At 40.4% G+C, this 288,358-nt stretch overlaps 3 protein-coding genes and 1 pseudogene across 4 annotated transcripts; 2 read left to right on the top strand and 2 right to left on the bottom strand.

The window, feature by feature from the left end:
• Positions 1 to 113,245: 113,245 nt before the first annotated feature.
• LOC124618471 (U4/U6.U5 tri-snRNP-associated protein 2) lies at positions 113,246 to 174,033 on the bottom strand. Of its 2 annotated transcripts, none has more exons than XM_047145351.1 (11): positions 173,793 to 174,033; positions 155,784 to 155,939; positions 155,416 to 155,529; positions 155,156 to 155,331; positions 143,499 to 143,724; positions 142,372 to 142,658; positions 141,319 to 141,447; positions 133,848 to 133,909; positions 120,151 to 120,286; positions 114,417 to 114,503; positions 113,246 to 113,655 (listed from the first exon to the last, which is right to left on the bottom strand). In XM_047145351.1, the coding sequence occupies exons 1-11, from the start codon at positions 173,980 to 173,982 to the stop codon at positions 113,602 to 113,604; spliced, it is 1,617 nt and encodes a 538-aa protein (XP_047001307.1). In that variant the 5' UTR covers positions 173,983 to 174,033; the 3' UTR covers positions 113,246 to 113,601. The 2 variants fall into 2 exon arrangements, with proteins under 2 accessions (XP_047001307.1, XP_047001308.1); XM_047145352.1 differs by having other exon boundaries at positions 155,416 to 155,525.
• A 2,099-nt stretch (positions 174,034 to 176,132) lies between these two features.
• LOC124555647 lies at positions 176,133 to 176,250 on the bottom strand (annotated as a pseudogene).
• A 32,345-nt stretch (positions 176,251 to 208,595) lies between these two features.
• LOC124550746 (myoneurin-like) lies at positions 208,596 to 236,374 on the top strand. Its single transcript, XM_047125472.1, has 3 exons — positions 208,596 to 208,949; positions 235,404 to 235,524; positions 235,605 to 236,374. Exons 1-3 carry the CDS (start codon positions 208,749 to 208,751, stop codon positions 236,330 to 236,332), a joined length of 1,050 nt encoding a protein of 349 aa, XP_046981428.1. The 5' UTR covers positions 208,596 to 208,748; the 3' UTR covers positions 236,333 to 236,374.
• A 25,824-nt stretch (positions 236,375 to 262,198) lies between these two features.
• On the top strand, positions 262,199 to 273,931 carry LOC124550735 (zinc finger protein 234-like). Its single transcript, XM_047125459.1, has 4 exons — positions 262,199 to 262,572; positions 262,657 to 262,871; positions 269,923 to 270,043; positions 270,137 to 273,931. The coding sequence occupies exons 1-4, from the start codon at positions 262,461 to 262,463 to the stop codon at positions 270,850 to 270,852; spliced, it is 1,164 nt and encodes a 387-aa protein (XP_046981415.1). The 5' UTR covers positions 262,199 to 262,460; the 3' UTR covers positions 270,853 to 273,931.
• The last annotated feature ends 14,427 nt before the right edge of the window (positions 273,932 to 288,358 follow it).

Raw genomic sequence — 288,358 nt, 5'->3', positions numbered from 1 at the left:
AACGGCGAAGCTGGTCGGTTGTTGGCATGCTATTGTCGTTAGTGTCTGTGCTTAGCGGCTGAAGGACGGTGAATCTACGAGTAGGCGAGAGGTGTTCGACAACGAGCAACGACTGAAGGTGTGATAATTAACAACGCCCGTCACGTTATCGGAAGATCGGGCATACACTGATAAGCCAGAAAATGGCAATCACGTGCTTAATAGGGTGCTGATCCACGTTTGGAACACAACACAGAAATTTCCGGGGGTATGTGGCACTAGATGCCTACGCACATCACGGAGCATGGAAGTCGGACGCTTGCCCGCTCTGCAAAGCATGATAGGAGCGGTCTGCGGCAGATTTCACGACAGTGTTGGTGCAAGCGTGAGTGCTTCAGAACAGACCGTCGAGCGCTCATTGTTCAACACAGGGCACGGGAGCAGACGACCACTACACTTTCTCTTGTTAACGCAAAATCGTCGGTTACGATTGCAGCGGGCACGGAATCATCGCTGTTGGATTGTGAGTACATGGAAATGTGTCGCTTCTTCGGACAAATCACGTTTCTTTTTACACCTGGTCGATGGTTGTGGCTGGATAGGTCGTTATTCAGGTGAATGGCTGCTCGAAACATGCACCGCACCACGGACGTGGCAGTATTAATCTATGGTGGACATTCTCTTGGGCTTCCTAATGGATCTGTGATAGTAATCGAAGGAACTATGACGGCTGTGCACTACGTGAATAATGTGATGGACCACCTGCACCCATTCACGCTTGTTGTCTTTCCCGACGGCAATGGAGTCTTGCAGCAGGAAAACTGCCATGTTTCAAGGTCAGAACCACGCAACAGTAGTTCGAGGAGCTTGATAGTGAATTTAAGTTGATGCCTTGGCCACCAAATTCTCTTGATCTGAAACTGATGGAACACATCTGGGATGTTATCGGGCGCCAGTTCCGCGTCTACGAAACACCAGCCCGTAATCTACGGAAATCGCGTAGGCATCTGGTGCCGCATACTCCCGGAAATTTCTGTGTTGTTCCAAACGTGGATCAGCACCCTATTAAGCACGTGGTTGTCATTTTCTGGCTTATCAGTGTATGCCCGATCTTCCGATAACGTGACGGGCGTTGTTAATTATCACACCTTCAGTCGTTGCTCGTTGTTTGAACGTGCTATGACAGTCTTATCACCGTTCTCTAAATCATTCGAATAAAGGGTGCAGTATTTAAGAAGGAAAGATGGCTTGGTTGGGTCAAAAGGAATTTGTGTTACCTGTCGTTGGCTTTAGCCAGGGACATAATGGCTCCTGTGATGTCGAATCTTACTGTGTACATTGAATTACATTTCTTATAGCGTTATTTGCAGACATGTTATCGTTGGTTTAGAGAAAAGTAACTTCTTTATTCTTTGTCGAATGTAAGAAATAAAATACTGTCTTTTCGGCGTCTGTGGGAATCCTGACATTTCGGCATTCAAAATTTTTTGGAACAGTGCAGCAGTGTAATCAACGCCAGCCGAGACGGACCTGCTCCACGCTAGCGATTTCTACTGTCACTGAGGAATGTAGATCTTACGATGATCTCTGTAGTAGATCGAAACCGGTCATCCACAAGTAAAAAGTAAGAATTTGTATACTACAATGAAGGTTCTGACACTCCACTCTTTTTCACATTTGTCAGACATCAGCAAACACACCCAGTTAGTGCGTTAGCGTTTCTAAAATCAGTGACTGGGGTTAGGAGTGGACCCTTATTCTAGGACAGAACACATTGGTGTTTAGCTGTGCAAAATTTGTTTAATTTCAGAATGATTGTCAAAGAAGTACACGAATTTACATAGATTGTGACATTATCTGACACTTGTAGGACAGTTGTCAATACAATGCATTACTTCCTGTTTAGTTGAAATAACGCTGAACACAACAATATCAAATTTAAATAGAAGGTTCTCTACAAAATTAGTTTTACTACTACACCGTTAAGTTGGCCAATATTGCGACAGATTATCTGATTCCGGTTCTAAGTTCGGTTCTATTTAGGATGACAATCAAGTCTGTGGAGGATGGTTAGTTTTTGTGACAAGATCGAAAGATTACTCAAGGTTGCTCAAGTTCACAGCGGATGCAAGCTGGTGAACCAACAAGTTTATGCCTCTGTTAGTGGCATTTACCTTAGCTGCGATGAGTTTTCAGCTGCATTGCAGCTCTCGCCCTCTGAAAATCCTATAAAAGCGAATCAAAATCTTTACTGACTTTTATCGGCACAAACTGTCGCATGTTTCTCGTTAGGCGAGAAAACATGCACTCATCCCTAGTCTTGGAAATTATGGTGATATACACGTGCATAGATGGAGCAGCGTTTGTACTACAATGCCCTCTCAGTTCTAGCAAGAACAATTAACTATGTCGCTGTTTCGTTTCTCCGCTATCGGAGCTCAACAGCTCTTCAGCTAATTTCTAGCTGAATGTCAGCCAAAGTGAACGCAGTGTTCACACAAAATTCCTCTTTTGGCTTCGTACAGAGCGTGAGACGCCCAGTTCTGCACTGGAGGCTGGTTCAGAGAAGAGTCCCCAAAGTCTTGTGTCTTTCATAGAAAACTGTCCCCCACCTGCGTCCTTTCCTGCTTCACGTCATGGCTTCTTCAGACCAATGGAAGCATTCCTTCCATCTTGTGGAAACTGTGTCGAAATATCGCCACTTTTATTCCTTCCTAGTTTATTTCCACCAATCGGACATATTGTGCTTGTTCATGCCGCCTAAAAGCTACACACATACATCACGAGCGTAGCACGAGCATTTCACGTGATCAACTGCGTCATTGGTCTGTTTGTATCCATCTGGGAATTCCCCAACACAGTTTTCTAAAGAATTTGTCCATAGCAAGCAGCGCTGGACGACTACCTGCTCTCCTGTATGTATCGCCCGGCGCGTTCCTTGTCCCTCTCGCAACGGGTCACTAATCCCTTTATAAAACGTACTGTGTAAGGTGTCAGGCAAATCCAACACCTTCCATGAAAACCCTGACATGATAAGCAAATCCGGCAGTATGTCACATAGCTCCGAATAAATCCTGACATTAAATTAACCAAAGTAATACGATCAACGAGTGAGCAAATGGAATACCACAGACTAACACAAGAATGCCTAAATGCATGTCATACCCTCCCACCGTGAAACAGACGCAGTTCTGAGGGGAGAAACGAGAACAGAAGCCGAGAGCAGAACCGTGTTAAGCTAGAAGGCCCTACGATAAGGGACGGACACCCACGTCACCAGCTAACAGCCAGGACCACCCCCCAGCCCATGTTAAAAGCTAGAGCCCTCCAGAAGAACAGTATAGATCTTACGATAACACTAAAAGGGCCACACCAGCTGCAAGTTTTAGCGTTAGACTTTTTCACGTCTCTGTGACGTAGCAAACATTAAAAACATTGCCCCACCACGAAAAGCATAACGTTTGTCATTGGATAGGCAGAAGTTTTGTAGGCGGAGCGTGAGGTTAACATTGAGACCCTGATTGGTCAGTTGAAAACACAGCCAGATAGCTTTTTTTAAACCAACTTCGGTAAATTGTAGTAAGGAGAAGTTAGGGGGGAGTTGCTTCCGAGCTATGTCGCCTGCCGCCCCCTGACGCTGCCTAAACACCATCATGGTAATGAACGCACGCGGTGCCGCATAACAGCGCATAACGCTTCACTCAGCACTGCAGAAGTCTCATCTGTTACATCCCCTTTTTACGTAATACTAGTGTCGATCGTCAATTAAAGCTCATGGTATTCACATTTGCTACTTGAAGTTAAAATCTGAAACGCGATGATTTTTCTGTTATTTAATTATTGAGAAGCCACATCAGCCACTGTAACTTACGACAAGTTAAATAAGTAATTAAAGATAATTGAGGGTCACTGTAGATCATTTGGATAGTTTTCTCTTTTATGAAACTTAACTTAAACCTAGATTATAGATGTGATATGTAATAGGTCATCCTTCGATCCATTCTAGAACTTGGAAACCCATTCAGGGAATATTCATCTACATTTTTGTTGAACTCAGTTGGTGTTTATCATCCTGTATTAAAATACTTCCTTTTATCAATAGTGCATTACAATGTTTTGTGAGTAGAATAACATTTCCAATGGTAAACTTAACTGCTTTTTCGACGTTATTTTAGCAGCTAACTAAAAGTAGGAAAGCCTTGAACCCCTTCCACTAAATTTAGTTAGTATTAAGAACCTTTTACAGGGAGTGTAGTGGAGCTGACGCTGAAATCATTAAGTATTTGATGATATCATCGCTAGTCTCACTGAACTCTTCTGAACTCTACATGTCATGTGTGGTCTGGCGTCTCCTTACCAGCAACAGGTCCCAGGTTCAAACTAGCCAATTCCCTAAAAAACACGCTCAGAGCGTCGTTGCGCGAAAGTGGTAGGGAGACACGACTTAGAACAAACAGATACCACGCAGAATGTTAGAACTGTTGAAACTACAGCCTTGACAGTGCAACTCGCGTCTGCCCCCCAAGCTAAAATATTTTCTCCAGCAGCTTTTTTCACCTTTTGCTCATTGATATGCAAGATTTGCGTTTGGTGTGTTAATATCGTCGAATCGAGTGTCATCCCTTTGCATTACATACTGCACATTTTCATAGGCAAATCTGCTCATTACCGCCGAAGTATGGTAGGTGACATATTCACATTCTTGTTACAATGCATAAAATCTCACACGTAAGGAGCGAAATTGACATTCATTCAATCTGCCATCTTACATTGTGTTTACTGAGCCGTGTGCATAGGCCAGAGTAGTGCCTCTCTGGTTATCGATGATCGTTCGTGGTTTAGTCTTCCAATCTTTGACTGGAGGACTACTTAAGCACGTGCGGAGTGTCGGTTGCTCTCGAATCCTTCAAGTTTGGTTCCGCTGTGATGCGAAGATACTCCGCGAGGTGGCGGTCAAGCAGCGGCTGGCAGAGTGGGAGAGCGATCGGGCAGAGCAGTGAGGGGCGTATATTGTTCACTGTGACTGCATGGAGTCAGCGTGGTCGTTGATTAAGACGAGAGTACTGTACTAGAGTCTGAGGGGCCAATTTGCACTGGCGTTCACAAACAGCAAAGGCCGTTTGTTAGTTCGATTGGTTTGGCGGCTAAATGGCTGTTTAAAGCACTACTATGTCCCACAGCCTAGTTATAGTAGACGTACAGTACAGTTACGCTATTGTAAACTATCCTGTGACCGGATTGCGCTACCCCCCCCCCCCTTTATTGATTTTCAATTCCCCCCGAAAGAGGCGGGCTGGCAGCAGCTTAGTACGCTGCTCTGCAGCCTACAGACTTTTTTAAGAAACGGAAGAAGAAAACAAACAAGAAAAACAGGCGATAAAACGATGACTTAAAGTGTAAAATGGTGGAAAATTTGGGGAAAGTTAAAACCGAAAGCAAAGGGGTTGGCAATGTTAATAAAATACACCGGAATCAGACAAGTAACATAGTAAACACACAATTAAAAAACATGGCGACAGTCTGGTTTCTGTTCGCAACAGATAAAAAATCACACCCAGCGACAGTATGATGGCCGTTCGCAACGCTTCCCAAAAGACACACAACACGGAACACTCACTGTAAAACACTCACTGTAAAACACTGCACGAAAATGTCGGCACAAAGATGACACTCCCCAGCCAAGGGCAGATGGGGGTGGGGAGATTGCACTACTGGCAAGGGAACCTCCCCATCGCACCCCCCTCAGATTTAGTTATAAGTTGGCACAGGGATAGGCCTTGAAAAACTGAACAGAGATCAATCGAGAAAACAGGAAGAAGTTGTGTGGAACTATGAAAAAAATAAGCAAAATATACTAACTGAGTAGTCCATGCGCAAGGTATGCAACATCGAGGAGAGTGTTCCCTTACGAGCGCCGTGGTCCCGTGGTTAGCGTGAGCAGCTGTGGAACGCCAGGTCCTTTGTTCAAATCTTCTCTCGGGTGAAAATTTTAATTTTTTATTTTCAGATAATTATCAAAGTTCAGGCACTCACACATAATCAACTTCGCTCTCCAAAATTCCAGGACATGTTCAGATTTGCTTGGACATATACAGAATTTGACGGTCTACGCACGGAAACATTTGAAAACGTAAAAAACATATGTTTTGACACAGCACAGGGAACACTGTGCGACTCTGAAACTGTTGCATTCATTTGATGCAGTTTATGTGACAAACTCTTATGTTTTCATCACTTTTTTTGGAGTGATTATCACATCCACAAGAAAACCTAAATCTGGCAAGGTAGAATAATCTTTTTACCCATTCGCCAAGTGTGCAAGTTAGGTGGGTCGACAACGTATTCCTGTCATGTGACGCACATGCTATCACCAGTGTCGTAAAGAATATATCAGACGTGTTTTCCTGTGGAGGAATCGGTTGACCTATGACCTTGCGATCAAATGTTTTCGGTTCCTATTGGAGAGGCACGTCCTTTCGTCTACTAATCGCACGGTTTTGGGGTGCGGTCGTAAAACACAGACACTAAACTTATTACAGTGAACAGAGACGTCAATGAATGAACGGACAGATCATAACTTTGCGAAAATAAAGAAAGTAAAATTTTCACTCGAGGGAGGACTTGAACCAAGGACTTTTCGTTCGCAGTTGCTCACTCTAACCACGAGACCACTGCGCTCATCAGCTAACATCGTCCTTTATGTTGCCTATATTGCACATGGACTACTCAGTTTGTATATTTTGCTTAGTTTTTCATAGTTCCACACAACTTCTTCCTGTTTTCTCGATTGATCTGTGTTCAGTTTTTCAAGGCCTATCCACTGTGTCAATTTATAACTTAATCTGAGGGGGGTGCGATGGGGAGGTTCCCTTGTGAGCATATATGTTATGAAACAGCTGGTAGGACTAAGTGATTCGACATTAGTAATTTGCCCACGTTTTAATATTCATGTTTCATTCAGCCATTAAGAAATGTCTTAACTTCAGTTGACCATAATTTACCACAGTGTTTAAGGAACTGTTGTTGTTATTTTACCATACTTTAGATATTGTGTGCTTTAAACAGAGTTCCTTTTATTCGACCGTTACTTGAAGATTAGCTGAATGGATGATAACTGAACTGTTTATAATTCTAATTTCTTGTAGTAAATAAAAAAAATATCGGTAAACAGTGACTGGTTGCCGTTTGTCCATAAATTAGTTGTTATCTTGTAGTTATATACTTAAATGAGACGTTATGTTTATGACATAATGCAAAAGAAGTTGCGTTATAACCAAAGTCCTGTAAGTTTTCCAACACAATGGCCACCTTTCCAATTGTCCGCTGTTCACAGAAGACCACTTTACGGGATTGTGGGGCCTCGGGCGCGCCGCAATTTGGGCGCAGCCGCGAGGCGACGGGTGGAACCCGCTAGCGAGAGTGTGGGGACAGCCGTGGAGCTGCCAGAACTACAGGCGTCAAGAAGGAACCTGGGGACACCGCCCGAGAAGCGGGTCGTATACAGTCGTCCGGCATTATGAAGAGTGGGCTGGCCGAACGGTTGTGGTCGGAGGCAGTTTGCTTCAGTTCTCTCTGCCTGGCCTGTTCCCGCTAAACAACGCTGTAGACGGCGATGTAGGCTGTTCGATTATACGATCAGACGAGGCTATTTAACTGTCCGTGACAAGTGGTGGCTGGCCCTCTCTCTTATGCAATCAGTACCGTGTTCAGCTGGAGAGAGCTTAATGATTTCTAGCTGCAATATTTCTCGCCATTGGTAAACTGACCTGTAATTACTGCATGTTACCACTTCGGCACTTCTCTAAGGACATGCTCTGATAATTCTCTCTCGTACATCGTGCAAATAGTAAATGTGGTGTCACCGCCAGACACCACACTTGCTAGGTGGTAGCCTTTAAATCGGCCGCGGTCCATTAGTATACGCCGGACCCGCGTGTCGCTACTGTCAGTAATTGCAGACCGAGCGCCACCACACGGCGGGTCTAGAGAGACGTCCTGGCACTCGCCCCAGTTGTACAGCCGACTTTGCAAGGAATGGTTCACTGACAAATACGCTCTCATTTGCCGAGACGATAGTTAGCATAGCCTTCAGCTACATTTGCTACGACCTAGCAAGGCGCCGTATTCAATTGATATTGAGATTCTATTAATGTATCATCAAGAGCGATGTTCTACAAATGGGGATTAAAGTTAAGTATTCCAGAAGCTACGTACTTTTCTTTATAGCATTCATTACGTATCCTGTTTCAGACCTCACGCCAGCCTGCGTGAGGCTAAGCGCGTGCCTTTCGGCTTCCTCTCATTGTGTCTAGGCTGTCTTGTCTAGACACAACAGTAAATATTCGCCTAATATGGCGTAGCCGTCTAAAGTGCCATTGACATGTAAATACCATTCGACGTTTCGCAATACAACACAGATAGGAACGGTAAGACTAGTATCGTCGAATCAAGCAAATGTGAATGATGTATTCCTTCGAAGAACGACTCTATATGCTTCTCATTTACCGAGAATGCCAACGAAATTCAGTGAGAGCTAGAGACTTACACACTGAAAGGAACCCTCAATGTAGTCACCCTACATGTCGTACATTTAAATATGTGTATGATAAATTGAGAACAACTGAAACTTTAGCGCATTGGAAACATATCCGGCAAAGGAAAGTTACTAACGAGGAAACGGAAATTGGTACTCTTGCCACTGTGGTTCGAGATCCTTGTGTTAGTTCACGTCAAATCGCAAGGGAATCTGGCATGAGCCAGAGTAGTGTTGTTCGAGTTCTGCATCGCCACAAATATCATCCTTACCATATCAGTCTCCACCAAGAATTAACTGATACGGATTGTATGCGTTGCATTGAATTCTGCCGATGGGCTCAACTTCAGATTCAGAGGGAAGACACATTTATTAATTTGATTTTATTTGCTGACGAGGCTACATTCACGAGCCATGCATTGTTGGGCAGCTAAAAGACCATGTTGGCTGCGGCAAGTTGCACACCAAAAACCGTGGTCGGTGAATGTATGGTGTGGGATCCTGAACGACAGAATTATAGGCCCCTATTTCATCGAAGGAAATCTTAATGGTAGAAAGTACACCACATTCCTGCAAGAAACATTAGGTCTGTTATTGGAAGAAATACCTTGAGGGACAAGGAATAGAATGTGGTATCAACACGATGGGTGTTCGGCACATTATTCGCTGATGGCTAGAAGTTAGTTGCAGAGACAATTTCCAAATCGTTGGATTGAACGCGGAGGAGATGTGTCGTGGCCGGCTCGTTCGCCAGACTTGACGCCTCTGGATTTTTTCTTGTGGGGATTCTTAAAAGACATTGTTTATAAAGACGTTCCGACTACACCTGAAGATATATGAGAGAGAATTGTCAGGGCATGAGCTTCCATAAGTGCCGATGTTATAAGGGGTACCACTGAATTCATGATAAGAAGATTGCAGCACAGCATTGATACCAACGGTCATCTGTTCGAACACCTTCTGTAAATGGAATTTCATGCCTCCTTTGTGAGCATCGTTGACCTTCAAAGACCTTACTGTTACACATCATTGGATTCGTGACGATAGCCACTATCAGAAAATAAGTACCAAACTATAGCATCCCATTTAAAGTTGACCTTCATATTTCTGAAGCGAACCCATCAAGCAAAAAAGTCATATTACGGGGCCTCCACTGTCCCATGCAACATTTGTCCCACAAACGTTTCAGCTCCTATCACACTTTCGGAGTTATTCTAGGTGGCAATAGTTAGTGACTTACCCTGTATACAGGACGGTCAGAAACTGTCTCGAAAGATTGTAAGGCTGTTGCAGGGTAGTTTGTGCTGAGAAACAGTTGTAAAATAAAAAAAACTATGATACGTTACATCGTTTCCGAGTTAATTAGTACTGAAGTTAGCCAATCAGTCGGTTCCGTGCGCAAATTCAAGAGGCTCGCCAGAGAAAGTGTGACCAAACATGTCCTTTGTTTGGTTTCCTAAAACCGAACAAGTGAGCGATGCAAAAATTGGGCTGGGACGGTAGAAAGAACCAAACCAGAGCCGAAGGCTGAGCCTTGTCGTGCGTTATCATCTACGCTATGACGACAACTGACGCTAATTGTATCTGGCGGGGAGCTTGAACTTTGATTGCGCAACGGCATGACTGGCTAACTTCGGTGCTAATTAACTCGGGAAAGGCGCTACGTATGGAATTTTTTCTTAACAATTATTTCTCAGCATAACCTACCCTGCAGCTCCTTTGCAAGCTTTTCACATTGTTTCTGACTACCCCGTCAAGTGGCAACATACAAGTAGTATATTGTTTGATAGTCCACTTGTCTTGATTGGCTTCCTTCTCACTTAACTGAGTCATAAGATTGTTTCTTTTCTTTAATGTGTTCCATTGAAAACGCTCCTGAATGAATTTTAAGTTACGTATGTGGTTTTAAAATTTTCTTGGCTAGTTGTACCTGGGGATATTTTGGTACCCGGCACGTCTGATCAGATAGCCCATCCGTTAAAGTAGCTTAAGTGGTCAGATGATGTCTACAATTTCTGCAATAAGTTCCATGTACGAGCAATTACCGTTATTGTTAAACGTTGTTGTTTTCAGCGCTATGCTCCTTGCATGATTGTATTTCAAAGGACTGTACTAAGAGTTTTTGTCTTTTTTTAAAGGTTGTTTACGGATACCAGTGGTATACTACTTGCTTCTTTTTAATTCTGAATTTTGATTTTTTTAGTTTTTAATTGTGAAATTTGATTGTGGCTCTCTCCAGTGTTGAACAGTTAAAGACATTACGTTATATAATGCAGATTTAAACTGCGCCACATTAATTTGCTCAATATTTGTTGTAAAATTAATTCTGAGAATCTGCTGAATAAATTTTTTAAAGGTGACAGAGCATTCACAGGCACAAGTGGCAGCTGCTCGCTTCTTTTTCTTTAAGCCGCTGTAGGATATTGTTATCTTGCATATTCCGTTATCTTGAAATTTTTCTTTAACGATTAAGGTGTATGCACATTTAAGACCTCGTAAGTCTCTCTGACGCGATTTTCTAAAGTTATAGATTTGAAAGAGAGTGTTTGATTTCAAAGTTCTCTGTACTACTAAAGAATCTGTAATTTAAATTTTAGGCTCGGCTGCGAATAAGCATTGCTCATCCTTGTTGATTTTTAGCTCATCTTCTGCGGTAACTAAATAAGTTAAAAGGATTATTTTGTTTACACTCAGCACCTTGGCACTCCCAGATCAGAGGTTCCTACCATTTCACTTGTAATGGATATCTGTATACGTTGTCCACGTAGTATTAAGTGCAGACAGAATAATATACAAGCCGCAGTAATGAAAACATGTAACTAGTAATGCAGAATAAAGTAACTTAAAATACAGCCCAGTGGAATAACATCCTTCTTCAAATTTATCGAGGCTATGATGCCCATCCAGTAGAGAATGAAAACATCTAAGACTTCCTATTATACATGTAACGTGGTATAAAGATCGTAACTACATTCTCACTCAACTCTGTTCACTGACTAACGAAAGTCAACCGCCATTCACCCACCAAAAATGCCTTACCAAATTATGCTTCGTTTACGTATACAACAATCGCAACCAAGGATATAGCTATGGTCACAAAGACCTTTGAACATCTGTACGTCGATATCAAAACAAAAACTAATAGCATTCTTACACCTATGTCACACTCTTCGTCAATAGATGTGCGGTATTCATGAGATCTTCAGAGAACAACGGACAACAAGCAACGTTTTGTGGCCACCTCATTTTGCTTGTGACTTTCATCTCGGGAGGTTTTCAAAAGGCAAAATATAAGAAAATAAATCTAAAGCGGCATATCAATTTATTGGAAACATATGCCGAGTTTTGAAACAAATGATATTACAATCCTTCAGAAAGTGGATTTAAATATGATTTCCCCCATAGGAGGTTCAAGTCCTCCCTCGGGAATGGCTGTGTGTGTGTTGTCCTTACGTAAGTTAGTTTAAGTTAGATTAAGTAGTGCGTAAGCCTAGGGACAGATGACCTCAGCAGTTTGGTCCCATAGTCCTTACTACAAATTTCCGAAATTAAATATGATTTCACGAAAACAAAAATGTAGAGAAATGCAGGGCTACCACTTTGAACATGCAAATGATCAGCCAGTACATTATGATCACATACCTACTAGCCGATATGTGGACATTTGGCACGAATAACAGCTGCGAGACGTCGTGGTAGGTCACTGGAGACCATATTTGCACACACAAGTCACTTAATTACCGAAAATTCCGTGGAGGGGCTGGTGAGCTCTGACGCCACGTTCAATCACATCCCAGATGTGCTCGATTGGTTCAAATCTGGGGGCCAGCATATCAAGTGGAACTAGCCACTGTGTTCCTCGAACCACTCCACCACACTGCTGGCCTTGCGACATGGCGCATTATTTTGTTGAAAAAGCCACTGTCTTCAGGAAACTTGACCGTCATAAAGGGGTCTATGTTGTGACGTAACAAGACAGCTACGCCACACTGAAGTAGCCGAAAGGCACGCGTTATTTCAAGGAGGTTAGATAGAGGTCTGAAACAGGATACTTATTAATGTTATAAAGAAAAGTATGTAGCTACTAGAACACTTAACTTTTATATCTTCATTGGTTTACAACGTTCTTGGTGATACAAGTGAGACTCTATCTTGAGGTACATGCAATGTTACAAATGGCGCCTTGCTAGGTCGTAGCCATGGACTTAGCTGAAGGCTATTCTAACTGTCTGCTCGGCTGATGAGCAATGCATGCTAACTATCTGCTCGGCTAATGAGCGATGCTTCGTCCGTGTAGTCGCTAGCAATGTCGTCCGTACAACTGGGGCGAGTGCTATTCCGTATCTCGAGACCTGCATTGTGGTGGCGCTCGGTCTGCGATCACACAGTGGCGACACGCGGGTCCGACATGTACTAAATGGACCGCGGCCGATTTAAGCTACCACCTAGCAAGTGTGGTGTCTGGCGGTGACACCACAGTCTACGTAGTCTGCAACCACTGTACGATTCTCTTTGGTTGTCATGGTGCCTTGCTTCACTGGATCCATGGATGCCCACGTGAACGCTCCCAGAGCGTAATGGAGCTGCTGCCAGCTTGTCTCTGTTTCGCAGTACATGTGCTGACGAGCTGTTCCCCTAGAAGACGAAAGATTCGCGCCCTCCCACGGGCATGATGAAGAAGGCATCTGGACTCATCTGACATTGCATCGCTCTGCCATTGCGCCAACGTCCAGCGCCGACCGTCACATGTCCATTTCAGTCGTAATTTCCAATGTCGTGCTGTTAACATTGGTACATACATGGGTCGTCGACTACACTGTTCGGTACGCTGTGTTTTCAGATGCACTTGTGCTCTGCCCACGTTTAAAGTGTGTTCCGCCACAGTTCGCCGCCTCTCGTGAAGTACCAGTCTGCCCAGCCTACGGCGTCTGACATCAGCAATGAGGGGTGGCCGCCCAGTCCCACGACGTTTGGACGTGGTTTCACCTTGGTTTCTCCACGTGTTGAAAACACTTTTTATAGAACTCCTCGAACACACGGCAAGTCGTGCTGTTTCCGAAATGCTCGTGCCAAGCCTCCGCGCCATTACAATCTCCCCTCGGTCAAACTGAGATAGATCGCACGCGTTGCCCATTCCACACACGTACAGCACGCTCACTGGTGCTACACGCAAAGTGCGTGTGTCCGCCTAGCAGTTATTCTTCGCCAGGTGACGGTGCTATCTCCTGGACGTTTTATATCGATAGTACGTCGGTGGCCACAATGTTCTAGCTGATCAGTCTATGCTGCAATTTTGCAACGTAGCATTACGAACTATGATAATTAATTGAAACCCTCAGTTTACATGGCACACTCTATATCCATCTGAGCCACCAAGGACACAGATGAATAGCGCGACTGCAGGGACTTATCCCTTGCAAGCCTCCCGTGAGACCCACATTCCCAACTGTCCACAATTTACATACGTAATGTACGTAATAGATATTTGCCCATCCATATTGGGATGTGGGTCACACGGGAGGCTTGCAAGGGATAAGTCCCTGCAGTCGCACTATTCCTCGGTGGCTCAGATGGACAGAGCGTCTGCCATGTAAGCAGGAGATCCCGGGTTCGAGTCCCAGTCAGGGCACACATTTGTACCTGTCCCTATCGAGGTATATCAACAACACCTGTCGGTAGCCGAGGGTTTCAATTAATTATCATTTATTCTAGAGAAGCTGCACGGACATCAATGGTATCTGTTCTTTCGAGGGCAGCTACTATCTTCATATGTATAGTTATAGGCTATGCAGCCATTGACCTTCGTCTGTGCGAATGCGCACAGGTTGCCCGAACTCTTACGGGAATCGTCACCTTAGTGTTCGCGAGTAATGAGTGGATGGGCAAATACATATTAGGTACATTACGTATGTAGATTGTGGACAGTTGGGAATGTGGGGCTCATTTTGCCGGAACGGTAGCTCAGCCTCTTCGGTCAGAGGATTAGCTGCCATCTGTAATAAAAGAAAAAAAGTGAGTTAATCTATCGACGACGAACTTAAATGGGTGTCTTACGACGTCCGCCACAAGCAGATGCAACGAACGAAAGCGAACAATATTAGATTTTTTGAAAAATTAAAAAAATACCCAGCACAGTAGCTCAGTGTGTTCGGTCAGAGGGCTCTGGGGGCTCTCTGTAATAAAAAACTGAGACAAGGAATCAACGATCAACTTGAACGGAAGTCTTGTGAGGTTCGCCCAGACCAAACGCAACGAACTATATCGAAAAAAAAAAGTAGCCGTCACGGTAACCCAGCTTGTTCGGTCAGAGTGTTAGCTGCCGTTTGTAATAAAAAAACTGAGTTAATGGATCAACGACGAACTGAAACGGGTGTCTTGCGACGTCCGCCCCGAGCAGACACAACGAACGAAAACGAACAAAATGAGATTTTAAAAAAAATGGATAGAGAGTCTGCCATGTAAGCAGGAGATCCCGGGTTCGAGTCCCAGTCAGGGCACACATTTTCAGCTGTCCCTATCGAGGTATATCAACAACACCTGTCGGTAGCCGAGGGTTTCAATCAATTATCATTTATTCTAGAGAAGCTGCACGGTCATCAATGGTGTCTGTTCTTTCGAGAACAGTTACTATCTTCATATATTCGGAAGTATTTTTTATTTTAAATAAAATTTCGTTTATCTATAAATGAATGTGCAAAATATTGATTCGGTACTGTTTTAATCTTGGATATACTGTATAATGCTTGTCATGTTCGGAAGCATCTCGTTCAGAGAGAGAGAACGGTAGGAAAGCGTGCAGGGGCGAGGTCTGCTTACGCGTGACGGAAGGTCGGGGGAGACACCGTCCAAGTTACGTCCAAACAGAGTGTTACTGGGGACAACAATGGATAAGAGTGCACTGTGTGGCCACGCAACTGGCTTGAGAGGAACAACTGTCGCCGCTCAGCGTTTCTCATGGCAAGCCGTCTAGAATTCTAGACCTCACTGGCTACCTGCGGTTGGTGGAAGAATTGCGCAGAAAGTCTGAAAGTGAGCCCCTGTGGACGGGAAACTATTACAGAAGAGAAAGATGCGTGCAGCTGAGGCAGATGCACGGCCCGTCTTATGGAGGAAAGGCCAATATTACAAGAAGTGAAAGAAATAGTCGTTTGAAGCGAACTAATCGTATGGGCACACGCTATGTGATCAAAAGTAGATTAGATTAGAGATTAGAGTAGTACTTGTTCCATAAATCATGAGTACGACACTTCGTGATGATGTGGAACGTGTCAGGTTAATAAAAGGTGTCTATACAAGATATTACATTACAGAAAATATTACATGAAACTTAATATTTTTAATATTTTTTTGTGGCTGCTGGGGAAATTACCCACTTACTGTATCCAAAAATTCATCTAATGAGTAGAAGGAGTTGCCTTAAGAAATTCTTTTAATTTTCTTTTAAATGCTATATGGCTATCTGTCAGACTTTTGATGCTATTAGGTAAGAGACCAAAGACTTTTGTAGCAGCATAATTTTCCCCTCTCTGAGCCAAAGTTAGATTTAACCTTCAGTAGTGAAGATCATTCTTTCTCCTAGTGTTGTAGCCATGTACACTGCTTTCATAAGTGAATATATACATATATATGTTGAAACACGTATGTTGTGTGGCGGCGATGGCGAGGCATTGCAGAGTCTCTGACCAGAGAGCCATTTATCGTGGCTAGTCTGCGCTTGACCGCGTGAGAGTTGCGAGCGGTACTCTGTCAGTAGTAGTCGTGCAGTACAGTTGCGAGCAGTAGTCTGTTGGCAGTCTGTGAGCAGGTCTGTCTGTCAGTAGCAGTCCAGTGCAGTTGTGTGTGAGGAGTCGGCGGGCGTCGACATGGCACTCTGGTCAAGATTCAGGATGAGGTATATTATTTTTAAATGCGCTCAGCTAATAATGTAAATTAACTGTAACTAATTTGTGCAACAATCGCCCCAATAATAATTTTTGGTTTTCAAAGCAATTTTTAACAAAGAATCCTTTAATAAAAAAAAATATTCCCTTGATATTCCTTAAGGAAAAGTTTCCCTTAAATTCAAAATTTGTGCAATCAATTTCCTCGAAGCTATGGCAAAAATAAACAAGAGCAGATGCAGCTTTACTAAGGTAAGAATTTCAGTTTAATTAATGAACAGGGCCTAAGATCGACATTTCGGTCTGTTTTTGTTTTCATTGTCACTGAGATTTTATTATCACTGAATTGACTTTCATTTTGTGGGGAGCTTACACTAGGGACAGATTGCTAATTTTTGTTTAATTGTCATTGTCATTGAATTTATTTGCTGGGAGGTCACGTTAGGTTGTATTCTTGTTAACATTCATTTATTATTTTTGTGTTTCAAAATTTCTCTGGGGAGCTTACACTTAGCACAATGTAAATTAGCATTTAAAATAAAATATCCTTTAAAATTTCGGTGGGGAGGTTACAATGTATATACATATATTGTGAGGCTACAGTGAAGATCTCTAGCTGTTTAAATAAGGGCCTGTAGGATGATCTTGGATGAGCTCCAGCAATTATTCTGATTACACGCTTTTGTGCAATGAACACTCTTTTACTCAATTATGAGTAACCCCAGAATATGATGCCACACGAAGGCAGAGAATGAAAATAGGCGCGGTAAGCTAATTTACTGAGATGTATATCGCCAAAATTTGCGATGATCCTAATAGCATAAGTAGCTGAACTCAAACGTTTCAGCAGATCCTCTGTGCGTTTTTTTCCAGTTCAACGCCTCATCAATGCACACATCTAGAAATTTTGAATTTTCTACCTTAGCTACCGATTTCTGATCGAAGTCTATATTTATTAATGGTGTCATTCCATTTACTGTATGAAACTGTATAAACTGTGTTTTGTCAAAGTTTTATGAGAGCCCATTTGCAGATGACCACTTAATGATTTTCGGGAAAACATTGTTCACAATTTCACCAGTTTATTCTTGTCTGTTGGGTGTGATACCTATACTTGTATCATCGGCAAAAAGTAGCAGCTCTCCATCTTCGTGAATACAGAATGGCAAGTCATTAACATATATTAAGAACAGCAGAGGACCCAAGATTGAACCTTGCGGCACCCCATTCTTGATTGTCCCCCAGTTTGAGAAATCAGTTTTTTGCATATTATGTGAACAGCTTATTTCAGAATGAGATTTTCACTCTGCAGCGGAGTGAGCGCTGATATGAAACTTCCTGGCAGATTAAAACTGTGTGCCCGACCGAGACTCGAACTTGGGACCTTTGCCTTTCGCTGGCAAGTGCTCTACCAACTGAGCTACCGAAGCACGACTCACGCCCGGTACTCACAGCTTTACTTCTGCCAGTACCTCGTCTCCTACCTTCCAAACTTTACAGAAGCTCTCCTGCGAACCTTGCAGAACTAGCACTCCTGAAAGAAAGGATATTGCGGAGACATGGCTTAGCCACAGCCTGGGGGATGTTTCCAGAATGAGATTTTCACTCTGCAGCGGAGTGTGCGCTGATATGAAGCTTCCTGGCAGATTAAAACTGTGTGCCCGACCGAGACTCGAACTCGGGACCTTTTCCTTTTGCGGGCAAGTGCTCTACCAACTGAGCTACCGAAGCACGACTCACACCCGGTACTCACAGCTTTACTTCTGCCAGTACCTCGTCTCCTACCTTCCAAACTTTACAGAAGCTCTCCTGCGAACCTTGCAGAACTAGCACTCCTGAAAGAAAGGATATTGCGGAGACATGGCTTAGCCACAGCCTGGGGGATGTTTCCAGAATGAGATTTTCACTCTGCAGCGGAGTGTGCGCTGATATGAAACTAAGCCATGTCTCCGCAATATCCTTTCTTTCAGGAGTGCTAGTTCTGCAAGGTTCGCAGGAGAGCTTCTGTAAAGTTTGGAAGGTAGGAGACGAGGTACTGGCAGAAGTAAAGCTGTGAGTACCAGGCGTGAGTCGTGCTTCGGTAGCTCAGTTGGTAGAGCACTTGCCCGCGAAATGCAAAGGTCCCGAGTTCGAGTCTTGGTTGGGCACACAGTTTTAATCTGCCAGGAAGTTTCAGCTTATTTCAGCTTTCTTCACTCTTCCAGTTAGGTATGATTTAAACCATTTGAGCATTGTCCCGTTCATATCACGGTATTTGTGCTCATCTAGAAGTATTCCATGATTTATAGAATCAAAAGCCTTTGATAGATCACAAAAAATCCCAACGGGTGACTTCCGGTTACTCAGAGAATTTAATATTTCATTAGTGAAAGTATATATATATATATATATATATATATTGCATTTTCCGTCGAAAAACCCTTCTGGAAACCAAACTGACATTTTGTTAAAACTTTATTTTTACAAAGGTGTGATCACATTTCACACATACAAAGGTGTGAAGCTACTCTACAATACATTACTTTTTCAAGAATTTTGGATAAGGCAGTCAAAAGAGAGATTGGTCGGTAGTTGTTGAAATCAGACGTATCCCCTTTTTATGCAGTGGTTTAACAACGGCATACTTCAATCCATCCGGGAAAATACCCTGCTTCAGAGAGCTATTACATATGTGGCTAAGAATCCCACTTATTTCTTGGGAACAAGCTTTTATTATCCTGCCGAAAATGCCATCAATTCCATGTGAGCTTTTATTCTTGAGAGAGTTTATTATCTTCCTAATTTCAGAAGGAGAGGTGGGTGGAATTTCAGTTGTATGAAATGGTGTGGGTAAGGCCTCTTCCATTAACTACCTTGCTTCTTCTAATGAACATTTAGATCCTATTTTCTCTACAACATTTTAAAAATGATTATTCAAAATGTTTTCGACTTCCGGCTTGTTGTTTATCAAGTTTCCATTCGCTTTGATGGTGATGCCGTCATCCTGTACTCTTGGTTGCGAGGCGTAGCACCATATAACGATCCTGCCTTGGAGGCGGTTAAGTGGGAGATGTGTCTCAGAGCTGGATAGTGACATGGTGGCGCGAGACTGGACGCGCACGTAGTTTATGTATCAGCCGATAGAGGACAGTATTGGATAGGGGACTGTGATTTTAGTTTCGATTGTGCCCACTAGAGTGAACTAAAGTAATAGAATGTTTTTCATAAGCTGTTCTAGTATTTTCATAAAGTGTTATTATGTCTTTTTGTGTATGTAAAATGTTATAAATATGTTTTAGCAGTATGAATGATGCGTGAGTGTGGTTTAAGGTTAATGTGAAGATAATTGTTTAACGAGTTATGTACTAGGATTTAGTGTGGGAACATTTCGAAGAAGTATGGATATGGGCAAAGGGGACTTTTGTAGAATAGATGTGTAAAGTAAGTTTATGGTAAAGAGAAAGTTAATTCAGGTATAAAAAAAATAGTAAATAACTTTACGTATAAGCAAAACTTCAGCATATTAAATAATTACGTCGGTAAAAAGTGAAGTCGTGAGGTTTACTATTTTGCGATTGGTTACTGATGAAAAGCGCGGGTGGACGCGGGAGAATGTTGTTTTGCTATTGGCTGTTGAGTAAACTGACCAATGGTAAAGAAATATTCTTCGCCCGCCTTTTTCTGCTGATAGAGAAGACTTAGAGTATTCTACAGAAGAGTCGAATCCTAGCCATGAAACAGATCGGACGTGTGTAGTAGCAGTTCCGATGGAAACGATAAGTTGCCGGATCTAGCAGTGTTTCATACATCAAAAGTGTTGGAAAGTGACGGCATAATTATTCCGATGTGTGCGTAGAAATTTCGGAATTTTTAAGTGAATTTTGTGACGAGAAAAGACATATATTCCGCGTGGCGTATTGAGCAGGTCGGTGCCTAAAAACTGTGACAGCATTTGGTACCGACAGACTTAATATTTGGCGAGCATTCTCAAACAAAAACAATCAGTATTTTTGTAGCTACTACGTTTTCGGGAAATGCAACACCACAAACTTGCTAACGTCAGTGAAAGGGATTGCGAGTGACTGCGTTAAGACTAGGACGGGCTTGACTGTGATACTCGTTCACCTAAGTTTCAGAATATATTAATTGAGGACAAAATTTCCAATCTTTCATTTCGTGTTTCTCCTGAAACGTAGATTAATGACTTTAATTGCAGCCTGGTTCACGTCGAAGTACAGTAGGTTTCACTCGGCTTTCCTACTGATGATCTGCTGAGACAATTTTCACAGGTAGGTGCAGGTTCGTCGTAAAGGGACGGAAAGAACCGCGCCACCGCAGTTGCCCTGTCTCTGTCGGACACCCGTATGTAATGCGGAACTGACCAACAGATGTTACGAGAGGCAGACGCGCCAGTATATAATGAGGCGAGGAGTATTGTGCCGTCAGGAGAGTTCAGTGACTTCGAAAGTGCACTAGTCATCGGGTGGAACCGGAGTAACAAATCGATTAGGGACATTTCAGCGCTTCTAAAGCTGCCGAGTCGATTGTTGGTGAAATGACAGTGAAGTGGATTCGCGAAGAAACAACCCCGGCTAAACCGAGACCAGCGAGGTTTCATGTACCAACCGACAGGGACCGAAGCATTACGTGAAGTGGTCGTAAAAAATCACATGAAATCAGCGGAAGCAATAACTCGTGAGTTCCAAAGTGCTACCAGGTGGTCCAGCTAGCTCAGTGGTTGTGCGTAGGAAGTTAAAAGAATGGGGCACGACGATAGAGCGGCTGCTCATAACGCCCGTTTTCTGTTGTCACTTCAAAGGGACCCTTGGCGTGGTGTAAAGAGTGATGCCACCGGACAGTTGCTGATTGGAAACGAGTGATTTCGGGTGACGGATCATATGCATCCTGTGGTAATCCGAGGGAGAAGACGAAGTAAATATTCCTGAATTTCAATCAAGAACAACTGCCAATATGAGAAACATAGAAGTAGATATCCTCGGAGTAACGAAGCAGGTTAAATCACTTAATAAAGGCAAGGCCTCCGGTTCAGATTGTATACCAGTCAGGTCCCTCTCAGAGTATGCTGATAAAATAGCTCCATATTTAGCAATTATATACAACCACTCGCTCACAGAGAGATCCGTACCTAAAGACTGGAAAATTGCACAAGTCATACCAATACCCAAAAAGTGAAGTAGGAGTAATCCGCTGAATTACAGGCCTATATCACTAACGTCGATTTGCAGTAGGGTTTTTGAACATATACTGTATTCGAACATTATGAAGTACCTCGAAGAAAACGATTTATTGATACATAGCACGGTTTCAGAAAATATCGTTCTTGTAAAACACAACTAGCTCTTTATACTCATGAAGTAATAAGTGCTATCGACAGGGGATGTCAAATTGATTCCATATTTTTAGATTTCCAGAAGGCTTTCGACACCGTTCCTCACAAGCGTCTTCTAACCAAACTGCGTGCCTAAGGAGCATCGCCTCAGTTGTGCGACTGGACTCGTGATTCCGTGTCAGAACGGTCACAGTTCGTAGTAATAGACGGAAAGTCATCGAGTAAAACAGAAGTAATATGCGGCGTTCCCCAAGGAAGTATTATAGGCCCTCTATTGTTCCTGATCTACATTAACGACATAGGAGATAATCTGAGTAGCCGTGTTAGATTGTTTGCAGATAATGCTGTCATTTACCGTCTTGTCAAGACATCAGATGATCAATACGACTTGAAAAATGATTTAGATAAGGTATCTGTGTAGTGCGAAACGTGGCAATTGACCCTGAATAGAGAGAAGTGTGAAGCTATTCACATGAGTACTAAAAGAAACCAACTAAATTTCGATTACGCGATAAGTCACACAAATCTGAAGGCTGTAAATTCAACTAAATTCTTAGGGGTTACAATTACAAATAACCTAAATTGGAACGATCACACAGATAATATTGTGGGTAGAGCAAACCAAAGACTGCGATTCATTTGCAGAACACTTAGAAGGTGCAACTCGTCTACCAAAGAGACTGCTTACACTACGCTTGTCCGCCCTATTCTGGAGTATTGCTGTGCGGTGTGGGATCCGCATCAGGTAGGACTGAGGGATGACATCGAAAAAGTTCAAAGAAGGGCAGCTTCTTTCGTATTATCGCGAAATAGGGGAGATAGTGTCACAGACATGATACGTGAATTGGAGTGGCAATGATTAAAACAAAGGCGTTTTTCGTTGCGACGGGATCTTCTCATGAAATTTCAATCAGAAGTTTTCTCCTCCGATTGCAAAAACATTCTGTTGGTACCTACCTACATAGGGAGAAATGATTATCACGATAAAATAGGAGAAATCTGGGCTCGCACAGAACAATTTAAGTGGTCGTTTTTCCCGCGTGCCGTTCGAGAGTGGAACGGTAGAGAGACAGCTTGAAAGTGGTTCATTGAACCCTCTGCCAGGCACTTTATTGTGAATAGCAGAGTAATCACGTAGATGTATATGTATATGTAGGGGTTTGGGTTTGGAAGTGCCTGGAAAAACCTTACCTGCGGTCATGTGTAGTGACATCAATGAAGTACGGAGGATGTGGGGCAATTGTTTGTGGCCAATGATATTCCTGTAAAGAAATGGCCTGCCTAGAGTCCCTACCTGAACATGCTGATTATCAAGATCTTTGGAATGAGTTAGAACGTCGAATTTGCTCGAGGCCCCAGTGTCCAACATCACTGCCTTCTCAAGTCTGGGGTCCTGAGGAAAAATGGGCTGCCATTCTTCCATGGACATTCAGACACCTCGCTGAAAGCGTCCCCAGTGGAGTTCAAGCCGTCATATAGGTGAATGGTGAACACACCGCATATTAATATTCACTAACAGATGTCCGCATATTTTTCATCAGACAGCGTATGTTCTTCGCAAAAACAGACATAATGTCTGATGGGATAACAGCAATCAGTGATTTTATAATGTTACTTATAATCCGTATTGATTGCAAATTTTGTATGCATTTATTCATAGACAGGTTTCGGTTCATTCAGAACCATCTTCAGATCTGATATTTCAGTTACAGGAATAACCCGTCCAAATCCAGCAACTTTCACATGCTGCGTCACATTTGGACGGGTTACTCCTGTAACTGAAATATCAGATCCAGCAACTTCCACATTTTATGTGACGCAGCATGTGAAAGTTGCTGGATTTGGACGGGTTACTCCTGTAACTGAAATATCAGATCTGAAGATGGTTCTGAATGAACCGAAACCGGCCTATGAACAAAAAAAAAAATTGCAATCAAGACGGATTATAAGTAACATTAGCGTATGTTCTATTCTGAACCCTATCAACTGTAAAACGCAGTCCTTGAACATTTTCGTTACTGGTACGAATACACTGATGGAAAAAAAATTCGCAGCACCAAATGATAATAAATGTAGAGCAATGAAATTTTGGGGGTACATTTGTCTAGGTAAGATATTTAAGTGACTAACATTGCAAGATCATTGGTTAATGTAAGCGCGAGATAAGCCATTGCAAAAGTGAAATGTTGGTACATTGTATCAAATGGCTCTGAGCACTATGGGACTTAACATCTGAGGTCATCAGTCCCCTAGAACTCAGGCCTACTTAAACCTAACTAAGGACATCACACACATCCATGCCCGAGGCAGGATTCGAATCTGCGACCGTAGCGTTCGCGCGGTTTCAGGCTGAAGCGCCTAGAACCGCTCGGCCACAACGGCCGGCGTTGGTACATTAATAACCGGTGTAATCGTCAGATGTTGAATGTAAGCATGCAAATATTTATGCATTTTCTTGTACAGGTGCAAGATGTTAGTTTATGGGACAGAATGCCATGCCTGTTGTACTTGGTCGGCCAATACAGTGACGGTTAATGCTGGTTGTGGATGATGCTAGAGTTATCGTCCGATGACAATCCATATGTCCTCGATTGGAGACAGATTTGGTGACTGAGGAGGCAAGGCAACATGTCGACACTCTGTAGAGATGTTGGGTTATAATAGCGGTATGTGGGCGAGCGGTACCTTGTTGGAAAACACCCCCTGGAATGCTGTTCATGAATGGCAGCACAACAGGATGAATGACCAGATTGACATACCAACTTGCAGTCAGGGTGCATGCACCCCAGACCAAAACTCCATGTGTAGGTCCAGTGACCAGACAGGTTGGTTGCAGGTCCTCAACTGGCCTCCTTCTAACCAACGCAGGGGCTTCACTGATACCGAAGCAGAACATAACAGATCTCTACTCCGCCCTCGCATGGGCTCTCGCTTGAGGCCCTGAGGTAACAAATGGAGGTGGTGAGGGTCAGTAGAATGCAAGTTACAGGGCGTCTGGCTGGGAACTGTGTAAGGTGTCAGGCAAATCCAACACCGTCCCTGAAAACCCTGACATGATAGCAAATCCAGAAGTATGTCACATAGCTCCGAATAAATCCTGACATTAAATTAACCAAAGTAATACAATCAACGAGTGAGCAAATAGAATACCACAGACTAACACAAGAACGCCTAAATGCATGCCATACCTTCCCACCGTGAAACAGACGCAGTTCCGAGGGGAGAAAACGAGAACAGAAGCCGAGAGCAGAGCCGTGTGAGCTAGAAGGCCGTACAATAAGGGACAGACACCCACATCGCTGGCCGAACGCCAAGAACAGCCCCCAGCCCATGTTAAAAGATAGAGCCCTCCAGAAGAACAGTATAGATCTTACGATAACACTAAAAGGGCCACACCAGCTGCAAGTTTTAGTGTGAGACTATACGCCTCTCTGTTACATTGCAAACATTAAAAACATTGCCCCACAATGAAAATTATAGCGTTTCTCATTGGATGGACAGAATTTTTGTAGGCGGAGCTTAAGATTAACATTGAGACCCTGATTGGTCAGTTGAAAACACAGCCAGATACCTTTTTCTTAAACCAACTTCGGTAAATTGTAGTAAAGAGAAATTCGAGAGAGTTGCTTCCGAGACGGCGAGGTGTGTGGAGCTTCGCCGCCCGCCGCCCCCTGACGCTGACTGACCACCGATAAGGTAATGAACGCACACGATGCCGCATAAGAGCGCATAAGAGCGCATAAGGCTTCACTCAGAGATGCAGAAGTCTTATCTGTTACATCCCCTTTTTACGTAATACTAGTGTCGATCATCAATTAAATCTCATGGTGTTCACATTTGCTACTTGAAGTGAAAATCTGAAACGCGATGATTTTTCTGTTATATAATTATTGAGAAGCCACATCAGCCACTGTAATTTACAACAAGTTAAATAAGTAATTAAAGATAATTGAGGGACACTGTAGACCATTTTTGATAGTTTTCTCTTTTATGAAACTTAATTTAAACTTAGATTAAAAATGTGATATGGCAAAGGTCATCCTTCGATCCATTACAGAACTTGGAAACCCATACAGGGAATATTCGTTCACTTTTTTGTTTAACGTAGTTGGTTTTTATCACCCTGTATTAAAATATTTGCTTTCATCAATAGCGCAATTTATAAACAATGTTTTGTGAGTAGAATAAAAATTCCAATGGTAAACTTAACCGCTTTTTCGACTTTATTTTACCAGCTAACTAAAAATAGGAAAGCCTTGAACCTCTTCCACTAAATTTAGTTAGTATTAAGATTCTTTTACAGGGAGTGCAGTGGAGCTGACACTGAAATCATTAAGTATTTGATTATATCATCGCTAGTCTCACTGAACTCTTCTGAACTCTACATGTCATGTGTGGTCTGGCGTCTCCTTACCAGCAACAGGTGCCAGGTTCAAACTAGTCAATTCCCTAAAAAACACGCTCAGAGTTTCTTTGCGCGAAAGTGGTAGGGAGACACGACTTAGAACAAACAGACACCACGCAGAATGTTAGAACTGTCCTAGAAGTAACCGATTTGTAACAGTTCGTTGTGTCACCGTGGCGCCAGCTGCTGCGCGTATTGCTGCTACAGGTGCAGTACAATGCGACAGAGCCATACGCTGAACACGATGGCCTTCCCTCTCTGCAGTGCTACGTGGCCTCTGGGGCCCGGTCTTCAAGAGACCGCACATTCTCGTGACCACCGCTGCCAACAATCATGTACAGAATCTCGTTCAAACTCACTGAAGTGTTGATAATGGCGTCTTTGTCACCTTAAAGGCATTATTGATTAGCCTCAACTCACCACGTCCAATCTCAAAGGTAACTAATGCTCATCACCACCACAGAACGTATTTGAAGCAAACTTGATTTGCATCTCTGAGAGGCGCTGCTAGTGCCACTCTTGAGCGACTGTCGCGAAATTTGAGTAGAAATCATCTTTCAGATTAGCAAAACGCTTAGCAATTTTCGTTAATGTCGCACACCTCTTTCTAGGTGTTGCGATTTTTTTTCTATCAATGTATTTGCATTCATCTAGAAGAAATTTTCCTTGAAAAACTGGATGGCACTGCGTTGTAACGCAATGTAACTCCAGCGTGATAAAACACCTCCACTCTGTAGGAGGGCGTACTGAAAAGTAATGCATCCAAAATTATTATGTTAAAAGCCTTCAAGTTTTTTGAATAAAACAAATGTTATCAACATTCTACATCTTTATTGTTCATATCTACGAATTTGCAGCTACCTGCCGCTTGAAGGCTCTGAATTGCAGCGTGTAACATGGTGGTGTGTAAAGTAACTATGTCCATGCATGAGAAACAGCGTGGTCATCGAGCATCCTCCGTAGTGTCCCGACTTGGCCCCGTGTTATTTTCGTGTGTTTCCAAAATTTAAAGAACACGTTCGAGGACGTTACTTTGATAGTCATGAAGCGCTGCAAGCACAGGTGAGGTTGTAGCTCCATCAACAACGTGTACTAGTGCCACAGTGACGATATCAACAAACTCGTCTCTCGTTGGGAGAAATATGTTCGTCGCCAGGCTGACTATGTTGAGAAATAAATATGCAGACATGAAAAATAAAAATGGGAAATTTTAATGACGTTTGTATTATTTAAAAAGCTTTAATAGTTTTCACAAAAACAATTCGGAGGCATCACTTTTCAGCATGTACTCATTCCTCCAGGCGCCTCAATGAAAATATGTTAATTACTAGAATGCTTTGACACAGCCATCGATCGGAAATATTTAGAAGTTATTGATAATGACTGACGAGCGGAAAATGGTAAAGCTATTAAATAATTTACATTAGCATCGACGGAAATAAACTTTCTGGTTACTAGTTAAATGCTCACTGGTGCTCTCTGTCAATAATATGGGAAGCAAGAACGTTCTCTTTCCGATAAATTGCTTTTTGCTATAGCAGCATCGATTTTCTCCTTATACATACATGTATTCGTAATGTGAATCGAACCTTCCACTTCAAGTAAACAACTATAGTTAAAGTTTATTTTAATACGCTAGCTTCGATTGTTTAGAACAAATATTTTTTTATAGTTCGTATTCTGTAAATTATGGTCTTCAGTTCGAGTATAGAGATTTTAAGATATTCGAATCGTTCTCTTTCCGAAATATCTAGCTGTTACTGTGTTCTGTGCCTGAGCATCTTAGTTGAAATTCGTGTTAATGTTACTCTAATGCACAAATTCCCGTAATGAAAGTTTCATTTACCGTAAAAAATACGAGCAAAGACATGACTTACAGACATCATGTTGATTATGTAGTCTGACGCATTGTTCGTTATGTCACTGTCCAATCTACAAATGTTTTTTTTGTGTTAGCAGAAGAGCCAACACCGTGTTACGAGTGGAGGCCGAAATGCACGCGTTTTAGCTCAAGCAGGCTAGCGTGAGGAGGGAAGAACTATACTGACGCGAGGTCTGGAACATTACAAGGAATGAGAATTCAGAAAGCGGACGTAATTAGTGTGATACTTAACTTTAATCCATTAATGATGAACGTCGCCCTTGACGGTACATCATTCACAATATCTGTTCAGAATACATTCTTGAAGATATTATAGTAACTTGCTAGGTCGTAGCAAATGACGTAGCTGAAGGCTATGCTAAACTGTCGTCTCTGCAAATGAGAGCGTATGTAGACAGTGAACCATCGCTAGCAAAGTCGGCTGTACAACTGGGGCGAGTGCTAGGGAGTCTCTCTAGACTAGACCTGCCGTGTGGCGGCGCTCGGTCTGCAATCACTGATAGTGGAGACATGCGGGTCTGACGTATACTAACGGACCGCGGCCGATTTAAAGGCTACCACCTAGCAAGTGTGGTGTCTGGCGGTGACAGCACAGTTCTGTCACAGTCTCCACTTTTTCCAGTATTTTCTTCGTGCGTGACCGCTGGCAGTGATTGATCAGCCAGCGATGGGTTAATTATACAATGTCGGATATTTTCTTTTATCGTTACTGAAAGAGACAAGAAAGCGACTGAACAGGGGTATCAGCACATAGTCTATTTCTTGGGAATACACGAAATTGTACTTGGTATGCGCGCCTAATAGTTCATCGAGATGTTCATATGGAGTGTGAACCTACGTAGCTGTGAAAGCGCCTAGAAGCGATGGATAGGTAGTTAACGAGGATCAATTGGACAGAAAGAAATATCAATGAAAATGTACTGAAGAGGTCACTGATGAGAGAAACTTCATATTAACTGTCCAAAAAAGAAAAGAAAATATTTTGAAAATTTATGTAGACAGGGTAAGTTTTTAATAGACATACAGTTTTGGAAGGAAAAATTTTTGGAAATAAAACCAAGGAGATAACAGGAAAGAAAATAACCAAAATTATCAAGAAATGAAGAAGACAGTACAAAATATGTAACAGCTAGATTAGATTAGATTTACTTTCATTCCAATCGACCCGTAGTGAGGAGGTCCTCCAGGATCTAGAACATGGCAGAAAAACAGTAATACATGACAAATATTTACAACGGAAACAAATAAGCTAATGTAGCTTCCACAGGTCCCAAGTGGAATAATCGTAATTTTTTTAATGAACACTATATGAAAGAATCATTTTCATTCAAGGACTGATCAGTTCGTTTCGTGGTCATATCCGTAAACTCGTACTTCATCCATCACCTGCTGCGAGCCGTTTCAGAAGTTCTGCAGCGCTCAATGTCGGGTTCATTTAACGACTCCTGAGAAATTTGGTTTTGCCTCTGTTTTTGTTCCAAATCCCTCCATTTTGGAGCAGATTTTGGTGTCACACCTTTCATACCCAAAATATTCGAAAAATTCCATGGCATGAGCCAGTTCATAAGCCAACGCCGTCAACTACTCTTCTGCTTGTTATTCGACGATCATTGATATAATTTATTGCACTTTTTCGACGATTTCATCGGTTGATCATGTGCTGGAGCGTCTAGGGCATTAGTCATCTTCAACTTCTTCATGGCGTTCTTCTAAATGCTTATACCACTCATAAACAATTTACTAATATCGCATTAATGGGCTGAATTTAAAATCAGAAAAACATGTTTTTTTCATTTATAACGTAATAAACATATAATATAACTACTACAATACTTATTTACAATGAACACATTACTGCACTGAAATGGTGCAGAAAACACATTACTGCGCTGAAATGGTGCAGAAGTTGGTTCTGCTGGGAAATTCATCAATGGGGTATACGGAGTTGGCCACCAATAAATCCTTTAGGCTTCTCTTAAAGTGAATTTCATTGGTTGTTAAACTTTTTGTGGTTGCTGGCAAGTTATTGAAAATGTGTGTTCCTGAATAATGCACACATTTTTGTACAAGAGTAAGTGACTTTAAATCCTTGTGAAGATTATTCTTATTTCTATTATTGCTTCCATGACTTGAGTGGGTGCAAACACATGACATATGTTTTATAAGATGAGCTGATAATTAAGATGCAGAGAATTAGGAAAATGACTGCTCTGACAGAAAGAGGGAAGTAATTTCCTACAAGAATGATGCGCCCTTTTGGTATTAACAACTATTAGGCGCCATTAACAATGCTCTAAAACTGTTCAAGTGTGGCAATTACGTGTTTATTAACGATGATCGAACTAATCGACTTAGAATTGACTACAATACATCAGATTCAAATATTAATGTGAAAAATGCCTAGCTGCACCGTGATACGAAATCCACCTTAAACTGTATGTCTCCCTCCGAGAAGGAAGTCAGTTCAGAAGTGGGAAGAAGACATCGGCCTACCACCTACAGTAGGAGCATGCCTAGAAAAGCCCTGTCGTGTTCACATCAATCTTAGGGTTGATGATAGCTTTAGCTATTCACACTTTTTCCTTGCCTTGGAACGAGTTTTTTGCTTCATGGTGTTGGTGCTTCAAAAGCATTGTTTTTGAATGATTCGATAGCTTCTCGAGGTGAACAAAATCGCTGCCTACTTGCTTTATGTTTGACAAGAGAGAAGAAAAAAAGTGGCTAGGCAATAAATTAGGTGAAATACCGTAATGCGCTGTTTTTCCGTCAAATAATCGATGCGATGTATGACAGCAGGTACTGTCACCTACGCGGCATTTCCGATTCCTTCTGATTTGATCGGCAACTTGTGGCAAACAAATTGTTGTACACCATTTAGCATCAAATCTTCTTCGATCCCCTAAAGAACCGGACGCCACATGTGTAGTGTAACCAAAGAAATAAGCGCCAATTTCCTTGGTAGCTATTCGCGAAGAAAACACTTTTGTTGGTTTCAGCTAATCCTGGGACGCATAAACAACTGATTGCTGCTTAGTTTCCCGCTCGTTCAGGTATATTCAAGTTCCGTCTCGTGTTATGCTGTTGTATACTAATTTTCCATTTCCAAAGTCGAATTTATTTAGTATTTCGTTACACCAAATAGCACACGATTGTTTTGAGCTTCGATAAAATTGTGAAGAGTCCATCACGAACTGAACTTTTTCACTCAGCCGGGTGTAATACACTCATCGACATACTGTATTTAAGTACGCCTCCATCCCACGGTAAGTCATCTACCCTTCCTGTAACATAATGCGCATAGCATCTATGTTTCTTGTAAAAACAACCGATTGTGATCGACCTCCAAGAAATTCATCGCTGAAGGAAGTGATCAACGACGAAATTCTCCAATGCAGTTATTGTAATCAGTCTTTCCTGAATGTGATTGATTGCCGAAAAGTTGAACGAAGCGATTCTGGGCCTATTTGTTGTCTTTGGCTTTTACGAAAATCATCAAAACTCATCCAACGAAAACCTTCACGTGGAGTTCCCGTTTATTACCCTCAACACTGCTTTCCTAAACTCTAGAAAACAATCTACACGGACAATTTTTCAGCTGCCACTGTTTAAGTAATAACAAATTTTTGAAACAACGGTAATGGCACAACTCAATGCCGTCCTCGTCGTTTGTAAAAACTTGAATGCGCACCCATTTATCCTGTCACATACTTCAATCATCAAGTATGTCTTACACCGCTAACTCTCCTGCCCTTACGAGCCTATCTCTAGTAATGAAATGCCCTCCACCGCCAGGAGCAAAGATGGCATGCTTTTTTTCTAAACAAAGTTGGAAATTTTTGCGGAACTGACACTTCTAAACTGAACGAAGTCGGGATTTTTTATGAGTGTTGACAATGACATCGTTTTTGCCTCTGTCAGACGCGTTAATGTGGGAGGCGGACACAATACGTCGAGTATCACAATCTTATTTACCTGTGTTAAGCCATCAGTCTACTTTACACCATTTGTTATTTAACTTGAATATTAATTTTAACTCTTGCTTCTTTGGTACTGTCCGTCTCCGTAGGTGAATGGCCAGAGTGTCTGACTGCCATGCGAAGGGCCTGGATTCAATTTCCCTTTTCTGGCAGAGATGTTTTTCTAGTTGAGGATGGCCACGATGTGCGCTCCTCCAAGATCAGCAAAGCCGATAACGGCCGGGAGAGCGGTGTGTTGACCACACGCCCCTCCATATCGCATCCAAATGACGCCATGGCTGTGGACAACATGGCGGTCGGTCGATCCCGATTGCCCCGTGTACTTTGCTTCTTTTGCACTGAAAATTCAATAGTGTCGTTGTGTGACTACGGATCCATTTGTAGAACTTTCTCACGAATTGTAAAATGTCCTTTAAAACATCCAGTTGTTTAAAACATCCAATCTTTACTCAATACAAGTAAGATAGATGTAACGTCTGTTGAGTGCAGGTCTGCCGACTTAGCTGTCTTCGAACTAGAATCTGTATTTTTAATGGTAGGTTCGTTTATAAGGCTGTCTCTTATGGTTTAAACACCCACCTAATGAGAACATTACATTTCCGTTTTGGTGTAAACCGGATTTTTACGTATTCCGGTGAGATTGATGGCGATTCACACTTCACGGAACGGAACGGAAGGTGAAAACATTTCACGATGAATTTCAAATTGGGGCATTCACACAGGGCATCAACGGAATGGAAGGTCAACGTCTAGGTTTCTCGGGAAGCAGATTTCAAGGCGTACGTTGGTAGGGCGACACTGGCGTCGTCTGGTTACATCGCTAGTTAAACTGTTACGCCACGTTCACTCGTTGTGGTTTTATACCTTCTTTTACTTTATTTTATTGTTTACTTTGTGACCTAGACAAGCTGGAAAGCTTCCACGATGACTTGGATATTTTTCCTATGAATCCTCTTCCACAAAAGAGGTCAGAAACCTATAAACTATATTTTTCCCACTTTTTTGGCTAAAAAACCCTATTTTTCTACATAATTTCCTTTCGATAGGACAGCTTTAGTCCACCTTATGGGAGGGCCTCTATGCCCGTTGGAGCCAACGTCTTGCTGCATCAACAACCGCTCCATCATCCATGCACTGTTTCCCTCGGAGTGAATCCTTCATTGAGCCAAACATATGGAAATCGGAAGGTGCGAGATCCGGGCTGTAGGGTGGATGAAGGAGAACAGCCCAATGAAATTTTGTGAGCTCCTCTGGGATGCGCAGACTTGTTTTAGGCCTTGCATTGTTATAGAGAAGAAATTCGTTTGCATTTTTGTGGCGACGGACACGCTGAAGTCGTTTCTTCAACTTCCTGAGGGTAAAACATTACACTTCAGAGTTTACCGTTGCACCATGAGGGAGACCATCAAACAGAACAAACCTTTCAGAATCGCAGAAGGTCTCCGTAGACATTCTGCAAGCGCCTATGAATACCTGCGACGCCCTGGTTTTCCACCAAAAGAAACTGAATGACAACTCTCTTCTTGGAACACACCTCTGTTACCACGCCATTTTGAAGGCCACTTATAGTGCCGCCACGTATCGGAACTTCATGAAACTATAGGGGCTGAAGAGGGAATATTCCACGATGTCCCCTAACAAATTCCTCTTTTTTTTCCGCCCGCATCTCGTGGTCGTGCGGTAGCGTTCTCGCTTCCCACGCCCGGGTTCCCGGGTTCGATTCCCGGCGGGGTCAGGGATTTTCTCTGCCTCGTGATGGCTGGGTGTTGTGTGCTGTCCTTAGGTTAGTTAGGTTTAAGTAGTTCTAAGTTCTAGGGGACTGATTACCGTAGCAGTTAAGTCCCATAGTGCTCAGAGCCACTTTCCCTCTTTTTTCCACAGAAATTGTTCAAGCAAAAAGTGTATCGTATTAGTTCTAGAACACCACTCGTATTTCCTCTGTCAGATAAACACAGATGTTGTGAAATGTTTGTAAGACACTTGCTTCACTTCTCAGCAGTTTCTCTAATAAACTTTGTCAAGAACATCTGTTATGAATATTTCTTTGGCCATCAGTAAACTTTAGCACTGCTAGCTGATAATCTATCCCCACTTTTTGTATCACTTCGTACGGTACCTCATAACCTGAATTCCACCCTTCAGTGCTGGGCTGAGTGAAGCGATGTGGCGTTAACGATCCGTCTAGTGTGAGTACACAACTTGACGACCCAGTACCCTTCCGTTCCGTCGACGCCCAGTGTCGATCGACATTCAATTGCAAAGTTAGATTTTCAGCAAGCAAACCGGAACGATTCCGCCTACATGGGGATAGCAGGTAGCCCTGGTCAGAAACCGTTCAGCCTAGGGATGGCGGTTATCGGTAAAACAACCGGTTTTCGGTTCTACCTGTTTTTATTTCCTCGCCAGTTCAGCCAGATTGTTAAAACCGTTCGAAATAACCGGTTTATGAAATAACCGATTTTGGGTTTTTTATTTCCATTACTTCCTGTAATGTACGTAGAAATCAAGCAAAGACTGAAAAACGCTGACTCTAACGGTTTCAAGTTACATAAAATGAAAATATGGTTCAAATGGCTCTGAGCACTATGGGACTTAACTGCTGAGGTCATCAGCCCCCTAGAACTTAGAACTACTTAAACCTAACTAACCTAAGGACATCACACACATCCATGCCCGAGACAGGTTTCGAACCTGCGACGCAGCGGTCGCGCGGTTCCAGACTGTAGCGCCTAGAACCGCTCTGCCACCCCGGCCGGCATAGAATGAAAACATTAAATTAAACTGATAGATAAAAGGAAACTTAGTGCATCCACCGTTTGCTGATTTTCTGGAAAAGTGATAACTGGTTGCCGCGCGGGATTAGCCGAGCGGTCTGAGGCGCTGCCGTCATGGACTGTGCAGCTGGTCCCGGCGGAGGTTCGAGTCCTCCCTCGGGCATGGGTGTGTGTGTTTCTCCTTAGGATAATTTAGGTTAAGTAGTGTGTAAGCTTAGGGACTAATGACCTTAACAGTTGAGTCCCATAAGATTTTACACACATTTGAAGATTAGATAAGTGGTTGAATACTACCAAAAAATTCACCAGCATTATCCTATTCATAGTAATTTTTCGAAACTCTGCTCAAAAATCATGTTGTAATCGGGGATCATACAACTGTTTCGTCATTACGAATAGTCTGTGCTGAAAGGCGAAACTGAGGTTGAAGAACCCGTTCTCAAGGGCCACAAGCAGATAAGGCATACTACTGTATGTAGACGCAGACAGTAGATCAGCTACTCTCCATTTTTATTGTACACTATGAATGAATGGTTGTTAAGTTTTTGATTTGTCACCCTTGCCATAATTTCCTTTCTCTCTTTTTATTCCATAGGACGGCACACAAATCTTAAGCTTTGTACTTCACTGCTACGTCACAGCCGGCCGTAGTGGCCGAGCGGTTCTAGGCACTACAGTCTGGAACCGCACGACTGATACGGTCGCAGGTTCGAATCCTGCCTCGGGCATGGATGTGTGTGATGTCCTTAGGTTAGTTAGGTTTAAGTAGTTCTAAGTTCTAGGGGACTGATAACCACAGAAGTTAAGTCCCATAGTGCTCAGAGCCATTTGAGCCATTTTGCTATGTCATTTCCAGAATAGGGTGGGTGCCATGCTGCAATACAACAGATGTCCAGCGACAAAAGCGAGAAACTACCGTAGAGACCAGGGAGGGGCAAGTCTTGCTTATTGCACGTACACGCACACCTTAAGCAACTACACACGGCAACAGAGACATTGTCTTAGCAATATTGTACCAATTCTTATGGAATGTATTTGTTGCCGTTTCTGTTGGCTTGTTATTAAAACAGTACTGATTGCTTTTCCCATTTTGTATAATAGATCAATGCTTCAAACCGATGCAAATTTTACTTACAAAAATTACGCTCTTTATAACAAAGATTTATGCAAAAACAAAAAATTTTGGACTTACTCCAATTGCTAATTGATCTTTCGGTTTGTTAGTCAGTTATTAGTAAAAAATGAGAAACGCCTGTTATAATGGAGTCCACAGCTCGTGGTCGTGCGGTAGCGTTCTCGCTTCCCACGCTCGGGTTCCCGGGTTCGATTCCCGGCGGGGTCAGGGATTTTCCCTGCCTCGTGATGACTGGGTGTTGTGTGCTGTCCTTAGGTTAGTTAGGTTTAAGTAGTTCTAAGTTATAGGGGACTGATGACCATCGATGTTAAGTCCCACAGTGTTCAGAGCCATTTGAACCATTTTGTTATCATGGAGACCAAACAAATACCGCCGAGAATACCAAATTCCAGGCATTACCTCTCGCCGCGTCGACGTAGGGGCCGAAGGCCTTCACTTAACGCATGCGGCTTTTCGCGGATGATGCTGTAGTATACAGAGAAGTTGCAGCATTACAAAATTGAAGCGAAATGGAGGGAGATCTCCAGCGGATAGGCACTTGGTGCAGGGAGTGGCAACTGACCCTTAACATAGACAAATGTAATGTATTGCGAATACATAGAAAGAAGGATCCTTTATTGTATGATTATATGATAGCGGAACAAACACTGGTAGCAGTTACTTCTGTAAAATATCTGGGAGTACGCGTACGGAACGATTTGAAGTGGAATGATCATATAAAATTAATTGTTGGTAAAGCGGGTACCAGGTTGAGATTCATTGGGAGAGTCCTTAGAAAATGTATTCCATCAACAAAGGAGATGGCTCACATAACACTCGTTCGACCTATACTCGAGTATTGCTCATCAGTGTGGGATCCGTATCAGGTCGGGTTGACGGAGGAGATAGAGAAGATCCAAAGAAGAGCGGCGCGTTACGTCACAGGGTTATTTTGTAAGCGTGATAGCGTTACGGAGATGTTTAGCAAACTCAAGTGGCAGACTCTGCAAGAGAGGCGCTCTGCATCGCGGTGTAGCTTGCTGTCCAGGTTTCGAGAGGGTGCGTTTCTGGATGAGGTATCGAATATATTGCTTCCCCCTACTTATACCTCCCGAGGAGATCACGAATGTAAAATTAGAGAGATTCGAGCGCGCACGGAGGCTTTCCGACAGTCGTTCTTCCCGCGAACCATACGCGACTGGAACAGGAAAGGGAGGTAATGACAGTGGCACGTAAAGTGCCCTCCGCCACACACCGTTGGGTGACTTGCGGAGTGTAAATGTAGATGTAGATGAACGACCGAGAACAGCGGCATTTCCTCAGAGTGTCAGCGCCGACAGACAAGCTACACTACATGAAATAACCGCAGAAATCAATGTGGGATGTACGACGGGTTACTCAGAGCTAAAATACCGGCATCGGTTTTGTTTTCCCTGTCCGTAGTTGAGCCGCACTAGCCTGCGACTGGCGCCAGTAGGAGCAGAGCACACACTCACGCGAGCGCCAGCGCCAGCGCGCACACGGCGCCGTCCGGAGCTCGGCGCCCCATGCTGCCTCCCGTGGCTCGGCCGCTGCTGTCACCGCCGCCTCCGCCACACTGCGACTGCCACAGCGCGCGACCCTGGCCCCCGGGCGCGGCTGCGCGGCGCCTCCCTGACGTCACGCTGCCGCACTTAGACAATAGATACGTACAGAAGGTGCACGCCTTTACACTGAGGTGATAGGAGTACTGGGATAGAGATATGCACTATACAGATGACGGTGGTATCGTGCGCACAAAGTGTGAAAGGGCAGTGCAGAGCTGTCATTTGCACTCGGGGGATTCACGTGAAAAGGTTTCCGACGTGATTGCGGCCGCACGACGGGAGTTAAAAACTTTGAACACTGAATGGAAATTGGAGCTAAAGTGCGCGTCATTTACGACGGCGGCCGAGTTTACGTTCGTTCTGCGCATCTGACGTCACAAAACACAGTCAGCCAATGAACAGAGAACGACGTTGCCAGAACTCGACTGCAGTGCAGAGCCCAGACGAGTGTCTTCAGTTTTAGAAACGTTCAGTCATAAATAAAGTAATTGAACAAAAGCAATGTCTTGATAGCAGACTTTCTTTCATAGAAAGTTTGGAAAAAGCATTCTTTATACCAATTGCTTCATATTCTATTAACTAATTAAACCAAACAAGCAATAACCCTCCTAATTCCGGCGATAGCAAGGAAAGGTGTTTGTATCATTCTCACCAACCGCTTTTTCGCAATAAGGAACAGCGGTAATTGTGTATTTCCTATTGCACTTCGACGAAATGTGAGTAATTCATAGTCATACCAACAGTGTTTGTCGGTATTTTGCGTGACATTTTAAAGTGCTCCGTGAATTCTAAGGAGTGACGAGCTGCATTAGCATAAAGCCGGCACAGTAGCTCAGTGTGTTCGGTCAGAGGGTTACGTGCCCTCTGTAATAAAAAAACTGAGTTAATCGATCATCGACGAACTTAAATGGATGTCTTACGGCGTCCGCCCCGAGTAGACGCAACAAACAAAAGCGAGCAAAATGAGATTTAAAAAAATGGTTGAAGTGTTTAGCTGTGAAGCCAAAGGTTCTGAGTTCAAACCTTGCTCGGTGTTTAAAATTTTCTTTATTTAAAAGCAATATCGAAGTGTCTTACTTCATGAATTTTATTCGTTTGAATGTAATTTTTTGAAATTTCTAGTTACAACTAAAATCGACCATATGGAAAGTATATGCTATGGACTTTTACCTCTGCAAACTCTTCAAAATTTCGTGCAATGGTTTACTACATCTAATGCTGCACAATAACTGCATTGAACATCGAAACAAAATTAAGCCATTTATGGGGAGAAGGTATCAGTCAAGAAGATCTGTAAAAATCAAATTTTTGGGCCAAATAGTTTTTGTGAAATTGAATGATAAAGTGTGTCAAAGCAGTCGAAACACCGCGTATGTGTCTGCACAGGCGAGCAGTGCAGTGATGACAAAATCGCGGAATGCGAGGAGCACGTCTCCGTAGCAGCGAAAGGGTTCATGCGGCCGTGGTGGCTTTACTTCATAAACTGCACGCTCCCCCCTAAACGTAAGTTTGCGAACTATACTATACTATGGCGCTGCTTCTCTTGGCGCGTGCAACTGGCAACGCAGCAATCTCCCGCGTCTGGGCGGGCATGCGCGAACCGCCAAGATAAAAGAATTGAACTATAGACGCATGGGACATTCCATTTCTGAAATCGTTAACAAAGTCAATATTCCTAGATCAATAGTGTCAAGAGTGTGCCGAGAATACCAAATTTCAGGCATTACCTCTCACCGCATTAATGTAGTGGCCGAAGACCTTCACTTAACGACGGAGAGCAGCGGTATTTGCTTTGAGTGTCAGTGCTGATAGACAAGCAACCGCTAGATCATTAGTGTCAAGAGTGTGCCAAGAATACCAACTTTCAGGCATTACCTCTCACCGCGTTAACGTAGTGGCCGAAGACCTTCACTTAACGACCGAGTGCAGCGGTATTTGCTCTGAGTGTCAGTGCTGATAGACAAGCAACCGCTAGATCAATAGTGTCAAGAGTGTGCCGAGAATACCAAATTTCAGGCATTACCTCTCACCGCGTTAACGTAGTGGCCGAAGACCTTCACTTAACGACCGAGTGCAGCGGTATTTGCTTTGAGTGTCAGTGTCAGTTAGGACGGCGAGGCGAAATTTGCCGTTAATGGGCTATGACGGCAGACGACCGAAGCGACTGCCTTTGCTAACAGCACGAGGTCGCCTACAACGCCTTTTCTGAGCTTGTGATCATATCGGTTGGACCCTAGACGACTGGAAAACCGTGGCCTGGTCAGATGAGTCCCCATTTCAGTTCGTAAGGGCTGATGGAATGTGCACAAGTGTGTCGCACACCGTACGAAGTCATGGACCAAACTCGTCAACAAGGTTGCTTGAAAATCAGCCTTATGCAAACACAATTAATTTTTATATTTACCCAGAGATGTTTCGACACTTATATGTCATCTTCTGTGGGTCAAATTTTTATTTCTGTACAATACAATATCAAATTTATAATAATTTATCCATCGTAGGCCTAAGAATTACAATATGTGCATTTTGCTTTGTTTTGTTTAGACGTTAACCTTAAAATTACACCGCTAAGTGAACTGCATTGTTATACAACGAAAAAGGGCACAAAAAAACCGATGTATAATAATGCAGTTCACTTAGCGATGTAATTTTAAGGTTAGTGTCTAAACAAAATAATGCAAAATGTACATATTATAATTCTTAGGCTTACAATAGATCAGTTACTATGAAATTGATATTTTAGTTTACAGAAATAAAAATCTGACCCACAGAAGATCACGCATAGGTGACGAAATATGTCTGTGTAAATATAAAAACAATTTGTGTTTGCATAAAGCTAATTTTCAAAACAACCCAATTTTTAAATCGCAATTAGGGAAAAACATTAAGAGGAGTTTCAAACCTTAGTAAAATGAGTCTTGTCAACAAGGCGCTGAGCAAGCTGGTGGTGGCTCCATCGTTGTATTGCTTGTGTATACACGGAATAGACTGGGTCCTCTAGTCCAGCTAACCGATAATTGACTGCAAACGCTTATATTTGGCTACCTGAAGACCAATTGCAACTATTCATGCATTTCATGTTCCACTTCATGTTCCCAAACAAAAAGAAATGGTTCAAATGGCTCTTAGCACTATGTGACTTAACATCCGAGGTCATCAGTCCCCTAGACTTAGAACTTCTTAAACCTAACTAACCTAAGGACATCACACACATCCATGTCCGAAGCAGGATTCGAACCTGCGACCGTAGCAGCAGCGCGATTCCGGACTGAAGCGCCTAGAACCACTCGGCCACACCGGCCGGCTGTTCCCGAACAACGATGGTGTTTTTACAAATGACAGTGCCTCATGTCTCCGGGCCATAATTGTTCACCATGGATTTCAAGAACATTCTGGACGTTTCGAGCTAATAATTTGGCTTCCCAGATCGGCCGACATGTATCCCTTCGAACATTTATGGGATATAATCGAGAGGACAGTTCGTGCAGAAAATCTTACACCGGCAATACTTTCGCAGCTGTCGACGGCTATAGAGGCAGCGTGAGGACTTCCAACGACTTGCCACGTCGAGTTGCTGCACTGCGTCGGCCAAAAGGAGGTCCGACATGATATTAGGGGGTAATCCCATGACTTTTATCACCTCAGTATATCTGTCATGTTAAGCTTTAAAACCCACGTTTTACAGCCCCCTTAATTGATCAAACAATTTGTAAAATTTTACTATGTTTGCGAAGCATTTCACAGAATACGCTGTTGCTTCATGTGTTTGTCAAACTAAAAGCGTATTTTAGGTTCCTTCCAGAAATGTTGATTGACGAAAAATTTGACAAGATAGCGAACGTTGTTTGCGTTGACGTTTCGCCGCATACATTTCGTGAAAAATAGTTTAATTACAATGTATCTGATTGTATCGTGGGTTTCCACAACTATGGAACCTACGATCAAGGATAAAAATAAAATAGCACTGGCATTTACCAAAATGGAGAGCTGTCACATCTTTCGCAGCCATATATTATCACTGATTTGCATCATTTTTTACGTTTTTCGTTGATGTTTCGTGCATTCTGGATTCAGAAATGAAACTCATTTTGTTGATTCAGGTCAGGTTTTATTGCTATTCCACTTTTTAAAATACGGAATTCAAGATTTTTAATACAATATATTTGCCGTTATGGTTTTAATACAATACATATGCTGATTATGGTTTGAAAAAAGTCTTGCATTTGGGTGAATTTTAAATTACATATAAAACATCATACACTAACATTATTTTATGGAAGATCTTTTCAAGAACTATCATATGTGTTTTGCTTCTGCAAACTCTCTCCTGAGGCCACAAAAAAAGGAAAAAAGAAACGAAAATCCGCAAGCGCGTTCTCATCCCAGCGACCCTGGTAACTCTGCTCTATCGCTCTAATATCTCTATGATTCAACAAAGGATTAAACAGCCAACCGGTAGCACATAAACGGCACGTACATTGACTTAGGTTTCGACACCTACTAAGGGTGTCTTCATCAGAATGAACTGTTGCTAAATCGTAAAATTATATTGCTGAAAAGCAATAATCTGACGTTGTTCCCAGCTGGGCACACGTGGCATATGGTAGAACATTTTATTTTGCTTTTGACTTGAACGCAGCTGCTCCAAATTCTTACTTTTGCTCTTTAGCATTTTAATTTTACGATTTAGCAACAGTTCATTAGGGTGAATAGTACAGGTAGGCGTCGAAACCTAGGTCAATGTACCTATCGTTTATGTGCAACCGGTGGGCTATTTAGTCCTATGTTGAAGCTAGTATATGGTTGTTGAATAACAACCACGTTCAAAACTGTAATATCTCTATGAGAATGCTCAACCTGCTCCTCGCTGTAACCTTGCAGTTGTGACCCGAAAAAGTGCATGTTTATTGACATACGAGAATCTGAAAGTCTTGCAGGAGTTCCTCGACAGCATTTTCGTACTCTGGGCTCCTATAATTGCCAAGAAAGTTTTTGCTATTGATTTCAATGTTACCAGGCATTTCTCTCTGTATCCTCCATACTCTCATCGAACGGCGCATCTTTCATAAGCTTATTGACCTGATGACAGCCAAAAATTGCTGCGGTAAGTTTGGCCTTACTGACACATGGAAATTTCTGTTTTAGGAGAGCAAAAGCCCTACTTTTTTGTTCACTGCCTTTATAAAGGATCTCGTCAAACCCAGCTTAACGTGTAATGGTGAAAGTAGATTTTTCTGAGGATTCCTCAAGAGATTGTGAGTGTTGTGCGAACCTGCTGTGAGGTCTGGTCTTGTTTCCCTGATGTGTTGTACATACTCCTTCTTATCTACCCGATTGTCCCATAGGCACAGAAAGCATGAATATCTGATGTGGTCACCTTGTAGACACAACAGTCTGGCCACAACCTGTAACAAATAGTGCTAGTGTGTACCTGTATATGGTATGACATACTTACAGAATTAACACTTTAAGCATACAGTGTATTAAGCTCAAGTCTCCACATACCTTCCAATTGTGATGTTTACATTTCAGACAAGTTGACAAACGTTCCATCTTACTTTAGGTTTCACTCAATTGTAATGAATGATCCACTGGAAGAAATCACGTTATGAATGGGGTGGAGTCCAGCTTTCAAACTTCTAGTTGATGAATCTATGTGAAGCCACGATTCAGTTGCGATATACATTATATCCAAAGCTTCAATGAGACCACCAATATGTTGTTGTTGTTGTGGTCTTCAGTCCTGAGACTGGTTTGATGCAGCTCTCCATGCTACTCTATACTGTGCAAGCTTTTTCATCTCCCAGTACCTACTGCAACCGACATCCTTCTGAATCTGCTTAGTGTATTCATCTCTTGGTCTCCCTCTACGATTTTTACCCTCCACGCTGCCCTCCAATACTAAATTGGTGATCCCTTGATGCCTCAGAACATGTCCTACCAACCGATCCCTTCTTCTGGTCAAGTTGTGCCACAAACTTCTCTTCTCCCCAATCCTATTCAATACTTTCTCATTAGTTATGTGATCTACCCATCTAATCTTCAGCATTCTTCTGTAGCACCACATTTCGAAAGCTTCTATTCTCTTCTTGTCCAAACTAGTTACCGTCCATGTTTCACTTCCATACATGGCTACACTCCATACGAATACTTTCAGAAATGACTTCCTGACACTTAAATCAATACTGGATGTTAACAAATTTCTCTTCTTCAGAAACGCTTTCCTTGCCATTGCCAGCCTATATTTTATATCCTCTCTACTTCGATCATCATCAGTTATTTTGCTCCCCAAATAGCAAAACTCCTTTACTACTTTAAGTGCCTCATTTCCTAATCTAATTCCCTCAGCATCACCCGACTTAATTAGACTACATTCCATTATCCTTGTTTTGCTTTTGTTGATGTTCATCTTATATCCTCCTTTCAAGACACTGTCCATTCCATTCAACTGCTCTTCCAAGTCCTTTGCTGTCTCTGACAGAATTACAATGTCATCGGCGAACCTCAAAGTTTTTATTTCTTCTCCATGAATTTTAATACCGACTCCGAATTTTTCTTATGTTTCCTTTACTGCTTGCTCAATATACAGATTGAACAACATCGGGGAGAGGCTACAACCCTGTCTTACTCCCTTCCCAACCACTGCTTCCCTTTCAAGTCCCTCGACTCTTATAACTGCCATCTGGTTTCTGTACAAATTGTAAATAGCCTTTTGCTCCCTGTATTTTACCCCTGCCACCTTTAGAATTTGAAAGAGAGTATTCCAGTCAACATTGTCAAAAGCTTTCTCTAAGTCTACAAATGCTAGAAATGTGGGTTTGCCTTTCCTTAATCTTTCTTCTAAGATAAGTCGTAAGGTCAGTATTGCCTCACGTGTTCCAGTGTTTCTACGGAATCCAAACTGATCTTCCCCGAGGTTGGCTTCTACTAGTTTTTCCATTCGTCTGTAAAGAATTCGTGTTAGTATTTTGCAGCTGTGACTTATTAAGCTGATAGTTCGGTAATTTTCACATCTGTCAACACCTGCTTTCTTTGGGATTGGAATTATTATATTCTTCTTGAAGTCTGAGGGTATTTCGCCTGTTTCATACATCTTGCTCACCAGATGGTAGAGTTTTGTCAGGACTGGTTCTCCCACGGCCGTCAGTAGTTCCAATGGAATATTGTCTACTCCGGGGGCCTTGTTTCGACTCAGGTCTTTCAGTGCTCTGTCAAACTCTTCACGCAGTATCATATCTCCCATTTCATCTTCATCTACATCCTCTTCCATTTCCATAATATTGTCCTCAAGTACATCGCCCTTGTATAGACCCTCTATATACTCCTTCCACCTTTCTGCTTTCCCTTCTTTGCTTAAAACTGGGTTTCCATCTGAGCTCTTGATATTCATACAAGTCGTTCTCTTATCTCCAAAGGTCTCTTTAATTTTCCTGTAGGCGGTATCTATCTTACCCCTAGTGAGATAGGCCTCTACATCCTTACATTTGTCCTCTAGCCATCCCTGCTTAGCCATTTTGCACTTCCTGTCGATCTCATTTTTGAGACGTTTGTATTCCTTTTTGCCTGTTTCACTTACTGCATTTTTATATTTTCTCCTTTCATCAATTAAATTCAATATTTCTTCTGTTACCCAAGGATTTCTACTAGCCCTCGTCTTTTTACCTACTTGATCCTCTGCTGCCTTCACTACTTCATCCCTCAAAGCTACCCATTCTTCTTCTACTGTATTTATTTCCCCCATTCCTGTCAATTGCTCCCTTATGCTCTCCCTGAATCTCTGTACAACCTCTGGTTCTTTTAGTTTATCCAGGTCCCATCTCCTTAAATTCCCACCTTTTTGCAGTTTCTTCAGTTTTAATCTACAGGTCATAACCAATAGATTGTGGTCAGAGTCCACATCTGCCCCTGGAAATGTCTTACAATTTAAAACCTGGTTCCTAAATCTCTGTCTTACCATTATATAATCTATCTGATACCTTTTAGTATCTCCAGGGTTCTTCCATGTATACAACCTTCTTTCATGATTCTTAAACCAAGTGTTAGTTATGATTATGTTGTGCTCTGTGCAAAATTCGACCAGGCGGCTTCCTCTTTCATTTCTGTCCCCCAATCCATATTCACCTACTATGTTTCCTTCTCTCCCTTTTCCTACACTCGAATTCCAGTCACCCATGACTATTAAATTTTCGTCTCCCTTCACAATCTGAATAATTTCTTTTATTTCATCATACATTTCTTCAATTTCTTTGTCATCTGCAGAGCTAGTCGGCATATAAACTTGTACTACTGTAGTAGGTGTGGGCTTCGTATCTATCTTGGCCACAATAATGCGTTCACTATGCTGTTTGTAGTAGCTTACCCGCATTCCTATTTTCCTATTCATTATTAAACCTACTCCTGCATTACCCCTATTTGATTTTGTGTTTATAACCCTGTAGTCACCTGACCAGAAGTCTTGTTCCTCCTGCCACCGAACTTCACTAATTCCCACTATATCCAACTTCAACCTATCCATTTCCCTTTTTAAATTTTCTAACCTACCTGCCCGATTAAGGGATAAGAGTAAACCAGAGAAGCTTCTCCATCCTTTCTGAAATACTGTCGAAACCCTTCTTCACGGCTACAGTATCAATAGAAGGTTGTTCCAAGAGCTAATAATATTTTCACGAGCATGTGCTCCTAGTAACCGGGAAGATTCCTTGGATAAGCAAAAACCTCGTGTCAAATCACTCATTTCAGCTTAAGTTAGATATCTTGGTTGGCACGAACATGAGGTGGTTTGATATGTATCACAAATATCCGCAATATCCTCTTCAGACATTTCATCATCTGGGCCAGAAAAGTCACTGCGGATATCAGGGGGTGTTGCAGTCGGAATTCTTAGTCCATGAGGCACTAGTCTTACGGTACGGCACATCTCGATATTTTACACTCTTTGTTCTTTTAGTTTGTACCTAAAAATAAAGAAAGATATATTCATTAAATTAATTCAGTAAGGATGATAATTCTAATTAATTGAAAAGGCACTAATAAAGAGACACATTAAGTGCGTGTGAATCTAAGTCATTAACTTACACTGTAAAATTGTCGTGCAGAAATAGCAGTCGGTTGTACGATCTCTTCATTTCCTCCAAAGCATAGATACACCAAAACCGGGTCACTTGTGTGGATTTTTGCTCCAGCGCTTCAGACATTCAACATACGTTTTGCAGCATACGTACGGTTCGAAAGACTTGTCCTCATCATCAATTTTAACTCCAAAGTATGCATGAGACGTTTTCCTGAAAGAAAGGAGGATTTTTTTAACTTCCTGTGTGGCATTATGACTTTACCACGAATGCGGTCAGGATGATTCTTGCACTTTCGATTCATTTTGTAACAAGGATGCTTTCACTCAGCAAGCACAAGTCATACTAGCCTGCAGGTCGCAACAGATTACAAACAAAGTCAGTTCAACCCCCACCTCCCTCTCCTGCATTGTCTGTCACCTCCCTCTCTGTACAAGGAACTGCCAGCTATGACTGTACTTAGAGCGTCATTTTCAAGATCTTAAACAGAATATAGATAATTAGAAGTATCTTTCCGTCCTCGTTAACTACATTTATTTGAATATCATATATTTAATATAGCTATGTGACATAGAAATAATTCTGCTTTTTGATAACAAACTTAAAAATTTCAAACACTTGAATGGCTTATATAACTAATATAATACTTCCTAAATATTGACGTAGCGAAGAAACTTGACCTGACTATGCAAAGTGAGTTACATTTTTGAATTCAGGGTGTATCTAAAAAAATCTGCGATCTCAGAAAAAAATTTTTAAATGCACACCAGTCTTATACCGGAAGAAGTTAAGAAAAAATCAATACTCTATGCACAACAGACAAGCGGCATTGCAATAAAATAAAATAATACTCGAAGTTCTCCGGTTCTTCCACGGACGAAGTGCTAAATGTTCTCACGTTGTGATATTTTAATGAACAGTCATTAGAGGACCAAGTAGAAGAGGAGAACTTTTCGCATACTGGTGTCACCTTTCTCAATTTGAGGGCGAACAAATTCTGAACAGGTTATTAAATGTTTCAACGTCCATTCGCAGAAAGCTGAAGTAATCATCAGGTTCCACGTGTTACATTGTCTTTAGCAGGTTTCCATGTGTATATTTCTCTCTCATTCTAAATCATTCCCTGGACCACCATCTTGTTTTCTTCTTCTTTAAACATAGTGACAGAGTCAATGTTAGAAACGCTTTATCTGCATTTGTAGCTAGCGTCAAGTACAGCATACTCGAATAGCGTCTTCCTCGAGGCTTGTTTGACAAATCCGTTGCTAGGTAAGAGCAAATTTGACAAACAAATTTGATCGTTTACGAGGGCCGTAAGTCGCGTGACGGGAAGACTAAAAGCCGAGTTGGTGTCATTACACACTACACGAGATGGGCCCAACAGTGCGGCGTGGCGTATGAACATCTATTCGCTCGTAGGTCGAGGTTTCTTCTATCACAAAATACCGTTCATCGCCAATAACTGCAAGACTAATAACGCGCAAACAATGGTAAACAATAGTTGACCCTGCAACGGATTAATCATGTCTGTACGTGTCTGTCGCGTAGTAGTTTTTTTTTGTCCGTGACGTCATCGTACCAGGATAGATGCATACGCGTGGTTATTACGAATTAGCTTTGTGTAGGCCTGTCATCACTTAAACTGCTGACCCCGGTCAAACAATACGAAAACCCTGAACATCTGCGTCAAATCTGATTATTTTTCCTGGCGTGTGGAGTGAAATGTACAATTGCACAATTGGCTTCTTGCGCACAACTGTCTGGCGAGCAGGTCGGCGATGAGGTGGATGCGATCGTCGATTGTCAGTGGTAAAACATATCTTGCAAGAAGAATCTAAAATTTTACATTTTTACTACTAATAAAAGCTTGTTCCCAACAGATAAATAGGATATGGTACCTCATTGAAAGATAGCATTTTTGCGGATAGATTGAAATACACTATTGTCAAACCATTGATTTAAAAAAGGGGACAGATCGGATAGAAACAACTACCGCCCAATCTCACTTCTGACAGCTTTATCCAAAATTCTTGAAAAAGTAATGCATTCAAGAGCAGCTTCACATATAGTAAAAATTAAGTACCAACAAAAACTCAGTTTAGTTTTCAAAAAGGTTTTTCAGCAGAAAATACTATGTACACTTTCAGTGATCAAATATCAGATGCTCTGAATAACTAAACATCACCCATTGGAATTTTTTGTGCTCTCTCAAAGGCTTTTGACTGTATGAATCATGAAATTCTTCTAGATAAGCTTAAGTATTGTAGTATTAGTAGGACAGTGCACAAACGGTTTACTTCATATGTAACGTTCTTTAAGAAATATATATTAGTGTAATGTTCTTTAATAAAAAATCTTTTTGTTATCCAAATTTACTGTGTGATGCGTTGTTGAGCAAATCGTGTACTTAATCAGCTTTATTGTAATCCAAAGAAAATTAAACAACTTAATCTAGAAAGCCAGTATGTAATGCCTTTAATGGAATCAATCCCTCTGAAACTTCCTCAGTCTCGTGAGCACCGAGTTCTATGGCCCTGTGCAATAGACTGATAAATTCCCTATGCAAATAAACAATGAAATACATTTTTTAGCTCTTGAGTCCCAACGTATGTGATCTTGGTATTCTGTTCTCTCCATAGTAGGCATACAAAATATTCAATCATTGCTCAGCGAAGTGCAATGCCGGCCGTAAAATAGTTTCAGACAAATAGTGTCGATAAATTAGTTGATAAATGAATAACCTTGTAAATGTTCAGTGACAATTTTGGATATTATCTCAGCGCTGTGCAGTGCTGCCCACATTAGCTGTTACAAACATTAATACTTTTCTGATCCTGGCACATTAACATTTTTCTGACTCTGATTGAAAAATCATTTCTTTTAAGAAATACTCATTGGATTTCAACAAACACGACATGGAAGAGGATGAGGTACTGATAAGGAGATATGCTAAGACCGAATGCTTCAGTTCGAAAATTGAACAAAATAAAGTTTCTCCTTCACTAAATATAATATGAAACACATTTCATTAACTTCAAAATCAGTGAGCTTCTAGGCTTTTCCACAATTCTCACTTACTGTCGTAATTAAAAATGCTTGGGTTTTTACATGAGAATAAGTCTGACATATTTTGGCAACACAGGTTCCAAAATTTAACTTCTTTGTATCAGGATTACAAAACACACAAATTATTACAAATCAGGTACATCTAATCAAGCTATACATTAAATTTGATGGCAAATACTTGGTTCCCACATTCAAGGGTCGACACTGCTAGAATTAGCAAAATCCACATTGCGTTGCTGCGTACTTAAAACTAAATATACAAAATTTCATTACCTTACCAAACTGTCCTAGGCCAAAAGCTAAATGCTCACAGCTAGCCACTAGCTTAAAGTCTTACAGCCCACCTTCAAAGTGCAATGGCAACTGCTCCTGCGCTCTGCTCACCCCTACTTACAATCGATTCTGCCACTCAGGCAACACCTTTGCTTCAGTGGTATCAAAGATACAATCTCTTCTATATGTTATATGTCTTTTTCATGAAATATGTTATAAAATCGGGCTCCACGTGCAAGTGGATCTCTCACACATATATAACAAGAAGACTGCTGAAGGTTGAAACTGCTAGTACAGATATACTGCAAAATCAGCAGAGTCCTCTAAATGTGGAGGTATCGAGGATGGTGTCCCACAGGGTTCAGTCTTAACTTCCTTCTTGTTCTTAATATATATTAATGATTTGCCGCTCTATATTCATGATGATGCAGAGCTAGTTCTTTTTACTGATGATACAAATATAGTTATTATGGACACACCACTCCGTGATTCCAATACAACATTAATTTATTTCTCCCCAAGGAACGTACATCATGGAATATAAAACATTATTCAAGGATAATCAATATTTCCAGAGTGTCTATAATTACAAATATCAACCCGCAACACCCTCCCCACCCTGGTCAACTTCTAGAGGAATGACCAGTTGAAAGGGACGTGAGATTATGGATCCTTCTGAAGTTCCCATATCTTCCTTGGTTCAAAAAAATGGCTCTGAGCACTATGGGACTTAACTTCTGAGGTCATCAGTCACCTAGAACTTGGAACTACTTAAATCTAACCAACCTAAGGACATCACACACATCCATGTCCGAGGCAGGGTTCGAACCTGCGACCGTAGCGATCACGCGGTGCCAGACTGAAGCGCCTAGAACTGCACGGCCACAACGGTCGGCCATCTCTTCCTTCATGAAGATCTTCTATCCGCGCCTTCCTCCACATGTGTCGTGGACGAACATCCTCTTGTAGAAGAATGACATCACCCACCTGGATTCTTCCTGAACCTGGCCTTGGTTGATGAGCAGGATCAGATATTCTTTCTTCCATCTGTTCCAGAAGTGTTCTACCATCTTATGCAGCCGTTGAAATTCCTTGGACAAGTCCTTTCTAACTGGTGATTCTGGACCAGTAGGTAGTGTTGTGAGTCGATCACCTACAAGGAAATGTGCGGGCGTCAGTGGCTCAGATTCCTCTCCCCCTTGCGTAATTCGTCTAGAGTTTAGTGCTGCTTCTACGCTGACCAGGATTGTGTTGAGACCTTCTTCGTCCAACTGTGACTGTCCTAAAACTTTTCTCAGGCGGCGTTTGACAGATCCCACTATACGTTCCCAGAATGCTCCCCACCAAGGCGCGTGTGGGGCGATGAATTTCCAAGTGATGGCTTGCTGGGCGAGGTACTTGTGCGTCTTGCTTGCCATGAGAGCCTGCCAGAGCTCTTTCAGCTCTACGTGAGTGGCATGGAAGGTAGTAGCATTGTCAGTGTAAATTGTGCTGGGCACTCCTCGTCTTCCGACAAACCTTTGTAGCGCTTGAAGAAATCTGTCAGTTGACATATCTGAGCATAGTTCCAGGTGTATGGCTCGTGTTGTTGCGCATGTGAATAGAGCAATATACGCTTTCTTCGTAATATGTCCTTGTCTGACATATAATGGACCAGCAAAGTCAATACCTGTTACTGTAAATGGTTTCAGTGGTGAGACTCGTTCAGCTGGTAATGGAGCGTCAGTTTGTTGAACCACGTTAGCTTTCACCATCTTACAAGGTAGGCAACGGTGTAGAACACGTTCAATTGCCTGTCGAGCTCTAAGGATCCAGAATTCTGTTCTCAGTTCAGATAACACTATGTTTACTCCAAGGTGATGCAAACGAATGAGTCTGCTGATCAGTAAACGTGTGAAATGATGATGTCCTTCAAGAAGAATCGGGTGGCGTTGATCTCTGGGTAATTCTGTAATTGTAATATAGTTTCCTTGTTGATCTACGATTACTTTGCACCAAATAAACCTCGTGAGATCTCTGTCTTTCCTGTGAAGAACTAACTGTAGAAATGCTTGTTTGATATCGGCAATTAAGGCTACTTGATGTAGACGATATCTTAGTAACATTGAAAGAATGTCAGGAAGTAAATTAGGACCTATTTTTAAAGAGTCATTCAATGAAGGTGCATTCTGGTCGTGCGACGAACCATCAAATACAATCCTCCATTTGATGACACCTTACTTTTCTTTCTTTACTGCATGATGTGGCAGATAAAATGTGTCACGCAATTTCTGTCCAGAGGGGGTGACTTCCACATGTTTCTTCTTGATGTGTTCTATCATTTGCGCCTCGTAAATTTGTTTCAGTTTCTTGTCCTTCGTAAATTTTTTCTCCAGTGAAGTAAATCTCTTCTCTGCTTGCTGAAGATTATTAGATAACATAACGTTTGGTTTTCTGGGGAAAGACACCACTCTTCTTTTGTGTTCGATGCAGTAGTATTTTGAGAAATCTTGCAATAACGCCAATTCCTTCTGATTCAGAGTAGTTGTTTCATCTTCTGTGATTGCCATTGTTTCTAAATTCCAGAAACGTCGTAATATATCGTCTGTTGTTGTCACTGTCTCTAAACTGATGTAGTTTGCCGTCACAATGTTAGCCGTGGTGCTTGATTTGCTTCCACTAAGAATCCTACCTGGAATGGAAGGTATCAGAACAACTGATGACGTTAGTCGAATCGGAGGGGAATCTTTAACGATTTTCCAATGGTAATCTGCCCCGTTAAGAATCTCGATGGGAAGATCTTCTGTACCATCCCTTAAGTCCGCAAACGGAAGTCCCCGTGTGAGTACAAGTTTTCTTAAATTGGAAGGCACAGTTGGGTGCGCGGAAAATGAGTATGAGCTTTCAAACACAGTCATAGACGTCTTGGAATTAGTCCATGTACCCTGTAGTGTGAATGGTACGACTCCACGATGCGTTGAAGTTGCGGATGGCATTTCAAAGGCGTTGACAGACAGATCACGATGTTCTATAGTTCTTAAACCTAGCTCATCAATCAGGAACTTGGAAATGAAGCTTGACTGACTACCGCTATCCAGAACGCAGCGAGTAAGTTTGCTTAATCCTGCAGGTCCACTGACCCAAACTCGAGCTGTCTGAAGATAAGTAAAACCTGCTGAACTTACGTCGATTCTCCCTACAGATGTAGAGCTAATTTGCTGAGAAGATTAAGAAGAGGCAGCAATGTCAGTACATATAGCTTTGTGATGACTTTCCTTGCAGTTAGAACACGAGACCTTGCCCTCCTTACTGCAGTTTCTAGCATTATGACCTCGGTTTAGACATATAAAACAGCGATTATCTTGCTTTAGTTTATCGATACGTTGTTGGCTGTCAGTTACTATGTTGCAGTCTTGGACCCAATGAGAGCGAGCTTCGCAAAATACGCAATATGGTAGTACCGGTACTTTTCGTTTAGGCTTACGCGGATTTTTCGCTTGCTTTGAATTTATGTGAAGCGCTGCTGCAGTGGGCGTGAAGCTAGGAAATGACTGATATTCTGTACGAATCTTTTGTGCAGTGAGAGCACCACGAACTTCTTCTTCCAAAAAGATAAGTAGTTTCAGTACATCTCCTTCCGCTACTTTGGTTCTTCTTGCATGAATGACCCGTTTCTGGCACATTTCAGCGGGAAATGCACGCAGAATTTTCGGAGTGAGAATTTTACCGTACGCCACGACGTCTCCTCCTAAGGCACGGAGTGCTTGAATACGACGGTTACATTCCAGGAATGTACTGCTCAGCGTTTCAGGTGTCGCTGACTGTGCAGGCTTTAGCGCACCCAAATAATCGAGGTGCGCCTGTATAATGCGCTTGCTATCTCCGTATCTATTCAATAAAATTTTCTTTGTTTCTTCAAACGTGTTAGCCGTTATAGGTATTCCATCTACTAGCAACTTCGGTTCGCCTGACAGATACCCTCGTAGGAAAACATGTTTGTTTACTGTAGAAAGGGATGGGTCTTTATCAATGGTCGATTCAAATTGTTCCCAGAAGCGGGACCACATTTCGACATCTCCACAAAATGACTCGGCTTAATTGCTGGTAGCTTGACAGTGTGGAATACAGTTGGTTGTGTGAGTACTGGTGGTGACGTGATATTCATCCGCGACGTTGTGGCTGAAAGCTGGTAATCAATTGCTTTTGTAGCCTTCTGTATAGCGCGTTTGACTTTGTCTATATATTCCTCACAGCTCAGCACGTCTGCATTGTATTCATCGTCAGAGAGAAAATTATGAATAGCGTCATCTAATGAAACGAATTTCTCTAGAGTTTCTTGAAGACGTTCCCTGTAATGTTCAAAATCATCAAACGGGCTTTCTGTGGTAAGAACATCAACAGCCGCACAAAACCGCGTAGCATTAGTCCTCTCCCTAGTTCGCATTCTTTTGTAGTTTGCTAACTGTATCTCTGATTCGTCCTGCATTATGTCTTACTAAAGACGGCTGTTCTAAGAATGTTTACGAGTGCGCTCGTGAATAGCTTAAACGTTTAACAAGCAGCGTATGCGCAAACGTAAGTAAACGAAAACCTTTTAACAAAGCTAGCTACTCTTGAGTGCAAGTTTCAGGCTTGCAATACAAAGCCGCAAAAATTGTTTTGAAGCAACCAGTTCATGCGATCATATTATATTGGAATAGACTTAGCTTGTGATGCGGTCCGACGTCGTCTCTGGTTTCCTACAGCGTGAAGTAAGGCGTTAATTGTTGAAATCACGCAGGTAATCGCAATTTCTTCCCGGGTTTCGGCACCAAAATATTACACAACACCGTGATTCCAATGCAACATTAATTTTTTTCTATCCAAGGAACGTACATCATGGAATATAAAACATTAACTCAAGGATAATCAATATTTCCAGAGTGTCTATAATTACAAATATCAACCCGCAACAATAGTAATCACATCGAACAAACAAGAATTAGTTGCGGAAATTGTAAATAACGTCATTTAGAAAATCATTAATTGGTTCTCTGCGAATGGACTCTCACTAAATTTTGAGTAAACACAATATATACAGTAAATTGCATAACAGCATTGATAAGTATAGACTTTGAACAGACGTTTGTTGCTACAGCAGAATATTCAAAATTTCTATGTGCGCATTGATAAGAAAATAAATTGGAAGAAACTCATTGAAGATCTGCTGAAATATTTAGGTTCAGCTCCTTTGTTATTGCAAATTTTAGAGATAAACATATCAGTAAATTAGCCTACTACGCATATTTTCATTCACTGCTTTCATATGGCATCATATTTTGAGGTAATTCATCATCAAAAGAAAATGTATCCATTGCACAAAAGCGTGTAATCAGAATAATAGCTGAAGGCTACCCAAGATCACCTCGCAGACATATACTTAAGGAACTTGGCATATACACAGAAACTTCACAATACATATATTCACTTACGAAATTCGTTACTAATAACCCATCTCAATTCAAAAATAATATCAAAGTGCACAACTACAACACTAGAAGAAAGGATAATTTTCACTATTCTGACTTTGGCACAAAAATCTTTGTTCATTTACCAAATAGCTTTGAAAGTCTGACAACTAGCCAACCAACATTTAAAAGTAAATTAAAAGGATTTCTGAATGACAACTACTTCTATTCAATACATGAATTTTTAGATATGAAGTAGTAATTTTATATATGTAGTCTAATTCTAATGAAGGCCTGTTTGGCTGAAAGCTTTGTTTGACGGTCTTCCTGTTATGCCTATCTGCGACTCAGCATCTCCACTATATTGTGTGTAGCGACTATGCCTTTCATAATATTGTTAAAACCAGCAAAGATTATATTTAATTGCTATTCGTTTTTTAAAAACAAAAGTAAGGTAGCGTGAAACTCCTCTTCTGATCGTCATTCCTTCTTGTGTTGCACTGACGAATAGAGGTACATGTGACTGCTCTGTGTAATGTGTAATTATTAATGAATAATGATGTAGTTTCTTGCAAATGTGTCTGCAGTCATTCGAAGAATCCTTTGGAATCATGCATTTTAATCTGGTTTATGAGTTTTAGCATTTCAGATCTGAGTATCAGGTTTGTGCACATATTGTCAGGAAGCAAAACGGCCGATAGCTCATTGTGCCAGATCGGTTTACCATTACGTACATATAAAGTCGAACCCTTGCATTTTTTTTGTCATTTTGTGCGTGGAAGTCAATATAATATATTTTCACTGCCAGTACTTTCAAACAATAACGACGCACAATAGCAACCAGGGGCTGATACATCGACAGCACATCAAAATAGCAATGGCAAATCGTGCCATTGCACTTGTGACGCGTATTTCCCGAGGCAAACCTTTCTTAACTGCACTGTATACATTTTGGCTACAGCTACATCTACATCTACGTGATTACTCTGCTATTCACAATAAAGTGCCTGCCAGAGGGTTCAATGAACCACCTTCAAGCTGTCTCTCTACCGTTCCACTCTCAAACGGCGCACGGGAAAAACGAGCACTTAAATTCGTCTGTGCGAGCTCTGATTTCTCTTATTTTATCGTGATGATCATTTCTCCCTATGTAGGTTTCAATCACCAGTTTTCTCCTCCGATTGCGAAAACATTTTATTGGTAAACAATGTTTTTGCAATCGGAGAAGAAAACTGGTGATTGAAATTTCATGAGAATATCCTGTCGCAACGAAAAACGCCTTTGTTTTAATGATTGCCACTCCAATTCACGTATCATGTCTGTGACACTATCTCCCCTATTTCGCGATAATACCAAACGAGCTGCCCTTCTTCGAACTTTTTCGATGTCATCCGTCAGTCCCACCTGATGCGGACCGTACACCGCACAGAAATACTCCAGAATAGGGCGGACAAACGTGGTGTAAGCAGTCTCTTTAGTAGACGTGTTGTACCTTCTAAGTGTTCTGCCAATGTATCGCAGTCTTTGATTTGCTCTATCCACAACATCATCTATGTGATCGTTCCAATTAGATTATTTGTAATTTTAATGCCTAAGTATGTAGTTGAATTTACAGCCTTCAGATTTGAGTGGCTTATCGCGCAATCGAAATTTAGCGGATTTCTTTTAGAACTCATGAGAATAACTTCACACTTTTCTTTATTCAGGGTCAATTGACACTTTTCGCACCATACCGATATCTTATCAAAAAACATTTTGCAATTCGTTTTGGTCATCTGATGACTTTAGAAGACGGTAAGTGGTAGTATCATCTGCAAACAATCTAAGACGGCTACTGAGATTGTCTCCTATGTCGTTGATATTGATCAGGAACAGTAGAGGACCTACAACACTTCCCTGGGGAAGTATTTTTTGCAATTTTCATTCTGCCAGTAAGAAAGAATATGTTACAGCGGTTTCTCATTGTTCTCAATAAGGAAGTATGAAAAAAAAGTGTATAGGAGTGTGTCTAATGGTGCATGCCGCTGTTTTTTTTTTCTTTTTAATATGAAACGAACGAAGCTACCTACACGCCAGTCGTCATTTAGTGAATTATTACTAAGATTTATTATAATTTATTTCCAAAAAATCGAACTTCTACAGACACAAAAAAGACAAAAAAGTTCTGGGTTTCTCTGCCCGGACAGTTGTACTCAACCACCTATACCCCCTCCCCGGCGCCCCCCGCCCCCCAGCACCCGCCATCGCACCCCTTCCTCCCACCGCAGGACGTACAAAAACGCATTTAGATAGGACAATGATTCGGTTGTGAAACACAACTAGGAACCAAAGCGAAACGATAAAAACATTCGCCGGAATATGAGTAAAAAACGGTATTAAACCGAGTATTACAAAATAGTGATACGTGTCGAAACTTAATATTACAAAATAGTGACAGATGTTGTCTCAAGTGACTCTTAAATAGATTCGGAATTATAAAAAAATGCGACTCAGATGAAAGCTCGCGCCGGAAGGAATCCAAAAAGCCTAAAAAGTGCGGTACCGAGAGAATGCGGGAGCTACTGAACTGAACTCAAAAAACGGCGCAAAGTGACTACGGGCACACAGCGGACAACGATAGCCCATATGCCTCCAGATCACATGCATATGTCGTTGGACAGTACAGAAAACAAAATAGACCGCGAAGTGAGAGCGCGAGGCAAGTACTATCGCGACCACCAAATACCGTCGTGTTGTGAACCAGCGCTCACACGTGGGGCAACGGTTAGTGTATTTACCAAACAGTTAACCTAATTTCCTCAAAATTCCCAGTATTAGCGCGATTGTTATCGTTTTTAAATTTGGCCAGATGAAACGGTGGCAAACAGTTTGAAATATTGTACTGACAGTTCTCTCTTTACAAACGACAGATTTACAACTAATCAGTGAATTCTTGTTTTCCTTGTGCTGCCACTCATTTAGTTTAGATTCCACAGGAGTACAGGACGACACATAGATTTGGCAGGAAGCATTTAATTTTCTGATGATTTCTCAACAATACATGTAAAATGTTTCATTGTGATTTTATAAGAAATGTCATCCACTCTTATTAATAGTGTTCGGGTTTTTTCACTTAATAACCTTATATGTTTTATGATCGGCGGTAGGTCGCATAATACTCTGTCGGAAAAAAATATGCAACATCCTCAAGGGTAAAGGTTATTTTATTGACGAGTGAGGTGACAGATAATTCATCATTGCCGGAGTTTATCACTCGTGGGCTGCAGCAACAGTGGCACAACTCAAAAAATACGAATTTTGAGTTAATGCACTCTCCGGAATTTCAGATTGGTCTTCGCCGGCAGTAACAGAGGCATATCTTATAATACAGTATACCATCAACAATGGCAGAAGTGAAACTTCCTGGCAGATAAAAATTGCGTGCCGGGCCGAGACTCGAACTCGAGACCTTTGCCTTTTCGCGGGCAAGTGCTCTACCAACTGAGCTACCCAAGCACAAATCAGGCCCCTTCCTCACAGCTTTAATTCCGCTAGTGCCTCAGTACCTCGTCTCCTAAAGCTGTGAGGACGGGGCGTGAGTCGTGCTTGGGTAGCTCAGTTCGTAGAGCACTTGTCCGCGAAAGGCAAAGGTCCCGAGTTCGAGTTTCGACCCAGCACACAGTTTTAATCTGCCAGGAAGTATCATATCAGCGCACACTCCGCTGCAGAGTGAAAATTTCATTCTAGAATGGCAGAAGTGTCTCACTTCAGCTAGCACCTGGTGCTTTGCAGTGAAGGAGCGAGTTCTGTTCGTCACTAGTGAGACTTTTCAAGTATTGTGAGTGTTGTAGAGGTATTTGTTTTCTCAGGTACAGCTCCAATTGTACCGTTGTTTCAGATTGACATGGAGATGAAATATTCCCTATTTCTCTGTGTTCTCCGCCAAAAGGCATAATTAACATGAATAACCGAGAAGAAGGGATGCTTGCCACGTTTGCCACACAGTGAGTGCAAGTAACGCGTGTCTTCATGGTTTCTTCCTTGATTTTGAGTACTTTTCCACGTGCAATGTGGTAACTGCTTTATTTTTAGCATGCAGACAGATGGGAACGGAGATGGCTGGCGCATAACGTACTGTGCCACACCGAGTACCAGTAACAACAATTGCAAAACAGTTACGAATCGCAAACTGATAAGTTATCATACTATCTTGTCTCTATTTCTGAATAATAATTATGTTATTCCTTTTACTTTTATGAGAAACGTTATTATTATTAATTTCACAGAATAGGCAAAGTGTCCGTGTATGCAAAGTCTGTGGTGGTATTGATTCGCGTTCCCATATTAACGGAAGCTGCCTTCCGAATCCAGAGGCCTGTGGGAGTATAGGAATGTATAAGAGTTAACTTTACCATCCTCTAGACAACCGAATAGCGAAACAATAATTACTATGTGTTGGGTGGCTTTCGTGATCAAGTGTAACTTTGAGAAGATGGTGCGTTTGTGGTGGATCGTTATTCCCTCCCATGTAAATTGTTCAGTCGACTGCTTCTGCACATTTGGCGCCTTTATTTAGTTGAGGGAAGATCGATTGTGGTGTGTTAGGCACACGTTTGCCTGTTCTCTAGACATGGGAAAGACCTTTGTTGACTTGTAAACAATATTGATCATCTGGAATCTGTTACATCACCGACTTCGGCGAGTGCAAATATCAGTTTACTCTATTTGTTTCTAGTTACTCAGTGGTCTAGGGGACGCTCCACATAGCTCAACTTTCGGCTTTGTAGATAAATAATTTCGAGTCTATGTCTTGGAAATTATGTTTCGTGAGCGATCGGGAGACTACTGCTGTGTGCTTAAGATCGAGAAGTACGGCGATAATGAAATAACATTATCGTGAAGATAAGCGTGTTCTTGTAATCGACGAGTCTGGAGATGCGTGTAGAAAGGCAAGCAAGCAGACAGGTCCGGACTAGAAACAGTATGGCGCTTGTACCGATGGGGAAAGGAGACTGTCTCTGCACATCAGTTCTGAGAGTCACTTCGGTTCGCTGATTTAAAAGGGCTGATTTTGTATGGTGGGGGATATTAATTGCATGTTTACTAGATCGAGACTGTACTCGGTGATATATTGCGAGGATGGAGATCGGTTTCACGATCCAATATCTTTGCGAGTCTCGTATGTATTTGATGATGTGTAGACAACTTTGCGAGGTTTACTTGTCGGTGCAATATGGTGATCAGTGTAAAATATTTTATTACCGCTGCGTTTAGCGTCTGTAGAAAGAAAGAACAGGTTGGGGGCGTACAGATTTGAGGGAACTGTCGGTGTAATTTAGCAATCTGTGCAAAATAACCATAGAAAGCCCGAGAAAGAAAAGGTGGATGGTGCTTTGATACCGGCAGCGTTAGTAATTCGACTGGTAAATTCGATAAGAGCCAATGAGAACGCTCGATTGATTGTGGTGGGATATAGGATCGGTGAGAACATTTACATGTGTTGAGAGCAGGAAGGCTATCACGTTATGTCTGAGAGGAAGACTGGACTCGGCGACATTTTTGTAAACAGGTTCTGTTAGGGTAGGAATTTTCGCGCCTACAAGCTGAGACAAGAAGAAAGCGAGCGTTAACTATTTCTGGGGCACTATAAAATTACAGAGAGCTGGACTTGGCTGATATTTTTTTTCCCTAAGCTATGTGACGTAAGAATAACATTGAGAATGTTTTAGACGGCGAGGTGTCAGTCATGCTGGGGCGTGTAGGCGTGGCTGAACACATGTGTCAACACAGTGTGTGCTATTCTGCCTCCAATGGTAAAGACAAGTGGCGTCTGCAGATGCCTCGAATATGAATTGGCGTGAGCGCGCTTTGGAATGCTACGACGTCAGTATAACCGTGACTGTATAGAGGCATGCAACTTTCTCCGGTCTTGGGGACTGTGACGGAGCGCACGGGACCCGAGCTGCGGTCGCCTCACTTCACGGGGGGTTGTGGTGCGCGCGTTCCTAAATGGACGTCTGTGAGTGCTATGGCAGCTGACGGCCGCATCGACCGTACGTCCGATCACATCATCATCAGTGTCTAGGATTTTCTCAGGTGTTACGTATGAATGGGGGTGCCGCCAATTGATGCTTGCGGAAGCCAAGCACGGGCCAGTGCGCGGTTTGACATCTGAGGGATGTGTCACTTATCGCTACCTCCTGTGTAGTCTAATGGACAGGGGGCGGTGGACTGTGCTTGCGTGCATTGATTGCATTATTTCCTGATCGGGTCTGTAGGCCATGCTATGCACTATTTGGACAGTTTACGAGTGCTGAGCGTGTCTACACATAAGTGTGAAGAATTATTTAGGAGCAGTCTGCTATTGTGTACTTCGTTGCCTGTGTATGGGCTGTGCAACACGGCCCCAAGCACATCAGGGTGGATGTTTTGCATCGGTGTGACAGATATACTCTATCCCTAAATAAGATGTTTCAAAATAAACAGAATGCACTCCATCCTTACTCTCCCCAGCAGCCCAGAGCAGGCTGAGTCGATTTCCCATCATTTTCCCTCACCATCTTGGTTTACGTCACGAAACGGACGACAGCGTCCTGTGCTGGTGGTACTGAGTACCAGACCTCGTGGAGAACACACTATTTGCCGCCATCATGGATAACTGTACTTGCGTCATCAGCTGGTGTCACAGAGGCGTCCTCTGGCGGCGACTAAATGTACTAAGGCAGCTGGGGCTTGGAGCTCATGGTGAACCCACTAGGTGGCGCCATCTTAGATTACGGCACTTGCATCACCACCTGACGTCACGACAGCGTCCTCTAGTGTCATCGATATGAACTATGTCAGTTGGGCTCTGGACTCAGTGGCGAATACGCTGGGTGGTGGTGCTGCCTCTAATTGTTTAAATAAAAATCCATCTTTTAGATGGATTATTATTTTGACAATTTAGGAGTTGTTTGGCTATCTGGACGTAAATGTACTGCATTATTTACGAGTGGTTCACATGTCTGTAGGCTGTGCAATGCGTTATTTCTGACGGCTTACAATTAGCAAGCGTGTGTGTAGGGCCTTATACATGAGTTATGTAGGAGTGGTTTGCAGGTCTATATGCTGTGGGGCATGTCAGAGCGTGTGTTCTGTGATACATATACTCCAACCCTAAATAAAATGCTCCAAAATAAATAATGTACATTCCTTCCACTTTCCATCAGCCTAGTGCGGACTGAGTCCTTTAAGCAGCAACCCCTAGGAAGAGGTTGCGTCCTGGAGGCTTAGGTAGTGGTGGTGAGCTTGGTTTGCAACAATTTTGTTGGGTTGGTAGTGACAGCGCAAGTGACCTATCTTTAGTGCCAGAATTCAAACTTGGCGCCTGTTCCTAGGAAGAGGTGGCGGTCTGGTCCTTGAAAAGTAGTTGAAACTAGGTAGTTCAAAGTATAGTGAACCCCTTTTCTTACCTATATGAACACCACGCTGATATTGGGAAAATGTGGAACTTCTCATTTGATAATTGAAAATTGAAATTGTAAATTGACTTATTGAATATGATTAAAATTGAAATGGAATTAAGTACTTAGGTAATTGATAGGTTAGATGCACGAAGTGGGTGTTACTTTAGTTAGCATGTTTACAGAAGACTATGTACAATGCATGTATGGAGGTGGCGGCCGAGGGTGCGTGACGTAAGCGGTCGGATGCCCGCGGGCCGGTGGCGTGGCGCGAGAGAGAGCAGATGATCTTGTGCCATCACGCGACTTCACGGTAGCACCCTCTGGTGGCCACGATGTGAACTAAGACAGTTGGTCTCTGGAGCTTGTGGTGAACACAGTTGGTGCCGCCATGTTGAATAGCAGTACTTGTGTTATGATCTGGCGTCAGGAGAGTGTCCTCTGATGGCACCTATATCAACTAAGCCAGTTGGGCTCTGGAGCTCATGGTGGATACACCAGGTGCAGCCCTCTTGAATGACGGTACTTGTGTTATGATCTGATGTCACAGTGGCGACCTCTGATGCCACCAATATGAACTAAATCAGTTGGAGTCCAGACCCAGTGGAGAACACACCTGCTGAAATTGGTTAAATAATAAAGACAAGTACTTTTTCCCGCCATTTTCTTTGCTTAGTAGAGATAACCGGGGTGTGATGCATTATCATGTTGGAATTTCAACTTCGCGCCATTTTTCTGAGCGAGGGGGCGTGGCACTTTCCTGCCAAAATTCAAACTTCCCGCCAAAATCCGCCATCTTGATTGACGTCACGGCCGCCATCTTGGATGACGTCATTGCCGCCATCTTGGATAACGGTACTTTGGGGTAGAACGCAGGTTGTTCCAATACTTAGGAGAGAAGCAAGGCCATGGTGGTCTTCCTTAACTGCCATAGGGAATACATTCCAGATTGGTTCATATTTATTTCATCTGCATTTCTTTGATGCAATGCCATCAATCTACATCTACATTTACATCTACATAGATACTCCGCAAGCCAAAGTACGATGCATGGAGGAGTGTACCCTGCACCACTACTTGTCATTTCCTTTCCTGTTCCACTCGCAAATAGAGCAAGGGAAAAACAATCACATATAAACCTCTGTATGAGCCCTAGTTTCTCGTATCTTATTTCATGGTTCAAAAATGGCTCTGAGCCCTATGGGACTCAACTGCTGTGGTCATCAGTCCCGTAGAACTTAGAACTACTTAAACCTAACTAACCTAAGGACATCACACACACCCATGCCCGAGGCAGGATTCGAACCTGCGACCGTAGCAGCAGCGCGGCTCCGGACTGGAGCGCCTAGAACCGCACGGCCACCGCGGCCGGCTCTTGTTTCATGGTCCTTATGCGGAATGTATGTTGGCGGCAGTAGAATCGTTCGGCAGTCAGCTTCAGATGCCAGTTCTCTGAATTTTCTCAATGCCGATATTCGAAAAGAACGTCACCTTACCTCCAGGGATTCCCCTTTGAGTTGCCGAAGCATCTCCGTGGGACTCACGTGTTGTTGTTCGAACCTACATGTAACAAATCTAGCAGCCCGCCTCTGGACTGCTTCGTTGCCTTCCTTCAATCTGACTTGGTACGGATGCCAAACACTCGAGCAGTATCCAGGAATAGGTCGTACCAGCGTCCTACACGCAGTCTCCTTCACAGATGAACCACGCTTTCTAAATTCTCCCAGTAAATCAAAATCGACCATTCGCTTTCCCTACCACAGTTCTCACATGCTCGTTCCATCTCATAACGCTTTGCAACGCTACGCCCAGATTTTTAAATGACTAGACTATGTGAAGCTGAGCACTGGTAATTTGCTACCCGAACATTACAGGTTTGATACTCCTAAAACACTCGACGATGTCCTCTGTTGTTATGCAATCCTTTTCGAGAAGAGTTTGGTGTATATCTCCTGCGACTCCATTCATCAAATATCAGCTTCCGCCATCTCGGATTTACAATGTTGCAAAGAGCCAAACATGCTGTATGTATGACATTGTCGTTTGGCCATGACGTTGAGCCCCATTCTTCAATTATTCTTCTGCTAAACAGATTTGTTGTTGATTGTCACGAAATGTTTTCTTCTATTCGGCCTGGAATTTGTCTCGGCTATTGAGCTTCTCTTCATTGTTTTCTAACCACAGCTGGGCTGCACCATCTGAATTGTTTCTGACCCTCTTCTTATTTGTTTGAAGCCGAGTCAGAACACTCACATTTTGGCATGTCACCTGACATATCGTGTGCTAATTTGCCTTAAATATAACTCGGTCGCCATTAATAATTATCTTCGTTATGTGGAGGTCCTGCAAAGCAGTATCTCCGCAGAACCATGTGTCGCACTCGAACGACTTCAACTCTTCACCTTTGCAGCGGTACTGGTGAAAAGGAAAAACGATACCTACTCTAATTTCTAAACGACGAAACATTTCCTAAATGACTGCCTCCCTTTTTTCCATGGGTGTATAGATGACAAGTACTTCGTAACTTGGAGCAGTTACAATACAAATTAAATATAACATCCGCTTTGATAGTTGACAAGAAGAAAGTGACATTTCATTTTAGAGCTTCCTTTGTTCGTTGCTGTTTTCATTCCTGGAGAGGGTGTCTGCTCCTTGACAGTAAGACTCCGCCAAGCTGCGACGTCAGACCACAGAAGGCCCGCCCACAGCAGATGAAGTATATTCAGCGTCGCGCCTTGCCGACTACTCGCAGCGCACTCCTATCCGTTCAGCTCTGCACAAACGTGAAACAAAACGACGGCGCAATGTATGTCATTCGCAACTTATTCACTACCTTACGTTACTTTACTATTTGGTCAAAATCATGAGACACAAATGTCGTTTGCCTAAACGGCATGTAACATTACAGGTTCACCAATTTAAAGAAATATGTCTGGACAATCCTTTATTGCCGGCCGCTGAGACCGAGCGGTTCTAGGCGCTTCAGTCTGGAACCGCGCGACCGCCACGGCCGCAGGTTCGAATCCTGCCTCGGGCATGGATGTGTGTGATGTCCTTAGGTTAGTTGGGTTTAAGTAGTTCTAAGTTCTAGGGGACTGATGGCCTCAGATGTTAAGTCCCATAGTGTACAGAGCCATTTGAAGCATTTGAACAACTCTGTATTCTGCTAGATACAAATGAATTCTCATATCATAAAATCACAAAACACATAATTACTTAATGGTAATTGATCTGTTGGTAAGGCGAAAATACTCCATCTTTAATAACTAGGCACAAGTCTTCTGTAGTCCCATACGTTTACAGTTCTCAACACTATTTTTAGTATTGGCCTTTCAGTTTTAACCCTTTAAGAAAAAGGTGTGTCTTTTATTGAGCTTCAGGCAGATTCTGTTATGCAGTGTTACCTTACGTGCCGTTGTTGTTGTTGTGGTCTTCATTCCAGAGACTGGTTTGATGCAGCTCTCCATGCTACTCTATCCTGTGCTAGCTTCTTCATCTCCCAGTACCTACTGCAACCTACATCCTTCTCAATCTGCTTAGTGTATTCATCTCTTGGTCTCCCTCTACGATTTTTATTCTCCACGCTGCCCTCCAATATTAAATTGACGATCCCTTGATTCCACAGAATATATTCTACCAAGCGATCCCTTCTTCTAGTCAAGTTGTGCCACAAACTTCTCTTCTCCCCAATTCTATTCAATACCTCCTCATTAGTTATGTGATCTACCCATCTAATCTTCAGCATTCTTCTGTAGCACCACATTTCGAAACCTTCTATTCTCTTCTTGTCTAAATTATTTATCGTCTATGTTTCACATCAATACATGGCTACACTCCACACAAATACTTTCAGAAACGACTTCCTGCCACTTAAATCTATACTCGATGTTAACAAATTTGTCTTCCTCAGAAACGCTTTCCTTGCCATTGCCAGTCTACATTTTATATCCTCTCTACTTCGACCATCATCAGTTATTTTGCTCCCCAAATAGCAAAACTCCTTTACTACTTTAAGCGTCTCATTTCCTAATCTAATTCCCTCAGCATCAACCGATTTAACTCGACTGCATTCCATTACCCTCGTTTTGCTTTTGTTGATGTTCATCTTACATCCTCCTTTCAAGACACTGACCATTCCGTTCAGCTGCTCTTCCAAGTCCTTTGCTGTCTCTGACAGAATTACAATGTCATCAATGAACCTCAAATTTTTTGTTTCTTCTCCATGGATTTTAATACCTACTCCGAATTTTTCTTTTGTTTCCTTTACTGCTTGCTCAATATAAAGATTGAATAACATCGGGGAGAGGCTACAACCCTATCTCACTCCCTTCCCAACCGCTGCTTCCCTTTCATGTCCCTCGACTCTTATAACTGCTACCTGGTTTCTGTACAAATTGTAAATAGCCTTTCGCTCCCTGTATTTCACCCCTGCCACCTTTGGAATTTGAAAGAGAGTATTCCAGTCAACATTGTCAAAAGCGTTCTCTAGCTTTCTCTAAGTCTACAAATGCTAGAAACGTAGGTTTGCCTTTCCTTAATCTTTCCTCTAAGATAAGTCGTAGGGTCAGTATTGCCTCACGTGTTCCAATATTTCTGCGGAATCCAAACCGATCTTCCCCAAGGTTGGCTTCTACTAGTTTTTCCATTCGTCTGCAAAGAATTCGCGTTAGTATTTTGCAGCTGTGGCTTATTAAACTGATTGTACGGTAATTTTCACATCTGTCAACACCTGTTTTCTTTGGGATTGGAATTATTATACTCTTCTTGAAGTCTGAAGGTATTTCGCCTGTCTCATACATCTTGCTCACCAGATGGTAGAGTTTTGTCAGGACTGGCTCTCCCAGGGCCGTCACTAGTTCTAACGGAATGTTGTCTACTCCCGGGGCCTTGTTTCGACTCAGGTCTTTCAGTGCTCTGTCAAACTCTTCACGCAGTATTGTATCTCCCATTTCATCTTCATCTACATTCTCTTCCATTTCCAGAACATTGTCCTCAAGTACGTCGCCCTTGTATAGACCCTCTATATACTCCTTCCACCTTTCTGCTGGGACTGATGACCATAGATGTTAAGTCCCATAGTGCTCAGAGCCAGCCTTTCTGCTTTCCCTTTTTTGCTTAGAACTGGGTTTCCATCTGAGTCCTTGATATTCATACAAGTGGTTCTCTTTTCTCCAAAGGTCTCTTTAATTTTCCTGTAGGCAGTATCTATCTTACCCCTAGTGATATACGCCTCTACATCCTTACATTTGTCCTCTAGCCATTCCTGCTTAGCCATTTTGCACTTCCTGTCGATCTCATTTTTGAGCCGTTTGTATTCCTTTTTGCCTGCTTCATTTACTGCATTTTTATATTTTCTCCTTTCATCAATTAAATTCAATATTTCTGCTGTTACCCAAGGATTTCTACTAGCCCTCGTCTTTTTACCTACTTGATCCTCTGTTGCCTTCACTATTTCATTCCTCATAGCTATCCATTCTTCTTCTACTGTATTTCTTTCCCCCATTCCTGTCGAAGCCGGCCGAAGTGGCCGTGCGGTTAAAGGCGCTGCAGTCTGGAACCGCAAGACCGCTACGGTCACAGGTTCGAATCCTGCCTCGGGCATGGATGTTTGTGATGTCCTTAGGTTAGTTAGGTTTACCTAGTTCTAAGTTCTAGGGGACTAATGACCTCAGCAGTTGAGTCCCATAGTGCTCAGAGCCATTCCTGTCGATTGTTCCCTTATGCTCTCCCTGAAACTCTGTACAACCTATGGTTCTTTCAGTTTATCCAGGTCCCATCTCCTTAAATTCCCACCTTTTTGCAGTTTCTTCAGTTTTAATCTACAGTTCATAACCAACAGATTGTGGTCAGAGTCCACATCTGCCCCTGGAAATGTCTTACAATTTAAAATCTGGTTCCTAAATCTCTGTCTTACCATTATATAATCTATCTGAAACCTTCTAGTATATCCAGGGTTCTTCCATGTATACAACCTTCTTTCATGATTCTTGAACCAAGTGTTAGCTATGATTAAGTTATGCTCTGTGCAAAATTCTACCAGGCGGCTTCCTCTTGCATTTATTAGCCCCAATCCATATTCACCTACTACGTTTCCTTCTCTTCCTTTTCCTACTGTCGAATTCCAGCCACCCATGGCTATTAAATTTTCGTCTCCCTTTACTACCTGAATAATAGCCACGGGTAAAAACGCAACTGCTTTGCTTGTATGGGATGCTGCTTTAGAAGAGCAGCTCATCAGCAGAAAACCGTTAGGTAACATGACACACATCACACCACACCTCGGCTTGATTTGCGGCTATCGGCTGGCGGCAGCCTTGTGTCCAGTGTACAGCGGCCACGCGCCACGCGGTGTAAGTTCTGTTGCCTTGTTCGTTGATTTTCTTTTTTTTCCTTTTTCCTTACTTTGACAGCCGATTCTTTAGGTAATGTTGCTGATTATCTGGCGCGACACCAGTGTATCATTCCAACAAATCCGACCATATCAAGCGAATTTCCAATGTTACTATAACTAAACAGGTGTTCAGTGTTACACAATCTCTAATTATAATTCCTCCATTTTACGATTTCAGTCTTGTTCACCTGAAGATGGGCTTATAGTCACCAAAAACCGGTCGTGTTTCAACTAATAAACTAATTACAACAGACGCAGTTTATTATCTGGATCTATTAAGATATGTATATCTCTGCTTCATGTTGTGTTGTTGTTGTGGTCTTCAGTCCTGAGACTGGTTTGATGCAGCTCTCCATGCTACTCTATCCTGTGCAAACTTCTTTCATCTCCCAGTACTTACTGCAACCTACATCCTTCTGAATCTGCTTAGTGTATTCATCTATTGGTCTCCCTCTACGATTTTTACCCTCCACGCTGCCCTCCAATGCTAAATTTGTGATCCCTTGATGCCTCAGAACATGTCCTACCAACCGGTCCCTTCTTCTTGTCAAGTTGTGCCACAAACTCCTCTTCTCCCCAATTCTATTCAATACCTCCTCATCAGTTATGTGATCTACCCATCTAATCTTCAGCATTCTTGCCAGTCTACATTTTATATCCCCTCTACTTCGACCATCATCAGTTATTTTGCTCCCCAAATAGCAAAACTCCTTTACTACTGTAAATGTCTCATTTCCTAATCTAATTCCCTCGCAACACCCGACTTAATTCGACTACATTCCATTATCCTCGTTTTGCTTTTGTTGATGTTCATCTCCTATCCTCCTTTCAAGAGACTGTCAATTCGTTTCAACTGCTCTTCCAACTCCTTTGCTGTCTCTGACAGAATTACAATGTCATCAGTGAACCTCAAAGTTTTTATTTCTTCTCGATGGATTTTAATACCTACTCCGAATTTTTCTTTTGTTTCCTTTACTGCTTGCTCAATATACAGATGGAATAACATCGGGGAGGGGCTACAACCCTGTCTCACTCTCTTCCCATCCTCTGCTTTCTTTTCATGCTCCTCGATTCATAACTGCCATCTGGTTTCTGCACAAATTGTAAATAGCCTTTCGCTCCCTGTATTTCACCCCTGCCACCTTCAGAATTTGAAAGAGAGTATTCCAGTCAACATTGTCAAAAGCGTTCTCTAGGTCTACAAATGCTAGAAACGTATACGTTACATTCTGTTTATCTAATGCAGTAAGCTGTTATGTAATGACCAGTCTTTCTTCAAAGATATACATATTACTTTAATATGTATATGGATCTTCTTGACGAGATCAAGTAATTTTTTTAAGCTTACTTGTGTTTCACGTATTTACGCTATTAGCTACTCGATTGTCTTTAATCTAGTACACCATTTAGGCAATTTTTCGTTGTTCTATTACATGAGGATTACATTCTTATTTTATTTGAAATAAGTATGTGTACACTTATGCATTTGTGAGTTGAACATACATTCCAACACTTTCTTACGTTGTTGTTACCTGAAGAGTTGCCTGTTGGAAATAAGTATACTATACGATCTATAGAGTCAAATCTCAACATCCTGTTGTCAGTTTGTGTGGAACATCTCTGCTCCAAACCATCCTTCCTCTCGGCTATCAGGTAAGTCACTGTGGCAAACCTCTATACGATTACAGATGCCAGTGATCCCCTTTTTCCTTTCGCACACAAAAAACATGGTACAGGTCATTCCCCAACGGACTCACCTGACCAAAGTGTAGACCATTCCTTCCTTGGGTTCGCCTATCCTTTCACATCTCGTACCTACATAAATCATTGCTCCCACCAAGGCGCGGGCCGTTTCTCCTACGGATCTGCCTAACCTTTTCTTCAACTACACCTATTTTAATTTTTTTTTTTTTTTTTTTTTTTTTTTTTTTTTTTTTTTTTTTTTTTTTTTGTACGGCAGGTCTTACCTCCATCATTAAACACAGCTGTCAGCCCTTTTCTACAATCGTTAATCACTTTAAATGAGAAGTTCCTTCATGCTAATTTTACACTGACTTTACTCTCTACCTCTGCATTTTAACTCCTCTTTTATGACTTCTTTTATTTGTTACTCACGTTTACAATGCATGTAACAATACTGTATACACATAGTTCTCACCCCTATGTATTCTGCTTCTGCTTATTGATGCATATTTTATTATCTTTCACTCTCTTACATATATTAGATTTAGGCAACACTTGACTGAGTGCATTCAATGTACTTCTTTTTAGTATACTAGGAGAACGTTAGTATCTCATCTCCTGCTCCATGAAATCCGTCATTGTGGGCATACGCTACTTTCTACTTCAGGTTGAAAATAAGTTAGCGCACCAAATCGTTAGCTTGCTTACTCTCTAGCATACTATTGTTCTGTTAGGCATGCTAGCACTACTGATTGGACAATGGACTGTTTTTTAACAATCGATTGGCCAGTCAGTTGTTTTTTCGTTCAGTTTGTTTTTTCAGTCGAATGAAACACCGAATGAAACTCGTGTCTGCGGTCATGTCAGTTATACGTATGTTTCCACTCACCGCGTTTGAGTGGTTCTACTCAGAGTGAGACAACGGACAGAAACAAGTCTTCGTCGATTACGACCGTCATATGAAAGTTTGCACTCACTCAGCGGGTTTGAGTGATTTTACTTGCATCTTTTTCAGCCTTTTCGGTTATACGTGAACCATGACTAGAGGTGACAGTTTTTTTTAGAGGCATGTAAATGGCTTATTTCGAGGAGGTATGAATGAGAATTGTGTTTCTAAAAATAATGTATACTCAAAATGTATGCATTTACTTACTGAAATACGAATTTTCGTACGCACTGTAGATGTGGCATTTATAAATCAACAGTCACTTCTTAACACCTTTGTATTAGGTCGCTTTCTTGTCTGTTTTTTTTTTTCGGTACAAATTTTGCAATTGATTTTAAACTAGCTTCCCGATCAGCTAGCGACTTGAAACTTTCAACATAGCTCAGAACTGGATGACACTGTCATGTTAACTCCCTTTCAAGTCTGGTGTATCGCAGAGGGTACTTTGTTTTTCGGTCTGTCTGTCTGTCTGTTCGGTACAAATTTTGCAACTGATTTTAAACTAATTGCCCAATAACCTATAGGCTTGAAACTTTCAGCTTAGCACAGAACTGGATTACAATGCAATATCTACTCGCCTTCTCTTCTTGTGGGTGATGGAGAGTAGGTACTCGGTTTACCACTACTTTTTTCTGTTTTCTTGTTCCTGTCGCGAATGTTTCGCAGTTAAGAACGATTGCTGCTAAAGCTTCACTGTGAGCTCGAGTCTCTCTCGTTTTACAGTCGCTGACTTTTCGAGAGATGTGCCTAAGTGGAATCAATATACTGGTTGACTCAGTTGAAGATAAACTGAAATAAACCTGAAGTTTACCACATGTCTCTGTTGTTACTTCATCAAAATGTTTTAAATCAGTTGAAAAATTTCACACATGAAGACTAAAATGCAGAAAATAACTATTTAAATAGAGAAACTTTTTAATACAAAACGGTTTTAAAACGGAATAATCTCTCCTAGCCCCATACAGATTCCTAACGTCATACAGATAGTCCTGAAAATTTGTGCTTGTGAATATTTAATAGCTTGAAAACGTCGCGGGCACGTCTGTGGAAATTCGATTGATTGGAAGTAGATTGTAATAACCCTTAATTAAAATTCCTTAACGGGGACCTAACCACTGATGGTATCTTCGTCTTAGTTTATTTAAAACGCAGCGGCAAGCAAGCTTAGACGGACTCCTATAAGCATACAGTATGCTCCAAAATGATCTTTACAACTTCGATCACGTATGTTTTAGAAATGGAAATAGGTAGAAAGGTGCGGTTTACAGCACAATGTTCACACACACGTAAAGCTGATTTTTTTTTCTTAGTTTCCCACGTCAGCTACGGACTGGCCTTTCTCCAGCAGTTGCTACAATGTGTAGAATAGTTGGTTCACACCAGATCTGACACACAAGTCCTGGGGAATCCCATTACATTTTTTTCCGTGTGGATCTTCCACGAACTGTGAGCTCGTGACAGAGCAGCAATACCACACTTTCATGAGGACATCCTAGGCCGCACATGGAACTGGAATATCGCTTAGATAACTTGGGTGCTACAGGCGGCGCACCAATTTGAAGTGATCATCCGTCCCCCCTTTTTTCGTGACAGTCAAGATTTTCCTCGCTCTTTCCCGAATTTTTTCGAAAGTAATTCTTATGAAACAATTTATCCCAAATTATATGGTCATTTCATATGTATCGGTATGTTGTTACTGAAAAGGTATTTTCCCATATGAGTAATGTATGGAGCAGTGACGAAACATAATTTGTAGTAGAAACTACGAAAGTAATGGTAGTGACTAGAGTGAATTTCGATGTTTTCATAATGCTGTTGAAGAATACAGACATGGTGAATAAAATTTACAGCACTCATAAATACTGTATGTCTGCTCGCATTCAATTAAGATTTTTTTTTTTTTGCAATGTCAAAATTTTTTAATGTGTCCCGAATATGTCTCAAGAAAAAAAGGTCTCCTTAAAACAGTGAACACTGTTAAGCGGCTACTAGAATTTTAGGCACGTTATGAATATTATGCCTCAAACCGCGCATTTCTCTCTATCCCCATTTCTCAAATATATGTGATCAAAGTTGTAAGAACAATTTTGGAACACCCTGTATTTACCATATTTCTTTAGACAATGAGAACTCGCCGACAATGGTCGATCGCATATACCGCGACGCCGCCCTGTCCCCCCCTCCCCAGTCAACTGAATATCTTAAATGTCATGTACCTTCTACTCATTGAGCTGTATAAAACAGATTTCATTTATGTTCATATTCCTTACTGTAAATTAATACTACGTCTGAACATATACGTCTCTATAATGCGCTTTCACAAATCCTTGTCAGGTCGATTTCACACTATACGGTTTTGACTGTGCGGCAAAAAGCCGTACGAGTTTTAGTTGTGACTGTGTTGCTTTCACATTGCACGGCTTTTTGACGTGACCAGTTGTGCTGTCTATTCACTTTGCTTAATGTGTGTGTGAAGATGAACCGTAAACGAATTGTTGCTTTGTAGTTGCATCATCGCCGCAAAAGAAAACATCGTCTTTTGTGGATACACCCTATTAACCAGAGAAGAGAGGATGTGGGTTTATTTTATATACTCTTTGAAGATTTGAGGAACGATGGAAATAAATTCTTTAAGTATTTCCGAATGTCTATTACCTCTTTTGACGAATTACTTAGAAAACTTAAGGACGTGTTACAACGACAAAGCACACAATTCCGCAATTGCATCCAACCTGTTCAAACACGTTAAGGTAAGTTAATGCATAAAAAACTAGTTCTGTTTATTTACTTATTTATTTGTGTTTTACATTTTGATTACGCTCAGATTATGAAGTAGAAAAGTCAATATCATAATCAGCAGTTGAAACCAAAGAGTTTGTTGCAGGACTGACTGTACTGTCACTTTGTGGCGACAGGCTCTCTGCGAAAAGTTTGTAGAACTGCGTTGCTGATGGTGGGCCTTCATGGCTACTGGTGGAAGGCGAAGGGTATGGTGAAGGCACTTTATTTCTTTGTTGATAAGAACTGCGACCTTGAGAAGTCTGTAATGGTTCATCCAGAAAAGACGTTGGGTATAGTGCAGCTGGAGGAGGACGAATCTGATGCGCATGGTAAGAGGATATTGGAGCAGCATTTTCCGTAGGTGAATAAGCTTGAAATCGATTATTGTAGGGCATGGTAGGTCTGTGATGGGTAAATGGAGGAGGTTGAGCTGTCAATATCTTTCTCCTTTCATATATATTTTCTATAACTTTGAGTACTCCCATCTGAAACTGAAGATAATCCTGTTCATCAAATTTTTCCAGGTGAGGCTTCAGACTAACAAGGGGAGGCCGCCAATTGTGAAATTCAGATTCAATTCATACTGCGCATAATAAAAGCTCATGGCCAGAGGTGTAATGTGGCAAAGCACCATGATGCACTTCTCAGCCGTTGTCGAGAAAATCGACGGTTAAAAGAAACCGTTGCGGTGAAATACTCTCTACGATTTATAATTTTCTACAGCGTCGTGGCGCAGCGGTAAACGCTCGGGTTGGTAATCCGAAGGTTGCCGGATCGAATCTCGCGCCATGCAAGATTTTTTTTAATTTTTTTTTTTTTTGTTTTAGTATTTGTTTTTTGTAGCCCGGTAATCAGTTGCAACAATTATGCATATAATAAGTTGTTGAAAGTCGTTTGTCGTGGAAAAACTGGCGACTTCGAACATCATTATGTTTTCCGCAAACAAAGTTGTATTTCACAAATGTTATTAATTGTCTTCATAATGTTAACCACGTATAGTTAGCCGGCCGAAGTGGCCGTACGGTTAAAGGCGCTGCAGTCTGGAACCGCAAGACCGCTACTGTCGCAGGTTCGAATCCTGCCTCGGGCATGGATGTTTGTGATGTCCTTAGGTTAGTTAGGTTTAACTAGTTCTAAGTTCTAGGGGACTAATGACCTCAGCAATTGAGTCCCATAGTGCTTAGAGCAATTTGCTCAGAGCAAACCACGTATAGTTAAGGGAAGACGTAGAAACGATATTCCGAAACGAATACGTATAGCGTCCCGGCGCAACATCGTGGCTGTCGACCAACTAACGGTCTACAGACTGTTTGTGTCCGGGAAAGTAATCCTATTTGACCCAAACGTTCGAATTAGAATAGAAACCCCCGAACACAAATTTGCTGTGGCAGGTATGAAATATAAACTCCGTTACTCGCTCGTTACACTTGAAGGACAAATGTTGAATGGGCCGAAACGAGCCGCCGCGTAACAGCGTAGTTGCCTGCTAACTTCGAAAGAACGTAGATGCGGTCCCTAGCGCAACTTATAACATCGTCGGAAATCAGTGCGGACGTGAGAGCTTTGGTCCACCCTGTTAAACAAACGCAAAAATGGAGGCGGTACAATTGCAGAGCGATCCGCCATCACCAACATGCATAAGCAATTCATTAATAGTTTATATATATATTTGAATTACAAAAAACCAATAATAAAAAAGTTTTGCATGGCGCGAGATTCGATCCGGCTACCTTCGGATTACGAACCCGAGCGCTTACCGCTGCGCCACGATGCTGTGGAAAACTTTTAATCGTAGAGAGTATTTCACCGCAACGGTTTCTTTTAACCGTCAATTTTCTCGACAACGGCTAAGAAGTGCATCTTGGTGCTTTGCCACATTACAACTCTGGCCATGAGCTTTTATTATGCGCAGTACGAATCGAATCTGAATTTTACAATTGGCGGCCTCCCCTTGTAAGTAAGAATGACATTTTGCTGCAACGTTTGTCTTCTTCCAGAGCTCTTAATATTTTCATTTAGATTTCATCAGGTTTTCTTTGTTTTCTGTTTGTATGGCGCTCGCTTTTGGATGTTTGTTATGTGGGTGGTGTATCAAATGGCTCAGAAACATTTTCAGTATTTTCGACGGAACCCTGCGTTTCTATATCTCCTTCCTGTCTGGCAGTGCGTTCCGATTGAAAACTGTTCTCCGTCTCTCGAGCATCATACAATTTTTTTTTTTTTTTTTTTTAGAACCTACAGCTGATCATAATATACATACTTTTTCACTTACTTTGCTGCTGAACCACTTTTTTTCGTAGCTTGAATTGTTATTTTTGACTTCACAAAGGAGTCTCGTAGATTGGTCCACCTCCATATTACTTGTTTATCTACATCAAAAGAAAACAAAACTGTATGAAAACATTTTAATTTTGTATAGAAAAAAGCAAAACTGTAACAAAAAATGTCCACTGCAAACTAAATGTCACGGTTGTTCCTTCACTGACTTACATTTCCAGTACTGAATTGGGATTTCTACAGCAAGTAAAGTGGTTAATGATGTATGCACAGCAATTTGGGCATCACTGCGGGAAGAACGTATACAAAGACCGACCAAAGAGGTATGGGAATCAATAGCGGCTGGATTTGAACGTACAGCTAATTTCCCCCACTGCTTAGGAGCGGTGGATGGAAAACACATCCGTCTTACTGCCCCATTTAATAGCAGATCAATGTACTTCAATTATAAAGAATACTTTTCTGTGGTTCTGATGGCTGCAGCGTATTCCAACTACAGGTTCATTTATGTCGACGTAGGAAGTTATGGCAAAGACTGTGACTCTTCAGTGTTCAGACGATCTAGTTTATGGAAGTCAATAGAAAGTAATTCCCTGGAATTTCCAGACGCCAAATGTCTGCCTGGTACGGAAGGTCCAAAAGTACCCTACTTTTTCGTGGGAGACGCAGCATTTGGCCTACACACACATTTGCTCCGGCCTTTTGGGGGAACAAACTTGACAGTTGAGAAACGTGTATTTAATTACCATTTGTGCAGAGCAAGGAGGTATATGAAATGTGCTTTTGGCATCCTCACCAATAAGTGGCGGGTGTTTCACCGACTTTGAAATGTTCATCCAGATTTTGCAGTAAAAATGCTTAAAGTTTGTATTGCTTTACACTATTTTGTACGTCAGAGAGATGGATTTATAATTGAAGACACCACATCCACATGGAAGACTTGCCCCAAGATGCTAACACAAGAGGAGGACTGACAGCCAACGCCATAAGGAACACTCTTTGTAAATATTTTATGACAAATGCTGGATGTGTGTCATGGCAATGTCGAACTCATAAATTAACAAGCCTTTTACTTTTTGTAGATGGTTTGTGAAAGCCTGCGACTGTATAATCAATAGTTTTGTTTATAAATAAATTACTGCTACCACTCACGTTTTTATTCGTTTTGTTTATATTTTGCACGACGCGTTTCGGGAAATAGTTCCCATCTTAAAGTGCGTTTTTTTCTCTAAGTTGTCATTATGTGGGGTGTTTTTTTGATGTGTGAGGTCCTGCGCGTGTTTCTCTTATATATTACACTAAAGAAAACAGAATGCAAGACCTAACACATAAAAAGACACCACACATGATGACAACTTAGAGAAAAAAACGTGACTGGTAGCAGTAATTTATTTATAAACAAAGCTTTTACTTTTATAATAAAATTTATAACGTTAAATAAATACTGTTTGAAATGTATAAAATTTAATATTAAATAAATACTTACCAAACGCATTTTTATCTTTGTCTTCCATCTCATCAAAATCTTGCTTCAATGCTACGCAAACTTCCCACCAAGCATTCTTTGTAGCAATACGATCTTCATACGCATCTATAGTTTTGACCCACAGAACAGGTCTTACTTCCACCAAGGTTATCAAAACTTCAGTATCAATTTCATCCATTCTTCTACAAAAATGGTTCAAATGGCTCTGAGCACTATGGGACTTAACAGCTATGGTCATCAGTCCCCTAGAATTTAGAACTACTTAAACCTAACTAACCTAAGGACATCACACACATCCATGCCCGAAGCAGGATACGAACCTGCGACCGTAGCAGTCGCGCGGTGCCGGACTGCGCGCCTAGAACCGCGAGACCACCGCGGCCGGCCATTCTTCTACACTTTTCAGTAAACAAGAATAAACACAAATGAATAACACGACACTAAAACGAACTAGTCGACGCCGTACGACTCAAAACCATCCAATGTGAAAGCATGCACTTAGTCACGTATGCCACTGTGTCGAACTTGCCGTACGGCAACCGTCAGTTGTGGTAGCAAGACACGGCTGCAGCACGGCACGGCAGCGGCATTTTACCGTCGTCGTATAATGTGAAAGGTACCATACATTTCATCACACCTACAGCCGTACGGCTTTTTGCCGCACGGTCAAAACCGTATAGTGTGAAAGCGGCCTCACTCTGATGTGTAATTTACGAGGGCGGTTCAGAAAGTAACCTCCGATTGGTCACAGTGCGGGTTGTGGGGGGAGTAGCGACGCCATCTGTGCGTTCACGCACTCAACAGGTCAGTCGGCATCAAGCCGTGGTCGAGTGAACGTCGTACCTGCGCTAGTTTAGTTTTTGTGGCAGTTTGAAATGTGTGCTGCAATAGAAAACCCCGCCAAATGTGAAGTGCGTGCTGTCATAAGGTTTTTTACAGCCAAAGGATATTCTGCAGCAGCTATTCATCGTGACCTTTGTGCCGTGTACGGACCAAGAGTTATGAGTGAAGGAGTTGTCCGTGAATGGGCACGTTTATTTAAAAGTGGACGAGAAAACGTTCATGATGAAGAGTGGAGTGGTAGACCATCATTGGTGACTGACGAACTCGTTCAGACAGTTGATGCAAAAGTTCGTGAAAGTCGACGTTTCTCAATGTCGGAGTTGTCTACTGGTTTTCCACAGATTTCTAAGACTGTCTTGTACGAGATAGTGACAGCAAGATTGGGTTACCGTAAGTTCTGTGCACGATGGGTGCCCAAACTTCTTACCGACCACCACAAAACTCAAAGAATGGCCTCTGCATTAGACTTTCTGTCACGTTATGAGGACGAAGGAGGACCATTGTTAAACAGAATCGTGACCGGTGACGAAACCTGGATTAAGTACGTGAACCCTGAGACAAAAGAACAATCAAAGATGTGGGCACATTCAAATTCGCCTACCAAACCAAGAAAAGCCTCGCAAGATTTTTCTGCCAGAAAACTGATGGCAACGGTGTTTTGGGATGCCAAAGGGGTGTTGTTGGTTGAATTCATGGAACGTGGTACGACCATTCATCAAGACGTGTACTGTGAAACAATAAAAAAGTTACGACGGGCTATACAGAACAAACGCCGTGGTATGCTGACTTCCGGTATCGTTTTTTTGCACGATAACGCCCGTCCTCACTCTGCTCGCAGAACAACGGCCCTTCTTGAGTCCTTCAAGTGGGACGTTATCAACCATCCACCTTACAGCCCAGACCTGGCGCCAAGTGATTATCACCTCTTCATGCATTTGAAGAAATGGCTCGGGTCACAGCGGTTTGATGACGACGAAGAGCTCAAAGATGCGGTCACAGGCTGGCTCCAGGCACAAGCGGGTGATTTTTATGCAGAAGGAATTTCAAAGCTTGTGAAGAGATACGATAAGTGCCTCAATCGCTATGGAGACTATGTAGAAAAATAGTGCAAAGATGTAGTTGTAAGATGTATATATTAAAATATTTTTATTTAACTTGGTGTATTTTTTTAAATCAACCGGAGGTTACTTTCTGAACGGCCCTCGTATATCTGGAGGCGTTCGCCCGCTGGTGGCGTTGTCGGTACTGAAGCGCAAGTGAGAAAGTCCCCTTTGTCCCCGCGCAACATCGTGGCTGTCGACCAACTAACGATCTACAGACTGTTTGTGTCCGGGAAAGTAATCCTATTTGACCCAGACGTCCGGAGTTTTCTAAGTTTTTTGTCTGGAGTCGGCAATTTAAATGATGGCAGGCCTACCGCAGCGATACGTCAGGTCAATTAATTACGCGTTAATGGCAACTGAAACAATTTAATCCACAACAATAAATGACCCAGTTTTAAATGGGGAAAAGAAAAATTACTCCATTCTGTACATAAATGAGCATGTATACTGCTTATTTTAACTTTGGCGTTTCACTTAGGACTACTTTCTGTCAGTATTGCTTTGGTTAAACTAATGAAATTATTGCAGGCTGGTTTCACATAGAAGAATGAATGAAGAGCTCTCCGTCATCTACAATACTAAAGAGTGGCTCCAGTTAAAAGAATGAACACATGGTTTAACCGACAGAAAAACTACTGACTGTTTTCACTCGAAAAGAATCAATAATTCAGTCAGTATGCAAACCTACAATGTGTCGAATTTTTTCATTCGATTGCTACCACTGACTGCTTTCACTCAAAAAAAAGTAAACGAATAATAATCCAGCCGACAGGTAAAACTACAACCGACTGACACCACTGTTTTCATTCGGTTGCTCCCACATGCTGGTTTCCTTCAAAAGAATGAATGAGTAGACCAGACGACTGAATCGACTGTTTTGATTCAATTGCTCCCAGGGACTAGTTTCACTCAAAAGAATAAATGAATAATTCAACCGATACATGTAACTACAACCGAATGAGTCTAATGTTTTCCAACAATAGAATGAATCGACTGTTTTCATTCGGTTGTTCCCATCACTAGTTAGCACGCCATCAATATTCCCAGCCTACGTCCTCCACGGACTCCCCTCCGCTACATGTGGCGTGACTGACATTGTCATGCAATCGACACTCCATAAAATTCTGTCAGTCTATTGTCGTCGTCATACATGAACTACTCTCCAGTGAAATCCTACTGTTGTAGGTTGTAACTTCAGTTATGGGGACTTTAAAGCGAAGGGATCCTGTAATAGGATCTTTGCATAAGCACAGAGGGAGGATAGATTTTGGTACTCCTGAACTAAGAAAAGGAAACAGACACGTACGTTAGGATCGAAGAAGGAAAGGAGATAGTACCCTATAGACAGATTCCCTTACCGCACACCACCTCAAGGACCCTGTTTGCTAAGGTACTTCACCATGGCGTCGGAGGAAGAAGGTGTTCGCATTTCCTACGGTACAACTTTGCCACGGTTTCACCATTGCAGAAAACCCGAAAGTTGAGCCTAACAAGTTCGAATCCTGCCTCGGGCATGGATGTGTGGATGTCCTTAGGTTAGTTCGGTATAAGTAGTTCTAAGTTCTGGGGGACTGACGACCTCAGAAGTTAAGTCCCATAGGGCTCAGAGCCAAAGGAGAAGGAGACCCCTGCGAAGTGCAATAGAAAGTAAATTATTTTCACGTAAGTCGTCGTCAAACAGCCAGTAGAATCGTTACAGTCATTCTATTCGTCTGTCAATGCTCTATAGAGGTGGTCCGTCACTAATCCTGACTGACCACCCATTAAAAAAAACCACATGTAATCCCACTCATAGTATTTTTCTTTATTTAGTTTTATAAAAATTTAAAAACCAATAACATTTTACTCGTAATTCTTAAATACTTTTTTCACTGCTTTCATAGTTTGTTGAAAGCACGTTGTCATCGCTTTTTCCTTTTCTATACGTTTTATAGTACCATATACTCCAACTCTTAAGGGATGATGAAATTGACCAAAAATGTCAACTTTCGATTTATTTTTTATTTGTTAATACAACTGATGGACAATAAGCTCCCAAATTTTCAATGCTGAAATCGCATCTGAAGTGCCTGAAAATTAATTAAAAGTGTGACGCGGCCTCCCTGCCACGCCCACGTTTTGAAGCAGCACTTCAATACCAGTTCAGTGAACAACGATTCTATGTATTACTTTCAACCAAACGTGTGCGGGATGCATCTAGAAGGCCGTTGTACATACTCTTTGGTTTTATATATCATCTTTGGCCAATCCTGCACTTCTCAAAAAGTGTGTTCATAGCAAAACCCAAAATCCAAATGAGTCTCTAAATTCACTCATATGGAAACGATGCCCTAAAAACAGAATTGCAACTTATGATGTAGTTATTGTATACAATGATGGAAACGTCGGGAGGATGACGGTATTAGAAAGAATGAGCTTCAAGATAGGAAATTTTACTCAAGACATCCTGAGAAAAATAGATTTACAGCGCGTCTCTGCAGCTGGAAAATCAGTTGAAGATCTGGTAAAGGAACGAAGACAGACAACAAGAAACAAGAAGAGAAGCCTTGAAAGGAAAGATGACCCAGAGTACAAATGTGGTGCCGTCTGAAAAAGTGACAAAGGAAAAACGTGAAGTTGACCTTTGAATTGCGTTTCCTGTAAAATTTGTTTTTAAAGTTTATGTACCTTTTCCTCAGATTCTATGAATGCTAGAATTATGAAATTTTCTACACATATTTCTGTAAACATAATAAACGTTGTCGCAAGAGAAAATTTTGAAATTCTGGTTGCAAGCTGAGATATGGGGCAAAGTGCTTGGAATTTTGCATGAATTTAAAATTGTACTTGTGGAATTAAAATTAAAAAATTATGAAAATTCTTCTATTTTACCTATTCCAAAAACCTCATGAGAGAAGCTTGCAACATATAAAGAGATGAAACAGAGAAATTTTTCTGGAAATCTCTTGATTACTTTCTGAGAAAAAGGAACACACATTATTTTTTGAAAATAAAACTTTAAATTTGATTTAAAAAAGTTGAATATATAAAATCAAAGGATTTTATAAGGAAATGTATTACTTGCATGTAAAGCGTGCTACAAAATTTTATTGCCACATCTCCAAAACTGTGGATTTGGTGCATTTTTGAAATAGTGTGTTTTTCATCAATGTCCCCCCTTAGTGCTATAGTATGAGAATAAAATTAAATCATTCTTATCTTTGGTTTCTCGTGTACCGCATGTACATGGTAACATGAAATTAAATACATAAAATGGAAATATTAATTGTCATACATTCATGATAAATTTAAACTATGGTACAATTAAGTTTAGGACTAACTGATCGTCTACTATCTTAAGTAGTCACAAAACAAGCACTAGTCGCTGTGTCCAGCTGTTGTAGGCGTTGGGGCTTACCTGACCATTTTCACGTCGAGCTCAGTCCCCTTTTGTTTTCTTGCAGTTATTTTTACGGAAGAATTGATAGTAGAAAGTAACACTTTCTTAAAAGATAACAGGATAGTCGAAGAAGAAAGAAATTGTCTCTGGGAAAACTAGAAATAGACATACGCAAACGATTTAACTGACACAGCCGTTAGTTGTCAATGCACTGAATTCACAAAGAACGTGAACTGGCCTGGGACTTTGAATCTTTTAGGTGTATCTTTATTGTACAATGCTTTATTTTGTCCTGTGTCAGACAGTCTACCAAGTATATTGCTTTCGGATGCGGTATGTCTTGCACTTTGAATGGTCCCCTGTACAGAGGGAAAAATTGAACTACTGTAATTTAATACCAGATCATCTATTTTAAAGCTAAGTGTAACTGCTTTATCATTGTCTTGAGTCTTTTCTGTGCCTCTGTACGCAGATTTTCCTGCAGTCTCTATTCCAATTTTTCTAAGTCAATCTGAGGTAACAATAGTTCTTTACACTAACATAACGATCTACCTTTACGTCTTGTTTTATTCTTAAAGCTGAATTCCTTACATCATTGTAGGCGTAGCTTCAACCCAAAAAAATTTGTTGCAAAACTCAGTCCCGCTCCTTCAGTTCGTTTAACTTCACTCGTACCTAGATGTAATTTCTGTATTGTATTCCTGTAAGACCCAGCGCATGAACCAATGAAATAATAGGCTTTCCATAAAAAATGACAGTAATTGATGGTCTGTATAGATAATAAATCTGTGAATCCCATAACAGTGTTTGAAATTTTCGGATTCTCCAGAAAATGCTAACAGTTCTTTCTCTGGGGCACCAGTAATTCATTTAGTGCTTCGTTAAGTTTCTACTAGCAAAAGGTATTATTCCCCCCACATCTGGATGCCATTCCTCTTGGAATAATTCAGCAAAATCTCCCTTGGAATGAGTGTTGGTGTTAGTTAACTCCAATTTCTATTGTACTGTATGATTTACAAATTCCTGTTAACCATCCCTCCATATCAGATAAAGTCTCAGGTGTTTTGATTATTTCCCTGAATTCTTTGTATTTTTCTACTAGCCTAGCACGTTCTTTTGCCTTTGAGATTTGATCCTTAACCAGTTTAAATCATTTAACAGCAAACTGACCTGCGTTATTAATCTTGGATCAAATTCTGGAAACTGCCCTTGAACTTCCAATCTAACTAAATTGCATTGGTTGTCTTTTGCATCCTTCAGCTCCTTAGGTAACTTTTGTCAAACTGTTTTCTAAATTCGTTCACTTAGTTTCTACTATATTGGTTATTCTTCCTTAGTTGTCTCTTTGGTGCTTACTGTTTCTTAATCAGCTGCATCAAGGTTTGTGGCCAGTCTAGAACCTGTGCGACCAAGCTTCGTGTGAGTACCGGCATATTACGCAAATATATCCTTTTGTTCTACTCGCCTAGATAAACTGTCACCTCACACAGTTTACACAACGCGGTAACACAGACAGTATCACACTAGCTCCACAAAATGTTTTGCGGGTTTAAATTTTAACAGCTCACCCTTTCTGTCGAATTCCACCTTCGGGTTGCATAGCCGATGAAACAGCTTGTACGATGCGATGCACCGCGATGTGTTCTAGTCGTTGGCACAGCCGACTGTTCGAAAGAAGCAATTCGAAGACTGAAATATGGCATACTGCGGCGTTCTTACCCGTCCACAATATATCGGTTCACTTTCTTTGTATTATTTTGTTAATAGGTTTAGCAGTACGGCTATATACACTACGTGGTCAAAAGTATCCGGACCCCTCCAAAAACATTCGTTTTCATATTAGGTGGATTGTGCTCCCACCTACTGCCAGGTATTCCATATCAGGGACCTCAGTAGTCATTAGACATCGTGAGAGAGCAGAATGGGGCACTCCGCAGAACTCACAGACTTCGAACGAGGTCAGGTGATTGGGTGTCACTTGCGTCATACGTCTGTACGCGAGATTTCCACACTCCTAAACATCCTTTGGTCCACTACTATTTCGGATGCGATAGTGAACTGGAAACGTGAAGGGACACGTACAGCACAAAAGCGGACAGGCCGACCTCGTCCCATGAGACCGCCGACAGTTGAAGAGGGTCATAATGTGTAGCGGACGGAACAAAGACATTTGAGAAGAAGTAGGTAGCGTCTGTTATACGTCACAGTAACCCCTCCTTTGTGCTGAACAAAGTAGTGGGTACCAGATAAACCCCCAGCTGTGGATGTCTTGGAAATAGGTCCACCACTCTATCAGACTGATTGACTAATTAACCGAATCAATACCCTTTGTGTGTGGCCAGTTTTTCCTTGTATCCTATTGGTGGATACTAGTACTGGTATGTTTGGCAAGATTGGATGCCGCAAGGATTTTTTCCCCCCTTTGCCTCCTTTTGGTGGATACTGGCACAGTTAGGTCATTTTGTAGGAAATTCATTACGTTGGGGGTAACTGAAAATTTCAAATTTCAGTTCAGTTATATGCTATGTCCCTCAAAAGTTTGCGGGAGGGGCTGGACAGATGCACGCTCACTATTGGAAATAATAACCTGATCAATTGGGAATTTGACATTGTGATTGGGTTTTTAAAGCACTTAGAATCTGTAAGTTGGCTCTTTCTGCCACATTCAGGAGACCTGAAAGTTCTTTTCTTTATACCTTCTGCATATATGGTTACGTCTGTTACATATGTTGTCTTGACAGTGGTAACACGTAATTTACTGTACCGATTAGTTAGATTATAATGTGTTTCGGAATTTAAGGTAACAGTGGAGATTGGGTGTTGATTTAACACTTTCACTGCTCCAGACGTAAATATACGTTAATCGTTTCAGTGCTCCAGACGTATATATACTATTTGCTACAGTCGTATAGTTACGTATAACGCCGACAGTCGGGCCAGCGAGTCGGAGGTAATTGTTGGAATACTAGGAAATACCTCGACGACTATTGAATGCTGAATTCTCTTTCTGCTGAGTTCATTCATATCGCTATATTACCTATTTTGTGTGCGGCCGTTTCCGCGTTACCGATTAAAATGACGCGACGTTACCGTCCGTTTATAGACGATGAGCTGCTGAATATTCTAAACCAAAGTGAAGACGTGGACATCAAACCTTCCAAGATGGCCGCCGAGTAAGTGACGCCAGAAACCATTTCCAGAAAGTTAAGTGATTTAGACAGGAATATAATTTAGTTTAACGCCGACAACAAATTAAATACGTGCATTAGCGTATCGTTTAGTCTTGCCAATAAAGGTTTGACTTTTCTTTTCGTGTTTTTTCAGAAAACACGAAAAGATCGTAACTTCGCGAAGTCGCGCTTAGGCTTAAATTTTGTAAACGTGTTTGTTTCTTGTTTCACGGTAATTTAACTAGTTTCTCGGTAACAAATAAGTAAACTACCGTAAATAGCGTATAACTTCATTGTTTTAATACAGATTTCAGAAAAACAGCGTAACTTTATATCAGAAATTGCCTATATACATTTGTTTATAGGCCTAATTCTCGTAACGTTTTTGGAGAATCAAAGTTAAGGTATCTCGTTTAATTGTCCTTTTTTTTCATTCCATCGAGTGAAATATATAATAAATAGCGTATACCTTCATTGTTTTAATACAGATCTCAGAAAAACAGCGGAATTTTAAATCAGAAACTTGCTTATATACATTTGTGAATAGGCTTAATTCTTGTAACGTCTTTTTTTATTTTCGGTAATTTAATTGATTTATTCTAGCTAAAGTATTATTTTTGCCATGAGTGAGAAGTGCCTGACTTGCCGTAGAATTGTTAGTTCCGGGGTTTGGTGTGATGGATGCAGTAGTTTTTTTCACTGGGGGGGACTGCAGTGGCGTGGGTGTTGGGAAAGTGGATCAGGCTCATCAGTGGTTATGTAGGATTTGCAGCAGAGATAGGAAGATAGTGGAACAGGAGGGGAAAATTGCTGCCCTTCAGGCTGAGCTAGATCAGGCTAGGGAAGATCTGGACAGGTTAAGGAGGGAGAAGGGCAAAGAGAGGTGGGAAGTGGCAACAGGTAGCAGAAGGAACAGGCCTAGAACTAAGTCTGACAGTTTTGTGGTGAATGTCAAAAATAAGTTTGACCTGTTGCTTCAGTTAGAAACTGATGAGCCTCAAGCAGAGGTAGGTGTAGACAGGACACAACAAACTTTCAATATGAAATTGAAAAAGAATGTAGGAAAGTCATCGAAAAGGAAGAAAGTTTTGTTGTTAGGCAGTTCTCATGCCAGAGGTGTAGGCCAACTTTTGCAGGAGGAATTAGGACCAGAATACCAGGTCACAAATTTTTTCAAACCAAGTGCTAGTCTGGATCAGGTGACAGTGGATTTAGGTTCACTCTGTAAAGGATTTACCAGGGTTATTGTGGGAGGGCCAGGGAACAGCATCGACAGAGATCCTGGGTACAGTATAGAGTGTGACCTGGTAAAGATTGCGTCAGCATCGAGACACACCAATGTTGAATTTGTATCTGTCCTGAGACGCCATGACCGGCCTCATTTGAACTCTTCTGTTGGGAGAGTTAATTTGGAGTTGGAACGGCTGCTTGGGTCGGGTGCGGGGGCTCATATTGGTGTGGTTCCTGTTGATTATCTCAGTAGGTGGGACTATACCAGTCATGGCCTACATCTCAACAGGAAAGGGAAGGGGAAACTGGCTGGGGTAATAGCAGGAAATTTAAGGGGGGGAGGCACTGCCATGAATGGTAAAATACCAGTGGTTACAGGTGTTGGAGCAGCACCTTTTTTAGGATAGGTAAGACAGAAAGATGTCAAGTTCTACGAGAGGTCAGGATTGAAACAAATCTTCAGTTTAGGAAAGAAATTAAACAGCACAATTCTAGCACATTTGATCACCAATCACAGCTATCAATTATAAATTCTCACCAATCACCAGAAATTTTATCTCCACCAAGTTGTATCTCAGTCCTAGGTAATTGCATTGATGAATTAAAGTCACCCAACCCAGTTGACATAATCTGCCTCTCTGAACACCTTGTGACCACTGGTATAGGAACTAGGCCTAAGCACAATGAGAAACTCAGCCAGGAGAGTACTGCAAATGTTAGAATAAGGAAAGGTTCTCATAAAAGTATAATTAAAAATAATGTAAGTATATTTCATCAAAATATTGGGAGTTTAAAGAATAAAGTAGATGAGCTTCTGGTTTGTTTAGAAGATTTAGAAGCTGAGAATGAAATAGATATACTATGCCTGTCTGAGCATCACATTGTTACTGATATGGATAAGGTAAATGTAAGTGGATATAAGCTCTCTGCACATGTAATGAGAGAAAATATGGAGAAAGGAGGAGTTGCCATATATGTCAAAAGTTATCATTGTGCAAAAAGTATAGAAACAAAAAAGTTTTGTGTAGAGAAACATATAGAAGCATGTGCCTGTGACCTTAAATTAAATAAAGGCACATTTATAATTGTAACTGTATATAGGTCCCCATCAGGAAATTTTCATCTATTTCTGAAAAATTTGGACTCCTTGTTGTGCTATCTGTCAGACAGGGGGAAGCAAATTATTATTTGTGGGGACTTCAATGTAGATTCTCTGAAAGAGGGTAATAGGAAAAATGACCTTGATGTATTACTCGGTTCTTTCAATTTGACACCCGTTATTGATTTTCCTACTCGGGTGGTAAAGGATAGCAGCTCACTGATAGATAACTTCTTTATAGACCAAGATAAGTTTAACCAGATAAATGCTCAGCCTGTTGAGAATGGTCTTTCTGATCATGGTGCTCAGGTAGTTACAATATATGACATAGCTCCATTCAGCAATACTAAACAGTCCTCCAAAGTAGTACGTTCAATCAACGATTTAACAATTGCAAATTTCAGGGAAAGCCTACAGCAGTTAGACTGGGATGAGGTGTACCGTGAACCTGATGCCAATTTAAAATATAATTTATTTCATGACATTTTTGTAAATGCATTTGAAAACTGCTTCCCCAAGAAAATAGTTAAATATACTTGTAAGAAACATTGTAACAAACCATGGCTTACTAAGGGTATAAAAATATCTTGTAACCGGAAAAGGGAAATGTATCTGACAGCAAGAAAGAGTAGTGACCCAGAAACTATCAAAAATTATAAAAACTACTGTGTTATATTAAGAAAAGTTATTAAAAAATCCAGGAGTATGCGTATCATGTCTGAAATCAGCAACTCTGATAATAAAATTAAAACAATTTGGAATATTATTAAAAGAGAAACAGGTCAACCAAGAGCAGAGGAAGACAGTATTACCATCAAATTGAATGAAAACTTTACGAAGAAAAAGTCAGAAGTTGAAAATATTTTTAATAATCATTTTCTAAATGTTGTGGATATAGTAGGATCCAGGTGTTCATTAGAAGATGCTAGGCTGTTAATGGAAGAGGCCATACCTATGCAATTTGATACAATTGAAATCTCACCCACTTCTCCCTCTGAAATTAGGAAAATAATAAACTTGCTTAAAAGCAAAAACTCACATGGAATTGATGGCATTTCCAGCAAAATACTAAAAGCTTGTTCTCAACAGATAAGTAAGATTCTCAGCCACCTGTGTAATAGCTCTCTGGAACTGGGCATTTTCCCTGATAGACTGAAATATGCTATTGTTATACCTTTGCATAAAAAGGGGGATAGATCTGATGTCAACAATTACCGTCCAATCTCCCTTCTAACAGCTTTATCCAAAATTTTTGAGAAAGTAATGTATTCAAGAGTAGCTTCACAAATCTGTAAAAATGAAGTACTAACAAAATGTCAGTTTGGTTTCCAGAAAGGTTTTTCAACAGAAAATGCCATATATGCTTTCACCAGTCAAATTTTGAATGATCTGAATAACCGAACACCACCCATTGGGATTTTTTGTGATCTCTCAAAGGCTTTTGATTGTGTAAATCATGAAATTCTGCTAGACAAGCTCAAGTATTGTGGCATGAGTGGGACAGTGCACAAATGGTTTAATTCGTACCTAACTGGAAGAGTGCAGAAAGTTGAAATAAGTAGTTCTCGTAACATGCAAACATCAGCACATTCCTCAAACTGGGGAACTATCAAGAATGGGGTTCCACAAGGGTCAGTCTTGGGTCCTTTGTTGTTCTTATTATATATTAATGACTTGCCATTCTATATTCATGAAGAGGCAAAGTTAGTTCTCTTTGCTGATGATACAAGTATAGTAATCACACCTGACAAACAAGAATTAACTGATGAAATTCTCAATACTGTCTTTCAGAAAATTACTAAGTGGTTCCTTGTAAACAGACTCTCACTGAATTTTGATAAGACACAGTACATACAGTTCCGTACAGGGAATGGTATGACGCCATTAATAAATATAGACCTTAATCAGAAGCATATAGCTAAGGTAGAATATTCCAAATTTTTAGGTGTGTCCATTGATGAGAGATTAAATTGGAAGAAACACATTGATGATCTGCTGAAACGCTTGAGTTCAGCTACTTATGCAATAAGGGTCATTGCAAATTTTGGTGATAAACATCTTAGTAAATTAGCTTACTACGCCTATTTTCACTCATTGCTTTCATATGGCATCACATTTTGGGGGAATTCATCACTGAGGAATAAAGTATTTATTGCACAAAAGCGTGTAATCAGAATAATAGCTGGAGTCCACCCACGATCATCCTGCAGACATTTATTTAAGGATCTAGGGATATTCACAGTAGCTTCTCAGTATATATACTCTCTTATGAAATTTGTTATTAGCAACCAAACCCAATTCAAAAGTAATAGCAGTGTGCATAACTAAAATACTAGGAGAAAGGATGATCTTCACTATTCAAGATTAAATCTAACTTTGGCACAGAAAGGGGTGAATTATACTGGCACTAAAGTCTTTGGTCACTTACCAAATAGTATCAAAAGTCTGACAGATAACCAACAAGCATTTAAGAAGAAATTAAAAGAATTTCCGAATGACAACTCCTTCTACTCCATAGAGGAATTTTTAGATATAAATTAAGAAAAAAATAGAAAACAAATTAAAAAATAAAAATAAAAAATAAAGAAAAACAAAAAACACAAAAAATAAAGTTGTTATATTAACTTAAGTATGTTGTTAAATTAACCTAATTATGTCATGTATTGGAAAATTCGACTCGTTCCACATCATTACGAAATATCGTATTCATGATCCATGGAACTAGTATTAATCTAATCTAATCTAATCAGATAATGATGACGACGAGCTGGCAGATCAATCTGTCACCACAAATATAAAAAATATTTGTGAACCAGATCCAGATTTTGATGTTATCGTCGATTCGTTCTCCGATTCCGAAGAAGAGCCTGAGTGTATGCCTGAAAAATCTCCTAAGAGACACAAAACAGTTGATTTTAGATGGAAAGACTCCGATTTGGACCCTAAAGTGTATAATTTCGATAACAGTTGTTCCGGTTGCAAAATCGTCAATTTAGATGATTTATGTGCTGTATATGACTGCTTCCAAGTTTTTTTTATTTTTTTTAGCCAAGAAATTGTGAGCTACGTAGCTGAGCAATGTAATTTATATTATGAACACCTTTGCAATGAAGCCAGTGAAAAATCAAGACTGTGACGTTGGAAAAACACAAACAGTGACGAAGTTTACTGTTTCCTTGCTGTAAATTTTCTGATGGCTCAAGTGAGAAAAAATGAAATGAACAGTAATTGGACCAATGATCAGTTGTTACTGTCTACTCCAATGTTTGCGCATATCATGCCGAGAGATAGATATCTTCTGTTACTTAGAATGTTACATTTTGCTGATAACAGTGAGGACCCTGGAGATGACAAAATCTGGAAATTACGTCGAATTTTCACTTAAGAAAAGTATTTCCAGGTGCTTTCTAGCCTTATAAAAATTTGTCCATTGACGAAAGTTTAGTTCTCTTCAAAGGTCGTGTCTTCTTCAAGCAGAACATTCCTTCCAAACGCCACAGAGTTGGTGTAAAATTTTTTGTGTTATGTGGTTGTGAAACTCGCTATATTTTTGACTTTATTATTTATGTGGGTGCAGCAACAGACGTAAAAAAAACTGACTTTGGTGTAAATGGAATACCTGGAAGCATTGTTCTCACTTTACTTGAACGTTACTTTGGTAAAGGCCACACATTATATGTTGACAATTGGTACACTAGCCCAACGTTATTTTCTTATTTGCATGATAGAGTGACTAATGCCTGTGGAACTGTGAGAACAAACCGCAAAGGCATGCCTGCTTTATCAAAAAAAAACTTAGAAAAGGCGAGATCGAGTTTATGTCAACAGATAAACTTCTTGCTCTGAAGTGGCAGGACAAGCGGGAAGTGAGGATGCTTTCAACTCTTCATACAAGCGAAATTACAGCGACTGACAAAATTGACAGAACCACGAATGAACCAAAAACAAAACCAGCTTGCATCGTAAGCTACACTGAAAATACGGGGGCCGTCAACAGGAGCGACATGATGCTAAGTTCAGTAGAATGTGTACGGAAAAACTGTAAAATGGTTTAAAAAAGTATTTTTTTATTTGGTGGATCTGTCTCTGCTCAATGTGCATGCATTATATAAAACTCAAACGGGACGAAATATTTCAGTATCTGATTTTAAACAGTAACTTATCAAGGAGATCCTAGAGATTCACCACCAACCGCAAACAGAGGGACGTCGTGGAAGGATGTTGACAATCCCTTACGCCTAACAGAGGGCCACTTTATCTCGCTAATCCCAGGAACTTCAAAGAAGAAGGCCGCCCAGGAAAGGTGTATTGTATGTGCAAAACACGATAAACGAAGTGACACACGATACATTTGTGTAAAATGTAATGTGTCTTTATGTTTGAATTTTTGTTTCGAGAGATATCACACTTTGAAGGGCTTGGTAAAACTTGGCTCCAGTTACACCTGATGCAATGAAAGAAGACGAAATGTAACATCTTCAGATAGCATTAGTGCTACGAAATGGTATAAAAACAGCCAAATCGAGAGTTACATTTTTAGTTTGATTTGATTTAGTGTTGTAGAACCTTCCCTTACTTTTGCTATTTTTGTCTGTTTATCTTGTCTTCACTTCCTATGTGTGTTATAGCATCTGCTTCCCTATCTGTGTCCTGTACTGCTGATCTGTCTGATGTGGAGCCTGTCTTATTCTAGGGTATAGTCTCTCCCGTTTGTATGCCGCATATAGTGCTCGCAATACTTCGTTTGTGATGTAGTTTATAGAGTTCCAGTCATCTCGTCTGTGTATTAACTGTCCTATGTCCTGGTTTCCCAAACTCAGTCTTGTGCGTTCTAGGACATTGCAGATGAGCACAATGTGGCCAGGTTTGCCATTCTCACCACAGGCACAAGTGGGAGACTGTTTTAGGCCAAAGATGCACAGGATAGGTGCCATGGCTCGTGAGAAAGTGCACCATACCATGTGGTGGATTTATGTATTTGAAGTTCATCTGCCCTTGTATACTGGGGAAGAAAGAGTAGACTCATCTTCCTGTATTAGTTTTGTCCCGTTCTGTCTGCCGTGTATCAGTTCTTGTTTAATTTCCATTTGTCGGCAATGTCTTGTCTAGTTATTCCTCTTATTTTGTCATATCTTCCCCTCTTGAACCAATAGACTGCTGCTCTGTGGCGAATTGTACTATTTGTACAGAAAACTCCAAGTACCACACACAGTGCCTCAAGCAAAGTCAAGCCAACCCCCCCCCCCCCCTCCCCTCCCCTCCCGAGATTCTGATGAGTAGGACACTCCTCTGGCTGCACCTCACAATGGCATATCAAAGCACAATCAATGTGCCCAAGCACTACCCACAAAACAAGTTAGTGAGTGACTCAAAGAGTGCTGTGTAATATGTCCTCATTGTCTGAAGGGGTAGTCTGTATTTTATAGTGTTCTGTCGTGCAAGTTTATGCACGTGTTTCATCACTTTCTTAATTGTCAGTCTGGTGTGTTCGTTAAAGTGTAAATGTTAGACAATATAAATGCCAAGGTCATAGCTTTCCTTTTTATAGATATATTTTTTTAACTTCATAATTGGATTTCTTTTCAGTGTGCCTCTTAGAAGTAGGTAAACAGTTTTGTTTGTAGCTATTTTAAGTTTGTTGTTCGTGCACCATTCAACTGATGAACGCGAGGAACCGCGTGGCTTTACTCTCTAATTGAGTTTACAGATTCCATTACCATAAAGTCATCAGTGAACACAACCACTCCATTTGTCAGTAGTGGTTCTATGGCTATGTCCCAGAAAATCAGTCCGCATATGGATCCCTACAGACAATCCTTTGTTAACCTCTTTATAATCTCTTGGCGACCGCTCTTCCATTCCACTGTCCTGCTTTTACACAAACCTCTAAGGCTGTTGTGTAGGTACAGTGGAAAATACATCTCTCTAAGTCTTGCAAACAGCGCTGGCCACCAAAGGTTTTCGGAAGCACCAGCTCTGTCAAATGGGATTGCTACTAAGTATTTCTCAGGTGTTGTCTGCGCCATTTCTATGGCCCTGTTTAATGTGTCATTGATGGGGCTGTGTGGTCGAAAACCAAATGGGACTGAAGACTGTCGCACAGCACTCTCTCTTGTACCTTTGCCAGAATGTTAATGAGGCATATTGGTGTCCATGTCTTAGGGTCAGTCAGGTCTTTGTCCTTCACTTTCTTAATTATAACTGCATTTGCCATCTTCCATATGTTCGGTATTCGTCCTAGTACAGCATCATTCAGTAAGTCTGTCAAGTATGGTACGATAAGTGGAACAGCTGGTTTAGGTTTCGAGGTGGATGCCATCAAGTCCTGGAACCATTTTGTTCTTTATTTTGTGTATTGCCAGTGTTACTTCCTCATGAGAAAAGGGGGTGGTGATACCTTCATTTTCATATTTGTCATAAAGTAGTCTGTGAAGGGCAGTGTGAAGATGGTTGTCATGAGTGTGGTCATCATCAGGAAGTAGTTCATTGAGGAGATACTGTACTGTGCATCTCCAGCCTCTTGTGGTAGTACCATCTGGTTTCTTCAGTGTTGATAATACTGTAGGAGTCTTTATACGTCCAATCTGCAGTTTAAATAACTCCTCCTAGATGTTTTTCTGCACGTTTGTCCACGCATATGTGTCCAAGTGGTCTTTCCTGGTCTTAAGTAGTTCACCTTGTATCGTGTTTTAGTGTCATGGTAATGTTGAAGTCTAATTTCTCTTTCCTGTGCTGTCTTTGATTTTTCGTAATATCATCATTTATCACGAGTGTCTTTTCTTAATGCTGTTAATAGTGCTGACCATGGTGCCCTTGTTTGCGTGCGTCACTTGCTGCAGACATTGCTGTAGCTTGTGCTCTCTGTAAGACATCTGTATGAATGTGAGCTCTGTGATCTATGCTTCCTTGGGTAATACGAAGAGGAAACTCTTCAATTATGCGCCTTAGTTTTTGCCAATTCGCTTTGCTTAGCAACAACCTAGGGTGTTGTAATGTGTCCATGTTTGTTTTAGTGTATATAATTATTACATTATGACTCTTCTCTTATCAGGCACCTGCCAGTTAGCTACCTGTATTAATGGTGCACTGTTTACCAGGGAAATGTCTATGTTGCTACCTACTCCACTATTTCCGTGGTAATTTGGGCAGCTGGCCTGGTTTGTTTAGAATGAAAAGATTACATTTGTTTCTATGTTAACTGTTATTTGTCCTCTGGTGTCTGTTCTGTTAGAGTGCCAGAGGGTTGATCTAGCATTTATGTCTGTTAAGATAAGTAGTTGTCTGCCATTTGCAAATCGAACAATTTCTTTTATTACTTCAGCAAAATCCTCTATGTCAAATGAGTACTGGGCGCAGATCAATGAGATGAGCCATGTTTCCCTGCCTGAAGTTGTTTCGAGTGTAATCTATGTTGTTTGCATTATTGCATTATTTGTGTTACTGTAATGTTATCATTTACTACAATGATTGCAGCCTTGGCCTTGTTTGTGCCTCTGATTTGCATATACTACCTCGGAAGGCATGGAATTCTTCCATCTTGTGTGTACGGTTCTTGCAGACACAATATGTCCATGCATATCTCATTCACCAGCCTACCAAGCTCTGCGGCCATCGTCGTGCTACCCATACAGTTTAGCTGCAAGACTTTCGCTATGGAAATTTAGTAAAAACAGTCCACAGTAACTTTACATCCCAACACACAATTTATAAACATGCTGATCACAGCAAATCTATCACACATCCCCTACTAAGAACACTACTTCGCCAATAACTGAACACTGGTAACACCAAAAAATATTGAGTGAAAACCTGGTATCTATGGATATGCTCCATTTGTTTTTCTTGCAAGTGGTACCAATGTGTCTTAGCAAGAGAGATGTAAAAGGCTAAACGAGCAACCACCGGTTAAAAATACAATTGCAACAACCATGTTACTGTCACCCTGCATAAAAAAGCAGCCTTGGATCTACAGGCACACACAAGTACAGCTAATGATATCCTTGTTAAAAGCTATACATGCTTTACAAATCGAGTTATGATATTAGTTCTGAATGAAGTGGTCTTCCACATAAACATCACGACAATAAGTATAGACGGTGATTGCTGGGTGTGTGTCAACAGACCAAAAGTGCAGGTGCACGCCAACAGCGGTATAAGCTCATAATAAAAGTCACCCTTCTCACCGAATTCAGAAAGTGATCTGGCTAAGGAAGGTGGTATTAAGCCGATATTTGCAACAGAAAGTGATCCGGCTAAGGAAGGTGGTACTAAGCCGATATTTGCAACTCCCTACATGTTAACAAACAATATTCATAACTCATTTTATCTCGATACCAAGTACACAATGTAACAGAGGTTTTGAGATATATTCACGGGGTTGTAGCTGATGGAGGATGATGGCTGATCGAGAATGAGTACATACAGTAAATGGTGTGCTACGTGAGGAATCGCTTAAAAAATGCAATGCTAGATTGAAGTCGTAAGAAATGTGAAAAATCTGTGGAATTACGCTTTCTGATAGAAATGCTGTCTGCGATTTGAAATCAAGTCTTTCCATTCAACCACTTCCCTGCATTGGATCCAGTGAAGATTTCTTTTAATGGTTACAGCAACTTGTGAATCATGTTTGTGGCACTCTCATATCTCAAAACAAGTCACTTTTTTCAAACCTATCTGCTAAGGACTCCATACAGAAAAACACCAGCATGGTTTTAGACAGTCTCTATGCATCTTGTAACTGTTCCTCAGTCTCCGCCACGCCCTCCTTGCAGCTTTGTCCATGCGATTGTTCCAGTTTAAGTCACACCCGAGCAGAAGTCTGAGAGCACTATATCTACTATCTTCGGCATCCTATGGAGAAACTGGGTGAGCTGGGCTAATGTGATGGACCATGTTCTGACCAATTGGTGGAAACGGGAACATGTTGTTGTAGCTCCGCCCCAACTAGGTACAATGTGTAAAGCCAGTGCCAAATGGCACTTTCTCCTACAACATGAAGTATTAGAAAAGACAGTAAGAGCAGTTATAGTGGTGTTTCTTACCAGTAAAATTAGGAAGACTTCACATCATATGAGAACTGGAAGGAGGACGAGGATTTTGCTACTGCATTGCAGTGCGTTTCCAGACTATATAGAGGTACTGCAGTCCAAAGGAGACCTGAGTCTCTCAAGGTGCATTCATATGTGTCACCCAAACATCCTCACCCTCCTTGATATTTTTTACCATCCAACAGAGAGAAACTACAAACTATAAAAACTTCACTAATATCACCCAGTAGAGAAATTGATTTGATATTACTGCATCCCTCTCTTCCAATACATCAAGAACAAATACCATCTATGTGCTGACATCGAGCACCTGTGGCCATCCTATTAAACATATAAGTATTGGTCCATTGGAGCAGGTGGCCAGTGATTGAAGTTGCTTGCACAGACCGGTTTAAAGTTTCTTTGACCTTACTGTAGGACAACCATTTCCCTCAGACTATCAATCACAATGAGAGGGTCCTTGTGTTGTTGTTTCATAAGCAGTTTGATACATTGTTTTTTACTGTAACACATTGAAGAAGTGTATGTCCACAGCTATGAACACAGCCATGCATTTTGTTTTTCTACCATAACTTTGAGGTCTGTGTTAGACACTAAACCGACACTAACACGTTTTGATCCATTGGCTCTCACACAAAGCTGGGCATCGTGCGGTGTAAACTATGCTGCTCCCACAACACACAGCATAGTTGAAATTAAAGACAGAGGTGGTGTTTCTTATTGACAAAAATGTGGAGGACATTGCAACATATGGAAACTGGAAGAGTCTGCGGAATTGTGAAACATTTCCAAACACCTGTCCGACAATTATGACCTCTACATTTAATCTCATCTTTCACAGTGACAGGACAACAGATGTCTAGGCATTCCATTTTGAAGAAACCAAGAGCATTGGTTCCTCATCATGCAGCTTCGTATACAATCATTGCTTCAGTGCTGACCATTCCCAGAAGGTGTTGCTCACACCAAGACTCTCTCCATCTCAACCAAGTGGTGTCAGTCAGTCATTATGTGGTAATCAACAGCATACCAGATGGGATGGAAAAGACACCATTGATATGGGATGACATACTGTAATAAGTACCACAGTTGATAATGTAATCAATTTTAGCAATTTTATCAGTTTTTGTGTAATTTCAATGCTGGCCAATTACATGCCAGCATGCTTCTCGGTTTCTACATCATCGCTAAACCAACCCTTCACTGCTTTGCGTGTACCATATACTAGATTGCAAATGTAGATACAAGACTGTGCAGTATATCCATTCATGGTTAATTCTCAAACATATACACCAAAGTATACCAAACAGTGTCCTATTCTGATGCAGTTAGGTTATCTTAGGTTATCTACATATTTCTAACACTTCGATCATATGACTATGATTGTACATCTGTCCCCGTGTGGATGGGAGTCAGAGTATTCTTGCATTCACAGGATAAAACTGGTGATTGAAAGATCTCCCCACATTGTCTCTGACCAACCCTCCATGCAACACTGTCACCGATTTAATTTGCAACTGACCAGAAGTAGGAGAGTACTGTAATCACTACATTCCATGTCTCGTGAAGGAACAGGGAAAGCTGAGTCCATAACTGCCATTCAGCAAAGACTGTTCTGCACCAACATTACTAATGGCACCCATCCAAGTGCACAAGACCTGTCCAGGTGCATGCATTTCGAGGAGGTTGGCACTCTTTACAGTATATAGTAGATATGAGAGTGTTGTGGTGATATAACAAATGGTTAAGAAGAAACATGGGTTTGTACATGATGGGGCTCCTAATGGGCAGAGTTTGAAGCATTTTATGCCAATCAATTGTGCTATCAATTCTAAGGTATTGATCTAGTGTCTGCGGTAAGTACCACGAAGTTACTGACAAGAGAGAAATGATCATAGAACATATGCAATCCTAAGGCTACACAGTTCTGCACTTACACACGCTACAATGTTAAAGCCATGTGGTTTCTGAAATATTAGTCAAATGGAATGCAATGTTCTTAATTCTCTAAGACAGGACATATACATCCAATCTACAAGTTTTCTCTCCACTCACTACTGTGACAAACTTTAAGATGATACAACTACTTCTTTTTACAGAAAAGCATAGATTCTTTGAGACACATGCACAATATATCTTTCCAGAGGTGTTCAAAAATGGTTCAAATGGCTCTGAGCACTATGGGACTTAACATCTATGGTCATCAGTCCCCTAGAACTTAGAACTACTTAAACCTAACTAACCTAAGGACAGCACACAACACCCATCCAGAGGTGTGTAGTGCCTACTGTTCACATCTGATTATAATTCAGAAATTATACTATGCTTCCATCAGTCCTATAAACTTATCGTCAGCAACGGAAAATGCATCTTACAAGGAAACAGACAAACACATACCAGTGGTGTTTGATATGTGAAGTTAAACCCATACTGCACTAACTCCGTAAACAAGACAACAGTCAAGCAAATGTATACACAGGGTTTGCAGTACCTCACAAACCCCTGTCACTAACTTGGAATCACTGCAGTTATGAAATTAAAGACTCAGTTTATGACCAAGGCATGGCAAAGAAATGGAGTACTTCACATATGTCTTCATTCATCTTGAGGAAGTTACTGAAATGACCCACCGTGGTTTAACAGCGCAATTCAGAGAATGTTACATCTACATATATACTCCGCAAGCCACCCAACAGTGTGTGGCGGAGGGCCACTGTCATTACCTCCCTTTTGTGTTCCAGTCGCGTATGGTTCGCAGGAAGAATGACTGTCTGAAAGCCTCCGTGCGCGCTCGAATCTCTCTAATTTTACATTTGTGATCTCCTCAGGAGGTATAAGTAGGGGGAAGCAATATATTCGATACCTCATCCAGAAACGCACCCTCTCGAAACCTGGCGAGCAAGCTACACTGCGATGCAGAGAGCCTCTCTTGCAGAGTCTGCCACTTGAGTTTGCTAAACATCTCTGTAACGCTATCACGCTTGCCAAATAACCCTGTGACGAAACGCGCCGCTCTTCTTTGGATCTTCTCTATCTCCTCCGTCAACCCGATCTGGTACGGATCCCACACTGATGAGCAATACTCAAGTATAGGTCGAACGAGTGTTTTGTAAGCCACCTCCTTTGTTGATGGACTACATTTTCTAAGGACTCTCCCAATGAATCTCAACCTGGTACCGACCTTACCAACAATTAATTTTATATGATCATTCCATTTCAAATTGTTCCGCACGCATACTCCCAGATATTTTGCAGAAGTAACTGCTACCAGTGTTTGTTCTGCTATCATATAATCGTACAATAAAGGATCCTTCTTTCTATGTATTCGCAATACATTACATTTGTCTATGTTAAGGGTCAGTTGCCACTCCCTGCACCAAGTGCCTATCCGCTGCAGATCTTCCTGCATTTCGCTACAATTTTCTAATGCCGCAACTTCTCTGTATATTACAGCATCATCCGCAAAAAGCCGCATGGAACTTTGGACACTATCTACTAGGTCATTTATATATATTGTGAAAAGCAATGGTCCCATAACACTCCCCTGTGGCACGCCAGAAGTTACTTTAACGTCTGTAGACGTCTCTCCATTGATTACAACATGCTGTGTTCTGTTTGCTAAAAACTCTTCAATCCAGCCACACAGCTGGTCTGATATTCCGTAGGCTCTTACTTTGTTTATCAGGCGACAGTGTAGAACTGTATCGAACGCCTTCCGGAAGTCAAGAAAAATTTTCATCTACCTGTCTCACACGATCGCTGTTTCCAGAATCCATGTTGATTCCTACAGAGTAGATTCTGGGTTTCCAAAAATGACATGATACTCGAGCAAAAAACATGTTCTAAAATTCTACAACAGATCGACGTCACAGATATAGGTCTATCGTTTTGCGCATCTGCTCAACGACCCTTCTTGAAGACTGGGACTACCTGTGCTCTTTTCCAATCATTTGGAACCTTCCGTTCCTCTAGAGACTTGCGGTACACGGCTGTTAGAAGGGGGGCAAGTTCTTTCGCGTACTCTGTGTAGAATCGAATTGGTATCCCATCAGGTCTAGTGGACTTTCCTCTGTTGAGTGATTCCAGTTGCTTTTCTATTCCTTGGACACTTATATCGATGTCAGCCATTTTTTTCGTTTGTGTGAGGATTTAGAGAAGGAACTGCAGTGCAGCCTTCCTCTGTGAAACAGCTTTGGAAAAAAGCGTTTAGTATTTCAGCTTTACGCGTGTCATCCTCTGTTTCAATGCCATCATCATCCCGGAGTGTCTGGATATGCTGTTTCGAGCCACTTACTGATTTAACGTAAGACCAGAACTTCTTAGGATTTTCTTTCAAGTCGGTACATAGAATTTTACTTTTGAATTCACTGAACGCTTCACGCATAGCCCTCCTTACGCTAACTTTGACATTGTTTAGCTGCTGTTTGTCTGAGAGGTTTTGGCTGCGTTTACACTTGGAGTGAAGCTCTCTTTGCTTTCACAGTAGTTTCCTAACTTTGTTGTTGAACCACGGTGGGTTCTTCCCGTCCCTCACAGTTTTACTTGGCACATACCTGTCTAAAACGCATTTTACGATTGCCTTGAACTTTTTCCATTAACACTCAACACTGTCAGTGTCGTAACAGAAATTTTCGTTTTGATCTGTTAGGTAGTCTGAAACCTGCCTTCTATTACTCTTGCTAAACAGATAAACCTTCCTCCCTCTTTTTTATATTCCTATTAACTTTCATATTCAGGGATGCTGCAACAGCCTTATGATCACTGATTCCCTGTTCTGCACTAACAGAGTCGAAAAGTTCGGGTCTGTTTGTTATCAGTAGGTCCAAGATGTTATCTCCACAAGTCGGTTCTCTGTTTAATTGCTCAAGGTAATTTTCGGATAGTGCACTCAGTATAATGTCACTCGATGCTCTGTCCCTATCACCCGTCCTAAACATCTGGGTGTCCCAGTCTATATCTGGTAAATTGAAATCTCCACCGAAGACTATAACATGCTGAGAAAATTTATGTGAAATGTATTCCAAATTTTCTCTCAGTTGTTCTGCTACTAATGCTGCTGAGTCGGGAGGTCGGTAAAAGGAGCCAACTATTAACCTAGCTTGGTTGTTGAGTGTAACCTCCACCCATAATAATTCACAGGAACTATCCACTTCTACTTCACTACAGGATAAACTACTACTAACAGCGACAAACACGCCACCACCGGTTGCATGCAATCTATCCTTTCTAAACACCGTCTGTGCCTTTGTAAAAATTTCGGCAGAATTTGTCTCTGGCTTCAGCCAGCTTTCTGTACCTATAACGATTTCAGCTTCGGTGCTTTCTATCAGCGCTTGAAGTTCCGGTACTTTACCAATGCAGCTTCGACAGTTTACAATTACAATACCGATTGCTGCTTGGCTGCTTTGCTCAGGAAGCAAAGGCAGTTGCACTCACGGTACAAGAAAGATCGGGAGAATGAGGACAGGCAAAAGTTAGTAAGAGTTCGTGCTGCTGTAAAAAGAGCGATGCACGAAGCATACAGCCACTACCACCGTCATACCTTAGCAAAATATCTTGCTGAAAACCCAAGGAAATTCTGGTCTTACGTTAAATCGGTAAGCGGGTTGAAGGCTTGCATCCAGTCACTCACTGATCAGTCTAGCCTGGCAACGGAAGACAGCAAAACGAAAGCTAAAATTTTAAATTTAGCATTTGAGAAATCTTTCACACAGGAGGATCGTACAAACATACCACAGTTTGAGTCTCGTACAGATTCCCGTATTGAGGACATAGTGATAGACATCCCTGGGGTTGTGAAGCAGCTGAATGGGTTGAAAATAAATAAATTGCCAGGTCCTGATGGGATTCCAATTCGGTTTTACAGAGAGTACTCTACTGCATTGGCTCCTTACTTAGCTTGCATTTATCGCGAATCTCTTGTCCAACGTAAAGTCCCGAGTGACTGGAAAAAAGCGCAGGTGACGCCTGTATACAATAAGGGTAGAAGGACAGATCCTCAAAATTACAGACTAATATCCTTAACATCGGTTTGTTGCAGGATTCTCAAACATATTCTCAGTTCGAATATAATGAATTTCCTTGAGACAGAGAAGTTGCTGTCCATGCATCAGCACGGCTTTAGAAACGCAACTCACCCTTTTTTCACATGATATCTTGCGAACCATGGATGAAGGGTATCAGACGGATGCCATATTCCTTGACTTCCGGAAAGCGTTTGACTCGGTGCCCCACTGCAGACTCCTAACTAAGGTACAAGAATATGGGATTGGTTCCCAAGTATGTGTGTGGCTCAAAGACTTCTTAAGTAATAGAACCCGGTACGTTGTCCTCGATGGTGAGTGTTCATCGGAGGTGAGGGTATCATCTGGAGTGCCCCAGGGAAGTGTGGTAGGTCCACTGTTGTTTTCTATCCAAAGAAATGATCTTTTGGATAGGGTGGATAGCAATGTGCGGCTGTTTGCTGATGATGCTGTGGTGTATGGGAAGGTGTCATCGTTGAGTGACTGTAGGAGGATACAAGATGACTTGGACAGGATTTGTGATTGGTGTAAAGAATGGCAGCTAACTCTAAATATAGATAAATGTAAATTAATGCTGATGAATAGGAAAAAGAATCCCGTAATGTTTGAATACTCCATTAGTAGTGAAGCGCTTGACACAGTCACGTCGATTAAATATTTGGGCATAACATTGCAGAGCGATATGAAGTGGGACAAGCATGTAATGGCAGTTGTGGGGAAGGCGGATGATCGTCTTCGGTTCATTGGTAGAATTTTGGGAAGATGTGGTTCATCTGTAAAGGAGACCGCTTATAGAATGCTGGTGCGACCTATTCTTGAGTACTGCTCGAGCGTTTGGGATCCCTATCACGTTGGATTGAGGGAGGACATAGAAGCAATTCAGAGGTGGGCTGCTAGATTTGTTACTGGTAGGTTTGATCATTACGCGAGTGTTATGGAAATGCTTCGTGAATTCAGGTGGGAGTCTCTAGAGGAAAGCAGGCGTTCTTTTCGTGAATCACTACTGAGGAAATTTAGAGAACCAGCATTTGAGGCTGACTGCAGTACAATAATACTGCCGCCAACTTACATTTCACGGAAAGACCACAAAGATAAGATAAGAGAGATTAGGGCTCATACAGAGGCATATAGGCAGTCATTTTTCCTTCGTTCTGTTTGGGAGTGGAACAGGGAGAGAAGATGCTAGTTGTGGTACGAGGTACCCTCCGCCACGCACCGTATGGTGGATTGCAGAGTATGTATGTAGATGTAGAAATAGGTTTTCCTTCAGTAGTCACATGTAATTTTTATTGATTTTACATTACTTCTACCCAACCAATCATGACATCACTTCTTGCCACATATTCTACAATTGCTCATAACTCAACTGTATCACTGTTTATTCTCACTAGCTGTATCATATCAAGGTCACCAATTGTTGGGCACAGCTGAGATTAGGGGTACTCAACTTTCTTAAGCGTACTTCTTCAAGCCGTCAGAGCATATAAAAATGATCCACTCTAGATTAAGTCAGAACCATCTCTTTGTTTATACAAGAGTAAAACAATCATATCCATTCCCTCATGTTAGTGAGAAGATGTCTTACGTGAGTGTGGTATCATCGTTAACATATTAGAAAGGCCAATGGAGAATAAGTAGTACAGCGAAAGTTGTAACTATGTACAATTACACACAGAATGAAAGAGAAGCAAAGAATAAAAACACCGTCACTGTAGCATCATCTGTGGTGACATGTGCAATTTCACTTGACTACGCAACGACCGCACACACAGCAGATGTCAGTGGATGACAAAGTGTTATGGTCATTTTTGTGCAAGATATTTGAAGACCTACTTTTTCTGTAATTCTTTTCAAAATGTTGATTTTTTTTCTTGTCATTTCATCCTCTGGACAGTATTGCAAGATCTTTTGCACAAACTGAACAATGAATCCTAAGTTTCTTGTTTTTATAACCCAATTAAAACCAGATCATTTAGTCCATTCTTTCCATTCTTGGATCACCTTTAACAAAATATGGGCTTGTCCATCTCCTTGTTTAGCCAATGTTCACACACTGAAAGCTTCAGATATCTCTAGCAGAAATTTAACTTCAGATTTTGTGTTTATTATTGTTTCTTGTTTTATCATCCACTCCCAACTCCTACAATATTTCACACAGAGATGATCTGACAACCACAAACAAAGTGACATAGGGCTTGCCTTGGATTATGAGCAAGAGACTTAAAATCTGCTCCACACATAACCTTCCCATCTTAAATCCACCCTTATACTTCCAGATCTTGTGATGTATCTGCTTCTTTAGCCTGTTAAGTAGCATTTTGGAAAGGATTTGTATATAAATGGTATCAGTAATATTCCTCTGCAGCTGTTGGCATCAGTTTTATCTACTTCTCTCGAATTTCTTCCCTTCACCGTGTATTCTGCATTATTCTTGGCAGTTTAACATCTGCAACAGATTTACATCAGCTCGTTTGCACAATTCTGCAACAATTCCAACTTAATTTGCTGTTTTGTTGTTATATATAATTGTTAATGTAAGTGCTCAACATGCTGATTTTTAAAGTTTAGAGCTTTTCCAACAGTAAACACAAAGGTACAGTTAGCTGGGCTTGATGTCATAAACTTAGCAACTTGGAGAATACATAGACCCACCACTGCTGGTTTGGCCAGAGCCCTAGCACCAACCATAAGGGGCACTTCAATATGCAGCAAACCTTTCACAGCCACACGCCACAATGGACCCACTATGGAACATCCAGCCAGGCAAGGCATGGGTCAGATTATTAAGTCATCAATTGTTGCCACACTGGCTTTTGTCTTGAGGCAGCTCTGCCACCTCAACACTGAGCCACTATCAGCCCGATGCAGGGTCGGGCTCCATATACAGGGTTTTCTGTCACCTCACAATGGGCCAACCACCTGTGAGGCTCTTCTGCTGCTGAGCATGGCCTTGGTACCACTGAGGCCATTCGCTGCCAGCCTGTATGCCACATACTTGGTTGCCTCACTAGCAGCATAACACCACCAGTCACCTGCATCAGCATCTGTCTCAGTGCCACTGGGGAATGCTTTACTACACTAAATCACTTTGCATTCATGCCATGCTGTGCAAAGCAGCTACTGCCATCTTCCAGACAATGCTTCTCCACCAAAGAGGTCTGTGGGATTACCACTGTGGATTGGCACCAGACTGCACCACCAGGTAAGGGCACACATCCATAGTTGCTCTAAGCTTGTAGAAAAAATGAAGAGCTTCTAGTGAACAGTCAGTCTTGCTGCAGGCACCTAACTCCTACAACACTCTCCAGCAGCTGTTGCCAACATGTCATAGCCACAACACCCAGGTGGGAGAGTTGAACACTATCCTGACAACCAGAAGAATAGCTCTTCCACCCCTCCATAGGGCACCCCTCCAACAGGGCACTAAATTTTGGTGTCACAAGTGGGATTGGCAAAAGTGCATGGTTGTTGGCAAAACAAGTAAGTAGCAACTTGTGCATTTTGTAACCAGTCTTGTGGTCCTCATATCTGTTGTTCCTTGGAGTTACCCTTCATCTCACCATCCTATTTTTCATTATGTCATGTATAACTCAGTTATGATACTTGGGAAGGGAACAAGGGAAGAACCAATGACACCGGTTGTGTGTATACAATGTAACTGTACCGAGTCATGTGGCCCCATGCACTGAATCACACTGGATATGCCGGAAGAATGGGCAATATATTAAGTAGTGCTGGGAGATGGCTTGGTACAAATGAAGTTTAAGTCAATACAGCTAGTAGGCTATTGTAAACATAATTTGTTGTAAATAGTGTTGATATGTGAAATTGGAATTTAAGAGTCCTCCATGTGTCTAAGCTAGTAGATATGTGATTTGTCGTCACAGAGTGCCTGAGTCATGTGCAGAACTTTTTTCTTCCCTTCTGTTTCTGTGCTGCACTCCTTCTGCTTGTTCTGTTTTCTAGTGAGGTAGTTGTAAACCGCAATACAGTGCTTACAAAGTAAAACATAAATTAGTAACAACAGTATCTTACAGTTTGTGTGCTTTGTCTTTACATCATGTGACACTGGGTCAAAGTAGCGTAGCAAGGTACTGAGATACAACAGTGATGGGTAACTAGCTGTTGGCTGCCCTGTCATCGTTATACCATTCCAGATCCCCCACCCCCACCCCAAACCAGAGCTACAGTAATCAAGATAGCAAAAAATCTAAGATAACTGTTCAAACCAATGTATGAGAGAACGTATCGGATATTAGGGACTTATGTGGAGGAGAAAGAATTATCACATATGACACAGTTGTATTAAGGGGAAAAGACTGCAGTTGGTAACATGCCTGCGATTAAATACATCAGTGGTATTGCAGGATACATGAAGGACGCTACACTGGATTGATCTCTCTGGGACTAGAGGTGAAGTATAGGGTTTAAGCGATAGCTATCCGATTCCTATGATCAGAAATGCAACTACAGTAACTCTACTGCAGATTCCTTCCTTTTTCCTTTAATAGCTCATGCTAAGCTCTTCTTCCTCAATATGTGTGCTTATTTTTTATGATGTAGTGATAAGGTGCAATAAGTCATTTGGATGATATGTCACGTGACTACATTGAAGATGATGAGCGTCTTTTTGTTAAGATTAAATATACAGCCGAGGGTGATAATACATAAATGGGAGGGTACAAAAGTGCATAATGTTACCGGATGCCTCATAGGTCACTACACTCCTACTCCTCTGAGATGGTTTGAAACAGCTGCTTGCTGGATAGACAAGTCAGAGACAGACTGACAGAAAAAAATGGACTCCTCAGTGAGACACCTTGGAGAGTGCTACAGGAAGCAGTGAATGAACCAGAAAAAGGAACTGAATCAACTACAGTGTAACTGTAATAACACCTCTCTGGTAAGTACTAGTTTACAGGGACAGTCAGTGGCTGTTACCATATGAACTGTGGAAATATTTCAAACTATTGAACCTGGCAATGCTTTGAAATTGTTAAATATGTCTGGAAATTGGATATACATCCTGAACTGCTTCCATCCCTCAATGGCCCACCTCCTCCTCCCCTCTCTCTGTCCATCTCCACCTCCCTCCTCTCTGCACACCATTCTGACAACTAGAAGAGCGGTTCTTCCATCTCTCTGTAGCAGTCATTCCATACCAGGCCAATACACAACTCTAAATTAAAAATGAATAGTTTTTATTTATTTTCTTCCTGTTGCAGAGGTACCCACAAAGGCTTCCAAGATATCACCAGTACCAGCAATTTCCAATACACCACCAGCACTAGCAAACACGGAAATTTTTACTTGGAACATGACACAGGATTGTGCCCAGTATTTATGATACGAAGCAGTTGTCTATAACCTGATTATGGGTGAGCAATTCATATTGTTCCCCTGACACAGTTTTATGCCATGAAAACTTACTTTATTAAAGATAAGAGATCCCATGCCATTATCCTATATCACATTATTGAATGACTACAGCCAAAAGTATGTTAGCTTACCAATTTGCTTCTCTCCAAGAAGTGCAGAAGTGGCTAAACTGGGATTTTTTTTTTTTTTTTTTAAAGAATTTAAATTCTCACAAACATGTATTTTAAGTAATATTTCAGTGAACGGAAAACATATAACACCCAAAGTTACAAACACCACAATGCTTCAGTTGTGTAAAACAAAGGAAAGGCAACCACTCAAATTTCGCAAAGTAATATGTGGCACATAACATAACATAACATATTATTAACCCAGATAGCCCTGACGTCCTTCTGGAAGGACGACGTAACTCACTGTTGATATTATTTATTTTTGCGAATAATGCACTGTTGCAACGGACTGTGACGCATTGTCATATGAAGCAGGCAGAGTCAGTTGGGCGCTGCGACATTCAGTTTGACGCTGTCGTTCATAGTGAGTGAGAAACTGTGTCTTGAAAATAGGGCCGATTTTACCATGTACGAACTGACTGACCTTGTCATCGATGGGTGTGTATATTTTCTTTCATATTGCGTCAATAATTCTGAAACTTGTCATATAATATCTTAAAGAATTAAACTATATTATTTATGGGCTCATATTACGATTGAAAGGTTTAGTCAGTTGTAATTCAATAATGTTTTCAACCGTCCTTCCAGAAGGACGTCAGGGTAATGTGCTGTCATTTTGTATTCACAGAAAACTATGTACACTTATGGAACTTTTGGACATGTTAGAATCAAAAGATGAGGAAATACCTAATACTGGTGTGAATGTAACATTACACCCTCCTCTAAATTCAACTGATGACGTACCAGATGAATATTCGGGTGCTGAAGAAAACCCAAGTGTAGATAAATTACCAGCAAGTCAGCTCTATGCTACTGCGCTACATGACCTAAAAGAGAGGGGCGTGGAAGCAACAGGAACAATAAGAGGAAACAGCATTAAGAATTGTACTCTATCATTTGTAGATAAAATGATAAAAGAAAATAGAGGATCATATGAAATTTGTTCTTACTCAGCATCCGGGATTTCCATTGCACGTTGGAATGACAACAATGTTGTTACTGTAGCCACCAACTTTGACAGAGTGCAACCACTACGCTCTGTAACAAGATTTTCCAGGGAACAAAAGAAAAGGATTAGCGTGCTTAAACCTAACTTATTACACTCCTACAATACTCATATGGGAGGCATAGATCGAATTGACCAAAATGAATCCCTATATAGATGCTCTATAAGAGGGGAAAATGGTATTTCCCGATCATTGCACATTTTATAGGCATTCAGAGCAAAATGCCTGGGGTCTTTACAAGCACAACGAATAACCCATAGATCATCTGACATTTCGTCGTCGAATTGTCACTGCAATTCTTGAAAGTAACAAAAGAGTCACTACCAGCAGAGGACGTCCTAGTAAGAGGGCAAAACTAGATTCTAGATTTGGTGGAAGAGAACATTATGTTGCTGAATTACCAACTGACGAGATAACAAAAAAGAAGAAGCAGCTGAAATGTCAAAGTTGCCACAAATAAACTACTACTATGTGCGTAAAATGTGACGAACCACTTCATGTTTGTTGCTTTTTGTCTCATCATACTAGTGCATCAAATATGTGTATAGGTTATTTTCTTTGTTTTTTGTATTCATTAGCTGCTTTAGCCAATAATTCAAATTTATTTATGTTTATTTGAAAGTATAAAAACCAAAACAAGTTAATTGTGCAATGTCGTATACTTTAAAAACATGTTCCCCTATTGTCCTGGCGTCCTTCTGGAAGGACGGCCATATTTGGAAATACTAAATAAAAATAAATACTCAAAATTGTTTTTACTTTCTTTCTTACAACCTTGTGAATTAATGTAGATAAGATATAAATCAATTTTGAAAAACAAATAATTCAGGACTATCTGGGTTAATTAGCTTTCAAGCCCTGGCTCTTCTTCTGGCAGAATGTACACACACACACACACACACACACACACACACACACACAGAGAGAGAGAGAGAGAGAGAGAGAGAGAGAGAGAGAGAGAGAGAGAGAGAGAGAGACTAAAAAGCACATTAGCACAGTCACAGCAACACTAATTAATACAAAGCAGTTGCCTAAGTGATCAGTGTAGGGTAGAGTAGGGAAGGACACATGAGGCAAAGTTGGGATACTGTGAGGCAGGAGTGGGAAAGACAAATGACACAGGAGCTGCACAACAACATGAAAGTAGTTCTTAGGGGGTAAAGCATACGAGAGAGACAGAGAAATAGAGAGAGAGTGGGAGAGAGGTGGAGAGAAAATGCTCACAAGGAGGGAGGGGGGAAGAGGAATGAAGAGTGGTGGGAGAGGGCAGTGCATAAGCTGGTCAGGGAAGGAGTCATGTGGACAATGACAGAAGAGAAAATGGAAAAGGCAATGTGAGGCAGTGGCAACAGGCTTCTGAATGGCATGTGTAGTGAAGCAACTGTTCAGGTCATTTGTGTTGTGGTGCACAGCATGTTCAGCAAATGGATTGTCAAGTTTGCAGTTTGACACAGTTTGCTGGTGGCCATTCAAACAAGTAGATAGTTGGTTACCAGTCACACCCACAGCACAGTTTCCGGTAGGTAGCTATCTGCATATTCATTGGTCATAATTGCAACTTCTTGCTATGATGCAGAATGGATCAGTTTTACAACAGTAGTGCACTTTCTGAGTAAAGACTGTGGCAACATGATCGTATTAAGCTATGAGTTTTTTAAATATAAATTAACATACATTGATTTCTACATAACAATCTTCAATCCCCTCCCCCCCCCCCCCCTCCCCTCCCCTCCTCCCAAACAAAACATTATTACATGTTCACAAATCCTTCTATAAAGTAAGAGTTATCAAGTAAATATGATTTTAGTTTGCAAATTTACTTAATTGTATTATCTATTAAATTCTTTACAACATTCGATAGATGAGCACTCCTTTCTGTTGTACGCTAAGGCTAAATGAAAGACAGTGTAGATCATTTCTCTTTCTAATATTACAGTTATGGATGTTACTGTTGCTTTCAAACTGAGATTGACTGTTGACAATGAACTTTATAAGGGAGTAAATGTAACGTCAGGCTGTTTTTAGTATCTGTAACTCTTTAAAGAACAGTCTACAAAAGATTCTAGCACTATAGCACATATTATACTCATGTCACATATTGTCCTTATTTCACACTATTGTGCAACAAACACTTTTTTTCCTCAGTAACAAGTTACCTCACAATATGATGCCATAAGACATCGGTGTATGGCCCTCTTACAGGGCCTTTCTCTTCCACAAGACAGCAGCTGGTTATAGTGAATATGTAATCTGAACCATACTTCAACTTAGTATTTTTCACATAAACAAAGCATTCCAGAGGCAACAAAAACTCTGATCACAAGTGCAGATCAACCCCTGGATTTGTGGATAGATCCAGCAGAGACATTTAATCACTGAATCAGAAAGCCATCATAACAACCTAACATATAACTGTACAATCCTTTAGTTGTATTTACATGGAACTGAAGGAGAGAAACAAACAATAGAAAAAAATGGAAATCAAATAGTCAAGTAGGAAATGAAAAACAAGTGATAAATGAGAAAATTAATTACAGTAAAATATTTAATTTTAATACAGTGGTCTTTTGACGGCAGCATTTGAGTGTCTGCACTGGACGTGATGTGTCCCTTGAGTAGTTTCAGTTATCAGTCTACCCATGGGTAAGAGACATAAATAAAGATAGAGAATGGCAGTGAAAACAGACATTTGCTGCACATTTTGTAGAAGAGGAGCAGGGACTTTTCACCCCAGTTATAAATACAATATTTACATTAGTCACTCTAGCATTTCAATGAACAACTGCTGCATGTCATTTCCCTCTCATGGAGAATTCTTCAGTAAGGTACTTGCTTGGGAAACTTATGAATTGTGCCTGTGTCTGATGCCTTATGTCATACAACCTCCATCTTCATATCATCTTTAAAATCCTTCCTGAGCTCATATATCTGAAATGAAAATAAGTAAATTACATAATGAGTATGAGCGAGATAAATGTAAATACCTCATAGCATTAGGAATGCAATATTGTTAACACTTTGTAAACCAAGCCTGAGCATAGCTTGAACCGCAACTTTGAATAGAAATGACTGTGCCAGAGTACAGATTGGGGTTGGGCTGCGATTTTCTCGACACGCAAGCTGCCTATCACTGAAAAGCTGTACTTATTTCATATGAGAACAACATATGGACATCTCCTGGCCTGCCATTGACTGGTACTGCCTTCTATTGTCAATTTTTAGAATTTTTCGAAAGAAACATAAGCAAGTGTAACAGCTGCTGCCATGAATGGCTAAGCCATAATGATTGAACTGATGTAATTTTGTGCTTGTCCTCACTAGGTTTTGCAGTTTATTGCAATTCTGCTACAAATGTGGTATGTTTGTTGAGTGAGCAGGAAATTTTGGAAGCTCAATACAAAGAAATTGCTCAATAATTCACCTCACACATTTTTCTTGGGGCAATTATTATATTTTCTGTGAGCATCATTTTAAAATCTGTAATCTAGCAAAGAGTTCAAGTAAATATGAAAAATATATCTTGAAGCTCGGCCCATTTTAGTACGTATTATGCTTGAAGATACATCAATTACATATGTGCCAATAACACTGTAAATAACAGCATAAATGGCAGGTTTCCTAGGCTCAATATTCTTCTAAGTGGACAGTCTCCAAAGTGTTAACAGATCTTATAATGAATCACATAATACCTGAATATACGCCTCGGTCAATGTGATCATCTGTGGAAGTATGTCGGTGACATGAAGATCCTGCATCTCATACCACTTGCCACTTCCCTGGAATGATAACATAAATACATGAGAGATTATAGTTAAATTGTGAAGTATCCCTTTTTTAACATTGTATTTGTACTGCTGCCACCCAACATCATTATAGGAACAGAGAAGATGGGGCAAAATTACTGTCGCCACTGTGGCACCACTACCTAGATGGTGTTTGTCATCACAGTACTGGAAACTCCAGTTGCAGACAGGCATATAGCTAAATGACATTTACACATAAGCTTTCAGCCACAGCAGAAAAAAAGAAATACGCACATAAGTAAGCATACTTCATGCACACGACTGCCATCACCAGTTCAGGCCAGAAGCTGCCGAAGTTGGCAGTCATGTTTGTGTGAGGTGTGCTTCCTTGTGTCTATGAGTGGTGTGTGTTTCTCTTTTAGTGATGCAGGCTGTGGCTGACAGCTTTTTGTAAGTGTCTTTTAATTGTGCCTGTCTGCAACTTAAAGTGTCTCCTCTACGGTAAGTAGCCATCTATCTTTCCCTACATTATTGATATTTCTACCTAAAGTTTCCATTGTTTGACTTGTGGCATACTGCAAGAGAATGGTCTTTCAAAGAGACTCACAAAATCAATCAAACAAGGGGTCCAAGTCCAATGGAACACCCTGTTAGACAAGCTGGTTTCAGTATGTGACACTCTGATCAACAATGAGGAGTGGATGCCACCAAAAGAGTTAAGTAGACTTCAGAATATAGATGAGCAGACACTAAATGAGCTTATCATGTTCTCCAAGCCATTCAAGGGAGCTAGTAATGATCTAGAATGAGGCAACTATCCAGCTCTACATTTGGTAGTTTTCTGGCAGTGTAAACTTCTGGATGAGCACTTGAACCCTAATGAATTAGACAGTAATGTCATGGCAATAATTAAATTAAGATGCAGAAGTTACATGAATAGAAGGAATGACAAGATTAAACTGCACTTGTACCATAAGAATGAAATATTTGTGTGTCCCTTGTATCATTTTCTTTTGATGCTCAGCACTGAAGACAGAGATAATGTTTCAAAGAGGTTGGTGCTCTGTGCATAAATATTTCAGGTAAGTGGACAGCTATATATGCCTACTATTTTGTTGCTGGAACGTGATTACAAGTGAATGTTGCTACAAACTGCAATCTCCGTTCTATCTAGGTACTCGTGGTTGATACAAAAATATGTCAGGCCCATTAAAACTGCTGCATCCATTGAAGTTTCAGAGGTATGCAAGAAGTTTGGACAATGCAAGCTATTGCCGTACTCCTCAATCACAACTACAAAAAAAGATGCAGAGACAGTGGAAAGAACACGAAAAGACAGTATCTTCCCAGGCACATGTAACTAAGAGAGTACTGTGTGTTAAAGTCTCAAGTGGATCTGCTGAGAGTAGATTCTGCGCTGCTGATTTGGTTGTCATGAAGTGTCACAGTCAACTGGATCATGAGGCTGTGGATGACATTTTATTGGTTCAAAGTTACAATTATCTATTAAACACTTGTGATGTATATTATTTCATTTTCGTACTATTCAGATATGTAATATTATGACATAATGTTACTTAAATTTAATCATTATTTCCAACTGTCTCCTAAAAATGTCTAGTTGGCGGTCCATCATCTCTCAGCAATTTCTTTGTAAGTTCTGATAGCCTACTACACAGCATTGTTGCATTACTTGTAATGATGCTCGGTTGGTTTTTAACCCACGCAGCTAGGAACAAGCATTTTAAAGCAATCTCTATGGTTTGGCGAGGTAGAATGCTATGTACAACATAATGGAATGAGACTACCACTATGTACAAAGACATCAGTTCCTTCAGTTTTTGTATTCTTTTTATCATTGTAACTTGTGTTTATATGCTAATAGCAGGTTGTGTAGCATATCATCGATTTCTGTAATCTTTTGAAGACTACTGTAAATTTACTTTAATATTTAGCCACTATTCAGAGAAACTACCTCGTCCATGTATTCTGTTTTCTTGTACTGTCATTACAGAGTCAGTAACTTGACGAAAGTGTTTGTTTGTCAACATAATTGTTAGAATTCCTCTGAATAGAGAGCACACATTAAAATAAATTTACAGCAGTCTTAAAAAATGCTGTACTGAAATATTCTCTCTCTCTCTCTCTCTCTCTCTCTCTCTCTCTCTCTCTCTCTCACACACACACACACACACACACACAAGTGTGCACACATGCATGCACCCCCACTCTCAAGTCACAAACGCACGTGTGTGTGTGTGTGTGTGTGTGTGTGTGTGAATATTTCATTACACCCTGAGCATCTGTTCATCTTCAATATAGTGAAACGCGTCTCTTCAGCTGTAAAGTCTTTGACTTAAATATTTTTGGAGTAGACAGTACGGACCAAAAGAAGAAAAATGCCTAGTAGCTATGGGCTCTAAAATACACATCTTAAGAGCAACGAGCACCTGTTCATCTTCACTACTGTGAAATGCATCTCTTCTACTGGACAAGAGCCCATAGCTCTTAATGTAGGTATTTTAGAGCCTATATTTGCTGGACTTTTTTGTAACACCATCACGGAATCACCCTATACATTACCACTATGAGACAAGTCATTTGGCCAAATGTGCGAATCCAGGCAGGTTGCTGTAGATGTATATGCATGTGGTGTGTGTGTGTGTGTGTGTGTCTACAGTATCAATAAACAACTGCGAGCTGCCCTGTATTTGCATGTGTGGCACTAAATATCCATGGCCAGACACTTTGTCTGGCGTAACGGGGGTAAAGAATATACACAAATCTTCCTCATGAATTAATCTGTAGCTGAATAAGTATCACAGTCCCTACAGTAGTTCCTGAGATTAGATTCCACATAAAGACAGAAAACCACAGCGTGGGACCTTAAGTTATAATATGTAGAATAGTTGTCATGCCCAACTGTTGTGTGTGTAGTGGCAATGCCGAGAGTCTTCGGTTATACCTGCAAAACTATTGTACTGTCTCTCTTTTCCATGTTGGTATAGTACACTTATATTTGCCAATGGACTCAAGTGATGTGTTGTCAGTTACACGGGCAGCAGCGGAGACTGGCACGTCGAGTTTCCAGAGATGGTAAGTTCAGAGATGATGATATAGGAACTGCTGGTGAGTTTAAAGTAAGTTTACAGAGCTCATTTTTGATCTCTAAGAACTACTTAGGACCTGTGTCATTTGCAAATCAGACTTTGAACATTTTGCGATTAGTCAGATCAACTGCAGCAACTGCTAACACAAACTTAGCAGGGTTATCAAGAGCTAATGGCAGCAACATTACAGGCCATGCAAGTATTAGCAAATGTTACAGGTACATATTTGTGCCACCCTTGTTCATGGTGTGCCATGTACAGCATTTTTATCTAGGTTGGCAACAGCCAAACCAGGTTGGCAAGATTTCCTCGTCCCAATGTAGCGGAACGTCTCTGCTTCAAGTGGTTTATCTGCGTGAATGAGTGAGCTTTGGGAGAGAGAAGAAAGTTGGCAGCAGAGTATGTAACAATTTTTCTGACAGAGCGGAGGACAGTAAACTGGTTGTCGCAAGCGGAGCACAGGTTTGGAGTACCACCGTCTGTTTACTGGAGGTTACGCTTGTCAGACCAGTCAGTGGCTCGCATGGGAGACGCAGTGGCTTACAGCAGACCGCCTGCATATAAAGTGTCTCTGGAACACACATGCCTGAACTGAAATTCAGCTGTTGTGTTGATTCAATATTTGCTACAGGTGTAGGAGGCAAGAGTGTATTGTATTTCTGTGGACTGACATAGCCTAATGCCGGAGTCTAATGGACCTGTTAATGATGAAGCAGTGGTCGGGTCTTGACAAGTCATTTATAAAAAAGAGAAGCTATGTTCCAGCTCAGATTATGGACTACTCAATGAGCATTAATATATAGTGCTACAGTTTCTTTTCTAAAGTGCGAAACTGTTAATTGGTTACCGACTTGTTCTATGTTTATGTGGCCATGTTTAGGCCATTGCCTAGATCTAAGGTGGGAAATAAAGGCAATCTGGTGTGTTTAGATGCATTCAGCAGTTTTATTTCATTGTTGCCCACTCCTAATACAACCACACAGATGATAAAAAGTTGGAGAATATTTTCAGAACCATTGCACCTTCACACGTGTAGACCATCTTTATGAAAGTACCCATATTAAGAGGTACTAAAAAACTCTAATAACAACTTTGACCTTTGATTATAAACATCCCAAACTGATTCCACTCTTCATTAACACCACATTAATAAAACACATTCTACATTATAACAATGAAAATAATCAATTATTGATAATGTAATGTAAATGGACAGATAAAACCCCATTCACCAAGCTGCGGCAGGGGAACACACACAAAAAAGGATTTAATGGCTACAAGCTTTTGGAGCCATTGCCTCCTTCTTCTGGCAGAAAAGTTGAAGGGGAAGTAAAAGGGGTGAAGGAAAAGGATGATGATGATGATGATGAAGATGATGTTGGTTTGTGGGGCACTCAACATCATGGTCATCAGCGCCTGTACAAGTTCCAAATCTTTCCATTTCCAGTCTCGGAACTTCCCGAATAATGAAGAAATGATGAGGGCAACACAAACACCCAGTCCCCGGGTGGAGAAAATCCCACCAGGAATCGAACCCAGGACCCTGTGAAGGAAAAGGACCTGAGAGGTTTAGGGAAAGAGGTAGAGTTCAGAAAAGTCACCCGGAACCCCGGGTCAGGGAAGACTTACTGGATGGCCTTTCCTTCTCATCCTGTCTGGTAAGTCTCCCCTGACTCAGGGTTCTGGGTGACTTTTCTGAACTGTACCCCTTTCTCTAAACCTCTCCAGTCCTTTTCCTTCACCCCTCTTCCTTCTCTTCAACTCTTCTGCCAGAAGAAGGAACCAATGGCTCCAAAAGCTTTTAAACCTTAAATCCTTTTATATGTGTATGTGTTCCCCATCGCCACTTGGTAAGTAGACTTTTTATCTGTCCATTTACATTACATTCAACATTATGATTTAGATTAATTGTGAAGTAAATAAGCACCCATGTGCTGTCCACATCTGACCCACAATAATTTTATTGCATTGTGTGTATTTGGTTTTTAATGAGTTAACTGATACAAACCTTTTATAGCATACAAATTCTCATCACTAACAACATGTAATGAAAAAACTGTTCCATAGTTTTAAATTGTATCTTAGCTATAGTAGTACAGCAGCTGATTCCATTCACGTAGTTACCTGCAGTTTTTTTCCTGCATAATATTAAACACTCCTTCCTTCTTTAGTTATTTGAAACTATCTTCTGTTTGCATTTTTGCCAACAGTAATAATGACATGAAAGCAGCTATGGAACAGAGTATTTCCAGTGATCAAGTGTTTCAGTGAACCATACTGACTTCTTATATCTATTCATATTTCTGGTATATGTGACATGTTTTTATGGAAAAAAATACTTTTGCTCTAAATAGTATACCAAGCCCTATTTTTAATGTATTTTTAGTTGCTACTTTTTTGTGTTTGGGTGGGTGAAAGCCAGTGAGTGGCTGGCAAACTTTGTTTTCATTTTTTAATTAAATGGAAAGATTTTTACAAAATGTATATGCTGATTCAAGAAGATCAAAGACAATAATTACATAATGGAAGTAACTTACACAAATTATACCTCTACAACAATCCTTACATACCTTGTGCAGCACATGTACTCTGTATGTACCTTTGCCTGGTTCACCATCATGCACAATATTTGCCACCAGATCATATATTGTGTTGTTATATCTCTCCTTGACTTCTGGAGTAAGAATATCTCCAAAATCAACATTCCTGGAAACACACAATTTCAATAATCATAAAAAATGTGTATGTACAGTGCACCAACAATCACATCACACAATACAAAGAAGAAATGTTTCAACAAATTACAATTATTTTACTTTGAAACATGTAATTAAGATAAAATATATCGACCTTCAGCAGATTATTCCTTGTGATAATTATTTGTCGGAAGTTAAAACCACATTTCCCACTGGATTCAGATTTGCTGAGGGCAGGAATTTCATGCACAACTCATTAACTGAAACTGGCATTAGTTCCCTTTCACAAGGAACACTCAAACAGAAAAGCACAACCCATGAAAGATAGGTTTCCAAGTTTAAGTTCTGCTTGCAGTAGTACAGAACATGCTTTTAACAATTTACAACATAAATACAAAAATGTAGAAATACGTAAACACTGTATAGTCACGATATGGAAGCACGTGCTTGAGTGTTAATACTGGGAAATGTAGTACTTGTGACTGTTACAGTAAACAAGTCTCCACTGGGTTATATGGGAAATTTTCATGAAAAATTTTAACAGAAAGAAAGGATTATTAATTTTTGGCGATTTTGATGTAAATTTCTTGACAGAATATGACAGAAAAAGTGATCTACAAGTGCTGCTGGCCACTTATAATGCAGTATCAGTCATAAATTTCCCAATTAAGTTCCTTGAGATAGTAGTAGCGCTATAAATAATGTATTCATACAACAACAAGCAAGAAGTTAAAGAAGCAAATGCCTATTCTGTGGTAAACTGATTGTCAGTTCAAAATGCCCACTTAGCCATAAAACATAACTTCGTTCCATGGAAAGTTCAGGAACAACCAAAGAAAACAGTAAGGCTAACTAATGACAAAACTACTGAAGATTTTAAAGAAAGCTTTAAAATTGTTCACTGGGGTGAAGTTTACAATTAACCTAATGCTAGCTCTAAATTCAATGTATTGCTTAATGAGTCTGAATCCATTTTTGAAAGTTGGTCTGCTAAAAAGATAATTAAGAGTAATAATGGGAACTTATTAAACAAATCTTAGATCACAACATGTATAAGAGATCTTCACACCTAAAAAGGGACAGCTACAAAAAGTCACAAAAAGTAATTACAGTATGCACAAATACTTTCATATCATAAACAATACTGAAACATTAAGCAAAATTTGTAAAAGTGCAGGAGTATGCGCATCTTGTCATAAAGAAGATGGCATTATTTCTGTTGAACAAATAAGAGAATTGTAAAACACAATTCATGTGTAGTAATTATTTTTAATGATTACGCTTTCAAAAATTGGTGCAAATAGTTCAGAAGCAAAAGCAAAATTGTAGACCAAACAAGTGAAACAAAAGTCATCTAATGAAATAAAAATTCATCTTACATCCCCTTATGGAATAAAGAGAATAATCTTGTCTCTTAGAAGTAAAAGTTAGTATGGAGTGGTTAAGATCTCCATGTCACTTGGGAGTGGACAGGTGGATTATGATCCAGTTAATTACAGGAAACAAGAGCATGTCATTTGTGGTAGAGGAACATCCCTGATTAGCATTAAAAATATTCCTAACGGGGTATGGAGGTCAGACGAGTCTGCTCGTCACATTCTTAAGGAAACAAGTATCTTCTGTACCACATACAACATATTCAATAACTTTCGCTCATGGATTATCAAGAATGTGTAAATGTCTACAGATTAATGAAAATATATGACTCACATTCAGGAGAATGATGATCCATTACCTTATCTGGCCATCCACAGTTTTCCTAAACCTCTCAGAACAAATGCATGGACATTTCGTTTGAAAATGACAAAAGCAATTCCTTTCCCAAATGTTGCTCACTCCAAAGTGTGTTCTACATTTGCTTCTGCATCCACTTGGCTACCCTGCAATTCAAATTTAAATGCTTGGGAAAGAGTTGACAGAACCACTCTCAGACTATTTCTTGACCATTCCACTCTCAAACAGCATGTGGGGAAGAATAACACCTAAATCTTTCGGTGCAAATTCTGATTTCTCTTATTCTATTAACAACAGTCATCTCTCCTTAAGCAGATGGTAGTCAACCAATTATTTTCACATGTCTGCTGTCCATCCTATCTAGTAAGGACCCCATACTGCCGGCCGCGGTGGTCTCGCGGTTCTAGGCGCGCAGTCCGGAACCATGCGACTGCTACAGTCGCAGGTTCGAATTCTGCCTCGGGCATGGATGTGTGTGATGTCCTTAGGTTAGTTAGGTTTAAGTAGTTCTAAGTTCTAGGGGACTGATGACCACAGATGTTAAGTCCCATAGTGCTCAGAGCCATTTTTGACCCCATACTCCACAGCAGTACTCCAGGAAAGGATGGACAAGCACAATGCAGGCATTCCCTTTAGTAGTTTAGCTGTATCTTCTAAATACTCTGCCAATAAAACACAGTCTTTGGTTCACTTTCCACACAATATTTTATTTGTGGTGGTTCTAATTAAAGTTTTCTTAACTGTAATCCCTAGGTATTTAGCTGAATCAACAACCATTAAGTTTGTGTGACTCATCTGTAACGAATTCCTTTTAATACTTTTTAGGGCTCCACTTATCAATAGGTAAACACTGAACCGTTGTAGGATCACTTTGTTGTCCATCTGTCTGTCTGTCTGTCTGTCTGTCTGTCAAGACCTCTTTTTCTCAGGAACATATCAAGTTAAAATTTATGTTGGTGGTGTAAAAAATTTAAATATCTACACTAATGCAATAAAAAGACACTGCCATTTATGTCACGCATTTTGATACTCGCAAACTGACTCATCAAAACCTATAGATGAAGTATCTATATACACAATTAAGTTCGTACAGAACCCTCAGAGTGATAGTCCTTCTTGCACTTGTACGGTCTGTTTTAGAATTTAAGCAATGGAAAGTCCTGGTTGAAATATCAACAGTTATGAAAAGGGTAGATTGCGATGAGTTGTAGACAGGCAAAACGAAAAGACTGTTGCACACTAAGCTTTTGGTCAAAGCTTCCTTCAGAAAAACAAGGAAAACACACACATTGTTGCACACTAAGCTTTTGGTCAAAGCTTCCTTCAGAAAAACAAGGAAAACACACATATACATTCACTCAAGTAGGCACACTTCATGTTCACATGACCACTATCTCTGGCCACTCTGGCCAGACTGCAACTGATGGGTTCAATGAAAGCATCAAGTGGGAGTGGGACAGGGAAGGGGAAGGGATAGCAGAGAATGGGTGGAGGAGGGGTGGGACAAGAAACCGTGAACCGCACTGTCTGGAACAGAGTGCAGGGACTGGAAAGCAGCAGAACAAGGCTGTAGTGGCAGTGGCAGGAGGCTGTGAGAGGGAAGAGGTGGAGGGCATGGAACAGAAAAGGAGAGAAGCAGAGATATGAAACAACTGGTAGGTGCTTTGGAGGACAGTAGCACACAATGACAGTTAGGGGATGCGAATTGGGAGGAGGTTATATGACAGAGGAGGCAAAAACTGTTGGATGGAGGTTGTGGGGACAGTATGTTACCATAAGTTGAAGCCTGGATGATTTTGGTGGCAAAGAATGTGTTGTAAGGCTAACTCCAATCTGCACAGTCCAGAAAATCTGGTGGTGGAGGCAACAGTGCAGACGAACCTGGTTGTGAAGTAGCCATTAAAACAAAGTATGTTACGTTCAACTGCATGTCATGCCACAGGGTGGTCCACTTTGTTCTTGGACGCAGTTTGGTGGTGGCCTAGCTGGTAGACAGCTGGTTGGTAGTCATAACAATTTAAAAAGCTGTGCAATGATTGTGGCAGAACTGGTATCTGACATGGCTGCTTTGACAGGTGGCCCAGCCTCTTATGGAGTAAGGATAAGTCTGTGACAGGACTGGAACAGGAAGCGTTGGGTGTGTGGATTAGGCAGATCTTGCATCTGGGTCCTTCACACAGATGTGATCCTTGTGGCAAGGGGCTGGGATTGGGATTGGCATAGGGATGGAGTAGGATTGTGGAGGTTGACTGAGCAAAACGGAACACTACTTGTGGAAGAATGTGTAGGATCTTCGACAGGATGTGCCTCATTTCAGGACATGATGATAGATAATCAAAGACATAAGAAAGGATGTGGTTTAGGTGCTCTAATCTGGGGTGTTATAGGGTGAGGAAGAGAGTGCTCCTTTGTAGCTGCTTCTTGGAGTTGGTGGGATGATTGGAGATGTTTGGGACATGGTATGGGAAATCTGTTCGCCAACTATGTCTGGGGCACAGTGCCTGTCTGTGAAGGCCTTTATGGGACCTTTGGTGTATTGGGAAAGGGAGTTCTCATCACTGCTGATACCCCATCCCCATGTGGCAGGCTGCATGGAGGTGGAGGGGGGGGAGGGGGATTTTTTGGTGTGGAAGGGATGACAGCTATCGAAATGCAGGTGCTGTTGGTGGGTTTAATGAGGACAGAGGTGATTGTGGAGCCATCAGACAAGAGGATGTCAACTTGCAGGAAGGTTGTACGATGGGGTGAGGTGGACCACGTGAAGTAAATGGGAGAAAAGATGTTGAGGTTGTGAATGAATGAGGACAGGGTGGCTTGGCCCTGAGTCCAGATCATGAAGATATCATTAATGAACCTGGACCAGACCAGGGGTTTGGCATTTCTGGAGGCTAGACAGGTTTCCTCTAGATAGTACATAAACAGGTTGACACAGGAAGGCACCATCTGTGTATCCATGACTTTGCCACAGATTTGTTTGTATATCATCCCTTCAAAGGAGAAGTGTTGTGTGTTAGGATAAAGATAGTAAAGTGAATGAGGGATGAGGTAGTGGTTTTGGAGTCTGAAGGACATTGGGAGAGATAGTGTTCAAAGGCAGTGGTGTATAGGGAAGTGGTGTCAACAGTGACAAGTAGGGACCCTGGGGGTAAAGGGGTGGGGATGGTGGAGGGTCGGTGAAGGAGTTGGTTGGTACCTTTGACATGGGAGGCTAGATTTTTGGCAATTGTTTGGAGGTGTTGGTCAATGAGGACTGAAATTCTTTCAGTGGGGGCACAACATCCAGCCACACTGGGGAGTCCAAGACTGTTGGCCTTGTGGATTATGGGGAGCACGTAGGAGGTAGATGTGCATGGTTTCATGGATTCAGGGGAGAGGTTCTGGGAAGGGACTAAGGCTTTAAGCAGGGTTGGAGGGTATGTTGGACTTCTGTGATGGGACCACCCTGGGAGAGTTTGTAGATGGAGGAGTCAGACGACTGGCAGAGGCCTTCTGCTACGCAGTCACTGTGATTCATAATGACACTGGTGGAATCTTTGTCTGCAGATAGGATGATTAAGTGAAGATCTGTTTTGAGGCTGTGTATGGCTGTCCTTTCTTCTGCTGTAAAGTTGGTGTTCTTAGGAAGAGACTTGGGAATGGAGAGTGACGCCAAGTTGGAGGAAGAAGGTGTGCCTACTTGGGTGAATGTGTGTGTGTTTTCCTTTCTTTTCTGAAGAAGATTTTGCTGAAAGCATAGTGTGTACCAGTCTTTATGCTGTGCCCATCTGCAACTCAGCATTTCATTTCATCTATAAGGTGAGTAGCAATCTATCTTTCTCATCCCATCACAGATTTCAGTTGTTTGGTTCTGCCTAACGGTTTTCATTCCATTCCACAACCCTGTAACATTTTCTGTTGTTACTACTCTCACTATTCTCTTAAGCATTACTCTACTCATTATCTCTTCTCTCTCTCTCTCTCTCTCTCTCTCTCTCTCTCTCTCTCTCTCTCTCTCTCTCTCTCTCTCTCTCTCTCTCTCTCTCCCCCCCCCCCATCGCCTTCCAAACCACACACACAATACACAGATACACAGCTATGTGACCAGTCAGATTGTTGGTGCAGCTTCTCAAGCTCCAAATTCTTCTCACCGAAAATTAAATTATTCGTATTAATCCTACTTCCTCCCTCATCCTCGTGTATCTTCACATGTTATTTTCTACATCTGCTTGTGCCACACAAACTTGTGGACCTCTAACTAACGGAGGGCCCTAACTCCCCACTCTCATCTCTTATCCCACCATGTGAATATTCTCATACCTCATCTGTTCCGTCCTTTTTTCCCCGTGCTTTTATACATTCTTATGTATTTTTGCACATATTTTTATCTATTTGTGCACATTTTTCTGTATTTGTGGATATTTTTACATGTTTACTTTATTTTTATGTATTTGTGAAAATTTTTACATATTTTTGCATCTTCTTTTATGTCTTTTGTGCATCTTTTTTTGTTATCCTACGCACAACAATGTAATTCCTTCATTTGCCCATTTCCTATATCATTTCCTGTTTCCCTAACACCATAGTAGCCACAATGGACCCCTGCTCCATCTTTTAGCACCAGTCCAGAAAAGTACCTCTCTTTCTGGCTAAAAACCAGTCCTTAAATGTTGCCTAAACCATCAAATTCCCCCCCAACAGCCTCACAGTAAAAATTCCATTCTCTGGATCCCACCTTTATTTCACAATGACTTTTACCTTTTGAGATTCTGCAAGTTCACAAACCTGGTACTACGAAAACACATCTACATGGCACAGCCACCCCAAAAACATCTTTGTTCCTTCTGAAAGATACTGCTACTGTGCAATCCCTTCTACACACAACACATCTCTGAAACTCAGTCCCTTGCTCTTCACCTCCTGGAACAGAATTTCAGAAACTACCACTATTACCCAACTTGCTGACATCCTATTGCCTCCTTGGGACACCACCAGTCAAGTCCTATCCCACCCAGAGGTTCCTGATAGTCCACCCCTCTTAGCATGCAGACCATGCATACCTGAACTTTTCAACTTGCTAAATTCCTCAAAACACTTTACTAACACTCTGCCACCCAAACCCAGAGCTACAACAATCATGGAACACTGTTGTTAATCTTTCCACCAAAATCTTCAGCCTCCCAGTAGTTTCAACCCTATCCAAAGACCTCGCCCCCTTCAGCCCTACACCCAAATTTAACCATGCTGGACTTCTCAGAGACCTGCTCCCCTTTTCCCAATCCTTGCAATTGAAACACTTCTTTGCCTCCCATCCTTCCACCCAACGCCAACCTCCTCCCAACATTGAACCCTGCTTCTCCCAGTTCACAAAAAATGGCTCTGAGCACTATGCGACTTAACTTCTGAGGTCATCAGTCGCCTAGAACTTAGAACTAATTAAACCTAACTAACCTAAGGACATCCATGCCCGAGGCAGGATTCGAACCTGCGACCGGAGCAGTCGCTCGGTTCCAGACTGTAGCGTCTAGAACCGCACAGCCACTCTGGCCGGCTCCCAGTTCACACCAGCATTCAATCATGATCTTCTGTCCCCTGCCCCCCCTCCCCCTCTAATCATCCCCTGGTCACCTTCCAGGAATTGCTTACCTCCAGCTAGGCCTCACAAACCGTCCCAAAGTGCCTTTATAAGAATACCAAACTTTCAGTAGAAGGAAGGACATCCATACACATCCTCAAAACAGATCCTCATCCAATCATCTTATCTGCAGACAAAGGTTCCTCCACCGCCATTATGAATCACAGTGACTACCTTGTGGAAAGCCTCTATCAATTTTCTTACTGCTCCACCTTTAAAATCTGTCAGAGTGATCCCATCCCAGAAGCCAACATAGGCTCCAATCCCTGCTTAAAGCCTTAGGCCCTTCCCAGAATCTCTCCCCTGAATCCATTTTCCTCCTCACCCCCCATGACACCTCACACACCCACCTTCTACATGCTCCCCAAAATCCAGAGACCAACAATCCTTGACACTCCATTGTAGCTGGTTATTGTGCCCCCACTGACAGAATTTTGGCACTTACTGACAAAAACCCTCCAACCAATTGCCTAAAATCTAGCACCCCACATCAAAGACACCAACCAGTTCCTTCATCGATTCCCTTTGCCTCCTGGATCACTACTCATCCCTGTTGATGCCACTTTCCCATACACTATTATCCCTCATGCCCATGGTCTTGCCAATACTGAATACTACCTCTTCCATGGCCTTCAGACTCCAAACCCACTATCTCATTCCTCATATACCTTATGAACTTTATCCTCAAAAAGGCCGTCATACACAGACACTAGCCCCAGACCTAATATGCAAACAGATTTTCCTTGCTACATCCCCCCATCCCCAAGCACCAGCTACAAAGGAACACCATCACCCAACACCACCCCAGACTGGAACAACTGAGCCACATCTTTCATCAGGCTTTAATTATCTATCATCGTCCCCTGAAATTCTTCCCACCCCTCCTAAAGTTTTGTTCCATTGTCCACCCAACCTCCACAATATCCTAGTCCATCATTGCACCACTCCCAATCCGAGCTCCTTGTCACAGGGACCATATCCCTGTGCAAGACCTACCTAATCCACCCACCCAGCACTTCACCTTCCAGTCCTGTCCCAGGCTTATCCTACCCCACCAGAGGCTGGGTTACCTGTCAAAGCAGCCATGTCATATACCAGCTCTGCTGCAATCACTGCACCAAACGGTGGCCCTGAGCAAAGTGGATCACTATGTGGCACAACATGCAGCTGGACATAACATGCTTTATTTTAATGGCTGCTTCACAAACCAGGCCATCTGGATCATCCCCTCCACCATCAGGTTTTCTGAACAGTGCAGATGGAAATCATCCTTACAACACATTCTCTACCCCCAAAGTTAGTTTACTGTCCCCACACTCTCCACCAACAGTTTCCACCCCCTCTGTCCTATAATCTACTCCAACTTCAAGCTGCCTCACCTTCATTGTGCGCCACTCTCCGTCAGTGCACTTAGCAGTCTGCCTCCTCCACAGCCTCTCAACACTTCCTCTGGCAGCATTGTCCTGACACTGTCTAGTCCCTGCACACCCTGTCAGACAGCACGGTTCTCTCCCCCAACTTGTACTCAGTTATCCCTCTCCATTCCCTGTCCCACTTCCGATTGCTCCTTTCATTTAACACAACATTTGAGAGTCTGGACACAGCAGCCATAGTGGCCACACATGCACAAGACCTGCCTGCTTGTGTGAATGTGTGTTTGTTTTCCTTTCTGCCCTGAAGAGGGCTTTGGCTGAAAGCTTGGTGTGTGACAATCTTTTCATTGTGCTTGTCAGGGACTCAATGTGTCATTTTATGGTGAGTAGCAAGCTGTCCTTTTCATAAGTGCTCCTTTTAGAATTTGTTTTGATCCTCTGATGACTTCACTAGATGGTAAATGACTGCTCATCTACAAACAATCTAAGAATATTACTCTCCTAAATCATTTATATAGATCAGGAACAGTGGAGAGTCTATAACACTTTCTTGAAGAACACCAGACACCATTTCTTTTGCACTTGATGAATTCTCATCAATTACTGTAAAATGTGATTTTTCTGACTGGAAATCATAAATCCAATTGCAAAAATGAGGCAATACTCCATAGGCATGCAATTTGATTAGAAACTGATTGTGGGGAACAGTGTCAAAAGCATCCTGAAAATCTACAAATATGTAATTAACTTGAGATCCCAGTTGTTAAGAATGAAAGAGCAAAAAATTACAACGATCATCAGATGGAATTAATTGTTCTTTACATCAAGAAGCACTTTGTGCTAAATTTACAGGCATGCAGCACATGAGGAAATGAGAAGATATCGCCGTCGTGCAAGACAGACAATATATAAAACAATTGAAGACATTGAAATGACAACATCTGCTGCTGACAAGAAGAAGAATACTATAAAATCTGTCGCTGCACATTCACTACTAGATGGACCCGCTGTCTTCTGTGAATGTAGGCTGAACTTCAGTATTGATCTGAATGATACATTTTCGCATGGTAATGGCTGGCTAACTGTCGCAATAGTACGAGGTGGTACAGGCGTACCCAATGTATCAGGATTGGAAAGCTTCGTCGACCGTGACGTCATAGCCTATCGCACATACCATGTTTGTGAAAATGCAAATAAAGACTTTGGCAAATCATCATATATGTCACCCTCACCCTTCTCCTTGTATACCCGTAATAGACGTAAGCTATCTGTAAATGAAACTGTATTTATTTGGATTTAAGGTAAAGGTACATGTGAATATGTAAAATTTGTTGGAGACTATCAAAATTTCCAAAATTAATCCACTGTCAGTTGCAACAGTTTTCGACAGAACTGACCGAAGAGTATGGCAACTTTATACATTACTGGACAGGTCACTGGTTAAGTCAAGAGGCACGAGGAAATGATTTTTTTTATTTAAAACTCGCTATTGTTGAATTTATGAAGGAAAAAGGAGTGCAGGAATGAGAACTGGAACATCCAAAACAGACTGCAGACTTCATATTTTAAGAAACACCTTCTTTCTGATTCTAAAAAGAAAAGTATGTTGTAGAAGGGACACATTCTGATGAACTCAGTCCAACTCCCTAAGCACACTGTCATTCAAGAAAATGTGAAGTCTGAAGAATTCACTATGGTCTTGAAAGAAATACGCTGATAGTTTCCTAAATGTTTTGAGGACAATGTCAATCTTACATCAGTTTCTGAGCTGTTTTTTGAGACCATTTGCCACTTCAATTGAAAGCTCCACTGTGCAAGTGCAGATGTTCAAAATGGTTCAAATGGCTCTGAGCACTATGAGACTCAACTGCTGTGGTCATCAGTCCCCTAGAACTTAGAACTACTTAAACCTAACTACCCTAAGGACATCACACACATCCATGCCCGAGGCAGGATTCGAACCTGCGACCGTAGCAGTCGCACGGTTCCGGACTGCGCGCCTAGAACCGCGAGACCACCGCAGCCGGCCAAGTGCAGATGTAACTGACCTACCTGCAAGGTAATTCCTGTTTTAATGACAAATCCTTTTATGTTAAAACTGCCAGGATATCATCAGCATTGTTTTCCTTAGGTAGAGTTTCAAGATCTCCGCAATGAGGTTGCAAAATTGCTACAATATTTTGATTGACAAATCTGTGTGAAAGACTTTCTTTTTATTATGTAACTAAGTAAGTCATGATTATGTGGCAACCTGAGCGTAAAAATCTATGAAAGTGTCTGTGCCTGTCTGTGTGCCAACATTTTGTACCAGATAAAAATTGTATTAGGTCTTCAGCATGCTAAAAACAATTTAATAATACTGAAAATTAGTTTTGTTTGTAATCCATGTAGTTACAAAAAATGAAATATAAAACTAACAATATTATAAAAAGGATAGTTTTACTCCCCATACAGTGGAGATGCTGAATTGCAGATAGACACAACAAAAAGATGGTCAGAAAGTGAGCTTTCGTCCAACAAGGCCTTCCTCAGAGATAGATAAAACACACACACACACCCTTGCTGGCCGAAAGCTGGCTATCTGATGGTCTTTTTGTTGTGCCTATCTGCAACTCAGCATCTCCATTATATGCTGAGTAGCAATTATCCTTTTCATAATATTGTTGCCTTCCATCATGGATTTTCCTTTGTTGAAATGCAAAACTAAGTTGTACGAAGTCCGACTGCACTGTCATTTGAATGTGGTGCATTTGCAGCTTCCCACTCTTCCTCCTCCTCGCATTCAGAAGGCATGATATGGCAGTGGGGCAAATTTGAAGCAAGGCTCATCACTATTGCACTCGTGCCAGGGCAAAGCTCATCAGCCGAATTCTTCCCCACCCCTATTCTACATAGTATCTGTCTCTCTGTACAGATGCTTCTTCAGTGCTGCTGCTCTCTCTTGGACTGGCTTCTGCAGAGGGGTAGTAAAGGCAGACACATCACACAGTACTTGAGGTCACACTGCAAGGGTGTCCCCTGTTTCCAAAGTTGTAGCATACTATTGTCTCATTCATAAATTGCCAAATGTTTTGTGAGCAACATATTTTATTTCACTAATAACTCCATGAATACTTTGAAATATGACAATTTTATGAAAAATCTAGGTTTTTTTAGGATTCAGAAAAGTAGCAATAGGCTGAAACTTCCTGGCAGATTAACACTGTGTGCCCGACCGAGACTCGAACTCGGGACCTTTGCCTTTCGCGGGCAAGTGCTCTACCAACTGAGCTACCGAAGCACGACTCACGCCCGGTACTCACAGCTTTACTTCTGCCAGTACCTCGTCTCCTACCTTCCAAACTTTACAGAAGCTCTCCTGCAAAACTTGCAGAACTAGCACTCCTGAAAGAAAGGATAATGCGGAGACATGGCTTAGCCACAGCCTGGGGGATGTTTCCAGAATGAGATTTTCACTCTGCAGTGGAGTGTGCGCTGATATGAAACTTCCTGGCAGATTAAAACTGTGTGCCCGACCGAGACTCGAACTCGGTTTCGCAGGAGAACAAGTTTCGCAGGAGAGCTTCTGTAAAGTTTGGAAGGTAGGAGACGAGGTACTGGCAGAAGTAAAGCTGTGAGTACCGGGCGTGAGTCGTGCTTCGGTAGCTCAGTTCGTAGAGCACTTGCCCGCGAAAGGCAAAGGTCCCGAGTTCGAGTCTCGGTCAGGCACACAGTTTTAATCTGCCAGGAAGTTTCATATCAGCGCACACTCCGCTGCAGAGTGAAAATCTCATTCTGGAAACATCCCCCAGGCTGTAGCTAAGCCATGTCTCCGCATTATCCTTTCTTTCAGGAGTGCTAGTTCTGCAAGTTTCGCAGGAGAGCTTCTGTAAAGTTTGGAAGGTAGGAGACGAGGTACTGGCAGAAGTAAAGCTGTGAGTACCGGGCGTGAGTCGTGCTTCGGTAGCTCAGTTCGTAGAGAACTTGCCCGCGAAAGGCAAAGGTCCCGAGTTTGAGTCTCGGTCAGGCACACAGTTTTAATCTGCCAGGAAGTTTCATATCAGCGCACACTCCGCTGCAGAGTGAAAATCTCATTCTGGAAACATCCCCCAGGCTGTAGCTAAGCCATGTCTCCGCATTATCCTTTCTTTCAGGAGTGCTAGTTCTGCAAGTTTCGCAGGAGAGCTTCTGTAAAGTTTGGAAGGTAGGAGACGAGGTACTGGCAGAAGTAAAGCTGTGAGTACCGGGCGTGAGTCGTGCTTCGGTAGCTCAGTTCGTAGAGAACTTGCCCGCGAAAGGCAAAGGTCCCGAGTTTGAGTCTCGGTCAGGCACACAGTTTTGATCTGCCAGGAAGTTTCATATCAGCGCACACTCCGCTGCAGAGTGAAAATCTCATTCTGGTAGCAATAGGCTATTTAAGTTTTGATCTGGTAAGATAACTTTTGATTTTTGATTTCCTTTGGTATTTTATATGCTTCCCTTAATTTTCATAGATGTACCAATGCCTCCTTGTGTGTACAACAGGAGTTAGAAGAACTCATCCATCGAAAATTTCTCAGTATTAGCAATATGCAACAATCGACCAAATGGTCAAGGATAACATCTAACATAATCCTAAGCACAATCAAAAACCAAAGTTACAAATGCAGTGCCACAATGTGAATCTGGAAATACAGATAAGAAATAAATATCCCCCCCCCCCCCTCTCTCTCTCTCTCTCTCTCTCTCTCTCTCTCTCTCTCTCTCTCTCTCTTCCCTCCTCCTTTCTCTTTTGCCTGCATATCCACCTGGAAGAGAGAGAGAGAGAGAGAGACTGAAACTAAAGCACTGTAGAGAGCTATCTGGTAAAAACAATAATAAACAGAACAACTTACTTGACTGGAAAATTCACTATGGTTGGATTTTTTTCAACGAAGAATGTGTTTTTCGTAAACCTCTGAAAAGTAAAGATCACAATTATGAAACAGTTTATTATGATAATTTAATACATTTTTAACACACTGCTATTAAATTTCCAAAACAAATTATTCCTACATGCTGTTAAGACAATGATAAATAAAGATCAGATAATGTATACACATTTAGTATAAGCAGACTCAAAACAGTTACTTGAATAATGCCAACTCATTACATGAAGGATTGCTAAAGCAAAGTGGCAGATTTTTATCAAACCAGCTGGCAAAAAATACTGTGTCTTGGTAGAGAGGCAAAATAAGAAAGGCGAGAAAAAAGAAATTTGTGTGAGCAGAATAGATCTTTCATTACATAGTGCAGTATACATTGTGTTTAAATTATTGACATATTAGAACTCTATGCTGGACTGCACCTTCTTCTCTGACCTTTGCCTTTTTCAAGGAATTCTTCTGCCAACTGAGCTATCTATGCCTCCTTTCAAGGCCCACTTCAGTCTCTCACTTTGTAAATTCTTTCATGCTTTCCTGCAAACCTTGCTGCATTTATGCTCCTCAAAGAAAGGATTACCCCCCCTCCCCCCCCAGGCTGTGTGTTTTTTCCAGAATGAATCTTTTAATTTGCCTGTAGTTTGTGCTGAAATCAGACTTCCTGACAGATTCCAGCTGCATACAAAACTGTGACTCATAACCAGACCTTTTCTTTTCTCAGACTTTTCCTTCTATTTCCTCAAATTAATAGTATGCTGTGAAATAAAAATTTTGTTCAAATTGTGACATCTCCTTTTCTCCTTGGACCTGGGTGAACATGGGAATGTGTATTTGATGCTATGCTTGTAGGAGATGACTAAACAATTCAGAAAGGGAGTTTGCTTTTAAGGAATGGTATAAGTATATCCATTTCCCCAACTTATATAGTACAACACTTTAGAAATTTATTGGTAACTGAGCGAGACCATATTTAACTGAGTATAAGATGACTCCGAACAAACAGGTAAGATGACCCCCTCCCCCCCCTTTTTAGAGGCTCCTTGCGAAAAAATTATTTCTAAGATATTCTGACTAATAAAAATTACAAATTGTTTTATTGAAATAAAGTATCAGCCAAAAAGTTAACATTATACCTGTTCTAAACTTATGCTATTTATTGACTGTCTACATTTTGATAATACTAGGAGAATTAAATTAAACAAAAAAAAAAGGTTTACATAATTTCCAACATTATGCCCATTCTAAACATATGCCGTTTTTTGATAATACTAGGAGAATTAAATTAAACAAAAAAAGGTTTACATAATTTCTGGACCATTTTCTTTTCTACCTATTTTGCTTACTAGCCCTGTAGTTTGGAGTATCACTATTTTTAATTATCATCATCTAATAGCAGAGCTGTGAAATTTATACCTTCATTATCACAAATATCTGGCTTTTCTTCCAAATATATTGCTATTTCTGAGGTCTTTACAGTGGGACCTAAGAACACAGCTGTTCCTTTCTGAATATTATCGGATTTTGCTTCCATACTGTCATGAGAATGTTACAATGTCTCTTGCTGCCACACATATCGCCTGCACGCTGCTCTCTCATTGGCTGTGTAGAACCAGCTGACACATCTCCTTTCAACACGTTAAGTACGCCACAGGCCGCTGTCTCCCGCAGAAATGAATACTATTGTTGAGTATTTGTCCAGTTTTAAAGTCAGTTCGATTCAGACTACAAATGGATTCAGCCAAACCCATAACAGATCTTACCGCTGTAATTTACTCTCGTGGTAACAATTACTTCATTCAATTTGTCGAATTTCCTTTGTTAGACATTTCATTATGGATTAATTTTCTTTCTTGTTTCAACTGAATATTACCATCATGTCTTACAGCTGATTAAGAGCTGGTAACATTTTTAGCCAGTATTCTAATATGCGAACAGTGACCGAATTTCTCATTTGCATTCCACTTAGTAAATCATCACAACCAAATAAAATACTGATTTGGGTTCTGAATCAACTAATGTTTTTTAAGGACAACATTTCTGTTTCTGAATGTTACCTTTACTTAAAAAGCAGTATTAATTTTCGTATATGGTATCCATACAAGTATGAGAACTTTTATTGAAAACCTGTACAGATACAATGAAAGTTTGTAGGATGATAGAATTTAATGCTATTTCTTCTTGTGTTTCCCAAAATTATCAAATTTTAATCGGAGCAATAGGCTGTTGTTCTTATAAACAGTAGTTCATAGATTCTCATGTATCTCTTGCAGCACTGCACAGGTCAATTTTGCACGATTGTCCGAGCAACTTTAATACTATATCAAGTGCTTCGGCATTCGGAGAAATCTCAAACCTGCTGGAACGCGAGTATCACTTGCTGAGCCCTGCCCTTCTGAGCTCTTCAAAATAAATCTCTAAATGTAAGACTACACCTATACATGTAAGACTACTCCTATATACTCTACGAAACAAGGTAAAAAATGCTGACCTCAAGAGCAATAGTTTATTTTGCAAATATAAGACGACCCCGTATTTTTGGAATGACGAATTTGGGAAAAAACCTCATCTTATAATCAGGTAAATATGGTAGATGTTATAACCCACAGCTAACACGTCAATTGCACTGGCACCTCACTATCAATCAAAATTTGGCTGGATGCAAGGTGCCAGCCTGTCACATGCTATTCAGTCCAATCCTGGCACATGACGGCTACACTTGGCCGCCAGGAGGCAGCACTTTTAGACAGTGCTGACAGCCGTGCATCAAGAGCAGTGTGCACCAGTGCCACCATGCAGAAATGTCACAAATAATTGTATTTAACCCTGACGCGGAGTGACTTCTGCCTCTTTCTGTAATAGATCACTGCATGTGAAACTGATTCCAACCCAGCTATGTATTGAACATGTTCATGGTTTCAGAATTAAAGTGATTTCATTTTTATTGGCGTTCCCAGTTAAGAGTGTTACTGCAAAAACAGCAATGAGTAATGTTCATTCTCCACATGTTACGTGCAATTACATGGCGATGTCAACAAGTGCATTCTTGGAGGCCACTCTGCAGAACTTTTCTACAGCAGCAACTGGCAAACCAGCAGCACTTAGAAATGCAGTTACAGGAACACACTTCCAAGTTAGACAAAGTGTTCAGGGGTCTGTTAACAATGCCTCAAACTCTGCCGTCCTATCCAACTCTGTTCCCCACTTACAATGATGTGGTCAAAGACTGGGACTCATAAGAAACATGCCTATGATGACACCGCACAGCCTTCAAAGTAGTGAACACTGAGTTCATTAAAGTTTTTTGTTGTCATGGATCTCTTCCCCCCTCCCACACCATAAAAGTATCACTTGTTAGGGAAGTTAACACCCTTCAGGGTCCTCCATCTCTGTTGTTTGATGCAATGTGTTGTTTGCTGAATTTCTATTAGTGCAAGAATACTCACGTGATCTCTGCAAGAAAGGAGTTTCATCAGGGCAGAAAGCCACCCCATTAGTCCTATTGTACTCGGGCTGCGGAAATGCAAGAATTAAGTCGCAACCATTTTGTTACTGCTAAATCTCAGTTGGAGTCGCTATCATACGGGCAGCCCCCGAAGAGGAAGTTGGCCAAAGGGAGTGGCTGTTTGAAGATCCCTCTTTAGAAGAAGTACTCAAGATAGTGTGAGCATTTGAAATTTCTTGTGTCGCTGGCTGTCAAGTAGATTATTCGACTGACACTGCTACTCTCAACTCAGACAGCAACAGGCACACATTATAGTAATCCTTCAGTGGGGGAAGTCGTGGCAGTGTAGCACAGCTGGCTGCTGCACTCCACACAAACAAAGCCCCTGCCCTCCTGACCTCTTCACTTTATTCAACACAACCAGCCAACTTACCTGAAACATTGTGTGTTGTGTCTTCTATGTCATAAGATAGGTCACACTGCAACTGTGCGCAACACTCAGTCAGCTTCCACTGTGCTACCCCCATCTCAGTCTATGGACATTAATGTTGTTATTCATGCTCGTGAAGATATTGCAACTGTTCCTAACAAACTGTTCATCAATGTGCATACTAACAGTACTTCCCTACACCTCCAAGTGGACTTGGGCATAGCAGCTTCATTCCTGCATTCTAATACTTATGTATCAACTTTATTCCCCCAGCTGATGGCTACTTCAAGCTGTCTTGTCAGTTACACTACACAGCAGATTCCTATTCTTTGTCAGTTTACTGTAGAAATAACATTTACGGCAATGGTTCAGACAGTAATATTTCTGGTAGTCCATTTACACAAAATTTGTTTGGTTTGGACAATTTCTGCAATTCAGTTCATTTAGTGTTGGATCTTGTGCCATCACAAACTGAACGATTTGTGCAAGGAAAATTATACCTATCTGTTGCCAGGACTCAGCAAGGCTACTGATTATGTAGTGCACATCACTCTCAAATCTACAGCACAACCCTGTTTTTTCCATACAAGTCCCCTACCGCTCACACTTCGCACTCAAGTGAAGGAAGAATTAATCAAATTGGCAGCTTTAGGCACCATGGAACCCATTTTGAACAATCAACTGGCTACACCACTTGCCATTAGTAAGAAGCTGATGGTCAAACTCCATGTTTGCGGTGAATTTAAGGTCACAGTTAATTCACAGTCCATGGTCGATACATACTCCACTCCTCGCTTGGACAAACTTGTGATGAAACTGGTGGATGGACAATATTTTTCTAAACTAGATTTGTTGGAAGCTGCAACTTGATGAAGAATCACTTCAGCTTCTTGTTGTCAACATGTCGTATAGCCTCTACAGGTACAACTGATTGATTTTCAGCATTGCAAACATGCCAACTAGTTTTCATTGTTATTTCGAGCAGCTTACTCAATGAATTCCTTGTGGTATCAATTACCTAACGTTACCAGTTCCACCAGCAACAACCACTTTCACAACCTTCCTCTCTTGTTTCAGACATTGTGTGACACAGGTATTATGTGCAATTTGGGTATGTCACATTTCTTCCAATACTCTACAGAACACTTGAGGGATGTTATTTCTCATCAATGGGATTCAGCCAACCAAAGTCACAAAGCAGCTATTCCATCCCTCCCGCAACCTATATGAATGTCAAGGAGCTAAAAGCTTTCTTAGGCAAAGTCACGGCAAAGTCACATATTACCGTAAGTTCATTCTGCAGGCAGCTATGGTTTCATACCTTTAGAAAGGTGCAGCATTTGAATGGACACCTCACTGCAACCACACATTCAAGACATTGAAAGACGGTGTGGATTCTACCCTGTGCTTGACCACCTATCAGCGGGGGTGCAACGGATGTCTTGCAGTATGGCGTGTGGGCCATGTTGTCTCAATGTCATGCTGATGGTTCTGTACAGCCCATCGACTTTGCGTCAAAGACAATGCACAGAAGAATTACTCTCAAACAGAGAAGGGAGCTCTTGCTATTATTTATGCTATCAAGACGTTTCATGTGTTTCTATATCATGTCAAGTTTTACTTGGTGAGTGTTCACAAGCTGTTAGTCTCTCTCTTTAGTCTTGTGGCACATTTGCCAAATAAAACAGCAAATACACTTCAACGGTAGGCCCTGTATCTTGGTACGTATAATTATGAGAGCCTTTTCCATACTATTGCTTAGCATTCAAACACAGGTCTTTCATTTTTACTGGTGGGATCTGACTCCTTACTTCAATCCGGACGAAGTACTTTGTGTTTACCTAAATGAGGAACTTGACAGACAGTGGATGGATTCCATATTACCAGTTCTCATGTGGCTCAAGCTGTCGCCACCAATCCTGTTCTTTGCCAAGTGTGACAATATATTCTGCAAGGGTGGCCAAAATGACCTCCAGCTTGTGCATCGGATCCCATCTCCAATTATTTTCTGTTGAGGTACAGGCCCATGCTCATTGATGGTGCCGTTTTGTTGTCCACAGAAAACAATATTACCGGGTGGTCATTCTGTCAGCATTCCGACACGACATTTTTCATTTCCTGCAGCAGGATCATTTAGGATACCTTGTACACAAAGATGCTGGCTTGCTGCCATGTCTGTTGGCCTCGAATTGACCATGAGACTGAACATTTAATCACTTTTTGTTCTAAATATGCTAGGCACAATGCCTCTCCACGGCAATGTTATTCACTGTGACCTAAGTCGTCACATTGTTTGGAGCTGGGCACTTCTTGGATACTTATTGCTTTATTTTCATCAATGACTACTCCCACTTTCCACATGCTGTCAACTGTCGTTCCACCACAGCAGACACAACAGTGCGGGCTCTTACTCAGACCTTCTACACTGAAGGTCTGTCCTGCAACTTGGTTAACTGACAACAGTCTGCAATTCATCTCTCAGACTTTTCACGATTTTTGTCCACCATGATATTCACAGTGCTCTCGCATCCCCATCCCACTCTCAACTGATTGGGATGCAATTTCAGAAGCAAATGAAGAAGTATATTGGTGACACCCACATGGACGTACATGCTTTCTTAGCACTCGGTGCTGAATCTACTACTCCCCACATCAAGGCCTCCCAGGGCCCCCAACAATGTGCTATATGCCTGGGACTCCAGTTTGGGCTCACATGTTTGGTTGCTGTGAGCATTTGATTCCTGCAGTCATCTGCAGCCAGTGCAGTCAGCGCATCTTCACACTGCAGACAGAAGACAAGCTGATGAGCCGCCACCACAGTCAACTCTGCCACTGAGTGATGGACCAGCCTCTGCTGCCTCCATACACACCTACAAGATTTTGCACTCTTCCCGTACCTGGACCTTCTTCCTCACTTCCACTTTCGATGACTTTTCAACTGATTCTTTCCCCAAATGATACTGCACCTTGCTCACCCTCCTCCATTCTCATTTCCAGCCATCCACCAGTTCATCAGGACCTGGGCACAGACAGCCATACACAGCAGCCAGATGCACCACGTGAACAGCAATGTGGACATGCAGCCGACATCCAGCACCACCTTGTGGAAACATGACAGGCAATTCTATTTAACATCAGAGTGGAGTGGCTTCTGTCTCACTTTTTAATGGCTTATGCCCTTGTTAACTTCATATCACTCATGGATCATTGTATGTCTAAATGCTGGATGGCATAAATGCTAAAGCTGCACAAATGACAATTTGGCAGGAAATACTGACAAAGGAGAATGTGCATTCTTTTTCATAAGTTGCCATAATGGATTATATTTCTCAATCATGAAACAAAATTACAGTCAAAAAAGGAGCACACTGAACTGGCATTACAGAACTTGTCAATTATTATGGTCATTTCTTGTGGCGGCTACACTGAGAAGCATCAGAAATTTGTATTTCTCAGGGTTAGTAATTTATCAGAATCACATTAGGAGATTTAATCACTCGAACATGCCATGCACAATTAATAATTTTGCTGTACAAACAAAAATTTAAATCTGAAAATAATGTAACACTCACCTTGATATATAATATGAGGTATGGTGGCAGCTTAGTAATTTCAAACCTCTTCATAAAATTCTCTTTGTATGTCTTATACTCTTTCTCAGTTTGTGCATTGAATTTCTGGAGCAATGTATACAAGTTCACCTGGAAGAAAAACAAATTTAAAATGAGAGAGAAAGAAAGTTTTAACATATTTGAGAACTTATTTTAGTACTTTAATTTTCATTAGGAGAGATTTTTGTTTGGTAGAACCGAAAGGGAACACTGAAACCAGTATAAAAGTAAAATCTTGAAAGTGTGGCAACATGACATAGACAGAGGGACAGTGAGACCAGTTTAACCTTGTCTCCATGCTACCCTGGATATGGGTGCAGTTATGATAGAGGACATAACTAATGAAAAAGTGTTGCCATTACTAACAAAATACAAGTATTTTCTTCCACTGTTTTCTGGCAGTGAAAGACTGCAGTACAACTGCCCAAGACATGGAAATTAAAAAATACAATTGAATTTGAAGTTTTAAATGATTATTGAAAAAGTTATTTTTCTGTGCAAAGGCCAATTTTTATTTTATGCAACAATAATTATGTAAATTGTGTCTTCAGTGATCATGTCATAGGGGAAAAAAATGGATAACAGTTTTGATTATCACGAACATCCTTTGGATTAATCATGCTGGCATCTGTGAATCAAACACTTGTGATATTGTATTCAGGTTAGTTCAAAGTTTAAAAACATGTGGTTGCACATATAGCAACGTTACTAGTCAAGATGGAAGTTTTCAGTAAAATGAGTTTCCAGAATGAATGGCACAGCTATTTTACCAGGAACCCTTTATACATTCAGTAAGTTTGTTACAACAGAACAATGAAATTAATTCTCTTTAAATTAAATAACCATCACTCTCACACTGGCTTCATTACTAAATGGAAATTTTCTTTATTTTTATTGTAAAATACTAACAATGAGTAAAATACAACATCAACTTTGCAAGCAGTATAAAAAAATCTGCATTTTCAACAAACAATGGAAATAAGCAAGTAAGCATTTGATGCTTTATCGTAATACCTGTGGAATAATGTTCTCTCTAAATTCATCTTTGAACAGAGGTGGAGGTGGCAGGTCACATGTTAGATAAAGAAATGGTGAATCTGTCACCTTCTCTTGATATTCATCTGTAAGCAATAGAGCACTCTTCTGCTCCTCTTCCAACTCTATGGGTGGAATCTTGCGGGTGTAAATTCTCATCGATCCCAGAAAGGAGCGATACACAATGGAAGAATCAGGTTTCTTTGTACCATTCAGAGCTAAGTGTAATGCATTTAGAAACCAGGACAGAAAGTCTATAGGGTCACCTAGAAATAAATCAGAACTTTCATGTATAAATAAATCTTATGAGATATAATGAAAACACAATAAAATTGAAATAACATTACCTGATGATACACTGTAACAACATCATTTTTTGATAAGAAATATCTTCTGTGGGATGACGAGTTAATTAAGTGAAATAACATAAATTGAAGGACATTCCAAACATTTGATTAAAATAATATTAAGCTTATACAAGAATATGCAGAAAAGGTTGGGCCTGCCTTATTAGCAGCAAGAACAAAAAGGTAATAAATCAGGGAATAAAACAAGATTTTCCAAAGTCACCAATATTATGTGATATGTACACAGACACAAGAGTAACAATGTACTCTGATAAACAATTCTGAAGGGAACAATGTTATTTTAAATACAGTTTTAATACCAGATAAGCAAGGGCATGTGACCACCCCTTAGATTAGCCACACCAAAGCTGTTAACAACAATATTGACACTGTGCTGATGCAGGAAAAAATGCACAAAAAAAGAAGAATAATGAAAAAAGATGAAATTTTATCAGTGGATTACTTGGTTATTTTCAGCTGCAATTAGTAGCAAATAAGCTGGATAACACAGCCAAAATTTTTAACTTGAATTTATCTGTAATAATAATCATGACAATAGATTTACAAGGGTAACATCATCCTTTGAGGACTAAAATAGCTACATATGATGAAATTACAGAACAAGAGATTAACAATGAAATAAAAACCACAAAGCCTAATGCACTGTAACTGTTGGCTATATGCCTGTTCTGTTCAGTTCTGTACTAAAGTAAGCATTTCACCCAGTTTCACAAGATATAGATCAGTATAGTCTCTTACCTTGCTCAATAAACTGAAATTTCTTTTTACTCCACAGGACAACAGCTTGAAGCATTTCATGGGGAGAAACATGTGCCTTAAAGTTACGAGGGTTCCACAGCTTTCGCATAAGCTCTCCAAACCTCTGTACCAGTAAGAATGAACTGTCTCCTGGTGGTCTCTTTATACGAGCATAATTAATTTCACGTAGAAAATAATTTCTTAGTGGCGTTACATGACACAATGCCTGAAAGATAATAATACATTGTCAGGTAGAGATTAATATATACAATAACTGCTCATGTATGTGGTTACATGAATGTGTTAAAAAAAAAGAAAGAAAAAAACATCCATTCATGACTCACTTACTAATTGCAGGAAAATGCAAAACAGTGTTTTATGTACAAGATGGTGAACAATACATACAAGGGTGGATTCAAATTTTTGGTAAAAATTGTAAATATGATTTAGCAAACAAAGCTGAAAATCGCCCTAACTGCTGTAAAGCTATTGGCAGCTGTGCACGGATTACCAAGAGACACTTACCAAAGATATAAAAAGTACATGAGTCTATCCGCTCCCTCTGATACTGTCTCCTGTATGAGTAATACAGAACTTATCATGCCATCAACTTAATTGTAAGTGGTGTGTCAGTGGTAGATCTGGGCCTTGGTACAGGGTAGACAGGGACCACAGAGTTAGGGTATTACAACCATATCCCTAACCAACAAATTTAATGTGTTGTTGTCCACTGAAACTTGGCCAGAGAGAATCACTTCACCTGTTGGGAAACCTAATGTATCCTTTTTCAGATGGAAGCTAGTTCAAAGGGGTACTGGTCTGTTATTCATCATCAGTTTGAACACATGCTGAATAATATTAGGGAAATGGCAGCAACAGAGGGCTTCATTCAAAATGTTGAAGAAGCTTGTCTGACAACCACTGAGGAAAGGTGGTGCAACCAGTGAGAGATTTTGGTGTATTTATCATTTCAGCAACTGGCAGACAAAGTTGGAAACACCACCTTTGCTCATGGACTTTCAAAGCTACTACCCAGTCAGAAGGGTTCCTTAGGTAACTCTCCATCTTGTCCAGATGACACAGCTGTACGATACAATAAAGTCGTAGCACAAGCACCAAAGAAATGCCCACCACTGATGAGAGTATTAAAATCTTTGTGATCAACTGCAGAAGCATTCACAACAAAGTGTCACATTTTGAAGCTCTCCATAAAAGCAGCGGAGCTCACAACGTACAGAAAACTAGCTAAAGCCAAAAACTGATACTCGCACAAATTTGGGATGGATATCAGTGCATGCCGAGTGGATTGGCTAATGGGACATGGAGGTGGTGTATTCGTAACCATACATAAGAACTCAAATTCACCAAAACAGAAATTGAAAGTGCATATTAACAACTTTGTGAAAAGGATAGACTGCTACTCAGCATAGAGACAGTGCAGTGAGTTGCACACAGGCACAACAGAAAGACTGTTACACATTGAGCTTTTGGCCAAAGCCTTCTTCATAAAGGAAAACACACATACTCACAATAGCAAGCACATCTCACACATACATGATTGCTATCTCCAGCTGCTCTGGTCAAAATGCAACTCTGTCATGTTGTGAACAGCAGTTCAGACTGGGGCAGGGGAAGTGGAGCAATAGAAGCATACAGGTGGTGGGAGAGAAGTCAGCATAGCCTGGCAGGGACTAGATAGTAACAGGACAAGGCTGGCATGTGCAATGTCAGGAGGCTGTGATGGAGGGAGGAGGGTGGGGGAACAAGGAGTGGAAAAGGAGAGAAGCAGAGAAAGGGAATTTACCTGTGGATGCATTGGCAAAGAGTCGCACACAATGACAGTGAGGAGACAATAATTGGGAGGAGGTGGTAGGACAGATGAAGCAGAAACTTGGGTGGGGGATGTGAGAATGAATGGCTACCACCAAACTGTGGCCAAGAGAAAAGTTGATCACCCCATGGCACAACATGCAACTGAACATAACATGTTTGACTTCAATGGCTGCAATGTGGATCCTCCCCTCCACAACAAGCTTTTCTGAAGTGCCCATATGGCAGTTATCCTTACAACAAATTCTCTGCTCCTGAAATCATCCTCACCTCGACCTATAATAAACTAATGTTGCCATTCCAACCTGGACTTTCTATTGCTTGAAACTGCGTATGAAATTGTTTGGGCAGATGTAACTGAAAACTTTAGAGAAAATCTCAGCTCACTAGCACATATGTGTCCCTGTTTACTGTATCATTCAAGGAGATTTTAAACACCTAATAATCAATTAGGATAATTACAATTTAGTAAGGGGGGATGAGACAAGACAGTCCACAAAAATACTAAATACTTCATCTGAAAATTATTTAGAAGAGATACTTTGTAAACCCACTCATGGCAGAAATATATGAGATCTAATGGCAACAAATAGCTATGACTTTTTTGAGGATGTCCACACTGAAACAAATATCAGTGATCATCAGGCAGATGTAGCAACAACAATACCTATAGTACAAAGGACAACTACAACAAGTAGAAAGATTGCTCGTTCAGTTAAACTAGATAACTAAGCAAATAACTGTGAAGTGCACAGTAAAGGTACATTCCATTGTACTATTCATTAGGGTTTGTTCCCGTTCCATTCATGTGTGGAGTGTGGGAGAATAATTGTTTGAATGCCTCTGTGCTTGCTGTAATTGTTCTAATCTTGTCTCACGATCCCTGTATGAGTGACAAAATTATGGGGTTGTAGTATGTTCCTAGACTCATCATTTAAAGCCAGTTCTTGAAAGTCTGTTAGTAGACTTTCTCGAGATAGTCTACTTTCAAGAGTCTGCCAGTTCAGTGGCTTCAGCTTTACTGTAACTCTCTCCCTTGAGTCAAACAAACCTGTGATCATTCACGCAGCCCTTATGTGTATATATTCAGTATCCCCCATCCCCCATTAGTCTTATCTGGTGTGGGTCCCACACACTTGAGCAATATTCTAGAATGTGTTGCACGAGTGATTTGTAAGCAACCTCCTGTGTACGCTGATTGTGTTTCCCTAGTATTCTCATAATAAACCAAAATCTACCAACTGTTTTACCCAGGACAGAGCCTAGGTGATCATTCCATTTCATATCCCTAAAAACTTTACTCCCAGGTATTTGTGTGACTTGGCTGATTCCAACTGTGACTCACCGACATTATAGTCATGGGATACTGTGGGTTTTTTTTTATTTAATTGTGCACAATTTTACATTTCTGAACATTTAAATCAAGGTGCCAATCTTTGTACAAATTTGAAATCTGACTGCAGCTTCTTTCAGACAGTACTTGATTATAGATAACTACATTATCTCCAAAAAGTCTGAGATTCCTATTAACAATGTCTGCAGGTCATTAATGTGCACAGTGAAAACAAGGGTCCCAATACACTTCCCTTGGGCACACACACAACTACTTTTACATTCTGATGATGACTCTCCACCCAAGATAACATTCTGTGTCCTCCCTGCCAAAAAGTCCTCAATCTAGTCACAAATTTCACTTGGTACCTCATATGATCAAATGTTTGACGATATGCTTAGGTGTGGTGCTGAGTCAAATGCTTTTCAGAAATCAAGAAACACTACATCTACCTGACTAACTTGATCTAAAGCTTCCGGTATGTCATGTGAGGAAAGTGCAAGTTGGGTTTCACTTGATTGGTGCTTTCAGAATCCATGCTGGTTGGCAGAATGAGACGGTCATTCTGCTCAAATAACTCATTTTGTTTGAGCTCAGAATATGTTATAAGATTCTACAACAAATCAATGTCAAAGATACTGGGTGTCAGTTTTATGTATCACTTCTACTACCCTTCTTGTAGTTGGGTAGTTCTTCCAACTACTGGGCATGGTTTTTTGTTTGAGGCAACTATGATCAATTATAGTTAGAAGAGGGGCTAACTCAGCTGCAAATTAAATTTAGAATCTGATAGGGATGACATAAAGCCCTGGAGCTTTGTTCAAATTTAACAGTTTCAGCCATTTCTCGACACCACTGACACTACTAGTGATTTCACCCATCTTTTCAGTGGTATGAAGATTAAATTGCAGACATTCTCCTGGGTTTTCCTTTGTAAAGGAACATTAGAAAATGGGAGTTAAGCATTTCAGTTTTGCTTTGCTACCCTCAATTTCAGTTCCTACCTCTTTCACTAGAGACAGGATACTAACTTTGGTGCCGTTAACAGTCTTTAAATACGACCAGAATTTCTTTGGGTTGTGTGAAAAATCATTTGACAATATTTTGCTACAGTAGTCATTGAAGGCTTCAAGCACTGCCCTCTCACATTTCATTCAGCCTCCTTTGTTTCGTTTTACACCTATTGTGCGTAATCTCTATTTCTTTAGAAGTTTCTTTACTGTGACTGTATACCATTGAGGGTCCCTCTCATTATAAACTGTTCTAGTAGGTACTCCAGCACATGGTCAACTATTCTTTTAAACTTGAGCCATAGTTCCTCTGTTACTCCTACACTGTGCTGAAAGCTCCAAACTTCTGACTAAGATATGACACTGTCAACTTTTTATCTAGTTTACTGAACATATATATCTTTCTGCTTGTTTTAGTTGTCCTTCATACTTTAGTAATCATTGGTGCCACATCCACATCATGGTAACTGATAACATTTTCGATGTGGGCCTCCTCAAGTATAGCCTCAGAGTCCCGACAACATGCATCATTTGTTCCAACATGTGCCACAATCTGCAGTTGCTTGCACACTGTTCCCTCAATGGCTGCCAGAATAGCTGGTTCAACATGTTGGATGAGGCCCCCAGGCATACACACTGAGTGCATCTGGTGTCCTTTCCTACTGCTAAGGAGTACCATCATTTGCCGTATGTTTGAACTGCTGACAATTAACAGACCCTCTTGACAGCACACAAAACAGGTTTCCCAAAGCAGGGAAGTGAATCCCACTGGCTTAATGCTGAAAGACAGCACCTGAAACACAAAGCTTTACTTGTTATTAATAATAATTCTGTTTAACAACACCCACTTATTCTCCACCTTGCTTCACAGTTATATATGTATCCATAAGTTTCTAAATTGGAGAATATTTATCCCAATACTTCAAAATTATTTAAATAGGCTCATTTCACACAATCCATGCTAACAAAATTGAGTTATAAACATAATATAATGATTGCATATTTCCTTGACTCCTCAGTAATTAACATGCCTTTTAAAATATTATTTAATCATGTCCTACATTTATGGAGTAGAATTTAAACAGTGTTCATTAGCATATTTTATGCTAACAATTACAATGATGAGCCAAAATATTATGGCCATCTGTTTAATAACTTGTTTGTCCATCTTTGGAACAAAATACATCACTGATACTGCACATCAGAGGTCTGACAGTTTGTCAGTAAGTTTGTGGAGGTATATGGCAATAGAGGTCTATGCACAGGTCATGTATTTCACATAACTAATGGGTCACTGATTTGCATACACAGTGATGGTGGTCGATAGCAATCTAGATGGGTTCCATAGGATTTACATCAAGCAAATTTGATCACCGACACATCAGCATGAGTTCACTGGCTCTTCAAACCACAGTAGCATGGTTCTGACTCTAAGACACGAGCAATCACACTGCTGAGAGGTGACTTCACCGTCGGGGAAGATATCAAGCATGAAGGGATGCAGGTGGTTCCAGCTGTCAGTGTGTCTTCGATTACCACCATACGTCCCATGCAACCCCAGAAGAATGTCTCCCATAGCATAATACTGTACCCAGCCTGCGTCTGTAGCACACTGCACGTTTTGAGCCACCATTCACCCAAAGAGCCAACATGTTTCCACTGATCGATTGTCGAATTCCAATCGTCCCAAGCCCACTGCAATCATAACTGGCAATGTCACTGGTCAACATGTGAACACGTAGGGGTGGTCTGCTGCAGAGCTCCATCGACAATGTATGATGAATAATGTGCTCCAAAACACTTGAGCATGCACCAGCATTGTGCTCTTTTGGCAGAGATGCCACAGATCTATCCTACTTTAAAGAGCAGACAAGCCTCTGAACCCCACATTCTGTCCTTCTGTCTCTTTCCGTAGATGCTCACAACACTAACATGCGAACATTTGACCAGCTTCGCCATTTTTGAGATATACGTTCACAGACTCTGCAGAATAATAATCTGCGATTCACCAAAGTCACTTATCTCAATGGACTCCCCATACCTTCGCTAGGGTGATTTCCTGTCGGTCTGCTCTGCTTACATTCTTCTGTTACTGGGTCACATGCCTGCAACACCACCAGGCAGCACCCAACGTCATGATGGGCAGTGGTCACAATGTTTTGGCTTATCAATGTAAATCCCTAAATTAAAATAACTTCCAAATTGCTGCACATTAGAAAAATAAAACACATTTCTATGACCAGGAAAGTTAGAGCATTAACCCGAAAACACCAAAGGGGAGGAAATGTTACAAGGTAATCGTAAATTATACTACTCCACATTTTATTCAAAAGAAGCCATAATTTATTGGTCATGCATTAGTTGATTACAATTAATAGGTCTTCAATGGTATGTTAAATACCAAATTATGTACAAAATATCCTGTTTTATACCCCAAAGCAATTATAAATTTTATGAAGGTTTAGTAATCTGGGCTTAAATCATTATACAGGGTGATTCAAAAAGAATACCACAACTATAAAAATGTGTATTTAATGAAAGAAACATAATATAACCTTCTGTTATACATCATTACAAAGAGTATTTAAAAAGGTTTTTTTTCACTCAAAAACAAGTTCAGAGATGTTCAATGTGGCCCCCTCCAGACACTCGAGCAATATCAGCCCGATACTCCAACTCGTTCCACACTCTCTGGAGATGTTAGAGAATTGGCTGTTCCCTCAGCTCGAACAAGAAGCACAACAATTCATATTTCAGCAGGATGGAGCGCCACCACATTGGCACTTATCTGTCCATAACTACCTGAATGTCAACTACCCGAGGCGATGGATCGGCCGCCAGGCAGCCCGTGACAGAGCACATCATCACTGGCCTCCAAGAAGCCCTGATCTTACCCTCTGCGATTTTTTCTTATGGGGGTATGTTAAGGATATGGTGTTTCGGCCACCTCTCCCAGCCACCATTGATGATTTGAAACGAGAAATAACAGCAGCTATCCAAACTGTTACGCCTGATATGCTACAGAGAGTGTGGAACGAGTTGGAATATCGGGTTGATATTGCTCGAGTGTCTGGAGGGGGCCATATTGAACATCTCTGAACTTGTTTTTGAGTGAAAAAAAAACTTTTTAAATACTCTTTGTAATGATGTATAACAGAAGGTTATATTATGTTTCTTTCATTAAATACACATTTTTAAAGTTGTGGTATTCTTTTTGAATCGCCCTGTATTTCAGTGTTTCAGCAAAAGTTAATTAGTAGCGTAAAATTTTTTTTGAGCTTCTCTGTGATTATTTTAATACCAAATTCTTCCATAATACGAAATAATGCTACAGGAATCAGCGAAACATAAGTTACTGCTTGAACAACTTACAAAAAATATCCTGGTAAGTCATTTTGCTATTTAGTAAGTAACTGTCACCTGGAAAAAAAGGTAGCATTTATTTACTTTAGGATCAATATGAGAGCATAAGGGGACTCTCCACTTTGCTGTTTTTCAAAGAGTTTTTGGCTTGGATTGCACAAACAAGACACCTATCCCACCAACTTCTTCATATGCAGAAATTAATTAGAGATTTTATGTATCTAGCTATATCAGGTGGCTACAAATTCAACAACCTTAGAAATCTTAATGCAAGTGTCTTCTATCACAGCACAATGATTTAACTGCTCTGTTCATCATTCAAAATGATACTGTAAGGTCCTTAGTAGATTATAGACAATGGAAGTAGTAAAAGTATCTATTCACCATATAGTTGAGAATTTGAGCAGTTGACAGGTTCTTAAAAGAGATTGAAAATGTGACTAATACATCAGAAACCTTGTTCTTTAGAGCTAATACAGCACATGGTCACACATATGGGATATTGTCTTGACCAACTACTTTGTCGCAACATTGAAGCTGACTGATGTGATAAGTTGTGAAGAGTGGATCACCCACAAAAATGTAGCTCCATATGCATGATTATAATTATATTTAACTGTAGGCAGTCCTGTACCAGATGAGACAGCGAAGTTTCTGCACTCTAGAGTTAATAACAGTTAGTTTCGTAGAAATTACTCATTAAATACTGTATTATTATTAAAGGTACCACTTTCCCTTACGTATTATTCCAATAAATGCGAAAAGATTGTAATATTGTGATGTACTAACATTTTTGTTTATGTTTCGGCACAGTTAACTTAGAGAATCCCATTTACTTATTCTGTTTTTCCAGCAATTTAAGTACAACATGTTCATTCATTAACAAGTTTATATTTATGGAAAGATGTGTAAATCTCAGGTGGCTTGCTTTAGAATCTTTTGCACTAGCAGTAGCTTTTTTTTTTTTTAACAATTTGGATACATCGAAAGTACATTCTAATGTGATTAAATTAACTAACATATACTGTGGTTAAGTGAGTGCTACATCCTTGTTGTAAGCAGAAAAGAAACTTTTTATGTTATATCACACACCTGAAGGCCTTACTTTAGCTGCTCATAATCAACAAAAATTTGGAAAATTTAGAGAGCTCTGAAAAAAATAAGACACTGTGTCTATCTGAGTAGGGTTAGGTAAATTACATATAAAAGATAACACTCTAGGAGCTTATGCAAAATTAACATGGGGAAAGGAGGAGTTGTTGCATATATTAAGACACAACCCAAGTTCAAAAACATTGAGACAAGTGGATTTTGTAGCGACCAGTACACAGAAGCTTGTGTTCATGAATTAATACTGAAAACACCTTTAACTGTAACTGTATACAGAACCCACTGGAAAATTTTGAAATGTTTATGAGGAATGTGGTTTCCTTACTATGCTATCTGTCAGACAAAAAAAAAAAAAAAATGTTCAAATGGCTCTGAGCACTATGGGACTTAACATCTGAGGTCATCAGTCCCCTAGAACTTAGAACTACTTAAACCTAACTAACCTAAGGACATCACACATATCCAGGCCCGAGGCAGGATTCGAACCTGCGACTGTAGCGGCAGCGTGGTTCCAGACTGAAGCGCCTAGAACCGCTCGGCCACACTGGCTGGCTCTGTCAGACAGCAGCATGCAGTTAACAGTAGTCTGCAGTGACAATAATTAACTTTCCAACACGAATAGATAAAGACAGTAAGACATTTGTTTTTCATATTAGGTACTTGGTACTGTCACCTACTGCCAGGGAGTCCATATCAGCAACTTCAGTAGTCATTAGACATCATGAGAGAGCAGAATGTGGCGCTCTGCGGGACTCACAGGCTTCAAACATGGTCAGGTGATTGGGTGTCACTTGTGTCATATGTCTGTTCGCGAGATTTCAACTCCTAAACATCCCCAGGTCCACGGTTTCCGGTGTGATAGTGAAGTAGAAATGTGAAGGGGCACATACAGCGCAAAAGTGTACAGGCCGACCTCTTCTGCTGACTGACAGAGATTGCCGACAGTTGATGAGGGTCGTAATGTGTAATAGGCAGACATCTATCCAGATCATCACACAAAAATCCCAAACTGCATCAGGATCCACTGCTAATACTAGGACATTTAGGCACAAGGCGAGAAAACTTGGATTTCATGGTCAAGCGGCTGCTCATAAGCCATACATCATGCTGGTAAATGCCAAACGACACCTCGCTTGGTGTAAAGAGCATAAACATTGGACGATTGAACAGTGGAAAAACATTGTGTGGAGGGACGAATCACGGTACACAATGTGGCAATCCAATGGCAGGGTGTGGGTATGGTGAATGCCTGACTGAATGTCATCTGCCAGCGTGTGTTGTGCTAACAGTAAAATTTGGAGGCAGTGGTGTTATGGTGTGGTCGCGTTTTTCATGGAGGAGGTTTGCACCCTTTGTTGTTTTGCATGGCACAATTACAGCACAGGCTACACTAATGTTTTAAGCACCTTCTTGCTTCCACTTTTGAAGAGCAATTCGAGGATGGCGATTGACTCTTTCAAAACAATCGAGCACCAGTCCATAATTCACGGCCTGTGGCGGAGTAGTTAGACGACATTAACATCCCTGTAACAGACTGGCCTGCACACAGTCCTGACCTGAATCCTATAGAACACCTTTGGGATGTTTCGGGACACCGACTTCGTGCCAGGCCTCACCGACTGACATCAATACCTCTCCTCAGTACAGCACTCTGTGAAGAATGGGCTGCCATTCCCCATGAAACCTTCCAGCACCTGACTGAATGTATGCCAGCAAGAGTGGAAGCCGTCATCAAAGCTAAGGGTGGAGCAACACCATATTGAATTCCAACATTACCAATGGAGGGCGCCATGAACTTGTAAGTCATTTTCAGCCAGGTGTCCAGATACTTTTGATCACATAATAATCAAGCCAGTCCAGTTGGATACAAATGCATTAACACGTGTGTGTGTGTTCTGATATAACTGGGATAAAGTTGCATCCATCTTGAGCATATATTCATTCTAAGTATTAGTGCCGTGTTTCTACTGCGTCTGAAGTTTCAGAGTGAAGAAGTTAATTATGTCTTGTAGCACACAGAAATTTTCTAAATCAATGTGTAGTTTGAACTTGTTTCTTGAAGCTGTGTTTGTATGAAACAATATTTGTCAAGTGTGGATAATTTTTTATGTGTACGTTGCTCTTATCATTATGTAGTGTTAAGCTATTGTTCTCTTCTTATCTACTGAGAGTCTTTTTTTCTTTGATTTCACGCTGAAACTTACTGTTGCCCCAAGCTTCATGGCAAAATTATTTTTGAAGTCCAATGATGTGTGAGGTTCCTATATCCTCACACATCATAATATTTATTATTTTGAGTATCAATAGTCACAGAACAACAGCTGATAAAGCCGTATCCAGCAGTAAGGAATAATCTTTGCCTGCTGATTACATTTTCTGAATTATTGTTGTGTCACACACATGCACTAGGTGTAATTTCAGTCAGCCCAGTTGGAAGGCAATGTTCTTGAGATACAGATGTGTTTACACACGTGTGTTTCAATATAATTGGGATAAAACTGCACCTAACTTGAACAGGTTCATTCTAATTATTCATGCCATTTTTCTATTGTATCTGAAGTTTTGGTGAGAAGAAGTTAATCGTGCATTGTGAGATACGGGATTTTTCTAAATCAAAGTGTAGTTTGAACTAGTTTTTTGAAGAAGAAACAATTCCAATAATAAATAATGCAATTTGTGATCCATCATTAACCCATTAAGTTCTTTATTTTTCATTTCATAATATGATATTGAAGGAATATGTATGAGTGACCGACTGGTGAAATGGATGTGTAGAGGAGTAAGGTACCACTGACACAAATGTCTTTATAGTAGTGTTACAAACTAACACTGTAAAGGAAAAATCAGTGAAAAGAAATTTGGATATTTCTTTAAATGAAAACTTAAATGAGATGAGGGAGAGGATGCATTGTGGGAACAACAACAGAAAATATCAAAGAATTATAGCAATATTTAAAAAAAGATAATGTAAAACACAAAGTTATCAAAGGATTCAAATAAATGCGATTCACCTGCAAAATAACGTTGCAGTAGTCATTAGCTTTTATATTGTTAAGTCCTACAATCCCTGGAATATACATTGTTCCATCAATTGCTCTTGATAATTTGTCACTAGTGTCCATGGCACTAATCTGTTCTGAAGTAAATGTTGGATTGAGGACATATTTTATATCATCAAGCGAGGAATCTGTAGAATGTGAAATTACAAATATTCAGCATTTCCATATCAAATAGAAATTGACATTTGTCAAATGTTATTAGCAATACTTACCTATAATTTCATAGTTGTCTGGTAGACAGTAAAACTTCAAAGTATGAAGGTTGAGAAATACATGATGGCTTTCAGCGACACTATGTGTATATGCGTGTGTGTTTGTCCCTCTGCCTAGGAAGGATATTCGTTTTAAAAAATTAATTAATTTTCAATAAAATAATTAAAAACATTGAATTGCTGCTAATTCTCATTCACCCAAATGATGAGGAAGGGTGGAATACACTATTTTAATTGCATTATCCTACAGCACTGAAAATGATACATTTCTGGATATTAGTTTATATTCAAAATGATAATGAATGTGTAATTATTATACATCTTTTAAGTGTCACACACACAAAACCCAATGTGTTCAGCTACTTCACCTTGAAAATATTTCCCACACACCAGGCAAGCATAGACATTGATCCTTGACAGGGATACAGAGCATAATTTTTCAAAGTCAAAATCCAGAACTTGTCGGTTTATAGTGTCTAAGTATGGACATAGGCGATGAGTTCGTAGTTGATCTTTGGAAGGTTCTGCAAAAGGTATTATATATTAGTCATAATATTGTCATGCAAACTATTGCTATTTGTAGTTAATTTGCTTTCAAATAGTGTATTCAGTATATGCAATTATTTTAATAATATTTTTCCTCTCAAAAATTATAAAATAGTTCGTGTACATATTCTATCAGCACAGCCATTACACATTTTATGAATTTTTGTGAAAAACCCTCATAAAAGTCATTACCGAAACTGTCCCTTCTTTTGGAAGAGTAATTACGGTCCAAATGTCCCGTACCTTGATAAGCACTGACATGGTACAGCAAAGTCTGGCAGCAACTATTGTCTCACAGCAACTCAAACACACTCATCCTCCAAACAGTAATTTATTTATTTATTTATTTATTTATTCATTCATTCATTCATTCATTCATTGTGTGATCATTTCATTGATAAAAATAATGAAAATAAATAACTCTAGTATATGTACACACAAAATATGTAAGTACATGTATTAGGGTAGGGCAGGTGGTCAAGTGTGGCCTTGCTGAAGGAACCATCCTAGCATTTTTCTAAAATGATTTTAGAAAACCTTGGAAAACGTAAATCTGAATGGCAGAAGAGAGCAAACTCTATCCTTCCGAATATGATGTCAGTGTCTTATGACTGTGATGCTTCATTTAATTGGTCCCTAATGTTCTCTTAATCGCACACAATTTGCATCAAATATATTATAGTAAAAACACAGTTTTGCACTGCACCATTGCATACACTACAGACACCTGCTGGTAACTCCAGGACTATGAACATGTACATCTCCATATCATCCCTTCAATCTGTCTAGAATATCGTGTCAGCAACCCACTTGATGAGAGAGATGTCGAGCTAGAAGACTACAGATCTTGGCAGATTTCCCTGTACAAGCATTTCACTGTGGTTATGTACTGTAATGTGACATGGTGTTGTTGTTGCTTTCTTCGTTTATTAATCCTTATTCTGAGTTCTCTTAGTAATTTTTAATTGTGCAGGATGCATTAAATATGAAGTTAAGTTTCAGCTGCCTTTTTCATTTTCTTGGGAAATTTGTTATACAATTTTATTCCCTGATAGAAAATGTTGTTTCATGCTTTGCTGCTTGTGTTTGCTGTTAAGCAGCTACCAAAAGAATTTAAAATGCATCAGTTACAGAAACAGGGTTCTACAGCTGCATACTTGTATATACTTTGCATGCTACTGCAGTGGGTTAACTTGTTGTAAAAAACCATATAAGTGCGTTAAAAGCTACACTGTCACTTAATAAATCTCATAATTGTGTATTATGTTCATAACATATAAAGTAAAAGCATCTGCTTCAGTTAGAATCATAGTATTTATTTAAAGGTTTTGTATCTTTTGTTGAAACTGCACACACGATTAATGAATGATGATCCTAGGTCATCCTAGAGCGAGCAGGAGACGGGATGCCCCACCAAACCTCAGGCAGTCAATGAGGCCAAAAGCTCTAACTTACAGGGATGAATAAAAACCAGCTTCATGGGCAAAATGTAACACCATATCAGCAGCTTTGGCATCATTTTCTACCACCAGAGGTAGCTTGTCAGAAAGATTAAAATGCCATCTCAAAGCAGCCAAAATTAGGGCAGTCTATGAGTAAGTGGGCCACCATCAGGCCACAGTATGGAGGATCCTCACGTCAGAGAATGTGATCATGGGTCAGCCAAGTTTAGCCAATGCAGAGTCAACAGAGGACTGTGAATTCCCTGTGAGAAGCACACATGGAAAGATTGCCAAGGGGTGGTCTCTGTAATTGGCCTCAGTTGGTTTGGGAAGATCAGGGCAGACTACTCTCAGTTCCAGACTTCCAGCAATTGATGGTATGTAAATGACAAAAGGTCCAGTTCTGGAACCTCCATTTCCAGAATTGGTATCCTGGTAAATGGCTTGGCCAACTGGTCAGTTCATTCATTTTCCGAAATCCCCACATGACCTGGAGTCCAAACAAAAACGACTGGCCGCCCAGTTTGATGGAGGTCAGATACAAGATCCTGGACAGAAGTAACCAGTGGGTGAGAAGAGTAGCAATAGTCTGTAGGCCTGAAGGCTGCTACAGAAATCACTACAGATTAGGATACCTTTGCTAGTGCAAGACTGAACATGGCTAAAGGTTTTTTTAATGGTCAATAATTTTAATTCAGCAGTGAAGACACTGCATCCATTTAGCAGAGAGTGGAGTTCACTGCACCGTGCTTGTGTGTCTGCAAAGCCTGTTCATCCATCGACTATTGAGCCATCTGTGAATACCTCTTCCAAACTTGGATATGTCTCAAGGCCAGCCAAGAACAGTCGGCAAAAACTTGTGGTGGCTATGGAATCTTTTGGACCAAAGGAGACTTTGGACAAATCTGAGGTCAGGGCACAAGCCAACAAGGCAGATGCATTGTCTCTTTGACCAGAGATGACAGTGTAGGAATTTGCAGATCCAAACAGAGACACTGGAGGCGTTCAGCAATTGTACACCCAGTTCTACGTTGCTGTTGTGGAAGGTGGACCTCCCTTCCAGGCAAAAGGATATGATAGTTGGGATGTTCAGAGAAGCTACGAACGTGTATAGCATAATTCAGCAGTTGCTGTTGCCGCCTGATAGGTGATGGAGGGACTCCAGCCTCAACTAGTTGGCTGTTTTCAGGGCTAGTTAGGAAGACTCCTGTCTCAAGTCGGACCCCACAGTAATGAATGAGGCAAACTATCAATAACAGTGAGGGTGATACTGAACCATATGCAAGGTTCCCATAGTCAAAAAGGGACCAGAAACAAGAGTGGTTGACAAATAGCCTCTTCCATCATAAGGAAAAGATAGCAGTGCCATTTTGACACAAGCCAAGAGATCCTGCATACCGTCTCTTGGCCTGCATACCATCTCTTGGACTGAGTTTGGTGGGGCCAAACAAAGGAGATCGCAGTGCCCGGAGGAGTCCAGCAGAAGGGGTGCCTCCCCTGGGTTGATGCAGAGGATACCCAAAAGGGTGAGAGGAGCTGTTGGTGGCTGTGACCCTGACACCCAGACCCAAGGTTGTGAAGCAATGTCCACAGAGGTGGTGGGCAGCCAACGGTGGAATGGTCCCAGATGAACCAACTGTAGGGCCAGATATGACCAGCCAGTGGTTCATGGGAACAAAACCAGTGACCAACTGGTGCCAACCAGTGACATGCACACACTGCCAGAAATGATTAAAAAAAAGCCAGAAGAGCAGCCAGATGCAAACAGGCTGATGGAGTGTCAGTGGTTATCGACAGCAATGGGAGGCAGGGCTCGACCAATTCGGCTGCTGGCATGATGGGTGGCAGAATGGTGTGGTGCTGGCAGCACTGGGAGACAGCGCTTGAACAAAGCTGCCACTAGGAATTTAACAGTGCCAATGGAAAGTGTAATGCTGGTAGTTGCCAATGAAAAGTGTAATGCTGGTAGTACAAGGAGATGGAATTAACCAAATTGACTGCCAGAAACACAAAGATAAAATAGCCAGTGGGGCAGCGGTCACCACAAAATAAATGCCTGAAAACAGAGAACAAAGCGAAAAAGGACACACCCAGAAGGTGGAGCTGGGGCCAGGTGGTTGGAGTGCAGGGGACACTGAGAACAAGAATACTCAGAAGGCCCAAAAACATGGAAAATGATGAGTGCTACTGAGCATAAAGGAACTGATGTAGGGCATGAAAGGAGGAAAAAAAACACTATGAAGCCCAGAAGAAAGAAAGACACTGTGCACATGAGCACAAAACAATCTACACTGCAGGAATGAAATGCAACAAAAGAAGTGTGTACAAGTGCACGAAAAAGATCTACACAGCAGGAATGAAAAGAAATGAAGAAGTACCAAGGGAGTTGAGAAAAACAGCACTTTGTGCAAGTTACATGGAAGGAAAGGCACAAGATGCCTACAACGGGAAATGCTGCTTTTACCTTTACTGTAAACTGCATGCACATGATTGATGAGTGATCATCACATACTGCAGTCAAGTACACTTTTATTACAGCTTCACAACATAAATTAAGTTCCACATAAAACAGAGTTTGAGTAACAACTGAAAAGATAGTCCTTGATCAAATATGAATAACATAATCACAGTCTGTAGTGGCATCGATCTTATGATTCACATGAGCACACATACACAGTCAACATTTCACAGTACCACTACCACTACAGTGGCTTGGAATCCTGGGAAGGCCAGAGTCAGAGAAAGTGGGAGGCTTTGGCAAGGGCTGCTGGCCAATAGATGTTGACTGTCACCTCTGAAATCTGCTAGAGCAGCACTGTGGTCCAGTATGTTGTCGAGACATGTAGACTAGTTGGAAAGCTCCAACAGATGGGCTGCAGGACTTGGCCTGCGCTTGGCACAGAGATGAGTGAAGAACTGCCTGCTGGAGGTTGTGCTTCAAATACACAGCAGGTGGAGGAAGATCCAGAAGTGCTTAATGGACACATGACCCAAAGATGCAAGACAGTTCCCTCAACTGTGGTGCCACCATTGCTGCTGTGTGTGCTGCCCATGAGTGGTGATGATGATGCACCTGGTGATGCCTGCTTGCATTTGGCCTATCAACAAATTGTTTGTAATCAATACAGTGTCCAAAACGTATGATGTACGAGTGAGGCAACAGCCTCCAAAGGAGGAGCGGCTCCAGAATACTGGCTGGTCGTGGGTATTGCACTAAAAACAAGAGTGGCCAAAAAACGGCCAGATACTAGGAAAGGTATAATGCCCTCAAGGGCCATCTTCAGTAGCTTAATATGTTGCCTTGTCATTATTCAGACTTAGCAGTTCCCACTGTCTCACTTCTCTGCTTCCGTTATGAGTTGCACAGACTCTATAATGTCCATTATCTGTGTTTTACTGTATAAAAATTGTACAATCATACTGTAACTTTCAGTTTCCTACAGTGTGATTTAAAAGGTACACTTACTGATCCTTTGATACACTAAGTGATCAAAAGTATCCGAACGCTTGATGAAATTGACTTAAAAGTTTGTGGCGCCCTCCATCAGTAATGCTGGAATTCAGTATGGTGTTGGCCCACCCTTAGCCTTGATGGCAGCTTCCACTCTCGCAGGCACATGTTCAATCAGGTGCTGGGAGATTTCTTGGGGAACGGCAGCCCATTCTTCACAGGGTGCTGCACTGAGGACAGGTATCGATGCCGATCGGTGAGGCCTGGCACGAAGTCTGCATTCCAAAATATCCCAAAGGTGTTCTATCAATTTCTGGTCAGGACTCTATGAAGGCCAGTCCATTAGAGCGATGTTATTGTCATCTAACCACTCCGTTGCAAGCTGTGCATTATGAACAGTTGCTCGATCATTTTGAAAGATGCAATCGCCATCTCCGAATTACTCTTCAACAGTGGGAACCAAGAAGGTGCTTAAAACATCAATATAGGCCTGTGCTGTATTAGTGCCATGCCAAACAACAAGGGGTGCAAGCCTCCTCCATGAAAAATTCAACCACACCATAACACCACCACCTCCGAATTTTACTGTGGGAATACACACAATGGCAGATGACATTCACTGGGCATTCACCATACCCACACCCTGCCATCACATCTCCACATTGTGTAGCGTGATTTGTCACTCAACATAAAAGTTTTCCACAGTTCAATTGTCCAATGTTTACACTCCTTACACCAAGTGAGATGTCGTTTGGCATTTACCGGTGTGATGTGTGGCTTATGAGCACCCACTTGACCATGAAATCCATGTTTTCTCACCACCTGGCTAACCGCCATAGTACTTGCAGTGGATCCTGATGCAGTTTGGAATTCTTGTGTGATGGTCTGGATATATGTCTGCCTGTTATACATTACGACCCTCAAAACAACTGTCAGTGGTCTCGTCAGTCAACAGACAAGGTCAGCCTCTACGCTTTTGTGTTGTACATGTCCCTTCATGTTTCCACTTCACTATCACATTGGAAACAATGGACCTAGGATGTTTAGGAGTGTGGAAATCTCGCATACATGCATATGACACAAGTGACACCCAATCACCTGACCACGTTCAAAGTCCGTGAGTTCCGCAGAGCACCCCATTCTGGCCTCTCACAATGTCTAATGACTACTGAGGTTGCTGATATGGAGTACTTGGTAGTAGGTGCAGCACAATGCACCTAACATGAAAAACATATGTTTTTTGGGTTGTCCGGATACTTTTGATCACATAGTGTATGTCGGGGGGTAAGGTGTGGGATGCGTCACCAATAGCCTCTCCCACACAAATGTCAACCTCTCCGGCACGTGGTATCCCCTGCTACGCTAACGAGGCTCTGGCGACCGAGTTTCTCCCGGGATAAGGAGAACCCTCTACTAAGCCAACGACCTTCTAGAGGGCGGATGAGCTGGTAGAGCAAGGGCACCCTCTTGTCCTTGGAGTGAGAAATCACTCCTAAAGACGGAAGAATCACCAAGGGTGGTCAACGGCATAGGATGCTGAAGGCAACGGGAAACCACAGCATTAAAGATCCAATGGATATCCCCAGGAAAACTCATCATGGCAGGGTTCAATGTCAAATTATCCGGAGTTTCAACTCCCCCACTCGGATCTCCGGGAGGGAGAGCCTTGAACAATGCCACAAGTAAATACAAAAATAATGCAACAATAGCAACTTGGAATGTAAGATCATTATACCAACCAGGCAAAGTAAATAATGTTATACAAGAAATGAAACGCCTAAAAATTAACATTTTGGGTGTAAGTGAAACAAGATGGCCTGACTCAGGAGAAATGACCATTGACAACATGAAAGTATATTACTCGGGAAATTCTGATAGCCAGCACAGGAATGGGGTAGGAATAATTTTAGATGAGTATGCTAGTAAATCTGTCAAAAGCATTTTACCAATCTCAGATAGAGTAATCAGTCTACATTTACAAACGAAACAAACAAATATTAATTTAATCCAAATCTATGCTCCAACAGCCGACAAAGACCAAGAAGAAATAGGAAAATTTTATGAAGAATTAACACAAGCAATAGGAACCTCAAAAAGCAGAGACATTATTATCATCATGGGAGATTTTAATGCCAAAATAGGTGAAGGAAGTGAAGGTGATCTTATTGGACCTTTTGGTTTGGGAACAAGAAATGAAAGAGGAGATTTGCTGTCACAATTTTGCCAGGAAAACAATCTGTCTATTACAAACACATTTTTTAAACTCCCTAAACGAAGACTTTATACTTGGAAATCACCAAGAGACTGTAATGAAGAAGTTTGCAGAAATCAAATTGATTTCATACTTATAAACAAGAGGTACAAAAATTCTATTCATGGTGTGAAAACATATCCAGGAGCTGATATATTTTCTGATCATAACCTTTTAGTAGCAAAGTTCCATGTGAAACTGAAAGCCATACAAAAGAAACAAAAGAAGGACTATATAAATACAACTATTCTAAGAGACCCCTTGACTAAACAAAAGACTTCTGAAGAGATTAATAAGGAATTAGTTAGGATAAAGAATAATCAAACAGAAGACATTGATGGCAAATGGGAACTTATAAAAGACACATTAAATAATGCATGTAAAAACACAATGGCGACCAAACACGACAACATGAAAAAGAAGTGGATGACAGAGAAGATATTACAATTGATGGAACAAAGAAGAATACTTAAAAATAGAGATGAAAGTGAGTATAAAAGATTACATGCAGAAATACGAAAAGAAACACGGCGAGCAAAAGAAGAATGGTACAAGGAACAATGCTCTGAAATTGAGAGTTATGAAACAAGACATGATAGTTTCAACTTACACAAAAAAGTTAAAGATTTAGCTGGACTTAATAAAAAGAAAAGTACAAGTTTATTGTTAGATAAAAATGACAAAATAATTCCTGATGTTAAAGGTAAACTGGACAGGTGGACAGAATATGTCAAAGAACTATTTGAAGATACAAGAAAAGATCAAAAATTTTATGATAACATGATCGGAGAACGAGGACCAAGCATACCGAAAGAAGAAATATTACATGTTATCAACAAATCAAAGACAGGAAAAGCCCCTGGACCGGATAAGATACCAAATGACATCCTGAAACTCATAGGAATAGACCATATAGATATATTTGTACAATTGTTTAATGATATTTATAATTCGGGAATTATTCCTAGGGATTGGTTGACATCTACCTTTGTTACATTACCCAAAAAGGCTAATGCCAAAACTTGTAATGATCACCGTACAATAAGCTTAATGAGTCACACCTTAAAGATATTTCTAAAAGTTATACACCAACGAATATACAAAAAAGTAGAAGAAGGTATAAGTGAAACACAATTCGGTTTTAGAAGTTCCCTCGGTACAAGAGAAGCATTGTTTGCTTTTAACATATTAGCGCAACGATGTATGGAGGTTAACCAGCCACTATATGTGTGCTTCCTGGATTATAATAAAGCATTTGACAAAGTTCGTCATGATCATCTCATAGAATTGTTAGAAAAGAAAACACTTGATAAGAAAGACATCCGCATTATATATAACCTCTACTACAATCAAACCGCAACTGTGAAGGTAGAAAATGAGTTATCGAATGATATAGAAATAAAGAGGGGTGTGAGACAAGGTTGCGTTCTCTCACCCTTATTGTTTAATATGTATTCAGAAGACATAATCCAGGCAGCTCTATCAGATGAAATAGCTGGCATTAAAGTGAATGGGCTAAACATTAACAATGTTAGGTTTGCTGATGACACTGCACTACTAGCTGGAAACCTCAAAGATCTACAATTACTTCTTGACAAAGTCGCAGAAAAAAGTGAAGAATTTGGCTTGACTCTTAACGTAAGCAAGACTAAGTTCATGGTGATATCTAAAACACACCAACAAGAAAATCTTACAATCAATAGGGAAAGAGTCGATCAAGTACGTAAATTTAAATATCTCGGAACAATTGTAAATGAGGAGATTGAAAGCTCAGAAGAAATTAAATCGAGAATAGGACAGGCCAGAAGTATCTTTAATAAGATGAAAAATGCATTCTGTTCGAGAGACATTTGTTTAAACACAAAAATGAGGTTGCTAAGATGCTATGTATTCTCAAAATTATTATACGGAATGGAAGCGTGGACATTGAAAAAGAAGGACATGAACAGTTTAGAAGCTTTTGAAATGTGGGCATATAGAAGAATACTTAGAATTAGTTGGGTGTCGAGGATTACTAATCAAGATGTCCTAAGAAGAATGGGAAAGGAAAAAGAATTAATTAAAATTATTAAAGTAAGGAAGCTACAATATTTAGGCCATGTTATTAGGGGAGTAAATTACAAAATATTGCAAATAACACTAGAAGGGAAAATTTGTGGGAAGAGAACGAGGGGTAGAAGACGGACATCCTGGATTGACAATTTAAAAAATTGGTACAACTGTTCAACGTCAGAACTCCTTAGATCAGCCAAATCAAGATCAGAAATTGCCATGATGACAGCCAACCTTCTTAGAGGAGACGGCACATGAAGAAGAAGAAGTGTATGTCATTACTCACTGGTATCTCTGCCACAGGAGTACATTGAAAGTCAAATGGTTTTGAGAAAGAGTGTTACTGAAACACTGTATTCTCCTTCAAAAATATACAACATTTTCCATTTAGACATAAACTACAAAATTGGGAAACACTTCAAACACAAAAGAAAATTAAAATTATTTCTTGCATGTAACTGGCAAATGTTTTAAGAGGAATCTATTGTTACAAATATTCTTATAAGCAATGTGTACAAATAAATATTAAATTATTAGCAGCCAAAGATAGAGATGGTTATAAAAGGTAACAACTCAGCACAGGTAAACGGATTGTGAATTGAAATTCTGAACACTGGAACACTGACAGGAAAGGCAGAGGAGATTGTGGATATGATGGAAAGGAGAAAGACAGATATTTTAGGCATAGGAGCGACAAGATAGAAAGGAAAAGACAGTAGCGATCTGAGAAAAGGTTATAAATTGTATTGGAGTGGAAATGAAGAAAGAAGACAAAAGGAGGTGGGTATGGCCTAAAAGAAGAGATAAAGAGGATAAGTGACAGGATATTGAAGATCAGAATAATGACATAGGGAAGAAGTATGGAAGTGGTTCAGTTGTACGCCCCTCAAGTGGGCTGCACATCTCAAGAGAAGGACTTTGAGAAAGAACTACTAAAGCAGATGAATGGACAAAGGAAAATAGTCATGAGAGACTTGAATGCACATATGGAGATTGAAAGACAAGGGTATGAAAATGTACTGGGAACAGAAGGGTGGGGAAGCAGAAGAAGGAAATAAATTGCTGGAATTCTGCAAGAAAAGTGGTTTAGTGGTCAGTTCTTCATGGTTCAGGAAGAAAGAGAGCCACAAACTAATGTGGTACAGCAAGAATCTAGTGCATAAATATTTGGTGGATTACATGCTCTATGATTAGGAGACAAAGATTACTGAAACGGTTATGAGGCACTGCATAGTGACCACCAGCTACTGGTGATAAGCCTGACAATCACAAAGGAATAGAAAAAGACAGTAGACCACAAAAGGAGAATCAGAGTATGGTAACTGAAGGAAAAGGAAATCAAGGAAGAATACCATGAGATTATAAGGGCAAAAAGGTTACCAAAGGATGAACCAAAAACAGGAGAATAGGAATGGGAACAATTTAAAAGTGCTATGGCAGAGGCAGAAGTGGCAGCAAATGGGGGAAGGAAACACCATAATGAAATGAAAGAGACAAGGGGGTAATGGCAAAGAAAAACAAGGCCTTCACAGACTGTGGTTCTGAGGAAGGACTGAATTAGCAAGAGAGGAGCATAAAAAAAAAGAAAGAGGTAATAACACACTGACTGAAGATAGAAGAAAATGGATGGAAGAATGGACAAAGATGATGCAGGAAGATTGCAGAGGAAGTAAGAAAGTACTATAAGGAATGGTCAAAAGTAAGAGGAGAAGTTTGAGAGAGGATGCAACAATCATAGGTAGAAATGGGAATGTGGATGATAGACTAAGGAGGTAAAAGTAAATGCTGGGGGGGGGGGGGGGGGGGGGGGACCTGACATGGAAAGAAATGGAAATGGTACTGCGGGGGAGGTTGGGAAACAGTGGATGAATCATGTCATGAGGTTGGTGTGGAATGAGAGGACTCCAGAAGATTGGAAGAGAGCATTAATTGTCCATATATTCAAGAAGGAAGTAGGAAGGGTTGTAGAAACTACAGAGGAGTCACACTGTGCCAATGTTTATGGAAAGATCCTGGAGATCAGGATCCGAACAAGAGTCTAGAACAAATAGAGAAGATCAAAATGGCTTCAGATCAGTGAGGTTAACTGCTGACCTCATATCTGCAGTAAGGCAGCTCCAGAAGCACCACTATGAAATTGGGGAAGACCTTGTGATGATCTTTCTCGATACAGATAAGGCATTTGAGAGTGTCTGTTTAAAAAGAAAAAGGTCTGGAAAGCACTAGAAAAGAAGGGAGTGAAAAAAGATACAACAAGCAGAGCAGAGGATATGTACTGTGGAAGTCTGAGCTTTATGAAAATGGGAAACAAAAGGACAGGTTGGTGCCAGTAAACAAGCGGTGTGAAACAGCGCAGTGCACTGTCACCTCCCCTCTTTATTGCGGTCTTCGATGAGATAATGATTACGGTAGCAGAAAAAACTGAAGAAGACAAGATGAAAGTAATGGTGTTTGAGGATGACTTGATGATCTGGGGAAACAGGGAGGAGGAGATTCAAGAACAGCTGGATGCTTGGGAAGAAACTGCGAGACAGTATGGAATCAAATTTAATGTAAACAAATGTGAAATCCTGGTTACAATTAGAAAGAAAGGTAGATCAACTAGCTTGAATAAGGTGGAAAGTGTTAAGTACTTGGCACATGTGAAAGAGGAAAATGGAAGAAACCAGAAAGAGATCACTGGATGTGGCAGACAGGCAGAAGCATTCCTACGAAGTGTTAGGAGCCTGGTTTGGACTAAAGATGTCCCACATAAAAAGCAACGGAGTGATACAGAGAAGACACGATAACCCAATACTGACCTATGCATCTGAAACATGGGTAATGGAGAAAAGAGATGTAAGCAGACTACAGGCATGTGAAATGAAGTTCCTCAGAAGTAGGGTAGGAGTAACAAGGAGAGATAGGATAAGGGAAACAGTGAAAGAGCTAGCCTTGCAAGGTAGGATAGAAACATCAAGGCTAAGATGGTACGGGCACTTATAGAGAATTTAAAACAAGAGGATTCCCACAAAGATACACGAAATGGAGATGAAAGGGAAGGAACCAAGAGGAAGACCAGGGGATAGATGGCTGAAAGGTATGGAGGAGTCTGTTGGAAAAAGGAGGTGAAGACTGGACCAGGGTGAACACAGAATGATGATGGGAAAACAGGACTGGATAGTGAGGTTTACATTCCAAACAGATCCAGCCCGAGGCTGGCAGTGATGGTGGTGGTGGTGGTGGTGGTGATGATGAGTAGGAAATAAATGTATCAATTTTGCTTAACTTGCGAAAGAGCTCTGTTCCTTTTTATTCAAATCAGCAACTTTTCTCCTAACTTTATAAATTAAATACAGTTTGTGTGACCATACATGTTAATTTCCCAGGACTAAGTGTTAGTAACTCCCTTAGAAGAGCACAATGGTTATTTTGGATCCCTGTTGATGGTGTAGAACTGGTATAGGGCAGTCATGCAACTGCATGTCATGTATGAAGTTGCCCAAAGTTGTCAGTTTATCACCACAGACAGTGAGATGATGTCAAACCCTGTCAGTTGCAGTCAGTTTCAAATCTGTCATGGATTGTTAATGAAGGCAAACCCATCTCAACCAGTTTCAGCAACAAAAAGAACGCTGCAGAGAGAACTGCATATAATGGACATTTAGAGTTAGGTACCTCTCAAAAGATCATTGCTCAGAGTGACTTAGAAAGCTGTGAACTCCCAATGTGTAAACAATTGAAATGATGCGTGGTTGTGTTCCAAGTAATGAAGAAGAACATGATTACAGTACCTGTATTGCTCACCAAATACTAATGTAATGTGCTTCAAGGATAGATCAATAGTGTAGTTGCACAAGCTGGTCCTAATCACCTTACTATATGGCGTGCTTAATACAGATGCAAATTCAAATACATAGTGGAGTAAACATGAGACTCACTGACATCTTAAGGTCATATGATCTTTTAATCTCAGACACTAGGGCAATGGACACATGATCCATTAAAACAAATTTCTTTTCTCTTCCTCATATGTGTTCACAATACTGCACTATGCAGATGACATCCTCATCTTCTTCTATAACAATAATATGAACTGGATAGATTGCTGCTCACGGGCAGATGTACACAATGACAGTAAAGCCTTAGCACCTAGAGACTACAGCAGCAATATGTTTGTGAGTTACATAGGTGTGCGTGCGTGTGTGTGTGTGTGTGTGTGTGTGTGTGTGTGTGTGTGAGAGAGAGAGAGAGAGAATGTGTCCTCTATATGGTGAGTTGCAATATATCCATTCCATATTGTTGTTATTCCACCTCAGATTTCCCAATGTTCAATATTATTCAACTGCAGAGACACCAAAGACGGAAAGACTTTTCCTACTAATGGTTTAATGAAATTAACGACCTATTTCAATGATCACAGCATCAAGGTGGCATGATAAAATACAGTTATCACCAAACCAACATAAAATATATGTGTAATATCTTGGCAACAGAAACTAGCAGTTTTAAATTTCTGAGTGTGTATACTAATGAAAATCTGTGGAGGATGAATCATATTAATGTTGTGTGCGTGGAAAAGTCAGTACTGGCTTAATCTCTTTGGCCAGCTAACAAAATTAATTTTTTTATTTATTTACTTATTTTTCTTATCCAAGGGTCATCTCGCAATGATGTAGGATTTGTCAAGGTAATTTCCAATACAATGCAAATCAGCTCACCAAAAAGTACAACTCACAGAATACACAACATTCTTAAAGAGGACAGGATAGGTGCTCTATGAGCTTAGGACAGGTGATTGGCCATGGCCTTGATTAAGGAGCCATCCCAGCATTTGCCTGAGTGAGTTAGGAAAACCACAAATACCCAAATCAAGTTGGCCAGACAGAGTGACTCCAAACCCCAAATACGATGTCAGTTTCTTAAAAGCTGTACTCCCTCATTCAAATGCTCCCTACTGTACAATGCTCCTTGATTACACACTATTTGTTGAAGGTAACTCATAATATAAAACAGTCTTGCTCTTCATTGCTGGACACACTAAAGACACCTGCTGCTGGCTCCTGGACTGTAAAAGTACTGCTATACCACTTGGACTAACTCCAGCCTTATCGGAAAGATGCTTCCATGCCCACCAACATTCACTATGCTTCATGAATGGCTTCTTATCCTTCCCTTGGAAAACTGAGTCAGCATTGCCCCTTGATGAGTGAGATGTTGAACTCAGAAGAGTGAGAAGACATTACTATAGTGGATTTCACATCTTGATATATGGAAACTCTAGATTAGAATAGCAATGAAGTAGAAAAAGAGAAACTGCTGCTTACCGTAAAATCTTTCTAAAACACATGCAGTACCCACAATAGCTTACATAGCGCACACAATAATGATGTTCGTCACAACACAGCTTGAAGTTAAAGTCAAATAATGGAAAATCCAGGATGGAATAACAACAATCATATGAGAAGGATAGGTTGCCATACGCCACATACAGGAGACGTTGAGTCACAGACAACCACAACAAAAAGGCTGCAATACACTTGAGAATTTGCCCAAAAGGTCCTCTTCTAAAGTAAAAAAACACACTCACACAAACACAACTCTCTCCCACACAATACTATCATCTCTGGTCACTGGGGCCGAGCTTGAAGACAAAAATTAAAAAACAGTCAGCAGGCACAGATGGGGTTCCAGTGTCTATTCTGAAGGGATGCATAAACAGTATACAGGCCCCAAACTGGACACATAAAGCCATTATTGCAATTCGGGCGGTGGACTTGATTAGCTGGGGGATGTGAGGGAGACAGAGGGAGGTGGGAGGCAGGCAGAGGGTTGGGGGAGAGTGGCTAGCAACTTGTTAGGAGATAGTCTGTTTGCCATCTAGGAATGCGGCTGGGAGGGTGGCGTGTGCCCAGGCTATGCATGTGATGCATGGGTGTCAGGGCCAGTGAGGATTGGTAAATGCGGACAGTGATGTAGGGACTTGAATTGGGAGAGTGTGAAGGGCAGAGGAATGGGAAACTGTTGGGAGGAGGATGTGAGGGGAGAGATTGAGGCCAGGACGATTATGGTAGAGAAGGCTGTGCTACGAGGATAATTCATATCTGCGTAGTTCATAGGAACTGGTGTTGCAGGTAAGAGTCCAGATGGTGCAGGTTGCGAAGCAGCCACTGAAATTGAGTGTGTTGTGCTCAGCTATGTGTAGTGCCACCAGGTGGTCAATTTTGTTCTTAGCAACAGTTTGGCGATGGCCCTTCATCCTGGTAGAAAGCTGGTTGTTAAAAAACTGTGAAAGGTTTGCAGCAGAGTTGGTATATGTCATGGCTGCTTTCACAGGTGTTCTGGCCTCTGATGTGGTAGCAAGTGCATGGGAGTGGGAGTGCCACATGGACAGACTAGGATGTTGTAAGTAAGGCAGGTGATGGAACACCACTTTAGGAGGGATGGAAAGGATCCTGGGTAGGATGTCCCCCATTTCAAGGTATGATGATAGATAATCAAAGCCCTGGCAAAGGACATGGTTCAGGTGTTCCAGTCCAGGATAATACTGGATGATGATGAGAACACCCCTTTGTAGCTTATTCTTGGGGATGGTAGGAAGATTGGAGGTGTATATGGGTATGGCACACGAAATCTGTTTGCAGACTAAGTTTGGGTGGTAGTGTTTGTCCATGAAGGCCTTCACGTAACTTTCAACTTATTTAGCAGGGGAGTTCCATCACTGTAGGTATGACCTCCATAGGTGGCCAGGCTGTATGGGAGGGATTCTGAGGTGTGGAAGGAATGGTAGCTGTTGAAATGCAGGTACTGTTGACGGTTAGTCGATTTAATGTGGACAGGGGTGTGGACGGACCATTAGAGAAGTGGTAATAAATGTTCAGTAAGGAGGCACATTGGAATGAGGAGAACCAGGTAAATCAGTTGGGAGAGAAGGTTTGAGATTGTGCAAGAATGAGGATAGAATGTCTTGGCCATGTGTCAAGATCATGAAGATATCATCAACAAATCTCAACCAGCCCAGAAGGATTAGAGGCAAACCGGCTGCTTCCCTCTGAGCTGTTAGCCACCAACCCCAACTCCTCTATGTGCCTCCCACCACTCTCTCCCTCTACCAACCCTAACTGATCCAACCCTCATCTCCCCCAGCCCACCTGCCAATCTGAAGAGATGGCATTGTATCCAGTCTCAGCACAATATACGGGCATAACAGAGAGAGAGAGAGAGAGAGAGAGAGAGAGAGAGAGAGAGAGAGAGAGAGAAGTACATGGTTGTAATGTTTTGTTATTCTCCTAGGTTTAACATCTCACATATATATCATCGAGAGGATGCAGACTCAGTTCTTTTCAGTCGGACATAGGGAAGAACAGGAAGACACACATGGAGAATAGTTAAATGTTTCTGGGCGTGGAGCCAGTTTCCCAAACAGGCCGCGTACAGCACAAGGGCATAGCAGCATCTTCATGGCCCACATACCAGAGTGTGCCCATAGTGTGTGCAGTGATGAACAGCAAAACTGTGTTTTATACTGGAGCAAATTGTGTGCTAATCAAAGAACATTGTGCAAATGTACAACTGAATGAGGCAGTGCAGCTGTTCAGACACTGGCTTCATATTCAGGAGGAAGAGCTGCTCTGAATGGCCTACCTCACTTATGTTTTCCTAAATCACTAGGCAGGTTCTGGGATGCTTCCTTAATCAAGGTCATGGCCAACCACCGACCTTGCTTGTAATACATGAATATGTATTCTGCACGTATCTATATTCTGAACTATTAATTTGCATTGCATTAGCATGACAGGTCCTATACCACCATGAGAGTCCTTCATGAATAAAAATAAATGAGTAAAATAGCAGTTCTACATTTAACATCCTACTGTGAACATCTGAAAATATGATCTCCTACAAAATTATACTCAACACAAATCCCCCCTATTCTATAGGTACATATCAAAATACTCCAGGTTCTCCATAAGTTACCTTTAGGAAACGAAATTATTAGTGTTACTGATAAACATTTATGGATGTACAAGAAATTGGTATAGCTTTTGGAACTAGTAACAAATTTTTTGTAAGGTAGAAGCTAGGGATGCGTTGGGGAAGATTACAAAGTAAGAACGAGTCACTCAACTCCCAGGATGAGAGAGACACACCCGTTGTCTCCCTTCACCCACACAACAGGTGCTACTTGTATCTCCTCACTATGTAAACAATGGGAGAAAATAGTGCTCCTAGCCAAATGCAGAATCATGTAATACAAGAACGTAAATTACTAATTAGAAGCACTGACAGCTGAATACTTATTTGGAGTTCAAAGTCAATAAAGGAGAAAGTTAGTTTAATGAACTCTAGGCTTATTACTCTGTTTGAATGAGCCTACATCTTGATTGTACTGAAAAACGTTTACGCACCAAAGTGACTCAGCTGAGATCACATTTTTAACTGAGAGAGGAAGAAGTCGCTAACAAATATTATGGTTACATACAGTCTCCCTGTTCAAAATTAACAGATCTCAGAAATGATACCGCAAATAATCGGTAACTATATACACAGTAATGAGTTCGAGACGCAATAATGGCTAGAAAGCTATGCATGTTTGACTTTACAAGCAATCACTACTGGCAACTGAACAGTTACTGTAATGTAAACAAAGACTTACTGATATCCACATCGTCGTCGATCACTTCTAATGAATCACGCTTCCTTTTAATGGACTTTGGAGCACCAGGCTTGTCATTAGCAGTGTTACCTGAGTCTCTTCTGTTTTTCCTGACATTTGCATTTTGAAGAGAAGCATCGTTCTCTTCACTCCCTACCGACTCTCCTGCCATGTTTACATTCGAAAACATAAATATTACCTTCTGCTTCCTTGTGGTAGCGTCTGTTAATCAAAGAAGTTCATAAAGACGGTTTTGTTCTTGATAATTGTAATTTCGATTCTTTTGCTATTATTTTATTATTGACTTCTTTTGACTGCTCAGCCATTACAAGGTAATTTTAGCAGCATATTACTGACCAATACTGTTTTCGACATGTAAAATTCCGTTTCGAATAGATACATCTATACTGCTGAACACATGGCGACCACAAACTTTAATAAAATATCCAGGACTCTTATCGATGGCTTAACTTTGGTGTGCTTCATTGCCATAAATAGTTCCACGCATTGTTATGAATTCTGTTTTTATTGAAAATAAGCAGATTTTGGGAAGATGATTCAGCGCAAGTGTGTTGGGTGTGGCCCCCGCTCCGATCACATTCTAATTGAGAAAGTGATCATTCTACAAGAGTAAACCAGTCATTGAGTCATCGTTGATGACAATAACTGTTGGTATTGTACATAAAGTTCTTATATGGCAACTGAATGAATATAGGATTCTCATACTCAGTTCTCTTATTTGCTATCATAACACACCAAAAAGTCACTGTAGTGAGCCTGCTTTGTATTTCGGAATTTTTCTCGGTACATTGATTTGCCTTGTGGGGCAACACAGCGTAGGTAAAATAGGCATTTATCCTACAAAAGCTTGCAGTAAGAAAATTCCTGGAATCTGATAAACAAGTATATTGCAAAAGCCTCATAAGTCATTGTAAGTTCTTACTCTCCTACACGCCAATACATTTACTCTCCAATGGTACTCATGGTTAATAATAAGAATGAATTTAAGATTAGCTATGAAATTCACATGGACATTACTAGAAGTATAAAGAAGTTGCATAGAGACAATACAGCCCAACTTCTTTTTCAGTATTAAATTTGTGTTACAATGCGCAATAAGTGCGGACGTTGCCATAGGGTAGTCCGAATGGTATGCGAATATGCGAAGCTTCTGCGTCGGAGCTCAACTGGGGCGACTGTAGTGAGAAACTGATTGAGGTAATAGCTGAAGCTCTACCACAGAAGTGTAGGTTCTGCAAAAAGAGCCAAGAGCATTGCTGAACAGGAAGAGACTAATGTTGTTCTTGAGGCTGAATTAGTTTACAGTTTGTGAAATTTGAAACAGATACAATGAAGGGGGAAAAGACAGTGAGAAGTGGATAAAGGCAAAAGTAAAACATTTGAGCTACCAGTGTTTAATAAAGTTGACTTGTTGTGTGATGTAGGTGGGGAAGAGCCTCATGCACCAGCAGGTCACAATATGGAGCAGCAGACTGCTAGCAAAGAAACTAAGTATAAATCGGTAACAAAAGAGATCTTGCTGCTAGGTAGTAGCAATGTGAGGGGTGTAGGATAAATTAGTAATAGGATACCAGGTCGAGTACGAGCCTTACATTTAGCTACATGACAGAGGATAAAGGAAAATGTGTAAGGATTTCGACAAACAGGATTAGGTGATTATAGTAGGCAGAGCAAGAAACAGCCTTACTGAGGGCAGAAATTACAGCATACGGGGTGACCTGTATGGAATAAGAGTAGCAACTGCACACTGAAGTGTGAGTCTAGTGAAGGTTTTGCAGTATCACGACAACCCCTGGCTTAACACTTCTGTTAACCACGTTATCACTGAGTTTAGCAGGCTGCTGGTAACTGAAATGAAATCTCACATGAGTCCTGTGCCTGTTGCTACAATTTCAGATTTGTGGATATACTAAACATAATGGCATAAAAAGAGGAAAGAAAAACTGGCTGAGCTTCTTGCAGAAAATGTATGAGGAGCCACCATCACGCAAAGCAAGATCCCTGTCGTTACTGGTGTCAGAGGGGTACCTTTTTTAGGATGGAGTCATTATTCAGACACCCTGTTATGGAACACAGAGCCCTACAATAACCTTAGGTATTCACAGAAAAGTAAAAAATGCACTCCGTCTTCAGGCCACGAGTGGCCTACCGGGACCGTCAGACCGCCGTGTCATCCTCAGTGGAGGATGCGGATAGGAGGGGCTTGGAGTCAGCACACCACTCTCCCGGTCGTTATGATGGTATTCTTGACCGAAGCCGCTACTATTCGGTCGAGTAGCTCCTCAATTGGCATCACAAGGTTGAGCGCACCCCAAAAAATGACAACAGCGTATGACGGCCTGGATGGTCACCCATCCAAGTGCCGACCATGCCCGACAGCGCTTAACTTCGGTGATCTCACGGGAACCGGTGTATCCACTGTGGCAAGGCCGTTGCCCCACAGAAAACTAAGCCTAGCTCATTTCATCCCACTCTGACACAACCCCTTCTGATCAGAGTGATGACCTTCACATGACACCAGTAAACACCCCCCCCCCCCCCGCCCCAAATCTGTCACCTACACTGCATTCATGCCATGCATATATAGAACACAGCCAACCGCATTGCACCCACATAGCTGCGACATGCCACTAAACTCCCTGAACCACATTTCTGCAGAAGACTGACAACCAACTTGCATCCACACAATCACAACACACGGCTGAATGAACTGCTCCTGAGCAGAACCGCTTCAGTGGATATTATGCAACAAATGCTGCCACCACTCACAACTGCTTACCACCTTGTGATTTCCCAAATGAAATCCACAGTTCACTGGAAGCGCACCAGACTGTGCTGGATTTTAAGCCGCCTAGACACTCACAGAGACAATGACAGATTGCATCTATTGTGCTTACTTCATGATAACAGACTTTATGGGTGTCAATACACCACCAGATGACTATACCTTATCAACACAGGCTGCAAGGTCACTGTGTCACTGCTTCACCATCCTCTTCACTAAGTCCAACACCCGTCCTCATTCCTGTCCATCTCTGTGTGGCGAAAATTTTGACAAATCGAGTCCATAGCTCACTGATATATACAGTCGATGTCAGTCTCACTGAACAATTGACCTAGATATTTATTGTTGCAGATCTGAAAGAACCTGTTATTGGTGACACTTTCTCTGACACTTCAACTTGGTCCCAGACCTGATATATACAACCAGTAGACGCCCCACCACCGGGGTCTGTGGTCACACCCTTTCAACAGCTCAGCATAATGACACAACACCCAAGCACCCTGACCCCCATCAGCCACAGACAAATCCGATGGGCATCAGCTCCTTCAGGAGTGCCTCTGCACAATCAATCAGTTGCAACACGAACAATTTTATTCTAACATGTGTGAAGTGAACATTCATTTACGCCACAAAAACAACACCATGAGAGGCAAGGTTCAAGACATCGAACATGAACTCCTGGAGACATGGCAGTACATCAATCGACTATGCCAGCCTCTATCACTCATCACCTTCTCCTTGCCAACAGACTTACAACACGCCGACTTGTCTCCTCTATTGCAACGCACATAGATAGCCATCACATTACTCCCACCAAGTACTTCAATGGATAGTATGGTATCATCTGCCCGCACATCCTTCTCTTAGTTTTCGAGTGACTCTCTGCAGATACTTTTCAGAGAGTGCGCCATTAAGAATGAAACAGTCCATAAAATCATCTCCACATCTGGCACCCTGGTGCGTCACAAGTCACGTCGACTACAGCTAGACCTACTACAGATTGCCAATATGTCAGTGGACAAACTCTTACAACAAGACATAATCTGCCCCTCTGACATTTCCTGGGCTTCACCCAGAAAATTGTTCACCAAGGTAGGTGGATATGTCAGATTGTGTGGCGTTTATAGAATCTTACTATCGTGGACAACTATGTAATTACAAACATACAGAACTTCACCCATTATCTGGCAAACGCCTCCATTTTTAGTATCGTCGATTGTAAAGTGGAGTAATTACAAATATCTGTGTGCCCAGATGACATTCCCAAAACAGCCGTAATGATTCTGTTTGCTCTATTCAAATTTGTGTTTATGTTGTATGGACTTAATACACAGCACAAGCACAAAAACGCTTTATCAGTGAGTTACTCTTCAAGTCATCATTTTCTTATGCTTACCTGGATGACATCATAATTTTCTCATCTGATGAGGTATTTCACATGAAACACCTCAAAGACGTTTTCGACAACCTGACGTATTGTAAATTGATCAGGAATCAGGCCCACACCAAAATATGTCGAAATTGTTCAACTATTGCCTCCACCACAAGACTTCCAAGAATTATGCACATTCCTAGACGCGATAAATTTTTACAGAAGACATCATCCAGAAGCAGCATCTTTGCAAGCACCTTTAACACAAGCCCTGGCCGGCGAAACATACTACTGGCAAGCACAAAATTATGTAGATGAACCATATGCGGGCGTGAGTTCAACACAACAAAGACTACCTCACCAGAGCATCACCCTGGCACACTCAATCATTGATACACAGCTCGTCATAACACGAGAAACGAGCGGCTCTGCTATCGGAGCTGTGTTACAACGAGAGGCAAAGGGCATCCCACATTCACTCCATTTGTTCTCTCACTAATTCACTCCATCCCACAGTACGTCGTCTATATATAACAGCTCACTCTTGCTGCTCTGTGAGGCAGTATGACGTAATCTGATTATTTACAATGATTTCCCCCCTCACAGATTCTACTCTCAACCCAATCAAAGCGCCCTGCTCTCAACAGTATCAATATTTGGACTATGTAACCCAGTCTACCAAGGAAGTCTACAACTTCAGAAACACAGAGAATGTTGTAGCGGACAATTTCTCAGGCAACAACACCTTCTCATCTACCATCTATTATAATCAGTTCACTGAGGTGCAAAAAAACGCCAACAGTCACGAGCCCTCACTCATGATCCAGACACGAAAGCTAAAAATCCCAGGCGTGACCCACCTCATACTATGTGGCACTTCTCAAAATAGGATACATCCACTCATACCTCAACACTTCTATCGAACAATCTTTGAACAGCTTTACACTGTGACACACCCCAACATTCACTCTATCACTCGTCTAGTGACAGACAAGTTCATTTGGCCTAACATAAAAAAAATCACACCCTTTGACCTCACTCATGTATACTATATGAAAAAAGTACATTTTTGTGCCATGCATAATAACCACTAAGCCAGTTCATTATACCAAAAGGACACTTCCAGCTCATTCATATCGATCGATGGCTATCACTATATCCTATCGACTATCGATCTTGTCACATGATGGGTTGAGGCAACACCACTTAAAGAAATTACAGCCAAAGCCACCACCAAAGCAATAGTTGAAACTTGGAAATCAAGATTCAGCTGCTCCATCAATCACAGCTGGTCCCATCCTTGCCTAATCCAATGAGACCAGTGACCTCACTGATTGGTTTCCTCCCACAAAACAACCCAGCCCAAACCTGCAAGGACATTAAATGATACTTCACCAGATGATGACATATGCCATTTGATGCCCAGTGACCCTCACACTATCAGTGCTAGACTTCTTTAGAATTCCGTGTAGATGTCAATGACTTCATTTCTGAGGATCTCACCATCAAACTTAGAAAACAACGACCTCGTCCTCGAAGGGCAACAGGCAGACCACCAAACTGCAGATGGCTCTGTAGTGGGACACTTCTTAAGATCGGTCACACTGCCATGTTATGTTGACGCAGCCATCCTTACTTCCCCCTCTCACCAGCGACGATGTCGTCGTGGGAATGCACCACACTTCATTTCGTTGGGCACCACTGCATTATTGGCACTGCCCAATGCACCAACTGCGCCCCCTACTCCTGACGCCCCCACACACTCACGCTATGACTGGCTGCACCATATGCTAGGAAACCTCCACGATTTTCGTCTGTATCCCATGTACCTCACCACCCGATGTCTTCAATGCTGCAGATGACATGCACCCAGGAGCACAACCTATTTCTGCATCATATAACCACCTTGGCTCTCCATGCAACCTCCCTCACAATACTCAACAATGGAAGGAGGAGGAGGAGGGGGGAGACTGTGGGAACATTGCTTTGTGAACTAAGAATGCTGGCAGTGGACTTGGCTCCAGTGCAACAGACTCCTAGACAGGTAGTTGGTCTGATGACTTTACTATGTTCAGATGTTTGTTTGTGTATTCTCACAGCATTAGTAGAGGTTGTTCTACAGAGTGTCAGATTGTGCGATTATTCGTTGTAATCATGTCCTTTATCTTGAGGATCAACTTCTTTATGAAGCATATGGATTCCTTGCCATGCTTTCTATCAGATAACAACAACCAGTAAAGAGATTGCAGTGATTTCAATAAAGATTTCCTGAAGGATTCTGATAGGAAAAATGGTCTGAAAAATTTATTTCGATCCTACAATTTGATCTCAATAACTGACTTTCTAACTAGGATGGATGAAGATAGTAGAACTCTGATTGACAATATTTTCTTTGGTGACACTTAGACCAAGAAAAAAATCTATATCCGGTCACAAATGCTCTTTCTGATAATGGGAAACAGTTAGTATGGATAAATAAGGTAGTGCCTTACAGTATAAATTCCTTTCAGTGGAAATCAGAATAATTAATGGCTCTAAGACACAGATGTTTAAGAAAAGCATAAAAGACTTGACATGGAATGAAATTTATAGTGAGCCAAATGTTGGCATAAAAATTGGCCTATCCTTTGATGAATTCACAGCATTATTTGAAAACATCTTTGCTCATCAACTGAACGGAAACATATTAAACATTCATATAAAAATGGATAACTACAGGGTTAAAACGACTTTTGACAGAAAAAGTAATGCTTTTGACAGAGTAAAGGCTGATTCACACTAGACTCAATGGAATGAAAGAGTAAGCAACATCACTATCAAATGATGTGTATTTGCGCTAGACTGAATGTCAACTCAATGTCATTTTGATTAGCCCATCCCCAACAGGTGAAATCGAGATAATGGGATATCATCCATGATATAAAAAGGTCGGAATAAAGTATCAGAATCAAGAAATCACCGAAGATAAGGTGTGATAATGGCCAAGGCAAACGTCAGAACACATATTCTTGATAAAGTTTGTATACTAAGTTACTGAGAAGTTAAATGACAGAAAAACTGTTATCCAAAAACTACAAATACATCAAAAATAGTCATATGGCAAGGTCCTTAAAACTTATCCATTTAGTTTTCTTTTAGCACCAATGTTAAAAAACATTTGCGTTTCCCTTCTTCAGTAAAGCTGACATTTTCACGTTATTTAATGAAAATTGCTTCATCAGCTTATGTTCTTATTAGTACAAAGTATAGGCCTCTTCTTTGTTCAGGTATTGTGAAACCTAAATAATTTTGTGGCTTCAGGTACCTGTCTCTGTTCTGCAGCGACGTAGAGTGGGTCATATTAAAATTACAAGAATCAGAAGGTAAGTCAAAATAATGCAGATAGAATATCAGCATCATCTGACTGAGGCACCAGTATCTGTGCAGCTTCACAAGGCTCCATGTTTATTTGTATAAACTATCCTTCTATCTGAACAAATCAGAAAGCACACATTATTCTATTTCTTCAGTGACATGACCATTACAATTGCTGAACCATTAACAATTGAAACAGCACTTGTATATCTATTTGTGAAGAGCTTCTAAATTGGTTCTGATCAAACAGGCTTTCTCTATTTCTCATCAACAAGACACAGTACAAATAGTTTCGCAAAGCACAAAATACACAAGATTGAGTGACCATGAAATGTAAAGATGAATTCAAATTGGATTGATAGTGATTTTTCGGACTAAATATTTGGTGCAAGATAAATTGGTCAGTTTGCATACTATAAGTATGCACATCTAGAACAACATTTACATCTGCATCACATCACCATCCATAATTAAGTACTTGCCAGAATGTTCACCGAACTCATTTTAGGCTATTTATTGACCCTTTCACTCTCAAATAGCATGTGGGAAAAATGAACACCTAAACCTTTCTATACGATCTCTGATTTGTCCTATTTTACTATTATGGTCATTTCTCAAAAAAATTTTGCATTTAAAAGAAAATATTGGTGATTGCAATTTAGTGAATTTTAAAATGACGAATAACTCATTTGTTTTCACAATTTCCATCTCTCCTCGAAATTTTCCGTCTATTCCATCTATAAGGATTCCATGCCATGCAACAAATCTCTAGCAGCGGATGGACAAGCGTAATATAGTCCGTCTCATTAACAGATTTGTTGCATCTTCTAAGTCTTCTGCCAATAAAATGCACTCTTTGATTATCTTCCCCCACAACATTGTGTATATGATGGTTACAACTTAAGTTGTTCGTAATTGTAGTCCCTAGGTATTTAGCTGAATTTACAAACTCTGAATTTGTATTATTTATCGTGTAACCGAAATTTTACCTGATTCTTTTTAGTAGTCTTGTGGAGGAACTCTCACTTTTTATTGTCCCACCATTAGACATCTTGTCTAAACCATTTTGTATTATTTATGATGTACTGGTGACTTTATTGGGCAGTAAATGACACCATCGTTTGCAAACAATTGCTTAGGACTGTTCAAATTGTCTGCAAATAATTTCAATAGGTTACAAACAGCAGGGCGCCTGCAACACTTCCCTTGGGAATCTCGATATCACTTTTTCTTCGTTCGACCACATCCTGTCAATTACTACAGATTGTGTACTTTCTGACAGGAAATCACAAACCCATTGACAACATCTGATACAGTCCTCCACAGGTACGCAATTATGAGCCTTCCAGAGATCTAGAGATATAGATTCAATTTGACATTCACTGTCGATAGTACTCATTACTTTGAGTGAATGGAAAATCAATTGTATTTTACAAGAATGAAATTTTCTGAATCTGTTCTGACTATGGCCCAGTTGTACAATCTCAGGATAAATCCAGGGCTAGTTAACCGAGGAATACGCTAAACACAGGTAACTTGGAGTGCGAGTTGCATGTAGCCATTTTATTCCTCAGTAAGTTATTCCCAGAACAGCCTACATGTCCAGTTAAGTAGGAAACAACTGAAGAGTACTCTGGGTATTTTCGAGTACGACACTTCATATTTATTTAGTCGTCATCTGCAGATATAGCATGTCAAATATTAGTGATAGAAAGCAAAAGTTTTTGCTTGAGGATACTTTGAGGCTGTTAGACACTGCAAATGAGTTGGAGTGTAGTAGAAAACACAAAAACTGCTCGAGTTTCATTCAATGAAAACATAAGTGCAAAACATTTAACTTAAATGGTAGGATACTTATATGTATAACGAGCTATCTTGAAATTAGTTAAATGATCAGGTACTTGTTATTTTACCAATAAGAGATCTTTCTATATTTCCAAATAAAGTATAGGAAAAAATATGTAACAGTTTCTATTCAGGAACAACTTCACATTGATCGGCAGAGCAACTACAAAATATGCATGATTATTATTATTTTAAAGAAGGAAACACGCAAAAATTATGCACAGAAAGGTAGCAGAGGTTACAGATGTGTAATGTAAGTTCCAAATTGAGGACAACAAAATACACAATTTGATAAAGTTGTCAACAGAAGGATTCCACAGTCATTTCGATTCAGATGCAACATTTCTTCACATGATAGTAAGGTGGCAAATGAAGCTGTATGAAAGATGGTGAATTATAAGTAGGGACATAAATAGAAGCAACTATTAAATGTGATCTGCTTTGTGAAATAGTTAGTCTTTTTAGTCCCTCCAACAAACTGTGACAATACAGACAAAATGGAGATTGAATTGACTGAAAATTCTGAGAAGTGTTACTGGCCAGCTTGCTGTTGTATTTACGTCTTAGAATGATTAATTCATTACAGCAGCAATGGGTGTACTACAGAATATACACTTACTGCATTACTGAACACTATTTGTGCATCTACTTTTGCAGTTCTTGGGCACACATAAATTCTGTTACTATCATATGGTGATTATTAAGTATATTGACTATATATGAAGAATAAGATGCCAGGATTTACAATAGGTAACCATAATTTTGTTTTATAATCCTGGGGTAGAAGTGTATCTATGGCACATATCAAACTGTAGGCTGTTGTTGTATCTCACGCTAGGTGTTTGAGGAATACTAACTATTTCATTGATAATTTTGGCTTGTGCAATAATCTCTAGCAGCTGTATGTAATCTGGAAGTGGAAGACAAAGTAACCAGAGGCATGACATCTGCATGGAGTTCTTCCTTCTTTTCTTGTCTTCTCACCTAAGATCTACGAGTTTTGTTTTTCAGTTAATAATACCTGCTCTCAAATGTGAAAAGACTAGCAGAGTTACTGGCGGTGGCACTTCAAAAGTATCTTGACAAGAGCCAGAGAAGGGAGAATGAACTGTATTGGTTAAAAAAGGATCACAAATCTCTAAATTAGGACCAGAAAATAAAAATTAAAACCAATAATTTCAGAATAAAAGTATATTAATCGGTGTAGGAGTGTTTATTTTATTTTGTTCTATTTACATCAGACAAGTTAAGTAACTAAAACAATTGTGTTCTTGTTCATGTTGTCCAATGTCATACACATTCTTTTAATAATTGCGCTGGCTGTCCCCTAGCCAATACCAATGAAGTGTCCAATGGACAGAAGAAAGAAAAGAATGACCTGGGACAATTCAACAGAAATTTAAAAACATAATTCAGTAACTAAAGATTCCTGTTAAATGAATGAAAAATACCTATGTTCTTGTAATACAGAGATAATTACAACTTTGAACATGGCTGACGTCTGCAGCAACTGATACACAGATTTGAAAAATATGTAAAAATCAGCCAACTGGTTGCATAGATTTTCTATATATCTTGACCAGGTTTCGTCGCCTTAAGGGTGACTTCATCAGAAGGTAAGGTAATTACCTAAAATGAATATGTCAGATTAAATATCTTATCTAATAAAAGTTTACATTAATGTAAACGAGTGTAAAACAAATAGTACTTACATGAAGAACATATAGTCAAAGATGTACAGTGATTTAAGAGCTGAGTTGCTCAAGTCTTACATTAAAGTATAAGACATAATCGTCTTCAAAAAGTCCAACATTAAAACATAAGTAACACCGCTGCCAAGTAAATGTAATGTAGGGCGCGCCACAAGGGGGCCACTAGTAACATGAGCAAAATAATTTTGAATATTACACATTTTCTGAAGTAAATCATACGTATAGCCAATATTGGTTTTAACAAAAATTAATTTTACAAATTATTGAATAACATTTATAAATGAGCTTAAAAGGGATTAAATAGAACAAAGTTCGCTACGTTTTACGTAGCACAGGTAGAACCAGAGTTAAATACGACTGGAATTACGTAATGAAGAACATCAGTTCATTATATGACACAAAATTTGAAAAGAAAGCTTGCATAACTAGGGCACAGAGGTCATCTGATGTGTTAGTAATGAGCGTAACTTAACGGAGGTAAAATAATGTTTCTGAAAAGGAGGACAGAACCTGGATTATAAGTATCATAAAAATTAGAGCATTGGTTTAAAAGTATTAATGAAATTTATATTTTTCAACTGTACTTGTTCATTCATGATGTCATCTTTATTTGGTGTGTGCCTGAAAATTTCAAGTTTTTCCAACACACAAAGTTTTCTCCCTTTCTTTTCTTTATGCAGAATTGTCATTTCGTTTAATTCTTTGGGGTTATGCCCTGTTATGAAAAGATGTTCTGCAAATGTTGAATTGTGCACGTAAGTGCCTTTTTTGCCTAAAAGATGTTCTTTGTATCATACGTTGAAAGCTCTGCCTGTCTGTTCAATATAAAATGCTGGACATGTATTACAGGAAATTTTATATACCCCTGAGCCACGTAAAAGTTCGTTTGACGCTTTTAGAGTATGAATTAAATTTTTTTGTAAATTATTATGTGTGGACAAAGCAACTTTGCAGCCGTATTTTTTAGTTAACAGACGCTGAATCCTAGATGATTTGTTACCTAAAAAGGGTATTGAGATGTACTTTTTATCATTATTATTAGTTTGACCAGTACCTAAAGTGGTGACTCTTTCTTTAGTTTTTTCTTTAAGGATGTTTTCCACTAGTGAGGCTTCATATCCATTATTAAATTTCTTTCTGCAGTTTTTCTGGTGATAAGGGAGTAACCATGGCACGGTGAATTGCTGAATGAAAGGAAGCTTTCTTATGAGATTGAGAGTGTTTTTATTATCTATTATCAACAACTTCAAATCTAGGAAATTTAATTCGCGGTGTTCATTTTGTAACTCACATGTGAAACTAATTTTTTCGTGGAAGTTATTGAACAAACTGAACAGTTGATCTACTCCTTCATTAGTGCCATTGTATATAATCAAAATGTCATCTACATATCACGAATAGGATAAAATACCTAATTCTGTAGAGTCATACCTACTGAAGAATTTGTCTTCGAGCGAATTGATGAAAATGCCAGCTAAAATTCCCGCTAGCGGATTACCCATTGCTAGGCCATCAAGTTGTTTATACAGTTTGCCATTAAACTCAAAGTAGTTATATTTTACTACCAATGACAACAAACGTATGAGTCAGCAATCTGTTTGTCTGTTATAAACAGAGATAATTACTTTATGAGATGTGGTTATGTGGCTGATACTAATAACTGAGAAATACGACACCTATCTGCTATAGTTTTCTTCAAAAAAAAATCCGACTTGCCTATTAATTTTACTGTGTTAAATTTAGTTGAGTAAATACAAATAATCTACATGTTTGTGGAAATAATGCTCGGTGGTGGACAATTTTACCACTCCAAAGCATTCACTAATAGACGGAAAGCTTTGTTTCAGTGGGAGTGAACAATCTTTCCTGCTATAGATTTGGCAGAGTGAACTAGGGACATTAGTGCGCTATAAAACTTTTTGTTACATTAACCAATCATAATAAATCATCAATTTCGAATTCAAATGTTTCAAATGACTCTAAGCACTATGGGACTTAACATCTGAGGTCATCAGTCCTCTAGACTCAGAACTACTTAAACCTAACTAACCTAAGGACTGCACACACAGCCATGCCCGAGGCAGGATTCGAACCTGCGACCATAGCAGCAGCACAGTTGCGGACTGAAGCCCCTAGAACCGCTCGGCCACAGTGGTTGGCCACCAATTTCAGAAAAATTGTACTCCACACAAGTGCAATATAAGGTATTCCAATTTAAGTTACCTTCAATATGGCACAAAGGCTGAAAATAGCTTGATGTTCAAGGAGCTTTGCAGCAATAAAAATATTTGGTCATTTGCCCAATAACATGAAATATCTGACAAGTAGCGAAGCAAGTACTGAACTCCTTTTTGAGCCACTGATAGCTTTAACAAGTCGTTTTTCGATTTTTTTATGATGGATTTCATTACGGAAAATATGTACTATGATGGCACAGCTAAAATGCCTGGCTCCTTGGAGAGGTGCCTACATGACGCTTGGTGGTGAACACCATATATTATTTTTACTTCTGGCTTTTGTGCAATCAATACTTTTTTTCTAAGCGATGAGTTTCCCCAGAAAATTATTCACTACAACGTGATTGAGAGAAAATATGCTAAATATGTCAGGCAGCTGAAACATTTGTTTCCAAGGTTAACAATTACACAAAGATCAAAAGCAGCTGAACTTAATTGTTTGAGAAGATCAGTAATATGCTTCTTCCAGTTCAAGTTTTCATCAATATGAATCGGAACATTCTATCCTACTTACTGACTCCTGCTCATGTCCTACATCAATTGTGGTATTGCTCTATTTGTTTTACAGAACTGAATGTAGTGTGATTTTCAAAACGTGAGAGTCCATTTTCAGAGAACCATTTAATAATTCCTAGGAAAATATCATTTACTAACTCTTCTGTTGCTTTCTCTTTAACAATATTTATTATAAAGGCGCGTGTCCACTAGCAAGTAACTTCTGCAAGTACTTGCTGAGATGTTTACATTAGTACAAAACTTGCGCAAGTTGACTTCTCCAAGTCGCTTTGGCAAGTTAATTTCACGAGTTTTCTGCAAGTACTTGCGGAAGTGTATCCACTACAGTTCGCATTGTGAGACAGGCAAGTTGTAGATTACAATGTCGTGTGCACAAACCAGACCAGCCGCCAGTTTTGTTGTATTGTTATTGTTAAAGAAGAAGCGTGATGAAAAAGGAAAAGTTAAGAAAAACAGAACTGTTTGGGTAAAGAAATGGATACAGAGGCGTTCATGCTTAAGTTTCCAAGAAACGCTAGTGAACGAACTGAAACCAGAAGACTTTTCTCAGATTACAAACATTCTGATAATGTCTTTTGCAACTTTTGGACACCTCTTGTAAATTGTAGAATCAAATATTTCGAAACAGGATACAAATATGCAGCAAGCTATATCACCAAGAGATCGTCTTTTAATTACTCTTTGATTTTTACTCACAGGTAAGCGAATAAAACACATAATGTCAAATAAATATTTACTGTCAATAATCGTACATTTATATTTATTTCACTGAATTACTGTTTTTAAATTTTTGGCTATAGTTTTCACTCTTTGATGTATCTTTTCCGAGTACCCATTTGCACATTCTCTCGCGTTGTTATGGACTGCTGTGTGGCTCTATATGAATGTTTGAAAAGAGAATATTTGAAGGATAGTATTTTGATATTTCATAACTCACACAAATAATTCGCTTAAGCAGAAAATTTACGAAACAGTTACCTAGTGGATGATGAACCAGGGCAGTATCAGCAATAATAATTACTTTCTCTGATCGTGTGCATATGAAACTGCTTTCACCTGTCATCCAAGAATTAGTTATAGTTTCATCTTCCTCAGATACTTCGAGTATTGCCTTTTGCATTATCCTCCTTAATTTTTTACGACATGACATTTGTGTTAATAACCTTAATTCCGATGCCACATCGTCTCCAAACACCTGATGTTCATCAACAGGTTTGTGCATTGCTTCTATTGCCTTGTTTAGAATAGTGTCTGAAATTTCCTCAGTATTTTTTTTTCTTTTCAAAACACTTTTTTCCTGTGCTTTTTCCTGGACTGTATCTGTCACACACTCATTATCTTCCCTGGCGTTTTCTGATCACTGAAATAAACATTGTAATGTAATATTTATCTTCAAAGGGATAAATTTCAGATATCATTTCGTTTTTTATAATTTTAGGTACCTTCAACAGAAGAAGAATGGTTACAAATCGCTACTGTTTTTGAGAATAGATGCGATTTTCCAAACTGTATTGGCGCTATGGATCCAAAAGTTATAGTCATATAGACTCCCAAGAAAGAAGGCAGTTGTACTTTAATTATAGAGGGAACCACAGTATTGCGCTATTGGCACTGATTGGACCTGACTACAGAGGTATATACTTAGATGTGGGCAGTGATGGTAAAATATCTGATGGTGGAGTTTTTAATAACTGTCCGAATGTCTTGGGTCTGATTCTTTGGATGTACCAATTCCTCGAAATTTACCTGGTAAAACAATGCAGATACCTTATGTCATTGTTGCAGATGACGCATTTGCTCTAAAAAATTAAATTATGAAGCCCTACCCTTTTAGAGGCCAACCAGTAGAAAATCATGTGTTTAACTATCGACTCTCTAGCGCAAGAAATGTTTCTGAAAACTTTTCTAGGGTTGTATACACACGTTTTCGAGTATTACGAACGCAAATTCTTCTAAAAACCCAGAGAAATCTTTTCTGCGATTTGTGCTCTTCAGAACTCCTTACTCACAGAAGATATAGAAATTCCGTTTATGCCCCACCTTGCACATTTGATTCTCAAAATTTACAGACGCAAGGAGAATGGTGCAAAGACATAAGGAGAGAAACGAATATACTGCTGGAACCAATAAACATACCTAATTGGTCACAGATAGTCAAGGAAGTCAGAAATGAATTCACAAACTATTTTCACCAGTAGGGGAAGAAGCCTGGCAATACAGATGCCTTTAAATTTCAATTGATTTCTGATGAAAGAGTAAACATAAATACATCTACAATAAAATTAATAAATACTATATGCAGAACATTAAAATTGTTTCACTTACCATATCATCACCGGTTTCTTTTGGTGTGTAGGAACGAAATGTAATTTCATGGAATCAAAGAATTCCCATTTACTTTTATATAAGTCGTTCTTAACTTTGTCCACTTTCTCTTTTCTGCGATTTATTTAGTTCTTGATCATACTGCATGCGCAAATTGTGGATTTTTTCCCGTATTTCTGGCGCTGTAGTGTCGAATTCTGGCGCAATAATTTCCAATGCGTTTTATTTTTTAACAGATTTTTAAAGTCCGTATGTTGTGTGTCCCAAAACACGGGAAAACACTCCACTCACTGAATAAGCCATTGTGTTTTTTCACTCGTCCACACGAACTTCAAGACTGACCTTTCTTACTATTGTAATATTAGTAATTTTCACCTCACAAACATTAATATACGCTCAATAGTACATGTCTAATGGCTGAAAGATATTGAACAATTGTAAAGTAAAAGAAATGAACCATCGCATAGCAGCGACAGAATCTATTACTCTTTATCTTTGCCATTCTTGAGCGATGCCTGTAAATCTCTATGTACATGTATCGATTAATGATATAAAAAGAATTCTGTTGTTTCAAGACAAATGAAGCAATTGGCGCCTCACCTTTTTCTGTTTGTATTCCATGAAAGGCGGACGAGGACGTGCTGCATTCTGCAATGGTATTTTATATTTCATGTGAAAATATTGACTGAATATGCTAATTGTTTTTTTTCCAATCAGAAAACATGTAGTTTCTTGTAACTGATTACGAACAGACAGCATCAAGAGCACATTTTCACTGTTATGTATAAAGTATGTAACCACAATGGTCATCTATTGAAATTTAATATGAAAAGGTGTGTAGCATTAAAAAAAAGTGTGTTAAAGATAAGTGTGCCTATTTAAGTAAATTAACCTTGATGATTTCCATCTCCTCATTTAGTTAATTGATAATTATTTTGTGTTAGTTCATCACCAGAAATTACGATCACGCTGATGGGCCGAATACAGTATGAGGCAGAAGGAACATTATCATTTTCCTATTATTTCTGAACCAACTTATTTTAATTGTGTAGTGTTGCATTTCTTTTAAAGTCTATAAATCTTCTGGTCCCTTAGTGTTGCTCCGGGTATGACTACTTTGCGAATATAAAAATGCACAGAAATGTTATGTTTCTCTTATTCAGGTACTTAATGCTCAACATATGTTATTATAATAGAGTAATCAATCCCTGATTCTGTTGCCAAGTGGCACACCAAAATATTCACTTTTTCGACATTTTTTCAGAAAAATATAAAATAACAATTCTTTTTCTTTTTGCTGCCCAAGAGCTGCGCTACACTTGGCGTCCAAACAGGGACTTGATCAAAAATCATTTCATGTATGTGTTTAAAAATTTTTCATTGCTTGATCTAGTAATTGTTTCAATTTTTCATGTGGATGCAATTCAACCGAGAAAGAGAAGTGGGAAAACCTTTTAATTAATTCAAAAGAACGATTGATGAAATTACCAAAAAACGCGAGTATCCAGCCGTATCACCATCAAGACAGCCATAGTAAGTGAAATTTTCATACACAGTAGTGAAGCTTTCATAATTACATTGCATCTTTCGAGTTGATCAGCTTTATTTCAATTTGTCCATAGTCCATTCTTATGTAGTTAAGTTCAGTGCAAGTGTACTATTATTGTCAGTGCATCAAAATTTTTACAATATGGCGAATAATTACGCTCAAACCTGGTAAAACGTGTGGTATTCAATTGTTTGTAAATAGTCTTGTCTTCTTGGCGTACGTGAATGTCAGTTGTTACCCAGAGTTAAAATTTCATCTTAGGTCCCAGTAAGCCATAGCACTACGTCACAGACAAACGACTGACAGCAGTGACAAACAATATTTGTAGCGTTTTGACATTTGACAAATAATCCATGAATATGGCTGACGGTAAACAGCAGACACAGACAAAAGCAGATGACAGTGGTGATGCGAATGGACCTCACTATCCATTATGATCACACACGATAGGTACACGAGTGGAGGCAGAAGCAGCCTCGACTGAAGTTTTAGAAGCCGATCCTAGTGTGCAAACTATTCCCGCTTTTGAAAAAAACGTCTTGGCCGTAATGATCGAAGCAATAATGGAACGCAAGCTCGAAAGTCAAAGACAGAGAGAAGCGCAAAGAAAAGAACGTGAAAAGCAGGAAGAATTAGATGGAAAGGCCCACGAAGAAAAGGAGAAGGCTGAAAGACAGCATAATAAAGATCAGGTCCTTACAAATCTGTGTAATTCAGTAAAAGCAGACATAAATTCAGTAAAAGCAGACATAAAGTCAGTAAAAGCAGACATAAAGTCAATAAAAACAGACATAAATTCAGTAAAAACAGATCTGCAAATGGAGATAAATGACCTAAATACACGGTTAAATTCGGTAAAGGCCGAACTAAAGGCAGACATAACAGCTGATTTAAATACCCTGTTGGGTAATGTCCAAAACCAAATCAGTAGTCAGATCACAACCATGAGCTTAGAAATTAGCACACAAGTAGAGTCAAAAATAGAGGATATTTCAAAATGGTTAGATGAAAAAATCGAAGCAGCCAAGGGAGGGATAAATTCAAAAGTGATGGAATATCAACAACAAGCTGCGACCTTAAAAGAAGATTATAATGCAATCTCTGATGAGGTCAAGGGAGTTAAAACCGCAGTAGACACGATCGAGAATGTTGTTGATGATCTTTCCAAGCAGATTGAGACTCTTAATGTAGAGGATCAAATAAAGAATACTGTTAAGGCACAGGCTGAAGCATTGTCCGACCACTACCAAGAGTGGATTAAAAACAAAGACGGATTCATAGAAAACAAGATCAAGAACGAAATCAGGGAAACTGTCAAAAATGTAACCTTTGAAATATTGGCAGCCCCTGGAAAAACAGGAGAGATGGTCATTTCAGAATTAGGCCAGATAAGACGAACGTTAGCTCAAGATTTACCTGAATGGCGTCAACAGATAGTTGATGAAGTTCGTACACTAAAATGTCGAGTTGAAAATTCCCCACATCCCGTGTCAGGAGAGTGGAATAATTCACCACGATGTAATGAACAACAGCAGGTATATTACCGTTCACTACTTCATAATACTCAAACTCATAGTTCTATAGAATTACAATTTAACCAGAGTACCAGTCCACCCACTTTTGTCAGTTTGATGCAGGAGGAAAGCGTGATCAAACATCGTGTTTTTCCGACCTTTCACCCACAGAAAAGAGAAATTCATCCTATAGTATTCCTCCGAAATTTTTCAGGAATTTTTCCGAATAGCCGGAGTGACCGCCAGCGAATTCAGTTCGTTACTGGATTTATCGTAGGCGATGCTGGCCTATGGCGAACCGAAATGGTCGACTCTTGTAAAAGTTACAAAGAGTTTGAACAGATGTTTTTAGCTAAATTCTGTAGTTCTGGTGTGCAGCCGCGCCTGAGAAAAGAAGTTTACAACACCGAAGTGTTTAACAGTAAGCGCGGTAGTCTGAGAAGATATTTTGAAAAGTATTTAGATAAAATCAAGTTCTGGGATTCGCCGATCACCGCCAAAGACGTTATTATGATTCTAAAAACTAAGCTACCGATTGTAATCAGAGAACAGTTAGTAAACGTGTCTGAGGACGATACGGACACCTTCCTATCTGTGTTAGACTCATTAGATCTGATTTACGAGGACACTAGGGCTGATGTTGGCAACGCCCACTTCAGTACAGGCGGCCTGCACAATACAGAATACGCAGGCAACAATGGTGGCCGAGCGAAAGCGCGTCACAGCGTCGGCCACTACTAACCTTACAACGCTTTCAAAAATAAACACACTACGTACTCCAACAGTAAATACAAAAATAAGTACAATAACGGACAGAGACACAATGCAATGAAAATGGAAATGTCGTGTGGCTAGGGCCTCCCGTCGGGTAGACCGTTTGCCTGGTGGAGGTCTTTCGATTTGACGCCACTTCGGTGACCTGCGCGTCGAATATAATCCAATATACAGGGTGTTACAAAAAGGTACGGCCAAACTTTCAGGAAACATTCCTCACACACAAAGAAAGAAAATATGTTATGTGGACATGTGTCCACATGTTAGAGCTCATTTTATTACTTCTCTTCAAATCACATTAATCATAGAATGGAAACACACAGCAACAGAACGTACCAGCGTGACTTCAAACACTTTGTTACAGGAAATGTTCAAAATGTCCTCCGTTAACGAGCATACATGCATCCACCTTCCGTCGCGTGGAATCCCTGATGCGCTGATGCAGCCCTGGAGAATGGCGTATTGTATCACAGCCGTCCACAATACGAGCACGAAGAGTCTCTGCATTTGGTACCGGGGTTGCGTAGACAAGAGCTTTCAAATGTCCCCATAAATGAAAGTCAAGTGGGTTGAGGTCAGGAGAGCGTGAAGGCCATGGAATTGGTCCGCCTCTACCAATCCATTGGTCACCGAATCTGTTGTTGAGAAGCGTACAAACACTTCGACTGAAATGTGCAGGAGCTCCATCGTGCATGAACCACATGTTGTGTCGTACTTGTAAAGGCACATGTTCTAGCAGCACAGGTAGAGTATCCCGTATGAAATCCTGCTAATGTGCTCCATTGAGCATAGGTGGAAGAACATGCGGCCCAATCAAGACATCACCAACAATGCCTGCCCAAACGTTCACAGAAAATCTGTGTTGATGACGTGATTGCACAATTTCGTGCTGATTCTCGTCAGCCCACACATGTTGATTGTGAAAATTTACAATTTGATCACGTTGAAATGAAGCTTCATCTGTAAAGAGAAAATTTGCACTGAAGTGAGGATTGACACATTGTTGGATGAACCATTCGCAGAATTATACCCGTGGACGCCAATCAGCTGCTGATAGTGCCTGCACGCGCTGTACATGGTACGGAAACAACTGGTTCTCCCGTAGCATTCTCCATACAGTGACGTGGTCAACGTTACCTTGTACAGCAGCAACTTCTCTGACCCTGACATTACGGTTATGTCAACTGCACGAAGAATTGCCTCGTCCATTGCAGGTGTGCTCGTCGTTCTAGGTCTTCCCCAGTCGCGAGTCATAGGCTGGAATGTTCCATGCTCCCTAAGACGCTGATCAATTGCTTCGAACGTCTTCCTGTCGGGACACCTTCGTTATGGAAATCTGTCTCGATACAAACGTATCGTGCCACGGATATTGCCCGGTGCTAATCCATACATCAAATGGGCATCTGCCAACTCCGCATTTGTAAACATTGCACTGACTGCAAAACCACGTTCATGCTGAACACTAACCTGTTGATGCTATGTACTGATGTGCTTGATGCTAGTACTGTAGAGCAATGAGTCGCATATCAACACAAGCACCGAAGTCAACATTACCTTCCTTCAATTGGGCCAACTGGCGGTGAATCGAGGAAGTACAGTACATACTGGCGAAACTGAAATGAGCTCTAACATGGAAATTAAGCGTTTCCGGGCACATGTCCACATAACATCTTTTCTTTATTTGTGTGTGAGGAATGTTTCCTGAAAGTTTGGCCGTACCTTTTTGTAACACCCTGTACAATTCGTCGCCACATCACTACGCAAATGCACATTATAATACACAGCCCCAGCAATATGGAAACACGCAACCGATCAACGGTAATTATCAAAACGATCAGTCTTACGATTCAAATCGTCAGTGGAAAGGAAATAAATGGCATAATCAAGGTGGAGACCAACATACACCTTTCAGTAACGGTTACATTCAACACAAGCCACAGCAAAATACTTTTCAGCCACAAAATATACACTTCACACAACAAGGGAACGGGCCTTCGGGAAGTCTGAAGCCTAAACGCCCGCATAATTCGCAAATTTATTATGCGCAGGCGAATACGCTAGGACAACAAGACCCATTTCCACCCGAGTTCGTACCACAAAACCAACACCAGTTCGAGACGGGAGAAACTTTAAGAAATATAAATCAGCAGGAAAGTAAGCGTCGAGCGACAATTAAAAGCAGCACCTTTGAGCCTCCAAGAGGATGCTGCAGGTTTGAATGGGCGCACCCTGTCCATTAGTCCACACGAAATTAAAGCAATTAGGTATGACAAAGAGACAAACTTACAGGATCACCTAGTAGCAGACACTGAGACGAAAGACAATGATGGCGCATGGGACGAACAAGTTTAAGCTTCCATAAGAGTATCAATTGCCAACATACCAGTAACAGCCATTGTAGATACAGGAGCTAATATAAATGTCTTATCTTTATATTTATTTAAGCAAATATCCTCTGTATGAAAAGTTTTATCACTTCCAATTCAAGGTTGCACCGTTTCGGGAGCAATTGGTCTGCTAACACAATGTGTAAATCTTCAGACCCGGCTTCAAATCCAGATAGAGTCCATTTCAGTAACATGCATATTTCTTATTGTTAAAAATCTATCAGTGCCATGTATCCTGAATATGGAATTCTTGAGACAGACCAAAACTAAAATTGACATTGAGTGTGGAATCTGTACTCTAGTAGCGGGTCAGCAACAAGTAACAGTAAATTTGTTAAGAAGTAAGGTGAAGACAAACTTTGGTGTGTTTCAAATAGTAGTACGGCCATGGACTATAAGACAACAGTACAGTCAGACAGAAGACATGACAGATCTTGCAAGTGTTGATGACGATGAGTATAAAGACCTAATTCCTGGTCAGAATGAATTATACGGTAAAGCTAGTGTGCCCACTGAATTATCCAAACAACAGAAGAATGAGCTTTACAGTTTGTTAACAGATTACGTTCAAGTATTTTCTAAGAAACCAGACCTAATAAAAGGCTTTGAATATCAAATAGATGTCCTGCCCCATTCAACCTACTGTAGAACAAGCTATTCCATTCCATATGCGAGATGTGAAGCTATCAAGTGCGAGATCAAGAAAATGTTATGGTGGAATGTGATAGAAGTATCTCATTCACCTTATTCGAGTCCTTTATTGTCTGTACTAAAATCAGATGGTAGCGTAAGGGTAGTCCTAGATGCAAGATTAATCAATAAAATTATAGTACCCATAAGAACGAGACCTGAAGCTCTTGAAGAGCATCTGCAGAAGTTTCATGGAGTTAAGTATTTGAGCACCCTCGACTTGAAAAGCAGTTATAAGGAAGTAAAACTTGCTCAGGAGTCTAGGAAGTACACTGCGTTTATATTTGCAGGTAGATCTTACCATTTCAAAGTTGTACCATTTGGACTAAATGTCAGCTACAGAATTTTTATTTCAGCCCTTGACTATGTACTAGGTCCTGAACTTTTAGATGAGGTAACGGTCTATGTGGATGACGTTCTTGTAGCATCGAAAAATTGGGAAGATCATGTGGCCCTTCTGCAAAAGGTATTTCAACGATTCAGAGAGTATGGTGTTACAGCAAATCTTAAGAAATCCACGTTTGGAAAAAGTGAAATTAAATTTTTAGGACACATCATCTCCCCTGAAGGAATTAAACCTGACCCCGAAAAACTGTCTGCTATAAAAAACTTTCCAACCCCTGTTACAAAAAGCCAACTGAAAGGATTTGTCGGTCTTACGTAATTCTTGAGACGTTTTGTTACCAATCAGGTATTGAACAATCCCGTTCTCCCCAACCTTTTAAAAAAGAATTCACATTGGAATTGGACGCCGGTATGCCAAGATGGATTTCAGAAAATTAGAGACAGTTTGCTTAACAGTAACAGTCTCCATCATCCTCAGATGGATAAGGAATTTTGCATTACTGCAGACACTTCCTTTGTAGGTATCGGCGCTTGTCTTTTCCAGATTCAATTAGTAGATGGACACAAGCAAATTCAAGTGCTTAGCTTTGCAAGTCGAGTGTTATCTGAGTGTGAAAAGTCTTATTCGGTTACAGAGTTGGAGGCACTAGCCGTTGTATGGGTTTTTAGGCGATTTAACTATTATATCTATGGAAGAAAAATTAAAGTCTATTCAGACCATCAAGCCTTATCATTTCTCCTTACATGCAATTGCATTTATAGCTACCACTTACCTGTGAATCCGTAACTGGATAGTGGACAGGAAGTGATGTGAGGCAGTTTCGGTGGCAAAAGCTCCCTCCAGGAATCTAAAAAGCACAAAGCCACGATCAACCGATGCACGGCACGGCACCTCAAACGCGAAATCAACATTCTGCAAGTAAGCTCCAGTCACATGCGCGCGCAGACTGAATTTCAAGACTGCTCGCAACACTGGAGGCAGACAGCCCCCATGTGACGAAGTAATGTAAACGTTCAACCGCCAACAGCAGTTGCTATGCGCTACATTCTGTAGCAAAAACATTGACACCCAGTACTGAAAACATTTTTGTGTGTATCATAAACCTCCTGAGAGACTCTAAGATAGAGATGTTAGCGTAATTAGTATAATGACTGATTATACACAGAGATAAGTCACGAGTTCACCTCTGAACACTGTTGAAATGTAAAATTTAACGAGAGGTCACTGTGCGAATGAAAATAAGTACACGAAAATACGTCAAAGGATCCGATCCTTCCTATATCCCATCCTACATGTATATAAAATTAGTTTTGTAAGCTATTCTAATATAAGATACTTTATCTGTTTCACATGTGAAGTAATTTGGAGAGCCACTCTCGAGCCCTGAAAGTGAAAGATACCGACTTCCTTGTCGAAGCCATCACCAGTGGCCCCTCTACAATTCAAGTCTATCATAAATAGTGTATGTCTGACGAAAAGAAATTTATAATCAAGTGCGATAATGGACAAAGCAATCAACTGACAAGATAATGACAATATAATGAATACAGTCAAAACAGAAAGTTGTGTACCAGTTGTGATAGTCAAATTACTTTTGCAACGATGAAAAATGAAGTCTGACTTTCCTTCCATATAAATTTTGTAAATATGTGTACTTATAGCCTTAATTTTAAGAATCATCAAGAAAGACTGGATCCATACTAAGCCTGATAGAAAAACAAAACAAATTCACAATCATCTATCGTCAGTAATTACAAATTGTAACGTTAATTCTTTTATTATGGAATGAATGTGAAATGAAAACTTTTAATAACCTGTATGTTACACCCGAAAATTACAAATATTCCAATGGGCACGAGGATGAAAGTAATACCTTCGGCATTCCTTCCCTCCTCATGGGAGGCAGTGTAATATTAGTAATTTTCACCTCACAAACATTAATATACGCTCAATAGTACACACCTGATGGCTGAAAGATATTGAACAATTGTAAAGTAAAAGAAATGAACCATCGTATAGCGGCGACAGAATCTATTATTCTTTATCTTTCCCGTTCTTGCGCGGTGCCTGTAAATCTCTATGTACATGTATCGATTAATGATATAAAAAGAATTCTGTTGTTTCAAGACAAATGAGGCAATTGGCGCCTCACCTTTTTTTGTTTGTATTCCATGAAAGGCGGACGCGGACTTGCTGCGTTCTGCAACGGTATTTTATATTTCATGTGAAAACATTGACTGAATATGGTAATTGTTTTTTTCCAATCAGAAAACATGTAGTTTCTTGTAACTGATTACGAATAGACAGCATCAAGAGCACATTTTCACTGTTATGTATAAAGTATGTAACCACAATGGTCATCTATTGTAATTTAATATGAAAAGGTAAGTAGTATTAAAAAAAAGTGTTAAAGATAAGTGTGCTTATTTAAGTAAATTAACCTTGATGATTTCCATCTCCTCATTTAGTTAATTGATAAATATTTTGTGTTAGTTTATCACCAGAAATTACGATCCTGCTGATGGGCCGAATGCAGTATGAGGCAGAAGGAACATTATCGTTTTCCTATTATTTCTGAACCAACTTATTTTAGTTGTGTAGTGTTGCATTTCTTTTAAAGTCTATAAATCTTCTGTTCCCTTAGTGTTGCTCCAGGAATGACTACTTCGCGAATATAAAAATGCACAGAAATGATAATGTTTCTCTTATTCAGGTATTTAATGCTCAACGTATATTATTATAATAGTGTAATCAATCCCTGATTCTGTTGCCAAGTGGCACACCAAAATATTCACTTTTTCGACATTAAAAAAAAAACAATTATTTTTCTTTTTGCCTCCCAAGAGCAACACTACTCAATATACACTTCCGCAAGTTCCGAAAAACTTCTCGCAACTGGCAAGTCGAGCAAGTAATTCCAGCAAGCTACGGAGAACCATTTACACTAGCTTGCGGAAGCTACTTCTCCAAGTTGACAAAACTTGGGGAAGTCAACTTGCTGCGGGTGTTTCCACATGCAAAGAACTTGCAGAAGTAGCCTCTACAAACGACTTGTGGAAGTTAACTTGCTAGTGCACACATGCCTTAACACTAGTATCATCTGCAAAAAGTAACAATTTTGCTGGTTGCTGAATGTCAAGTGTAAGATCATTCACACATATAAGGAATAGTATAGAACCTAAATTGAAACCTGTGGACTCGTATTCTGATTTTATCTCAGTCACTAAAATTTTCTATTTTCTGACACTGTGTACAGGAGCTGCATCTATAATAGTGTTGGAAGAACGTTAGATGTACAACATTTTTAATCATACAAGAAAAATATTAAAGTGTGCTTGAATGTTATGATCTGCTTTAGGTTCTGTCCCACTGAGCAATATACCAACATATAACGGATTAGTTTGAAATACAGTATTCTTAGCTTCACATTTCTTTTCAATATTGTTTGGTTCAAATGGTTCAAATGGCTCTGAGCACTATGGGACTTAACTTCTAAGGTCGTCAGTCCCCTAGAACTTAGAACTACTTAAACCTAACTAACCTAAGAACATCACACACATCCATGCCCGAGGCAAGATTTGAACCTGCGACCGTAGCAAGAGCATGGTTCCAGACTGTAGCGCCTAGAACCGTTCGGCCACCCTGGCTGGCAATATTGTTTGCCTACGATAATTTGACAATTTCGCTAGTGCTGCTAGAAGTGGAGAAAATCGGCACTACTTGAAAGAAATTCGTTTGTTCACCAAGCTCTACCAACGTCAAGCTGCCTTTCGATGCGAAGTGTTACAAAAGGCTTGCATCCGCAAGCATATAACTTCTGTAAGCACTTTCTGAGGTGATTACATAGGAACAAAAATGGTTCAAATGGCTATGAGTACTATGCGACTCAACTTCTGAGGTCATCAGTCGCCTAGAACTTAGAACTAATTAAACCAAACTAACCTAAGGACATCACACACATCCATGCCTGAGGCAGGATTCGAACCTGTAACCGTAGCCATCGCTCGGTTCCAGACTGTAGCACCTAGAACCCCACGGCCACTCTGGCCGGCTACATAAGAACAAAAACTTACTCAACCTTACTTGTTCAAGCCAATGGCCAAGTTTATTTCAGGAACTCACCACAAGTACTTGTTACAGAAGTGCAGTTATTCTTAAAAAACCAGAGCAATCGTCACTGTTGTTGCATTATTTTTAATGAATAAAAATTAGAAAAACATAAAAAATGTTAGAGGAGTACATATTGATGTTACCATGAAATACTATTCAGTTAATTAAAATCAGAGGACTTCACTTAGATTAAAAACTTTGAAGATGTCGTATGCCAGTTTAGAACATCTCTTGTCTATCGTATAATCAAGTACTCGATAACAGTAAACAAAAATGGGGCATGGTATCTCACCAAGAATACGGAGACGCGCGATAGCACGTGACCTTGATTCGGACTTTCAATATTTCACAGTGCCAGCCGCGCGTTATCCCGGACGGGAGCACTAGTCGTACTAGGTGCTCCCGTCCACTGTGCGCTAAGTCCGCGGCTGGCGCGCCGCCAAGATTGCGTAAGCCAGCCTCGCGCGCTGGGGTCAAAGGTCAAACTGATAAGAACTTTAACATGGAACGTGCTGTTCTCGCTCTATGCCTACAGATTCTAGATGTACCCTTGTCTGATTTTAAGCTACGCTACAGATAACTTTATTTATGAAAATATACAGTACAGTCTCCAACAAATTTTACATATTCACATACACCTTTGCCTTTAATCCAAATAAATACAGACTCATTTACAGAAACCTCACGTCTATTACGGGTATAAAGGGAAAAAGGGGATGGGGACATATATGCAGATTTGCCGAAGTCTTTATTTGCATGTTCAGTCACGTGATATGTACGGTAAGCGATAATGTCTCTGTCGACGAAACTCTCCAGGCCACCAACAGATGGAACACCAGTACCACCTCTTACTATAGCTACCGTTTACCATCCGTTGCCATGGGTAAAGGAATCATTAATGTCGATGCTGAAGTTCAGTCTGCATCCACGAAATACACAGGGTCGTCAACAAGTGCCATAGCAGCAATGTTCTTCACTGTATTTTTCTTCTTGTCTGCGGCGGATGTGGTGAATTCGATGTTCTCTATTGTTTTGTAAATTGTTTGACGAGAACGTCGGCGGTATCTTCTGTATGGCATCTTGGCAGCGTTCAATGCAGTTGCCTGTGCAGCAGCAGCAGCGCAAGTGAGCTGCCAAGATGCCATACAGAAGATACCGCCGACGTTCTCATCAAACAATTTACAAAACAATAGAGAACATCGAATTCACCACATCTGCCGCTGACAAGAAGAAAAATACAGTGAAGTACATTGCTGCTACGGCACTTGTTGACGGACCCTGTGCATTTCGTGGATGCAGACTGAACTTCAACATCGACATTAATGATTCCTTTACCCATGGCAACGGATGGTTAACCGTAGCTATAGTAAGAGGTGGTACTGGTGTTCCATCTGTTGGTGGCCTGGAGAGTTTCGTCGACACAGACATTATCGCTTACCGTACATATCACGTGACTGAACATGCAAATAAAGACTTCGGCAAAATGCAGACTGAACTTCAGCATCGACATTAATGATTCCTTTACCCATGGCAACGGATGGTAAACGGTAGCTATAGTAAGAGGTGGTACTGGTGTTCCATCTGTTGGTGGCCTGGAGAGTTTAGTCGACAGAGACATTATCGCTTACCGTACATATCACGTGACTGAACATGCAAATAAAGACTTCGGCAAATCTGCATATATGTCCCCATCCCCTTTTTCCCTTTATACCCGTAATAGACGTAAGGTTTCTGTAAATGAGTCTGTATTTATTTGGATTAAAGGCAAAGGTGTATGTGAATATGTAAAATTTGTTGGAGACTGTACTGTATATTTTCATAAATAAAGTTATCTATAGCGTAGCTTAAAATCGGACAAGGGTACATCTAGAATCTGTAGGCATAGAGCGAGAACAGCACGTTCCATGTTAAAGTTCTTATCAGTTTGACCTTTGACCCCAGCGCGCGAGGCTGGCTTACGCAATCTTGGCAGCGCGCCAGCCGCGGACTTAGCGCACAGCGCTGGTCCCTTAGTGTTGCTCCAGGTATGACTACTTCGCGAATATAAAAATGCACAGAAATGATAATGTTTCTCTTATTCAGGTATTTAATGCTCAACGTATATTATTATAATAGTGTAATCAATCCCTGATTCTGTTGCCAAGTGGCACACCAAAATATTCACTTTTTCGACATTTAAAAAAAAAATAACAATTATTTTTCTTTTTGCTTCCCAAGAGCAACACTACACAATATACACTTCCGCAAGTTCCGAAAAACTTCTCGCAACTGGCATGTCGAGCAAGTAATTCCAGCAAGCTATGGAGAACCATTTACACTAGCTTGCGGAAGCTACTTCTCCAAGTTGACAAAACTTGGGGAAGTCAACTTGCTGTGGGTGTTTCCACATGCAAAGAACTTGCAGAAGTAGCCTCTACAAACGACTTGTGGAAGTTAACTTGCTAGTGTACACATGCCTTAACACTAGTATCATCTGCAAAAAGTAACAATTTTGCTTGTTGCTGAATGTCAAGTGTAAGATCATTCACACATATAAGGAATAGTATAGAACCTAAATTGAAACCTGTGGACTCCTATTCTGATTTTACCTCAGTCACTAAAATTTTCTATTTTCTGACACTGTGTACAGGAGCTGCATCTATAATAGTGTTGGAAGAACGTTAGATGTACAACATTTTTAATCATACAAGAAAAATATTAAAGTGTGCTTGAATGTTATGATCTGCTTTAGGTTCTGTCCCACTGAGCAATATACCAACATATAACGGATTAGTTTGAAATACAGTATTCTTAGCTTCACATTTCTTTTCAACATTGTTTGGTTCAAATGGTTCAAATGGCTCTGAGCGCTATGGGACTTAACTTCTAAGGTCGTCAGTCCCCTAGAACTTAGAACTACTTAAACCTAACTAACCTAAGAACATCACACACATCCATGCCCGAGGCAAGATATGAACCTGCGACCGTAGCAAGAGCGTGGTTCCAGACTGTAGCGCCTAGAATTTTTTCTGGATGTCCCTTTTCACATTGATTATGTTAGAATTTTAAATTTTTACAATTGGTTAATATTTGGCAGAGATATTAATGAAAATCGATCTATTTAATTGCCCAGGCAGCACCTGCTTCATATATGTCTGTCCTCTGGCAAATCTCTCAGATGTGTGAGGTAAGCACAGTTGAGAAGAATATGTGGGCCATGCCCTCCGATTCGCTCTACCTCGTTACAATGGTTTGGTCATACAAGAGCTCTTACTCTTCACACAGTTATATTGATCGCACTGGCACACAAGGAAGTGTCTCAAATTCTGATTGTTAGATGTTAGAGCGTAGCGATGTTTAATATGAGGGTTTTTAACCACATTTTGCCTATTCTTAGCTGATATTAATGGTTTAAACTTTGTTTGATTACTATTTGAGTGATTTATTGTCATTGTCTTTATGGTTAAAATTCAATTCAATAAGTTAACACATACCACATATTTCGAGTCGCACAACGTTTCTAAATAATTTTTTCACTTATTTTTTAATCGAGTTTCACAGTTTAAACTTCGAACTTATGCTATTTAAGTCAGTTACTGTCGTTTTCAACGTGTGCTGCTTCAGATATGAATGAAATTAAAGCGTCATGTACTGCCTAATTCAGATAGCTCAGCACATTTGGCGAAAGCGTTTCATACTATGAAATATTTCCTAGGGGCATTTCGTGGTTTGAATCATGTTCAGTAATGAGCATTTCTTTAAAAAATCCTTGATGGTGTTGCCCAGGGTTTCTCCATGAGAGTCAGATAGTTCTGATTAGTTATTTTGAAGAAGATAATATTAGGAATCGAAAACACTTAAAAAACAATGATAATGAATTTCGTAACTTGTAATTCTTTTAAATTAATTCAAGTGCGCCCAAATTGTCCATTATTTACAACTAAAATTTTATTTTATTCTATGTGGATTACATTCTGTAATTTTTTAGTGGACTCAAAATTGGCTTTGATTTTCGTGCATAGAAGCAAGTGGGCATGTTGAGGGCACTTGGCATGTTTGTAATGTGCAACCTTTTTTATGAATTAAATAAATTATTTAATGTAATATAATTTATTTATTAATTCATAAAAAGAGGATGAACATTAAAAACATGCCTAGTGCACTCAGCATACCCACTTACAACTTTGTTACTAAGGGACACGGTGGATAATACCCTGGAAAGATATATACACATGTCCAAACCAATGTAACCCAATGAGTGCACAAACTGGTGGACTTTCGAATTCGGTAAGCGCTTCAAAGAGAAACAATGGGTGACAATATTCCATTGGTCTTTTGACAACACTAGCGATCGCTGGTTTCTGCAACTGAGGTTTCTGACGCTACACTTAGGCAAGTTTGGATGGGTCATTTACCTTTTGCAGTTAAGAATGCAGTGATTTCTGACGCCTCCTCTTCGCTCGACTTGCAACTACAAATTGCAGACCGCTTTATGATGCACAGGCGCTCTCAGACTCAAGAGAAGTTTCACAAATCGAACAGCACAGCTTACGGAGCAGAAACGCAGACGTCGAGGATAAAAGTCAACAACTCCCGCTTGAGCAACAGGTGAGGGCGCTACAGTGCAACTTCGACGCTCTCCAGTGGAAAATCTGTGCAGTTTCAAACACTTCCAATAGGACGAAAGCTGAAAATGGCGTAGAATACTTGCTGACATTAGCCAACATGCATACTTTGGGTAGCTGCTACACAAATGGAATCAGTCATATGCATAACCAAATGGGTACAGCGACAGTAGCTAGGCACAGCTGCTTGCTCTAGTAGACAGTGCCTAGATAACCTAACACGTGATAATCATGAAGCCATAATCACGTGCTACCTAATACTGGCGATGTATCTGTCTCAATGTGGACTAGCAAACACTTTAGAATTCACACTATCTCTACATAACACCAATTTTCGTCAAACATACGTACAATGAACTCATGTATTTAGTTGACACAGACTTTGATGACAGCATCCTTCCAGCAACAACAATTAATCTTTTTTTCCATACAATCATGGATAACAGCAGCAACTGCATTGAATATTCCTGCATATGGCAAGAAGTGGCAACTGTGAGTCTTGGTTTTCCACGAAAATGAAGATGGATTTTCCTGACTGCTGATGTCACTGAACCATTCTCGGACCTGATTACCTTTACTATTATCTTATCACCTTATCTATATGAGACGCTATGTTGCAGGTGGACAATGATGGACATTCAAAGACGCTGCAAAATGCTTTAGTGTTGACGACTACCATAACACAAGTTCAGGTACGGTATAATACCGTTCACCATATAGGTTGGATGTCTGGGCCGCCAGTAGCTTACAAGGCATGTCAATTAACACCTGAATGATATATAGCTGCATAGATGGAATATGAGGAGTTAATTTCAAAGGGGTTTATGAGACACTCTGAGACCCCTTGGACATCTCACCTATCGCCAACAGAAAAGACAGTACACAAACAACCACTCTGTCAGCCAACAACTGCAGTCAGGCCATTTCCAGCTACATCAACCTCTATGCCAGCAGTGTCAACTACTACTCCACCAACAGCGTTAATGGAGTCAGCTACCACAGACATACACACACCTTCACAACCACCTATGTTTGGTGAAGACCAGCATGCAGTGGCACCAGAACCGTGTCACACACATGATTCGACATGAGTATCCCTATATATAAGGAGTTCCCCTCTACAGGAGGAGGACTATTTGGTGACGTAAGCAAGAGAGCAAGTGGTGTTGTAGAATATCTGTGGACCTAGGTGACAGATGAAAAAAGAGAATATTTGTTGTTTTATAATTTAGTAATTTTGTGTAATTTGCTTGGAGTTTTTTAATGTGTGTTCATTTCACAGAGTTATCGAGATTTTGGATGTAGTAAAATAAAAAAATAAAGTTATGGAATATTTTAATGGATTCTGGGACTGTAGCACTCACAGACTTTTTTAAGATGCCATGTAGCCGTTATTTGAGAGTAAAGTAGGATTCACACACGCAATTAAAGTAATGCCAAGCTTGTGACTTTCTGTAGCAGTATAGTGGGCTACCTTTCACAGAGGACTCCACAAATTCTACACAGTTGCACAACTTTCAACCGAAAACATACGAGCAGATGTTACGTTATCAGAGCTGTAACAGGCGTGCACTACAAGGAAGACGAAACCCAGTCGTCACACCCGAAATATATTTTGTGCATGGATAAATCAGGGCCCACAAACACAAATGAAATAACACTCAACACGAAAATTCTGTCTGCTATGGCAATCTAACCAACAGCTGTCATTTAAATATCATCTGCAGGCACGCCACTCTTCCAAGAATGTTATTGTATTCGTTAATGTGGTCATTTATAATAACTAATTTTTAGTTTCACAGCTGCCACATCACCCTCCTGGGTTATTTCCCGCATACAACGCACAATTTATACAGTGCTTGGTCTCACAAATCACGAAGTTTATACGAGTCGTTTTTTTTTTTTGGTAACATATTAAGTTCATTAGTTTATTGATCCAAATATCTTTCGAGATTATGCGATAGACCTACATCATTGGTTTGCAAACACACACGCGAGCGCGCACTACATAAATTAAACATAAATTGTTATTCTCGTAGTTCCAGAAGCCGCGAGGGTGTACTTGCCGACCACATTTTGGTTTCTTTCAGTAATAAAATGAAAGCCCTTCGAAATCGAATGGAGCACAGTACAGCAGCACGATAACAGCGACAGGATGCTCGTGTTTCCAAATACGGCCTCCAGGGATCTGTGGTGGAAGGAAACTGGCATAACAAAGTACAACGAAGGTGAATTTCTTGTTGCGTTACCGAGCGAGGTGGCGCAGCGGTTAGCACACTGGACTCGCATTCCGGAGGACGACGGTTCAATCCCGCGTCCGGCCATCCTGATTTAGGTTTTCCGTGATTTCCCTAGATCACTTCAGGCAAATGCCGGGATGGTTCCTTTGAAAGGACACGACCGATTTCCTTCCCCATTCTTCACTAATCCGAGCTTGTGCTCCGTCTCTAATGACCCCGTTGTCGACGGGACGTTAAACAGTAATCTCCTCCTCCTCTTGTTGCGTTTCAAAAATTTCGTCTGTTAAGTTGCGCCGCTGCCAAGTGGGAAATCACGCATTGCAACTGCGGTATGCCACTAGCCGTTGTGACACTATCATTGCATGTGTGAACCCGGCTGAAGAGTTGGCAACACTGACTGTGTACCTGTTTAGTCTTTACAGTCAGGAGTGAACCTCCTTGCCTTGTTAATACTAAACTAACAATTGAATGTTCATATTAGTGTTGGTGTATAGCGGTGTGTTTAATCGTAATTTGCAATTGTTTTTCTACCACTTTCATTCTCATTGGGGTTTGTTTCAGAGTTTTGTAGACATATGGAATCCCGAAGGGGATTATGTGAATTGTGTGGTGGAACTTTTAAGCACAGGAAGAGCTTATACAGACATATAGTGAAATTTCACATGGATGTAAAAAGAAATCAGGGTAAAGAGACTTGTAACATTTGTCACAGGAATTTTTGGAATGTGGCAGCACGAGATCGCCACTTCAGGACGCACAATACGTCATTCGGAAAGGTATATGTCCAGAGTGAACGTTGTTGTTGTTGTTGTTGTTGAAAGAAAGTTAGTACCTTAAATTTTTATGACGAAATTCTATATAAGACAGATATTGTCATGCTGGATTATAGGCTGGGGCAATACTTACGATACCGCCCGTCAAATTGTGACGACGGTATTGGTCACGAGCGGTCTCGAAATCATCGTCATATTAAGCGCTTTCCCAATGTGCAACGTTAACGTCATGAGCACTGATGAAAAGAGTGTGTTCCTGAGAGGTGTTTTTTTATTTATTTATTTTTTTTTATTCCGCGGGCTTATGAATGATGTATGTACAGGTCCCGAGTTAGTTACTTGGGACTAAATGTTAGTGACTGTGTTTCGGTTATTATGTCATTCTTTTTGTTATTATCCTCTTTTATTGTAGTTTTCATACTTATTGGTTCATTAGTTACCGTTTTATCTCTTTTCGTGGTGTAGTAAGGTTGGGTGGAGGTGATTTGTTAGAATGCCTGAATAGTTTAGGGTTGTTGGTTCGGAAATACGGAAGCGTCCGAGCCCGCCCGTCTGCTTTCACCCATGACGTCACAAATATGGTGGAAACGACCATAAACCACGATTCCAATATGGCGCATATAGTCGGTACGTACACATTGAGGACGAAAATACATAGAAAAACAAACACATACACTTTCCACAAAAAGCCTAAAGACACTAACGGGACAAGCGCGGGAAATGGGGTGTTTTTGGGTGGGGCACCCCCATACAAAACCACACAAAACGACGAGAAAAACCGACATCACAAAACTCCCCAAATACCACAAACACAAAATCATCTGGAATCGGACACTTCCCTTGACCTATATACCTCAACAGCAGCTCCCGATCCCATAAATTAGGATCAAACAATTCCCTTGGCCTATATAGCTCAAAAACATCTCCCGATACCAATATCAACATACACAGCCATACATTGGGATCGAACACTTCCCCTGACCTGTGCACTGTTAATTTTATCCGTCGTATCCATTCCTGAATAAAAACACCAACCGATTAATTTTACTAGAATTACCACATGATGTACAGCGAACAACACTAAATTAACCTTCACACAAAATCGTTAACTCGCTGAAACGAATTTCACTACAAACACAGCCGACACTCGAAGAATTCTGGATAATGAGCAAAAGCAAAATGAGCCCATTACACCACACAAACGAAAACCCTGAACATACCACCAGAGAGCACAACAATCCACAACACGATGACATCAACAAACACGCCACACTCACAAACCAAACTCCGCGCCGTCATGAAATCACACACAACACTTGCGTCACGGGTCAAAGCCGACGCGTGGGATCGGACGCTTCTGTCGACCCGTTGGTTCAGACCAGGGTAGTAATATGTCCGTTTATGGTTTCTAAGCCTGATGCTTGGTTGCTTAAAAGAAGCCCATAAGCCTCGTATAGGTTTCAGAAATGGATGCCCAAGCATCATATTTTGATAACTTTATGGCTCCCATACTGAAATATTCACATGTTCGATTAGTGATGCACGTGGGGAATTGTACTGCCAACCCAGTGATGTAGAAACACTGCACATTTGAGGTAATATGCTGACCAGGGGTCCAGTGAAACAGTCTTGAAGTGACCCAAAAATGCATGAAATTTATCAGTGTATCATTCTCCTCAAATGAGTTTTGGCAACATTGCAACGCACATGCACACAAGCCAATGACTGCAGTATTGGTAACAAAAATTTTGTTGATAATCAGTTGGTTCAGATGTTTTGGCAATAAATGTCAAAAAGTCACCTGACACACTTTCTTACTAGGGACCCCCCCACCCCCACTCACACACAAAATGAAATTGGAATAAACTGTGTTTCCATCTTGTCCCAACAATTTATGAGGCCGAAGAATTATTTATTTTTCATGAATAATCTCTCAATAATTCATTTGGACCTTCTCACACCCAAAGCTCCAGATGTCAGACACTCAAATCGGTACCAAATGTTGTATGTCAGTAGAGTATCAACCCAAACATCGATTTAGTTTGTAGTATGTGGTGTCATCCAGTATAGCATGCGTAAATGTTAATTAAAAATAACACCAAAACTACGGAGCAGATGAAAAGCATACCTGCGAATAATCAAATCATAGAACATGTGTGGATGAGTGTGAGGTTGTTGTACCAATGTTCCTGCATTCACACGCAACTGATGACTTTTTTTTGTGTTTATGCATGGAACTGTTATGTGGGAAAATTTTCCTGACTGGTTCATAAACGAAGGAATGCAGGAGAGAGAACAGATGGTATACATATATCGCATCCAGTAATATTTCGAACATAATGTTAAAAATATTGCTTGTTTGAGTCCTAGTACTTATGTAAAAAATAAGGAAAAAGAAGGGATAGAGGTAATGGTAGCATGGAGTACCTCAGTTGAGATATATATGAGTTTTATCTCAAACTTCAGGTGATCTGTATAAGTTAACTGCATATATAGGTCAGCTGAAGTATGGTATACAAATTTTACAGGTGTTGTTTCTTTTGCCTCTGCTACTACTAGCATTCTGTTCTCGCGTAGGTAGTATTACTGGCGAAGGCAAAAAGACCTACATACCTAATATTTGTATCCCATACTCCAGTTGACCTATATAGGTCAAATGAAGAATAGGATGCTATTGCTAACGAAAACAAAGAAATCGACATATGTAACATTGGTATCCTGTACCTCAGATCAAATAGACAAAGGCGGAAAAAAGACACGCTTCGCTTTACCTATATAGGTCAACTGATATATGGAATACAGTTTTTATTTTTTCTGATACTAATAGTATCGACTGAATATTATCATAGTCCTGCTAGCGACGATAAAAAAACCAGCAGCAGTAAAACTTGTATCCCATTCATTAGTTGAGCTATACAGGTCAACTGAAGAATAGGATGCTAGTACTAGCGAATGGGAAATAACGACATTTATAACATGCATATCCTATACTGTAGGACACTAGTGCTAGCGAAGGCAAAAAATAGCAATGTACATAACTTTTGTATCCTAATCTTCAATTGACAGATATAGGTAAGTAACATCAATGTCATATGTTGCTTTTTTCCTCTAGCTAGTACGATTATCTTGTACTTCAGTTGACCTGTATACATCAACTGAAGTATAGGATACAAATTTTACATGTGTCGGTCTTTTCGCCTTCAATGGTGCTAGTATAGGCTCAAAAAAATCGTAGTGATGCTAGTAGTAGGAAAGGGAAAAAGAGCAACAGCCGCAAAATTTTTAATCTGTACTGCTGCTGACAAACCTATACTTAATGCAGAACAATATAATACGGCAAAGAAATACATCAAAATAGACAAATTCAGTACAATGTAAAAATAAAAAACTTAACTTACCATACGCAAACTCATCCGTAAAAAACCAAAGCTCGCCTTGAAAGACATCAAGAAAAATCGCATACCCGCGTGCACGATAAACACATCACGAAAAATACACATCGGGCACACTACACTTCCATGAATATTCATCTAAATGGCTCTGTAGTGTTGAAATGCATCATTTCGCCCTCCGTACAGCAGATTTTATGACTGATGAATAAACTTCTATATTACTGGTACAAGCCCTAGTTGATGAAGGTCACAATTCAGTATTATGATTGATGACAAGATGCTGAAAACCCCTAGTCTCCTAATCCCTATATAAAGGAAAACAATCTGAAATAACTACAGAACCTCTGCAACATGATCTTCAATTAATTTCAGCAACACTTACATCATTTGGTCAGGAACTACTTTAAAAGCTACATCAGATTCTGAACCTGAAATTACAGCCCTCAAAACCCATATCCCACTGCAGGTTCCCCCTCCCCCCCAGTTGTACTTGTTTTGCCAGAATGACTCATTGACGTCAACAATAACACCCCCCCCCCCCCCCCCCCCCAAAGGCCCTCTATACTTTATACAGGGTGAAGCGAAATTCTTGCACTCAGGCTTTGCTGCGCGACTCCTCACATTCCAACGATAAAAAAATGTCTGTCACAAAATTTAATCCGGCGAGTACATCTGGCAGAAAAAGGACGTTAAAGAGTGGCAATATACTGTAACCACATGTATGGTAAAGACCTCTCTGTCAGCACATCTAAGTAGCGATGTACATTTGGTGCAGTGGATAGAGTTTTGCGTTAGCTTGCAGGAGGCCAATGGTTCGAGCCTCGGTTGAGGCATATGTTTTTTATTTGGTAAATGTACTTCACGTGGTACAGTATCTGGCATCTTAATCATCAACAGTGATTGCAGCGAGTGCTCCAGAAAACATTTGCACTGACACACTACAATCTTAGAAATGGAAGATTGGTCAGCTCTGAAAGAAGCCCTTTCCACGCTGTGATCATGAATTTATTCGCACCACTTCATCTACTAGATGCGAAACCTGTTTTCTTTGTACCCTCCTCCACTGGTCCCATAGATTAGTACCAGCTACTATTCTTGCCTCGTTCAGCTCCATTACATTTCGTTAGGGCCTTACGTTACCAGTAGGACTAGCAACATGCTTTGCGAATAATGTCCAAACTCGGTTCTTATTTGTATGTGTTATCACCATGGTCCCACTAATTATGCCTTTCAATGTTGAGTCTGGTAACAGCATGCCGTTTAGTACATATGACAATGAATTATTATTATTATTATTATTATTATTCTATCAATGGGATTGTGGAAATATTATGTCTATTACCGTTAGGGAAACAGTGTAATTCGAAACCGAACATTTCACAATTAGCAGTGTCGGGATGAATCGTGCAGAACAATATCTGTAAGAGGGGTAATGCACGTTGGGTGAACAGCGAGCAGGACTGATGGCGTGTTTATACTGTATGCACTGTCCACCAGACAAGGACTAGTTGCGAACGGATTAATGCGCCAAAGACAGACTCCAATGTACATGCATACACATAACGAATTTTCTCATTGTCAACCTGTAAACCAGTGTGACAGATGTATGGCATACACGAAACGATGAATATGTGGATTTGCTTCTGGCCCTTGGTGCATCTGATAACCGGGCTGGTGTTGCTGCTCATGAATATACTACTAGATATCCTCGTTGACACCATCCAGATAAAAATGTGTTTTGTCATCTGGAGCTGCACCTTCGGGAGTCAGGTTCTCTCCCTCCACCATGATGATTGGGTGTTTGTGTTGTCCTCATCATTTCATCATCATTCATGAAAGTGGCGAGATTGGACTGAGCAAAGGTTAAATCTAACTTTGGCTCAGAAGGGGGTAAATTATGCTGCCACAAAAGTCTTTGGTCACTTGCCTAATAGCATCAAAAGTCTGAAAGATAGCCACATAGCATTTAAAAGGAAATTAAAAGTATTTCTTAATGGCAACTCCTTCTACTCATTAGATGAATTTTTGGATATAGTAAGTGGGTAATTTCCCAACCTCCTCAAAAAAAGAGAGAGAGAGAGAGAAGAAGTTAGTGTCATGTAATATTTTGTCTAATGTAATATCTTGTATAGACACCTTTTATTAACCTGACACGTTCCACATCATTACGAAGTGTCGTATTCATGACCTATGGAACAAGTACTAATCTAATCTAATTTGTATGGGCGCTGATAACCCTGCAGTTGAGCACTCCACAAACCCAGTATTATCATCATCATCATCATCATCATCATCATCATCATCATCATCATCCTTCCACCATCACATGACAGAGGTCGTCCATGGACTTGCTGTAATCTGGCTACTGAGGAAGCTAGTCTGGAGGTCATGCACCAAGAACCTCAGCAAAGTGCACATAGCATAGCAAGGCAGCTGTGTGTCTCGCAATGCACGGTCCTTAACGTGCTGCACGAGCATGGGCTACACCCCTATCATTATGCTTTCATTTCCTGCAACACCTGCATCCTACAGATCGCCATCGGCAGATGCAGTTCTGTGAATGGTTCCAACAACAGCAACAGCAAACCAATGATAACTTCGTGAACACCGTAATGTGGTTGGATGAAGCAGCGTTCACTCGTGAGGGTGTCTTCAATATGCACAATGCCCACATTGGTGCGGTGTTGGCCTGCACATAACCAGCGACTGTGGATATCAAGTTCGCTTCGGTATCAGGTTTTGGGCCCTACATGTTGCCTAACCAGTTGATTGCACGAAGGTATCATGTATTCCTCTCAAATTATCTGCCTGATGTGCTGGAAGATGTTTCATTACATGTTCAGCTGAGGATATGGTTCCAACATGATGGTGCACCTCCACACTCTAGAAGTAATGTACGACAGTATTTAGGCAGAAATTTCCAGGGAAATGGCTCAGATGTGGAGGTCCAGTTGTATCGCCACCGCATTCACCTGACCTATATCCCCTGGATTTCTTCTGTGGGGCAGCTGAAGGAGCACACGTACTCTACTCTGCCAACGAATGTGGAAGAATCGATAGCGCGTGTTCATGCTGCCCTTGTTACTGTGGACGTAGCTCTGCTGCGAAGAGTCCAGATCTGTATGATCCGGCAGGTTGCGCAATGTTTGGACGTGCAGGGAGGTCACTTTGAGCATCTATTGTTCTGAGGACAACATATTCTGTTCTGAAGAACATTATTGCTGTTACTTTGCTAATGTGTGAGATCTGAGTGCTCATATTACATGTAGTATAAATGACAAGTAGATGATGTGTTATTGTACCGTGCTATCTTCTTTAGCATCTGGAAATTGATATTGTTTTTGTAGTTATTCTGTCCTATGACAGGTCATTTGTTTCGACTATCTGTTTCTTATTTGTCTACCCAGTATTTGTTATGTTCAGTGTTTCAAAATGTCGTAAATTTATGGTATATGTGACCTAAGAAACGATGTGTATAACAGTATAAATGTCAGAATGAAATCAGCAAATTAAAAAAAATGCGCCCCAACCTCCTGCATGCTAACCCAAATGTACAGCACTACCAATACGTGCAGTCAGAGGGTGGTCCCCCCCATCTCTCTTTTAAACCAACAAACCAACCAGTCAGCAGCAGCAGATTGTTCACAGGTGAGATGATGGTGGTGACGATGATGATGTATAGGTCTACAGGAAAGTATTGTCGTTGGACGACCATAAGGAATTACATTAAGACTTTGACAAAATTTCGACTTAATGTTGGCACTTAATGGCAGCTCTCTTTACATGGGGGTAAGAAAGATGAAGCCTTGAATGAAGAAAATGAATGCAGTACTACCTGATTACAAGATTTTTGACGGACATCTTGAGCTTGCCACGTTGAATAACTATTTAAGGTAATATGAAATGGTATGGTCACTTAAAATCGGCATGAAGAAAGGTGAATAGAACTTGTTGGAAGTTTCTGGGAAAATGCAGAGAATTTTTGAACCAACTTGCATAAAAGATGAACATTTCTTGAGTGTATTTCCAGTTTTTGGAGTATCTACAATGACTTCATAGATGTGCTGCTAAGGTTGTAACAGGTCTGTATAGCCCTTATGAAAGTTTAACAGAAATGCTTTGGAAACTTGAACGGGAATGATTGGAAAAGGGCAATGTAGTTCTCACAAAGCCCTGTTGGATCTTACAGAACCTGTAAAGTATTCAGTGAAGGCTGTGTGATCATTATGCTACCATCAACATATGTCTTGTGTAGAGACTATGCAAGTAAGACCAGAGATTAATGCATATACAGAGGTAAATAAATAGTCAGTTTTCCTTCGTTCATACACAAATGGAGTAGGAAAGAAAATCAATAATATTAGTGTGATATACCCTCCACCATGCACTGTACAGCAGCTTGCGGTGTATATTATGATGTAGATTTGATCATTTTCAGCAAAATAGACAATACTGGTAAGCACAGGAGCTTGGCAATTTTTGAAGTACAGCATCCTGTACAGCAAAAATTAAACAGTACAATCACTTTAATGGGCTTAAGGTGTTGTTTTACAGTTTTGAAATACTATGTTTGATTTTTGAAACAAACCGGTGAATGGTCAGGTCCAGTGTCAGACCCATGAAACCTCTGCAGTTCTCATCAGCTTGAGAGTTTGATGAATTGTGATCTAATGTAAACCTGACACCAAAGATGAAACACAATTTTTTCCCTGAGTTCACAGAATATAGAAAATCCTTTTTAGTGGCCAAACTTGTTACAGTGTATAGATCTTTTTCTGGGCCAATACCTTTTTGCCAGTGTGAGAATTTGAATTGTCTCAGCACTTGTGGAAGAGTGCATTGTTTGTTGGAGACTTGACAACAGCTGAGTATAATCAGAACAGTGCTTGTACTCTACTCTCTTGTTTGAACCAGGCTCTGCTGTTTGCTGTAACTCCTCAGCTTGAAAAACCACTAGCAGATGCAGTTGACACGTATTGAGTTTGTGACTGACTGACTTTACATTTAATGTAATCTGGTTTAGCACCCTAACAACACAGGGATCACACTTCTGCTTTAGCTGTTGCCTCCCCGCGTATGTCAAGGAGTGGTTGTGTGTCATTCTGAGGCATCGGAATTCTCAGCAGTGGTCACTGTGCTGGACAACCCGTGCTATGGCTGGGTGGCCCCTCACCGGAGTGGATGGTATCAGGGCTGATGTTTGGTGCATGAAACATATCGAGCTCCAAAAAACTGGCTGTTCTTCTATAGGTGCATGTTCAGGTGGTAACAGATCATTTAATACTGCTTCTTATGATCCTGCGGCCTACCCTTACATGGCTACATGCATGGGAGGAGGGCTAGACTCACAAACTTGAGGTGAAACACTTTCCCTGCTACCTGTTCTGCACTAGGCCTGATGGGGACACGTTCACCATCACCAAGCCCCCTCTGAGGGTGGATTTGCGCCTTTATGTCAAATCCCTTTTTACTCATTTGTGAGTCAACTGTTTGGATGCTTACTCCCCCGGCCTAACAAACTCTCACCATGTTGTGTTCTTCATTCTGCCTCTCACGGCAGGAATCTATCATCCTCCGCTGTCTATGTATATGGCGTACTAGGTAGACCCGATGGTTTTTTGCTTTGCAATGAACTGCTGTCCCTCTTCCGCTCCCCTTTGTAGTTGCGGAGCTTCCTTCATGGTGATCCATATTTTGCTGGACTGCCCCGACATTTTGACCCTTCACACTAAGTCAGTCCTCCCACCTTCCTTGTCCCAGGCATTAGCAGATGACCCTCACATAGTTACGTATGTCCTCAGTTTTCTTCACAAAAGTGATTTGTTCTCACAGGTCCTTGAATTTTCCACTGGAATTGGAGTCCCTCAGTTCATGTTGTTTATGGAGGCCTTATCCTTGCCTCCCCCATTGGCCATGTTGTCTCTGCCTTTTGCTTTATATTTGGTCTGATCTTTTGTTCAGCTTTGTTTTCCCTTTTCTTGTGTCTTCTTCCCCTGGTGTTGTCCCAGTTGTCGTGATCATGTTATGCTGTGGCTACCAGAGCGGTTCAATTGCATTACTGATTCCCCAACGCATGTAGCGTTTCTGGGGCACCCCAGCTCTCTCCATTTCCACCCACTCCCCTGCTGTTCTTTCCTCTTCCTGCTGCTTCGACATTCCATTTATCTCTCTGTTTGCCGGTTTTCCCCTTCCTCTTGACTAGACTGTGCTGTTTTGTGTTGTTCCTCCCTTGGTTTCTATCACGTTAGATCCTGGGATTGATGACCTCGCTGTTTGGTCCCCTCCCCACCAACCAACCATCTGGTCTGCGATTGATGAGCACATTCAGAAAAAGAGGATCAGAGTGTTATTCTATCCCCACCATTCGTTTGATGTTGTGGTGCAGTGAATACTGGTGTTGCTGGAAATTTTGCAGGAGATGTTGTCAGTGTGACTAGATTACAAATGTATCATCTACATATTGAAAAAAGAATAAGGGCTTTTAGACTGTCAGCGCCAGGGCTGCTTCTTCAAATAAACATATTGCCCATCACTGGTGTCTCATCACTACTGCATCTGTTTGTTCGTAGTAATTTCCACCAAGAGATGTTATTAGCCCAGTTGGAAGTTCTTGAGCTGATGGATGAAATGCGCTGAATTCCACATGTGGTGCTGGCACTTGATCACAAATGGGTTTTGCTAATTAACATTTTGATGTGCCAGTGTGGCCAAACAGTTGGATAGTGTGGCATTCCTTCCTTATGGACTTTAGGTTGCTTATGATGTCTAGCTGACACAGCTGCTTGTGGACAGATTTTTTTGACTCTCTCCTTATCTCGGAATGTGTGCTGGAGAAGCTTGATGATCTTCCTCTTCACTTGGTTGGTAAGATCTAATTCAGTTCTCATGTAGATGTTGTAGGTCGTACATTTTCTGGTCATATACTTGACATGGTAGCAGGACTGTATAATTTCCTTTGTCTCAGAATCTTTTGGAGCAGCTTAAGGACTCCCCTCTCTTTCTTGGAGGTATCTGGCTTTGGTGGAGCAGCCCTGGTAAGTGTACAGCATGTTTCGCATCATATTTCCTCCACAGCATCCCATGGAAGACTAAGACCAACTATGATCTACGCCACTCATAAATTCCACTTTTGGTAGGGTCGTTGGTGCCAGTGCCCCATAGTACAAATAATGTAGCATTGTCAGTTATTTTCTTTGTATAATTGGTGACAGTTCTCAGAGGTTCTTCTTGTGGTGGTTTAGCCGCAAGGCATTGATACACTCCTGGAAATGGAAAAAAGAACGCATTGACACCGGTGTGTCAGACCCACCACACTTGCTCCAGACACTGCGAGAGGGCTGTACAAGCAATGATCACACGCACGGCACAGCGGACACACCAGGAACCGCGGTGTTGGCCGTCGAATGGCGCTAGCTGCGCAGCATTTGTGCACCGCCGCCGTCAGTGTCAGCCAGTTTGCCGTGGCATACGGAGCTCCATCGCAGTCTTTAACACTGGTAGCATGCCGCGACAGCGTGGACGTGAACCGTATGTGCAGTTGACGGACTTTGAGCGAGGGCGTATAGTGGGCATGCGGGAGACCGGGTGGACGTACCGCCGAATTGCTCAACACGTGGGGCGTGAGATCTCCACAGTACATCGATGTTGTCGCCAGTGGTCGGCGGAATGTGCACGTGCCTGTCGACCAGGGACCGGACCGCAGCGACGCACGGATGCACGTCAAGACCGTAGGATCCTACGCAGTGCCGTAGGGGACCGCACCGCCACTTCCCAGCAAATTAGGGACACTGTTGCTCCTGGGGTATCGGCGAGGACCATTCACAACCGTCTCCATGAAGCTGGGCTACGGTCCCGCACACCGTTAGGCCGTCTTCCGCTCACGCCCCAACATCGTGCAGCCCGCCTCCAGTGGTGTCGCGACAGGCGTGAATGGAGGGACGAATGGAGACGTGTCGTCTTCAGCGATGAGAGTCGCTTCTGCCTTGGTGCCAATGATGGTCGTATGCGTGTTTGGCGCCGAGCAGATGAGCGCCACAATCAGGACTGCATACGACCGAGGCACACAGGGCCAACACCCGGCATCATGGTGTGGGGAGCGATCTCCTACACTGGCCTTGCACCACTGGTGATCATCGAGGGGACACTGAATAGTGCACGGTACATCCAAACTGTCATCGAACCCATCGTTCTACCATTCCTAGACCGGCAAGGGAACTTGCTGTTCCAACAGGACAATGCACGTCCGCATGTATCCCGTGCCACCCAACGTGCTCTAGAAGGTGTAAGTCAACTACCCTGGCCAGCAAGATCTCCGGATCTGTCACCCATTGAGCATGTTTGGGACTGGATGAAGCGTCGTCTCACGCTATCTGCACGTCCAGCACGAACGCTGGTCCAACTGAGGCGCCAGGTGGAAATGGCATGGCAAGCCGTTCCACAGGACTACATCCAGCATCTCTACGATCGTCTCCATGGGAGAATAGCAGCCTGCATTGCTGCGAAAGGTGGATATACACTGTACTAGTGCCGACATTGTGCATGCTCTGTTGCCTGTGTCTATGTGCCTGTGGTTCTGTCAGTGTGATCATGTGATGTATCTGACCCCAGGAATGTGTCAATAAAGTTTCCCTTTCCTGGGACAATGAATTCACGGTGTTCTTATTTCAATTTCCAGGAGTGTATTTAGCAGTTTGTCTGCCGGTGCCCGACCGCCATGTCCTGTTGGCTTGAGACCAGCTGACTGCATCTATCCACTCACAAAAATCTGGGGAGAGAGTCGATATCAACTACAGGTGCATCAAGAACAACTCATCGAGTTTGCGTTGTGTGTACCAGACCATCCCTCCTGACCAGGGCAAAGCAGTTCTTCTGGTGATCTGGTTCATGGCTGGAGTTCTGACCTGATGAATGACCTTCGCAAAAGTTGGTATGCTTTGGTCTGCTCGGCATCTCGGCGGCATGACAGGGGAAACCAAAAGGTGCTCCTTCCTTTCTGAAGCTTGTCAAGCTTCTTATTTTTGCTGTGCATTTCCTCAGGCACTTGATATGTGATTTTAGGAAAATCGTGAACATTTCTCAGCTTTTCGGCAGTGTGGTGTCATCCAGAAGGTGCGATATTTCAACAAGCCACTACGTGGCATTTATGATAACTGGCTGATTTGTTCTGTGCACCACCTTAATATCATCACTCTCCTCCCAAAGCCTACTTGCAGCTGACATTAGGCACAGACCTGCTGCAGTGGTTTTGTAAGTGTTGAGGATCAGATATGGGTCCCTCCCGGCAAGGTAACAATGTGTCCTCATTTTCTTCTATTGTAATGACAGGAGTGGATATCGACGTAGATTGCCCTGGTTCTTTGGCCATGCCCTAGGCTGAGTCCCAACCCTTGCTTGACTGAAAGCTGCTGTCTTTTATTTCATAGTCTGATCTGTAAAGCCTCATTGTGAGTACAATCCCAGATGATGATGGACTGTTGCAACAACATGGTGCCATTGTAACTCATGGCATGTCTGTGGGAGGTGCAGTGCTCTGCCACATTAGTTGGTTATGTGGCATTTGTGTTCAGTGCATCTCACCTGTTGCCATGATAGTCGCGCTACATATGTTTTTCCACGCTGGTGAGGGATGCAGTAAACACAAGGTTTCCAGAATCTTAGGTCATCCTTAAGATTCCAGTTAGGTTTTCGTCTTGCCTTGTGAGTGGAACACACACTGGATGTTGTGTCTCCAGAGTATTCTTACAATTTTTGTTGATATGTTCCCGACGTGTGAGATAATCACCGTTGCAACAGGTTTCTCTTCATCTTCAGCAGGCCATAGTCTCGGCTTCTTTGGTCATATGGGACACTGTACCTGCTTTACGGTAGATGGTGCAGCTTGCTGTGCCATTTGGTCTTCTCTTGACGAGCATACCTGCCAGCCAAGATGAAAGCCTTACAGGGATCAGTCGGGATGACTTAGTACTGCGGAAACCAGTAGTCTACTGTATCCCTTGCCAGTGTGGGAAAATGTGTGTCAGTCAGACTATCTACACGGTAGGAGAGATGTGCTGAAGACTAACACCACACAGGCAACGAACATCCCCAACAAAAGTCCGATTTGGCAAAGCACCACATCTCCTGCAGACATGCCACAAATTACGATGCACCAAGTTGTTGGGACAGTCCTACACATTGTGGGATTATATTCTCAAAGAACCTGTAGAGATTTAACTACACAGTGGACTGATAAATAAAAACAACAACTTTCAATTGAGCAACGTCTGGGACTCAGCCTTGAGCATGATCAAAACACAGCGGCAGTCTACATAGAAATCCATTCCAATCATAACAGCTGAAGATGAAAATGCATTGTCACCATGCCGCAGAGACCCATGTCAGACACTGGCTGCACTGCTACTAAGAACACTGAATTGACCCCTGATGTTGCACTTCTCCTGCTACCACACCAGGATTGCACCAAGAGTCAGCTGGCTAGAAGCTGTGGGAGGGGGCAGAGTATATAAAGGCAGCACCCAGCACAAATTAAATGGTCATCAGGAATGCCTGAAGATGGCAAAAAGTTGGCTTGCTGAAATAACGTGCCTTCTGGATGACACCTCCCACCTCAAGGAATATTTGAAATTTTCTTATGCCACTGAAAGCAATACACAATTTTTTTTAAAATTTGTTTGCATTAAGAGACTAAGCAGAGGTCTTGACAAGAGCTCCTGAACTCCATCAACAGATCCACATCTGCAAGTACTGTGTGGGAAACCCTCAGAAGGACCTCAAGGTCAACCACCAATAGCTGTAAGAGAGCAGGGGTGACTCCTAACATCATTGAGGGATGTTGCTCAGACAATGGCTCATTCATAAAAGACTATTACAGCCAATTCTAATCAAGATTCAATTTTCCGCCATTGTAGGGAGAAACAGGGGGAGGTTAGTTTTGATTGCTGTTCCACCAACATTGAGGAATGGAGCAAGCCCTTCTCTCTATAGGAGTTGGATTCTGCAATGTCAGTAGATTGTGATACTGTGCCTGGTCACGACACAGTAACATACAACATGTGGAAACACTTGGAGTCGTGATCGAAGGAAGTTCTCCTTAAGCTCTTTAATGAAATTTGGATGACTGGAGTTCATGGAGAGTTCATGGAAAGACTCTTTATTTTAACACCAGTTTTAAACCAAGGAAGGATTGGATTAACCCCTGTAGTTATCGTAGCATTAGTCTCGCAAATTGCGTGGCAAAGACACTAAAGCTTAATGTCAACCAACACTTAGTGTGTATTCTTAAAACCAGGTCCTTGTTAACTTGTAAGTCACTCCCAGTATAGGTCCAGGAGGTATCACTCTACACTCAATAACTTGACGCTGCCCGAAGCAGCAATTCCTCTTAAGTGACACCTTCGATTTTAGAAAGGCCTACATTATGACCTGGAGGCATAATACTTTTTGCATCTCTATCAGTGCAGGTTCTGCGGACATATACCCATTTCCATATGGTCTTTCCTCTCGGACAGGTATTTTAGATACAAGGTTGGAAATACCCTGTCTGACCTTTTTAAGTAGGAGAATAAGATGACAAAAAGTTGGCTTGGTGAAATATCGTGCCTTCTGGAAGATGCCTCCTAACTGAATACCAAATAAATATTAGAGATTTTCCTAAGCTGGGGAAATGTAAAATCACTCAATGTTTTATTCAGTTGCATACTCTTTTTCATATCACCAGTGTTAACTGCAAGTCTTGTGTATTTTAGTGCCCATTTATTCAAGAAATAAAACTTGTGAATCATAAGCTGTTATAACTTTATTGCAGTACATCCAACATGAGATGGGCCCAGGGAAATGTGATTTGTTCCTGAGGTAACAGTTTATTTTGTTCATGTTAAGAAAGTCTCTGAAGTTAGTTAAGGTACATTGTGGAATTTAATACATAAAGGGAAAAGGCAGATCATCATTTGCACGAAGTCTTCCAGGTCTAGAAATTTGACAGATGTATTTATAAATTGTAGAGTATCAAATGGAAATTGTCTCTTGTGATTTGTGAATAATTGCTTAGCATTGTTAAAGGAGGTAAAGTAAGATCAGTTGAAGACTTATGTGCCCAGATATATGTGGGATGAGCTTAATGCAAAAGCAGTGCTTTCTATTTTGTCGGCTGTAAACTGCTATGTTGTACACTATAGCAAAGAGTATGCAAAATTTGCTTAAAATAATTAACAGCAATCTACAAGTAATAAAGTTACGTTGCAAAAATGTTGTAATTGAGAAATGTCACTCTGTGATTGGGTGGTTGTTTTTTTTTTTTTTGCACAACTTACTACTCAAGTTGAAACATAAGCATAGTCTCCTGCAGATTTTGGTGAATCAGTGGGACATACAGACAAGACTGCCGAAGTTTTAGGTGGATTATGGTGAAATGGGGTCAGTTTGTTATGGCTTTGAACTCAAAAGCAGGCAGAACTTCGATAGTTTAAAAGAAAGGTTACAGGGGTAAAATCAAGTTTATTTTTCAAAATTTCAGTCTTGAGGCTCATCAAACAGCTTAATTTCTTGAGCATTTTCAGCATGTTGGCCACCTGAGAAATATAATGTGGATCTCACACACAGTTTTATATATCATTTTAATCGAATATCGTTTTTGAATGTCAGATCCAACACACACACACACACACACACACACACACACACACACACACACATTTTGATTGCACTTCTGATAGTACTAAAGAAGAATCGAAGAGGTGGCATAGTAGTTATGATATGTTCTAGCCAGCAGAACCACCCCTACTGAAATTTCAGCTGTTAATTATTAATTACAATAGAATGTTAAATATATAATTAAAATCACTAAGCACTATAATTTTTAAAATATTGAGTGTCAAGTACACAAAAAATAGATGATGATGTGGCTTTTCTGTCATTCAGTACACTAATAACCCTAAGAATAAGCCACCCGTTAAACAGGTTTTTTTGTCGTTGCCCCCATTTTTCATTCAAGGCATGCTAGGTTTGTGCATGCATTTAGTACTGAAAGTAGTCCATTATTTTTGCAGCAAATTTTCATTGAACTAATTCAACCCGTCAACCTCAGAACTATGAATCAAAAAGTGATAAAAGTGCAGGTTTTACAAATGATGTACTAACAAAAAGTTCACTATTGGAGCTTCCTAAACCAGTTACATGAAAAGATCAAGTTACTTCATTTTTGGAGAAATGTTGAGTGCCATTTGGAGCATAATTTGAAGCATTTCATCTTTGGAAAATGTGTACCTAATAACTGGCTTCTAAATATTCTTTTTGCCTACACAGGCAGGGTAAATCTGATCATGTTATTTTTTTAAGTGTGTCCAATTTATTCTACACTTTTATTGTCTGTGATTACTTCTTGTACAGCTTGTGCACCACATTTTTGGCTAATGTAAATACACGGTACTCCTTGGTGGAATACAAATAATTTAAAGAGTAAAGGTGACAACTCGCTGAATAGTTGAGATTCTGAGTTGTTGATAGGCACATAAATGAGGAAGTACTTCATTAGCCTTCAGACAAACCCTTTTCAGAGCTGTGGAGTACATGTGCATACACAGTAACACCTAAACGGCTACCATTGTTCCTGCTAATTACATTGTGCCAGCATAGCAATTTGACTGGAGGAGGGAATGTGTCAAGTAAAGGGGATAAGAAGGATAATGTCTTGAAGAGTGGCAGGGAAGGTTGGGGAAAAGGGGATGAGGGCTGTGAGGGAGAGGCAGCACAGGATAGGAATGTAGCAGCTGTGGCCCATTTCTGGCTTCAGGTGCGGGGCAGTGCTTGCAGTGGGCATGGCATTTGATACAGCACATGTACCCCCTGGACCATGGTAAATGATGAGCACCTCATGGAGCTTAGCACTCAATTGCTGGGTATGGTTTCGTTGCACCTTGGGGCTGGCAGGCAGTATTACTGAGATTGTGTGTCTGGTCAAAACCTCTATTAAAAAAAAACCTCACTCTGAAGGTGTGCTACATGCTGATGAGTCACTTGGCTGTTGAGGCAGAACAGTTGTTGGCAGGCAGCCTCTGAGGAACTTGCTGCACCTCAGTTGCATAAGGCTTGCTCAGACAAACAGGGCACTGTCTAAGTAGACTCTTATTTCCCTAGCTGTTCGTGGGACCAAGGTGGAACCCTCGAACTTAAACGTACCAACTTTCAGCATGATGGGTATACTGTCTGGTCACACCAACTCATTCAAACAAATGAGAGAGGCTAGTCATCCTGATGATCAAATTGTATTTACTAATGGCGCTCAGGGAGTCATAAATCAGAATGTGTTTGTTGTGACCAGCAGGAAGGAGAAGACATTCGAAGAAGTTTCCCCCCTTCTATATTCAAAAGATTAGGTTTCTTCTATATTCAAAAGATTAGGTTTCTTGTACTTTAAAGTGTATTAAGAGCTTAAGCAATGGTTCATTTTGGTTGAGACTAACGGTTCACAGCAGGTGGAACTTCTTAGGAAGTTACCAAAATTGGGGGACTATGACATAATTGTTGAGTTGCACAATTCCTTCAACTCAGGCAAGGATGTGGTCACGTGCCATGGTATTATGGACTTAGACATCACAGAACTCATACAAGAATGAGCATCACAGGGGATAGTGAATATAGAGCAAAGGAGACGAACAAGTACTGGACAACCTGAGAAGACCACCATCTTCATTGGGACCTTCAGTTATCCAATGCTGTCTGAACACATCATGGCAGGGTTTCTATGACCTAGGGTTAGGCCTTATGTACCTAACACTTTGCGGTGCTACAGATGCCAGCATGTTGGCTACACATGCTGATGTGTGGAGGTGAAGCGACCGGTGCGAAATGTGGAAAGGCACCCATTAAGCCTGCCTGTCTCCAGCAGTCCGCATAAACTGCTCTGGGAGCCACCCAATTTGGAGTCAGAACTGTCCTGTCTATTCTGAGGAATGCAAAATTCAGGAAATAAGTGATCAGGTGGATCCCCTACAAAGAAGCCAAAAAGGAATATAAGGTGACGAAATCCTGTTTTTAGGCACCACAAAAAGACTCTCATAATTAAAGCTTACAGTCATTAAGGCCTTCATCAACAAAACACGCACATACACACTTGCACACATTCATGCAAACTAAACTCACACAGGTGACTGCAGTCTCGTGCAACTTGACAAAGGCCTTAATGCTCGAAAGCTTTAATTGTGAGAGTCTTTTTGTTGTGCCTATCTGTGACTCAAAACCCTGTTTTGCTGCTTTTTATGCTTCCTTGGTTTAGGAACCTGTTCTCAAAATAGACATCTCAGCACAAATGCCATCCAGTGTACCATTATTCACCATCAGCACCTGTACATGCCAAAGCAGAATAAGTAGAGACATAGCAATCCAGGCAGATACAACAGAAGAGACCAGTAACATATTCACAGTGAGCATCGAGAAGACCCCCCCTCCCTCCTCCCCAAAGCAGAGTGCCTCTCAACCCCCGTTTCACCATCATCATCAAAAGGAAAGTGTACAGGGAAATGGTCACGACATTCAGATCGAAAGCTGTTTCATGCACCATCAGATGGCATTCTGCCACATCTGACTGACTGATGATGAGGACATCATGGCCTTGAAAATCTCATCACTGGATCCAGGCAGCCCCTCCACACCCCCTCATTCTACAAGTGCCTCACTACCACGGTACAAGGATAGGGGATATCAAACATACACCCCTTAAATGGCGCCTTTACTCCAGTGGAATATGAATGGTTACAGGACTTACCTGAGAGAACTGAAGCTACTCATACAAGAGCCTCATTTTAAACAGACTGATGAACCTGTATTGATGTACTTCTACAGAAAAGACAACCTTACTGTTGATAGGGTGAAAGGTGGGGTTGCAGTGTTCATCAAGAGCACATTCTGCTCCTCACCTATGCCCGTAATTACTCCGCTATAAGCGATTGCTGTTTGATTAGTGGCCCACATTCTATAACAGTGCGCTCTTTGTGTTTGCTGCCCCATGAGTTCGTTGACAGTGAGACCCTCACATATCTTCTTGATGAACTACACCACCACTTTCTCCTTTTAGGAGACTTTAATACACACAGTGCACTGCGGGGATCTGACAGCATTTGCCTCACAGGTAGGATCTTGAGAATCTGACACAAACTGCAGACATAATATTCATGAACATGGGTTAAGGTAAGCTTTTTAGCACCACTATAGGTTCGTCTACGGCCATAGTTCTCTCCTCCTACTCGCCTACCCTCACAGACACTGCTTCATAATGATAGTGACCAGTTGCCAAGATGGTTGTTCAGAAAGGCTAACTGGATGATTTACGGGCAGTGAGCTGTTTGGACTGGGTGGATCACATCACAGCCATGATCCACTGCACTACTGATGTAACCATCTCAAAATCCAAGGGAACACCTCGGAGGCAGCCTGTGCCTTGATAGAATGATGGATATCATTCTGTAATCAGGGACATGAGGGCAGCTATATGAAGATTCAATTAGTGCCCTACAGATCTTGCAATCTTTTGAACGGCAAGGACAAAGGCAAGGAGAACAATTTTAGAGTAAGCAGAGCTCTTTGCAAGAGCTCCTGAAGTCCCTCAATAGATCCACATCTGCAAGTAAAGTGTAGGAAGCCATCGGAAGATCTCAAGGCAGAACTCATAAATGCTAATAGCAAATGCTAATACCAGCTGTAGGAGAAAAGGTCTCTCTCCTAATATTGCCAAGAGACATTGCTTGGTCAATGGCTCAATCATAGAATATCATTATGGCTGATTCTCGTCAGGATCCAGCTTTCCTTCATTATTGGGAGGCACAGGGGAGGGTTAATTTTGATTTCCATTCCACCAACATTGAAGAATACAACAAGCCTTTCTCTATGTCAGAATTGGATTCTGCACTGTCAGTAGCTCAAGATGATGACCTGATAACATACAACATGTTTAAACAGTTGGACTCGCTGTCGAAGGAGGTTCTCCTTAAGGTTTTTAATGAAATGGATGACTGGAAACTTCCCAGCTCACGGAAAAAATCTACTTTAATCCCAATTTTAAAAGTGGGAAAGGATCAGATTAACCTCTATAGTTAGGTCCCTACTAACTTGTAAGTCACTTCCATTGTGGGTTCAGGAGGTACCACTCTACAGTCGATAACCTGACCCTGCTCGAAGCAGCAATTCAACAAGCTTTCCTCTGTGACACATTATCAGTTTGTTCTTTGATTGGAAAAGGCCTACAATGCTGCCTGGAGGCATAATATTTTGTCTTGGCTCTATCAGTCAGGTTCGGTGGACGTCCACCCACTTTCACATGATCCTTCCTCTTGGACAGGTGTTTTAGATACAAGGTTTGAAATGCCCTGTCTGACCATTTTAAGCAGGAGAATGGTGTCCTTCAAGGGACACAAGTGTCACGGCATTTGCCCTCCTCCAGCCTTGCAACAGCTACTCGGCAACTGAACTTTGAAGATCAGGCAGCTGGAGGAATGGCCGAACAGCACAGTTTCTAAATTTGCTTTTGAGAAAACTGTTTTTCTTGCTTTTAATTGCCCCCGCCCTTTTTAATTAACTTTTTTTTTTATCTAGGGCACACTGTTCTGACTTTTAAGGAAATGGTTGGCTATCTGGGCCTGACTTCTGACAACAGTTTAACATAGCTGCCACACCATAAATGACTGAAGACAAGATGCCTCAAGGTTTTGGACATCCTCAAATGCATTAATCACAGGTTTTTGGAGAGCTGACAGGACACATCTGCTCTAAAACTGTAAAGCCTTCATGTGACTGGCTTTAAAATGGATGCCAGGTTTATGGATCTGCAAGGCCTTCGTACCTCAGAAGCTGGACGTCATTCACCATGAAGGTATTAGGCTGTCATCAGAGGTTTATCGCATGAGTCCAGTCACTAGACTGTGTGCAGAGGCTGGTGAGCCTCCACTGTATTCGATGTCTCCCGTATGAGACCTGAATGTCAAGCACACAGGACCTTGTCTGTTCCAAAATTGCCAACTGTCATCTCCATTACCCAACTGCCACTGGAATGTTTGTTCTGTAACTGTCTTTAGTCCACAAGGCCATTTGGAATCCGTGCAAGGGAGAGCCTTGGATTCCTACAGTGGAGGGTCCAAAGCCAGGGTGCAGTAAGGGATCTCTCTGGCTGCTGAAGTAGCCCAGATTACTTTTGAAATTGACTGCATACCATAAGGATTGTACCCAAGACTATATATTTAAATTTAAGGAGATTGTAAATCGCCTATCGGGTTTTATTAATATTTACAGAGATGGATCTAAGCAAGGGGGTTTTATCAGCCATTGAGCTCCCTAACATTGTCCTCAGGATAGGGCACCCAGAGCAGTTCCACGTTTATTACGCAGAATTGTTTGCTATCCTGTGGACACTGGAACAGATAAGATATCTAGGTGACAAGAAATTTCTCATCTACTCAGAATCCCAAAGTGCCCTTTTTGCTGTTGGTCAGATATATGCTGCAGATTGGATGGTGCAAGAAGTGCAGGACACTCACCTTCTCTTGAAAAGGCAGAAAGTGAGAAATAATAATTTGTGTTCAATGAAACCTTCAGTGTGACCTTGGCTTACTTTCTTCCGACCATGAAAAGCTGAAGAAGTAGCCCTTACAAAGCTTAGAGTGGGTCATTGCCCATGTGCACATGGCTTTCTCTTACATCAAGAGGAGCCACCAGTGTGTCACATACGTTTATTGCAGCTGTCAATATAACACATTTGAATTATGTTTTACATAATGACCTGAGGACAGAGGTGGAAGTGTTGTGGTCTTCAAAAGTAGTAGTTGAGTACATCCCTCTTACCTCAGGCAGACCATTAATAATAGCCATTAAGTGGGAATTATACTTTTAGGAAAAATGGATGTAAAGGAGAATTGTGTGGATAGTAAATGAATGAACATTAGGGCAATGTCAGTCATTATTGGATCGCATTTTGTTGTGACATGTAGTGTTTGAATTTGTATGTGTCATTAGGGTGGTGTGCGACAGTTAATGTCTGAATTTTGTCATGTTGAAATTAATTATTATTAATTTGTGAAATAAAGGGGTAACTACCTCATGTTTGTGTTTAAACAGAAGACATTTATGTTAAAACTCAGCAGTGAGTTTTACAACAATGGAACCTAAACTTAGCTGGCCGGTGTGGCCGTGCGGTTCTAGGCGCTTTAGTCTGGAACCGCATGACCGCTATGGTCACAGGTTCGAATCCTACCTCGGGCGTGGATCTGTGTGATGTCCTTAGGTTTGTTAGGTTTAAGTAGTTCTAAGTTCTAGGGCACTGAGGACCACAGATGTTAAGTCCCATAGTGTTCAGAGCCATTTGAACCATTTTGAACCTAAACTTAGCCCGGTATTAGTAGTAACATCTCCCTTTCCAAGCAGATCATTATTATCCATTAGTCACAGCCATAAACAAAATTGAGGCTGCTTTCTCTATTCCAGTCAACAATTTTGACAAAATATAACTTGAGTGTTACAGGTGAAGGAAGGATCCAAGTCGTACAATCTTTGAAGTGAAGTGGTCACCAAAATAGAGGATGTTGTGCTCAGTAGCATGTTCTAATACAAAGTATCTTTGCTCTCAGCCAGAATTTGGCAGTGGCCATTTGTTTGGATAGATGGCTAGTTGGTGGTCATTCACACAAAAAATGTTATGCCAAAATTACAACAGAGCTGGTATATGATATGGAACACTTTTGTCCCCAGTTACAAGTTGTTTCAGTTCATTAGGATCCTCATCAACAGTGGAGATGTAACTGGACCTGACCTTTTGCTTACTGACACCAACTTCCAACAGTAATTTGTCTTTGACTGGCAGCAGTTTCCTTGCTTTATTTTCACATACTGATCCACTCGAGAAACATAAGACATCGGACACATAGTTTATCCTGTAAGGATTCTCTTCCATTCTCCCCAAACATGTTACAAGTCTTTGTAAATTTCTGACATCATTTTTCCTAATTTACAGTAAAATTTTATCATAGCTCTTTGACTCATGACTCTGACCAAACAATGGAAAATCCTGAAAAGGCAGTGTGGTTTCAGTTGCCTGAGACAGCAGTCGTGTGTGTGAGTTGCATTTGTGTGTGTATCCGTATGTGTGTGTATTGTTGACGAAGGCCTTAAAGGCCAAAAGCTTTAAATTTGAGAGTCTTTTTGTTGTGCGTATCTGTGACTCAGCATCTCTGCTATATATTGACGCAAGACTCTGTATGTTGGACCACTGCTATTTGCACTGTGTTACTTTGACAGCAGCTGAGAGTGTATCGACTGATTCATCAACATGATTGAAGCACTGTGTGTTCAGCACAATGGTAACCACATTTGGCATGTATCTAGAAAATATTCATGGTGAAAAAATCAGTCTCATTAGTTATTTGGCACTCTATGTACAGGGTGTCTGGGCTAGAGGTGTACAAAACATTTGTTTATATTTCGGTACTATTAAGGTTTATAATTTTTTTTATCCAACATCCTGCTGGAAAACATCTGGAGGCATCTCTGGAGCTGCGTAGTTTGCCAACATAGGGAGGTGGGTGTGCCCTGTTACTGGCAAGCATGCACCACATGACTCAGTGCTGTATATGAAATGTTGAGGATCGCACCTTGGAGAGTGTCTCTATAAATTGCGCATTTACTCAACAACATAAAATGTCAACTTCTTTCATTATAAGGATTTGTTTGTGTATACCCCTAGCCTTATTTTGTCCCTTAATGTCTTGACTGTTTTAGTTAGTTTCACTTCAAGTGCGTAATAGTAGTAGTAGTAGTAGTAGTAGTAGTAATAATAATAATAATAATAATAATAATAATAATAATAATAATAATACAGTTATTGCAGCCAAATAGGTGCACAAGCTCAAAATATGATTGTAATAATACAAGAAAATAGACATTTTACAGATCATGGTTTGCATAGCCACTTATTGGCTGTTTCCTTTTAAAGCAGAATCCTATATGGTAACATTGACATATTCAATTAAACAGTTTATACTCATACTTTGTGTTTAGTTCTTGATGTGTTGGTATTGCAGATAAGGTGATGGAAACTGTGGGCTACCATTCTGGTGCTCATTTGTCTCAACTCGAAGTTTTCCTTAGTCCATGTTGGTCAGTCTTGGCTCCTGTGCCATAAAATTCTGTAAGTGTGTCTTCCCTTTTCTCTTGCAGTGTGCATAAAAGGCTTTACAAAGCACTTGTGTTTGGTAGCATCAGATCTGTCCATAGGTCGTCAATGTGGAAGAATTGCCTCACTAGCAGGTATACTAGTCTGGATCGTGTAGTTTTGGACACTCCAAATGCTTTCTTTGTATAGGTTGCCTTTACTCTTCCTAGTGGTTTTAGGTTTTTCACTGTGAGATGTGATCTGACGATTTTTATGTCTTACGATAATATTTGCAAGATTTTTGCTCTGAATAGTGCTAGTACTACTGTCTCCAGGCTGAGGGATCTGATATGTTCTGTTTTGTGAGTGGCCATTATTGCTTACATTGTCTTCTCTGTTACAGGTTTTGTAAAATATTTTGTGCTATTTTTGTTTAGTGAAGCTGACATATTTGAAGTCTGCTACAATCTTTAGTTTTCTCTGCTGTATGAAGATCTCTGCCGAAGCAGGTGCTTTTCCCCCATTTCTGTTTTTGTCACATTTATTGTTTCCTGTTGCTTTCTAATATATTTTGAGCCTATTACAATGCCATCTGCAAATGCATAAGAGCTTAAACCCCACTCTTTGAGGTATTGTTATAATTTCTTCTACTGCAAGGGTAAACAGCAATGGACTTGTGGGTCTCCCCTTGTGTCTTATTCGAGGAACACCTCTCCATTGTCCCAGAGAAAAAGCGGAAAGCAAAAGTTTCTGACAGTGATCCCTGTTGCCCAGAATTCATCATTATTTGCCAGTTATGTGTGAGTTCCTTTCTTTGATTGCCTTCTTATTTGGGAACTGTTTTATTGGGTCTGGCATTGTCTCGGGTTAACAGCTATCCTGGGCAGAACCGAGCCCTCTTATCTGCGGCTTGTAGGATTCTCTCTCTTGGTCTAGCGTATGTCAGTGACTCGTGTGCCTAGCTGGTCATTTCTCTCTTCTGCAGATTACTGTCATCCATTGTTCTTAGTTTATTTTTATTTCTGTTTCTTGATTTTGTGTCATATCTGTTTTTGCAAGTGTTTGAGCTTCATTCATTATGTGAAACACATTTTTTATTACTTGCTCTATGTTGGGTCTTTGGTGTGGTTTTGGTACCTTTCATCATGTACTTTCAATTTCTTCCTTTACAAAACTTATTACACTGTTTGTGGAAGCCTCCATCATAAGGATTAACTTATGCATGATTTTTCTGTTATTTTCTTGTATAATATTGTGTTGTGATCCGGAGGCTGTTTGTGGGAGTTATCGGTTGAGCCACTAGATCTCAGTGTGTGATAGTTGCCACTAGCAATTTAAGTTTCTTGCATTGGGTCAACAGATGACACTTGTTCTTAAATGCCACTGTCTTCTCCCTCTGTGTGGGAGTTGTTATAATGAAATCTTGGATCTCTTTCTTGGGGTACTCTCCTGTTTCCACGATATTTATCAAACTGTGTGGAGTAGATTGAGCATGTTTTTCTCTCACGTCTGCAATCTTCAAGAGCATAATAAACATGTTTAACAAAGTTCTGCAGTTACTTTTTAAGTAAATAATTGTTTCTAAACAGGAACATTGGCACAATCAATGTATTCCTCCAAATTTTTGACACACACACACACACACACACACACACACACACACACACACACACACACACACACACAGAGAGAGAGAGAGAGAGAGAGAGAGAGAGAGAGAGAGAGAGAGTTAGTATTTAAAGCCAAAAATCACCTCTTACCAGCTGTTAGTTAATTGTGTTAGTTAATTCTGCATACCTTGCACTATGTAACTTCTGTATGGCCACAGTCTTGCTTACATATATGCGCTCCCAAGGTCACCCTCCCATCTGCTTACATTAACATCTACTTGTTTAGTGGTTTCCTTGTTGAAATGCTTGATCTCTTTTCTTTGTTTTTAAGGTGTCATGCACAGAATGCAATGATTTTAAATGCCGTTTCATGCGAGACTTAAGAAGCCATCTAGAATCTCAGCATGGAATTAAGATTGAAAGAGAAGAAATGGAGTTTGATTCCATGGAACGTAAGGAAACAGTAATATATCACTTTTCAAAAGAATGTATCAATTCTGAGTTGTTGCTGCCAATAAATTTTTTTTTCCAGAGTTCCTTCAGTGGAAAGAAAAGATGGAAGGTGAAAAAAGAGTTTCATTCATAAAGCAACGTGGTGGCACACTAAACACGCAGAAGTCTAAAATTTATTATTTATGCCACCGTTCCGGAAATTTCAAAACAGTGGGTTTGGGGCAAAGGTTGGCTGGTCCCTCGGTCAAAATTGGTCGCACATGTCCTGCCTCTTTGATAGCGACGAAGATGCCATCAGGCAAAGTCAGTGTCCAGTTCTATGCCACACACACAGGCCACAGCTTCTCTATGGGTTCTCTGCATCTCACTCCTGCCGACAGAGCAATGGTTGCTGACTTAATTGCAAGTGGTCTATCAGATGCTGAAATTTTAAAGAAAATAAGAGATGGTGCACATGAAAGCAGCTTAAAAAGGGTACACATGTTAAAAAGGAAAGACATTTATAACATCAAAAAACAATATAAATTGGACACCCCTTTAGATAAGAATGTAGCAGTTAATGTGAAACAGGAGTCATCGGTTGTCAACACTGATAACTTGCAAGCTGCAGCACAGGACAGGTGTGAGCTGTTAAAAGAAATGATGGCAAGTGTTGATGATGAAAATATTAGTCAGTATATCGAGTCACTGGACAGACTAATAGAGGAAGCCAGTGTAACTGTTGCATCACAGGAAGAGGACTCTATTGGCAGACAAGAATATATTGATCCTAAACATGGCCCTGTAATGGCAATCATTTATATTTAATGCTTTTGTTGGAATGTTAATAGTACATGTATTTGAAAGGAAGTTTTAAATTTTTTTCCTTCGCCTCTCTATGCCCAGCCAGTTATCAACACGAATTTAATTTGATACTGTCACCAAAATATTTAAAAACAAAGAAACACAACATTCACAGTGTCTGTATTCAGTTTTCCAGATTATGTTCATTTAAGTTATTATTTAGTAACTCACTAGACTTGCAAAACAAGAGAGGAGCTTTACATTCAGCAGTTGTCTTGTGTACTGAAGTTTAGAACTTAATGTGTTTCTTTGCATAATGTGGCTTTAACATTTATATTTGCTTTAAGCTGATGCAAATACATTATCAAACCAGTTTGTGCTCCCTATTACAGAGAGTCAGTGCATCTTAAGCATAGCCTATCATAAATAAATGAATGTTCATAGAAAGGCTATCTTTTGTGAAGTTATTACAACATATTAACTTTCTGGCTGGTCCTGGAGTGCTTCGCTGCGTATCACTTCTTACCTGAGTACTGGTTACTTTCCACATTATACAGATTGGTTTGAAACATCATGGCGAATCTTGAGGAATGGACTCCTCTTATAACAACATGAAAAACAGGATATGTCAACATGGGTGCAGAAATGCATAGTTATAGAGTTATTCAAGCATTTTACTGTTACACAGTGCACGCAGACAAGTGCTGTTTCCTGGAAGAAAATTACAGCGCCAGTTACAAGTGTTACACAAGTAATAAAATTGTGAATCGGTGTGATATGGGCCTGAACATTCTTCAGCACGTGCAGATGAAGTACACTGATTGCCAGTTAAATAAGTGGTTGATGTGTCCATGATTATTTGCAAACATTTGTGTCGGGTGGTGCCTGTGCCTGTGGTTTGCAGTCTGGAAATATACACCAACCAGAAGTTTGCGACCATGCATTCTGTATACAGTTTGGTGGATGGCAGTGCATTGGAGGCATGTTGCTTGTACCAGAAATGCTACCCATTTTGCAGATTACCAGACCGAAAGACATTTGAAGGAATTCGTTGCTTTCTCTGTGAATATGAGAGTTTCACACATCCCACTGGGAGCTGTGGGTCGGTCAGGACGTGCAACACCAGAGGACGAGAAATATCTACTCAAAGCTGTGGAGGAAAGTCCTTGAATCAGCACAAGGCAGTTAGACTCACAGAGCAATGTGCCACACGTGGCGATCTGGAGACCGTTACGTATAAATGTCTGTACTCATACCATCTACAGTGTGTATAAGCCTTGTCTCCTGTGTATTATCCTCTAAGAGTAACATTCTGCCAGTGGTTCCTGCCGCATTTTGTTATGATGCTCAACTTTGCAGCTGTTGTCCCTTCAAAAGGGACAGAACCCAGAATTTGTATAACCAACATGTGTGGGCAGACACAAATCCCCAGGCAGCTATCCAGTTGTCTCATTATCAGAGGTTCTGCATTAACATCTGGGCTGTCACTGTTGGTGATTGCTTGTTGGGACTGTATGTACTTCCCGGGAGACTTATAGAACAGAACTACAAAGATTGTTCACTTACTGCATTGCCTGAGTACTTAAAATACATGCCATTTGTTGCATCCCGTTGATGACTGTATTTCATGCCCAGTGATGTTATAACACATTTGTTTGTCTGCCTGGAGGCACCTGAATGCACATTTTCTGGAGCACTTGATAGGTAGAGGTGGATCAGTTGCTTGGCCATCTCCTTAACCTAACTTAAAACACCTGGACTTTCATCTGTATGGAGACACATTCTCTTGTGCATTGGACCATTGTTGTGGATGAACCTACTCTCTATGCATGCACTTGACAGTGTTTCCTTCAGTACGAACAATACCAGGGATTTTTTATTGTGTGTGGAATTCAATGAAGTGACTGTATTCTGTCAGGAAGAGGTCACTTTGAACATTTCCTGTGATAAGTAACCAGAATGTAGCACCTGGAATTACAGATGTACAGTGCAGTTTGTAGGAACTGAAGATCGAATAAATCTGTAACTATGCATTTCCGGACCCGTGTTTCGAATAACACCGTATAATATCGCTGCAGTCCAGTGCCTGTGTGATGAAACTGAATCCACTATTTTCCTTTAGAATTTACACCTGAAGTAACAATTTTTGACACACTCCTTTTCAAAAACTGGAACCTTAATGCCTTCTGATTTAGAAAAGAATTGTATTTGATGATATTTTAAAATCTTTTATGAAGCAGATGCACAGCAAACACACTTTGAAAAATAATTTAAAATGTTTAATAAGATCATTAATATAATTTATCAACTTTAAAAAGTTCCAACTAATGAATATTGCAGATGACCCTAGGCAGCTATAAGTATGGTAATGCTATATTATGCACTTACTTCATGAACGTGATTTTCTTCCAAGCTGTGAAACAGCATAGGTATCTTTAAATTTTTGGTTTCCCTACTCATAAATACTTTCAACATTAATACAGCTCATGACAAAAGTTAATATGAGTAGAAGTATATGAGATATTGGTCAATTAATTACTAAAGCCCAGGGTAAGTTAATAACATTGTATGTTAAATAATCAGTTCACAAATTAGACTTTGTCAGCACTGTGTTATAATTTTAAATAAACCTAGGTAAGACTTGATCTTGCCTGTTACATTGAAGTGTGGAACAGCTAACACCAGTTCTGTGAAGCATTCTGTGCAACCTTGGGTTCTACAGATGTCTCTCTCATGTTGTTCTTGCCTCCAGGTGTCTTTATGTGGAGCAAATCTGTCAGAAACCTGTACACATCCATCCAAGGCCATAACTATTGGAACTGAAATAGGGTTAATAATCCAGTCCATTGCTCACGTACAGACTCTTGTTTTGTCATAACAGCTAATTTGGCACGTACAGTCATTGGCACTGCTGATTACTGTATGCATGCACCCCAGTCATAGTGCAGCAACATAATAGAGGTTCCTCAAGGACAGTGTTCAATATTTATAAAACGACTGCCTATCCAGGATGTGATCACAACTGTTGAAAGTTTTGCGCTCATTTCATACACAGATTTTGTACGGTAGTATTGTAAATTGTAGAAACCTGGCTGTTGCCAAAATAGTGGTTCATTTCTTCCGGTTAACATGAAATGTCGGACGAGTCAAAGTACGAGGGATATCTGGAAACTAGGACTACAAGGCCCATAGCTCTACCAGGGAATAGTTTTTTTACAGTTGTTACCACAGTTGAGTATGGTAGCACACACTGAAACAAATTGAGGCAACATTCATTAGGAGTGTCTCGACTCTCTTAGTGATGATTAAAGATGAGCACTCTCATGCAATCTCTTGCAAAGTGTACCTGTGATACACTACCTGAACACCAAGGAAATGAGTGTTGCCACAATTCATCTGAAATCATGCCAGTGTGTGGGGAGAAGATTGTCACATCAATGAATGACAAAACAGGTACAGAATTTCACTTTCAAACGAATGGAATTTCACATTGGAGAGAAGTGGATGCCCGTGACTGATGAACTGGTGCAAAAGCTTGAAAAGCATATTAATTCTGATCACCTTATGGCCATTGATAACCTGCATGGACTGTGTCTTGAAGTTTCTCAGACCATTTTTTATGAAATAGTGAGTGATATAATAATGCATGATGGGTTCTGAAGATGCTGGCAGCTGAACACAAAATCATGAGAGTCAAGGCCATACAAGAGTTTTCTGAACCAAACAAAAACTGACAATAAAATTAGTGGCTAAGCCAGGGACAAGAGTAACATTTCTGATGGAAGATATATCTGGTGAATTGACAGCACTGTCTCCTTTCCCTTCACTTAGTAATTCAACATTATCAGCACACTTCATAATTTTTTGTTTGCAGGTTTCTGGTACAAAATTCTGAAACCATTTCTTTCTTGAAGTCATGTGTGTGATGATGATCTGGAATAAGTGATCCACTCATTCTGGTTGAACTCAGACATACCAAGTGCACAAAACAATGATTTGTTTGCTCTCTTGGAATCCTCTTTTTGACAATTCTTGCTTCTAGGGGCAGCTGGACTTGAAGTGACCATACTTACAACAAATCAAACATTTTGTTTTCTTCTTTTCTTGCTTGTCTTTGGAGAAACCCTACTGTGATTTCTTAAAATGCTTTGTGAATAGGGCACTACCACTGCCGTGTTTGTCCAACTTGAGGTATTCTTCCACACTTTCATTTAGTAACTTCGCTTTGATGTTTCGTGATGTGAAATTTTCATCCATTCTACTGGACTCTATAACCATCCAGTATACTTTTGGTATCCCTCCAAGAATAATGAGGGCCATTAATCGATCATCAACTGTTTTGCCCATGTTTTGCAGTTTGTTGGCTCATCCAGAATATGAGTAACATAACTCTGAACGTTTTCTTCAAATTTGGATAATGTAGTATTGATGAACATGAATGAAAGTTATTTTACTTGACTAAAAATAACCACAAAGTACTTTAGGGTGGAAAATATTTGGTTTCATATTTATGAAATAGCACAAAACCCAGAGATTCAGTTAATTCATTGGAGTGCCATGTTAGGTTTTATCATTGGTTTTCTAAGCTGTACAGCCAGTCAACAAATAAACTGCTACTTCAGACAAATTTTAACCAGAAGTATTAACCTGTGACTATTACGTGCCGTAGGGCGGTAATACACTTTAGACATCGAATATACATATATTTAGCACAGGAGCAAGCGAATACAACATGGCAGTATAAATGTAGTGCGCCAAGAGAACATAGACAAAGAGAAATCAAAGATGATCGAGTACAAAGATAGGGCCCTTTACGCCAGAGACTCCACAAACCTTTATTGCCCCATCCTACCTTGATAAAGATGTACCTGCAAATTATCAAATATCTGAAGACCTAATGATGTGCATGGTCAAAGTACAGTTCAAGTACATCATCATTTGTAATGATGTAATACTTGCTGTGTGTAGATCACTACACATGATAGAACGTAAAGTCAGTTAAACTGCACAAAAAGTAAGAAATAAAATGGTTTCGGCTCAGATGAAGTACCAGTGTGTATACTGAATTAAACAAAGCATCGAGAGTATACATGCTCCCTTAACAAACATAGTAAACGAATTTTTCACATCAGGGAAAATTCCTGAGTATTTCATACAGGCAAGAGTTGTACTTCTGCTAAAGAAAGGTAATGCAGAAGACATAGAAAATTACCAGCACATATCCTTGCTGACACCATTCTCCAAATAATAGAATCAATTATGAAGTACATATTAACGAATTACTTGAATAAAAACATCCTTTCAAGTTAATTTTAATTTGAGGATGATGTTAGGTTTGTGGAGCTCTCAACTGTGTGGTTATCAGCGCCTGTACAAATTCCCAACCTTTGCTCTGTCCAATCTCCCCACTTTCATGAATGGTGATGAAATTATCAGGACAACACAGACACGCAGTCATCTCGAGGCAGGTGAAAATCACTGACCACGCCGGAAATCGACCCGGGACCCCGTGCTCGGGAAGTGAGAACAAGACTGCGAGACCACGAGCTGCGAACTAATTATAATTTGGTCTCCAAAGTCATAGAACTATGGAGTTGGCCATAGCAGAATTCACAAAGGTGGCTCTTAATGCTCTTGACAAAGATGAGTGTATCACAGGAACATTTTTAGATCCAGAATGAAAGTTTCACTCTGCAGCAGTGTGTCCACTGATATGAAACTTCCTGGTAGATTAAAACTATGTGCCGGACCGAGACTCAAACTCGGGACCTATACCTTTAGTGGGGAAACGCACTACCATCTGAGCTACCCAAGCACGACTCACACTCCGTTCTCACAGCTTCACTTCCGCTGGAGCCTCATCTCTTACCTTCCAAACTTCACAGAAGCTCTCCTGCTATGCTGCAGAACTAGCAATCTCCTTGCAGGAGAGCTTCTGTGAAGTTTGGAAGGTAGGAGACGAGGTACCGGCGGAAGTGAAGCTGTGAGGACAGGGCATGAGTTGTGCATGGGGAGCTCAGATGGCCAGCACAGTAGCTCAGCATGTTCGGTCAGAGGGTTAGCTGTCCTCTGTAATAAAAAAACTGAGTTAATGTATCAATGATGAACTTCAACAAGTGTCATAGGACATTCGGCCCGAACAAATACAATGGTGGCAAAAGTCCTGAGTTCGAATCTCGGTCTGGCACACAGTTTTAATCTGACAGGAAGCTACATTTTTAGATCTTTCTATGGATTTTCATACTGTTGACCATAAGTTTCTACTAAATAAGCTAGAAGAATTAGGAATGAGAGGGATTACTAATGACTCAGTCTGATCACACTTAACAGACAAGGTGCAAGACCAAAGATAACACATACCTGAAGTGATTATAAACTTTTTGTGAAACAGTTATCTGAACCAAAATACATTAATAAAGGGGTTCCTCATTACAATCACTGAGAAAACAAGAGAACCAAACACAATCCTCATGGAAGTTTACAATTGATCAATAAGGAATTAAGCGATAGTGGACATAAAGAAGACTAATGCCATGAATTTCAATTTGAAGGCAGAAAATAGCACTGTTGAATGAAATGTACCTGACACCACTATAGACTATGATAGATGCAAAATTTCTAGGTGTGATTATTGATCCTCAGTTGAAGTGGTGAGAATACACGCACGATGATACAAACAGAATATGATCAACATATTATGCCCTTAAATTCCTGTCATCAGTATGTAACAGGCAGTTTCTAGTAGTTACATATTATTCATATGTACACTCAGTTCTTAATTGACATTCCTTTTGAGGGAACAAATGGACCAAAGATGAATACGATTTTCAAACTGTAGAAAAGGATCATAAGAATAACCAGGAGAAAAATGCTCCCATCGAAGCACAAAAAACAGGAATATGTTTTTGATTGTGATTCTTCAATTTCTCCCTGTGTACTTCATGATGAAAGAGTTCACAGGTGAACAGCTGAATATTTCAAAAAGCGACCACGTTGCCACCATCAGGTGCCCTGGCGAACTGACCACCTAGGCACCAGTGCTGGGCATTAATCACCTCCAACAAAGAAGACACCGCCAGCACACGCCCCTGGACGTGGACTGCGAAAGGAACGGATGCTGAACGTTCCTCGCCTGGGCACAGGCCGCGTTTGGAACACCTGGAGGGGAGAGGAGATAAAAGCCCAGCGCTGGCGCCTCAGCAGTCAGTTTGTCAGTGCACCTGGCTATGGTAACCTGGTCGCTGGACGAAATATTGTGCCCATTAGACACTAGCAGTTAGCTGTTCACCCATGAACTCTTTCGTCATGTTCCTTTTTGTTTAAAAGACTCTGACTGAGAAAGGCAGTACCAGCTGCCTCATTCTACCTTCATCAGCATCATTAAAAATTTTCTCAAAAAATTTGGCATCCAAACTTATTCATGTTTTTTATTTAGAATGCAACTCACATCAAGCTCCCACAAGGTCCCCTAACTGTAGCTCATTCACATCCATTAGTCCATCACTGTAAGTTGGTCACACACTTCCAATTGCCCTTTCCCACTCCTTCATTCACCCCAACACACAGTTATTATCTCTTTGTTTATCTATGTTGCTGTTTGCAGTGTCTCAGCCACAATCCCATTCGTTTTGTCCTGCTATTACAGTCTCCTCTCACTGTCATTGTCTTCTGGTTGCCCTCTCTTATGGCTAATATCTCAGTCCTTCCTTCCTACTGCTGCTGTCTTCTCACTGTCAGTATTTCTCTCTTATTTGTCGTCATTGTCATATTCTCTCTCTCTCATTATCAATGACTCTTACTCACTTTCTCTCTCTCTTTATTGCTTCTCGCCCTATCCCACCTGAGGCACTATCTCGTTTCACTCTTTTTCTAGCACGGTTCTGTCTTTGTCTACTATGTTCCACTGTCACTGTGTCCCTCACTGTCTCTCTCACTTTTATTATCTACTTCTTTCCACTGTTTACTATCTTCCAGTATTTATTAATTTTCTGTCTTTTTGCCACTGTCTTCTCTCTCAGCATAATGAAGCGCTAATATGTTGGCATGCCAAAATGTTTGGGAAAATTTTTAAAGCTGATGAGGAAGGTAAAATGAAGCTGGTACCTTACTTTTCTGTCACAGTCTTGTAAATAGACTGGAATATATTCGCATTTTTTGTGTTCCAATAGGAGCATTTATCCGCTGGTTCCCTTCTGTTCCTTGCTGCAACAGGGCATGTAACGCACATGAAGACAAATGTATTTAGTAAAATTTGGATAGTGTACTTGTGTGAAATTAAAATAATGCAAAACTAATTTTACACATCAGATCGGATTTTACATGAAAAAAACATTGTGCATGTGCTTCAGTACTGCAACATGGGGTTCCCAGATGATAACGGAGACGCTTTACAGTATATTTCTCAGAGTTAAGTCACTTCATAAACTACACTTTCGCCTCGCATCAGATTTTATGGGTACGCATATGGTAACTTTGAACACCTATATCTCAGAAACAATAAAGATATGAAGAAAATTTTCAAGATCGTTCGAGATTGGGATCTCAGTAATACACCATAAAAATAACAGCCATTTGTTTCGCATAGCGGTTTCGGAATCTGTGGCTGGGTTTTGGTACCCACAAAAACCAGTTTTTGATTTATTTCTCGTTAACGGATAAAGATGTTTGAAAACGGAGAGATGGCTCTTCTGGATAAATACCGTTAAAATTTGAGAATATTCTGCAGTTATTTATTATTTATATTTCGCCTCATATCAGATTTTATGTGTAGAAGTTGAGTAAATGTGAACATGTGTCTCCTGGAGACAGATAAAGATATTAAGAAAATCCTTCAAAGCTCATCGGGATCTTAGGAAAATATCATAAAAATCTCAGCCATTTCCTGTGCATAGCCATCTTGGTATCCTCGGCAGGGTTTTGGTCTGCTGGTGACGGCGAAACTGTGGTAAAAAAACTTTTTTGTGGGTTTTCCGCGGGATCACCCGTGAACTAATGGTGTCTTCATAAGTCCCATCAAGCCCTCAATAGACCACACCAAGTGCAAAAAGAATGAAGTGATTTGCTCCATTTACCTAAGCAGGAGGAAAAGAATTTTCTGTTGGGTATACGAATGGTCCCTAGTACAAGAGCTATCCAAAACACTTGACCCTACCTTTTAACCCACCAATAGCACCTGAGGTATGAGCACTGGAAAATCCCATTTTAAGTGTGTGTTTTGGTAATATTAGGTATGCATGCTGTTGCGGGCACACTAGTAACCAAGCTCATTGTAAAGTTCTGTTCAAAACATCTACATATACATCTACATGGATACTCTGCAAATCACATTTAAGTGCCTGGCAGAGTGTTCATCGAACCACCTTCACAATTCTCTATTATTCCAATCTCGTACAGCGCGCCGAAAGAATGAACACCTATATCTTTCTGTACGAGCTCTGATTTCCCTTATTTTTATCATGGTGATCGTTCCTCTCTATGTAGGTCAGTGTCAACAAAATATTTTCGTATTCGGAGGAGAAAGTTGGTGACTGGAATTTCATGAGACATTAGCTGTACAATCTGAGTACATTTACCATTCAACTTACTGATCTTGTGCACCTTTTTCCACCATCATCCAACAGGTTCAGCAACTGCCAGTAGTTGGCTCTGCACTTATTCTGCTTTTGCTTGTTTGACAGCACAGGTCTTCAGTCGTTTGTGTATGTAAATAGTTAATTCATAGCAAAGAAACTGAGATTTATATTCAACCAAGCAATTAAATATTTTGTAAACTGCCAAAATATACTGAAGTCTTTTGATAGGAACCATATTGCCATCATCATCAATTCATTATAACTACTTGCATGTATTAAAGTAACAAAGTATGTTTTTTCACATAACAAAGGGTATTTTTCAGAAACAAGGCGTATTCCAAAACTACTGTAAATGATAATATGGATTTGGTGAGGTTTGCTTAACTGTAGGATGCATAGTATTATAAAAGTATCATGAGTTCAGCATAATACTAATAAGTTTTTACTTTAGTCACTGAATGTAGATATTAAAATAAAACGAAAACAGAAAATTTGTGTGTTCATTCACACATTGAAAGCAAATGATTGCTGATTCTGTACAGTAGAACAAAGTTAAGAAACAAAAATAAGTAAAAGAAAAATTATATTTAAGGCTGATTCGCATTAGACACCAACAAAATGGTACAGAAAGACAGATGCTGTCAGCATAAAATGATGGAAGGATCATACTAGACAGAACATCAACAAAACATTACTTCACTTAACCCACTACCAAGTAGTGAACGTAAAATTACAACATCAGTGATACGAAAAGTCGTAGAATAGTATTGGAATTAAGAAACCAGCAATGAAAAAAATTGTTTATGTTCAAAGCAAACTTGATAATGGATATTCTTGTTTAATTTTGCATTGTAAATTGTTGAGGAGTGAAACAAAAGTTCAAGACATTAACATTTATTTGCTAGCGAAAATATATATATGTACAAAAACATCAAACAATATTTATAAGGGAAAATGTAGTGCCTATTTACTTTACATGTTATGTTTTTTTTTCCTATATAGCAAATACAACACAAACGACTGTACTTTTCTCCTTCAATAGAGCTGATTTTTTTCAATTTATAAAAGGTTGTTTAATGAAACCTGCTTCATCAACTTATGCTTTTATTTATACACTGTATAAGTGTCAGCTCTATTCAGTTACTGTAAAATCTGAGTTTTCATTTCAGATATCTGGCATCTCCCATACAAGAATACCCAATGGAAAAAGTATCCAAGTTGTCATGAAACATTTGTAATTTGTCACAAAAACTAAGCAAAATACAGATTAAGAAGACTCAAAATCAGAATTCAACCACTACTATTTGAATGAGCATGGCAAAAACAGGTTAACTTTTGATGTTAGCAGACGACGATACAGTTCCTCCCCACCAAAATCAACATCAAAACTTTCTTCCCAAGAAATCGAGATAGGTACGCCCCAGTCTGTGTCATTCATAGCCTGTGTGACTGCTGCCATTTGACGTGCATAGCCATGATACCACATAAAAACTTAGATACTGGGCTTTGAGGAATGCAGTTAGCGTAATACAGTGAATTTAATGTCTGAAGTTGCCTGGCATCTGATCATTACTTTTAACTTAACGATACCTGTCATGTCATCTTGCAAACAAGATGACGCTTTAGGCACAGAAACGTATGTTAGACTGCAGTTTAATGCCCATAAAATTAAATTCACCAAGAATTCGGAAGTAATTTTACTTATTCATTTACTTTTTGAACGACACTTCATCATCTGTTGACAGCACTAGTTATTAGCTGGTTGATGCCCTCAGATGATTTGTGGAACCAAGTTTTTTCTTTAACGTTTTTGTAAACTCTCAAATTAAAAGGTCGGATCATGCTAGATATCAAAGGATCAGATGGACCGTCAGGTGACGCCATTGTCAAATCATTGATGGTTCACACTAGGCCTAATGTCAATAAAACGTCAGTTCATTTAGCCCAGCATGTAATGGTGAAACTGATGTTATGCAATTCCATCAGCGGTACTAAAAATTAGAGTACAATATCGAATTTACAATAACAATGAAGTTTATTACTGGCCAAAACAAACTTCATGAAGTATATTATTAATAATTTTATGTGGTAAATTGCTCAGAAAGGAAACAACATTTTGTTGCAGCTTCAGCTTGAATACTTTATTAACAACATTTCATTCACACACACACACACACACACACACACACACACACACACACACACACACACACACACTTGTGAAAGTGTGAACAACTCAAGAACCAGAACGTAACATTAAAAACAAAGAAGTAGATACGAGGACAGAGAATAAACAGGAGTCAGTGGAAAAACTGCAGCACTTAATGGAACCAAGCCTTCATCACACTTCATCACTCACCTTCCCCGCCCCCTTCCCCCAAGCTCAAATGGTGTTTTCTATTGAAACGCACATGGTCCACAAATTTGGTGATGACAGAGGAGGGGCAGGCACTCCTGCCAAGTCGATTGGTTGGGCGTTTTGTCTGGCATCTGACACATCTTGTCTGCGATAATAGGAAGAGGGGTGGAGGGGTGGCTGATTATGCCAGGTCTGCAGTAGAACCATCAGGCGTTTTGTCTGGCATCCACTGAGGCTTTTCCAGTTTTCAGGTACCAGCATAGGAAGTGCAGAAAGCATGTTTAAGGCAATTGATAGAAATCTTAGTTCACGTACCATTAACATCGATCTTAATTGTCTTCTAATCTCAACTAAGGACTGTATATGGTCCATCATATGGCGGCTGTAAAGGCTTGTGCACAGCGTCATGTCTAACAAAAACTTCGTTACATTTCCAGAGGTCAGCGAAAATGAAATGGCAGTGTTGCTGTTCCTCAATGTGGGTGGACATAGTTGGCGAATGTGCGAACGTAATTTTGAACGAAGTTTGATGCCTAGGTTAGGTCGTTAGGCATGCTGCCGAATAATTCACTGGCAATCGAGTTGGCTGACCTTAAACCAGTTCTATCTAGTGTGATTCCTCCATCTATTACCAATTCCATAATGACTCACCCTTGAGTTTGAGATAATATTCTGGTCACTCCGAATGACGAACATCGATGTGTTGTACCTTGGCAGAATCGTGGAAATCTACTTTTATTTTCTGCTGGAATACTACGTTTTAGTTGAAATGAGGGCGTCAAACGCCGGAATATTGAATATAAAGAGTAGTTTTTAGAGCATATTTCGATATCTGTCAACTTTGAGGAGTCGTAGAAGTCGGAGTGTAGCCAGAAGAAATATCTCCTTTTACAGTTTAAAAATGCAATCTTTTTCCATTTGCAGCAGAATTTTCGTTGCTTTACGATTAGTCGTTTTGTTCTAAGAATGGTGGCTGTAAATTGTTGCAGTTCACTTAGTAGTGATGCATATTAACAAGACACGATGCGTAAATCCAAGCTTTGTTGTTGCCTTTCACAGTTGTTGCGTTTTTGATACACATAAATCTACATAAAGCGCTGACATTACATCTTTAATTTATTTGCTTTTGCGTCTTCATGCTCCTCGCGCTCACATATGCTGTGCTGCCAGACCTCTGAACAGTATTTCCACTTCATTGTTCATCGTTGTATTGATTACATCGGAGCTTTCCATCAGACAGGAAAAATCGTGCTCCCATTCGTTGTTGCATACTCGTGTGAGACAGTCCTCGTAAAATAATTATCTGCCTTGTACATTTGTGAAACCATGCGTCGTTTACAGAGTTGTGAAATATCTGCAGTGATCAGTGTATGTGCTTACTTCGAGGCGGAAAAAGAACAGTTCCATATCACAGCGAGTAAAGAAAATTTTGAATGCCTCAGTGTTAATGAAAGTCCAGTGAAGCGAGTTTCGTTATAATACAGGGAAATTTAATGTTTTGTATCATCAAAAAAAAGTTCTGGTATGCAACAGAAGTTGACATTGGATGAGTTTGAACAGGACGCTGTTCGTATGAGCAGTTGCCAGCGGGCTCGTTCGCATGCGCAGAACTGAATTCGCGTATGAGCAGTGCCTTCCTCCCGCTTCTGGCTACTTGAAGCATGGCTGTTTGCTGTATGAGCAGTAGCAGTAAGTAGCCAGAAGCTACCCGGAAAAATTTTTCTGGCACGCCCAAGCTGCCAGATTCGCGAATGCGCAGAGCATGCGGAGTTATAGTGGGGTGGGGGTGGGGGGTGGGGGGGAGGTCCTTCCCCACGTGACCTGTGTATATATTTCGTGTCTTCATTTACAGCTCCCACGTCAAATGAAATTAAAACAGATTTCTGTGGCCGGGAGCCATCAAGTGAATTAATATACATTCTCATAATCATGAAAGACCAAAATAAGTTAGTAGTTTCAATTTCCTGATTTTATATTATTTCCACGTTATTAGCAATCTGTCTGTTTTATAGAGAAATTTGCTTCTATTATTTTTCTTCCTGCTGAGGCAGTTAGATTATTTGAAACGATGTGTTTCTTTCCGCACTATTGGCTACTTTCAACCTCGTTCAATTTAAAGTGCAAATTTTCATTTTCTGGGACGAATGACGTTATACCATAATAAAGAACCAAACATGAGAATACAGTACCGGACCTCCAAGAAAATTGGTGTCACGAAAACCACATGAAAAGCTGAATATCAGGTACTTCAGAGTGCATCTAGACATAGAAATGTGCAATTAGAGCGGAATGAAGCAGTTTAGTATGATTTGTGAAATTCCGATGCTGCTGGAGTAGTCTCTGATGTCCCGTTCCTTTTATGACTCTGTAAGATTTCTTACTGCTATATACATACGAACATACGTAAACATTGACTTGAAACTGACTAAGTTGGCAAATTTGGTCAGTAGTTTTGAACTAAATATTTTGTTTCAAATATAATGACAGCTGTAGCAGAATTTTACAAATCTGCCTTCTGTGAAAGTGTTTTTCGATCATAAGGCACTTGTCTAGTACTTCCTCTAGGCCTGAAGTTATTTCTTACTATGGGTTTACGTCTTAAATTTATAGAATGCCATTCTATGCTAAATTTTAGACTGGCAGCATACCGTATTTTATCGTTTTAACTCCCCACATGGCTTCATATTTATTCCTAGAGTAGAATATAAACTGCCAGTTGTACAGTTTCTTTGCCCCACGGACAACCATGTTAATTTTTTCACATTTTGAAGTAGTCATGAAATTTGTTGTCCTTTATTCCGGTGTAAGTAAGCTACACAAAAAACTGTCTTTTTTTATTTTTATTTATTTATTTATTTATTTTTCGTTGCAAGAAATTTGAATTCCATCCTACTAGCTTTTTGTAGTGCTGTGTAGATGTAAACCTATTGGAAATGCTACATAACAATATTGCAGAGTACGACTTAAAAAAAAAGTCAAAGTCACCCCTTACCAAAATTTTATGGTATTTCAAGCTGTGCAGTCTAATTTTGAAATGATATTTTGCCAAGAACTGCTTCCTTATTTGCATCCTTTATCTGTGTGGGATATGATAAAACAATTGCTCTAAGTACAACTCAGTATGTACTCTTAACAACATGCCACACGGCTGCATATGGTCACGTGATGCCCCACCACGCACGAAATTCCACCAGAAATACGACGAAAAGCGTATGAGCAGAGCAAGCACCAAGCACGGGCTGCCTATGTCATCGTAGCTGCGCATGCCTGTTGTCTGGCGCTTTCTGGTAACTGCTCTAACAAACCTGCAGTTTCCCTCCATGGAGGTACTACCTCCATATTTCCCTCAGTAGCAGCCATATTAGAAAAGTCGAAGATGTTAAGGCGTAAAGTCAAGCGCTGGCACGCCAGTCGGGAATGACAGAGACAAGATGGCTGTGAGAGGACGTCAGCAAATCGCACGCTGACTGGGCCCTCTCCAGGAGGACAACGTGACAGCAGTGGCCCCTATGTGAAGAGGTCATAAGCACCGCGCCCGACTGGTCGCGACACAGTTCTACAGCAGCTTTAAGACTAGCAACTTGGATAGAAGTGAACTCTAATCACTTCCTTGTACTATGTAACATGGACTTGGGAATCGTTATACTGAAGAGATTTCTTATTTTGTCTGTCGCTCTTTGTTTGCTACACATCTGTGTAACACAGAGTTGAGTACTGCATTCTTTTCGTATGTAGTAAAACTCATTAATACGATTTGTTTGAATGTTGTCTAGCGATCTGAGAAAGCAGTTTTCCAAGACACCCCATAATCGACGACTAGGCTGGATTTAACAGAAGACTTTCATGATCTGCATGAAACAACCCCTTGGCGTGCTATTCGGGAACTGGACTTCGAATACCAAGAATTCAACAAGAAAACCTGTGCTGATGGAAAATAATGGAGTAGCAGGAGAAAGAACATTTCTTGAGGGAAATAATACACCTGCAAAACACTGGATGGATCATTTATTACACTGATGAGAGTTTATGTGGCGCAAGTGATTCCATGAAGTTTGGATGGCAGGAGCAAAAAATGCGTTGTGCATCAGAAAACGTATACGATTATCACAGAGGAAGTGTTCAAGAGCTGGATGACTGCAAAGGAGGAATTAAAACATCGTCCGATTCTGGAAAAAGAATTGTAGTGGGTCACATTTAGAATGAAGATAATTTCATGCCAAAAGCTGGCCTGTGTTTTATTAGGCAAAAATGAGGTGTAGATTATCATTCTGAGATGAATGTCAGACACAACAAAGAGTTGCTCAAGAGTGTGTCCAAAAAGTTACCATACAAATCTGTCATTGTTTTAGATCATGCTCCATAACACACAATGATAAATCCAGTGTCACGAATACATCTATGAAATGGAGAAAGCATTATGTTATTGAATGGATGGAATGAAATAATGTAGAGCTTCCATCTAATGCCACATCATACGAGGAATTTACTAAAGCTGGCCCACTGGAGCATATGCGACCGCACTTCAGATCACAAGAACTCCTTTTGGAAAGTGTACTGCACTTAGTGGTCTAGGAAGTTAAACTTCTGTGGTCGCCTGTGACACACTGCAAACTCAACACCATTGAACAACTTTGGGTATTTGTCAAGGACAAGCTAACAAAGGAGTACAAGAACTGTAAGATTAAAAAATACTTTACAGTTGTGCTGCCCCACTCTGAAAATGTGTTCCCCTTAGTGTCTGGAGGAATTCAGTGATTCACGTACAGAAACTTGAAAACTGTTATACACAAAGAGCTCGCTGTCTTGATGTAGAAATAGAACCGTTGCCAATACAAGCAGATGATTGCAGTAGCATCAGCGAGACCTCAGGAAGTAGCGATAGTGATCAAGGTAGGTTTTATTCCTTTCATCATTCTTTCCTGGAAATTTTTTTATCTCGCATTACAACAATGGTAGCGCCAGGGGCAGGTGCCACGTTTGAAACTGCCGCTCCCGCGTCGCGCATCTGTCTTTGCTTTCTTTCGATGTCCGACGCCCACCCCCATGTCCTACTGAGTGTGTATCCCTGGTCTCTGTTGAAACTGTTGTTTAAACGAATCTCAGCCGCTTCCTTTATAATGGAGTCCCAATATGTAGACGCATGAGCCAACACTTTTGTATTTTCGAACAGTATTTTATGTCCGTTTTCTAGGCAATGCTCCGCTATGACCGACTTGCCAATCTCCCTTTGTTTTATATGGCGCTTGTGCTCAGTACAACACTCCACAACCGTGCGAATTGTTTGTCCAATATACATGCTGCCACATTCACAGGGTACACCATACAAACTGGTCACTCGAAGAGCAATGTCGTCTTTAACAGGGCGCAACATATCTTGTATTTTGGGCGCGGGCCGGAACACTGGTCTAAGCCCATGTTTCTGTAGCAGACGTCCTAACCTGCTGCTAGTTGGTTCACAGTATGGCAGGAATACAGTTCATTTGGCCTCTTCTATTGATTCACCAGGTGTCTTTCGTCGGCGGCCCTTAAAAGTGTTTGCGATGTCTCTTTTGCTGTATCCATTTTCCCCGAATACACGTTTTAAGTTCTGCAAATTCAGACTGTAGGTGGTCATTGTCAGAGATAATCTTGGCTCTATGAACCAATGTGTTCAGGACTGCTTTCTTGTGTACAGGATGGCGGAAGCTATTGGCGCTCAAGTACCGATCAGTGTGTGTTGGTTTCCGGTACACTGAATGACCAAGCTGGCCTCCTGCCTTCCGTTCAACCAAAACATCCAAGAATGGTATCTTGCCATGCTTCTCCGTCTCGACAGTAAATTTAATGTTGGGATGGACACCATTCATATGATCGACGAACTGCTGTAGTGTATCTTCACCATGAGGCCATATCAGGAAGGTGTCACCAGTGTATCGTAGAAAGCAAGGCGGCCATAATGTCGAAGTGCTTTCTACGATAGAAGCTCAATAGTCTTCTTTTTCACCCTGTTGGTCGGGACTCCCTTCAGTTTTCTGTATGCTGGGTCCTCGAGTAGGTCATACATTTTGTGATTGAATTCTGATAATGGAAGCAGTACAGTTGCATTTCCTTTTTCCGCAGGTAAAATAACTATTTCAGTCCCAGTCAAGCGCAAAATGGACAGCACCTTGGGACACAGTGCATACAGGAAAGAAACCCACACTGATCTGTATCTCAACGCTACCAGCTGCCATCATCCTTAACAGTGTGAGGGTGTGTACTGCGAACACTGGTACACAGGGTCCGTGCAATATCGGATGAGGAAAGCCTACAACGAGAACTTAACCACCTTTAGGACGTTTTCAAGCAGAACGGATATAACGAAAGTCAAACTCGACGTGCTTTCGGGCAGAATGCATAAGCCCAGCAGAGAGAGAACGAAGACAACGAGAAGACAATGGCGTACCTGCCTTACGCCAGCAAAGTATCCAACAAAATCGGCAGAATTCTGGCTCGGTGTAACATCAAATGTGCCTTCCGCCCACCTCCGAAAACGCGTGCCCTGCTAGGTACAGTAAAAGATGATCTGGGGCTCCGCAAACCGGGTGTTTGCCGTATTCCGTGTAAATGAGGTAAGGCATCATTGGGCAAACTGTACGGGCAATCGAAGAAAGATGCCAGGAACACAGAAAAGCACACTGAACTGAAGCAGCCTACAAAATCTGCGGTTGTGGAACATTACATGGAGATACTATGGAGTACGCGAAAACGGAAGTTTTATTGCAGACCTCATCTTTTTGGAGCTGTGTCTGAAGGAGGCGATTGAAATACGTGTAGCTGATGGGCTGATCAACAGAGACGCTGGGTTCAACCTCAGTAAAGCCTGGGACCCAGCACTCAGCCAACTAAAAGCACAGTGCTGACCCAAAGCAACTTCCGCGCCCGATGGAGGTCACAGCATATCTGATGGTCCACAGTTCACAGCCAGCAGCCAGCCCATCCCCACCACCCCTCCGTGCAGCGCCGCGTGCGGGAGAACGCGGGGGAAGGGGTGGGGAGCGATCAGAGTATAAAGCGGAGAAGATTCAGCAGAGACGCTCAGTCTGCAGGTATCACCTGAAGATGATGGCAAGGAACGCTGTCGAAATATCTTGGTTTGAAAACGACTGCACCCGGCTGGAGACCCGAGAACAGTACAAAGAATATGTAATCTTTCTTACCTGTTGTTCCTGTTAATCATTTATTTCCACTTTGGTAGTCTGAATCCCTGGAATTCACTAATAATTATAACAATGCTGATCATTCACGCGTCCAACCAACCACACAAACAAAAAGTGATTGGCATTCACCTATTCGTGTTTATTTGGCTCATTTTGTATAGCCCCATCTTTGTCTGTGGGAAAGTTTGTTATTTCTAGATGTGACACTGATTCCCCTGACAAAGACATCACATACACTATGCATGCATTCAAACATCAACTTATGACTCATTCAGAAATCAACTTAGGATGTGTTCGAAAATGTTCAAAAACCAACGGAGATGCGTTTCAAAATCATATGAATTTTTCCAGCTAGACTAACATGTGCTGAATACTAGGTGCCTTGTGAAACAATGTTTTTGTCTTCAAGAATATGGATTTGGTGACCCCTGAAATTGCTACCTGGGGCAGATACGCCCATTTGCCCCCACCCTCCACTCTCAGATCCAGTCTTGACTATGATATGGTTGATGAGTGGATTTGTAGGGACATCAACAGTTCGTGTCAGATCCTCCATTATACATAATTCTGTTCTGTTCCATAATGTGGAAAAGCCACAGCGTAGTTGATGTTTTGTTCCAGTCTGAGTTTACGAAGCAGCGCTGCTCAAAGCATTGGTGGCCACCAATGTTTGGGTTCTGGTATGCATAATTTATTAACAACATTTAAGACAAAAACACACACACACACACACAGCAAATAACCAGGAGCCAGCGAAACCATTGCAACGCATAATGAAATCATATCTTACTACACATCAGTTTCGAAACATCAACCTTTGTTTGCTAATGCAGATATACACATGAAACACATCAACCAATATTTATAAGGGAATACATAGAGCCTATTTACTTTGTCCATTTTTTTTTTCATACAGAACAAATAATGCCATAAAAAACTTTACTGTTCTTCTTCAATACAGCTGACTACAGGTTATTTAACAAAAATTGCTTCATCAATTTACAATCTTATTTATACACAGTGTTCAGATATTGTAAAACCTAAATCAGTTTTCCCTTTCTACTATCTGGCCTTTCCTATGGAACAACACTCAATGGAAAACTTATTCAAGTTGTTCAGGAACATTTGCAGTTTGTCATGAAAACAAAGTAAAATAGTAGTTACAGACAACACTATCAGAGACATTAAATGATGATGTAAACTGGTTCAACCAAAACAAACTAATAATAAATAAAAGTGAAACAGAAGTATTAAATTTTAATAATGTCAAGAGAGAAAGTGAAGAGGATATAAAAATTCAGATGTGAGACACAGATATTGCAAGTGTAGCTAATACAAAATTTCAGGGGATCTGACCATAGGGTAGACTCACATTGATGGGATATTGAAGAAACCAAGTACCATGCGATGTATAATGAGAGTGGTTGAAAACTGTTGTCCCAAGCACTGTCTGATGATTGTTTATCATTCCAATATACATTGTGTTCTGAGGTATAGGATCACTTTCGGAGTAAGTCGCCATCCTGCTTAAAACTCTTCAGGATACAAAAAAGAACAGTGAGAATAATGGCTGGAACAAAAAGCAACAAACCCTGCATATCACTATTTAAAAAGATGGAGAAACTTCCTCTTACATGCGTTTGTATCTGTGAAAGTGTAATGTTCATTAAGAAATATGCAATAACAAATCCTAGTGTCCTCCTCAAAAATGAAAATCTTCATGATCATAACACAGAACAGAAAACTAACTTTCACATGCTCGAAATTAAAATCAGTTTCTGCCAAAAAGGAACATTACACCACAGTAAAATCATTTACAATAAATTTCCAAAAGAAAAAGTAATAAATGATCTAAAAAATTGAAAACAGTATGAAAAGTACAGAGTGAAAAGTATTTAAACCGATGAACTCTGGGAGGTTGTAGGGGACATCAAAACAAATATTTTTCCCTAATGTCATTTTTTGCTATGAGGATTATTTAAACCGGTGGAGGCCGTATTACACTCTTCAGTTGTTAAGAGTCCGTTTTACGATATTCAGTTGTTAGAGCGCATATTATGCTCTTCAGTTGTAGGCAACTGCTGTCCACCAGTGTAATAGTGCATTGTCTTTGTTTACTAATGAAACGATACACCTGAAGTGAGTACATTGATATGGTTGGTGCGTACTACATCCTAATTGCCGTATCCCACATCATACGACCTTTGCTGCTGTGTACCAGCGTCTGCATGAGACCAGGTCATTTAGCAGATTACCAGCACATTTCAATCGTCGTGTGTGTCGATTCCTGGACCAACGGTTCCCAGAAACGTGGATTGGTAGAAGTGGTCCTGTACCATGGCCTGCTCGATCCCCAGATATGTCCCCTCTGGACTTTTTAATGTGGGGAGAGATGCGCAACCTTGTTTATGCAACTCCTGTTGCATCAGAAGAGGATCTGGTTGCCTGGATAGTAGCAGCAGCAGGAACAATTCAGGATACTCCTGGGGTTTTTGCCTGTCAGACCGAACATGATCCGACGGTGTAACCTTTGTTTACGTGTCAATGGAGGCATTTTTGAAAATCTACTGTAATAGAAATTGGGTTGTGTTAAAGTGTTGTCTCTTGGTCATAAAAAAATGGAAAAGTGTTTGTTGGTTTAATTAATTTGCAGCCAGAAAAATCTTCTTCTACCGGCTTAAATACTCCTCATAGGAAAAAATGACATTAGGGAAAAATATTTGTTTTGATGTCCCCTACAACCTCCCAGAGTTTGTCGGTTTAAATACTTTTCACCCTGTATATCTATTAATGCATTGCTTCTATAAGCAGGAAGAGTGCCTCCACAATCTTTGAGAGCCTAAAGAAATTAATGTTAGCCGGCCGCGGTGGTCTCGCGGCTCTAGGCGCGCAGTCCGGAACCGTGCGACTGCTACGGTCGCAGGTTCGAATCCTGCCTCGGGCATGGATGTGTGTGATGTCCTTAGGTTAGTTAGGTTTAAGTAGTTCTAAGTTCTAGGGGACTAATGACCACAGCAGTTGAGTCCCATAGTGCTCAGAGCCATTTGAACCATTTTTGAAATTAATGTTTGTTGTAAAAGCCACATTCTTTATCACTCACGAAAATATTGTGTAAATATTATTATCTTCTTGCAGCGTATACAGTTTACTTATATTTTCATTTGTAATTTTCTAGTTAAAGAGGTTTGATTATATGTCAGAGAGTAAAAAAAATTGGCTTCATTAATAGATAGCAAACATCATGTAAACATGAAGATATATTGGCATTGACCGGTCCAAGAACTGATGTGCTGTACAATATGTGGACTATTTACTGGACCAAAAAAAAAAAAAACCAAATACAATAAAAATGCAAAATAAAGATTAACAAATGCAATGGCACAAAATCCAGTGCTATAACGTGAGAGTGCGTGACAAAAACATTAATTACCAATGTTATCAGACGACTACACAGTTCCCCTCATAGGCATCAACGTCAAAATTTTCTTCACGAGAATCCTCGACGGTGACATCCAGTACCGTTCTGTTCCATACAATTGACGGCCTGTGCGAATGCTGCCATTTGAAATGCTTTGTGGAAAGTTCTCATGTGACGCGACGCTGCGTTCCATCAAGTGTGAATCGCCCTAAAATCTGCACATTTGCATTTATACGCCTTGTTTCAGGTGACGTCATCTTGAATACAGTGCAAGTAGAAAATCATATGGTACTTGTGGAAAGACATCCTTTCGTACGATGTGGTTCCGTGATTTTGTGGTGGTGCATATGGAAGGGAGGCTTTATGTTGAAGTTCTATGTAGTTTCATTTCATTTCATTTCATTATCTTCCTGTAAATCATTTACATGATGTAGGAATTGTCACAAGAAAGTTATCATACTAGTACAGACATAATAATGGAATATCACTTTCAAGGCATTTTTTAAAAGTACAAATTTAGACATATAAATTAAAATTTTTGGCAATAAATTTACACACAATCAAAGTACTCATCTACGTCATAGAAAGTTTTGCTTAAAATGTAATTTTTAAGCTCAGTCTTAAACTTTACTTCATCTATTATTTCCATCCTGTACACTGGCAGAGCATTGTAAAGTTTTATTCCAAAATAACTTACCTGCTTTTGGGTTTGTGTTGTCCTTACCCTTTCTACATACAAATTCTTACGAGTTCTAGTATTATAATTATGGCAGTCCTCATTTGTACGTAGATTTTTCATATGTGCTCTTGTACACAGAATGCTTTTAAAAATATACAGTGATGGTATTGTGAGTATTTGCAGTTCTTTGAAAAGGGGCCTACAATGAGTTCTTGGAGAGTTATGTGTTATGATTCGTATAGCTCTTTTCTGAAATTTGAAGATATCTGTTAAGCTTGATTTAGTTTTACCCCAGAACACTATGCCGTAAGACACGATAGACTGAAAGTAAGCAAAATACACTAGTCTAGTACAGTCCGTGCTGCATACTCGAGGGTCTTTCCAGCTTAAGTTTTGATCAATGTGCATGCCCAAAAACTTTGTGGATTGTACACTCTCTATCTTCTTATCCATTAGTTTTAACTGGAGGTCCATATCTTGAGTTGCTTTGCCATACTGTATATAATTTTTTTTTTACTTAGATTAAGTGTTAACTCATTAGCATTAAACCAATGTTGAATATATTTCAGGACTATATCAGTTGTGGTGGTTAATGATTTTTTATCATCACTTATAATTATGCTAGTGTCATCTGCGAACAACCAAGAATAATAAAGCCCGGTCCACATGCAACGATCTGTCTGCGCAAACATCGGCGCAGATGTCTGTACATGCAAAAGATCGCTGCAAATGTGGTGTGTTCACACGACACAAACCCCAATCTACTACTCGCCCGCCATCTATCGGTGTAGAAAAGAAATATCAGTAGCAAGCGACTACGCTCCCCGTAAACATCAAAAATTTAATTCAGTTATTTTGAAGTATAGAAATGGAGGAAGTTCTGTTGTGGCCTGCGTTCGTAACTTGTGTTGCAAAAAACATCCAGACCAACTGCAGGAAACAGAGAAAGCGGTCAAAATGGTGTAGACAGTGGCTGCTAAAGCGAAAGCAGTTTTCTCACGTAAATTTACTGCGAGAGTTGCAGGGCGAACCTAACGACTGTCGAAATTATTTGCGGATGGATGTCGAAACTTATAATTATCTCTTAAAGCTTGTAACCCCTCATATTATGAGAAAAAAATACTTGTATGAGAAGGGCAATTTCTCCTCATGAACGGCTGGCGGTAACATTAAGATTCCTAGCAACAGGAAGGAGCTACACGGATTTGGAATTTTCAACTGCAATATCGAAACAAGCGTTGAGTGAAATAATACCCAACACATGTAAAGCTATTTACGCTGTCCTGAAGGATGAGTTCATGAAGGCAAGTCAAGTAAATTAAGTCTGTCAAGTTACAGATAATATATTTGGTGTTGTAGACCTGTTAGAAACACAGTAGGCCTATATTATTAGCGATTATATACCTACATGGCCAATGAGCTATGGTTTACTTTGTTTCTGAGCAGGCATTTTCAGTTTGCTACGGTGTAGAAGCAACCTGTTACAAACTTTTGTTCCAGCATACAAAACTCCTACACCAGATCTTCTAGATTTCTGAACTTTGGATAACTTTTTTCGGTAAACAGTTCGCAACGAATTTTTTTATTTATTACTGTTTCTCTGTTTGCCGAGGCGTCAACTGCCCGCAATTTTTCAATTAGAGCATTGTATGCAGCTATCTTTTTGTCTCGGTCACTATATTCTTTACTTTTAATCTTCCACAAACATTGGTGGTTTCTATATATTTCAATAAATTCACTTACAAACTCTCGAGAACACTGACGAGTATATGCCATTTTAATGCCCTGTGCGCACAAATGCAAACACTGGACTGAGCAAATAGCTGTTTCGCGCCAGATTTGCGGCGATCTCCTGTCCACACGCTCCAACTTGTCTGCGCAGATGTGGTTTGAACCCACACATTTGAGAGGTTTCGCTCAAACCTCCAACTCCAACTTCCAGGTTTGCACACACCTCAGGTTGGTGCAAATCTTCTGTCCACACGCAACGATCTGTCTGCGCAGATGTGATGTGCGCAGACGTTTGCGCAGACAGATCGTTGCGTGTGGACGGGCCTTAAGGGACCAAGAACACTGCCCTGTGGGACACCTATTTCCAATTACTTTGCATCTGAGACCCACTTGATTTTCTGATTTTTATGTTCTGTGATGATTTCTACCACCTGAGTTCTATCTTGAAGGTAAGATTCAAACCACTGCTTCACAACTCCCCTTACACCTATTGCCTCCATCTTGTTTAACAGAATTTTGTGATTTACTGTATCAAAAGCTTTAGATAAATCTAAGTTAATTCCCACTACACATTTTTTAGTGTCGAGACTCCTGACAGTCTCTTTGGTATAGGCATGGATAGCTGATTCAGTGCTGTGGCCTGAGCGAAAGCCATGTTGATTGCAGTTTAGAAGTTTGTGAGCATCTAAGTAATTTATGAGTCTGGTTTTCATTAATTTCTATAGAATTTTTGAAAATGATTTGAGAAGGGATATTGGTCTATAATTTTCTACCTTGTATAGATCTCCTTTTCTAAACAGAGGTCTAACCTTAGAGATTTTCAGCCTCTCAGGAAACACACCTTCGCTGTTTGATGAACTTCCATCAGTTAACGCAGCCGTTCAGTCTCGATCTGCGTTTGCGACATTGACTTGCCTTGCTTGCTTATATATCTTTGAACGTAGAGCAGTCACGTTTCGTAGTTTCATCGTGTCGTTAGTTATATATATGTATGGCATGAAGGCCTCGGCTCCCTTCAAAGATGTACATCGGTGATATATGATGTATATATACAGTCTTTTGCGACTGTCATCAAAGTCTTGTTTATACCATGAGCGTTTCGCTTTATGGTGAAGCATCTTCAGTGGTCAGGTTTTTTCGTTTCCTACTTAATACTTAATGTTGATCTACACACATAGGGGCGACTTCTTCTGTGTTCCAGAGTTTTGTTAAATAATGGAATCCCAAAAAGCACTGTGTGAAGTGTGCGGTAAAACTTTTATGTTCAGGAAGAATTTGTACAAACATATGAGACAATGCCACGACATGGACGTAAATTTAAATCTGGGTAAAGAAATTGGTGACATTTGTGGCAAAATATTTGGTCCGTCAACTAACTTTAGCAGGTGTCTAATAATTTTCCTTATTTCAGAGTTTTATGAAATAATGGAATCTCTAAAAGCACTGTGTGAAGTATGTGGTAAGACTTTTACGTTCAGGAAGAATTTATACAAACATATGCGAAAACGACACAATGTCGATGTAAACAATAAGGATAAAGAGAGGTGTAAGATTTGTGGCAAAATGTTTTCGACCGTCGCAGCACTACGTCGTCACATCAGAATACATAGTATAGAATGCAGAAAGGTAAGAAGTATGTTGTGAAAATAAATTCAGATGTTTACAACACGTTTATATCCGTACCTCGCCAGAATGTAATTAGTCTTTTGAACTCTGTGCTGGTTTAGGAAGCTCCCTATTTGTAGCGTTTCACCATTTACCCTGTGTATGAAATCTGCATTTTCGGATAGATTCGTCTTGATTTAAATGCGGGTGAAGTAGACCGACAAAAATTTTCGGTAACATTAGTGACTTATACTTCCTTGTATCTCGGAAGGCATGTTTGAACCACACTTGCATTAACTTCCATTTCAAAAGTCGTTTTAATTAGTGAAGTATGTTCCGACAATTGCTGCTTTTTAAGCCTACAACTATACCACACTCAACAGCCAGGCAGTTCCACCCACATGTGGGGATTTTTCCAAGTTAACAAGCCTGCTAGAAGGTTGTTTAATTTGTTTCCCAAGCCTCATGTTTCGGTATTTTATGACTCAAAGGTGACAGATTCACATTCATTTAGGATTAGTGGTGCATGTGAGTAACTGTACTGCTAAACCAATGATTTAGAAGACACCAGTAGATTTGTGATAACATGCTGACCAGGGACCCAGCATCTGTGCCTCACTGCTGTCCAGTGAAACAGTCTTCAAGGGTCATGAAGATATATGAAATTTATCAGTGCAGTTTGCAAACCTTGCAGCACAGTGGCTGCTGTCATACGTGTATGCAACATACCAGCTAGTGTTGAAACTGCTTACTTTGGGGATCCACAGTTGGGTATGATATTTTGGAAATAAATTACAAAATCTTTACATCCTCTGTGCTTGACTTTTTGTCCAAGAGTAAAGGGCTACATAAAAATCTTTGAGGTGCTGGTACAGGTTGGCAAAAGTTTTGTACTGTACTGCAAGACCATTGCTGCACATGATTTTCTGCAGATTTGTTGCTTTTTGTTTTAGTAAATTCAGAAGGTCTCTGTTAACCATAAACTCTGTTTCATGCTATAGGCTATCATTGACTGCACAAAACTTTTGCAGTGTATTTGATCATTTTCAACAAAATAGTCAATATTGGTGAGCTCAGTAGCTTGACTGTTTTCAAAAGAAAACCTTGGACAGTGTTCTGTACAACAAAAATCAAGCAGTGCAATCACCTTGGTAGGCCGAAGTTTTTGCTTCATAGTTATCAGGTACTGTGTCTGATCTTTTGAAATAAAGTGGAAATTTGTTTCTCATAACTCCCAACACTCCATAAAATTATTTTCTACTTAAATGTGATCACTTTTTTTCCTGTAAGGAAAAATAAGCACATTAATCTGATATGGAACCTCTACTTGTCATTTGCTGTTTCCAAAATGTTTTGTTCTATCAGATGCTCTTGTATTTCTGCAAACCTGTTACTAATTTGTTGCTTAGTGACTTTTCACAGAAAGTTTTCAAGTTCTATATTATATCTCACTTGGAACTGAACATCCTTTCACAAATGATGTAAACATTTTCTGTCTTAGTCTTCCATTAGCAAATCAGTTTTGTCATTTTATATTACTTGTTGCTTGCTGAACCGTACACCAACATTTTGTTTGACTGCTTAGTGCCCTCCTACAGTTGAAAAAAGCCATCGGACTAGAATATTTTCTTCATCTGCATTCAGTATTGTCGGAGGACAAGACTTACATGATTAGGGACTTTCACCATATGCTTTGGAATGAAATGTCACTCTTGGCACATCAAAATTTTTGGCTGCAGTAGTCATAGAGATGTCTGCATGGACAAATTTTGTAGCTTTTGTTATTTGTTCAGACTTATAATTTCTCTTGGACTCCACACCTGGAACTTGATGCTCCAGCTATTGACTGCAAGTTGTTCCAGTAATTCACAGAAGTAAAATTTCATGAGAGGAAGTCCTAATGTAATTAAATTTGGTCACCAATATGTTTTGAACTGTGTAAAAATAAAACCATGGTACTAGTCCTTGAGAGAAGCCGTCTGATTGGAACGTCACGAAAAACTGTACACCAGTCTTACATAATCTTCCTTAAAATTAACAGGTGGGATAGATTTTTTTTAAAATTTTTGGATAAAATAATTTTGGGTATTGGCCATGTCATTGTAAACTACTAAAACTACTAAATTTCTGATGTTTGGACCAAGTTCCTGTGGTTCTCTCCAGGGCAGTTTTATTCCCTACAATACCATTTATTACCAGGTCTTCGTCATTCACCAGCCTTGGCTGGGCAGACTGCGTCAGAGTTACAATCAAGTGATTTACAATATAATGAATTACAGAATAACATCTAAACTTTATACAGGTAATGTATATAGACTGTGTCATGTTCATTGTGTCCATTCGCTTTCTTCAGTCAAATAATTCTTGGACCGAGTATAGTGGGCATTGTTTTAGGCCTCCAGCAATTTGTTTCTTGAAGTTGTTCAGCAGCAGGGTCTGCAATTCAACAGGTAGTTTGTTGAACATCCTCACAGTGATCACCGGAAAACTATCTCTTGTTTTGAACAGTCAGCAGGTTGGTAGATTTATGTCTTCTTTGCTGCGGGTATTATGTTTATGGATGTAGGCCTAATGCCTCTTGCTGTAGATGCCTAGGTTTTCCCTTATGTGGATGAGGCATAATAATACATAGTGGCTATAAACAGTCATTATTCCCAATGTTCTGAATAATGGTCTGCAGTGTTCCTTGCTGCTGCTCGATGTAATAATTCTTATTGCCTTCTTTTGCAATAGCAGCACAGCCTGCCGAATGACCCCATAGCTGTAATCCATACAAAATGTGGCTATGGAACAAAGCATAGTAGGCAGTTACCAGAAACTGGTCTGTAATCACTTCTTTTAATCTTCATAGGAGATATATTACACGAAAGAATTTCTTGCATACATGCACAGTGGTCCATTCCATGAGAGTTTATGGTATAGGTGAAACCTTACAGTTTCACTGATTCTGTATGGTCAGAGTATGTGTTTTTTCCAAGGCAGCATATCATATGCTGGGTTTTTTCTTCATTTATTTTCATCTTGTTGGTGATGAACCATTTTTTAGCGTTTTCAAACTGTACATCAGACTTCATGACTGCTTGGGCAGAATTTTCCCCTTTGAGAATAAGAGTGGTGTCATCCGAAAATTGTAGTGTCTCACCAACTTCACTTAGATCATTTACAAAAATGAGGAAGAGGAGTGGGGCTATGGCCGAACCTTGTGCATGCCATGTTCTACCTTCTGTTCCTGGGATGTTGCTCCTTGGATTGAAATAATTTGCCTTCTGTTTTCCAAGTAAGGCTGAAGTGTAGCTAGGGCTGTTCCTCCCACACCATAGCATTTTAGTTTTTTGAGCAAGATCTTGTGGGGGATGCAGTCGAAAGCTTTGCATAGGTTGCACAGTGTGAGTACCACAAACTCTCTCTCCTCAAGTGTCTGCATTACTTTTCTTTATAAGTCTAATGCTGCAGTGGTACAGGACTTTCTCTTCTGGAACCCATGTTGTGCACCTTTGAAGAGATTGTTTTCTTCAAAATAAGTTAGGATCTGATCTTTCATGATGGATTCAATCACTTTTGCTAGTATAGGAATGATTGATAGTGGCCTAAAACTTGACACATTATCTGGGTTTCCTTTTTTGTAAATTGGTACTGTCCTTGCAAGTTTCAAGAAATCTGGGAAAACTCCTACAGATAGGCAGTTGTTTATAGCTGTTGCTAATGGCTGTGCTATTTCTCCAATAATTTTCTTTAGGACAGTACAGGACATCCCATAGATATCTTGTAAGATTTTACTATTTTCACTATGTCATTTGCATGTAATTTTTTCCATGTTTCAAATTTACTGAGAGTTTTATTTGGTAAGTAAACAGCAGGCTCTATAACTGAGTCTGGGATTCCAGCAACAGTGTTTTATAGAACTTTGATAAAGGAGTTATTGAAGTCATCAGGACTGCAGGCATTAGAAGAGAAGTAGGCTTCTTCCTATGTTCATTTAATAGAGTCCAGGCTGCTTTGCACGGATTATAGGCTTCTCTTCTGAATCTATTATTCCCCCTCCTTTTAGCTTCTTCTGCTTCTTTTCTGTAAAATCTCTTGGCCCCTAAGTAATTGCTGTGTAACAATTGTTTACTATTTGGATCTGCGGCTGCTTTGTCACAGTCATTCCACATTATAACAATGTTTTTTTTAGATTGGATAGCTAAGGTATGTACCATGTTTTTGCATTTACTATTTTCTGTTTTCCTTGTGCTTTACCTGTGTGGCTTTTCTTTGGTATCAGTGGGAACATCTCATCAAATTTGGTTTTTAGTGTCTGGAAAAGAACATTTAAGGCATCATTGGGTTTTGCTTCTATAATTAGTTGCTGCCGGTTTATACTGGACAGTGAGGCATTGAAAGTGTCTAGTTTTGGCACTATTCTTCTGTGAAACACATAATTTGATTGCCATGTATTTGTCTGTTGGTTACCCAGAGTCTTCATTTGTAGTTTCATGACTAGTGCACTGTGGTCTTCTATCATTGCATCAACTACATTTATTTTGTAACTCCAGGTATCTATATTTGTAATAATGGTGTTGAGGCAGGCATTACCTCTAGCTGGAAGTCTGTTTGCTATAAAGAGACCATAACTATTTACTAAATTCAAGAATGCTCTCTCTTTTGTACTATTTTCACCTATGTGTACATTAAGATTGCCACACAGTGCAATTTTTGGTTTAAGGTGTGTTATGTGATGTAAACAACTTTCCAAGTTAGTAATAAAGTATTCGAAATTTCCATTTGGTGAACAGTACACGGAAACGATAATCATATTCATATCTACTAGTTCTAAGCCAGCCAGTTCTAAATCCATATCTGAGCAGTAATTTCTCAGGTCCACATCCCTAATGTTGAGATTTTTATTGGCATACACAGACACATCTCCATGAGTGGTAATTTCTCGATACCATGAGCTCACTATCTCTAGGTATTCAGTGCATCTGTAATTTTCACCCTCTTCTTTGTCAAGCCAGTGCTCACATCTGGCTTTGCGTCTTCTATAAATATAGATAACAGATCACATTTTGTTCATAGATATTCAACATTTACACTAGCTAAAACTATGGGTACATTATTTTGATTACAGTTTTGTGGACCTGCAGTTGCAATAGTAGGCTCTATCATACTGCTGCCTTGAATGTTCTCCGGAACATGCATCAGTCCAATATAATACTATTACTAAATTTAACAAGCAAATGTTAGACATAATGTATTAAAGAAGAGCCTTTGTCTTCATGGAAAATTGCTGTCAGAGCATCAGCAATCACTTTACAATTTCTTTTCCCACCAGAATAGCTGAGCATTCGGGATATGTTAACCTACAATGTTGCCAGACTGTGAAAAGGATAGACTGCTACCCACCGTATAGAGGATATGCTGAATTACGGGCAGATACCACAAAAAGACAGCAATACATTTGGGCTTTTGGCCAAAAGGCCTTCTTCTAAAGTAGAGAAACACATATACATGTATATCTATATATACAAAAGCACAACTCACACACACATGACTACTGTCTCTGGCCTCTGAGGCTGGACTGTATTTGGCCCACTGCACCTGATAGAAGAAGCAATATGTGGGTTGTGTGGTTAAAGAGGTGGCTAGGGAGAGGAGGGGGAGGAATAGCAGGATAGAGGTGGTGGAAGGTATAATGCTGCTTTTGGGAGCATGTAGGGATGTGGTGGGACACGATAGGATTGTTGTAGTGCTGGAGTGGGAGCAGGGAAGGGATAGGTGAATGGAGATCAGGCACTAGCTAAGGATAAGGGGAACACAGGATATGTTGCAGGGAGAGTTTTCATCTACGCAGTTCAGGAAAGCTGGTGTTGGTAGTAAGGATGTGGTTGGCAGCATGTTCAGCAACTGGCTAGGGTGGTTCACCTGTCTCTTGGCTACAGTTTGTCGGTGCCATTCAGGCAGACAGACAGCTTGTTGGTTGTCGTGCTTGTGTAGAAAGCAGCACGGCAATTGCAGCTTAATTTGTAGATCACGACTGCTTTCACAGGTAGTCCTGCCTTTGATGCAATAAGTGATGCTATGACTGGACTGGAATGAATGGTGTTGGTAGGGTGTATGGAATCTCTGGATCTCTTGCAGGGACATGAACTATGAGGCAATAGGTTGGGAGCAGCGGCGGAGTAGGGATGGACAAGGATACTGCATAGGTTTGGTGGGTGACAAATATCACTGTGGGAGGGGTGGATGTGATAGCAGGTAGAATATTCCTCACTTCAGGGCACATTGAGAGGTAGTTGGAACACTGGCGCAGAATGTGATACAGTTGCTCCAGTCCTGGGTGGTACTGAGTTAAGAGGAGAGTGCCCTTTTGTGGGCGCATGATGCAAATGTGGGAGTTGGTAGGTGGCTGGAGAGAAAGTTATGTGGGTGGTGGAATATCACTGTGGTATTGTAACAAAATTGAGATAAGTGTCAAACACTGCAGCACTATCGAAGACTAAAGCTTCTACCTTGTATGATTTTTTTAAAACTAAGTAAATGAAATGTCCAATAACCTTGTAAAAAATGCTCCATGAATGAATACTACTACCACCACCACCACCACCACCACCACTACTACTACTACTACTACTACTACTACTAGTTTGTGAACTTGTGTTCCACTTGTCTTCTGTGTGTGGTTGTTTCTTGTGTGTTTACCCTGCACTTACGGTCTCCTTTTAGGTTAGTTTCAGCAGCTTCACTTTAAGTGGATAACAGACATGATTCTCAAAGTTCTGCTGTCAGTTTTTAAGTAAATAATTGTTCCTTGACAGGAAACTAGGACACTTTGTATGTCTTTAAATTTATACGTACATACAGTGATTATTATTACAGTCAAAACTGATATATCAGTTCTACCCAACTGTTAGTTAATTCTGCATCACTCATACTGTGTAATTTCTTTGTGTGCAACACTGCATGTTGTTGCTTAAATATGTATATGTGCTCCCGGCCCCTCTCTCCAAACCTTCTGCACACACACAAACGTTTAAAGTTCTGTAATGGCTTCCTTGTTGAAGAACTTAAATCTCATATCTTTGTCTTTAAGGTATCGTGCACAGAGTGTAATGATTTTATGTGCCGTTCGATGCGAGACCTAAGAAACCATCTAGAATGTCAACATGGAATTAAGATTAAAAGAGAAGAAATGGAGTTTGAATCTATGGAACGTAAGGAAACAGTGGTATATCTAATATCTCTTTTGAAAAGAATTTTCCCATGCAGAATTGTTGCTGTCAATAAAACCACATTTGTTTTTTCAGAGTTCCTTCAGTGGAAAATAAAGATGGAAGGTGAAAAGTGTGTCTCATTTGTAAAGAAAGGTGGTGGGATAATAGACCCAGAGAAGTTTAAAACTTATTATTTCTGCCACCGTTCAGGAAATGTCATAAAATCAGGTATGGGCCTAAGGCTGAGGGGGCCGTCAGTCAAAATTGGCCGCACGTGTCCTGCATCTTTGATAGTGACAAAGATGCCATCAGGAAAAGTCAGTGTCCAGTTCTATGCTACACACACAGGCCACAACTTCTCTGTGGGTTCACTGCACCTCACTCCTGCTGATAGAGCAATGGTCGCTGACTTAATTGCAAGTGGACTATCAGACACAGAAATTTTAAAGAAAATAAGAGATGGTGCCCATGACAGTTGCTTTAAAAGGGTGCATATGTTAAAAAGGAAAGACATTTATAATATCAAAAAACAGTATAAACTAAATACTTCTTTAAATAGGAAAGAAGTAGTTAGTGTGGAACAGCCATCATCAGTTATCAACATTGAGAACTTGCAAACAGCAGCACAGAACAGATGTCAGCTGCTAAAAGAAATTGTGGCAAGTGTTGGCAATGAAAACATTGGTCATTATATTGAGTCACTGGACAGACTAATACGACAAGTTGGTGTAACTATTGCATCTCAGAAACAGAATTTTAGTGGTAGACAAGAACTCCATGGACCTCTACATGACCATACGTATGTCTGACCCATTAGTTCCCATAACAATTTTTGTCTGATTTTAAAAATTCTTACTATTTTGTTGTCTTATCTTAGTTAATTACAAAATTGTTATTAAGATAAAATTTAGATAAATAATGCCCACAGAACAGAGCAACAATGAATGTGGGCAGTGGGAATAGGTTATAATTTCTTGTTATAACCAGCTTTTGTGATACTTAATTTGAATTCAAATATTTATTCAGTGCTGTTTGCTGATAAACAACACTTAAACATTTCTTGTTGTTCTTCCAAAAAAATATTTTATACTTTTAATGGACAAGAGATCAAATTTCAGAGTCATTATTATTATTATTATTATTGTTATTACAAATATGAAGTGGAAGTACTAAAAAATTATAAGATACACTTGGATCATTTTGCATGCTGAAAGATTTTGAAACAATGAATACGGCACCCGACGCCACATTTTTTACATACATTATTTGAACAAAAAGCACATATAATTTGGGTTGAGTACATGATTTTTTCCTTCTAACACCACTTCGTCAGCCACATTCCACTTTCTTTTTGACTTCTCTAAGTTCTTCAGGGGACAATCTTCTAAGATTACTTTGACGATAGCCCAGATAAAACCCAACATATAAAGTCCAAGTTCACCTGCTTTGCATCTAGGAGTCTGTCTGTACAGCAGCCACTCTTAGTTCATGCTGCAGTTTAAGAGATATTCTAGTAATAGCCAATACGATTTGATTCCTAATGCTTATGCAAAGGTAGCAACATCTTGAGTGGGACAATCCTCTCCTCCTATCTACGTAATAGAAGATGCAATATGAACTGGTTGTGTTACTGTTATTTCACTTTTATCTTTATTTGACCATCTGTTAGCTGAACATCAGCTTATGTTAACCTACATTAACGACATTATTGTTATTATACTGTACAATAGTAATCTCTGAGTTCAGATCATTTATCTGATGGGAAAAAAAATACATTCTTGTTTTTTCATGAAGTTGCATGGAAGGATAGAAGCACCATCTACTCTTTTTCACTCTAACAGTTCCTGTTCAGTCATGACCCCCCCCCCCCCCCCATTTTTTTAGGGTTTCTAGAAACCTGAGAAAGGTAAAGAAATTATCAAAGTATACACTGTAGGTATTATGATCTGATTGATCACAAACTGATCTTCCTACACCTGATGGCATTGTTACCTGCACAGACACCTCGATAAAATGTGCCACATATCCCAGAAGAGTGCATAAACTCCACACTTTATAGCGAAAATGCACAGGTTTGCCATGTGTATGCTGTTTTTTACTGTGATGAGCAAATTGGGGAACAATACTTTCATCACTACTCAAATTAGCATCCTGAAGGAAAGCATTAAAAATCATTTAGCATGTACCACAAAGATTTATCTTGGCAAACTTTTCATTGGATTCAAGTCTAGAGTTGTCACAGGCATGTAAATATTTCAAAATATCTGTAAACTACTTCCTGCTAAAACTTTTGAGACTCCTGGAGGATGAGAATTACTGGACCCTTCCAAATACATTCTACAGGAGATAGCATTATAACCCCTAAGAAGCAAAATACCAATGAAAACTTTTGTATCACTTTCAGTAACATCACCTATGCATTTACATTTTCTTTGGCAAAATTTTAGTACAAGAAGTAATGAAACAAACATCCTCATTAAAAAATATTTCAGATAATAGTAAAAGAGAAAAGTCTTTCTGTAGCCATCGTTTTTGGTTCCATGTACATTCTGGAGTCAAAGGAATGGCCTGCTTCCACAAGCACTTGGATAGCAGCTGCGATTTATTTTTTGCACCCATCTTTGAGGAAATTTCAGAAGTGATTCTAGTAGACTCACTGTCCACAGAAGCCTTGCTTGGTGGTAGTTATAACTGCATATCTACTGGAAAACATACATTGTCCATTTCTTCATTTACTTCATTACTTTCATCAGATGACTGATTTCATACTCTTAATCTTCAGGAGTGCAGTGCTCATAACTTAGATCAGTGTGTTCCAGTGGATGTAATATGATATGTGCATCTATAATCTAATTCTTTTCCTCCAAAATGGCAAAGATTTTGTCTAGCATCAATTGTTATGAAATAAAATAAAAAAATATATTAATTTGGAGCAACCATTCCCACCATGGCCACTGCCCACAAATATGGGCATGTACAAGGGTTATTCGGGAAGTAAGGAATGATCGGTCATGAAATGGAAAATATAATGAAATCTGATGGAGCTTTGCACAGAAGTGCTGGGCACAGTGTCTAGTACACCCGTCAGTCGCATCGTGTCGCTCTTTTCAGTTCTGGGCTCACAGTGAGAACGTAAAGGTGGCTAGAAATTAGCATCTCCCGCCAAGTATGAGGGTCCGGTGAAAGATTTTGCCTGAATCTATGCAATCCACATAACATAACTGTCATGTGGTTCGTTCTACATGACAATTCTCTGCCACTCTCTGCACGGGCAATGATGATGCTCCTGCAGCGTTTTCGATGGGAAGTGTTTGATCATCCACAATACAGCCTGTAATTGGCTACCCCTGAGGTTCATCTCAGCTCAAATGTACCGCTGGATATGAAGACAATATTTTGACACAGAGAACGAGCTGCAGCCCAGAGTAGAAGATAGCTGAAAAGCATTGGCAGTTGTCTTCTATATTGAGGGAATTGAAAAGTTGGTACAACTCTACGACAGATGTCTAAGTCTGAGCGGCGATCGTGTAGAGAAGTAGCTGGAAGGTGTAGCTAACCATTGCAAATAAAACAGTTTTGATTATCACTGTGGTTTCCATTTAGTGACCTATTGTTCCTTACTTTCTGAATAGCCCTCATATGTTCTCATGGGTATTGTGAAATACACATTATCATTATTGAATATTGACCCTTTTTAGTTGTTACAATGGATGCTTATAAATACCGATAATATGAATAAAGAAAATTGAGTTGTGTGGAACAACATAAAATGTGTACCTTTTCTTGTAAAACATGGACACAGAAAATGACTTCTGTTTTGTCAGTTGACATGACGAACTGTCACAGTAACAAAATGCAAATAGAATGCCTTGTTGACTGGGAATACCAACAGCTGTCCTCCAGTTCAAAGTGTTTATACTTTAAACATGTAGAAATTTTACACAATAATATATTTAATGCCAACATATAGGCAGTTGGCACTAATAGATCAATATCACGGTGTGTGACATGCTCTCAGATTTTCATTATTTATTTTTGCTAACTGGACTTCATTTATCACAATTCTCAATGAGCCAAGAGACCTAAGCTCTTTCCAATTACAACACATAAGCTGCTATAGACCACATTGCAAACTGACAAATGTTAATGAACAGCATAAATCAAGTGATTGTTTTATGGCTGGCTTTTATTTTCGCTGCTTTGAACATCCATATAATTTTTCTCAGCTGTAGGCCTGCATCGTATGCTACCTTCCCCATGCTGCCCTGCACTGCAGTCTGCAATTATGGCTAACTCAGCAGTCACTTTAGTATCATATGTTAGTAATCTGTACCTAGCTGGAATGGCATTGTCACCGTGCACTCTCATTTACTTGCATTCTCATGAGAATTAACAATGCCAGATGAACATCTCCTGTACATCTAGTAAAAATTTGTTTCACTGTCTAAAATTAAATATTTTGCTCCAGTTGTACAGATCCCATTAACATGAAAACAATATCTATCGGTCATTGTGACAAACTGAGATGCACATTGTTTCCAAGGAATGCCTTTGCATAATTGTTTGTCACCTACCACACCTGTTAAACCAGTCACTGAAAACCATTTTATGTTAGGAGAGCCATCATTTTTGCATTTGCTGCACAGGCTCAGAGCATGCATTACGAACTTATACTTTGTTGGTCCTCCTGTGCACTTTACCATTATCCACTAGTATATGACAGTTAATATTGCACATTTTCACAAATTACAGTACAAGGGTTAATTCACACAATCATTGTCATGAAAATTAAAAAATCTTTTGCCCCAACTCTGTTCCACATACTCAAGAGGTAGCAAAGCTGACACTCACCATGGTCCATCCCAGTCCTTCGAGGCACCTTGTCGGTGCTTCCATTTGCAACGTGACAAGGCCCTTTGGCTGTTTATTGCTTCTTTTTTTTTTCCTCTCACCAGTCCTGGCTCATTTCTACACATTTTCTTTCAAAAGATATTATTATTGTTATCTGTAATTAGATCCTGTTGGATCACACAAAGCTTCTTGATTCTTTTTCCTTTTTGTCCAACCTGCTCTCATTTTTTCTGCATGGGCCCTCTTCCTTTCCTCTGTCCATTTTCTTCCTGCTTTCTTCAGAGCTTGTTCTCTGACTTAACTTCCCATCTGTCAGCTTTCTGCTTAAATACTGTTCTGTCCAAAATATCTGAATAATTTATCCTTTTTGACCTCTTTTAACCAGGGTATAGTTTTATGTCCTTCTATGTATTTAAGAATTTAAGAATTGTTTTGGGAAGCCTGAAGACGTGGTCATAAAAGTTTAATCACCTTTTTCTAATGTCTGAACAATTTTCTAATGTTTGGACAATTTCTCAGTTGTTCGACAAAATAGCTCTCTTCAGTTTTATTTGGTCTAGTATCTTTCTGATGATTTTGCGTCCTTCCTTTAATAAGTTTTCTAGGCCACCTTTATGTGGGCTGTCGGCTTTCACTGGCGTACAGGACTTCAGGTTTTAATATTGTATTATAGTGCCTAATTTTAGTGTTTTTGGACAAGCATTTTTTATTGTACACCTTGTAGGTTCTTCCATAGGCTCTCTTTAGTTTCTGGTGGCGAACGTTTTGTGTTATTTTCTCTTAACCCATAGGTTCAAGGACTTTACCTAAGTATTCAAAATATGGGACTCTATTGCTCTGACCGTATTTTGTAGTCAAGTTTTGGGTGTCAGTTTTTGTGGTGATGAACTCAGACTTTAAGAAACATATTTGCAGACCAACTTTCTCTGCACGTTATTTAAGGACTTCAACCTGTTCAATTGCTGTTATCATCCGCTAGTAAGATTAAGTCATCAGCAAAAGCTAAACATGAAATTCTGATGTCATCCTTGACTCGCCCCATCTCTATAGGTTTCTACCAGTTTTTATTCTTCAATTACTTTTCCCATTTGCGGATGACCTTGTTTCAACAACAAAGATTGGCTTATATGATTGCACCTTACACAATTGTTTGTTGTGAACAAAAAATCTAGAAAAATTATTATTGCTTAGTAACAAATGAAGTGGTATCGTTACACATGTTCACACATGTCTTCATATTATTATTCACATAATAATGAGAAGAAATGAACTAAGGTTAGGTAATACAATCTGCTAACATAGATTTTTTCCCCTTTTTCTTTAAATCAAAAATTTCAAACCAACTTAATTATAAGCCTTAAGATATTCACTCAAAGTAATGGATGTTTTGTGTGAAATAACTTATTTTCCAACAAGATAATTTTTCTTGATGGTTTGATATTAACTAAGTGCAATTCACCCAAGAATCCTAACTTTATCCATCAAGATTTTTTTGAAATCCTATCAAAAAATAAAACTTACTATTACTTAACTATAAAAGTACTGATCATGATTTAGGTCCACACTATTTGGTAAAACAAATATTAAATAAAAAAGCTGGGTATTAATTAGTAGTTTGGCACCTGTTGCAAGTCTTTCTATTTGACACCACTTGGGCGACTTACTGGTTGATGAACACAAGATGAAATGATTTGGACAATACAAACACCCAGTCCCCAAGTGAAGAAAATCTCTGACCCGGCCAGGAATCGAACTCAGGACCACAAAGTCTAGAGGCAGTGACGCTAACCACAATACTCGAGATAGTGCAAGGAAGTCCCTGACAGCTCACAGTGCTGTTGCAAGCTTTCAGCTGTGGTGTGTTAATGAATGCTGGCAAACACAGTAACCATCTACAGAGCTGTGACAACACTGATGCATTGTCATAGAGGCATTTACGAAATCACATTGCATTATTGGTTACAATAACCTCGCCAAGCTGTTGCACATCACCCACTGCAGCTATCAGGGATCATCTTACACTGACTTAGCTATAGACCATGGGCTGTGGATGCCTGGATGAAAATTGGTACTTTTTGCTCTTCACTGGGTATTTGTATGTGCTTAATCTAATTTATTCTGTCAGTCTTCTGAAATTTAGATTACTTCACAGAGATGGGGTTGAACCTTCTTGAACTTACAAGAAATGCCTCATTTCATGCTGGCAACATTGAAAAATCTACACTTGATACATTCTTAGGCTCAAACAAGGAAATAAAAACTGGAATTCAGGGTTGGTCTTGGAGCACAAACAAAACATTTTTCTGGACGGATATACTGATGTGAAATGTTGTAACTAAGCAGCCAATGGTACACCTATCAGGAACTGTCCCCCACTAATCAATATCCTGAAAAGCAACCCCATAAGGACTGATCATACGTAGAAGACATTGAAATCTTCATTCGATCGCACAACATCAACACTGATCATTTCAGACTCCTTACTTTAAAAGCAAATTGGAGTGATGGTGACACTTTTGACCATCATAGTTTTTGTATGACATATTAGTAAATTTTTATTATCCATTATAAAATTTAACTTCAGTCTTTATTCAGTGAAACCGTTAGATATGCAGTCCTCCCCCCTGCCCACATCTTTGTATGTTTACCGAAATTTAAAGTAGGCGTGCACATCGACTGCACTGTGGGTTAGCCATTGTTAAAATACTTCTCTTACTTAGAGTTTTGGACTGCTTGTTCAGACATTCACACATGTTGTTATTTTATGATTTCCAATTATTATATTTGTAGGTCTCTGGGCTTATTTAAATATATTACTGCTACAATTTTCCCATTTTTCGTGTTAACATATACTGTTATTGATTATTTTCCAGTGGCTATTTTCCATAAATTTACCCTCTGTGGTTCCCAATTTTATTATTCTTACTGGACTTACGTTCAGAAAGGTATTGTCTGTAACACATTTTCCTTTTTCTTTGGTGACCTTTATTCCTTTACCTTTTATTTCACTTCTGCGGTGTAATTATCTTCTCATATTTTCTGAATATTCTCAATGTAACTCCGTAATTCTCTATTCTTCTTAACACTTTATTCTACTTCTTTTACTCTTCAATACTTTTACAACTTTTTCATTTTTTTCTTTTTATTTAATTCTTCTAGACTTCCTCTATTCCTCACTTCCATCCTCTTTTCTGTGTTATTCTTCTCTATAACTTCATCTTTCACCTTCACTACTACATCTTTACCACTTAACTTCCTTTGATTTTTTCCGTTAGCATACTTATCATCCTCTTAAGATCGATGTTAATCTGCATAGTTCAACTATTCTGGAAGTTCTCATTCACATCCAATATTGTGTCCATCCTTTCCTCTCCTTCCAGTCTCTTCTAGAGTGACATTTTAGTATTTTCTTACTTGAAACCCTTTAAGCCACCACTAAACCTTTTTCTCATTCCTTGCTGCCGTACCTTATTCTCTCTCTTGTCTAACTGTAACTGACATAACCATTTTCTACCTAGACCATTTTCCTAGTACTTTTACTCCAACTCTTAATTCTCAGTCTATTCTTAATAATTTCTGTTATTAGGTTAATTTTATGTCATATTGAAACCCCATAAAAGAGATTCACTGCACTGTACACCTCTGCAGTGCACAAATAATGTAAAGTGATACTGTAAATTGTGAGTGCAGGGAACATATGCCCTGCTTCTGTTTAAAACAAAAGAAAAGTAACTTAATTTCTTCTGTTCTGTAAGGCTTATGTCTGAGATCTCTGCACTGGCATCTCCATGATATCAGTGTATGAAAGTGTATATTATTTCTTAATAATTATTGAGTTTACTGAAAAATGTGTTAAATGTCATAGTACCTATTTTGATCCTGTCATAAGGAATTACATGTTCTTTCAAGCCTGTTCCAGCCTTGCAAAATTTAACATTGTTCACTACTAACAAAGTGATGAAATTGACTGGCTGCCTTTATTGCTGCCTTCAGTGCATATTGCACAGTCAACACAGAACCCATCTTTACTTAAATTTAAATAAAGTCCAATGCTAGTTTTAAAAAAGTAAATATACATGGTCGTGCATCACTTCATTAGAATAACAGTGGTGTCCACGATAATGTATTATTGCAACTGCTTCCAGCTATGTCAAGTAGCATTGTCTTGCCACCACACACTGCCAAGACAACTGCTCTCCCACATTAATTTGTTAAACTTTAAGGTATTAAATCAGTGAAAATCCAAATCTTTTACCATCTTAAACTGTGAGGGCAATCAAACATCCAGGCATAAATTTTACAGTAAAAGATTACTAGCAGATTTGAAGGATAACCATAAAGTAAAGATATTGCAGTGTAGAAAACAAAACTATAAGAAAATGGCAAAACAGCTTGAGAAGTCATTTACCCAACATAAGTGTTCACTTAAATCATGAACTTCATCACCGTTTTTTTCTTATTCTCATTAGGTGATTATCAACCTGCCAGAGCCACTGTCAACCTTTTATCCAGTGATTTCTTCCTCTCCGTAACGTTTAATTCAGCACCTTTTCATTCTGCATCTGTTCCTGCTCCATTTCCGCTTTTTACAATTTAGGTATTCAGTGTTGTCGCTACATCATTATTTGCACTCCATCAGTACTATACTCTTCCCCAAGAGCTACATTAAAATCGTCCTCTGATTTTCAACGTCCTCTGATTTGATCTGTCATCATGACTCTATCTTGATTACCTCTTGCTCTATTTTTCTTCCCCTCATCTTGTCATAATCCTTCTCCTTTTGTACTAATATTTCCTTTGGCAGTTGTTTTCTTATGTAATAACGGCATCAGTACCTACTTTCATCATCTCCCTTTTCAGTTCAACATTGATGAATCAATGCATTCATCAACCACTTTCTTATTGGGGTAAATTTGTTTTATAACTGACATTGTTTTCTAATCGAAATCCACTCTCTTTTAGCTTATACACTTCCTCACAGAAACAATGTTACTTTATGTTTATTTCCAAAGAAATCATGTTTACCTTCTAATATTTCCGATTTGCTTTCTGCGAACCTATGTCTACTTTCAAAGATTTGGTATTGCCTTACATTTCCGATTTCAGATGTTCCTATATTTGTCAAATTAACTTCGATGCTTATAAAATAAAAGCTTTCAGCATGCCTCATCTTGCAGATCTCAGTTATTGAAGAAAAGACACATTTTAACATCAAAGCTACTATTTATTTTCAAACTAACTAGTTTTAAGCTTTGCCTATTTTCACAAGCCACCTACTACAGAGAAAAAATTTGTTAGGAGTGGATGTGTAGAATGTGGATACCTTCATTATCCATATTCTACCCATCCACTCATAACAAATTTTGTTCTCTGTAATAGGTGGCTTGTGAAAATGGGCAAAGCTCGAATCTAGTCAGCCAGTTAATAAACGGCTCCTTTAATGTTAAAATGTCTTTTCTTCAAATCTTTGACACCCCTTCTTGTACATTAGCCTTCATTTTGACTTGCTAAATATTTATGCCTTAACCAGGAACTGTTTCACTGTTTAGTAGTGTAATTACCAGACTGTCCAGTAACAGTCGCCATTCATGATTTCACATCGGCCTTTTGCTTATTACTTTTGCTAAATGACCTTACATTTTGTGAAATATGATAAGGCAAGAAACCAGTGCTCTTTCAATTAAATTGTGTGAGCATCAGTTGTTCATCACTCACTCCACTCCACTGCAGCTGCCAAATGCCTGAGAGTGCAATACTCTACATTGGAGTGAGAAATAAAGCCCTCCTATTTGCAGTATTTTGCAGGCAAGGGAAGAGGAGATGGGAGGTGGACACATCTTCTCAAGTGTTTTGAAATCTTGTTTGAGAAAACGTTATTCTACACAAAAAAATAGTTGCATAGCCTAATATGAGTACATAGTGTCAGCCTCATGAATATATATGTTTAATACTATTCTTCCAATATTCTTGTATTGATATTGTGCAACTATATACACATCTCAAAATCAAAATTAATAAACCTAAACAGCTGAAGAAATTGACATGATATGAAGTTGAAGATTTTCTATTTGCAGTTTAAACATTCCAATCTCATTGAAGAAATGTACCCTACTTCACTTTAATAGCACCAGTTTTAAAATCCAAAGAAAATAACACATAACAGCAGTAATGACAGAAGCTGAAGAAATGAGAAATGAATTAAAATTTGTGCCACAGCCGGAACAAGAACCCAGGTCTCCTGTTTACTAGGCAGGTATGCTAACCATTACACCACTATAGCAGTATGGCTAATACAGCTGCATGGACCACCCAAGTCCAGTGCCCTCCCTAACACAATCTTCAACTCACACTTTCAGCCTATTTTCCCCTTCTTAAATCATTACTGCTGAAGCTCTCCTGTATAGAAATAGCACCCCAGCTTTGTATGTAATGGGGACATTTGACGCCTGTACCTCAGGCGTAGGTGATCTATTGATCTGATTTAATAATATTTTCCTCGAGACATATTCTTCATTTCTTCAGATTCTGTCATTATCAAAGATTAAGATGAGACTCATATGTCTTAAGGAAAATATAATTCCATCACACAACAGTGACGTTAATAATCAAACAGCGATGAGCCATTTCTTTAATGACATACTCATTTTATACATTAATTTACACTCTGATTATAAACTGAAATATGAAAATGTTCAAAGCACACACACCTCTGGCACCAGCTACAGGTTACAAACTGCACACTGTGAAGCAATGATCAAATAATGTTTCCAATGTCAAAACAATATACCACAAACCTCTTACTTGCTCCACAGTTCAGTACTTCGCACTCGGGCATTAGGTGGCTGGAGTGGAGCAGAACAAGTGACAAATAGCCATTGTGCATGAAATTTAAAAGCTGTACATTCAGAAGGTTATAATTATGTACTGTGAGAATTATGGTCCAAATTTTCATGCAGGTGATATTTTGCAAGTGTGCTTTTTTCCCCCCTCCTTAAAATATGAGGTAAAGTTGATGATGTTACCTTGTAAGACATATTGTACAATACTCTTGAATCTTGTCCATTTATACTCGACATTTTAAGTCTCAGAGATGAATGTTTCAAGTTGACTGCTTAGGTAATTTGAAGTCTGGTTCTTGTTGCAGCCGCTAAGTAGAAATACCTTTCTACTTATCTTTACATTTGTATTTATAGCAGTATTTCGTTATGCTATAATGGCTTTATGATTACCAATTCCCCGTTTTACATTAAGCAAGTTGAAAAGTTCGGGCCTGTTTGTAACCCAGAGATCTAAAATGCTTTCACAAATTGATTCACTAATTGACTGCTCAAGGTAATTTTCAAATTAGACACTGCGAACAATTTGACCCTATTTCCTGTCCCTACTACCAGCTGTAGTAGCTGGTATCTGAAATCTCTGCCTTTACTGTAATATGATCAAAAACTTTAAGTGCAACCTTCTCAAAGCTTTTCCACCACTACTGCTCCTGGGGTAAGGGAGTCTATAAAAAGCATCAGATTCCCATGTTTGATCCACCTTTAACACTCACCTCCACCTAAAGTATTTCACATTTGGAATCTGTACTAATCTCAGAAGATATTACCGTATTATTTACAGTTATGGATACATCTCCCCTGCAACGGTTCAGATTTCAATGGTAATAACATCTGCTTTCAGCCAGCTCTCTCTCACTAGTACTATGTAAGCATTATTACTGTTTATGAGTGAGACTGGCTCTAGAACCTTTCCATGGATGCTCCTGCAGTTTACAGACATTGTCTTTCTTCCATCTGCCATTGTACATACTACTGCCTTTAATTAATGGAACTGGTATTCTTTCCCATATGAAATCATTACATATCTCATTGCAACTTTGAAGAGATTTTTCTATTATAGAAAAATACATAAGTGTATGCCAAATTTAATCTGCAACCCTACTAGTCAGATGAAGAGGGGTCTTACAGTTCTTCAGAATTGCCCGAGCCCCTGGCTTAGGCTTTCCACTTGGTTCCAAACTAAAGGGCTGTGATTAGTTCTGAGAGTTATGATGCAAAAAGCTGACTGTGCTTCCACCATGCACGAGGACAGCTGTCTTTACCACAGCTGACTGCCACCTGTAACAATCAAGGACTGCCTCATTTTTATTTTCCACTATAGCTCTGATTGTAGTATATGAAATCTTCCACCACCAGCAGGGCCTCCTATTTCTTCTAATTACCAGTTATTCACAGAGAGATTGTATGTTACTTTGTTCTTACTCACTTGTAATTGTTTGTCCACACCCGAAGCATCTGAGCCACCTAACCACTGTATCATATGATGGTGCACTTTTTTTGTGCACTTTCGCCATCTCAGCATGGATTGCTGCAGTGTTGTTTCCCTTCACATGCAAAAAATTAATTACTGCACAATGGTCCAATTAACAATCGGCTGTGTCATTTTGTTTTGGCTCTTCTAGTGGAATGCTATAGCATAGTTTCCTTCTTTATTTCACCTTCGTCTCATTTTTATGCATCATCATCATGATTAATTTTGGAACTGGCATGGCTAATTTAAGGAGTGGCCAGATATCCTTCCTGTCACCACCCTGTTATCCCCTTGGATAGAATGTGTGTACCTCAACTGCCTGTGTGTAGTGTTATCCATGTGGAAGAGTGTGAATGATTACAAATCGTGTAACTGAGGTGGGACTTGGGTACCAGCCTGGTATTCACCTAGTCAGATATGCAAACTGTGTAAAATCTGAATCCAGACTGGCTGGCACATTGGCTCTCATTGTTAAATCCACTGGCTGGATTCGGTCCAGGCCCGGCACACCTGCCTGTATCCTGGGACTGGCGTGCTAACACGCGTGGCCATCTGGATGGGTGAATGCTATAGTACTGTCACCACAGGCACCGACTTCATCAGGCCTGAGGGAGCTGGAGCACCCCCCCCCCCCCCCTGATAATTTAAAAAAATTATTAGTTACATTATGCTTTGTAAAATCACAAAATTATGTTAGAATTTTTTATTTTCCTTGTCTGATGATAGTTACCTTTTAAAATACATTCAGTAATGAGTTAAAACAAATAATTATTACAGTAGTAAGCAGGTTAACTGAAAAGGGGTGGTTGTTTTTTAATTATTATTTATTTACTTATTTACACATCAAGTTCCGTAGGACCAAATTGAGGAGCAAATCTCTGAGGTCATGGGACATGTTGGTACATGAAATTACAACATAAAAGTAATAACAGATCAAAATAAACATTTATGAACCCGAAAAGAGTCACTCCTTAAGTTTCAGTAAACGCAATCAACAATACAATAAGAGTCAGCTTAATTTTTCAAGGAACTCCTCGACAGAATAGAATCATGATAGTGTTACGGTGCTATGGGCACACTTAGAATTTGTCCCGGTGCGCGAACCTTTGGATAAAGTCTGGCACCAGCAGTCCAGTATTGCGGAGACATCAAAAGGACTGGAGCAGAAGCTCCTGGAACCCTCCGCCTCACGTTGCCTTGACGCTTTGAGACATTATGAAGCCGCAGCTATATAAAGCCAACCCTGCTGCTCCAGTCATTCAGTGTGGATAGTCTCATTCAGTGCATGCTGCAGACATGTTTAGTGTTCCAACTTTAGTGTCTAGTGGACTATTTTACATGACTATATTTTATTCAGAATGAGATTTTCACTCTGCAGCGGAGTGTGCGCTGATATGAAACTTCCTGGCAGATTAAAACTGTGTGCCCGACCGAGACTCGAACTCGGGACCATTGCCTTTCGCGGGCAAGTGCTCTAGAGACGAGGTACTGGCAGAAGTAAAGCTGTGAGTACCGGGCGTGAGTCGTGCTTCGGTAGCTCAGTTGGTAGAGCACTTGCCCGCGAAAGGCAATGGTCCCGAGTTCGAGTCTCGGTCGGGCACACAGTTTTAATCTGCCAGGAAGTTTATATTTTATTCGTTTACTTTAGTCTCTTAAGTGGATTGTGAATTAAGTTTGCAATGGATAAATTTGTTACCAAAAAGGCGTGCTTGGAAGTAGATGATACTGCAAGTCAACCTCCAACAATTATTTTCGTCAATTGCTTCATTGTCTTCAGGCGAGAACTGTTCACAGCTGAAACCTGGACAATTCGGTAAGGGAAGATCATTTCAGAAGTCTTGATTGATAAAATATACATGGCTAGAATATGAAGCATCCACCGAAAAAGTTTTTGCTAAAAATCTATTACAATTTTCTTAAGAAAAATGCATTTACTTCCATAGGGTTTTCTAACTGGAAAAAGGCTTTGGAAAAATTCCTTCTTCATGAAAATACGTTTACGCATAAAGAAGGCGTTCTGAAACTAAATTCTATCACTAATTGAAGTGTGGCCTCCCAATTGAATGAACAGTTAGATAGTGGTATGAAGAAAGGCTGTTTAGCTCTTGAGACAGTTTTTACTACTGTGCAATTTCTATGTCGATAAGGACTAGCAATTAGAGGGCACGAAGATGTAAACACAAATTTTTTTCAATTGCTGGAACTCCAAAAGAATGACATACCTGAGTTTAAAGATTGGTTTGGGCGTCCGAGATATAAGTGGACGTCCCACAATATTCAAAACAAGGTCGTTGATCTACTAGGAAAGTCTGTGTTGAGAAAGGTATTGGCTTCAATCAAGAAGACTGAACATTTTTCTATTATGGTTGACAAAACAAGTGATTCTTCGATTCACGAACAAGTGTCACTTTGTATTCGTACTGTTGATGATTCCTTAATCATCAACAAAGACTTTATTGGCTTATACGAGACTCCTAACACTGAATCACAAACTCTGTTTAGTATTTTAAGACGTTTTTGCTCGTCTTGATTTGTTGTCAATGGATAACTTAAGAGGACATTGCTATGATGGTGCCTCGAATATGAGAGGTAAGTTCAAAGGACTACAATAGTTAGTTTTGGATTTACAACCAAAAGCACGTTATGTGCACTGCACTGCTCATAGTTTAGACTTGGCAGTTGTAGACAGTCTCCGTGATCTTGCACCTGTGAGGGATATTATGGCTTTAGCAAAGGACTAATAAACACTGTAAGGGAATCCAAAAAAAGGGTGTGACTTTTCAGAAGCATACGCTGTGAGCGCGCCAACAACCACGCTGGTCTATGACCCCTTTGCCCAACTTGATGAACTATGTGAGCCTCTAGTATCTTGAGAATATTGAAAAACTCTTAAGAACTTCTAGAGTTTTTTGAAACATTTTCTGCAGAGGACAAAACAGAGGCAGGTTACAAATGTGCAGGCTACTTTGAGTCAATGTTACAATTCAAGACTTATTTCGTTTTATGTCTTTAGTGCCATGCAATAAATCCAGTAGAGGATGTCAATGAAAGATTCAATGCCCTCATCTAAGTACATTACACAAGAGCCTGCAGTTTGAGAAATATTATGTAAACTGCATTAAGCTTCTCGAAGTAGTTTCAATCATAACAGCAACAGCAGAATGGTCATTTAGCGCCCATAGACGTCTGAAGTCTTATCTCCGATCAAGAATGGGACAGAAGCGATTGAAGAACTTGGCTGTTCTTCGTGCCCACCGAGATGTTTTGGATGAATTGTATATCCGACCAGTCATCAACAACTTCATATTTAATAATCCGGTCGACATTTGCACCTTTCTAAAGACACTCTAGCCCTAATAATGGCATTTAGAGCAATATTAAAAATCTTCATAAAATAGAGAATTAAATACATACATAATGTTAAATTTTTAGTTTCAAAATATTGGTACTAGTTTAGTACTGTACAACTTTATTACTATAGTAGTGTATTTATTATTTTCAAATACTTCAATATTTTTAGGGTGTAAGACCCAATTAAAACCTGCTATTTACATACTTTTTCTGAAAGTATTAGGTATACTGTATTAACCTTACTAACTGTATTAAAATATTAACTTTGAGATATGGTTTTTATTTAATTATCCCTGAGCCTTATTCAAAATAAGCTTAAATTAGTAATTTCACTTATCAAAGTGCTATTACTGTGTGACAGCAATATTTTATGTTTTATTCATTTAATGATAGTTTAGGATTTATTTAAATATAATTTCAGTCTTTTCAGAGCTATATAGTCACTGCTCTGTAATAGTCTGTAAGCATGATTAATACTGTAAATGAAATTAGCTTTTTACGAAAATACCTTGTGCATTTATGCAAATATCTGTCAGTCACAATGCCTGTGCACACATGTACAACAATCAGCAGTATTTTTAAATCTTGGTAAGCTTATAAATGAGGCCATAGGGAATATGTGATTCGAAGAGTACAAAATACCTTACTCTAAAATCGTGACTGGATAGCTAGTAATTACCTTCAGGAGTCAAAATTCTTAATACTACTGATACACGTATAAAAGTACAACAAACTATCCTAGCTCTCAGAACTATTAGCTGCTTTCCTGGGAAGGAAAGAGGAGATAGGTTGTCGAAGATTGTTAAGGAAGAGCGGGTCACTCAAACACCAGGTCGAGAGGGCCCTACTCATTGGGAGGACTTGTGAAAGAAAGATGAGGGAGGCGTCAAGAGGGAATATGAGGTCAAAGATAATGTACTAGTGGAACTGGGCCAGCTTCAGCCCATTTTACTTCATTATCCTCCTGTTTTTTTTCTCCTGGTTCTTGATTTCATTTCTCTCTGTCGTCATCCTACTCTACTGCTTCATCCAAGCAACATTTTCACATGCATGAAAAGCACTTAAGTCAAGTATGGGTTGGCAGCATACGTCCTAAAATGTACAGTTTCAACTGACACATCAGTTCTTGTGTTTGTCAGGCAGTGTGAGGCCAAGAGTTGTCAGACAAAACCACGACACTGGTCGTCAAGAGAGCACATCACTTGTTTTGGGTGGCTCTTCTCAGTTTTAGTAATGTTTCGCAGTAGGGTTCAGATATGAACATCCTCCCACATTGCATAAAATCCATAAACAAAATTTCTTTAATTGCTGGGGATGTGATAAGAGCCCACATCACTGACTGCTGTTTGCATTAGCGTAGAAAACAGGTATTTATGATTTTGTTCAGGGGACCTTCCTGTCTACATAGCAATAAAAAAAGGAAAGTGCAGAGAAGAAAGAAGTTTTGGAACTCAATGACCACAGAACTTGGGGTAAGCTAATTGTTGAGTCAGAATGTCGTGCAAAACACAAGAGTAGTCTGTGCGAAGTTAACCAACAGTTGATGTATTGTAAGTGGCATGATTGATGCGTAAACACCTTCCCTCACCATATTTGGTCCACATACACATTTTTGTGAAGAACATTGATGGCTCTGAGAATTCTTGCCATTATAACTATATTATGGAACAGATTTAACATCTGATGGAAATTTTCAATCGCATCACTAATTTTGAACATAGTAGGTGAATGAGAAGCACTGGCCACCGCAGCTATAAGCACAATAATGCATTGTGTGAATCCGTGCAGCAACTTTTCAGTTTCCAA

Source organism: Schistocerca americana, chromosome 1 (assembly GCF_021461395.2).
Source record: "Schistocerca americana isolate TAMUIC-IGC-003095 chromosome 1, iqSchAmer2.1, whole genome shotgun sequence".
NCBI classification, from domain to species: domain Eukaryota; kingdom Metazoa; phylum Arthropoda; class Insecta; order Orthoptera; family Acrididae; genus Schistocerca; species Schistocerca americana.
Note: the sequence above shows the minus strand (reverse complement) of the source record. Positions and strands in the feature narration are given on the sequence as shown.

Coding starts and splice junctions, on each gene's coding strand:
- LOC124550735 (XM_047125459.1), top strand. CDS start 262,461: ATGGAATCCCAAAAAGCACTGTGTGAAGTGTGCGGTAAAACTTTTATG. Junction 262,573..262,656: donor GGACGTAAATTTAAATCTGG/GTAAAGAAATTG, acceptor TCCTTATTTCAG/AGTTTTATGAAATAATGGAA. Junction 262,872..269,922: donor ATAGTATAGAATGCAGAAAG/GTAAGAAGTATG, acceptor TTTGTCTTTAAG/GTATCGTGCACAGAGTGTAA.
- LOC124618471 (XM_047145351.1), bottom strand. CDS start 173,982: ATGTTTTCGAATGTAAACATGGCAGGAGAGTCGGTAGGGAGTGAAGAG. Junction 133,910..141,318: donor ACCTCATATTATATATCAAG/GTGAGTGTTACA, acceptor TTTACTTTTCAG/AGGTTTACGAAAAACACATT. Junction 113,656..114,416: donor TGACCGAGGCGTATATTCAG/GTATTATGTGAT, acceptor TTTTCATTTCAG/ATATATGAGCTCAGGAAGGA.
- LOC124550746 (XM_047125472.1), top strand. CDS start 208,749: ATGGAATCCCGAAGGGGATTATGTGAATTGTGTGGTGGAACTTTTAAG. Junction 208,950..235,403: donor ACAATACGTCATTCGGAAAG/GTATATGTCCAG, acceptor TTTGTTTTTAAG/GTGTCATGCACAGAATGCAA. Junction 235,525..235,604: donor GGAGTTTGATTCCATGGAAC/GTAAGGAAACAG, acceptor TTTTTTTTCCAG/AGTTCCTTCAGTGGAAAGAA.